General features: G+C 39.2%; 3 protein-coding genes across 11 annotated transcripts; 1 reads left to right on the top strand and 2 right to left on the bottom strand.

The window, feature by feature from the left end:
- The first annotated feature begins 3,711 nt into the window (after positions 1 to 3,711).
- On the top strand, positions 3,712 to 12,180 carry SELENOP (selenoprotein P). The gene is made up of 5 exons (XM_064642663.1): positions 3,712 to 3,960; positions 5,431 to 5,634; positions 8,118 to 8,330; positions 9,434 to 9,551; positions 10,421 to 12,180. Exons 2-5 carry the CDS (start codon positions 5,444 to 5,446, stop codon positions 11,069 to 11,071), a joined length of 1,173 nt encoding a protein of 390 aa, XP_064498733.1. The 5' UTR covers positions 3,712 to 3,960; positions 5,431 to 5,443; the 3' UTR covers positions 11,072 to 12,180.
- CCDC152 (coiled-coil domain containing 152) lies at positions 11,476 to 26,060 on the bottom strand. 2 transcript variants are annotated; one of them, XM_064642664.1, is made up of 9 exons: positions 25,916 to 26,056; positions 23,838 to 23,943; positions 23,301 to 23,406; positions 17,676 to 17,744; positions 16,586 to 16,650; positions 15,320 to 15,422; positions 14,500 to 14,627; positions 13,468 to 13,554; positions 11,476 to 12,391 (listed from the first exon to the last, which is right to left on the bottom strand). In XM_064642664.1, exons 2-9 carry the CDS (start codon positions 23,922 to 23,924, stop codon positions 12,269 to 12,271), a joined length of 768 nt encoding a protein of 255 aa, XP_064498734.1. In that variant the 5' UTR covers positions 23,925 to 23,943; positions 25,916 to 26,056; the 3' UTR covers positions 11,476 to 12,268. The 2 variants fall into 2 exon arrangements, with proteins under 2 accessions (XP_064498734.1, XP_064498735.1); XM_064642665.1 differs by lacking the exon at positions 13,468 to 13,554 and having other exon boundaries at positions 25,916 to 26,060.
- Positions 26,061 to 39,848: 13,788 nt separating this feature from the next.
- On the bottom strand, positions 39,849 to 199,930 carry GHR (growth hormone receptor). 8 transcript variants are annotated; one of them, XM_064642290.1, is made up of 11 exons: positions 199,688 to 199,930; positions 185,297 to 185,352; positions 122,769 to 122,853; positions 110,187 to 110,266; positions 55,636 to 55,765; positions 53,319 to 53,479; positions 52,172 to 52,350; positions 47,753 to 47,921; positions 45,602 to 45,692; positions 42,876 to 42,945; positions 39,849 to 42,618 (listed from the first exon to the last, which is right to left on the bottom strand). In XM_064642290.1, exons 4-11 carry the CDS (start codon positions 110,254 to 110,256, stop codon positions 41,656 to 41,658), a joined length of 1,833 nt encoding a protein of 610 aa, XP_064498360.1. In that variant the 5' UTR covers positions 110,257 to 110,266; positions 122,769 to 122,853; positions 185,297 to 185,352; positions 199,688 to 199,930; the 3' UTR covers positions 39,849 to 41,655. The 8 variants fall into 8 exon arrangements, with proteins under 8 accessions (XP_064498360.1, XP_064498359.1, XP_064498365.1 ...); XM_064642289.1 differs by lacking the exon at positions 185,297 to 185,352; XM_064642295.1 differs by lacking the exons at positions 185,297 to 185,352; positions 199,688 to 199,930 and adding an exon at positions 167,220 to 167,553 and having other exon boundaries at positions 52,274 to 52,350.
- Between the last annotated feature and the right edge of the window lie 47,214 nt (positions 199,931 to 247,144).

Raw genomic sequence — 247,144 nt, 5'->3', positions numbered from 1 at the left:
TCCAGAGTTGTAATCACTTTATACATTTACTCATTCATTTGTACTGGAGACCCTGACGCTGCCTGCTGAATTGCTGGTGCAACTGCATCATTCCTTACAAGGATTGCTGATTATTTTGTGGGATATGAGATCCATATGGGAGGTCTGTACAGATATCCTGCTTTGGGCACTGCATGAGTACATTAGCTTCTTTTTGGTTTACTATCCCAAACACCAAGAGCCTCAGCAGAGTCACACCAAACAAAAGGAATTTTCAGTTTTCTTCTATAGATCACGGGACTGCCAAGGCACCGATGGAGATACAAAAATACAGGTGTTGTACAGCTGTGATCTTCTTAACCACCTCTTGGAAACCATTAGGAAATTTGTGCTTCCTTCAGATGATAAGAGGACCACTGGTTTTACACCCACTGAGGTGACATGGAGAATTTGTGGGTTGACAGAATTATTGCAAGATAAATGCAGAAAGTAAGCACAGCCAGTAGGGAACTCAGAATACATGTAGGTATTCAGCAACCAGGGTCTGTTTGCATTTGTAATGATTATGACTGAGGACACATAAAAAAAATATTTCCCTTCCTAATTACAGTGTGCTACAGTAGAAAAAGATATTTACTTAACATAATGGAATTTCCAAGCAGAAAACCCAAATATTTTTCTACTAGATAAGGGCTTCTTTAAGTCTTATTTTGTTTATAAGTAGACAATTGCATGTAACAGCTATTCCTTTGTTCACTGAAACAGTCTTTAGGCCTATATCAGAGGATGTCAGCTTTTGTTTCTTCCTTTGAATTCTGAGAAGTGTGCATTTAGTTATCTTATGCTGCTCTGGCTCTCAGATGCGAGGAGCATAGATTTACTTTAATATATCTTCTCACCCTTCACTGAAGTGACCCTTTTCTTTACAGCATTTTTGCAAGAGTTTAAGGCCTCATAAACAATTTCTTTACATAAGCATTAAGTAACTCTAACAGCCTGTTGTTGTTGCGATATTTTCCACTCTAAACTATGAGTAACTACACTGAGTTGACACAGTTGTCTGAGAGGACATGAGAAGAACTGGTAGAGACTTACGATCTGCAAGTGGACTTTGAATTCCCTGTTTGTGACACCTTTCAGTCACAAGAGAAAAACAGACTCTGAAGTCCTAAGGCCTCAGGACAAAATTCATGCTGGATCCATGTTCTTCCCCTGTCCTCTCATTATTTGCACACGTTACAAATCACTACAGCAGATTTTAACAGAACGTAATTTCTGACAGCCACAATTCCTTATCCATTTGAGTTGTGGTATCGTGTTGGGTTTTTTTGGGTTTCTGGGGTTTTTTTTAAGAAATGTGTACATTACTAAACAAGATAACAGAATTAGCAAATTATATTTCTGTGCTCTGATACTTCAAAAAGTTTGAAACATGTCAAAAAAGGGAGAACTGATGTTCAGTAAGAAGGGAAGGGGGCTTTTATTTCTACAAGGACTATTATTCTCCTCCCCAAAAGAAAGTGAGTAGGAACAGGATGATAATTATAAAAATTATTGCTTAAAACTGAGGGCTTGTCCAAATTAGAGTTCATAACTCCCTCCTGCTGTGAGATTGGAACAAACTCAACAACTAAGAAAATACTTGCAGTGGAAAGCAAAATAAGGATCAAAGACAATTGTTTCTTTAGAAGCTATGGACAAAGGGCTACAGAAGCCTATCAACAGAAGGGGGATTAATATAAGAAATTATATGGTCAGATTCTTAGACTATTAATAGCTTTATCTTCCATTCCTAAAAAAAAATGTGGAAGTGGATTTTTTTTTCTACTGAGAAACAGTAATGCTTCAAACTGAACTTTAAACATATTTAATGTTTATACATTTCTAAACCAAATTATCTAGACCTATCTTAATCCACACCCATGATGATAATATTCCCTGCCCCTTGCTTCAAGTCAGGTTATTGAAGCAGTACAACGATCTAAGGTAAGGTGAGTGTTATAAAGCAAAATGCTTATAGCTTATCGCTAGGAATTTGGTTGAAGTCACCTTAAAATTATGAAGGTTATAATAAATATAATGTAATATAACACTAAATGATACTACCTATAGTATTTATTGTCACAGTGTTAATTGCTAACAACAGTTGCTTCTCATCATTGGTAAGGCAGGGTCTGCAGGGGTCTCTGTGTACTCTAAGGGAGGAAATAATAATTTTTCAGTAGTGACCACTGTACATTTTCATCCTTAGTGTGCTTTCCACAACAATGTAGCTGTTTTATACATTAGCTTCTTCAGCTCAGTTCTCTCCATCTGGCCTGTTTGTTCTTCAGTACTTGTGGGCTTTATGTCTCAGCAGCACTCAGTGGTATAACATGTAGTTTATGGGTTCAGCACTTGCTAATCAAACCTTGCCCGCATCCTCTCTACAAAGCAGAAAAGAAATGGGGATGGAATATTGCTCTTCATTTGAGAGTATCTCCACCTGTGTTGCAATAATTGGCAAGAAACCAACTGTCAGTCACTACTGAGCTCACTACTGAGCTATTATTATTAGTCCTAATAAAATATTTATTAGTTCTATTAATAGAATAAATTTTATTATTCCTATTAGTGAGCCCTGCTTAATTTCTATTTGGCTGCTTCCATGCTCACGGAGGAATTGATGGACATGGTGCATAGCACATACTTGCTTCCAAACAACCTTACAGGACTTTATTAGAACAACACCCAATCCTGAAGCAGGAGGTCAGCAAATTGTCTATCATTTGGAATAGTAAAGGACATCACAGATATGAGGGCTTGGTCCCAACCAGCAAAGAATACAAGATTTGTTTCCCTAACAATGTAAGGAAGATAAACACATTCTACCTTACAAAAAAACTTCAGGCCCAGTATGATGTCTGTTTGTTTTCTGCATTGTATCTTCCAAGACTATTGAATGAAAGTTCAGATTTTCCTCATTCTTTCCACTGACTTCTACAGCATAAAACCCCAAGGTCAGCAGTTCTTTTTCTCACACCCAGCCAGAAGCACAGAGCTTATCTGTGCAGAAGACTGTCAGGCCATAGAACTAAGCAGTATCAATCTCACCACTATGAACTCTTGAGGGCACACCCAGTTTTTAAACATTTATTTTCCCATAAACACATGTAACGTTTACATTGAAGGAAATCAAACCCAAGCAAACTGCTATCGAAGTAAACCACCCTGTACATAAGCTATTCTCTCAACCAAGGCAAGGGGGTAAGGAAACAGTTTAACCTGAATGCCCGCAGATACCTCAGTGATGAGGGTGTAGCTATTGCCAGTTATATAGCTATTGCTAAAGCTTCATGGCTTTCCTGTAGCTACATTGATTTAAATGGCTGAAGTTCTGGGCTCTGACTTTCAGCAAAAGCTGATAAACTGGCAAGTTCTACAGAAGTAAGTTTGAAAGCAGAGTGATGTAATCAAGAGCAGCTGGGCAAAAGGAGCTCTGTACACACATGCCCTTAGACAGAGCACACCATTCTCTAAGGCAAATACCAGATAAAGCACATGAGAAAAAACCTGCTAGCTCAGCGTTTTTATAAATAGGGAAGTACCTTCCCCCCTCACTGTGGTTACCACTGTGTTCAGAAAATAATGACTCTTTGGCCCATCCCCCTCCCCTGACTGTACCACTACCTCTAGCTGACTGGGGTGACCAAAAAACCGCATAACATGATATTTGAAGTCATTATATTAAAAATACTTTGTCATTATGCACCATAAATGCTTTCCACTTGGAATTAGTTAATGGAGAAATATTTTGGCTGTTTTTGCTAAAGGCGTTTTCTTTGCTTGCAAGGTTGTTCAGAAAAAGCTCCCTGAACTTTGAACCGTATCTGCAAAGTGAGATAAACAAGAGCCATATAAATACCACAGCCCTTTTCCCCACACTGTTTTCTTCTGCAGCAGAGCCAGCTGGAGCTGCCAAGAAGGGGGAGGAGGGAAAGGGTAAGTGTGCTGGATTTGCTGTGAAAGACCTTCATGACTTAAGATTTGGCAGTGTGTCTGCTTGTTTCTTTGGCTGAAAAGGCTGACTGTGGAAATTTCCATTGGAAACAAACTATAGAGTTGAAATGTGAAGAGAAGTATAATGCAGAACATAGCTCTCCTGTGGTTCACATGGTGAGACAGCTGTTGCTGGGCACTGCATGCCACTGCTGCAGGAGGCTACTATAAAGGCATAGAAGGATCTCAAAATGTCCTAAGAGTTCTATGTGTGTAGAATGTATGTCAAGGCAAGAGGTTTTCCTCCTATGTGGAAAGAGTGAAAAAAAGGGCTCTATTGGTATCTACTGGACCACAGTTTAGTCTTTAAAGTACTGTACCTGGAATGCTTTTGGTAGAACTGCAGAAAAGAAACATTAGGAACAGCTGGATTTCACAAATGCAGCAGCCGGCTCTTGTTTTAAAAGATCAATTATTAAAATGTTTTAATTTTCTTAGAATATGACAAGATTGATGAAACACATGTTATTTATCAGACCTTGTTGTTTCCAAACTATTCTGTGTTCGCTATGAGACTTTGATGTAAGTGGTGAAGTTATACAATTCCACAACCTGGGACATGTTGGAGAGCAACTTTATAATTTTATGTGTTTCTCGATAATGAGTATTTTCTGAACATTTTAAGCCGAAATTGTGATGTTCATGGAGTAAAAGGAAAAGGTAATTACAGAATTTCTCATGTGCTTTGGTTTTCATAAACATTGAAAGGACTAAGTGTGGATAGGAGATTTTGTAAGATCTGAGGAATCCTGAAGCTCAGTCTTCATTTCCTGTTTTTGCAAAATTGTTTCTAGTGCCTGTCTTTTTAAGAGATTTTTCACAATGGGATCCAAATTCTCCAGAAAGACTTGAAAAAATCTTGAAATCTTTTTTTATTCTTTTCTGCCAGGTTCTGTAGTACTCGCTGGGTACTGATATACAGTGTTGGTGCATGTACTTTTAAGTCAGTGGAATTACCCTGGAATCTGAAGTGAACTGGTCTAGATTCTTACTACTGTAAACTGGCTGAGCACAGTTGATTTCAAAATACAAGAAACAGGCCACTTTAAAATCACTGAAGTGGTGAAAACAATTAAGAAGAATTTACAAAGAGGAAGAAATAACTTAGTGTGATTAGTAGTATTAAGAGAAAATCCAGTTATTCTGAAAGGTTATTTTCAGCTGTTCAGATGCAATAACGATCAGCAGCAAGAAAAAACAACAAAAAAACCCAAACAAGCAAAAACACCTGCATATTTGCTATAGGGGAACTCCACTGCAAAATCAAAGACATTGAGCAGTAAACAAAGTAGCTCAACTTTATTCTTGAAGGTTTGGCTTTTTCTTTTCTGGACTGAATGGAGCCAAAATGCTGCTGTGTTTTTTTATGGGAACTTTAGGTATTGATCTCACTTTTATTTTCTCTCTCTTCAGGGAAAGCCCAGCCATGTGGGCAGGGCTGGGGCTAGTTCTGGCTCTCTGCCTCCTCCCAGGAGGAGGGACTGAAGTCCAGAACTGCCAGGAGCCCCCAGAATGGCGTATTGGGGAGGAGAACCCAATGCTGAACTCCAGAGGCACAGTGACGGTGGTGGCTCTCCTCCAGGCTAGTTGATTATTGTGCCTGCTGCAGGCTTCCAGGTAAGCATAAGTGTCTTCCGAGTTTTTGTTACCCAGCTGAGGATACTATGTGTGCCCTACTACAACGCACTCAGTGAACTCTGGCTGCCTCAAATGCCACCACTACAGCTGGAATATGTGACCTAGTAACCAGTTTCACTCTCAGCAGGAGGGTTCTGACTTCAAATCTTCCCCAAATTATATTTACAACCTATTAGTGTGATCCACTTGACATTAATGAAACCCAAACCACACAAAAACCCAAGAGAAACAGGTTCCTCAAGATTATGCTTCAGTTAGGAACAGATGATTAAGACAGCAAAGATGCTGAAGCCAAGAAACATCACAATTCTCTAACATGGCTAGATCACATGAAACAGAGATCTGTGACCACTCATTTCTTACACAAGATCTGTAGGGGAAAAGACAAATCAAAACATGATTTTAATGTGCTTTTCCAGCCTGTGTTCAGAAGTCCTCTCTCTCTATATAGAATTTGCAAATGACACCAAGCTGGGGGGGAGTGTTGATCTGCTGGAAGGGAGGAGGGCTCTGCAGAGGGACCTGGACAAGCTGGAGAGATGATCTGATTCCAATGGGATGAGGTTCAACAAGGCCAAGTGCCGGGTCCTGCCCTTTGACCACAACAACCCCATGCAGCACTACAGGCTGGGCACAGAGTGGCTGGAGAGCAGCCAGGCAGAAAGGGACCTGGGAGTTTGGATTGACAGGAAGCTGAACATGAGCCAGCAGTGTGCCCAGGTGGCCAAGAAGGCCAATGGCATCCTGGCCTGGATCAGGAACAGTGTGGCCAACAGGTCCAGGGAAGTGATTCTTGCCCTGTCCTCAGCGCTGGAGAGGCCACATCTGGAGTACTGTGTCCAGTTCTGGGCCCCTCAGTTCAGGAAGGATATTGAGGTGCTGGAGCAGGTCCAGAGGAGAGCAACGAGGCTGGTGAAGGGACTTGAACACAAGTTCTGTGAGGAGAGGCTGAGGGACCTGGGGCTGTTCAACCTGGAGAAGAGGAGGCTCAGGGGAGACCTCATCACTCTCTACAACTCCCTGAAAAGAGGTTGTAGCCAGGTCGGGGTTGGTCTCTTCTCCCTGGCAACCAGCAGTAGGACAAGCTCTGCCAGGGGAAGTTTAGGTTGGATATTAGGAAGAAATTCTTTACAGAGAGGGTAATCAGACATTGGAATGGGCTACCCAGGGAAGTGGTGGATTCTCCGTCCCTGGAGGTTTTTAAGATGCGACTGGATGTGGCACTGAGTGCCATGGTCTAGTAACAACAGTGGTGTTGTATCAAGGGTTGGACTTGATGATCTTGGAGGTCCTTTCCAACCCAGCTGATTCTATTATTCTATGATATATAAAAATCCAGAAGATAAGGTAAAGACTGGCCTTTCAAAAATGAGATGAAACATTCAAAGAAGTCAACTGTGCTGTGTTTTCATACAGGACTGGGACATTGGGGCTGTGATTTCTAGAACCCAGTCTTTGCAAATAATTAGCTACCATGACAGTAACAGTAGCAAGAAAATAATTATGAGGTGACCCAAACAGGAATTGTATAAAGCCTTTATCTTGGATTCATTCAGTGATCATGAAATCAGTTTGGTGTAAAAATTAATAATACTGGTTTCAGACTTGGATTTTAGTCACAGTAAGGACATCTGGTAAATCTCTAGCTCCATCAAAGTCAAAAGTGGGCTTTGCAGTTGGCTTTCAAGGTATTTAGGTTTGATTCTCACATTTCAGAAAAATTTAAAAGAATTTTCCACATTCTAGATTATTTCCTGCAACTGAAAAATAAAAGTTTTCTAGAGCAGCTCAATGGGAAGGATACAAACCAAAAGGAAGAAACCCCACATCAAGCAAGAAATCGGCTTTCTGAACTATTATCAGAGATAGACTTTTGTGATGAAAAGCCAGAGGAAAGACTAACAGCTGCCAGACAGGTTGTGCAGCATTTCCATAGCACTCATTTTGCCCCCGCTGCTGTAATAGCCCTTTTCTGGCCGTTATAGAAAACAGCCATGTCAAGATGAGTGGGAGAGCTGTCGACCTTTTACTGCAGGTTTGCTTTCTTGATATTTCATTTCTCTGCTGTATTTATGGTGTGCGTTCTTTAACCAACTGTATGACCAAAACCTCAGCATTCGAATAAAGGCATCAAATAAACTGTGTTGGACCATGGAGACTATGAAAGAGCTGACATAAAAGTAACACTGAATTCAGTCTGAAAACAGATGTCTGATTTACTGCATTCTACTTACAAGGACAGGACTCATGGCATATGAGCTGTTGCAAGGTCTGGTTTAGTGACAGTATAGTTGATAGTCATGGAAAATGGCAAGAATGTTTTAATAGTGTTAGACTGTTGCCATTAAAACTGCGATAAAATAACTTCCACTGTAATAAAAGCAAGATGGCATATTCACTTTTGTGGCAAATCTTATGATTCTCTAATGATTTATGGTCTTGCCTCTCTGCATTCCCTCTAGATTGGAGGACCTGCGAGTAAAGTTAGAGAATGAAGGACTGGTCAACATCTCGTATGTGGTTGTCAACCATCAGGGAGCTCAGTCCCGGAGGAAATTTCACCTACTGAACGAAAGTGTTTCAGACTATATTACTGTCTACCAGCAAGAAGAACAACAGGATGATGTCTGGACTACCTTAAATGGAAACAAGGATGACTTTCTCATCTATGACAGGTGTGTGTTTACAGAGAAACACAGGAAAATATTTGTATATATTTAGAGTAATGCTTTGTAAATCTATATTATTTATGTGCAAATAACAAAGACATCGTTATCAACTTCTTAGCTGAAGTTTACTGGAAAAAAAGAAGTCTGCTTTTGCATAAGTAATTTTGGAATAAATAATTTTTTCTTTATAATTACTGTATATTTAGATTAATGTAACTGAGTGTAGAATTTAATAACTTTTTTCTTGTTTTACACTATTTTATTTTCAGACAACTTCATTACACCCATGCATGTCAAAGTAGAATCAAAGAGGAAAGCTATCCAAGTTCTAGTGGAAACATTTTGACCAGAGTTGTTGAAAATGTAGACATATGGAAAAATTAGTCTTCAGTTGAAACTTAAAACTTCAGCAGAAAATAACTTTTTGATACAGGATTCTGGCACTTGTATATTTTGGCAGAGCCAGTAGTAACTGCAACTGAATTCTATCCAAGTTATGTTACTGTAATGAGCATTCCAAATGGGTTTACCTGTTGATGGACATGCACTGCAGACATGTAAGGAGCTAAGGCTAGGGGCCCACACATAGATGGGTATTAAATAAGAGGCCCTTGTGTACAGGTTCTGGATTTACTCAATTCCTTCAAACTGACCAGTAGCATAGTCAAGTGCATGTCAGAACACTCAAGTAGAGACTTGGAGCAAATAGGCAGCATAAAAATCCCCTTATGTACACTAAATCTGTAATGGAGATGCACCGCAATACACTTTCCAATCAAAGTACATGTGAGGTTGCATAAAAACATGTTGTAAGGATGCAACGACTGCTGTGCAAGCAGCCCTATTCATTAGCCAGATAACCTGTAATGAGTGTACCTTTGCTAGTCTAAGGGCTCCTAACACAGAAGCTTCTGCCAGTACAGCTAGAAATCTCTCTTCATGCTGCTGGCTGATGCAGTTGAGCAGGCAACCATTGTAAACTCCTTGAACAGGAACACTCTCCATGGGACTATACAGTTTGGGTGGATTGATGCAATTAAAGTGAGAGGTGATGAGAAGAGAGATTTAATTTCAGGTCCATGTAACCACAAAGTTCTTTCTCTCCTTAGATGTGGCCGTCTGGTGTATCATCTGGGACTGCCCTATTCCTTCCTGCGTTTCCAATATGTAGAAGAAGCTATTAAGATTGCATACTGTGGAAACAAGTGTGGAAACTGCTCTTACACGGTATTTTTTTGTCTCATCTGTGTATACTAGGACAGGAAACTGGATTTGACTAGTACTTAAAAAAAATTATTTCAGTGTGATTAATCCACAAAAACATGATTTAGAATTTACACATTTCATGTGTCTTGACAGAGAGGTTTTAAATATTTTTCCAAATTAATTAGGTCTAATTTATAATAGACTGATTATCAGAATACTTGCCTGTGATAGAAATAATTGTCAGAAACCTAAATGTAATCTTGGAGGCTAATTCTGTTTGTGGATTTATATACAGCTAGTGAGCAATTAGCTACTCTAGTTTTGGGGGATGGGTAAGGACATAAACGGATGGTATTTTTTTTAAACCTGGGAATCAAATCCAAGCTGGTTTGAGGTAATATTCATTTTAGTTTGCATTTAAACATAGTAATTTTAAAAAGTGATAATACAAGATGACAAATTATTGTTACCGCTATAAAAGAAGGGTAGCTTTGTTTTGTGTATAATTAAAGATCAGAACTACTCTAAGGATTATCAAGAAATGTACATACATAGTCATGAAAGTTCACTAAAAATAATAATTTTTGATCCCATAATGCAGTTTTCCATCTAAATATAGGCCACAGGCAGGTCAGATGTGGGATCTAGAAAAAAAATACTTCTTGTTAGTGATTACTGGAACTATAATTGCTAAAAGCTTGTATTAAAAGCCGTTTTATCAGTGGTGTTTCAATTAAAGGTTATTTTTTATACATTCATACATTCTTCAACAAGGTGGCACAAATAATTTAAAACTGGATTTCAGGTTCTGCAAAAATGTTAAGATAATTAATATTTTACAACTAGTTAAATACTCTGCCTTGTATTTAATGTAAGCCTCTGTTTTTCAGGAACCTGATATTGACGATGTATGTGAAAACATCACCAGAAAAGCAGATAAGCTAGAAGAGAGAGAACCCAAACCAACTGGTCAACACCCACATCACCACAACCTGCACAGACATGGGCACCACCACCGCCACCACCACCGCCACGGCAGTCATCATCCCAAACATGAGAATGGCCAAACTTCCTCTGAAACTGAGAGGCATCATCCTCACAGCGGCTGGCATCACAGAGTGTTTGGCCATCACAGACATGATCACTTAGGTAGTCAGGAACAGGTAGACACTGCTCCTCCAGGAGAAAGCGTGAAAATTACGCAAGAGAAAAAGCTATGAAAAAAAGGGAAAAACAGGTGTAAGAACCAGTTGACTTGAAATTGGCAGACAGCATCAGACTTGACTTCTAGTAGCTGATGCTGTCATTGTCGACACCTTCTGTTTGAAGAGTTAGGAAATTCTGTCACTTGACAGTGTCATGGAGCACTTCCAAATTCTTGCAGGTGACATAGCGAGCTGGCAGCAGAGGACATCACTGAGTCCTGACAGTGACGTCTGCTCTCTGCTGCCTGACAGTCACCAGCAGCAGGAGAAAGTGAAACCAGTGACACCTGACAGTGACAGGAAAACGCGAGAAACTGAGCCTGAAAAACAAACTAAGCACCTTCAAAATGCAAGGGAATCCTGCTAACTAAATTCATTTGGTTGCAAGAGTGGAAAAATGAACAGATTAGGTGTTTTTATTGCCTCAGATTAAAAATTACACTGACAGGTGTGTGGAGTTAAAATATTGCAAAGAAGTAGACTTTTAGAGAAGTCCTCTTAGAATTACAGAATACCTGTCAAATTCCATCACTGAGAAGCATCATAATTTAATGGAATTTAATTGACCCCTAGTTTGTTTTTCAGGTGCACTGGGAAGGTGTCTGCATTCTTGATTAATTTGTCTTTCTTGCTTTTCTTCTAACATTCTGCTTGCATTTTTGAGGACAGGAGCATAAACTATGACCTAGGGGCTCCTGTCTGATGTTTTGCAATAAAGAACAGAAGATAACCAAGACAGATAGTTTAATCACTTTTTATTCAAAAGTTCAGTTAGTTTTTTTCCTAACCTGGGGATACAAACTATGCACACAAAAAGCGTAGTCCTAAGCAATGTGACAAAATAACTTTTTGTTGAAAATGTAATATACAAACAGTAACTGAATTATTTTAAAGTAACAGATTTATATGCTTAACTTTTGTGGCTTAGATACAATAAAAGGATCCATTAATACATAATCCTACTAAATCAGTAAGATCATGCCTAAAGAGAGAAGCAGTGTTAACAGCCCTTCATGCAGAATCAGTGTCAGAATCAATGAGGGAGGGATAAAATGAGTTTAATCTTAGTATAATGTTTATCTTTGTTTATAACTGTGCTGAATTTGATAAATCTGTATCAATTAGTAAGATAACATACCACTGAAACTTGTATAATTTCTCTGTCTGTAGCTTAGCATTTCTAATGTTTGATTACCTGAATGGAAGTAAAACCAGTTGTTTGAAGGATTTCTGGATGAAGAAAATAATATTTATGAAAGGAAAACTGCTATGAAAGCATACACCATAATTAATGATGGTTTGATAGGGAAATTATTACTCCTACAAAACCTGAGTCTTTTTATTGTGAATGCTGATTAGCAAGAGTGTAGCCCTGCATATACACAGAGTGCATGCCTTTGGAATATTTGACAAGAGTGTTTTCAATAAAAAATACTATCTTCATATATTGTTTTGACTTTGAGATACACAGTTTGAAATACACTATCTGTATTTTGAATTGTATGTACTACTGAAATGCTTCATGTCATTTACTCAAAATCGCTTCCGTTTTAAGTGCAAGTCTTGGCCCTTATGAAGACGTTGTTCTAAGTCTCTTATGGTGTTTCGGAGAAATTCAATTTCCTTGTTTTTCTCCTCCTGGAGATGCTGCAGCTTCTGTAAAAATGCAAGAAAGGCTTCATTGTTAAACATCACACAGAATTTTATATAACAATACAATTTGCTATTGCAAATGAGAGATTTTCTAATTAGAATATTTTTCCTCATTAGTCTGTATCACAAAATGACCAAGATTACTTCCTCAGAATCCTATTTTTGTGACATCCCAAAATCTCAAGCCTACAAAAAAAAATAATGCCCATACACAGTTTATATCAGTGTCATTTATGTCATCTATCTTAAGTTTCCAGGTTAGTCATTCTGGTGGTTAGAAAACCACCTCACATGTGGTCTTTTGTTGTTGAACCCCAAAGGTATCAATATGCAAAAAGACATGACAGTTGGACTTTGTGATCTTAAAAGTCTGTCCTACTGTTGCCTGTGTATTTTGGTGCTGAAAAAATCTCCAGAGCAGTTAATTAGGGGTGAGATAAGAAAGGGTTTATTTGCCAAGGCAGTAGGTGATGTAGACGTGCGCCGGCTGTGCCCGAGAGGTTACATTTTATAACATTATCCATCCAATCCCAGATGTGTCCACCCTTTGGCCCTTCCTCTGGTCTGCCCCGGGCCCTCCCCCTGAGAATTGGGTCTGGGGTCTTTTTGGGACCACTTACTTCATCACCTTCAGCTTCATCAGAGCACAAGGGGTACATATTTACCTAATTTTTGACCGTGTTCTGTGGTTTAGGCCCTGATATGCTGTTCTCCAAACAGTCTAGGCCTTTGCCTTGACAGAAGACTAAACACTCTGCTGTATTCAGAAGCAGATTGATATAGAAGGCTTAGAATGGGGTAAAAGGGTTAGGGAATGTGTAAACAAGGGAAAGGAACAAGGGACAAAGGGGTTTCTGCTTTTTAAAACCTACTTATAAAATTTACAAGTCTTACAAATATTAGAAAAATAAAAAAACCATTAGGGGCTTAAGGCATCACTACGTTAAATTATTCTATGATTCTATGAATTTAGTTGTCTAGGTGTGGGAGGGATATGTGGGAGAGAACACACACACACAGACAAAGCCCAGGAAGTCCTGTTTCAAACAGGCTGTAACATGGACTATTAAAGCACATACCCTTCGATAGATACTTTGTGGCAAGACAGAAGCATCTGAAAATGACTTGGTGGTTTTATCCTGAGCTCTTGCTAATTTAGCATTGAACTGAAAGAATCAGGCAAAGATAAAACAAAAAGAACCATCAGGAAAAAAAGGTATAGTAAATAATTCAAATATAATTTTCACTTTTTTTTTAGTTGCATTTTTTACCTGAGACTAGTAATAACAGGCTTATCTACTAATTAATCCTAGGCAAATGTAGCTATGTAGGTTTATTTAAAAGAAAGAACGCCATTACGGGTTATGTTTCTTTTTAAAAAAAAGCCTTAAAATATTTCAAAAGGTATGTAGTACAAATATGATCAAAAAGATGTAGATGTAAAAAACATTACTGAAAAAAAAAAAAATTGAAGGCTCCTGAGCCACATGTCTACAGGAGGGGAAAATGCAGAGGATGCTAAAGACCTCTGAAACCATCATCCTTCCCTCATGTTCCAAGAGTAACTCAGCATGAACACTTCCACACTTTATTTCTTTTTTTGATATGTGAAAGATTTGAAGTATTTCCTTAATTATTTCTGTAACGAGAGTGGTTTAAAACCTGAGCAATTAAATACATGTCGAATACTTTGACTTAAATCTCTGCAGGATTCTAATTTTTTATTGGAATTTTATCACGAAAGTAAATTGTAATATATATTCCCATCATTTAGAAATTAAAAACAAGAAAGTTAAGCAGAAAATGCTGTTTAATTTTTTTTATGCCTCAAAAGCCTAGAAAAGTTTCAAAGTAGTTTAATTTAAAACAAGAACAGAGCAAACTTCAGTCTCTCTGTACAGTAGGTAGAACTTGATTCCTGAGCAGAAGTGAGTCAGATTCCATTGAGGAAGGGAGCTTATGCCACTGATCTTTGTAAAGACAATAATTTTTAAAGTTTTCTAGATTCCGTCATATTATGTTGTTAAGTACTAATTAATGTTTTTCACTAGAGTCTCTTTGAAGTTTACCCAATGCCCAATTCATCTTTAAGTCAGCCTTGTAATGCATACCTCTATCTGCAGTTTAATTATTTCATTTTGCTTCTCTTCATTTTGAATTTTCAGCTGTCTCGTTAGCTCTAGTATTTCCAGTTCTTTTTTCTCTCTCTCTTCTCTATACTCCATTTCTTTTACTTCAACTAGCAACAAAGTAACACCAGATATTATGATTATCGAAGATTCTTTGATGGAAAAATAACATAATTTCCTAAATATTAAAACTTTCTTGAATATCAGGTGAGCGTTTCATTGGAAAACATCTTCATTCAAGCAAAAACCATATCAAACTGATTGAAAACCACCCTGTCCCATCCCAGTAAGATGGTGTCTCTTTAAAAAAATCATCATGTTTTACAAAAACTTTTCTAGTTGTTTTCAGCTCTGTGGATGACCAAAAATCCTACTCTTCAAGGTTATGCCTCTAATGGAAAAAAATTAATATTGAAATAAGCTTTTTCTCATTGCAACATTATTTATTTGTTAAAATAATGTCCTACCCTCCTGAACACAGATAGAACACTCTAACAGCAGTCTAGCTTACAGTTCAAAGCAAGTTTCCAGTCTACACTTTACCCAAAATTTCAGTCCTTCAGATTTTTAGGTCCAAGTTCCCAGCATTTGTTCTAACTGTTTGGGAATTTCTGCTCATCCTGTGTTGCTGTACTATTGCCTTATTGTCACTGTCTACTCTTTAGCAAAGATAAAATTCAGATAAACACTGTCCACTTCTAGTGTTCATATGTTTCCACTAAAAAGTGGAACTTTTAGAGGAAATGTAGCTCCTACAGGTTATACATGTTTTACCCCATACAATAGCATTCAGAGAACTTACATTTTTTCCTTATATCACAATTCAACTGTGTTATTTCTAATTTATGGTCGTCCTCTTTGTTTTTAATTTCTGTCATGAGTTTCTCAATCTGACCTTTATATTCCTGTGAATGTAAAATGTTTTATAAGAACTTTGCAGATTCTGCAAAGCACAACAATTAGGCAAAAATTATATGCTCTATAATATATGCTCTATAATTCAGTACTTGTTTGATCCTCAATCTTGTAAATTCAACATGCCAAATTACTTCTTGCACAGTCTGGCTGAAGTCCACAGATGAAAAATGTAGCAGATTTCGTTGTGTTGCAGCTGTCAGCTAACATAAAATTAGAAATTGTACTTCTTAAGAGAACAGGTAAAAGGAGAGGTAATTTTCCTTTCCCCACTGTGGGATCTGACGCAGTGCAGTTAGTTCAGGCAGTACAGTTTTACTTTTGTGGATCTTTGACTCTAAGATTGCATTAAAAAGTTGTATTTTAAGTATGAATTTTGTTAGTATTGCTTATACCAAGGATTCCACAACTTCATACTGGCAGCAGTAGAAATACCAGCAGTAGCAATGCTGGTGGCACTGATATTCAGAGTCTGAGCACTCAAATTGTATAAATATTGGTATAAATATTTAATTTTAACTTATAGTACAAACACAGGCAAAGTAAATCAGCAGTGAGATTCCTAATCCTATACAGGTAACAGATCTGCATTTTGTGCACAGAAAACTAACACAACTTATGATTAGCCCTGCTGTTTTTACCTGCTTTGCAAAAACGAGTGCCATAGATAGAAAGTAGAGAGATCATAAATGGAATTTATTATGAGACAGAGATAAGAGGTAGAGACCTATTATCTTTGTAGTATTCAATTCCAAAGAAACTAGAAAAAATTCAGACCATTCTTGATTCTCTGGCAGCACAACAAAGTATCTTGAATATAAAAACCTTGTTTCCACACAAAAAATTATTTTAATACAACAGATTAGGATTTAAAGCTGAATTTAAAGCTACATAGAGCTAAAAAACCCAAATGCATCTTAGACTGAGACAGAGTTCTCAGCACCTATATGGTTTTAATCTCTCAGTTCTTCTAACACCTTCTCACGTGGGTGCTGTCATGAGACCAACCCTTCTCTTTTTACACATGATAAACATTGAGAAGAGCAACAATAAAGGTGTCAACAGCAAACCTAAGAATATAAAGATATATGAACTGCTACAACAGAGATAAAATATTATTCCTCTACCTAAAGAATGAATATTTGTGACTTACCTCTTCAGAAGCCTTTAATTTATCTTCCAAGGTGTGAATGGTATCCTTCAATCTATCATTTTCATCTACATAAATAAAAAACTAGATAACATACTAAAAAACACACTTTGACAATATCATTAGCATGAAAGCAGAATAAGGAAATTACTTTCATTTTTTGACTTGGGTGAACTTAAGGAAACTTTTTTATATGCATTATAATCATCATTTACAGAATTATATGCTCTCATTCTACATTTTTTAACAATCATAGTTTAATAATAACATTTGCCTGGTACTACTACTTGGAAATGTCTTTAGCCTCCTGGTAAATTATGCATTCAAGAAAATCTAAATGCAAAGTTCTTTGACTCAGAAAATAAAAGATTTTTATCATGGCTACAACAGTTTCAAACTGGAAGATGCAAGTCTTTAAGTACTTGTTTCCTAAAATTTAGAAAGTAGTATCTCAAAAACAGAATTTAGGGAAAATAGATGCTTTTTTTAAAAATCAGTATCAGTTTGAGTATTAAAAGCAGCAATATACTTCCAGTTTTAGAGGTTTATTAATATTTATGCTAATATGCTTTGAACACATAATTGTTATAAAGTTAACTACAGCGGAACAGTAGTATAAAGATACAGCAAATATTAATGTATTTTATTTTTAAATAAAAACTAGTAATTTTCAAGTATTTATGGACAACAGCAAAACTTGAAGAACATTATACTATCAATTAATACTCTTTGGTTTAACATAGTGATAAAAACTATTCATAAATACTTTAATATTCTACAGACAAAAGGCTGAATGATGCTTTCTAACCTCTTGTAAAATTGCCTGTGCTATACTGAAATAAATTTAAAGCCCAAGTATTGATTAAAATAACCTCACTGAAGCAGAACTTTTTTACATGTGAATTCTAAGTAGAATAATAGCAATAGACATTTATTACTGCACAAGATTGATCTGAGATATATTTTTTTACTTTCTGGTTTTCTGGCAGTGAGTTTCTCTGCCTTGAAAAACCAGTAAATATAAACAAAAACATTAAATGCCTGCTCATTTGAAATTACAGTACAGTATATATAAGAACATATTTGCCTTTACCTTTGACATTACACTGGTTTTCAATGGTTTGTGTTAGACCACTTATCACATTCTGTAGAGTAGTGCATTCTAAAAGAAATAAAAAATGCAGATTTTTTTGAATAATTTCTTCACAAGGAAGTTTATGTTTTGTTTATAAACTTCTGTCAAATATTTGATAATAATTTTGATTAAACATTATTCTAGGTGTTCTTACTGACTGTAGAAATAACACAGATTATTATTACATAGTTACTGCCTAATTTTAGTTTTTAGTTTGATGATAGATTAAAATCAATTTTATGAAGCTATACAAACAATTTCATAAAACTATTAAATTTTTGTTTCTAGTCAGAAAACAGGATTCTTATTGTTTTCTGATCAATGATAAAAGTTTTCCATATCAGTCTTCCAGCAATTTGTGTATTTAATGAAACTGTGGCTTACTTTCCTGACAGCATTTTTGCCAAGCTTTTTTTTTAAGAAGATCAACTATATTCACTCATTGCAGTCTCTCACCCACTTTTTAGTGTATATTAACATTCATCTTATGGCTCATAAGATGAGCCATAATCACTTTGAGTGATTCAGGATATGCTACTATAACCCTGTTATCTCAATTAATACAAAATAGTTATGTGCATTTATATCTATACACATGCAACCTGTTATCAGCTTGCGTATTTGTGTTTCGTGATTTTATTTTTTAAGCTGTATTTTAGATAGTTGAACACCGTGTGTACTTCCTGTAGTAAACCATTTGGTTCCATTAAATACTACTTCTATTCCTTACATGTTCCTTGTAAACTTACCAGTAAAGTTGCAAAACAGTCAAAAACTGGGAAAAGTGGAGACACTAAAACTGAATTTGTTTACTCTTTAAAATTCTCTATTTCCAGAGTGCTGCTGCATTTTGTAAGTGGGTTTTAAGTTCCATAACAGATAAAAGTAGGATAAATAACAGTTACACGTCTCAGGCTGCAGCTCCGTTGAAAACTGTGTATCATATAATTAAAGACCGCGTTACAAATAATGGAGCCAGGAAGACGAACTAAGATCTCGGCTAAGAGATTCAGTTTTCCACTCAATCTTTTTGACTGCTAGCCTATTCTTCCGTCAAGTCTGCTTTTCATGCAGCCGAATACTTCAGCCAGACGTCTTCTCCCGTTACATGCTTCCAAAAAAACCAGAAGAGGGAGCACGAGCAGCACAGAAACCGCCAGCTCTCACTTCGTGTACTGGATCAAAACCATTGTGGAAAAATCCTGTTCCAAGTCGGAAGCACTAGGTTAGCATGCCCATTTGTACCAACTAGTTCTACTACAAACTTCCTCCCGTTTGAAAATGTACGGAAACAAATTCAAATGCTTGTAATTCATGCAAAAATGGAAAGACACTAGAGCGGCATCTAGTCTTCAAAAGAATAACAACTATTTGAGTGCAAGCCACTCTTCCGTTCAGTCCCAAGAATATCTGCTCACAAGAATATCTTTCTTATCTTTAAAGGACATATCTTGGCAGACCCCATAAGTAATTACAGTTGTGACTGGAAGAAATTACTGGGAACCCACAAGTTTTGCTTTTAGAGAAAAAGCAAAATTTTGCTAAGTGATTGCAGCTTTGTGATCTCTGGCATATCTGTTATAGATTCTGTGTAGTTTCTTCCCTGTAAGGACTATTCCCTACATCCAGAAAGATCACACAGCCTAATGCTCATTTTCCCTGCTTAATGACTACTTTATTGCAGTTTCATCCATCTGCACTTCTGATTTTTTACAGGGCAGTTACATCAACCACTTTTTTCTTTAACACCTTAGAAACACTAAGTAAACAAATAGGCAACTCTGAAGATGCTAAATAGAGCCACCTTAGGTGTTTCATAGATAATAATGTGATTGCTTCCTTTTAAAAAATTACAGTAGAACATAGTTCAGAACTGTAGTACAAGAGTCAATTTAGTCACCATAGTGAAGGTTTAGGAGCAGAGAACAAGGATGCCAGACTTGCATCTGCCTTAAGTGAATCTGCAATGATTTACATAAAACAAAAACTGCCATTCTGAATCTCAACTTGGTGCAGCAAAGAACATGTGAAGGGAAACTAAAGTTAATTTATGACTTTTCAGAACATGTACTTGCCAAGCTGCTTATCTTTCCCCACTTTATCTTGGGTATAAGTGTTTCACTGCCTTCTCTCTAGAGTTTTAGAAGTTTTTTTTTTCCTTTGCTTTTCCTTCAGAATTCCCAGTCTTCTTTTACCTTAAACGGTTCTACAGAGAGACTTTTTGCACTCAAGGATATCAAGGAGCTCTCAGATTCTCACTTGTTGGAGATTTCTTGGGATATGAAATGCTACTATTTTTCTGTTTCACATACTAACAGAGTTCTTCAAGCCAGGATAAAATTCCACCTCCTCCACCCCACTACCACTAGTAGCCACAAACCCTTCAGGATAGGTGGAACCACAGTCTTTCCTTCCACGGTACTCTTTCTTTCTGCTCCTCTGCTGTAAGCAATTTCTGTTGCCTTTGGGCCAACTCTTTAAAAGAAACTTTCAGGAACTGACTGAGTTGGTTCTGGAAAACAGTTTGGGATGTAAGGCTAGGAGAAATCTTTTTTCCAAGCCACAACTGGCAATGTCACTATATAAATGCCATTCTCACAACTACAGTCTATTAGGATTACTGTTGCCAGAGCAAGAATGAAAGTATCAATGCTGTATTTGGTCTCTTACATCTTCTTTAGTTCTGCACAGGATCCCTCTATAACCTCATCAGTATTAAAGAAGGTGTTTTTTTTAACCCACAGTGTTTTGACCTTCCAAAAGCTTTTTATGAACAATTTAACTTGAGATGTGAAACTTCTAGTACTCTGATTCTGAATACAACATATGCCATCACCCCTTTTGAAGGGTCAACATGGCAGGTGAATTTAATAAAGGTGCAAAGCACAGAATCACAGAATGTGTCAGGTTGAAAAGGACCACAGTGAGTCATCTGGTCCAACCTCTATGCTCAAGTAAGGTCATCTCAGAGCACATGGCACAGGATTGTGTCCGGACAATTCCTGAATATCTCCACTGAGAGAGACTCCACAACCTCTCTGAGCTTAACCTAATAGAACAATCATGATAACTGTTTTAATTGCTAAATACATTCTACCCCTTTGATATCTTTATTGTATTTTACTTCCTTACCATCAAGGAACTTCCAGAATCACCTCCTGGGTATCCCACATTGTTCCAAGTTCGTACTTCTCACTTTTTTTTTTTTTGATACTGCTACTAATATCTTTGCAATGTCTCTTACTCACGGATCAGAATCCTTGTCTTCCAAAAATTCTGCCTCCTGTCTATATCCATATAACTTCCATGACTACAGTATTATTGAAATTTGTTTTTTCCTGACTATCCCTGCTGCTAAAACTGGTTCATATTTCAGGCTGATTGCTCTGCTATTTTTACTTGGACTTCTACCACTCACAATTTTTTTTCCATGGTGTGTTTCAAAAGAAGCTCCACAGGCTGTTCTCTTCAGTTGTATCAGCATAACTATCTCATGAAATAATTTCTCTCTTGTCTCATCAAAGTGAGGCATTGCTGTTTACAAAGCTCAAATCTCTCTTCTGACTTTTATCTGTTTTCAGTACATTATACTTCCTTGTTGCAGTCAAGTTGTCTCTTTCACTTTCTCTGCTACTTTTTATTCCATAGATTTTACAGAAAGAATAATTTCTTCTTTTTGGCCACCTTTTCCTTTCCCCTTTTACAATCTATTTTATATAAACCCACTCTTCTCTGGTTTCATCAATAATGAAGCCTCTTGTTCTGTTTCTGAGTGACTGTCCTGCACTGTCTTTTCTGCTTAATAAAGAAACAAGTGTCTCTGACTCAAACCAAAGTTCATCCAGTTCACTATTCCACTTCACAATACCCAGTACAAAATACTTCAGGAAAGAGAAAAAAAAGCTGGATAAACACTACACTTGATACATCCTCTCAACTTCCAAAACACAGAAGGAAGGGAGACCACAGTGAGAGATACTGTCTTCGTGTTTGTCAAATTTTTTTAAGTTTTTTTCCATGATTTTTTTCGAATCTTATTGGACTATTCTATAATTCTGTTATCCACAGGTTTTTGTGGAATTGATTTAACTTCATTTTGTAATGTATGGAAAAGTTCCTCCTGTTGTAGGCTTTAAATCAATCAAGTTTTATTTCCATCTAGTTTTCTTATTACGTTGGACAATGAATATTCATCCTGTAGTCACTTTCTCTGTGCCATTCACAATGTTGCAGCTATGAGTCATATCAGCTCTATTCTTTCTCTTCAGGCTAAAAAGTTTCCAGTCAACTTAAGTCTTCCTTCAGATGTTCCAAAATTGTGAACGAACCTTCTGGGTTCTTGGCTGCGCACAAGGCCATCTTAGAAAGAGTATAGCTGGTGACCTTGCTGGAAGTTGATTCAGAAATGGCTCCCCTCCTTCCCCTGGGAGCTGCTTTTAAGCTGAGGCTTTTGCCCTGGGCCTATGGTGCAGCTGTGTTGCAGCCACATGCTACACTCCGGTCATGATCTAGGGAGTGACTTTCTGGCTTGATATCAGACCTGCCTCATCACTGGAGACCTGGTGGTGATCCCTAGGCCATATCTGGCCTTTGTTACCATTTGCGAGCTCCATTCTGACTCAGCCTCCCGAGTCACTCCCATCACTACATACTTGTTTGGTAATGTGCACTTTTGTCTGACCATGGCAGTCCTTGCTGGGCCAGCCCTGCATGGGGACAGTGGATGGTTGGTTAAGATCCTACATCCATGGTCCTTGTTACATGATTGGTTCCTGATTCCCTGAGTCCTCCTCCCTCACAACAGAAAACCTTACCACCTTCTCTGTTACCTCTTCTTGTTCTGGTATGTTTGTTTTCGTATGTGTGGACCAGAAAGCTACATGAAAATCACAGACCTTACAGGGGCATGATGCTTGTTTCTCTTTTTCTTCCATAATCATGGTTATCACGATGTTTGCTTCTTTTAGCACTGATATTTTAAGAGAACTGCTAAATTATCAAAGTCCCAGTGAAGATTTAAGTGAAACCAACTGACAGTCTCATTCTGGCATGAAACTAAGTTTATTCCTATCCCGTTTCCTAAGTTTTAGCAAGTTGACGTTCCAGAGATGAAAGTCCTACAAAAAGGTGCACCTTTCAGCAACTCTACCAGCTACAAAAAAATAAACAACCACAAATCTATGCTAAGTACTAGATATTATCTCTTATTTCAAATACTCATCTGAAAACATACAGTTCTAGAATAAAACCAAAAATCTTAATTTTGTAATTTTCTCTTTAGTTCCTCCTTTATTTGGCAACATTTTAATTACACTTATGGATTTATAATTTCCACCTGTAAATGGTAAATACCATTTTATTACTTTTCATTGAACAGTTTGAATTCTCATAATATTAATGCAAACTGTTACTATGAGAGGGATTTAATTACGTGACCTAAGATTAGTTATTGCTGCTTTTCACACAGCATCTTAGATCCTTGCTATTTTATTTTTTATTTTATGTGACTGAAAATAGTGGAAATATCTCACAGAACTTCCTGAATATATGCAAAAATCATGCCTTAATAAAAAAATAACTTACCTTCTTTTACTGATTCCTCCTTTGATTGGCTTAATGTTAGCAACCTGTTACATTTTTCCAGCTGATGAATCAGTAGGTTATTTGCTTCGTTAATTTCTGATATTTTCTAGAAAATTGGAAAAATACTAACATTATATTAATATGTTTTAAGTTTTAAATCTTGAGTTTTAAATTAATTTAGCAATTTCACAACACTGCAGTCACAGACCTGTATTATTTCTCACAATTCAGGAAATTCCTTTATAGAGAAGAACAATGCTAGACTTGAGAGCCTGTGCTATTGCAAGTTTACCTGCAGAACTAAGAATGCTGACTTACATAATTAGTTATAAACTGTTTTCCTCTCAAAGTGGCTTTACAAAATTCACTTCTATGACGCCAAGATATAATTGGTATTATAAGGTATAACAATTGGTATTATAAGGTTGTTATACCTTATAATACCACTTAAAAGAAATTTTCACTTGAAAAGCTCTCAAAAATGTCACAAAATAATTATAGATAGCAGTTTCAACATTTTTTACCTTCTTCACTTACCTTTTCTATCTCTGAGAAGTCATCTAAAAGTTTATCAAGGTTCACCACACTGGTTTTTTTCATAGTTTCTTCATCACTGTGATTCATTTTTTCTGAAACATATAATCTAATGATTAATATATATAAAAAAAATCTCTCTATGAATTCATATATTTCTCATTCAAACTATATAAATTCTTAAGCACAATTATAAGCAGAACAAAGTACACTCCTTTTTTAAAGTTAAAACTACTTTTGCATGTGAAGCTAAACTTCAGCCAACCTAAGATCTTGCATTTCCGGGAAGTACAACGAATGTCAGAAAGCCCAAGTAAAAATTCATCAAACTGTTAGATGATATAGTTGAATTTGGAATTTTTGCTGCAATCAAAAGATTAATGTGAATACACTTTCATAGATATAACGATGCACTAGGAACATACATCGAGACCTTCTACCTGTGTAGGTGTTTTAATACTCAAGTACTCAGGTTAACTTAGATATTTTCTTATAAACAATGTGTTAAGATCCATGATAGACATTGCAGAACATAAACCTTATTGTGGAATTAAAAAAATGGTATTTTGAAAACCACCCATATAATTCCAGATTATTATATACAATTCCTATTTTTATAAATTCTACGAAGAGAATCTTCAACATAAATTTGCAAGATGGATCAGAAATACACAATATGGCAGCTTCTAAAAATATTTAAACTATCTCTGAACATCAGGCTCCATGAGACAAAAATTCCAACACCAGATAAACCATATGGTCCAAACAAAATCATCACTTCTGTGTGATAATGTGTGAATAGCCTTTTTACAAATAACAAAAAATTACAATAAGAGAGATGAAACAGAAGATAGAATGTGTTTATTATCCAGAAAGTGAATGGGTTTCCAGACAAAAATACTGGCAGCAGAGTCAGGCTGGGATAGGTAAATGCACAACACTAAACAGGAACAAAAATTACGTAACTGAATTAATTTCTCAGTCTTTCAATATTTACAAGCCTTTATGTGTATGTAACTTCTTTATCAAAGCAGTAAGATACTTGTTCTGTGTGTTTCATATTCTGTTTTTTTTTTTCTTGTACCCACTGTTTCCTCAGTGAGACTAAAATTAGTGAGACTAAAACTAGTAAAGCTTTCTTTTTAAATCGACAATTTTTCAGAATATAGGTAACATTAAAGAATTAATGCTTCTAAGTTAAATTAGTGGGGTTTTGTTGTTTGGGTTGGGTTTTGTTTTGTTTGTTTTTTTTTTTTACAAAGTTAGCAATCGATGAACTTCTAACTTACTACAATGCAACGATTTGTTAAAATAGAGTTTTAAATATATATTCAGGACATTCAATTTTTTAAAACAATTACACATCTTAATATTCTATTAGCTGATAATCTAAATGTACTCTATGAATGCCAAGCCCTGATCTTTCCAATCCTTATCATGGGCAGTATCTTGCATTTGTCAATCAGCATTTGTTTTTTGTTATACTCTTGAATCTGTGTTCTACCCTCCTAATATTGACTGAGGATGGGAGTTCAGGGAGCTGCTGTTGTGTCCTGCTTTTAGTTTGCGTGTTTCCTTATTCTGTGGCATCATTTATTTTCTCAGAAGACAGGATGTGCTCAGCGCTTGGCAGCATTAGGCAACAGTGCCACTGGGAACAAAACTCCTGCTGAACTGAAACAGTAAATTAAAAATAATGTATTATTAATGCTGTATTTTTCCAGCAGGAATATTCATCACTGTTGTTTTCGTGCATATTACTATGCACATGTTTATGTCTTCCAAAGGCATTTTTGTTTTGAACTATGATATTTATGCCATTGAGGGAAAACTAAAGATTTAAGTTGTAGTTTTGTCTGCCATAAAATTGACACCTTCTTTTAATCTCTCTTTAGCTTCTTGCCACCCATGCTTTTTCAGTATCCTTTTAAAATTAGTTGGTTATCCCATTTTTGAAATTTAAATTTTCTCTCTTTTTTTTTTTTTTTTTTTTTTTCTTCGTTATGGCAGGGAAACCTATATTTTAATATATATTTTTATATGTATATTTTAAAGCAGATATTATTTTTTTAAATTCATACCTCAACTAAATGTAGTTACTATTCAGTAAGAGGCGTTTCAAACATTCCCATCGTTTCCCGGATCCCCACAACCCCCCCGCGCCCTCACAGGCACCTGAGGGAACCCGCGCGCTCCCCCGAAGGCGGGAACGCGGCCCCGCCGGCGGAGCGTACCACTGCCGGTCCTGCAGGGGGCACTAACCTCCCCCTCCCCCGGCCCCTGATGGACTCGACCGGCCCCCGGCTCACTGGAACCACCTTCCAGGTATTTGTGGAGAGGGAAAAGGCACCCCCTGAGCCTCCTCTTCTCCAGGCTGAGCACCCCCGGCTCCCTCAGCCGCTCCTCATAGGACTTAGACGTGTCCTCTTTAGACAGAAACAGCTGCTAATTTACTTTATGAACCTAGGACTGGTAAATGCCTGTGGTTGGAAGGAACGACGAAAGTTTGGGGGTCCACAAAACCTCGAAATTTTTTTAGTACATTACACGCTTGGCATGGAAATTGGTATGTTGGTCTCTGACTTACTGTATAAGCACATTGCAGTTGGTTTTGGATAAAGGGGTAAGGTGAAAAGGGGGAGAGAGAGAGACAGAGAGAGAGAAGAAAAAAGACGACAAGGAAAAGAAAAGGAAAAGGGAAGGTTTGGGAAGGTTTGGGAAGGGAAGGTTTGGGAAGGGGAGGGGAGGGAAGGGAAAGAAAAGGGAAAAGAAGAAACACAAGAGAGAAAAGAGAAGAGAGAAGAGAAGAGAAGAGAAGAGAAGAGAAGAGAAGAGAAGAGAAGAGAAGAGAAGAGAAGAGAAGAGAAGAGAAGAGAAGAGAAGAGAAGAGAAGAGAAGAGAAGAGAAGAGAAGAGAAGAGAAGAGAAGAGAAGAGAAGAGAAGAGAAGAGAAGAGAAGAGAAGAGAAGAGAAGGAAGAGAAGAGAGAAGAAAAAAGAAAAAAGAAAATAAAAGAAAAGAAAAGAAAAGAGAAGAGAAAAAGAAAGAAAAGAAAAGAAAAGAAAAGAAAAGAAAAGAAAAGAAAAGAAAAGAAAAGAAAAGAAAAGAAAAGAAAAGAAAAGAAAAGAAAAGAAAAGAAAAGAAAAGAAAAGAAAAGAAAAGAAAAGAAAAGAAGGAAAAGAGAAAAGAAAAGAAAAAGAAAGAAAAAGAAAAAAAAAAGAAAGAAAAAGAAAAAAAAGAAAAGAAGAGAAAAACCTGGTTCCAGTGTTGGCCCAGATGATGGGATGTCCAGGGTCCTGGGGATGCTTCCTGGCCTTGTTGGGGGTACCTTTTCACAGATAGGTTTTGCCCTCCTGGAAATAAGTTTCCCACTTTCTAACCAAATTAGTTTATCATATGCAGTCCGATTTCAGACCTTCCTGGAAATGAGTTAGAGGCTTCATCTGTCCTATGTCATCTTGTTCCCACCCTACAGTCCATTGCCAGTTCTTGGTCTCTGTGCTGTGCTGTCTTGTGCTTATCTGCAGAATCTAGAACAATGAGATTTGTCCCAGAAAAGTGCTGCCCTAACTCCACAAGGCCACCTTTTCCAGCCACATCTTATTCTTTCTTATGGTGTGTTATTACCAACAGTCCTTGGTTATTACCAGCAATTCTTGTCTGTTATTACCAACAATCCTTTGTTGGCTCCACAGCCACCCAGCTATCCATTTCTGAGACATACACATGAGCCCCTTATCTTCTGGGGTTCTACACAGTACAAATCAACTTGTTGTCAGAAATGCTAAATACACCATAGCTTTCTCAGATGCCCTGGTTTTGGTTGTAAGAAAGAAGGAAGATGTTACACCTTGAATGCTTTTTGATGCTGTCCTCACAGGTAGAGCTGTCTGCTGTGCAATCAGAAGCTGTGGGTGCACGCAGGACCTTGCATGCTTGGAATATCCAGAGAAATAACAACCTGCTGTCATGGTCACAAGTGCTGTTTGCAGAGAGCTGCTTTATCGGAATGTCTGCTGGTTGGTTGTGTCCACTGGGACATTGACACAGACAAACTGATGAAAACAATTTTCATGAATGGAAGATCTGCAGCTGACATACAAGGGAGGGAAGGACACAGTACCAAGAGTGTCATGATGACAGATACTAATAGAGAAAGGGGTACTCCTGTCATCTCCCAGTGAACTCAGTACGTGCTACTCATGTTTTGTAGCTCACTTTCCCTGCTTCACTTGCCAGTTTTTACAAAATCAGTTTCACAATTTGAGTTGTTCTTGTAAATTGTAGCACCCCCAAAAATCTGTTCAAAAGGTTTGTTACTTATAAAGAAAATAATTCCAAGTTAATAAAGTTATTTTTTAACCAAAGCAAAAGGTCATGCTCATCTTACACCTAGAAAAAGGTGTGTGGTCACTCTTGATTGCTATAAAGATAGAAAACCCCACCAAACTCTGAGTAGTGAGCATTTTAATGCACAGTAAACCACACTATATTGCCCAGACTGGTTTTTGTATTAATTATTTAGTGGTGGTGTGTTGTATAGGTTACATTCACACGATGAAATGGAATGAAGACTGAAATCCAGTTATCATGATTAGACAAAAATGTTACCCTGTGGCTATATGTTATATTTGCAGTAATGCTCTGCTAAATGACCTATATGTCATTTAAATAAGTCATATATAATTATAAGACATACAGGTAAGCATGTCATTTGACCACTGGGAAGGTGATTACTGTGAGCAGGCTGGGGAAAAATGCATTAAAAAAAAACTTTAAGGGAAAAATATATGAGAGGTTTGGACACAGATATACATGGCACAAAGTCTGTAGGACGGGTAGAACATCTAGCTTATAATACGTTTAGTAGTCAGCAAATATTCTTTTGTTTTAGCTTTTAAAATATTGAGGCATAAATAGTAGGCAGTTTAGTACTGCAAACTTCCAAGATATGAGATTTTTTTCTATAGTTCATTTACAGTTCATTCTAATTTTTTTTGGTCCTTTTATAGGGTAGCAACTTCTCTGTCAAGATAGTTCAAGAGTCTAGTGGTCACTGAAAAAATGTCTGATATCCACTGTGTATTAGACAAACAGGGAGGTCTTTTCTGTGGAAAGCAGCAGGTAGTTTGTGGTGCTGTAAGAATACAGTGCAATCGACAGAGAGTTTCTAACACACATGCAAAACACAGATGCCTTTTATTGCCCTTGTGAGCATCCCTGTACCAGAAACTTCTGTGCCGAAGATTCTATTCTGACGCGACATTGTTTCTATTCTGGTTCTCACAAACAGCATCATCTGCATACATTTAAAATCTCCTGCTCAGGCATAGGCTTGAGCAGTTATTTACTGGTCTTCATGTCATTTTGATGGTCTTTAATACCCTTCTTTGCAACCCCAGCCATATCAGATCTATGTGTCACATTCATTTACAGAGTTAAGATTTGCAAGATTCAACTTAGTTTGTAAAATTATTAGTTTTGTCTTTTTCTGAAGAGCACATGGAAGGAAGAGTATAGGTTTTAACCTGCTAGAGCACTCATCACAGTGTTTAACACACTTTAGTGTCACACTGAAGAGTAGCTTAGTAAGATGGATAATTGTATAACTGTATAATTATTGTATAATTGTATTATCATGCATCTTGGGCATCAGCATACTGTTTGCTGTGTTGTATTCCTCTTGATAAAAAGATCTGTTTTTCTGTTTTATGATATTAATGCTATCAGAAGGGATTTTTCATATAAAAATAGCCATTTCTCTTGCATTCTCCAAAGTATTTGTCCAAAGGATGAAAACATAGAAATATACACAAATACATACAAATACACATTTATTTGTGTAGGGTTTTTGTGACCACATTTTGGTAGTGACAGGGGGGCTACAGGGGCAGCTTTTCTGAGAAGCTGCTGGAAGCTTCCCCCATGTCCAACAAGCCAATGCCAGATGGATCCAAGACAGGCCTGCCACTGGCCAAGGCTAAGCCCATCAGAGATGGTAGTAATACCTCAGTGATAACACATTTTAGAAAGAAAGAGTTGTTGCCCAGATGTAAATGCACTCAGAGAAGAGAGGAATGAGAATATGTGACAGGAACAACTATGCAAACACGAAGGTTGGTGAAGAAGAAGATGAAGGAGGTGCTCCAGGTGCCAAAGCAGAGATTCCCCTGCAGCCTGTGGTGCATATTGTGGTGAGGCAGCTGTGCCCCTGCAGCCCATGGGGAGCCACGGGGGTGCAGAGATCCACCTGCAGCCTGGGGAGGAGATCCACACCAGTGTAGGTGGATGCCCAAAGGAAGGCTGTGACCCCATCGGAAGCATGTGCTGGAGCAGATCTTGGAGGGAGCTGCAGACCTATGGAGAGAGGAGCCCACACTGGAGCAGGTTTGCTGGTAGGATTTATGACCCTGTGGGGGACCCACATTGGAGCAGCCTGTGCCTGAAGGACTGCACCCCGTGGAAAGGGACCCACTGTGGAGCAGTTCATGAAGAACTTTAGCCCATGGGAAGGACTGACACTGGAGAAGTTTGTGGAGGACTGTCTCCCATGGAAGGGACCCCAGGCCGGAGAAGGGGAAGGACTCCTCTCCCTGAGCAGTGGCAGGAACATTGTGTGATGAACTGACTGCAACCCCCACTCCCTGTCTCCCTGCTGCTGCCCAGGAAGGAGGGAGGGGGTGGGTGAAAGGTGTTTTTAAGATTTATTTTACTTCTCGTTATCATGCTCTGATTTTGTTAGTAATAAATTCAATTAATGTCCCCAAGTTGAGTCTGTTTTGTCTGTGACAGTATTCAGGGAGTGATCTCTCCCTGTCTTTATCTCAGCTCATGAGCTTTTCATTATACTTTTTTCTCCCCTGTCCAGTTGCAGAGAGGAGTGAAAGAGTGGCTTTGTGGGAGTCAACACATCAATTATTAAGTAGGGTGATATACTAGAATACATTTAACTAGCTAAATATATAAATAAATATATATGTGTATGGGCAAATATACCCGCTAAAACAATATCTGTAGCCATCAAAATAACCTCAGTGAAAAGAGTTGTTTACATGTTTGTTACCTAAATATCAGGGTGGGAGTTTTTAAGGAAAAAAAGTTCATTTATTTTCAGCATGTGTTTGAGCTGTTATTTTCTTCAGGAACAGAACAGAAACGTTCTTTCACAAAGTATTTTTTCCTCTGTTCTTTTATCTTTTTACTTGTCAAGGGATGACCTAATCTTTGTTTTATATCTTCCGTAATTGAAAAAAAATAATGGGTTAGCAGTAATGATTATGGTGTTATCAAAATACAAGTTTCATTATTTGTAACAAGAGAGTGGTAAGCAGTAGACTTCTAATGTTGTTTATATGAATCCCATGCTATTGTAATCTTAACAGAAGTGTTCTGTGATGCAGGATGAACTAAAAAAAAAGAAAAAAAAGGAAAAGTAAACACTAGTTAAGTCAGATGTTTATCATTCAGTGAATCTATAAAACTCCCAATTTCATAATCTCCAGAAGGAGTTAGAGTCAGATCTAAAAATCTCACAATCTTCTGTGTAAGCTGTACCACAAGCTCACCTTAAAATGGCTTTGGTTTGCCTTGTGAGATAACTTCCTAAATTACTACAGATGGAAAATCACTGTATCTTGCTGTCTACAAGTCTTTGTAGGGAGATAGGAACACAAAAATAGCCCATGTTCATCTGCAGCATAACTTTTAATAAAATATTAGCCATATAGCATTGAAGGTAGCATGTTCCAGCACTTTGTTTCATAGACAGACTGCTACGTGCTGTTTCCAAGAGGAAAAAAGCCCCTCATATGTCGAGTCTGAGACCTTGACAGTCATTTAGCTTGTCAGAATAATATTTTTGTTTTAAAAGTCTCTACTGTCACCCAAGTAGGAGTGAAAACATTAATTTGTAGAACAGCTTGCTGCTCTTTTCACAGAGGCTCATGTCATAGATCATAGAATCATAAAATGGCCTGCATTGGACCTTAAAGATCACCATGTTCCAACTCCCTCGCCATAAGCAGGAACACCTTCCACTAGACCACTGCTCAGAGCTCCATCCAGCCTGGCATTAAACACTTCCAGGAATGAGGCATCCACAACTTCTCTGGGTGACCTGTTCCAGTGCCTCACCACCTTCACAGTAAGTTTTTCTTACTGTCTAATTTAACCTTTCTCTCTTTCAGTTTGAAGCTGTTTCCCCTTGTGCTGTCACTACATGTGCTTGTAAATTGTCTCTCTTTTTTGTAGGCTCCCTTCAGGTACTGGAAGGCTGCAATTAGGTCACCCTGAAGCCTTCTCTTCTCCAGGCTGAACAAACCTAATTCTCTCAGCCTTTCCTCATAGGAGAGGTCCTCCATCCCTCTAATCAACTTGGTGGCTGTCTTCTGGACTTGCTGCAACAGGTCAGTGTACTCTGACCTGCTGGCCACACTGCTTTTGGTGCAGCCCAGGATACATTTGGCTTTCTGTGCCGTAAGTGGACATTGCCAGTTCGTGTCCAGCCTCTCATCCACCAGCACCTCCAAGTCCTTCTCTCTAGGACTGCTCTCGATCTGCTCATTCCCCAGCCTTTGTTGATACCAGGGTTTGGAACCCAGGTGCAGCACTTTGCACTTGGTCTTATTAAATGTCATGGGATTCCCATGGGCCCTCTTCTCCAGCTTGTCCAGGTCCCTCTGGATGGCATCCTGTCCTTCAGATGTGTCAACAGCACCACTCAGCTTGGTGTCATGTGCAAACATGCTGAGGGTGCAATCAATCCCTTCATCTATGTCATTAATGAAGATACTAAATAACACTAGTCCCAGTATGGACCCCTGAGGGACACCACTTGTCACTGATTTCCCTTGGGACTCTGAGCCGTTGACCACTACCCTCTGGCTGAACTTGTTTACATTTTCTTAAGAATGTACATATCTATGGCAAAACAGAAATCAAATACCTAGACTAAATAATTTAACTATATTAATATAAAAGTTTAATCTATGCTACAGGAAAGAAAGTGTCTACCTGCACAAAGTCATATTCAGATATTCCTGTGGCCTGAGTTCTTCAGTAGTCAAGTATCCTTCATTAGAGTGTATCAATGTCATCTCCTTGTAGTCACTTTCAGACTGAACATAATTATGCAAAAATGGATTGTTGAAAAGCTTTAAGTCACTAGTATAATTTTCTTCTCAAAAGACTTTAACCTTGCAAATTACTATTTATTATTTATACTGCACCCCTGTCAGCATTCCAATAATGCCAAAACTCTGTCCTGCAAACCATGGTGCAAGCCATGGTAAAATCCTACAAAAAACACCAGTCTTTGCTTGAAAGCACTTGGCAGATAGATATTCTATCTAGTTTAAATAGGATATGACAAAGATGACTGATGAAGCTCAGAGATGAAGAGCAGCAAAAAAAGAAGAATGAAGTCAAGAGAGGTAATTGTGTTGCTTCTGGCTTCCTAAGTAACCTAGTTTGTATTTGCTTTCCTATCTACCTCAGATTTATCTTTCTGTGAACATACTGGTGGGTCAAACTGTTATAATTTCAATTTTAAGCACAATTATAACAATTATATTCTTAAAATTTATTTGTAAGTCTGGATCTCTTGTACTTTTTAAGTAATGTTCAACTTCTGACCTAGTTTGCTTGTACTCCTGAAAAAATGAGGTTGGTAGTGAGTGTTCGAACCATGCAAATGTCTTCATATGTGTCAAATTGGCAAGGAGCATATTACCTTAAATACATGTATTAAATACATGTTTTGTTAGGGACTGTTTTCCAGAAATTATCAAATCTTGTCTTATTCATCGTATACCCAAAACAGTCCATTTGGACAGTATTTTCTTTATTTTCTTACTTTTCCCTCCATTGACTATTAGTCCTTTTCCTATGGAAGTTAAACAATTGGGGTTAGTCTTGTGAGAATGGAATGCTTGTGCCTAAAGCATCATTTACTACACTATGGAATGAGGAATATGTGAGACACATATGCTTCTATTTTCTTGTATTTCTGTTTATGACAGTGCTCATCTATCAGTGCATTTTGCTTCTAAATACTCATTTAATACATTCCTGAACAAACTAAATTCAGAAGGTTGTTGTAATTGATCAACTGGCGATTGGTGGAAATCAGCTAATTAATGCTAATGACATTCAGAAGAAAGTGACACAACTTTGCCATTATTTACACTATAAAAGCAAGAGAACATGCATCCCTAGAGCTTTTCACAAAACATAATTTTTGGCTAGTCTGTTCTTGTAATCTGACTATGACTACAAAGTGTACAATGTGCATTTTCAAATACATTAAGTTTACAAATCTAATTACAATTAACACAAAGTTGCACATTCTTCCAGCAGTAGTTTGGCTCAGAAAATATAATTTAAAATTTTCATGGCATTTGAAGGCACTAGTAAATCCTTCTCATTCCACCAAAAATGGACAAAGGAAGAATTCTAACACATAGCTAATAACTTAGCCTAAGGAACCCCACACAGCTAGGCCACAGGTGGAGGACAGGATGCTCATAATAATCATAACATCTCTGGTTAACAACCCTACAGTGCTCAGATGTCTGTTGAAGAAGAGTTGGACCTACTCATTTGGTAGCACAATTTGGTAGAGATCATGTTGTCTTTGGTAGATTTCCAAGCCTGTGCCTTACTCTTCCAGAGAAAGTACATTTAATTGGCTCACAGAATCAGTGCCTGAAGGAGTTTTCCATTCAGAAGGGCAAGGTTGGTATTTCCTCTGTCATTTGAGACTGTAGCACTGTACATGCTACACAGATAACTGCTGTGAAATAGATCTGAAAATTTAACTTCTTTCTTAGTATGAGGGAATTACGTGATACTGTATGGTTCTATACTTTAGTCTTTCTGGTATAATGTCATAAGGTTTCATATGCAAGGGAAATAATATATAAAATATATGTTCTGTTAAAGTTACTACTGAAAAAAAAGCTTGACAAATCAGTTTCCTGGCACGTCCAGGTCTCAGATGTCTCTTATGGAACAGTTTTCATTTTCTTTAATATGAACTCAAAAGCAGACCAAGGGCACCAGTGGAAGCATCATTTGTAGCATCTGGGATGGGAACCTAAAAAAAGTTGTAAGCTCTTCAACTTCATTCTTACTCCCATTAAGCCTTCTGCAGACTTTTATTTCTTCCAGTTTCAAGGAGAGGAGTTCACTTGTGTTCTCTCACAAATTGCCACATGGTGTAGAAGGATCCTCTGCTTTCTCAGACTAATTTCAGGAAGCTCATGTATCATTAATCAGCTAATTTTCATATACTATGATAAAGAAGTTTATGGTATGTTAAAGAAATACTACAAATACTGTAGTGATAAAAAATTAAACCTGTCAAAGAGTGTGTCAGTTTACTAGATGCACTGATTTTAATAACTGCATCTGCTTTTTATGCAGCTCCTGACAGCTGCTCTACTGTGCTGATTTTCTAACACCACTGGTACAGTTTCTCTTCCATCTGCTTCTGAATGTTGCCTACTCTAATAGGCCTGATTAGAGAAGATGAGGAAACACTTGCTCAATACAATTATGCCATAGTGTTTAAGTAGTGTACTAATCATGGAAATGGATTTGGACTCCGTCTTGCTTCTGTGTGGCCTGAGGGCATGGTTTCTATGGCAGTTAAAGCACTTACTGTGTATGCAATTAATAATGATTAGTCAGAGAGAAGAATTTGTACCATAAAATTACCTTTAGACACAGTCAGTTCCAAAAGAGAACTATATCCACTGGCATCTCCTCAAAGTCAATTGGCTATGAAAGCTGGTTAAGTTCTTACCAGTTCCACTGTCTTGGTGAAATAGATATTCTGAGTTAACCTGAAAAATTGATACTGAAAAAGTAATATTCTGCAGTGTTTACTTCTTTGCCAACTATCCAAGTTTGCTTTTCTTTAGTAAAAACAGCAACATGCTCCAAACATTTTCTCCTTTTTCCTCTAAAATCAGGCAGTCTGCATCACGCACTCCTTTTTATTTGTCTAGTAATGAGGCCTTTGAGATAGCACATATCAGTGTAGGAAAAAAAGTTGCCTGTGGCTAAATGTCATATGGTTTTAAGTTTCTCTTTGAGCCATAGCATTTTTTCCCATTCTTACAACTATGCTGACGCATACATAGCTGTATACACTAAGCTGTCAGCAACAGTAGAGTGTTCCCAACATAGGCTGCCATCACTACCTTGAAGCATTTCTAAAAACGTGGCAAGTCTGTAGAGCACTCACCTCTTCTTTAATACTCCTATTATTTTTAAATGCCAAATATACCTTTGATAATGTTAATTTTCATTCAGAAAGAGTGAAGAGCTCCCACCATCTCACCTCCTGTATCGTAAGTCAGGAAAAACATTTCACCCTAAGTAGTAAAGAAGAGTAGTGTAAGTCTCTATGTTTGACAAAATTATCTTAATGGCAACTGGTATAAATGGTGATGTTTCAGTTTCTTGTAACACTAAGCCTTGGAAACGTAGATTGTCTTTGATGGAGAAAAGAGGCTCAAATCCAAACTCTTCCAAAGCAACGTGGCTTCTTGATGAAATAAAAACTTGAGTCCTTGCTTTTGAGAAGCAACACAGTTTCCGAATACAGATTCATACAGATTAACCTCTGCCAGGTAATATAAGTGTCACTCTAAGAAAGGGAACAAGCGCAGACATTTTACATGCCAAAGCTTCAGTGCAGTGGAAGTTACTGGGTTTACCACCAAAATACTCCTTGCTTACACGGTCAGTCTGTGATGTCTGTTTCTTTTGATCTTGTCCACTTCAGGTATTGATTAACCTTAGAAAGTACAGTTTCAGTAGGCATTTCTAAAATAGTGTATTCCATCACTTTTACATTGACTCCTGTGTCTGGCATTGGGACAATATTTAGCATTATTTCTCAGTGTGAAACAGAGAGAAGTCAAAAAATTACTGGTGCAGAGGTTCTTTCTGTGAAGCACAGATATATTTTCACCCACTGGAAGAAAAAAGTAAATAAGCAGGTTGCTTTGCAACAATGTACTATATGAAGCTATGAAGCTTTAACAGCTATAGACACCCGAAAGCAAAGTCTTCAGGGAGAAACTGTACCAGCAGCACACAATGGATACTGCACAAAGAAATGGCAAGTGCTTGTAGTGGTTGACTCTCTGTTAAGGAGCATGGAGGTGTCCATCTGTTGCCCTGACAGGGAGTCATAAGAGCTGTTCTGCCTTCCAGGAGCAAAGATCGGAGATGTTGCCAAGAGGGTGCCACAACTTGTCAAGAGCAGACTAGTTCTCTTTCATGTGAGCATGAATGACAATGCAAACCAGAGCCTGGGCAGAACCAAGGAAGACTATAAAACCCTGAGGGTGCAAGTGCAAAAATACTGGTGCCCAAGTTATCTTTTCTTCCATTTTTAACAAGCAGGAAAGAGTGCAGCCAGAAGAAGACATAATGCAAATCAACCTCCAGTTTCATGGCTGGTGCTGTCATGAGGGTTTTGGCTGTTATGACCATGGGGGACACTTTTTGATGACTACAGTCTGTTAGGGAGGGATGGGATCCACCTGTCTAGAAGAGTCAAGGTTATCTTTGGTGGCAAGCTTGCTAGTGTGTGGAGATGTGCTTCAGACTGAGGGACCTTGGGGGTGGGATCCAAAATGGCAATGCTCCATTGCTGCATCCAACTAGGAAATAAACCACGCCAACCAGAGCAGTGACAAATGTTCCTAAGCTGTCTCCCAGATAAGACCCAGAAGGCCAGCCACCTCAGGAGTGTATGTGAACAGAAGGCTGTGGAGCGATCTTATCAATGCATACAAATATGTTAAGGGTGGGTGTGAAGAGGATGGGGCCAGACTCTTTTCAGAGGTTCTCTTTTAGTGGTAACTTAGACCTACCTAACACAAAGGGTTTACATTCCCGGACCTGGGGATGGACCTACATTCCTGGGGATGAATTCCACTGCCAAAACAAAGGTATTTACCATCATTCAAGCTTTTAGATAAGATAGAATCTACATAAAACCTGTGCCATTCTGGACCAGGATGTGGAAGCCTGATTACTTACCTTAAATGGCACTGGATGTCTTTGTAGAGGAACAGATTCTTCTCCTTGGGAGGAAAAGGCTTACCCTTGTCTAGTTGGATTCCTCCAACAGCTCTCTCACTACCTCTAGCGAGAGAAGAGAGGCAGTAATACATTACCAAGTTACACACTGGGAGATTCTCAGGATAGGGCATTTTCCATAGAGACAGACTATCTGATATTTCAGAGTTCCTATACTGCTAGGTTTTAACTATCACTACAAGTAACTATGGGGGTGTCCTGGTTTGAGACCCCTAAAATCTCAAGTCCAAGCCCCTCTCCCACATCTCAACCCAGTGTGAGATGGGTTTTCCAGACACTACACAAGACTCAGTATGGGGGGAAAGGGAATTATATTACAATCACTGTACAAATAAATATTACAATATATCATATACATAATCTTAACTATCTCTCCTATGATAAATCAGTATTTACAATGGATCAATCTCTTCTCCCTCCAATAAAAGTCCAGAAGGGAAAAGGAAAGATCCTTTCCATTCTCAGGGCAGCAGCCTCTCTTCTTCCATGCAGCAGCTGTAATTGGATTGTTGTAGCTGGATCTCTTCCCAATACACACAAGGGGAGGGTCTCCTCTCCCCCTCTCAGCCCTTCGGCTCCAATCGAAGGTCTCTCTCTCTTCCGTGGACTGCGGTAACCGGGACAAAGGTTCGCCTCACCGCGTCATATCATGAAGTGCAGGGGCATCTTTGTGACGGTCCCTTTCCTCAGGGGGTTTACCCCTGAGTCAGAACGTCTTGGGCAGCTTTCAGTTGTAAGCCTTTGCCTCAAGAGTTCTACCAGAGCTCCTGTGCTCTGTCTCAGCTACTAGCTTGGCAGCAGCAGAGGAGGGGGCCAAGGTCACCCCCTCCGCATTCCGTCTGGCTGTCCCAGTCCAACTCCGGGACATCTTGAGCTTCTTAGCTCCTCTCTCCGGTGCATGCTGTATTTTAGGACTTCCATCCAGTAGGAGTCCACCACTCCTCCTCTCTAGGAGGGGTCTCCAAGGGTTTTGGGGGGTCTGGTTCAGTTCTTACCCCAAAACTCTGTCCGTAGAGCTTAGTTCTGCTCTGTTCCTGGTTTTCTCTCTCTCTCTCTCTCTCTCTCTCTCTCCTTGCAGCAGTTCTCTCTGTGTTGCTGCATGCTTGTTTCTGCTTCTCCTTATCTCCTTCTGGCTCTCTGCCACTGTTTGCCATCTACTGCTGCTCTGCTGCCGCTTTTCAGTATCTCCTGCTGCTGCTTACAGTGGAGAAACTTCCCCCAGCTCTTAGCTACAGATACCTGGCCCAGTCTAACACTGTTCCAAGTTCTTGCAGCCCCCTAGCCGGGGCTGGGGGGGGGGGCAGCCCCCAACGGTGCTTCAGGCCCCTCTCTCTCTCTCCTCGTGGTCTCAGAACATGGCCACTCTCTCCAACAACAACTACAAAAACCTTCTTTTCTGGTCTGCTTGTGATATGTTTATATTTTGCAGGAGCGCTGACTGGGTCCACATCTAGTGACACCACCCCCTCAGGGGTTACCATTTTTTTAACTCCAGGGGGAAAACTTTTTTCCCCCCACCACAGGGGGTTTTCAGAATATTTTATTTTTCGGGCTTAACTGTAGGTGTAAATCTTGAACCAGTGCAGCTTATTTAGTTGCAATCATATACTGTTCCAGCCTCAGACAAACTGGTCTGCTAAACTGGTAACACGTCTTTGCTAGTTCTGAGTGCAGCATGTCCTATCTCACCATCTATAAATTTAGTGCTTCTATTTTTAAATACATACATATCAATCGTGAAAACACTGAAACACTGATCTCATGAGGCAATATTTCTATACTAAGGGAAGTGACATTCTACTATATTCAATGAGAAATACTTGATTTCTGCCAGTAAAATCTCTATTTTCCATTAAAAAAACCAATTATCCACAAAAAACCACATTGTGTCCAGATAGATCAAAGACAATACATTTATTAAACTTTGAGAAAACAACAAAACACTAACATAAGGAAAGTTAAATAGAAATTGAAAGACACATCTTCTGACCTGCATATCATGGCTTGTGTGACCAGTAAAGTACCAAAATGACATTCTGAGTTTGACTGAGGTATTTAACTATTTTTGGCAATAGAAACAGAGTAAGAAACTTCTTTCAAACAAACACAGAGGCATTACTTGCATTAGTGTCTACCATCTATGAAATTTTATATGAAACTAAATAATTGTAGCTGTTAGAAAAATATAGCAGCAAATTAGCAGAATATCTAATGCACATTTACCATAAAGTACGTGCTAAACTTAAAAAACTCACCCAGTAGTTGGGCCCAGTCCTGTAGCACTTGGTCACAGAAAGAGCATCAGTGAGTTCAGTTGGAGACATCATAAGCAAGACCTGCATTTGCTGCACATCAAACACTTCTGAAATGAATGTCCCTATCTGCTTTCTAAGAAGAACCCTGCTGTGATGAAACCATGGCCTAGGAGGGTAACTCCTGAAACAACAAAAAGCTCCATCAGGTTCTTAACAAAGATAGAAGTTTTCCTGACAAGTTTCAGTTTCCTCTCCCTTCCTTCTGAAAGTCTGCCTAATGCAGTCAGAGGAGATGCTGTTAGGCTGCAGAAATGAAAATCTTGTTTAAGCAATACTGCACTTAATCCCCTTGTTCCACTGAAGTATTTTAATCCTGTTTTAGCTTTAAAAATGAACTGCTGGCTAACTGCTGAAGTCCTTAATTTATTTTTTTTTTAATCAAGACTTTATGTGGCACAAATTAATAAATGTAGTGATATCTTTGGCTGTAGAAAGGCTTCAGAAGTTGGTCAAACATGCAGAAACTGTGCTGCTAAGTCACCAGAGCTTATTCACATATTCTCAAAAATGTTCAGTGAAAGTATAGTTGCACAGTGTTTAATACTGTGGTCAACAATATTTTGTTTATAAAAAGTATATTTTTATTAGCATTAACTAGACTCTGATGAAGAACAGAATAATTTGTCCAAATATTTTGTATATTTTAAAGTTTTATACAGAACTTTAAGTTGCATGTATATTTCTATAGTAGCTACCATTAGAAAGTAATAGAATCTGTTCCTTTAAGTTTCTACAATATTTCAAAATTTCTCTGCAGGTTTCTTTGGAGGTATAAAATGGCTCTGTAAAAAATTTTTTTTCTTTTAGTTGCAAACAAAACTTTTATAAAACAGAAAACTCCTTTTTAAGACTGCAACAATTACATTCCTTAAATGGGTCATCATAATTGAACTACAGTGTGTAGTGTAGTAGAAAATATTTATGGTTTTATGACTGAAATATTAAAATATATTTTATTAATTTATATAAATCAAAATAGATGTGTTATTTAGTCAAGCTACTTCTGGTTTTCACCTATATATGATCAATTCCCAATTATTGATATAAAGATCTCTGCCAACAGCACGGTTTTTTCTAAATTCTTAGACTTTAAATCACCTGATTTTTAGCTTTATCAAAATGCACTGTATATTAAACATAGTAATTTCAATGTTTAGTATCACAGAAATCAACAACCACAAGAACAAGACAAAACAGCCTTAAGACAAATTCATAGATAATATTTACAGAACACGATAGGAATATTTTGATGTATATTTCATGTTGCAACATTTCAGACAAAATTATAGGAACCACAAGAAACTTTTAGACTTCATTTTGGTTTCAGCATACAAGCCCAAACTGACTCTCTGCTGTGAAACACTGCACACACTTAGTCAAATAAGAGCTACGGCATGATTTTGTTCAGCTGGTCTGTGCTCACGTAACCAGAGGACATGTTGAATTCCTTGTCTGGCACTGGCAGCGCAGTTGCATTGAGCACAAGGCCTTGTGGAGAGTGAACGATATGAATAGACGTGTAGTCTGGGACTGGCATCTCTGAAATTGGGGTTTCTGCTGTTGAAGCTCCAAGATTGACACCAGTAGTGGTAAGGCTCTCTGTGGTGAAGTAGGCATCTTCGATACAGCTTTGTTCCTGAACGTGTGGCTCATCCTCTTCGTGGGAAGTCACAGCAATACATTTTTTCACATCTGCTTCACAGAAATAGGTGTTGTCGATGGTGAAGTTTTGTTCTGTGCAACCTTCACGCTGTGCTCTCCCCACCTTGGATTTCTGTCCTGGTGAAAGTACAACCCTGCCTGCTGGAGTAATATCACTCACTTGCGCATAAAAGTCAGTATTTGTCAATGAATTCTGGTTACTTATCTGGGGATGGACCGATGGACGAAGTGAGTCAGTGCTCTCTGCAAAGGGTGGCCACAGCTGGATGTTTTCAGGCTGAGTATTCGTAAGCCGGTGTTGGGTGTCTGTGTTGGCAAGGCTTGCAAGTGACTCCTCCTCATCTTTTCTATCAAGGCACAGGAGATCCTCTTCTTTTTCAGTAACCTTTTTGAACTGATCACTATCAGAGATGGCATCACATGTGTCGCTTGCACTGAAGTCTGTCTCTGGAATATCTGGTTCACAACAACTGGCCCGTCCAGAATCATCATCCTTTGCTCCCAAGCAACTGTGAGATTTCAGGTGATCTTCACTCAGGAGCCTGTCAGTATCTGAGACTCTGTTCTTTTCATCAGGGTCTTCTATGTCCAACTCAATAAACTCAACCCACAAGTCATCATTGTATAGCTTTGTCTTGTAGTCACCATGGCTGGCTAAGATGGAGTTCACTTCATCTAGCTTTCCCTTCTATAAAGCAAGAAAAAAAAAATTATAAGGAAAATAACAAAAATGCTTGCACTTTTTATGATATTAATTTATGTAAAGGTAACTATAACTAATGTTATAATTGCAAAGGGCTTTAACATTATTTTATACAAACCAATTATGTGGCAGTTCACCCCATGTCAGAATTTTCTTCTACAAAATTTTTCTGCCTAGGACGACAACTGTTATCTGCTACTACTACAAATATTCCCACTGTAGATTTTAGAGCTCAGTATTACCTTCAGCAGATCTGGGTCAATCCCTTTAATCTTTGGAACTGGCACAGGAGGAAAAATAAGCATTTTTAACCTGGAAAAAAAATTATGGCTTTTAATTGACAGTGGTCCTTTTTTTAGGAAGTTAGAAAGAAGACAGGCTTACATTGTGTTTATACTTAATTACTTCAAAACCTAAATGTTTGAAAATTCAATTTCAAATATCTCTAATGAAAAGAATTATTGCTTTTTCTCATTGCAAATTAAGAAACAAATTTTCTGCAAGCTTCCTTGTTGAAATCACATTTATGAGGGAATCCACTTTGGAGTCTAGTCTTTGATAATTCAGTGCTATATAGTAAATTCCTAGAGCTCTGTGAATAGTTTCCCTTTTTACCTACTTTTCAATGGAGCCTGACACAACTATCAATATGCAGTGACTTTCTCCAAATTTTTTTTCATGAACAGAGCAGCCTTGAATAAACCCAATAAATTTGAATAGGAGAACAGAAGATAGGAATTGGTGTAAAGAGTGAATTACTTTAAAATTAATAAATAAAACAGAAAAACAACTGCAAAAATTTAGGCTAGTATTTTGATATCTCTATGACACATCTGTTTTCTGAACAAGAAATAAAGGCAGGGTTTTATCCTTGTAGAGAAAGGACTAGTAACTTGCTTATGCATTTGCGTGCTGTGGAAATATATATTATTCTAATCCTTCATACAGCACACTCCTTATTCTTCAAGAGGAAAAAAAGAAACAACACCCTAATAGAAGGATGCTTTTCCATTAATAATAATCCAACAATAACAGGTTATGTCTATTCTTTCCATTTTATCTCCCTGCTTTCTCTGCAAACAGATAAACTGTAGTTCTCAAAAGGAAAATCAGCATTCTTTTTACACTGGGTTACTTGCCAATTTTAGAAAGTGAGCTGGGGGAATGGTAGATACAAATCCACATATTAGTTCTGCTGCATTGTTAGTGACCTTGGAGAGGTCTGGAGAGGATCACAGGAGTCTTAAAAAGTACTAGAGAGAAATTTACGCACCTTTGGCTTAACAACGGCAGCTCCAAATTCCCCAGCTGCTTTTTGTTTTTGGGCAGACCTTCAATGTTCTACCCAACAAGCCTAATAAGAGCCAGAAATGCAGTAATTTTCCACCCAATCCCTGGAGGAGTAGTGTTATATGTGCACTGGCTGGGCTATCAGGGTACCAGTTTAAGACTTGGGCTTACAGTCAAATCCACAAATCAGCTATTCTGACAGGACTGGGCATTGCTTCTAATGAAACAGACAAAGGATTTTACCACTTGCTGCCTTGAGAAATCATTCAGGAGGGAGAAATATGCTCTGCTTCTTTCTTAGCCTAGCATAATTCAAGCTTTCATCTCTCAACTCTAATGACCTAAACCTAAGGCATCTGTCCTAGAGAGCCTCGTTCAGGTCCTGTGAGATCAGAACCCAGGAAAATATGACTTGGTATCTTTTCAGAATCAGGAGAAAACTGAGTGGATATTTTGCATTATGGAAAACTTATGCAGCCTGCTTCTCTGGTGAATACATTGCTATTCCACTACCACATGCTCCAGTTTGAAGAAAAGGGTGCAGACTCACGGGTTCAGGATAACATTCCACGTGAAGGGTCCTCAGTGCAGAAAAGCCTCCTTTAGCAGTCATAATTCACATGGAAGGTATTTATAACTCTGATCAGAGACACACTTCAGCCCTCAGGATTTCCTGTGACCAAGCCACTCCTTGCTCAGTGTGCTGACCTTAGTGAGTTTCTAGTCCCACATGTGAGTTGTTCTTGCCCCATTTTGACAAGTCAAACTTTTGTCATGAATTGGATCAGGAGCCTTGCTCTTAAATCTGTGATTGGGATGATATTGCAGGGAGTGGTTTCCTGAAATTAAACTCCACCAAAGCAGAGTGCTGCTGCCTAAATTATTTTTTTATATCTGCTCCAACTGCATGACATTCTTTTAATTTCAATGATTTGTCCTTTGTGCAAAACACCCAAGTGTTCACTTTCAAAGTGTATATACAAGGCACTGACAACAGGCATGTGTGCCCTGGTCTTGCCCATGGTGTTGTTTCATAGTTTAGAACAGTACTGGTATGACCTCCAAGCTGAATACTGCCAACACCTATCCCTGAACCACATATTAGGGGATTAATACACTTTGAGATCATACTGTCATTTTTATATGTTTGATTCTTTCATTTTTATAAATGACACCATTTTATAATTTTTACAAACAACACAATTCTGTGCTTTGTTTCATTTTATTCCTGTTATTTATAGGAGCTGCAGTCTATCCACGGAGACCAAATATTCCCCTAGGACTCAAGCTCTTTGCCTTGGCTTGATGAAATAGAGATTAGTGGAATGGTCTAAGAACAAAATCAAATATACAGATACAGGTCTGTAGGAAACTTTTGAACAGCGTGTGGGTAAAAAACAGTACTTAAAAAATTTGAATAGACTAAAAAACTAGTACCCTTCAAAGCCTAAGTAAATCAACTATGTCAATACTTTAGAATAAAATGTTCTGCAATGCAAGAGGAAGAGGAGCATTCAACATAATCAGATTCCCACTGCAGAAGGCCCCAGTGTACATGCAGCTTATAAGAATAGACAACTATTTAAAATAGTTCCTAGTCCCCCAAATTTGAAATAATTCAAGAACCTTTTTTGTCATGCTACAGGTACATAAAATCTGACAAATAAAAACTCTCTACCTTGGTTGTTTAGACAGCACGATTAAGATCACTGTTACAGCCAGCCCACATGCTCCGAAGGTAACAACTAAGAACCATGGAAACCCAATTTCTGAAACAACAGAACATAAACGTGTTATCAGGAATCTGAATCTCTGTCGCATCTTTAATTTCAACCTTCTCTTCTACCACCCGAGTATCCCAAAGTGGTAAAAACTGATGGAATTTTTGGTTACTTAAATGTGAAAGTTCTATGTTCTGAAGAAATAAAAATATGCTTTTGGTCTCTCAACATTTTTCATACTCCACTGAAACTCCTGGCAAAACCAGACTGATTTTATAAACTAAACAAGATCTTAGTAAAGAGAATACTTGTAGCAAAACTAGCCATGAGGAACATTCTGCCTACTTGGAACATGCTGTCAGTAGTCCTGATGGCATATAATACACTTATTCATCCAAGCTGAGAGAACATTACTAATAGCACACTAAATCATAGGCAAACTATATTTCTCTCATAAAAACTAGAGTACGGTGGTGTTAAAAAGCATACTACTTCTCTAAAGGTTGAACATTATGTTGTGAATCATCAGCTGAGGAAAAAATCTCCCTTTTATTTACCTGGCATGTGGTATCAAAAAATGTAGAAATTAATTGAGAAATGCAATTTAGTAGGAATGAAGAACAATGCTGATAAATGAAATGTTTTATCTCTTAAATACTAGCAATTCCATTATACTTGAGCTGACACTGTAGAATACAAAGCATAAAGAAATTTATTCTGCCTTTAGTCTTAGATTTTTCTCATTTGTTCCCAATTGCAACTTTTCCATACAAACTTCACTCCTTTTTTTTGGGCGAAGGAACACTGGACAGAATGCTTTAGACCTGTACACATGATCATGAGTGAACTTTCAGAAAAAAAAGAAATCAAAAATTCAGGTACGAGTTTGAGTCCTGCGTTCCAAGTTTAGATTTTGACTAGATGTGCTTTCAGGCATGAATTAAAGTCTTTATGGATATGTCTGTGTTAAACAAGTCTCTATTTTAATGGAGAAACAGAAAGTCCTTGTCATGTCAGTGAGACCAGCAGATGCCTAGCTGCTTCAAAAAGTAAGAATATTGCATTAGAATGTAACTACTTTAAATTTTTAATACATGGAAACCTAGAGTTTAATTGTGTTCCTTAAGGTGATATATAAAACAGGCAAAAATAAATTCTCAATCAAATCAGCTCACTACTACTGTGTGAGATGTGTGGATAAGTATCACCTTGGAGAGTCTCAGCTGCAGTGACTGAAGAAAAGTGTGGTTGTAGGATGGCCCTAGATTTTTATAGGATTTTAATTTTGTTCATATAAAAATCTTGACAATGTAATGCAGATGGGGTTAATAAAATGATGCCACATGTACAGAACATAAGTTTTTCCGAAAAATTAGGTAAGAAAACTAGCAATAGGAAGAGTTAAAAAGGAGAATCTAGCAAGGTTTTAAAAGATAACAGTTATGAATTGTTTTATTTAACATCTTTACTACCCTGGAAAATGAAGTGAAATATGTTAAAATATGTTCTGAAGACCTCTTATTTTAAAGAGTTAATTCAGTAGCTCAGACCCAAGAACACTTTAGGAAAAGGCACTGTCTCATTCCTTCAATAGAAAAAATGTGGTGATCAATGACTGTTTCTTCTTCTGTCTTTAATAGCACTTTAAAACAAGTACAAGTCAGAAGCAAGAACCAGAAAACCACTCACTGTCCTTCATAGTAGCAGGATGATCAGAAAAACACAATTCTGCCAACAAACTTAGCCAACAGTATAACACTTTAGCAGAAGTGACAATTCTTCTCTTTGCTACTGAAGTGCTCATTTTAAATGATGAAGTATGAGATTTAACTTTGTTTTATGCTCTGTAAAATGTGCAACAGCAGTTATGTGTGATTCTTAAAGCTATCTGTATTTTTGCTCTAGGATGAGCTGTGAATGTCTTGACGAGTTTAATTCTGAGCTTGCATATAGAACTTGTACATTCTCAATCTCACTAAATTATTTTCATGTAGTAGGCTGAGTAATCTAGCTATTCAACCATACAATATTGATGGTAAGGAGAAAAACACACACACACCCCCACTCCGAAAAGGCAAGAATCACAGTTTTAAAAATACTTTATTTACCTTCAGAACGAACACATTCGCTGCCCAGTTGAGAAAAAGATACATAAACGATTTCACTGAACTCCCCAAATTTTTCAGAGGTTTGCTGTCTTGATCGGAGTCGTATCTCATAATCTCTTCCCATCTTCAGAGAGTACAGTGGAACCATTGTTGAGACCCTGGGTGTTAACTATAGAGACAGAGGGACTGTGATTAATTTGTTTGAGTTGTACTGGCAATTTTACATTGTTTCTTGATTTCAGAAAATTTGAAGGCATTTTTGCTACTCTAAATTGTAAGGATACCACAAGAAGAGTTCAGAGAAAATTCACACCATTTACTTTTGACTGCTGAATATCAAACTATTTAGGAAATCACATTAGAAGTCTTAATAAGTGAAATTTCTCTCTTTTTCTATTAATCCTCTAAGAATACGTATTTTAGCTTCAACAGTCCAATAAAAGTATACAAAAATAAGGAAAATGTGCTCAAAATAGAAATCCATGTGACAGATGTTATGTTCTACTTTTAATTCAGAATCAAGGATGATACCAGCAAAAACTCACCATGGGCTAAGACTAAAAACACCTGGAAATCAGCAGCCATTGGGAATTTGAAGGAAGCTTTAACAACATACTCTGTAGCTACATAATTTAAACTTGAGACAGTAGCTATGATCTGTGGAGTTCTCTGATCCCTGGTGCCTCCAGACTCCAGTGTTCTGAAAGCCAACCAGGCAGATTTTGAAGGAGGCAGTGATTTCAGGCAGACTGCTTTTCTCTTCTAGTAGTTGAGCACAAGATCATGGAGAACCATTGCTCTATGCCCTAAAAGTTTTTAACATGTGAAGAATATCCAGCACTGGAAAGCACTGGAAAGAAAATTCAATATATACTTATTTCATTCACTGTGGCTATGAAGCCGCAAAAAACAGTTCACTGAAGTTTTACAAGTAGGTTTACATACATCCCAAATAATGGTGTCACTTGGAAAAAGCAGTATGCAGACTAAATTAGAGCCTTTGTGAAAGAAACCTGGATGGAGCAAGATGTATAGACTGCGAAAAGTTCAGCATGAACTGAATAGATGAACAGCACTTGTCATGCATTAAATCAAGTAAAAGCCATATGAGAGAGACATGATAAAATACAACTAATAAAAATGCATGACAGCATACAGCAAAATCATTTAAAGTATGTGAAGGGGAGCTTGGAATCAGACCACTGGACTTACTGCATGCAGTTCAGTACAGGGAGTGATGCTTGTGATTGACATACTGAAGAAACGCGTGACAAACGCGCTGTCATGCTGGGCTGTGTGATTGCACTGCCTCATGAATCTGGCCCTGTAAGAGGGGGTTAACACAGAGTGCAGAGCAGTCGTTCTATCATTAGCCAGCTGGAACCCCTGGGACACCAGGAGTGCCCACTGGGATGGAGTCACCAGGGGCAGAGGCTGGCCCAGGCACAACAGGCATCACAGCAACCAAGGCAATGGCTTTCACAAGTTTAACAGAAGAATGGTGAGAACTGGGAGATGGGCAGTACTAGAAAAAGGTTCAGAGGTAACCTGGGAAGGAATAACACAGGACTGGGCACCTGAACAACACAGGGAGACATTGGCTATATATCCAGTGCAGTACAGGAAGATGAGTTTCTCATCCCTCGGAGTAGCAAACCCTGTCTCTCAGCCACACTGATGTATGGACTCAATGGTATTCAGCTCTGGAGTTAATACTCCATGCATCCCTGCCCTAAGTGCACTTGGCTGCAGTATGAAATTTTTCCAGTAAAAATTCAAAATATAATGAGAGCTAGCAGAGTCCTCCCTGTTTCAGCCCTCTTCACTGAGCACTGAGCTATGATCACCAATTTTATCCTATATCAGGTGGATCTGAGCCTGGGTTGGTTGGGTTTTTTTGTTTGTTTTTGTTTGTTTGTTTATAATAAGTCAAAAGATCAGGTCAATCCAAAATATAATAACTAAAGCAAAATTAGACTTTCAAGACTCCTTATCACAAATACATTTTTGGCATTCATAGACACTCCATTATGAAGTCACCATTCTTTCCTACTGTTCAGCTGATGGGTGTTTTCACATCTTGTTTAAAAAACAAAACAGTCTCACAGGGTTCACTAGTCAGGACTAGAAGACATGGACAGGCACAAGAGGGGACAGAATTTTAGGCCAGTGAATGTAATGAGTAATAGTTCAAGGTAAGGGGGTAGAATTTTAAAAAGATACTCAGCAAGAAGCTAGTAACAATAATGGATTTTTTTCAAACTGCGAGACAGGTTGCATTTGTCTCTGTCTCATGAACACCCATTATGTGAGGGTTCAAATTTTATTGTTTTTAGGATTTACTGTTTCTGTTTTCTCAGAAAATAATTTTGGTCCTCTTATAAATATAACTTACTGTTATAACACTTCACTAATTAATGTTTTAGTCCTCTTTCAATTAATAACTTATCTATTTTCAATTAGTAAATGTATTGAAAAAATGAATGCTATACATGAAAAATCAAACAATCGTCCCAAAACATATAAAAAAATTACAAACAAGTCTCAGCAAAGGAGAGACGTAATACAATATTAAGTACTATAAATTAGTTTTTGTATTACTTATGTGTACAAAGCATTATGGTATATTTAAGCAGTCAAAGATTATCCTTTGTGTAAAAAGTTAGCAATAACTAGACATGTATAACTAGATAATGTGTAAGTAGACATTTATCTCTTTACTGCTGCAACACTCATTACAGAAGATATTTGTAGCAAGGGATGCAAAGAGTGAAACTGGAGCACTGCTCCAATGCTGTTATTCATAGATTTGCTATTGTCCTAGGCCAGACTAGGATTTGTTCAGAAATTTGTCTTTTGTGCTCTGATAGCGCCTCAGGGAATTATGCCATGTTTGTACTCTTAAGCTGAAAGGCACAAAACCATACAACATATACATCTGAAGACAACATAATCTTTAGTAGTATGTTTGTTGAGGCAAGTATAGTATTCAGCAATTCCTTGTCTGTTTTCTGAAAGAAGAAATACTGATCTTCAAACCTTTGCTCTCCTGAAAAGAACTATTCTGAAGGCATTCTGGAATTACTGATGGCACTAGAGCAAGAACATAGCTTTATGAGGGTACTTATAAGACCAATAGCTAAAGGCTTATTAAAACATCATCAAAAATGTGCCTTTTTTAAGAGACAGATGTAATGATGCTTGCTTTGGAAAATCCGCAGATTTTCAACTTCTTAAGGAGTATTTATTTACTGCCTAAATTTAACTCATTTCATAGGCTATATAGTAAGTACAGCTTAAACCAGTACAGAGGGAAATATAGACACGAATTAGGAAAAAAATTACAGACATTATAGGTCTGTTTGGCTGTACAATTACTAATAAGGAGTAGACAAAGGAAAAATGCTAACATTGAGAAAAACCACAGGTGAGGAGGGAGCCAAGGTCTTTCAGAGGCAAGCAAAACAGTTTGACTGTGTTTCAATTGGTAAATTTGCCTTTTGTAGACTAAGACAAATTCATAACAGTATTATCTGATTTCTTTCAGTTAACTCATTCATATTAAAAAGAAAGCAAAGGAAGGATTATGCTCTGAAATGATGTTACTACTGCACCAAAGAAGAGATCTCCATAAGCAAATACACCACGACACACTGGTATTTAGCCCATGCATTCAGGTAAGATGGGTACAATTTCTTCCCTGTAACAGAAAAACTAACTTAAACTAAATACATGAAAAGTTAAGTGATTTTCAAAAAGAAAACTTAAAAGATTTGGAGGATAGGTACTTTATAGTTTCATAGACTGTCCATATAGTCACAAATTTCCCCTTACTATCTGGTATAAAATCTGTACATCTTATCTATGTTGAATTACTTTTATTTGCTTATTGTATCAAATCTTAAATTGCAACTCAAAGCTTTGCTATCCTTTTTTTTCTCTTTTTTATTCTACTGAAATGATAATTATAAATACTGAAACTTTACAGTTACTGTAAAGACTCTGAAGAATCTGGACAGATGTAGTGACATTTTCCAATCAAAATATTCCTTGTTCCAACTACTAAAAAACCGCGCACTGTTCAAATAGTTGAAGTTTCAGAAAACAATAGAAAAATATTTTATCCTTGAAAACTTGCATATTTCTATACTTGACTATTCTTGACTATTTTTATACTTTCTAATCTAACACAAGTGTTTCAGGTTTTTTATTATCCAGCATGCCAACTACCTTGACACATAAAGTTACAATGTTTGCTAGAAAAATGTCAGAAAAAATATGGTCATATTGTTTCAGAATTGAGGTATAATCTAATCAGCAATTACAAACCTGTTGTTTTCTATAGTGGTACAAACGTGTGAGGGAGAGAACAAGCCTGCACTGTATTATACTATTGTATAATAAATATTTGCTTCATACCTCCTTCCATTTTGTCTCATTAACTTCTTTGTACTGCAATTCATACTCCAGAGTAATCCATCCCTTCTGAACATCTGCTGATGGTGGTGGATCCCATCTTACCTGGATATCCGCATGGATCCCAGTCTGACTAGTATTTAGCAGAGTCCAGTTAATGTGGACAGGGGGATCAGGTAGTACTGTTTAAACAGAGTATTTGGAATAGAAGTTTTCAATGTGAAGTCACTACACACTGTTAAATGATTTCAGGACTTAAAAAACATATTAACCATGTATTTCCTGCCTAAAATCTAATGAAAGTCAATGACAAAATCCCTGCAGGTTTGGTAACAAGAAGGTACCCTGCCATTGGCAGTAGGCATGCTCTAATAAAGCAGACTAGAAATGTATTACCTATTAAAATATATTTCCGAATAGCGGATTATTAATCACTGAGACATAAACGATTCTCCATCAAAATTTAAATCTAGACTTCTGAATAGAAATAAAAACAATAATTGGAATAAGACAGAAAGACATTTGATAACTAATATAGAAGTACATCGAAAAACTATGGTATCTGACAAAATTATCTATATTTGTTCAGCTTAATAAAAGAAAGCAGTGGGTATTCTAGTCACTTGTAGGAATAAATTAATTGCATATGCATACACCACCACTCTGAACAAGCAATAACATCTGCAAAGTCCCAGACAGTCATAATTCTTATCGTCACAGACAGAAATTCTAGCTTAGAAATGCTATACATCCTGCTTCTGTAGATTAATGTTGATTCAGGAACAAAAACTCTTTTGGTTCCAGAGCTTTGCAGAATCAAGGTTTTAACACCATCCTTGGTCGACAAGGAGATGTAGCATCCATTAGAAAAGGCTCAGTGTGACAGCAAAGGCAAGCTCATTTGAGCTTGCACATATTTGAGAGACCACTAGTATTCAGAAAAAGAAACCACATATTTGCTTTTATCCTTTTAGCTTTTTTCCAATCTGGGTAGTATTTTCTGGTGTGGATCACATTATAGACCTTACAGAATCACATCCCTTCCTATATACCATATTTTTTAGATACTAACGTTCCTGAGAGGCAAAATTTAAATACAGTAAGAATAATGTGAAAGCTTATAGAGGTAAGATACATAATGGAAGCATACCTATTTCATCAACACTGAAACATTTTTGATCAAATACTTGATTTTTACTGGCAAGCCGAACACAATATGGTACCCAAATAGAGGTGTAGGACACGTTGAAATAACAGCTGTTTTCCCCTGATGTGATATAATCAGGGCATTCTTTCCAGTCCTCATCAATACTAGAATGACAACAAAAACGTAATATATGTGAGAGAGAGGTTTACAGATCTTACACAGGACAAACTGTAGATGTTACAAGACACACTGTCAAAAGTTGTAACCTTTATAAAAGTAAGAAAAACATATAAATATTGATGGTGATTTACAACAAAACCACTCTGCAAGCAACCTGAACAACTGAGTTTAGGTACTTATGTACTGTTAGTGGCATTTCTGAGCTTTGGGTACTGCTTCCAAGAGCACTGATCACTCACACTTGGGAAGGTGCCTGAGGGTGGATGCTGCAGGAGACCTAGCACAAACCAACTCAGGACTACAGGATGTGAAAGAAGAGAAACACAGTGCTGTGAGTGAGGAAGACCTACAGAACTTCTAAAACACAAGCTTGGAACTACCAGCAAGAACCTTTTATATTTTTTTTCTGACTTTGTTCAAAAATTCATAAATGTTCTTTGTAAATAAAAGAATTGCAGCAGGAAATATCATATCCATTTCAGCTCTTAAAAAAAGACAAAGCAAAAGTTATACAGAGTAGCATGAACCCTCAGACTGAGATAGCGTCATTTTAATACAGCCAAGCTTAAACTACTCAGTAGGTTCAAAAAAGTCTTCAGTTAAAGTGAAATGGGAATGGCTAAATTGTTAGGAATAGTCCATAAGAAAAGTAACAGACATTTATTCAGCATTTTTGAAGTGACTTTAGAAAAACAAATCTCATGGTGAACAGACCTGCTGCTGCTAGCTTTTATCTTTATACTATCTTTTCAAAAATTACTGTCTTGGTTTGTTAAAAAATGTGCACCATAAGTGCCTATTCTTACTAAGAGCCATTGAAGCTGTACAGAAGGATGATTAAATCAATTAAGCCAAGTGCAGCCTTCAGTACTGGAGTAGGTGCTTAGAATCTAAAAAGGCAGATGCTGCATAAAATGAGTAGGAAGCATTTCTGCCACTGGTCTTGTGCCTAGCTGATGAGACCAGACACTGTTCTGAACAAAGTGCTGCAACTCTGTCAGATTCAGGACTTGATAAAGGTGTACACAATTAGATACTATGGCTTCTGTAAGCAGAACAGTAGTTTAGATGACAGAGTTAGGTCCTAAGCCTTAACTGTAGCTTGCACATTGAAGCAGAAATATTTTTACCACATCTTCTATTGCAGTATTCTGATTTCTAGGACAAACATTAAATATATGATCTGCTCAGTGTACCTGGTACTGCTTTATTGTAGAGTTAATTTAATTGATTTTTAAAGTTTGTAATCTCATGGTATATGTCAGCCAAACATTTACACTTAAATAGTGAGTCTTTGCCCATTGCAGAGGGGTTGGAAAATAGGTGAACTTTAAGGTCTCTTCCAATCCAAATCATTCTATGATTTTATGATTTCTGAGAGGTCTCAGAAGAGTAATGAAGAAAGCCGGCCTTGCCATTAGGCTCAAGTTTGCTATGCAGATGTATCATCGTCATCACAAAGTGTGGGTAGATCAAAAAGATTGAAACTCTGTTCATTAGAGGGAACAGAAACTCACATCCCCCTGTTCCTGTGAACAAAAGGCCTGCTTTCATTATAGCCATTACTGGTAATGTCTATGTCCTCTTTCAGGATAATCATTATAACAACCTGATAATCAAAAAAGTTTAAGTGGGACATGAATGATAATTGAACAGGGCTCAATGAAACATAATCCCCAGTCTTGGAGCAGCCTTTTCATCTGGACCTGCACATTCAGATTTTGATACAGCAATTGATCAATGGGAACTTTATAAAAAAATAATAAAAATTTGAAAGGAGTTATATCCAACCTCCACATTGGTGCACAGATATAAGGAGTCTCAGCAAGTTAGGTTGGTAAAGAACAAACTGAAGCTGCCAATTAAAAAATCCTTTCCCAAGCCATGTAGTGTTCAGTTTTAGATTCTGCAACCTGGACCTAAATTTAATAAGAATGTGTTCCTAATTACCTGCAAAATAACACTTGTTCCTGCAAATTGCTTAATAATTAATAAATTCTGACATTGAACGAAATGCACTTAAAACATAGTTTTACGCTCTTAAAAACAGCATGGCTCATATCATAGCAAACAGTAACAAGCTAAGAAGCATAGCAAAATAAATTACTTCTCTCTCATTTCCTCTTTCAGTTTTTATTACCTTTTCATGTACAATAGTTGTATTGTTCTTGGAGCAGTGAGGTTATAAAAGTTTCCATCAGTCCAATAACATGAAAATGTCTCCATTTCAGGTGATCTGCAAATGCTGATTTGTGGCCACTGCAAAAGGTCTGTCAGGAAAAATGGCAGGGGACAGAAGGATACACATTAAACAAATCCATACGCCAGACTAACATACTGTTAAAATGAAACTCAGTATTTTTAATGATTAATTAACTTCTCTTCCAATCCATTATGTACAATCAGGCAAGATTTAAATTCTTCTTATGTGCACATATGTAGATGACTACACCTGTAGAAAGCCAAATTTAAGATGGGTCAAGCCCTCATTTGTACAGAGTAGAAGAGTTAGTATCACAGCCTGACACACAGCATGAGGACTTCCCAGTCCTATAGCTGTAGCTGAATAGAATAGAAAAGACTATTTCAGATGGAAGGGACCAAAATTTAAAGCCTGTTACTAAGGGCACTGTCCAAACACCTCTTAAACACTGGCAGACTTGGGGCATCAACCACCTTTCTAGGAAGCCTGTTCCAGAGTATGACCACCGAAAGAAACACTTCCCAATGCCCAGTCCCAATCTGCCCTGGTGTAGCTTTGAACCATTCTCACGTGCCCTGTCACCAGTCCTCTCACCAGCTTTGTTTCCCTCCTCAGATCTGCACACAGTGAGGCCACACCAAGGCTGAGCACAGCGGGACCATCACCCTGTTTTTGGTTAGTTCAGTACAGACAGACTTGATATGCCCTGCACGTGCTTTAAAGAAACTGTGGTACTGCAGAGCTTGTATCAGACCAACCATAGCTTAGTATGTACCCAGCTGGAGTTTCACAATTATGTCTACTCATGACAGTGGCTACCTTGAGCTGCGCTCAGGTTTGTGGATATAATTTCGTGTGGATATAACCTTGCTCTGAGAGAGATAAGGGCAGCTCTAAGCATGCTGCCACGTGTTGTTTCTATATCCATAATTTCTGTTCTTTGTCAGAACTGAAATGATATAAGGCCATAAAATGACTGCTACAGTAAGTCAGCCTCGTCAACCCTTGTGAGAAAAATAAAAATAGAAGTTGCAGGTATGACTCACTCTTTCAAAGTAAAGACTTGACTTTTTCCTGATTTTTAAGGGTGTCATGGTTTAACCCCAGCTGGAGATGAAAATACCACGGAGGTGCTTGCCCACTCGCACACCAGCTGGACTGGGGAGAGAACTGGAAGGTTAAAAGCTAGAAAACTTGTGGGTTGACATAAAGACAGTTTAATAGGGAAAGCAAAAGCTACACACAAGCAAAGAAAGAATTAATTCACTGCTTCCCATGGGCAGGCAGGTGTTCAGCCATCTTCAGGAGAGCAGGGCCTCATCACGTATACGGTTACTTGGGATGATAAACACCATCACTTCAAACATCCCCTGCTTCTTCCCTCTTCCCCTGTCCTGGGTATGTCTCCTCCTAACCTCTCATGCACCTCCAGTCTCCTCGCCAGGGTGGCACTATAAAAAGCAGAAAAGGCCTTGGCTCTGGGTGAGCCCTGCTCAGCAATAACGAAAGCCTCTCTATATTATCAACCCTGTGTTCAGTACAAAACCAAAACACAACCCCATACTAGCCATTGAGAAGAAAGTTAATTCTACCCTCGCCAAAACCAGCACAAAGTATCTAATGCCTATGTTCCCTATTTGGCTTGGAAAGCTTTCAAAGGAAGACCAAAGGCACATGCACCTCTCTTCACTGACTATCTGGGAAACAGGAGAATTTATTTAAGAAAATTTCTCCCAAAGGCACTTCAGTTGTAGATGTTAGTCAGGTGTTTATGGGTGGTGAAATGAACCACGGCCAGGGAACAACATGGATCCTGGATGCAAAATTCTTTGCAAATGTTTTGGCAGTATCATAACTGTGAATACTAGAATTCCAGACTAGATATAAGAGAGAAATGTTTTATGATGAGGGTGGGGGTGGTTAAACACTGGAATTGGTTGCTTTAAAGCAAGGTGGTGGATGCCTCACCTTGGAAACATCAAAGGCCGGGCTGCACTGCACCCTGAGCAACCTGGTTTAGTTGAAGATGTCCTGGCTGGTTCCAATTGGGTTGGACTAGTGGACCTTTACAGGTCCCTTCCAACCCAAACCATTATGTGATTCTATGATAATACTTGATACAAAATATTTATCCTCACAGTCAGAAAAAGTATTAAGCTACAGTTATCCAAAAGCAGTATGTGCTTACTCCTACACAAGGAGGATTTTGTGGCCTTCCTGAATGTTGACTTCTTTATTCCTGGCTCAGCCGCTCCATGCCTTGCCAATTTATATTTCTTGGGCTTAATGGTTCAAATTGTGTGCTTTATATTATACACTGACAAACATCCATATCAGGCAATAACTAATACATGAATATTATGAACTTCTGTTTTGCTTTTGCCATAAAATTGTCTGATTTTACATTTTGGACACTGAACAAGGCCTGAACATATGTATGTAAGTAGATTTCACAAGCTGAGTGGCTTAAACCTCTCTGGCCTTCACCTACCCCGACCACCTGACTCCCTAGGCATTTAGAATTCATCTTGTCAACCTAAAATAACTGAAGTTTCATTGGAAGGATTTAAGCAAAGTTGTTTTTTTTTTCTTCTTCTTAGCCAGCATGTTCTATTCAACTGACCTTCAAATAAATTTCTTTTTAAAACTGAAACAAATTTTGAAATTAAGTGTTGCAGCAAATGGAAAAAACTGCACTGTTCTTTTTCGGAAAATATTAAACCAAACATTTTTACTGTTGTGCTTGATTTTTTTGGTATGGCATTCAGTATCTGACGGCTTCGGCAAAATTCCAAAATGCTTTTAAGTGGCTTTGATTTGAGCTTTTACATAGTTTTATATTATTCATCAAACAATTTTCATGTGGTAGTAGTCTTTGTTAAAAACAGCATGTGATCATAAAATTGCAAACTGTCTTAACATACATGAAATAAAACAGAATAAAAGATTCAAGAAGAGTATTATATTTACAGCTTTTTAAAAGTGTGAGCTTTCAATCTTGAACTTCCTTATTTAATTGAAAATCAAAAAATTATTTAAAAACCAACCAACCAAAAATAAATTAAATTTTCTGTCTTTACTTCAAAGACCTGAGTAAAATTGCATCAATTGCAAAATACCTATAATTGAGAAGACAAGAGTCTCTTCTTTCTTCTATAAACAGATAGTGTGTAATGCAGTACATGTTGTGGCTTTTCCTGTTTCTATCCTCAGTTATGCAAATACAGTTATTTTTACTGAAACAGATTAAGAATTTGAGAAAATTATATACTGGAAAACCCTCCTAAATTAGAATATTTCTGTTGATGTATTTATAGCTGTATTTATAGGTAGGACATAAGATATTTAAAGCCTCTGCAGACCATATTCTCATCTCCAGAGGTAAATAAAGTCACACTGTCACTTCTTAACATGATGAATTGAACTTAAATTTTGAGAGGTCCAGTAGAATCTTAGATATAGGCTCTATGGCGTCTTAATAATTAATTCTGTTGATTCTGTTGAATTCACCATCTTTATACACCCTTTTAGGCATACAAACTCTTCTACGAAAATGGATCATAGCACAGCCAGAAGTGGAATCAGTTACAATGGAGAGGAGCAATGCACACAGAACACAGATTAAGACTTGGTCTCTAACACTCTAACGTCAGAAGAACGTATCCCCAAGTCTCAATTCCTTTTCCACTTCATGATGACAGGACAATTAAGTCTTTGTGTCATAGATGTTCCTACAACAGACAAAGAATTTTCGAGCAGAGAATATTTTTGTTTGGGGTTCAGTACTCTTGATATACTGGTGTATATATAAATACATAATAAATATGTATAATACATACATACATATATATATATATATTATGACCAGCTGTAAGAAAAATTATCTTATGATTGTTTCCAGGTTTTGTGTCAAGTTTCCAGCCTTCAAAACCGCAGGCTTTTGTGACTGACTGAAGAAAATTTTATCATATTGACTTGTATAAGGCTTGGCACTCATGGAGTAGATCTCGTGAATTGCTTGTTTCTCACACAAGTCAATTATCAGCACCTTACTGTACCCCGTGTGAGCTCCATCTGAACAAACTGTACCAGAATGTGATAACTGAACACAACACCTCAGCTGAATGCATTTAAGGCATAAGGGCAGCAGAGTACTGAAAGTAAAGACCATCAAACCGAGATTTTAAATAGACTAGAAGAGCAAAACAAGCATGGATACACACTTGCTCTTTTCCTACCCCATCCAGTATGTTCCAGTCAAATTGTCATTAATAAAACCACTCGCTTCATTCAGGATAATGGCTTAGCCAAATATGCAGATCCAACAGCAAAAAAAATGAAAAAAACTGGCAGAAGGCTAAGTCCCTCTCATAAAATTTGCTTTAAGCGTGGAAGAATAAAGGACTGAAGTTTATAATTGGGGTGTAACAAACCAGTTTAGAATCATCTTAGGGAAAGTCCTACTGCCACCAGACTCCTAGTACTCCTGTGGGGACAACAGTGGAGGAGTACACAATTTGTACAGAAATGTCACTTACTAATAAGGGACTTTGGTAGTGAAAGAGTAATGAGGATATTACCGATCCATAAAAATCAAGCTAACTAAACATAAAATGAAAAATTAGGAGGTATTTTTGCTGAACAAAAGGTGTTTCTGGTTGTGGTAATTTTAGAAGGTTTATGTAGAATTGTCAGTTATCAGAACTTACTACACCTATCAAACCTAAAGCAAACTTGAAGAAGTATAACATGTTCCAAGAAGAGATCAATGACAGATGAAACTTCATGCAAGAGCATATATCTTCCTCTCAAAACATACACATTGCATTATTGCTAGAGTGTAATAGAGAAGATAGAAATAGTAACATAAAGAAGGAAATTAATTATATTTTAAATTGAAAACAGCTATGAAGATCTGGAGCGTTATTTCTGTAGCTCAAATCTGTACATTGAAAGTGAATGCTCTATCAATTCAGGTCCTGCTCCTGAATCCACCAAGCTCATCAAAGGTTGGGCAATTTAATAAGAGCGGGTTGATTTCTCTGCTATCTGGAAATTCTGATTCATTTAAATCAGGCAGCAAAATGAACCACATTTGGTGTCAGTGAATGACATTTTAAATAGCTACAGCCTTGTACTAATAAATTGTGTACATTATATACACAGTACAGGGAGACAACAACCGTCATGAAGCCACTTCATCAAGTTGCTTGCTAGTCTGACTCAGCTTTTGCAATAAGTACAGCCTGGCCAGGAAGGACCAACAGTAAAGTTCTGGAACAACTTTTTGGAGAAAAGAATAAAATTTCTTTCATATCAGTAATAAATAAGATTCTTTTGCATAAAATACTCCACAGAAACAAAACAAAGCTTAACAACACTAATATGCTATATCACAGTGAAAACTGAAGGGAAATGATGCATAACAGAATATTTTGCCCATGGAGTAAGCCTAAATATTGCAACAGTTCTTAATAAATGCAGATGTTTTGCAGAGGAGAGTGAAACGGGTAAGTTTTTACCTCTGTATTGAAGACTAGTTTAGTGACTTCTACCTCAACATACATTATGTAGGCACCTCTGCAAAACAGATAACTAATACTCAGGTTGTTCTTTCAGAAAAAAAACTTCTTCCTTCTTTTGTCAAGTGAGATTGATCCAGTTAAAAGCATAGAAGCCTGTACAAGCAGAACTTGTCCCACAGCATTGAAGTCCAGTGGCTGTGCTGGTTTCCCGCACGCTCTGTGCTACTAAGCGTCCAACATGACTCACTGACATGGTCCATAAGTATAGTACACAAAAACTGAATAAATAAAGCTCAGGACTGAGGGAAAAACAGTCACGCAGCACTACTCAGTACTACTGCCAATGAGACAGTACAGGGATGAGTGAGGATGTGGCTATGTGCCATGTTCCATGGTATTTGGCATTGGCTTTCCAAATCATGCCCTCCCATATGCAGTGGTGGAATCAAGTGATTTGGTCTGCCTTCATATATAACAAATAAAGAGAAGCAGAACCAAAGGGCATGGTATTTGTAAATGACAGGCAGTGAATGTAACAAACCCATTTCCAATTCTCTCTTAAATGCTTATATAGTTGTAACTCAAACTGAAATTACATTTTTAAGAAAGTATAAAAGCATAAAAATAATAATGTAAAATGCTTTTATTTGTTACAGCCATTGCTGTAGATGTTCAGTATTGACTAGCATTATGTGGTAGGGCATATGAGGAAATATGGAAGTGGAAATGGAAATGAGTTGCCGTGGGCAAACAGGCTGTGCAAAAAGCAAGCACCACTAAAGGTCTTGCATGCCCTTCTCAGTGCAAACAAATTCTACAGTACTGATAAGAATTTCCAACATCCTTCTTTCTTCTGCTCATGTGCTAGCAATTTCCAGTCTGAAGCCCACTTCAAAGTTAACAGCTGTCTAAAAACAATGCTGTTGCTCCCCATCATGCAGCGTTTTAAAGCCATCATGCAGTGGTGAGGGACTATCCTTGCTGAGACGTGGTCCCTCCAAAACTAATGGAGATGGGTGCTAGAAGCAGAACCAAAGACAAGCTTTCCAGAAAGACAAGCTAAAGTTTAATCCAGCATTCCTAAATCAGGCTCCAACACCTCCCCAGACTCTAGGAGGAAAATATTCAGAGGACCTCAGAAGTAAAACTGCCAGGTGTGAACCCAGGTTAAGAACTGCAGCTTGAGAAAACCTAATGGAAAGTCATGCTAGGGCACATCTTGATCGTCCTGCCTAAATGTTACAACTCGCCTCCCTCGTTTTAACATTAGCTCCCTTCCAATAAACAAGAAGTTGTGCGGAGGGAGCACTTGGACATCACTGCAGTGAGTGCTGGCACAGGGTAAGGGTAGCCAGGTCTTGGTCTGACCAGGGGACTAGGGGGGATGAAGCTTTAAACCCCAGAGCCCAATAGAAGTGGCTGGGGCTGTGGAGCTCACAGTGGTCAGGGCACTGTGGGGCACACCTTGCCACATCAGGTGGCAGAAAACATCTGTGCAGCAGTGTTAGGAAAGCAAACAACACAAGTGCCAGCCTGAGAACACCACAGAGAGTGTCTTAACAAAGGAAAAGGTACAGCACAGCTACTACCTGTGGTGGGAATGGACGAAAGGAGCAAAACCAGGGAGCACAAGATAAAGAAGGACAAAGGTACAGGTGGAAAAAAGGATGAGATTATATGTTTGGAAAGAAAAGCAAAAGAGGACATAAGTGAGTATGAGAGGAAGGCAGAGAAGGATAAAAAAAGACTTGAGGTAAAAGCAGAAGAAACATAATATTGACAAACCACAAATGAAATGTGGGAGCTGATACAGTCACTGTTACTCAGCTTAAGTAGTAAAGACAACAACTTCTTGGTCTGGCACATACATATCCCGATAGTATTCAGAAGAAATTGCACGTATCTGGGATCACCCAAAAGAGACACTAAGGCAAGCGACTGAAGGAGAAAGCAGGTGGCTGGAAGGACAATGTGAAACGAAACAAGCAAGCACTGACACAGCAAACTTCTGTTAAAGGACACCTGCAGAATAATGACAACATAACAGAAAGACTGAGGTCACAAATCTAACAAGTGTCAGTCATTAGGTCTGAAGTAATCAGTGCTCCATAAAAGCAGGGCCATGAGTTTGCCAGGTTTCACTCATAGACAGATGCAGCTGTGTATTGTCAGTTACCAATGACACTATGTCCCAGATTCTGTATTACATCATCAAAACAGTGCTGGTTATGTAGAAATGTGTCCTAATGTTTCTTGTTATTTATTCCCTGTCCACACCCTTGTTACATTTGGACAAAGTAACTGACAAAGATACTGGCCCTCAATCTGGCCTTGTTCTTGACATTCAGTCCTTCTAATTCACACTGCTTTTGGGAGACCAGAGTCAATATGTAAATTCTTGTACTTTCCATTGTTGAACTTTCAAGTAACTTCTGGCTTCTACAGATTTTAACCATTCTTCAAAATAATCACTGCTTGATGTATGTGCAAGAACACTTTCATACCTGACATAAAAATTCTACCTCACACTCTACAGAGATTTTCATCAATCTCCATTTGAAATTCGAAATAGTAGAATTTGGTGAGCTTTTTATTCCAGTGAAGTAAGTGAAGTAAAAATGCCAGTCCAACCCACAGAACTGAAATTTCTTTGAAGGAAACTCCCAAAAGGCAGCAGCAAGTTGTTTTTCAGTCCAGAGAGAAGCTATCTCTAACAGTCACCATATAGCAGTATAAAAACTAAGGAGACAAAAAAGATCCAGAGACTGTTACTAGGAGCATCATTTGTTACATTCACCTGGAGTGAAACTCCACAGGACATTACTGACCTGTAATTTCGAGAGTCTTCTGAGAGGTCCTGCTACAAGATCCATCTGACACAAAAAGGCCGTGTCCATTGAACAGAAGCTGAGTCCTCAAAGCAATCCAAGGAGTTACTTCCCATATTCAGTGACAATTATGACTGAAACTTTTGTGTGGCTCTGAATGCCTGAAGACCGAAAATCCTAGTGATTCTTCACTATTCTTCATGATGAGAACTCCCCAATTTCATCTTTAGACTAAAGAGAGACTGTGAAGTATACAGGTGCTTATATGGTATTTTCACCTGTTGCACATCTGGACCATAATATCCCAAAGAAGACTGAATTGAGTGTTTTAGAACACTCTGTCATGCAGTATTTCTTCTGTGCTTTTTAAAGTGCCTGGTTTGTTACTGTAGCTAGGATGTTTACTCACTCTGCAATTCAGAGCATTATTATTGCAATGAATCATCAACTGTGTGCTATCAACTTCAAAGAAGATTAAAAAATTTAAAAATCAAACCAGAGAGGAATATAAGTATTGTTTTTCTGCTTCTTTTATCCTCGCACTTAGCAATAACCCGAGTCTTTGTGGTGCTTTTGTAACAGCATCCTTTCTAGTGGGTTTTAAGAGGAAAATGATTATGACAACAGTTCTGTCTCCTGCTTAAGTTGAGTCCTTGTAGTCTGTTATAGGCTATAAATCCCAGGAGTGGAATTTTTCTTCCCCTGCTCCGCTGTGGGAAGAACGGAGTTCGAATGGGGAAGGGGAAAGGGAGTCGATTAGCTTTACAAAAAGTCTAGCCAGCAAGGCCGCATTCCTAGCTAATGGCCCATGAGAGGCTGGAGTGAGGGGAGGGAAGGAGTTTGGGATTTCGGTAGCTGGCCTGGCTCACGGGGGGAGTTGCTGGCCGCCTTCACACAGGACAGGTGAGACTGCTGAGTTCTCTCTCTCTGGGACGGAGACGGGGGTCTGCGTGGGTGCATTTGGAGAAAAGGCCTAGAGGCCTGTCTTTCTGGCTTCTCTTCCTGGTGAAGCCAGATCACTGGTCTCGACTGGCTTTGCACACTGCCTTGTGACTCCAGCGGGAGCATACTGTGTTTTCATCAGAGAGCTCTGTGCTCACTGAGGGAGAGAGGAGCCTTGAGACACCATCATCTGGGAACAACAGTGAGTTCTGTTGGGGGTGGACTGCTTTCCTTTCCCCCTTTTCCTCCATTGGGGGAAGGGTCTCCATCTTCTTTTCGGCTTCTCCCGCCAGCCAAGACCACCCCCCCAGACCCCCTTCCCGCGTGGTGACCGCCAGGGCCCGACAGCGCCTCCTGCAGGTCAACACAGAGAACTGCAGGCTCTACATCTCCAGCGATCCAACAGTGTCCCCCACCAACCGTGATTAGAACTGCGCTAGAAGACAGAGGAGTATCCAGACTTTTTTTTTTTCTTTTGTTTGAAGGGAACTTCTGGGTACAGGACTATTGTTTAGCTGTTTTTATGTTCTGTTACTGTTCTTGCCAATATACATATATCTTTAAATAAAGGGTTGTTATTTCTTCTTTTCTTCCACACTTCCTCGATTAAAGCCCCCTTAATTTTTGAATTTACAATTGCTGAGAGAGGAGTTTGGTCTGTCTCATAACTCATCCTCTTTAACAAACATTCCAGTCTCTTCAAACTGAGACATAGTCCTACTAGAATTATCCTTTTAATAGTATTTTTAAAGCAACAATCTCCACCCTTAATGGTCAGAAACGAAGGTACTATTGTGATATATCATGTAAAAATCCTGTTAATTTACAAACTAGTTTTATTTGTAAAAAAACCACCAACAAATCAGAGTATCAAACAGTTCTGACATCCATGACCTGACACATGCGCTTGGATCCCAGCTGGACTCCTGCACGTGAAAGGAAATATATGTGACACACTTAAAGTTACAAACAGGGAGTATCTGAAGTTCTTCTCAAAATGGGAAAGCTGCTGAGCTGGATACATTTTTACTTTCTCTGAAATTCAGGATGATGTAAATACCAAATGAGATAGAAAACATGTCAGTGATATCAGACTGATAGAATTAACAGTGGGAAAACACATCCCCATTCCATTCCCTGAAATATTGGCAATTCAGCACTGGAATGAACAAAACATCAGAGAACATACAAACAGGGGACACTCATGACTCAGAAGTGAGTTGAGCTAATGGAATAATACATATTTTCCTTCAGCTTTTATTTCTGACATCTGGCTATGAGCCTGAAAGATCTTTTGATCATCTCTACAGCACTCAGTGGCCCAAATTAAGCCTTCAGACTCATCTTTATTTTACTACTGCAGAAGAGATTTGGACAAAACAGTCATATTCAAAATCAGTGGAAAGATTTATAGAGGAAATTTTCTTTTTTGACAGACTGCCAAAAGTGATTTACATCATGTATCCTCTGCCGAACTTCTCTGATATCCATTCTGTCTTGTTTTCCATCTTCCTCCAATGTTGTCTCATTAACTAGAGTTTTAAAATAACCATAGAGTTGAGAAGGAAGCTGTGATTTTTTCATTTGAAAACACAGACATTTCCTGATAGGACACAACAAAGACCAAACATTCAAGTTAACGAAAGAGCAACCTAGGTCTCTACAATTACTAATACATTATTCTTTAGCATGCCTAAGAAGACTTCATTTCTGACAAAAGCATGGACTTCTGGAATATCATGCTATGGAGGAGCTCATTCCCTGAGTGATATTCATGCAGAAGGAATACAGTTTATCTAGATGAAGAAAAGATAAATAGGCAGGGTAGACCTAATGATTCTTTAAAACAATGAAAGAAACATAGGTCAGTCAGAAAATGCACTTACATATCTATAGTAACACACTTCCTTCTCCTCTAGGAGCTTTCCAATATGCAGTAAAAGTCAGCAGGTTCTGAACATTCAACACAGAATACATGACAAGTTTTGTAACTGCCCTCATTCTAGTTATCATTAAACAATTACACATAATCTCCCCAGAATTACTGCTTCAGGCAGGGGGAAAACAGGAGAAGCAGAGAGGTTTGCTATGTGAGCCCTAACTGAGCTTAGAAAGTCAAAAAGCAGAACGGTTGCCAAATCCAAAATGATCACTCAGAATATCCTGGCACTAACAACTTGCTTTTTTGTGTCAAGACTCACATTAAAGACACATTACCTGCCAGTCACTTAGAAAGCTCCATTTGCATTCAGTTTTCTAAATGTATTAGTCACTGATACATGTGCTATAGATTGACACTAGGCATTACTGTGAGATAAACCTTGCCTGCTTTGGAGACCCTGTAACTCTGGAAAGCCTGAAGGCAGATACTGCAGAACTCGTCTCCCACAGCAAGCATGCATCACCTCTCTTCTTGCCCAACTTTCCTTGCTCCCTTGAATTTTCTCTCAGTATACTCCTGCTATTCTTAAGTGACAACAAACACACCATTAAAGCCAGCAGTTGTTCTGTTGCTTTTCCTCCAATGCCTTAGTAAGAGAAAATTGAGCTTATAACAGCCCACAGATCACTTGTGTGCATTTAGCCAGATCTTCCTGACTACAGTCTCAGCAACTGTGATGATTCCATCTACACCCTTGCACAGTAAGAGTTTGCTACCTAGACAGGTCTCAAGAATAATGTTATAATCACACCATTTCCTCATCAACAACTGCAAGCTGTAATTACAAAAAATGACCAAAACTACATTTTTGGCACTTTGAGGCACCTGGGGTTAAATGATTAATTTACTCTCTCTACAAGTGAGAAGGAAAACACAAGGGGTGCAAGAGGGTTAGACTTGTCTTTAAAACAAAGGATAGAAATAACTACGAGGATGATTCATGTGAGAACATCCCTGAGTGATGATATTAAGTTTTACTTCAGGAAATTGTTCTGTTTTTGGAAAAACTCCTCTCTAGTTGGTGCTTGTTTTACTATTGCATGAATCAACATCAGCAGGTGAAATGGATTTACACAAGTGTGAGAGAAAGACAAAACTAAAATCCAGTTAGTTTTGGATATAAAGTTACTCTTTAATTTCCTACTACATTTAATAACCCTTACTATATTTTCCTACAACATTTAATGTTGGCAGCCTTGTTTCACCCACATGGTTTACCAATTTTGCTCAGAATATTTAAATTTCTAAAGTTTATGATTACTAACTCATCTCCCACAGTATGTTTTTTGATTGCAATTCAAATTGGGTTCAGAAAGTCATCATAACTATTCCCATATTTTTACTGTACAGACAGCTGCTTTTGTTACTGCAACAAGAGTGATCCTGTGAAATGTCACCCTTCTACTTAGGTACAATTCTTGATTATCCACCAAATCATACTGTCTCAGTTTATTTAAGCAAACACTACATTTTGATGGCCCTGCAGAGCCAGTGCAAGTTTGAAGGTGAGATGAATTATACATTATGGCATGTGTTTCAATAGAATTTGTCAGAGACAGCTGCAGAATCTTTACCTTGAGACTTACAGTGCTGAACCCTTTATCCAACCTTTAAATATTCCTGTATTTTCAGTCACTTCAGATGTTATGCTGAGCTATAAGCAGCCCACAATAAGTAGGTGGAAAAAGGCAGAAGAAAAAAGAAAAACAAGGCAGAAAGAAGACAAGAACCCAAAGTCATGAACTGTAAATCCTAACGACACTTATACTTTTTTAAGAGAAGCAGCTTTTTTTTAAATGCATGCTACAGAAAGTAACTACTAAACAGGAGCTAAAAATTAACCTAAATTTTGTGACTCTTTCTATTCCAAAGAACTGTTTGCTTTTGCCTGACCGGGTGTTGTAGCTGCCCATTCCCACTCAAAAGGTTGTTTGACTGCCCACACAGGCAGGGAGTTGCCCTGTCCCCACACTTCAGAGGAACACTGACTGCCCTTGAACACACCACGACAGGTCTGGGCAGGGGTTATGCTGTCTTGCACCACAAATAGCAGCAAAGCAGGGTGAGGGGAAGCTACCAAGCCAGCAGGGAGTGGTTGATGGGTGCCAAGTTCATCTCAAGGGTAGGAGTTTCAAAGCTGTTTCCAAGGCTGGATATTGAGACACAGCCTCATAAAAATTTGACTGGGGAGGGGAGGGAGGCCAGCACTTCCCACTGCCTTATATTGTGAAAACAAAACAAAACAAAACAAAACAAAACAAACAAAAAAACCCCCACAAAACAAAAAAACCCCCCCCACCTGCCTGAGTGCTTGAAGAACCTCTGGAGAGACCAAAAGCCACAGCAGAAGACTGGTTAAATAATTCTATACAAGAAGATAAGAAGGTAAGATATCAGCGATGTACACCTGCCTGTGAACAGAAAGCCCATGCAGAAATGTTATTATTCAACTGAAATAAGTGACACCAATTAGTTTGTATTACAGCCACGGGTGATATTTCTTCTGGTTTTCCAGAAAGTCAGAAAGGAAAGCCTGCACAAATTGGCATTTGCGTTAAGAACCAGCCTAGGCTCATGCACAAGCTCTCAGTAACAGACAAGAAACCTCTAATTTGAAACAAACACCAGTTCTTTCAGAATATTCAATCTTTACTACTCTGGGTAGCTACCCAATAATTTTTTAAATGAAAACATATAAAAGGAAAGAGCAAAATATTTCCTTGGAAAGTTGACATTCAAGAAACACAACAGAAAGGCAGAAGTTAGAGCAAAAGATCAGATCTCAAAAAGCTCAAGAGAGAGGAAAAGGACTAGATAAAAGTAAACATACAGTCTCTTGAGCATGTTGCAACATTTCAGAGCTACTTGCACTTACTGGCATGTCTAAAAAGTGAACTTGTCAATAAAAGCCCATAACATTTGCTCTCCATTATTGATTTTGAAGCCAGAATGATCCTGAACAGTCAGGCATGTTTACACCAACCATTATAGTTGAACTTTGCAGACTGTGAAAAACATGATTTTGTTTCCTACAACAATGCAGTAGAAACTACCAGAAGAAATACCTTATTTCCATTAAAAAGCCCTTCCTTGGCAGATAATCATTTGCATTGAATGCTGGTCACAGCTGGACTAACAGTCAAGAAAGTTGAGCTCAGCACTTCAATCTTGAATGCTTATTTGCATCTTTACAGACTAATTCTTCTTCAGCTTGCAATCCAATTGGCTTTAGCCAGGCAAGTGTTACGGGTTTTGCTCCACAACCTGCAAAGCTGAGTTGGAAGTCTATGACCAAGGACTCCCCTGTGACTTTCTGCACCCTCCTTTTGTAGCAGGGATAAAAGTAATGCTCGAACAGGGAACACAGTTACACTTGGGAAAAAATAATTATGCCTAGAGAGACCATCTTGATTACTTCCACTTACTCTGAAACACTCAGCACTGCATCACATATAAAGATAAGTCTCCAGAGGGAATATGCAAACTGCAGAGGGGACATTTAAGGCTCAAGTCAGCATCAAAATCTGCAAAGTTCTGAATTTATGGCAAACTTCAGTGCTTCTGTCACCAAGACAATACTATACTGAATGACATGAGCCATCACATTCTGATGGGTGCCTCAGAAATAAAATGCAATTTCTGCTATGTCTGCACAGGATATGATATTAGGATGTATGATTAGCTCCTGCATGTAGGTCTAGCACAGACAGAGTCAGGTCCAAGATAATAAAAATACACATAATAATAATAACAACAATTTAAATTTCAAAATAGGAAAACAGTTCGTAAGAAACATGAAGACCATTCTTTCTCCAGATGTTCTCAGAGCTGTTTCTTTTGAAAAGGTAAGAAAAAACATGGATCACATCTGACAATGTCCAGGCAATCACACAGATCTCTTTAACAAATTAATCTTTCATAAGACAACAGGGAGCTGAAATACATAACACCTTAGTTTAAAAAAAAAATTTCAAAGTAGTTATATCCAGGACTGGTCCTTTAATTGATAATATTAAGCTCACTCTTCCCCGAGATAGAAGAGTAATACAGTAAACAAGGGTGACTTGGCACAGAGACAGAGGCCTCAGTGGTGACACAGAAAATTCCCTCTGTATTTTACAATTTCTCTCTGTGTTCCCCTTTCTCATCAGCCAGCCAAGAGACACAAGGTAGGAGAGGTGGAGGGGTGGCTCTATATGTTAGAGAGTCTCTTGACTCTGTGGAACTGGAAGTCAGTAATGATGAGGTTGAGTGTCTGTGGATCAAAATCAGGGGGAAGGCCAACAAGGCTGACATCCTGGTGGGAGTCTGTTACAGACCACTCAATCAGGATGATAAGGGTGATGAATTATTCTACAAGCAGCTGGTGGATGTCTCAAAATCGCCAGTCCTTGTTCTCCTGGGTGACTTTAACCTGATGGATGTCTGCTGGGAACTCAACACAGCGGAGAAGAGGCAGTCTAGGAGAATCCTAGAGTGTATAGAGGATAATTTCCTGCTCCAGCTGGTAAATGAGCCTACCAGGGATGGGGCCCCTCTAGACCTGCTGTTCACAAACAGAGAGGGGCTGGTGGGAGATGTGGTGGTCGGAGGCCATCTGAGGCACAGTGATCATGAAATAATAGAGTTTTCAATACTCAGGGATGCAAAGAGGGCCCTCAATAAAACTTCTACCCTGGACTTCCAGAGGGCAGATTTCAGCCTACTCAGAAGACTGGTTCAAAGGGTACCTTGGGAAACAACCCTTGAAAACAAAGGGGTCCAGGAGGGATGGACATGCTTCAAGAAGGAAGTCTTGAAAGCACAGGAGCAGGCTGTCCCAGTGTGCTGAGAGGCGAGCTGGCGCGGAAGACACCTGGTCTGGCTGAACAGGGAGATTTTGAAGGAAATTAGGGTAAAGAAGAGAGCCTACCACTTATGGAAAAAAGGGCTGACTACTCAGGAAGAGTTTAGGAATACAGTTAGGTCATGTAGAAAGAAAATTAGAGAGACAAAGGCACAACTTGAACTTAATCTCACCACTTCTGTGAAGGATAACTAAAAGTCATTCTACAGATACATCAATAGCAAAAGGAAGGGCAAGGAAAACCTCCATTCTTTACTGGACATGGACGGGAATACAGTTAACAAAGATGAGGAAAAGGCTGAGGTATTTAACACCTTCTTTACCTCAGTTTTCAACAGTAAGACAGGTTGTCCTCAGGACAGCTGGCTTCTGGAGCCTGTAGAAAGAGACAAGATTCTGAATAGCCCCCCTGTAATCCAGAAGGAAACAGCGGCCTGCTGAGCCACTTGGATCCTCACAAGTCTACGGGACCAGATGGGATCCACCCAAGGGTGATGAAGGAGCTGGCAGAAGAGCTCACCAAGCCGCTCTCCACCATTTTCCAACAGTCCTGGCTCACTGGGGAGGTCTCAGATGATTGGAAGTTGGTGAATGTCACACTAATCCACAAAAAGGGCCGGAAGGAGGACCCAGGAAACTACAGGCCCGTCAGCCTGACCTCAGTGCCTGGCAAGGTTAAGGAGCAGATCATCCTAAGTGCAATCACACAGCACCTACAGGGTGGACAAGGGATCAGACCCAGCCAGCACGGGTTTAGGAAGGGCAGGTTCTGTCTGACCAACCTGATCTCCTTTTATGATCAGGTGACCCACCTGGTGGATGAGGGGAAGGCTGTGGATGTGTCTACCTGGACTTCAGCAAAGCCTTTGACATCATCTCCCATAGCATTCTCCTAAAAAGCTGTCAGCCCATGGCTTGGACAGGGGCACTCTGTGCTGGGTTAGGAACCGGCCGGAGGGCTGGGCCCAGAGAGTGCTGGTGAATGGTGCTGCATCCAGCTGGTGGCCGGTCACTAGGGGTGTCCCCAGGGATCAGTGTTGGGCCCAGTCCTGTTTAATATCTTTATTGATGATTTAGATGAGGGGATTGAGTCCACTATGAGCAAATTTGCAGATGACACCAAGCTGGGGGGGAGTGTCAATCAGCTGGAAGGGAGGAGGGTTCTGCAGAGGGACCTGGACAAGCTGGAGAGTTGGGCTGATTCCAATAGGATGAGGTTCAACAAGGCCAAGTGCCGGATCCTGCCCTTTGACCACAACGACCCCATGCAGCACTACAGGCTGGGGACAGAGTGGCTGAAGAGCAGCCAGGCAGAAAGGGACCTGAGAGTTTGGATTGACGGGAAGCTGAACATGAGCCAGCAGTGTGCCCAGGTGGCCAAGAAGGCCAATGGCATCCTGGCCTGGATCAGGAACAGTGTGGCCAGCAGGACCAGGGAAGTGATTCTTCCCCTGTACTCAGCACTGGTGAGGCCACACCTGGAGTACTGTGTCCAGCTCTGGGCCCCTCAGTTCAGGAAGGATATTGAGATGCTGGAGCAGGTCCAGAGAAGAGCAATGAGGCTGGTGAAGGGACTTGAACACAAGTCCTATGAGGAGAGGCTGAGGTTGTTCAGCCTGGAGAAGAGGAGGCTCAGGGGAGACCTCATCACTCTCTACAACTCCCTGAAAGGAGGTTGTAGCCAGGTGGGCGTTGATCTCTTCTCCCAGGCAGCTATCAGCAAGACAAGAGAGCATGGTCTTAAGCTGTGCCAGGGGAGGTTTAGGTTGGATATTAGGAAGAAATTTTTTACAGAGAGTGTAATCAGGCATTGGAATGGGCTGCCCAGGGAAGTGGTGGATTCTCTGTCCCTGGAGGTTTTTAAGATGAGACTCGATGTGGCACTTAGTAACCATGGTGGCAGTGGATCAAGGGTTGGACTTGATGATCTCGGAGGTCCCTTCCAACCCAGCTGATTCTATCATTCTATTCTATAATTCTATGAATAATTTCAGGACTTGAAGAAAGGAGATGTGAACATAAGATCTTTGTACAGTTTTTCCTGGTGAAACCCTCTAGATGTTCCAGCAGAAGAGAAATGGCAACCGTGGTGAGAAGAGAGGACAACCAAACTGTGAAAGATTATGATCCTCATGACAGCACCACATCGCCTGTGCTGCAGCACATGTGGCCAGGATCAGCTCCACAAGTACTGAGTTCACACTGCTGGTCTTGGGCAACACAAACATAAAATTAATGGTGCAATTAAAATCCATAGCTCACAAAGCCCTTCTTCACACTTACAGGACCAGCAATGTGTTTCGATAAAACCATCTGATGCAGTTTTGCCATTATGTCGGACTCCCAAGAACTTAATTTACATCAACCTTGATCAGTGTGACAGCAATAAAAGATAGTCTGGACTCTGAATGCACACATCACATCTCTCTCCTCTCAATCCCACCCCGGCCCTTCTCTTTTTCTCTGATGACCAGTGCGGTTCTTCCAAGAACACCATGTGGATATTGCAGGAGAAAATGGATGCTCACACAATTAATGCATTCCAGAGAGTGGGATGCTGAGATGTTTGTATTGACTTTGGTGCACATCAGCCTGTAAAAGGGTATGAAACTAAATGCTGCTGGAGACTGGGCATTGGGGTAAACTGGCCTCCCAAGGCTGGAGGCAGCTCCTGGGTAGATCCACCCCCCCCAGTGGCAGGGATGCCTGCAGGGTCCATCCAGTCCGAAGATGGAATATTCACTTTTCAATGTGTGAGTAAAAGCACCTAAGATCCAGCCAAATACATAGAAGAAATCCCAAACTAGCTCCATATATGTGCTTTGTTGCTTTGTATTTGTGAATTCTGTGAGGCCAAAGGCTGTAAACCTGTATGTTTCTAGCTGAACCTGCTTATGTTGTAACTCTTTAGATACTGTAATTCATTGCCATAGATGATAAGGCTGTTATTTAGATACTGCACTGGCAATATTTAGATACCATATTAGCACTGAATCCAATTATAATCCTCGTAATTACTGTGTCCTACTTCTCGTGTCTGGCTGAGAACCCTTTCCTCTACAACTCTGCTACACTCGGTTTGGTCCCTTCGTTGCCCATGAAGGATCCAATGCTCTCAGGGATTTCCTTAAACTCATCAAAATACAGCTAAGGAACCTAAACAGTAAATCAAATCACATCCAAAAACAATGTATTTACCTTAAGCAGGAGGGACAGGACATACAATAGTTACAATAGGTTGGATAATCTCTTTGTGGGTTCCCTGTTATTAGCAAAGCAAGGAAGCATGTGGGTTCCCTGTTATTAGCAAAGCAAGGGAGCACAGGAAATCTCTCCTTGCTACAGTCTGTTGTGCTTGATCTCTACAAACGAACCTGGCATCTTTTCTTTAACAAGCACAGTGTTGTCAAAACTCCCCCCACAGAACGTGCTTCCCAGGGTGCTGTGGACACATGCCAGTACTGTTGCCCCAAAGCCTTCCTTGTTCTGGGTGGGCTCTGCCACTTTTCTTCCCCCTGGGTTTCTTGGCATGCTTTCTGGGTGCAAAGACATGGATTTTTGACTTCTAAGTTCAAAGACCTCAATTCATGCCCTGAAGAATGGAGTCGAGGTGCTTTGATCTGGCAGATGATGATATTGATCTGTCATCTGGAGATACTGATCTCTCCTCCTTGACTGCAATTTGGCCAACTCCTGCAGCAGGCACAGCCAGCTGTGCTATGAGAAGAAGGAGGCTCCAAGGCCACTCCCTTTCTCTCCTGGTCCAACAGCCTGTATGACCAGGTGGTATGCTGGACCATGGAAGGGAAGCACCTGACTGCTAACACTGGGTGTGTGGGGGGGTGGATTGGGGGCGCAGTGGGAAAAGGAGTATTTTTCAGCCAAATCATTTTGTCAAACCAGCTTCCCATGTGACTGCAAAAAAGCTTGTATCAGCATGTGGAAGGCAGTCATGGTTTGGAAACAAGCAGCCAGGCACAGATGAGCCCAATTCTTTCACTGGCAATTAAGTGCTTATTTTGGGGAAAAAAACCCAAACCAAAACAAGAAATCACCCTTGCTCCTCATGAGGTGCCTAAGGCTGAGTGCCAGTCACTCTGCACAGCTCAAAAATGATGCAGGGGCACACAGGGGGGAGTAAGAGGCACAAGCAGAAGTCCATTAAGTCCCTTGTCTTGACTTGTGGTGTGGCTCCAGCAGCAGGAATAAGCATGAAAGACAAAAGAAATTGGCTTGCATAGTTTTCACTTGCCACATGAACTTAATGAGAATAATTTATATTGATTAAATGAACCTGAAATTTTGGATAACATTTCTATGTTGACCATATAACTGGCTCCAGCAACTCTGGCTCCAACAAATCTCTGATACATATATATTAAGGAGGAGTAAGCAAGGCAGTTTAGGAAATAACAACAGCATGAAGTTTTATACAAGCCTACTGCCCAGCTTTGCTCTGTTTGAAATTTGAACAACTGAGGGGTTTTTTTACATTCTTTCAATTTGTCTTAATCTTCAACTATGCTCTTTAGTTCTACCAGGAAGAATAAAAGGAAATGTCAAATTATCATTAAAAATATGCAAATTTCAAATTGTTGCAGCAAAACCAGGAACCAAAGAACATGAGAAATACTGATGTACACTGTGTAAAATTTTCAGGTTTATTTCTAGATGATTAAGCTTGAGGTAAGCATTCAAATTAACTCAGAGCATTTCAAGGGAGAAGAAAGGAAAATTATGGTACTCAAGAGACTGGAGTGATAACTGTAAAACAAAACTCAAAAACTTTAGTAGTTTTTGTGACCTTATCGTAGCATAAGAGAGAAAAAATTTTGGAAGATGGGATGAGTAGTGAAAGTAGAGTCAGTGTCCACAGGACCAAACAGATATAAGATAACAGAAACATTAAAAATAAAATATGTATCAGTAGCAAAGCTAACAATGGCATCTGCTAAGTCTTCCTCACATATCCCGCTACTAAATCTGGTATTCAAATGTTTTAATCTTTGCTCTAATTTATTCATTTGAGGTGACAATCTCAATATCAGGTGCCTGTTTTTTATGGAAATCTCCATCTGAAACAGTTCAGTGATTCCTAAGTGTTATAGGTTATAAATCTGAGAAATTTTTCTTTCCCTGCTTCCCTGTAAGAGAAACAGAGTTTGAATAGGGAAGGGGGAAGGGAATCAATTAGCCTTACAAAAGAAATGGCTGGCCAGGCTGCATTCCATGCTAATGACCCATCGAATGCTGGAGTGAGGGGGAGAAGGTTTTGGAGATTTGGGGAGCTGGCTGCCCGGACAGAGGACAGGTTAGATCGCAGAGTTCTCTTGCTGGGACAGGGACTGTGTCCGGGCATTTCTGGAGGAAAAGCCTGGGAGCCAGTCTTTCTGGTTCTTTCGTCCTGGTGAGGCCTGACCACCGGCCTTGGGCCGCCACTGCCTGGTGACTCCAGCCGAGACCTACTGGGTTTTTTCATCGGAGAGGTCTGTGCTTGCTGGGAGAGAAGGGGAGAGCCTTGGAACACCTTCATCTGGGAACAGTGAGTCCCGTAGAGGTGAACTGCTTTTCCTTCTGCCTTCCTTCCATGGGGGGAAGGGTCTCCGTTTTTCTTTTCGGCTTCTCCCGTGATCCGAGACCCCCCCCAGACCCCCTCCCCGTGTGGTGACCGCCAGAGCCCAACAGCGCCAACACACATATATCTTTTAATAAAGGGTTGTTCTTTCTTGTCTTTTCCACACTTCCTCGATTAAAGCCCCTTAATTTTGAATTTACAGTTGCTGAGTGAGAGAGAGAAGTTTTGGTCTATCTCATAACTCATCCTCTTTAGTAAACATTCCAGTCTTATCAGACTGTGACACTAAGCAGGTTAGAGTAAGTGGTTTGCTCATGCTGAGTACTCTGAGTGTTCTTCATTTTTAAAATAGCTTTTGAATTAGGAACACACCATCATCTTGTGGAAATCCACCCCAAGTCCATTATGCACCATACTGAAGGTTTCACACCGTGCCTAAATTTGCACTGGCCCCTGGCACAGGGCAGAATTTTATCACATGAGGTGCAGATAGACCTATTACTTTTATTAAAGTGACTGCTTATATAATGCTATTATAGGTCAGCGTAGGTCTTCTTCTGTCGATGAGATGTTTGTGCTGATATCTGAGCTGGGAAACCAAACATAGGAGTGATCTCTTTTGAGGCCTAAGGGCACAGAACATGGTGGCACATGCTGGAAATTCCTTCAACAGTGGCAAAATGCTGACAGATTAATCTACACCTGGCCCCCAAACATGCCTAAGTATGTCTCACTGAATCATAAATCAAATATGTTTTTACAAGTTTTCTTCTTTTAGAAATCACTCAGCAGATATTTTGAGCTCAAATCAGGATCCTTTTTCTCATAAAAGTGCCAAGCCCTTTTCAACCCATGTTAAGTGAGGAGCAGATTAAAGTATCAGTTGCTTAAGCATCTAGAGGAGCAGCACTACAAAGAAGGGGTATCTCTAATGCTACCTTGCAGAAGGTAAGTCAAAGAGCCATCATCCATTATCACTGCAGAAAGCTTGTCAACTCCTTCCGAACAGCTGCTGTCACATTTTACAGCAGTAGATTTGCATAATGGGGCTCTCCGTGCTCCAGCTTTCCCTCACTCAGTTGCACTGTGTTAAGTCCTACCACAGAGGATTAAACAACTCTGGAGAGCAGAAGCGTGTGTATGCATGTGTGAATACATACCGACATCTCTTTCCCTGCCCTTCGCTGGATTTGGAAAGGAAGATTGTATCCTATCCTGAACTGTTTTCAGACAAGGTTATAAAAAAAGCTGAAGAACATACAATTATTAAATATGCTAGGACTTTCCAGCCTGGAAAAGAGATAGCTTAGCAGGGAGATTTACAAAACTGGAAAGAATGAAGAGATGACCTGGGATTGATTACTTACAGTCTCTTGAATGAAAAAAAAAAAAAATTACAGCTAATGCAACTAGTAAGTAGCAGCTTAAAAAGAACAAAAGGACACATTTCTCCACTCAACTAGTAGTTGACCTGTGAAAGTCCTTACTACCTGGCATTTAGGATCCTAAAATTTTATACGTCTGTATTTTCAAGAGGATAACAGTCAACTTTACAGCAAAAAATATTCAAAGGTAATAAATATCAAGGTATCACCTCCAAAGTGGTAATAAATATCAAAGTACCACCCTCTTGAGGGCTCCAAACCCCTCAAGGCACACATCATCAGGGGAGGGCAGAATGGAGTGCTCACTCCATTGTTCTGCTCTTCACTGTATGTTTGGCAAGCAACCATCGAAGACACAGAAGATAGGATATAAAGCTAAAGGAATTTTAGGTTTTCATCAGCACATTTCACAATGCTTTTGAAAAGGAAGACAGACATAAGCAACATGTCTTCCTTTTGCAAGGAACACAGATATGAGTAACGACCTGTGGTGGTTCAAAATATTTTTTCTACTACAAAGTAAATTAGAATTTATTTGATTAGTCAACCTAGTTTTGTTATCCCCTAGTTTTTGTTATCAAAAGGGGATAACAAAGGCAGAAAATTAGTAACACTCACTATACAACACAAACATGATACAAGCTTTCTCTTCTACTTCTAGTAAAAAACTACTTGGTAAACTCATGTTGATTCAAAAGTCTGTGCCAACAACTCCTATTCCATTTTACTGCCACAAGGAAACATGAGTTACACACAATGTATATACAGAGAGCTCAGAAGGAGGTACATGGCAGGGATAGCATGAAATTCACAGTTTAGAAAGGTGTAAAGTCCTGTACTCTTTTAAACTCTACACTGTCTCCTGCCTGTAAATGGCACCTCTCAGGCTTGCTTGCAAGTTACTATATAAGCACCAGTATGGGAGTGCAGCCAAACATGGGGAAGTCTAAGCTGCATCCTCTGTTCAGTCCACAGTCAAAGTAATTTTGTTAGTATTTTTTATAAAAGTAAGCAGATTATGGTAAGGAAGGGTATACCAAACTGTAAGGAAAGGTGGCTTAATAAAGCCCTTCAACATCTAGTCATTTAGCACCAATAAGACTGATATCATCCCCCGTGAAAAAAAATTCCTAATCATTTCTCAGTTACCAGAATATGTACAGCATCCATGGTGGTTTTTAGACTGCTCCATGTGCTGAGCTGTAAAAAACAACAGTGGTTTGAAGAACTAAAGGAACAGAGTATTTCCTGAACTTTTGACATGTGCTTATTCTGCTGCTGAGCTTGTACCAGAGATAAATGGAAAAAAGATTTATTTCTTCCCCTCGCCTGCAACTGTCCCCCTTCCAAATCTTGTGGAGCAGTTAATGCATTTACTCTCTCTGTGACTTCTGAACTACACATCGAGAAGGCAGAGGATGCAAAGTTTTGCATCACTGATGCAACCAGTTTGAGAGATGAATAGGAAGGCTCAAGAAAAGGGAAGGGGCCATCATAACTTGTAAGCCTGTAAGCTGTTAGAAGAGCCAAAAATACCTCTCATTTTCAATCCCTGAAGAATCAACTGCATGGTACTGTTCATGAACAGTGTGTTATAGTGTGGAAGGGCCTGTGACACGTTAGTAACAAAATGTGCTTAGCGTAATAATTTCATCCAAGCGTACAATTCATTTACATACATTTCAGTGAACACTGAGCACACTTGCTGCCAGGCATATAGGAAGGTGAGAGTCAAAAGAAAGGCAATGCTAGGATTAAGTCCACTTTGCAAAAATAGAATAACTAACATTTTTATGGATGGGAAGATCAGAGAAAAAAAATTCCCTTTCATGCTGTTTCAGAGCATTAAGGATCTCAGATTTTGTCACTTAACCTAGTGACAGAAATTCTTTTGCACTTCTCATTGTCTTTTTTTGGGGGGTCTTTTCTCATCCCCTCCTTCCCTTCCTAAGTTCTTTGCTTCCACTGATGTATTCCCTGCCTTTTTCCTCATTGTGCTTTAACAGAATTCCCAAATGGGTGAGATGGGAAGGGACCACAGTGTATCATGTGGTCCAACCTCCCTGCTTGTGCAGGGTCATCTTAGAGCACATTGCACAGGACTGTGCCCAGACAGTGCTTAAATATTTCCATATAGGGAGACTCCACAACCTCTCTGGGCCATCTATTCCAGTGCTCAGTCACCCGCACAGTGAAGTAATTCTTCCTCGTGTCCAGGTGGAACTTCCTCTGCATCAGTTTCTGCCCATTGCTTCTTGTCCTATTGCTAGGCACCACTGAAAAGAGCCTGGCTCCATCCTCTTGACATCCTCTTCCTTCTACCCTTATTTTCTTTGATTTTATCTTTGATATCCCACAATTCTTGACTTCAACTCTGAGTTATTTTCAACATTGCCCCTGATACGTGAACTTGGGAGCTGCTTGCTGAGGGACAAATCCTGGCATGGTCCCAGGGCACCACCCTGTTTTCTGTCCTGGGCAAAAAGTTACCAGCAAACCTCCTGAAGTGGGATGGTGGTCAGAAAACACATTCTGGCAAGCATTTAGTAAGAACATATTATGAAGAACTAGGAATAATTTAATTTAGGAATAACACATTAGAATGAAATCAAAATCCTTCCCCATGAGGGTAGTGAGGCACTAGAACAGGTAACCCAGAGAAGTCATGGGATTCCCCATTCTTGGGGGACCAGGTTGGATGGGGCCCTGACCAACCTGGTCTACTGGAAGGTGACCCTGTCTGTGGCAGGGGAGTTGGAACTAGATGATCTTTAAGGTCCCATCAAACTTAAGCCATTCTATGATTCTATGATCTGTGTGAATTCTGTTTCACCGTTTGAAGTCCAGAAGGATCCGTGAGAACTACAGCTCTGCTATGTGACTGTGAGACTTTACCAAACCATGTTTAAAGACTGGAACAATAAACACATCAAACAAAACTCACAAGTATTACAAATGAAAAGGTACCAAATCCTTAAAATACCACAAAGCTTCCTCCAAACTGCTGCCACAGAAACTCTGACATCCTTTCTAAGATCCTTGTATAATCCTTGTATAATGCAGCTGTTGCAGCATTTAGCCAGTTGTTACAGCATTTATAAATGGATTTACTTTTGTCACAGGCATTCTGGTGAGAAACCTCTTGTTGACAATGGCAATTTATTCTATGAAAATAGTCCTTTAATTTCACATCAAAGATAAACTGACTAGGCATTAACATTTCAACAGCTTTTCAGAAAGCTGGGTTATAAATTAGGAATGTCAAGATCATAGTGTCTCCTGAGTAATTTAAGTCCTATCACTCACACTAAAAAAGACACAAATTAATTATGGAATGAACACAGGGTGGGGCTGGTTCCATCATGCTTACTCATGAAGAACAGGGTGTACCTAGCCAATTCCCCTTTGGGATACTTCTGCAAAATGTACTACAGGCCTGTTCAGATTAAATTGAGAAAAGAAATGTAATAAAATGTTCCCTTTTTAACTACTTACAATGCTAATATGTCGCATCTAATGAGACCAAACTGGTGCACTTCTGGTGCAGTGCCTAGATGAATCTCAGTCACCAGCAGATTTATGGTTTTTTTCCTGCAGCTCTCGTGCACAGTGGAAATAAAGATGTATGTACATAGGAAGAAAATATGTAATAAATATGAGACAACCTTCCTGAATTCCAACTGTAACAGCACTGTCAGGATGGGAAATGCCTAATTGCTGGCACTCCATACCTAGCTTGGACATGCACTTCGCCAGTGAGATTTACATCTGTCCAGTATGAAGCTGCAGACTGAGGAGACAAAGAAATACAGTTCTAATTCAGGCTCAAGAAGAAAGCAGGCTGTAGGAATCATCCAGAGACTTTCTGTGCATTTCTTTGCCAGTGTGATCCCTTGTGTCTCAGTATAACAAACCTGTCATTGGCTTCTGACTTCCTGTCCTTATCACAGGATCTACTCTTCAAGCTGTTGTGCTCAGTCCATCTTTTCCATTTAGACAACTCTAATCTTTTCTTGCCAGCTCACTCCTTCAACACACAGCAAGCTCCGTGCAGGCGCCTTCTCTTTCATCTTGTCTAAAACAGTCCAACCTGGCTCCTTGGCTGTGTATCCAGGATGCCATGTCTCAGACAGCATGGACCCCCACCTGCTTTGAAGTTATGCAATTCAAGGTCATCTTTAGGGAATATCTACATGATGTTAAATCTACATGATGTTAATAAGTCATCAGCATATAACAGGTACAGGCTGTACAGAGAGCTGGATCCAACTGCACTTCAGGTAAGCTTATTCTAAAAGACTATCCAAACAAAATTTCAATACTTTCAAGAATATTCTCCTGGATTATGGAGCTCCAGAAAGGAGCCCCAAATGCATGGAAGCAGGTAAATAATACAGATAGGCATGCACAGGGCCACAGAATCTCCTTCAGCTCATATCCACACAGCTGCATAACTACAACCCTTGCCTGTATCCTTTTCTCCCAGTTTAGTTCTTGTCCCCACTAAATTTGAACCTATTCCCTCCTCCACACTGTCCTGGCACCAAAAAGGGCGTCACTGAATGCACACAAGAGACAAGCTTCCTGCTCTTGCTTCCCGAGCTTGGCCACATCCCAGCCCACAGCAGCTGGCTCTGGCTGCTGGAGAAACTCTGCTTCATCTCTGCAGTCCTGAGACACAGCGTGCTCAGACACCCTGCATCAGGAGCACACACAGGCTCGTCAGTGCTAATTGCTGGGAGAGCCTAAGCAAACCGTGATGTCAGGGTCTTTGAAGATTTCAGTTTCTAAGTGCAAACAAGCTTCTACTGAGCACACACATACAGAACTGAGAATTGCAGCAGCACCAGAATCTGAGCACATTTTCACAAATACACTAAAAGACAATTCCACAGTGAGGTTACAGGGAACTGCGAATATTTCCGTAGGAAGACTTAAGCAACCATACACACATAAAGTGTTAGCAACACTGCCTGCAGTCATTCTGCCGTCAGTGAGCTTGAAAGTGCAGAGGAGCACACAAACTTGTGCTTATTTATGATGCATTCATTTATGAGAATGACAGAATAATTTAGGTTAGGAGGGACTTCTGGGGGTCATCTCTGAAGTTAGATCAGGCTGCTGAGGGCCTTGCCCTGTCCTGCTTCGAGTATCCCAGAGATGGAGATCCTAGGCCTCTCTGGCAAAAACTGCTCAGTCTGCAAGGGAAGAATATTTTCCTTACGCTTAAATGGGTCATCTTCTGTTCCAGTTTGTGACCATTGCCCCTTGCTATTTTTTGTGTGTATCTCGCAGAAGAAACTGGCCTGTCCATAAAAGCTTCTGTAAGTAACAGAAAAGCCAGTTTCCCCTTGTTTATCATGTGCTCCCACCCTCTATCCATCTAGTGCCCCCCTGCTGGACTGCCTCTAGCTTGTCAGCCATATTTGTACATATTTATAAGGCTCTCCGGATTGCACAATCCCACAAGAACACGCTGGCTTAACAACAGTAACATAAATATTATGAATACATTTTAGGGATCTTTCATGATTCATGAAAGAAAATGATTGCTAGCAAAGCGGTAGATCTTGGCAGTAATTACAACACAGTACAGGGCAGTTTCTCCAGGCATGCTGTACAGTAAAGTAAAAAAATAAAGCTTATTTAAGAATATAAATATCAGGTAGAAAATGTCCTGAGGAGTTTGGTAACTCTGAAAAGAAATACCTGAGAGCATGTTGCGTGTAAGTACAGGTTACAAATTTTGAGTCACAATTACTTTTTGTTAGAATATTCCACATGTAGCAAAAACACATATTTCTGTGAACTGAGATTTTGATTTGCTTTGAAAACTATTTCAGAAAACAAAGCCTCATTAATCACCTACACTTAGGAACTGGAAACACTTCGTGTCACTGAAAACCAGTCACTATGTTTGAAGTTGTCAACAGAGAAGCTCTCCAAATTATCCAGCTCTCTGTTGGGAAACAGCAACTGATGAAAACTCCTCCAGCGTAGCGAGGGCAGTTACCTTATCTCATGGCACTATTTTTTAGCCCTCATACAGAGTTTTATGGGTTTGTCAGGCCACATTTGAGTTCTCCTTGCCCTCATGAAGCCTGTCTTCTCTCTTTTCATTATGCAGAGAAACAATGAGGAAAGCAGGGACCATGTGGCACCAGTTATGGTATTCCCAAAGGACAATAAAAATTATATATTTCTGACAATGCCTGCCACTGCAAGCAGCAGGGCTGACAACCTCACTCCCATATTCCTAATACCAAAAGCTGTGTTAATGCCTTTGGGGAAATGCAAGTCCAGGTTTCCTGGAAGCATCCTTCCTCCACAGAGCACTTCTGAAGGGGAAGGAGACAGATGAGCTGCATCAATACTGCCTAACACTCCTTACCCATATGACACCAGAGGTGCCATCTATGCCCTTGGTCATGCTGTTGTGGGTCAGTGCCCATCGAAGGCTCTGCACTCCAACACTCATTCATGACTCATTAAGATTGATACTACTTCTCCAACTATATTTAACAGTACATTTAAGTATTTTTTTAAAGATAATAAAACTAAATATTTTGGATTAGTCTACAAAGTGTGGTATAAAAATGCACTGAAAATATCAGTATTTATAAATTACAGTCTATTGGTATGTAAAGGACTGTAGTTGTGGTGTTAGGTGACACTGACAGAACCCTTGCAATGTAACTCCAAATGTTTATAAGTGCACTATTCTAAAATAACAATAAAAACACAAACACCACCACCGCTCCCAAACAAAACACAACCAAACCCCCACAACTTTGAGAATCAGCATTTGGAATTGAAGTGCTAAGTGTATTGAGATTGGTGGAAGTATATTTAAAGACCCAACAATTATTTCAATTAAACAAATACTATTACTGTATTTTTAACATCATTAGAAGTAATAAAAATAACAACAATATAGTAAGAGCATTGCTGAAGGAGGTGATAGAAAAATATTTTTCCTTAATTCTGTCTGCTGCTATGTTCTTTGTTTTTTCTGTGTGTCTTGGTACAGTCATTAATATCTTTGCAGCTGGTCTGCCTTCTGTACACAATGTGATAGCAAGAGAGAAAAAGGCAAAATGAAAACATGGATATTAGACTGCTAAAAAGCTTCTACATTTGGGGACAGGAGGAAAATCCGTAATGTTTTAAACATATTTCAAAGATCAATTATGGAGGTGTCTCTTCTAACTCCTATGCATTTCTGACATATCTAAGTAAAAGATGAAGACTGCTGCTGAAGAAAAGCAGGGGTCCTGTGCTTGATTTGCAATGTTACCTAAAAACCCGTAACAGCTGTCCCATTTCCCTCCTTATCTTTACAAACAACTGTTGAACTCTCCCAGCAACTCCAGGCTTCAGCTTCATATATTCCTTTCCTATCTGGCAAAGCACCTTCTGCTATGATTTCCAAATGTCCTCTTGACACACGTACTGCTGCATCTGCTAGTAATTAGGGAGGGATATTTAGCCTGGTTGGAGAATGACGCTCTTGGGTAGGGAAAAGAAGCCTGCAAGTTAGAAATACCTCTTCACTCCATTTCCATTATTTTTTATGCACAGCTAAACAGAAAGAAAAGAGCCTGTGAACCCTCTACAGAAGGCCAGTGTATCTGTGCAGATTTAGGTTTCTCCCCAAGATGCTGGAAAATTATTTATTTTGCTTTCCTTGCAACTCCCAGTCAAATTGGCATTTTTCTACATACCTGTCCATGATGGACCTTTTCTATCAACAGTTGTTAAAACTCTGCCTAGGCTTTCACAGACTGAATAACAAATTCATACTGCCTAATCCAGCCAAAAACTATAATATGACACTGTGGAACAGAAACAGCAGACAAAATTATCAACTTGTCAGGAAATACGCAGAGCAGACAAGAAAGCCCTTTTAGCCTACATCAATTTAAAAGGCTTTGCAAACATTTTGGAGCAAAGGAACAGGATATTTAGTACTAATGAAAGTATTGTAGTAAATTAAAATGCAGTCTTGTCAATGCAAAATGGTAAGTATGGTGCTGTTGCCACAACAACGTTCCCCTATAGGACAGGTTCTTCAGAATATAGCAACTAACGTATTCTGTCTTGCAAGATTTCAATAGCCACAAGTAACATGAAGATATGGTCATCTATGTAACAGTTAGCAAATGTGAGATTCATTTAATTCAATTTTAGATACCCATGATGCGTACAGCATAGTCAGCATCCTTTACAATCAGTGAAGAGAAGCAGGTGACATGTAACGTCATATAACATTTGATGGACATCTACTGTAGGATTAGCTGAATTACAGCTGAAGCATGCTCGTCATTCCCGTGTTACTGTCAATCTACCTTCTAAGCTCTCTTGCTACAGTTGTCTAAAATTTCACTATTTACTTTTGAAATCCAGGTAAATTGAGTCTCTCGATGACAATTTTTTACTGAAGACATTGGGCAAGACAGTGTCTTCAGTAAAGAAGAAGGAAGCAAATGATGAGAATGAAGGAAATGCTTTGCAGGACCTGCAGTCAAGGAAGACCTGGCAGAGGATGTTGAGGGTCTCAGCAGCTTCAGCTGTGGAGACCAGGAGAGTTTTGGAACTGGTGGAGGCAACAGAAATTGCTGTAAGGGAAATTCTGGTTAGATATAAAAATTGGGTTTTTTCTCCCCCACAGTGACGGTGGTCAAGGATAGGAATAGGTTTGCCAGAGAGTCTGTGGAGACTCCATAGTTGGAGACATTGAAAACTTGACAAAGCTCTGAGCAACCTGATGAACTTCAAACTTAGCCCAGCTTTCAGCAGGCCGTTGGACTAGAGAAGAGTTTTCTTCTGATTGAAATCACTCTGTGACCGAAAGATTCCATGACTCAATAGGGACCATGCAGAACAGCTGTTTAACTGTTAACTAAGAAGGCTGTGGTTCTTCAGTTTAATAATATGGGATTCAGAAATTCAACTTTGGATGAAAACAGTAATATCTGGAGATGTGGTAAGAACTTCTAGGGCTTTTCAGAACCAAGGCTTCCTCACAGAAAATCACTCCTTACACATCAGAAGACTCAAGATAATTTCTTCCCTCCTTCTGCAAAGGAACAAAAAATGGGTAAACTCTAAAGAAAATAAAAACAATCGATCTTGCAGACTCTGACAGCTCTGCTCCTCTTGATAAGCTAGCATTATGCAGCTTTCATTTTATACAGCCTTTTTAGTGTCCCTGATTTTCATTTTCCTCAGTGTTATTCTTATCCTTCCTCTTCTTACTTCAGCCCTTTTATGCATTTTCAGTCCACTTCAGCCATATTCTGCTGTCCAGTTCATTCTTGACTTGAACTGCAATACTAAAAATTACTTGATTTACTCTCTCTCATGTGAAGACAAGAGATTAAAACATTCAGTTGAATACAGAAAAACATACGGTTAAAACATGCATATACACACTTGCTGCTTCTGTTTCCATCTAGTGGATGAATGATGTTTAATTTTTCCTAACTTTCCAAACATTGTTCTTTTTGTTTTATTCCAAAGAGCTTTGGAATAAGTTCACAACCAAGCTAGAAAATGGATATTTGCAGAATAATGTATTCACTGCAGGCTTTTCATCATAATAACATTTAGAAATAGGCTTCTCAGACATCTGGCAGCAAGACTAGGAAAGGCATAGTTGTGCATCTTTAAACTTACCATGATCATTTCCAACAGTAAATCTTTCTGTCTCCCTAGAACCTCTCATTATTCCTCACAAAAGAAAACAAATCCGGAAAACATTGTTTTAAATGCTTGTGCTTCTGTCAGTAAAAAACGGTGCCACTCACTAAGAAGGAAAGGCCCTGATTATGAGAACTGTAAGTCCTACTGACAAATGGAACGTCCAAAATGAATGTTATAAATCAACAATTAGTGACAACAAGCAGAAAGTTAAAGCTCACTATTCTGATACAGAAAAAAAAATCTCCCATTTCCATGAAAATACGACATGTAGATTCCAGTTGCATCTACTCATAAGATCAGGCCAAGACATCATGAGCCTGAGGGAGTCCAGTCATTATTTGTTTTGAGAGTGGACTATGTCTACTATTTAGAGAATCATCTTAATAAAGATCCTTAATTCTTCCCAAAGCATAAACAAGACTGTCCAGCCTGTGAGAGCAGACAGGAAGGTCAAATTGCACACTCAGCATTGATGAGAAACTTACTATTTTCCAACCCTGAACTTGGTTGCTTATTTCTGGAGGCAACCTAACTCAAAGCATTAATGCATTTATGTCTTGCAATCAAATTTCAAAAGTGTAGGAATGGGTTCCTATGCTGACTGTGGTATGTATAAAGCTCATATATAGAGCTTCAGATACTCATCAATAAATATATTGCCTGCCTTGTTGTTACGTTGCTTTATGTTAAAAATAAACAGTTTATAGCTACTACAAATTCCTTTATTCCACTAGAAAAGAAAAAAAATCTAAAATACTTTTTCTTTGAACCCATTCTGCATTCAAATGCAGTGAATAGCAGTGTCAGTCTTCTTCATTTATCCCTCCTTTTCTCAGAAAGTATCATAGTTAACAATTTTTCATTGCTCTCGTCTTCCAATATTTTCTTTGTTTGCTCTTTCATGTTTTTCTCAGTGAATGGTCAGAACCATGGATCTGGCAGATCTGTCCTTCAGCACAGCTCACCATTTTCAGTGTTAGCTTCTCTGAACCAGTTAACAATGCTGGAAATTTTCTCACATGAAGTAAAATAAATCCAGGGAGTGCCTTTAATTTTGAGTGTTGTTGGGTACAAAGGGTTCTCAGCTCCTTAGAGAATAAAATTAGGGCCTAACAGTCATATTCAATCCTTTGAAATGTAAGTGTTCTGTCAGAGATTAATAAATTACCTGCATAGGACTGCAAACTGCAAAACAGAGCACCAGTGAAAATCTACTCCTACAAGTATTTAAATACAAATGCAACTGAAAATCATCAAACTCTGAGTGTTGTTCACTCAGAATACAAATAATGCTGTCCCTACCTTTCAATCTAATACATATCAAATGGTGTAATTATCATTACAATTACTAAAGTATCGCAACCTGGGTGGACCTTCAACAGGGTTTGCTCTCTGTTTATGAAATGGTTGGGTATCAGGTCCTCAATTGAGGTTGCCTCTTACAAGCTACCATTTCAGCCCATCTGGGACCACAAAACCACATAATAATTTAAGTGGGAAATCTCTTTGGTGGCTACTCAGTTCACCTTCAAAGCAAGGGCAACATCAAAGTTAGATTAGGCTGTTAAAGCCCTTGCCTAAGCCCAGGTTGAGGGTTCCTGCAGCCTCTCTAACACATGCCAGTGCTTAACCACCTGACAGAGAGGAATCCTCTCCTTAGGTCCAAGTGGATGTTTGCTGTTGCAGCTCATGACTTCTGTGCCTTGTTTTACTGTGTGTACTTTGGAGAAGAAACTGTCTCCCCCTTACATGCCCTTGAGGTACTGATGAGCACAGAAAACTGAAACCTGACCCACCTCTGTCAGGCTAAACAAGCCCTGTTTCTACAGCCTTCTGTACACCAAGTGTTGCAGCTCTCTCTCTGTGTGGTGGCCATCCACTGGATCCTGGTCTGTTGTTGTCGTCTGCTGGGATGTCTCACGTAATAAGAAAACCCAATACAGCATGGAAAAGGGGGGAACAATCTCCTCTCTGGACCCACTTGTAATGCTCCTGATAGAATGGTCTACTGTATGGCTAAATTTTTAATCTCACCCATCAACATCCACCTCTTCTCTTTTTCTGTTTTCTCCTCTCTTATGTGGCATGGAACAATCTTTCAAGAAGCATCCTGTTGTGAGCATGGGCAGAGAGCACACGCTCATAAATTCACCATTGCTAAACAGCATCATCTGTACTGTAACACTTTTTTCTTTGCACATTTTGCATATATTTTTCAGGTTTCAGATATCCTTTATATAATTCGACAAACACAACTCTCTGTTTCAGAAAATCCAAAGTATTCTCATAAATTACCTATGGTAAATAAGTGAAAATGTCAATATGTTACTTGCCAGAAATTTTTAATCTCAGTGGACTAAAGTAATAAACACTAAAGAGTGTTACCAACATGACAACTAAAATCTCTCTACTTCATTCTTTCAGTGAGGGGAATAGTATCTGAAATTATGTAAAACACAAAATAAGAAGAAATAGAAATTTTTTTCCACCCCTTCCCAAAACACCAGATTTAACTCGCATACACAAGGATCTACTGATCTTCCAGTAACTAGAAGTCAAAACAATTTGTTCTCTGTATTATTGGATTATAATCTATCAGTATACCACATACTTTAAAAAAATCTTCTTTATTACTAATATAATACAAAAATGCAAAACCCAGTGAAATGGGAAACCTGGCTCTCTGTCAGGATTTTAGATTTTTTCTCTGCCAGGTCAGCACATTTTCAGCCATCACATCTCCCTTAAGACTTCTGGAAAATCACTGTTTCTCTATACCGCTGTTTCCCTCAGCAGTTAATTGAAAATAATACTCATGAAACCTGTTGTGATTCTATATTAAATCTTTATTAAGTATTTTGATATTCTCAAATGCAAGGTCCTCTATAAGAAGCACATACTGTGGTCATTTTTATCTGTGTATGGTTCTGCTACCAAGTCCACCCTGCATATCGAGACACGGAGACCTTTTTAAATATCATTTATTACAATATACTATACTACTAATAAGACTACTACTAAACTATTTCACTTATTTTAAATCACATTGTATCACTAGTATAGGCTAGGGTGGGTTTTTTGTTTGTTTTTAAATTACATTGTGTCTTGCCTCGGATGGGCGACCAGGTCATAATCTCAAAGCAGTGGCTGGTGAGATTGCTTTAAATTAACAGGCACTGCTAAAAATTACTTGAAAATAGCTTGTCCTGTTAGAGCAATGTAGTGATCCAAACCCTGCAATTTTATTTTATTTTTTTCACCTAATGTGCTAAGGTTTGATTGATCTATTTATCGAATATTATAGTTAGCTGTACCTCTTGGCCTCTAATCTATATAAGAAAACTGAAGAATAAGCCAACTGCAATTAGAAAACAGTGTAAAACAAAGACTGAACATTGATTTCAATTACTGAATTTTCTTCAACATAATTCAAAAGGACAGAGAGGGAATTCGGATTTCATAAGTAACAGCAGCAGGTTTGATACAATTCACTGTGTTCTGTTTTATCTTTGTGAGTAAACTGTTCAGCTGCTTATTTTTGAGCGGAAAGAAAAAAAACCAGCACAAACCCCCACCCTTATCCTCCAGTTCTCTAATCACAAAAAATAAATACACTAAAACCTAACAACATTAGATAGCCATGCCTGAAGTTTTTCCCTTAGAAAAGCTATTTTCAGTTCTTCTGCTTCATCAGATGAGACACTGCCAAGAGCATGTGTTCTTGGATGTGGCTGCAGTTCTTGAGAAGGAATAAAGCCTCTTCAGCTGGAAAAACCTGGCTGCAGAAGGAACTATGAGAAGAGACACTGAGTGCTGCCCATCCTTGTTCTGAAATGTTCTGAAATTTTTCTTCTTATGTTTTTTTTCCCCTGTTTGTTTTTGTTTTGCTTTTTTACTCTAACTGGAATGGTACTCATTTCATACCAAGAGCAGAAAAGCAGCCAAGGACTCCCTCAAGGTGACTACGGACTTGACAATTTCCAGTATTTTCTGTGGAAATAGCACAAACACCAGAATGGAGGAGGACATATCAAAACAGGAGCTACTCTAATTCTCTACTACATTTCTATTACTCCTGCTCAATAACTGAACTTTCCTTTGGGCACAATGTTTTTAAACTCTAGCTTAAGATTTGCAGACAAAACAACTACGGAAAAGAAAGACTTTTGAGAGCCTTGCTCTTTTACTGTTTTCTTTAAAAAACCTGGGTGTGTAGTATTTGTCTCAATCAACTATTTTGGATCATGTTTCTCCAGAAAGCTGGTCAATCACTTTTCTGAACTGATGTACTCCCCACACTTTGCTGTATCAGATGTAATAATTAGTATAAAAGGGACTAGAACCCACTAGGATTAGTTTCACTATTCTGCAGACTCTGGGACACAGGGTAAAATGAGTTATATCAGCGGGCTTCTTCCCTCCAGGGAATCTGTGTGCTGTCATTGGGTAGCGTCTGCACACAGCACCCGAGCTGGTCTGAGTGAGCACAAGTGAGAGACACTTTTATCAGAGAGGCTCTTGGTTCTTCATTCCAGGACATCAATTAAAGGAGCGTCTGAAGAGTAACAGCTTGGGAAAGGCCACATCAAGGAAGACCTTCACAGAATCTGTTCCAGAGCTTTGCTATCCTTATTGGCCTCCTCTTAATTTTTCCAGCTCTGCTGCATGTTTTTGGTGTGGGGAGGAGCAGAGCTGTGATGAGCAGTGAGCTGACCTTCTCTGGGACAGACTGTCACAACAGCAAAATCCTATCTCTGAGTCATCATGTTTGGAGCACATGAATTTATGTGTCACATTAGGGTTGTATTTTGACTACAAGCTTCATTCTACATTAATATACACTGACTATCATTTGCTGACTTATTACCCAGGCATTTGCCTTGTAAGGACTTTCTACAGCTCTTAAGCTGGCCCATCATGGTTTAGTGGGGCATTGTCAAACTCCTTGTTTTGCAAACTTCAATATTTGCCTCCTTTGCAGAACTGCTTACGAACATGCAAAAAGAACAGATCCCAGCACAGACCTCACCTCACCGACTTCTGCCCTCTGTTTCCTAGCCTGCCTGTACATGCAAGTACTGCCTCCCTTATACCTCTAAGAGATAAGCTTTTCCTTACACAGATGTGAATGGTTTCCCTATTACTACACTTGCTTTATAAGTATCTACTGTTTTATGTCTGCACACTAATGATAAGATGAAAACAAATTCCAGCCAACCACAATGAACCAACTAGATTTTCTATACTTTCCTGAACTGATGTACTCCCCCACACTTTGCTGGTTTGGCACACTGTGCCTGCTGGTTTTAAGGAAGAGCTGTGTCCTGGTTTCAGCTGGGATAGAGTTAACTTTCTTCCTGGTAGCTGGTATAGTCCTGTGGTTTGGATTCAGTATGAGAATCGCACTGGTGACCCAGTGATGTTTTGGCTGTTGCTCTGTAGTGCTCACCTTATGTAAAGGACTTTTCAGAGACAACGCTCTGTATCTGACCCAAAAATGTAATTTTTTGGGCTTTATAAGTTTTCTGAAATTTTTATTCGCTGGTTCTGTATGAAATGTTAAATTAAGCTAGAGGCCTCAGAAAATAACAGAAAGAGGAGACAAACTAATTCAGCAGGAAGACTGAATCCTGGTTCATGACACACTTGTGATCCAACACTGTCCTGGAAGCAAGCATTTTAGACTTCTCATACTATTTCATTTTTGAGGATGAAAGAAGGATTTCAGTTTCCACAGGTTTCAACTACACCATTTCAAGTACACCAAAATAATTTGAAATAAAAACAAAAACATACAAATGGAAAAAAAAAGTCCCTTACAGTAAGAAACCTCCCACAACACTGGACTGAAATTCCCAACACATATTTGTGTTTCCTCTAGACAGATTTCATTTGCTGTATTTTGTTTTATGAACAACGAACTATTTTAAGCATCTAAATTGCCATATGATTCACACTGATGATAAAAGCCAGCAGAACACATTTGAACCTCACACACATCCATCTCCTCTTGTTTTTAATGGTTTAGAACAGCCTTAATGTATTTACACAGGTTAGGCAGCTTAAAAGCTGGAACACAGAAAACCTCTGGGCTAAGCTCAACATGATTAAAGTTCACAGTAATGGATGGGAAAAAAAATCAGAACACACTACAAAAAAAAAATTAAACAACTATTTTGCAAACACTTTAAATTGCAGAATTTTTGTTAAGAAAACAACAAAGTAAAATTTTCTCAGTTATTAAAAAAGACTGGTTAATTACAAAATTTTCTTCATTTTTCAAAAGGTAAGTTTGGCAAAAGGATTAAATATGACTTCTAGAATATGTTCTTACGTATTACATTTCATGCTTTAAAATAAACCACATTTCTAAAAATCCATCTTCTTCAATAAGGTACTTTACAAAGAGGAAGAAAAATGAAATAATTTAGAAACTTCCATTGTACCCATCATTCTATAACTACAATTGTAATATGACACATATCTGTAATTGTACTTCAAGAAATTGAAACCAGAGATTTATCTACTTGGAGATCTTTAAAAATGTTTAAAGTGGTCCAAATAGCACAAACAAAATATTATGGCAATTCATCGAAAATACAGATAACACTTTAGACAAGCTACCTCGAGGGTGGAAAACCAATTAAAATTCTTCTTTTAAAGCTTCCATATAGATATTTCAGTAAGAAAGATACTTTCTAGAATCATTAAAATCTTTTGCAGCTTGAACTGTTTTCTGCCTCATTTAAGCAATTCAATTTAACTGATTCTTAAAATTCTTTAAGACCATGAAAAAATAGTAAAACTTTTATGAAATATGATCTGTATACATATGTTTTTTTGTAATGTTTTTTCTTCATTAGTAAATTACTCAAGACTAGGAAAACAAGATAATGGGTGTCAGGCAGCTACATGCAGAGATGTTTAATTTGCTACTCTCACTTCCAATATTACAGATTCACAGAATCCATCCGCTAGGTTGGAAAAGATATCGGAGATCATCGAGACAAAACTAAGGCCAAACACCACCACATCAACTAGGCCAAGGCACTAAGTGCCATATCCAGTATTTCCTTAGACACCTCCAGGGATGGTGACTCCACCACCTCCCTGGGCAGCCCATTCCAATGTCTAATCACCATTTCCGTGAAGAAATTCTTCCTAATGTCCAACTTAAACCTCCCTGGCACAGCCTGAGGCCATGTCCTCTTGTACTGTCACTGGCTGCCTGGGAGAAGAGGCTGACCCTCACCTTTCAGGTGGTTGTAGAGAGCAATAAGGTCTCCTCTGAGCCTCCTCCAGGTTAAACACCCCCAGCTCCCTCAGCCCTCCTCATAGGACATGCGCTCCAGACCCTTTACCAGCTTCAGTGCCTTTCTCTGAACTCACTCCAGCACCTCAATGTCCTGCTTGAAGTGAATATTATTAGTATTTACATCCATGCTGATAGGTAAAGGATTATAGCTGGATGTGAGCTCTCCCAGTTTAAAGCAAAATTGAGGTTTAAGGAAATACAAGCATACAAACAGTATGACAATTAGGTGTACATCACATCTAAAAATTCCACTAAGTATCTAGTCACCTGTAGTTATATCATCATCATCTATCTGTAGTATCATAATAAACCATAATAATAATAAAATTTATAACAATAAAATTAAATTAATAATATGTGTAGTCTCCATTTATCCAGACTTAAAAAAACCCTTCAAAACAAAAAAAGTAAGGAAAGCAAGGGAACAGCCTAATAAATTATGCAAAGTCACACAGCTAGGGGATCACTAAAGCCCATGCTCCTGTGACACCTGCAGCTCATTCTTTATTTAGGAAAGGACCTTCTGGTGCTAAAGGTCCTTACACACAACACAAAAGTGCTAGACAAGAACAAGTTGTTGTCTTAAAAGATGCTATAATTAAAATTCATATTAATTCAGTCAGTATTTGAGTATGTAGACGGAATTGGCAGGTTAGACTGTTTTGAAGGAAGGGAGGGAGCCAAGCAGTGCACTCAGTGCCAAATTCACAGTCCAAAGCAAATGGGCAGCTCAGCCAGTGACAATGCAGCCTTTTCCACAACACGTCATATGTTTCAATGTGCTTCACACAGATCTGCTTTGAAAGGCCAACGGTACATTGAGAGAAGTCCTTGCTCTGCTGATGGTCTAATAGAGAAACAGTTACACTTCTTGACCTTAGTGGTTCTCTAACTCTACAAGAGCCAAGCAAGAAGTTTGGCTTTAGTAACAGATCTAAAAGCTTTCAGAAATTAAGCAGCTTAAAAATAAGTCAAATTTAACCTGTCAGAGAGTGCAGAACTGATGTGAGCACCTGCTTGTACAAGTACCTTTCACAAGCATCTGCCAGTTAGCAGAAACCATGGACCTGTGACAGTGCTTTCTCCTGTCCCAGCAGAGATACCTTGGTCACTACCTGACACCAAGGACATCTGCAGCTTTCCCAACTTCAGTCATCTCAGCTGAAATTTTCCAAGTCAGATGTACATATCACAACACAAATATTTTAGAAAACTTCCCACAGGATAATGCAATTTTTTCTGACTGCAAAAAAAGGGGGAAAATGGGTTCGTAATTAAAAATAAAATACTTTCTTCTTTGAAATGCTCCAGAATTTCCATTTTTATGTTTGGATTATATTATTCTGTAGGAAGAAAGGCTGGGCAACAACTAAAGAAAGAAAAGTGAAAATAATTTTTTAGGACTGGTTGTGCCTTTCTGTTGGCTCTGAGCACACCACTGAACTGAAGGAACATGAAGTGGCACTAAGGGCATCTCAGCACTGGAGCAGCCCCACAGACACAATGTTCCAGGTGCTGCTGATGTTTCCAGAATCTTTAACATGAAAGGCAACCTTTCATAATTCAACTTGACCACGCTACACTAGGGAAGAAACATACACACGCACTAATGTGCATATGCTGACACACAGATGGAACGGTATGTCTGAACACAAGCTCCATTCAGGTATAAAAGTGTGGGTGGCCATTTCAGAGTTTCCCATGGCAACAATTAGTTATGGGCCCACACTAGCACAAGTCCTTGCCTGTTGGAAGAAAAGCATAGTTTCTGCAAGTATGCAGATTTATGCAGAAAACAAATATTCACTGGAGGACACTTCAGTGCTTTCTCTGCTTGTGGGTGGTGTCCCTTACCTCCTGACAAGCACACAGCCACCTTTCCCTGCCTTGGCGGAGGAGGCAGCCTTCCAGCTCCATGAGCAATGGAAGAGGAAATACAGTTTTCTATCATTTTGCTCTGCACAATAAATGTAATGCTGTTGACAGAGGATATTGCACAACCTCAGCAATTTCATCACCATAATATCTGATAGACTCGAACCGATTAAGGAGTTTATCCTTCGAGTGTCTTCTCACTTTACAGTGAGATATTAATCAATTTTCCAAGGACACTGAGGAATTTCTGTGGCACAGCCAGATGCTGAAATCTTGTTTCAGACCAATGTCATTATTACAGAACTACTACTCTTCCTGCAGTTACAGGGATTTTGCCTTCTTTAGAACTAGTAAGTGGCTTTGGAACTTCACCCATTCCTGTCAACATGTCTCAGCCTTGTTTGAAAGGCTCAGGTTATTGCAACCCCTTTGGCTTTCTGCTGAGACCTATGACAGGTATGTCTGCTATTGACAATTCAGGTAAATGGGGCATGTTATGAAAATGGTAATTTCACATCAACCATGTAAGAACCACTTAAAAATAGTAAAAAACCCTAACAAAATAACACCCCCCCCCCATCTCACTCACACCTTAGCACTGAAACAAACACCTGAGAACTCAGGACAGCTCCACATGTCCCATAGACTGGGCTGCAAGGATTTAAGTATGCCAGCTCTGAACTTCCCAGGGATCAATCCACCCTGTAGCCATCTCAAATACAGAAAAGATTCCTTATTTAAGATCTAGGCCTTGCCCTGATTAGAAAGAAGCAAGTTTCAGTTTTACGCATTTTTGTAAAAATCAGACCTTTCTAACATGCTACATTTAAATGCTACAGTGTCTTATCAACCAGGAAATGCTGTGACACTTCCCACACATGTAAGAAGTCAGGGCAGCTTACCTCTCGTAAAGATATGATGGATTCAAGGCTTTTCTAAAAGTAATTTGTCAGAAGACTACAGCAGCTTTCATAAGCTACAACTGAATGCATGATGGGATTCCCACAAGCAAGTAGGACAGCAAGGACAGACCACTTCTCTTTAGATCCATGAGTCCTACTAATGTAAGCTATATATTATTTGTATCAGTCCCCAGTTCCGTTCTTCAAGAGGGCAAAAAGCCACACACTAAGTCTAATATTCTGTTTTCCTTCAGTTGGGAAAAATAATGCTGTTTCTAGAAAGCCAGTACTCATATATCTTGGGATTACTGGAAATGTTAATTGTATTTCAAACATCTTTGCAAGTTGCTGAGATGTGAAACCCATGAAGTAAAAAGCACTGACATGGCCATAACACGTTTCTTGAGGGATTTTAAGGGGATATAATGAAATTAAATAGCAAGGCTTTTACTGTTGACACATCTCTAAACTAGAATAAAATAGAGCCTCATTCGCTTAGGAAAAAAATGTGCTTTTTGGCTTAACAAATTGGAAGAAAAAATCTGTTGAATTCCAGTGGTAACAAGCTCTCATAACTGAAAAACAGCATTTAACAATAATTTACAATTATGTCTGTTATAATGCTGGACAACACCAGACCAAATGCTGACTCTGATAGATGTAATCCTTGCACAGTCTTTCCTGTAACTAGAACTGCTACTTAAAACTATTAGCTAGATAAACTGGTGTAGTAGAATACCAGCCCTGCTGTACTGAGGGGATAAGATTGTTATTTTGAGATGGTCAGAACTTCTGGAAAGAAACCCTCACCTCCTGCACAACACTAAGTGGAAGCTGTCACTCACTTATCACAACAAAACATTCACAGGATTGCACTGCAATACACGTGCCAGATTCTGTAACGCATGTTCCTCCTGGTCAAAAACAAATGTTTCTTGACTTAAGGACGAAAAAAAGGACAACCCAGAGAAAAATCTACTTTAAACTATGAACAGTGTTCACAGTCTTGGAAAAGTAATAAACATAAGAGCAGCTGGGTGTTTTGGGCAATGACATGAAATTCTGATGGTTTTGTCTCTGTTACATCTCTTAACATGAAGTCTCTGTCAGGAGGGCTCTTGCAATATGATTGCAAGTATTTTTGTAGACAAGGATGGAACTCTACTTAACTGGCTTGGCCAAGAATGAGAGGTTAAACAGACTCAGCTGTGATAGCTGCATAGCCTGAAGAGCTCTCAGTGCATTGTTTCAAGAGTGACCTCTTGCCTTCTACCTCTGTGAAGCATGGCAAGACTTTAATTTTTCTGTTTCACTTCTATAGCTGCCTATTGTGCAAAGCTACGGAATCAGAAAGGAGAGATGATAAGTTATTGATCTCACACCCATTTCACTACTTGTGGAGCTGTCCTAGATGCTTCTTTTTTTTCCTCTGAAGTGGCTTGATAGATCTTCACAGCGTGAAGAGCTAAGCTCTGGAGCTAGCTGGAGAAATCCTTGGATAGCAGGGAAATTTCAGACAAGGCAGTTACAGTCAGAGCTAACTCAATTAGTCAGCAAGACCAAACATCCCCTACAAATCCACTGAAAAATATGCTGGAGAACAAACCAGTTCACTAGAAAATAAATTATGTTGTTTATGTACACATTATGTACATGTTTATGTCAGCATTTCTTGTCATTTTTCTCCAGTGTTTTACATCTCCTTTTTAATAAACCACTCATATTTCCTTTGCCTTATGAAATAAATGGACTTAATTAAGTTGTGGAGAATAATCAGACCAGCGACTTACACTTCCAAACACCTCACTGGGATGAACCCCAAATATCAACACATAGACTATGACAGAAAATACTTCTGTGTTATGCTCCACCCTCAAACATTTCTGGTGCGGAAGCCCTCTAAAATAGACACCAAGAACTTGAAAAGGCATTTCTTTTCCTTGCCAAACCATGAACCACTAATAATTTCCATTCCTTTAATAAATACTTTCAACTTCCAGAAAAACACTTCACTGCAAGAAATGATCAAGCCAGGATATATACGAGTGGATTAAAACAGATGGTTTGAATTATAACCTATACAACAGTAACTATAGTTGACATCAGCATTTTCACTGGAGTAATTATATTGACTATTAACTACTTTATCACTACAGCAAATAATAAATAGACCAAGTTAACAGTTATAGTTATTACCTACATTTGCTTCCCTAACACTTCCAATTTCCTGTTCAAAGTCAAATTATCCCATTATTCTTTGTTCTGTGTTTCAGTGATGAAGAGACTAAACACAAATTCACTGGGCATAATAACATTATTTTAATTCCACATGTTCTTGTTGAAGATTTCATATTTATTAAACATTATCTGTTTTTCCTGTTTCACAGTAGGCATAGGCGGCAAACACTAAGTGTCTTTTAAAAGTAACATGACACATGGTGTTTGCCCATCAGGCACGTAATCGTTCTGTTTATTTTGTCTTTACAAACTGAAAAACAGAGGGGTCTAGCAGATAAGGATTCAAGGATAAACTCTTGATCCAAGTGAGTTTTCAAATTTGCTTCTTATGTTTCTGTGCCAGCCCTAAAGCCAAGACTACACATTTCCAGGGGAGTAAAAAACAAATAAAACTCCATACCAAATACAAGATAAACATTTCCTTTCAGCATGTTTCTCTGAATATGCTCCGGGTAACAGCTTGGGACTGCCCACAGAAGACACACTTCTTGGTCTGGGTGAATCTTTCATAATTCCCCAGGGAGACCTCACTCCACCATTCCATCAGTGTAGTGCCAAGCATTTGTAAATGTGGCTGCGGGGCTCCAGCAGCCCCCACTCACATCCTCCTCCTTCGTTCCCCTGGCACCATGCAGAACTGCACTGGTTTTCATCCCGTCCTGCCACAGAACTCTCCTAACAGAAGAGATCTTGATTTAATTTCTGCCTGTACAGTTTGTAGAAGGAAGATATCCTTGGATGTATCCATTTTGGGAGATGATAATTTGTTCCCTTTCCCCCCTCTTCTGATTAATTTTTTAATCCACACAAGTTCTTCCATTTTATTCCCTGGCATTATTTTAAGAAACCTTTGCTACGGTGCTGTATCAAAAACTCACAAAATCCACATTGCAGGGACTGAACAACTCGAGTATGTTGAAACATTTTTTTTTGAGTCAGTAGGCACTGTCTTGTGAAAGAAACATGACTTCTACAGACTCCTAAGTGTATTTATCAATGTATTTACCAACATATGTTATTTTCAAGTTTCTTCCAACTTGCTTTGCCCAAACTTTCAGATATGCAATTTCCTTGAGTTCTTCCTCATAACTGGTGTCAGGCCTGCTACATCCCACTCCTTTGCTGCTAAGGCTGATACAATACAAATCCCAGCTACACAATGTATAACTGTTTCCTGTTGCATTGTTTGAAACTCCCAGGAAAATCTCCATGACCAGCTAATGAGAAAAATATGAGACTGGCATTTTGCATGGCTCTTCAGAAAAGTCTTTATCAAGACTTAATTATCTGTAAAAAAAAAAATCTGCATTTCTAGAAAAAGAGAGTCTTCACTGTATTATGCAAGAAGATTTCAAAATCCCTACCAGGGTGACAATTTTTTAGATGTTCTGCAGAAAACTAACCAGTGCTGTTACTACTTAATTTTACAGCATGCTTCTACAAAGGATGGAGATGGCAAATCTCTATCTTGTTAAGTAGTGGGACTCATTCCAGATTTAGAAGCTAGAGAGTCCTTACTGATAGTTTGCAGCTCTGCATCTCACCTACTGCATCATTCTTTCATAGTTCATTCTGGCACCTCTCCAGTAGCACAGAAGGGAAACAGACTATGCCAAGTATTTTTATTCCCCAAGGGGAACCTTGACAAGAGGCTTGTTGTGGATGGTCACACAAAGACCAAGCTTGCCAGTCTTGCTCAGTCTTGTTCCTCTTTCCATCCTCAGAAGTACATAATCACCTGAGTACCAGTACCTACGCTTGAGTGGGTGAGTTGCCAAGGTTGGAAACAGGCAACCAGGGGAGTCTCTGGACCAAGAATTCCTCAAGGCTGGACCTAGGCATCCTTCAGATGGTGGCTTCAGTTCCAGAACTATCCAGCTGTGCTGGAAGTTCTGCTGCAACCCTGAAAACATCTGGTTCTGCTGCAGGTGGTGACCAGTTCAAAGGCTTTAGAGTCCCTCTGTGTGACTCAAAAATGGCATCTTGTGAACTCCTATCCTAAAACATTTCTCTTCCACTTCTGATCCCTTGGAACAGCTGGAGAGAACACCAAGTTGTGCCAAAATATTGCTGAGATGCACACAATGCTTCTTTCCTCTATACTGGTAGGAACTAGGTCTGTTCAATGACAGCTCTCCAACTTCCAGTCACACTTTAACTCGTCTTCCAGTCCAATCCCCACTGTCACTTTCAAAGAGCACAGCATGAAAAGAGAAGGTGCAACACTGCAACATTGCAAACAGTCTCCTGGTTCTAAAAATCTCTTGTATTTTAAATCAGGCAGTGCAAGTTACAGCACAATTATTGCATCATTTAAATCGATGATAAAGTTAACCCTTTTCATGACCATTTAATTCTGTGCTATGAATATGAAGCAACTAGGGGTTCTTTTTCTTTTTCCAGTTACAAATGGGTGTTATGGAAAGCAATTTGCGCTGTGTGTACTTCACTGTATGAAATGATAACTCATGTAATATGCTTTTATAATATAGATTAGTGTTTATTTGCTTGAGCTAGTTTTCCCTCCCCTGCTGCAGAATCAGTTAATATTAACTGCGTCCTTGGTGCAGAATCAGTTAATATTAACTGCAGTGATTTGGCTAGTGCAATACACAGTGCTTCACTAATTCACAGGAAACACACAACTGCATTTGAAATACAAACTGAAGTGAAAGTGAAAATTATAACTAGAAATTTTTTCACTTGTTAGCTTCTTAGATAGTGGTAACAAACTGCCATGCATGGTTTTGCATCATTTCCATCATCTGATCTTCCTCGTTAAATATACAGACCTAATTGCATGTGTGGACAAAAGTTCATGTTTCAAACTGGCCTCACTCCCCCAAAAGCAAGCCACAAGTGGCCACCATCAGCCAGTGGTTCTGGGTGCAGCTCAGTCCTGGTAAATGAGGAGCAGTTCTGGTTCACAGGAGGACCAGTGTGTGTGTGGGTGGCTTGGCTGCAGGCTGTAAGTTTGCTTGGGAGAGCAAAGATGTATGCTAGGATCAAAAGGTTTGCTGCTGAGAGAGAAAAGGACTAACCTCTCCTTCTGGCTACAGCAGGCACTAACTACTGATGTATAGCTAATTCTTGCAAATTGCCTCAAAACCCAGAAATCAGAGGACAGCAAATCAGCAAGTTTGTGTTTAAAAGGCAAGAAAATACAATGGCAACAAAAGAGCAACGAAGGGAATACACACAATAGCAGGAATATTAAAGATAACAGAGATAACTATGGCATGTACCTTATTTTGCAGGGTGTCTGACTGAAGCTGATTGTCCATAAAGTGTTTTTGGCAGGCTTGTGGGTGAAGATATTCAAAGGCTTGAAAATTCTTCTGTAAGTGCTGGAGTCACAGATATGGTTTAGAGAAAAGGACAAAGGAGAAAAGTCTCTGCAACCCAGGTTAGCCTTTAAACCAGTGGGTCTACTCACTTAAAAGATTAAACACAGACATTTAGGGGCACAGCTTCAGGCCTGAAATACCTGAAAATGTTTTTATTTTCTGAGTTTTCTTAGAAAATACAGCACTGTCTACAATTCATTTTCAGCATATGTTTTCCACTCTTAGAAATCCCAAATCCTTTTCTGTTAAATACAGACAAAGTGAAATCCTTTATTTTCCATGAGAGAGCATAGATACTGCAACATTGGCTCAGACAAATGGCTTATCTGAAATATATACTACTGGCTAGGAAACAAGAGCAGTAAAAGTAACTCAGAAGTGCACTTCCTTGGCCTTCCCTGGAATTTTCTGCTAGTCATCAAAGCCATACCTAATCCCAATGGAAAGTGATGATGGAAATACTATTTTGCTCTCTGCCAAAATGAATCTTCTCTCCAGCCGAAATGGCTTAGCCAGATCGCAGTGGTATAACTTATGCTTCTCTGTGCCAAGTTTTCTGATTCTGGCTCTTGGAATGTCTCTGTAGCAATTTCTTCTACATAACGGAACATATTTCTTCCTCAGAAACACTTAAAACTTCTAGAAATAGGGCAACTACTCTAAAGGCTTTGTTTGTAAGTCGAAGTTTTAAACCCGCATTCTCGACAGTTCTTCGCCTGCCCACGTAAACCAGGATGCACTAAGATGATCACGGTTTTGAACTTTTCTGGTTTTACTGCCAGCTCTGCTTGGACTTATGTTCCACACCTAGTGCATATGATTGAGAAAGTAGGCAACAGAGAGAAGGGCATAGCAAAGACGAACAGATTAGAAGAATTAAGAAGAGAAAACATCCACCATGAACGAATGACTACCAACTGTATTACGGCACTACTATTTACCAAGAGGAGGCAAGAAAATTTGCAGCTTAAGCTAAGGAAGATTCTGCCCTTTAGCCCCTTCTTAACAAGACTAGAATAGCTAATACATGCAAATTATGTCTAGTCTTTCTGATTATCATTAAAAAGAAAAGAATACCTGAGAAATGGCTTGTCATTGCACTGTCTGAAATCTATAAAATTTGAGTTTACAGCCAAGAGTCCACACACTTAATGATCTTTTTTCCTGAATATTTCAAGCCAAGCAATGAGGTCCCTGATACCTCCTGACTCCATGAACTGATGGACAAATTTCCCTCTCCTTGAAGAGAATATGCTGCCATTCAAAGGCACCTTTCTGCTTATTCTGATTCTAATAATTCATTCACATGTCACAGAAGTCTTCAGGCAGTACATGTCTGCTACTTAACTTCATGGTGACAGCAGGAACCCAGCTTTCCTGTCAATCCAGTGAGAAGACCCCCTCACCTTGGCAGTAGCAGAAGACCTACAGCATGTGGCTGAGTAGTGGCTGTAACACTACCCAGAAGAAAGCATGCAGAATCATGCATATTCAAACAAAGCAACTGTAAGAATGAGGCTCAGTTTAAAATGAAGACACTTAAGTTTAGTTCTCTTTATGCCAAGGAGGGCAAAATCCAGTTGCCTAAACATCTGTAGCTATCTCAGACTACCTAGGATACTCTGCCTGCCTTCCAGCTTCTACTTGAACGGGCACAGATGTGCTATCTGCAAGTTTTATTTAGATTTTTGAGTACCTAGAGGATACGCCTATCCTTAGCTGTCCAAGCTCCCAACAGTCAATGGAGAGTTAGTCCATGGAAAACAGTCCATGGAACAAAGAACAGCTGATGGACTTGATTTCATTGCCTGAAAACAGATGCTCAGGTATATATAAGATGCCTGGCCGTAAAGCTTTTATAGAGCTCTTTAAGCTTCTGGCCATTCCAGAATGATGCAGATGTCCTGCAGGTCCCCTGTTATCCTTGCCAAGACATCTGCTCAGGAGTGTCTTTAATGACACTGAAGTCCTATGCATGGGTTATGGATTCAATTTCCAGCTCTGTAATTGGAGCACTGATACACAGTGCACACATATATTTAGATGGTTTAATATGAATATGTAATGCACACAAAGCATCAAAGTACAACAACAGACATCAGCATAACAAAAGGACATTTTGATGGAAATAAAAATTAGATCTGATATATCTCAGAACGGAAAATAATTAATCCTATTTCTTACATAAAAGTTAGGCAAATAGAATATTTGAGCATCATAGATTCATAAAATAATTTTAAAAAGTTGTGATGGGAAAACAAAAACATAAAATAAAATTTAAAACCAGATTAAATGAACAATAAATTCAGGTTTGTAGCTCTTTAAATTGTCATTGTACAAAAGCATTTCACTCAAAATTATTTTTATTGTGCTATCATTAAATATGAATGTCTCTCAAAACCTGTTTCAGAGGATGAATTAACAAAGCTGTAACAGTCTGGAATGAGCTTTGATCTACCATAAGAAAATGATAAAAGGCATTTCCCACTTCTTTTCATTGGGAAGAAATTCATTTTGGAACTGCTTGAGGTTATGTATTGTTTTATTAACTGGGACTAATTCCCAGTTTATTTCTCTATGTCCTTATGTGACCTACACTCCTCAGTTGTAGAAAAGGAACAAGTAGGCAACATTACAACATTTATTTTGCTTCCTAAACATACCGTAGTCTGTGTGTGAAGCAATTCCCCTCCACCACTTCTGATGTCAGCAGATATAGCAAACCAAAATACCCTTGTGAATTATGGATATGTATTTGAAACACCACAGTTACATTAATGTAACATCTCAAACACAATTTATGTTTATATACACAAATATAAACTTTTTTTTTCATGAATGACAATTAATTTTGCACAGATGTAGGTGATCTATTTATGAAGCAGCACTCTTTCTTGTTCATGTACCTCATGAATTAGATTAAACTAAAGTGTTAGAACCACACAATTCCCATCTTCAAAGCAACCCGAACTCTTAGAAGCCTAATTCTGCTGACTTAACAAAAAGTTGTGAAAATGGGCCTTGTGCTTTCCAATCCTGAAGGCACGAAACCCATTTACCTGTGGTAATTACACACCTATTAGAAATTACCTTCCTATTATTGTGGCCTTCACATTTTCTTCCTACCACTATCTCTGTTCTGCCCTTATCAGCATACATCAGGCATCTTGAGGATATGGACAGCATGGGGGGCAGCATCCCTGGTAGAAAGCCTGGCTGCAAATGCTCAGCTCTGAATTACTATCAAAGACCTGCCTGATCACATTCAGCATCACCCTCACAGACAGTGGGCACCCCTGTCACTTCATGCTAGCTGCAGTCTCAGTTTAAGGAGCCAGAAATCCAACCTCTTTGCAAGAGGAGAGCATGAAAAACAAGCTAAATAAAAGGAAAGCCTTCAGCAGAACTGGGCACCAGCCTGGAGACAGCAAATAGGTGATTAAATGTCCAGTATCTAGTCTCAAATGTTACGCAGTTGCCTGGCCAACTGTTGGCCTCACACCCTCGATCCCGCAAGGAGGAAACACGTATGGGATTTCACCCTGTGTCAAGGATGGATCCAATCCCATGATACAGAGCCAGCTTGAAGCACAGGCTCTTGTAAGGCTGAAACTAAGCTTTGTTTACTTTCAAGACACAAAAGCCTCCCATGTACAAGTCTATATTATACTGGTTCCATAACAGATGGAAATACAACTACTGAAGTGAATTCTTTAGAGAACCATGTCATCATAGATCCAGTCCCCCTGGCAGTGAATCAGATATGGTACAGGTATGGAGGACATTTAAGTTTATAGGAAGGCCTCAGCAAGACTGTGCTGGGTAGAGCTCCATAAGATCGTCAGGATTCATCACCCGAGTAACTGGATGCTCACAATGACTTCTGCAGGTATGAGCACATTCACATGGAAAAAAAAAAGAACGAAACATCTAACAAACAGTTCTCATCTAATACTCTGTCCTAAATCATGCAAATAAAGCAAATGGGTGTTCTTTCATGCTGTTACCTCAAATATTTCTGTTCAACTTATACTTTCTTGTCTGACACTCTCAGCCGAGCACGTGCCCTACTCAGAATAGATGTGTTACAGCATTAGAAGCAAGTTAGTCATCAGAAATCACCAAACGAAGCTCTATCCCCTTCACACATACAATGCTTTAATAATGCAACAAATCAGGACATATATATTTAGTGCTATACCTTGTACTTAAGCACAGAAACACTGAAAATGTTCCTAATTTTTTGGTTCTGAAGGTAATCTCATGGAAGCTACTATTTTATCAGTATAGACAAAGTCACACAAAGATGATACTGTGGTCAAGTTTTATTTATAACAGATTTTTACTGCATATCTGGACCACAGCTCATCTGCCAAGGATCATAAAATCCTCATATGCCCTTAAAACTTGGGAGAGAAATCAGTTGGTCCAGCAGACTGCACTGGGGCAGGGATTATTTTTTCTGTTGAATGAATCTATTGTAAAATGCAGACACAGTGGGGGAAAGAGTCAACTCAGGACACATTTATTTTTGTTCTACTGACCATTCTGTAGTGGCAATGAACAAAAGCTGGTAACACTTAAAGAAAAAGCCTTAACTAGCAAGGGAGGAGACAGTCTTATAGATTCTCTTCCTGATAACGCAGAGGACAAGCACTGGAGCCACACACATAGAAGTAAATAAACAGAAACTTGTGTTTTCTCTCTCCAAACCTGTTTGTTAATAAACAAAATGAATTTTATGGAAGAATCACCTGAGAACTGATCATCTGAGTTTTAATTATTTTTTATTTCAGCTTAATGTCTCCTTTAACATCAAAGTAACACCCCTGATGTCTCTCCAGTGCTTCTGCAAATATAGATACCTAGAAATTTGAAGTATGCAACTCCAAAAAAATACAGAACTGTATCAGAACAAAGGAGGATGGTTATACCTTTAAACTGTAGAACAGTTATGACTACAGGCAACTATGCCACAGCCCTTTGGTTTAGTACCATATTTTACACCTAACAGTAGAAAGGCTAATGAAACATGACTTGCAACCCTGGAAATGTTTAATTTGCATTCAGTAACATGCAAGTATGGAGCTAAATTTAAAAAGAAGAAATGGAAAGATGTCAGAAATTCTCACTGAAAATTGTACCAGTTTATTTGCACTTTGCTGTGGAAGCTGTTTTCATCCTATTTTTTAAAAAATTACTCATCAAACTGCTGTCTTGGACTGGTTCTGCTAACATGGATTTTGGCTAGGGAGTCAGGAGGGGCACCTGCCTACAGAGCCACTTGGCTGCAGCTGCTCTGTAGCTCTGGAAGAGGCAGTGACACATTTGCATAAAATCAGTTATTATGGAAAACTGTTACTGTCTTTGTTCTGAAGACCTGAACAGGACAGAGACAACCAGGTTTTAAGTTGCACTTCTTTACATAACTGGAGCATAACAAGCATAAGCAGATCAGTTTTACACAACATGAAAGTTCCACTGGATTTTATGGGAATTTTTGTTAAATAAGTTAAAGACTAGTCCAGCTGGCTGGTTGAAGGTACACGGTTTTTTTAAAATCCATTTTATAACCTCTATTCAAGAATTTGTAAGTGTATTTCTTATGAAACTTTATTGGCCAGAGATCCAAAGTGTACAGTCTTTAAATGCTTCCTCTGTATCTCCAAATAGTCCTATATTTAAAATATGAATATACTAGAAGACTTGTTAAAGAAAAAAACCCACTAGTTCATATAAGAAAATGAAATCCCATACAATTATTTCATAACTTCAATACCTGAGCAAAGAAAATTGAGGTATCTAACACCAACAATGATCCAGCCTGCTCACACATCAAAAACTGTCTATGAAATTCACCTTCATTCTGCAACGTTTCAATTTCATCCACTACATTTACAAAAGATTAACTGATGTATTTTTCACATTTCACATTATGTACCTGTGTTACTGCAATCAAGAAAGCTGCACAGTCATGAAAAATTGAATATAAAAATACTGTTTATATAAAATTATATATATGTGTACACACACAAAGGCATGGAAAGGTATCATAAAACTTACCATCACTTGTAGAAAGTGAGTCATTTGCACAGATCAGTGCCAAAGTAAACAGCAAATGCCAAAGATCCATACTTCTAATTCTGTAATAACAAAAGACAGTGGAAGAGTTTCTTTATAAACAAATATTACTAACATGATATGACATTTAAACTATTATCTAGTTTTATTGAATTTCTGATTGGATTTAAACCATAAGTATATTTAGTTTATGGTTTATTGCCTCATAAAGTAGTACATCATCTTGCAGTCTAGGACAGAGAGTATATACTATATTTACAAGACAACTAGCTTATGCATTTGTAGTTCATTTAATATTGAGAGAGGAAAAAAACAAGTATTGTCAATCTCTAGACTGCTTCCAGGGAGTGGCCACATGGGGATGGATCCCAGTGACTAGCACAGGTTAAATGTGAAAGTAGGAAAAGAACTGTACTCCTTCAGGGAACAAACATGTGATGATCCCCTTTCCAATTAATGCTCCTGTGAAGCTGTATTTATCTTCCCCGGACAAGGACAACCCTTCTCAAGTCTACAACTACATGCAGTAAAGCTGAGAGAAGTGATGCAGTTCCACAGGCCAGCTCCCACACCAGAAATGGCTGTTAGCAGAAAAGCACCTTCTCTGTGCCTATGGCCACTGCCTGTGGCAGGCAGCACGCCAGGAGCAGAGAGGGCAGCAGCAGTTGTGGGGCTCCAATAATGAGAGTAACCCAGGCTAATTCTCTGATCTGCTCCTTACTGGCACCCTGCACCTGTCTCGGTGCCCCCGCTCAGCCACTCTGCTCTTGGGGGGCTGCCCTGGAGACTGTCTCACTTTTACCTATGTCATTTCTGAGAGAGAACCTTCTGATGGAGACCTGAGCACACCCACTGAAGCCTTTACAATCTGCAAGCATTCAAACCCTTAAAATCCTAGCATAAACCAACAAGCCTTTACAGCTTCCCCCAAAAGCACACTCCTCCTTTTACCTAATTCACCTGTGCCACACACACACATCCTACAACCCCATCACATGATCCTGTTTTGAGGCACTACTTTGCTCCTGCCATTATCACCAAAATCTGGTAACAACAATGAAGGGCAGAAGCTGGTCTGTGCTGGACTTGCAGACAGTGCAGCCTACTGCACAGAATTGTACCTTGCTCCCAAAACCTCATGAGGTGTCCACAGATAGTATGGGGAAAGCATACGTACCATGGTTACGACCCGACCATTTACAACCATAGATGTTACCAGAGATGCTGCAACACAGATGTTAAAATGAGGACTGATGCTGAAACAAGTTAAGAAGCAGTTTTTTGTTCTGTGGCACAAAACTACCAAGATACATTGACACCCCTATTCAATGAGACAGCAGAGAGAGAGAATACTAGCTCCACTTTCACATTTGACAGTAAATCCATATGACAGACCTTGATTCTATGTTGGACTGTTTTTAATTAGAGATTTGCTTTCTTTATCTAAAAGGAGATTAAATCACAAGTGTCCAAACAACATGTTACAATCTCTAAGTGTGTGTTACCAATTTACAACTCATGCTATCAAATTTCTGTGTCAAAAACTAGTCAGTTTCCTAGTAGAGTTAGCAAAGTTTGAATTAGGTTAAAAACTGTAAAATGCAAGGATGCAGAGTACGTAAAACATGGTAATGCTGAATTTAAAAGGTAATTCCCTCAATTTTCTTACCCTAAGAGAACAGAATGAATAACACTACAGAAATCAAAACCATTACGAACTCCAGATTTCTCATTCATGCTGTTCCGTACAAAACTTGAAAATCAGAAGGTATTTCTCACATCCTCATTAATGCCACTGCTTAATAATTCTCATGTTTCAGGCTCGGCATAGGAGGCATTTATTCAAACTGCTCTAGACTAGCAATGCCTAAGCCAGACCTGCAAAGGGAAACCAGGAGATGCTCCCTACTGCACCCACATCAGGGCAAGGATGCCCAGCAGCACTACCCAGGCAAACTTGGGCCAGCCTAAGTAAGCGTGGGCCAGCTACATGGAGAGAGGAGCTGGAGGAGCTCTGTGGACTGACCAGGCAGGGACTAGCAGGGCCTTCCCCTAGCCAAGCAGACACGGGTCTCTCCAATGGTGACTCCCCTGTTCTCAGTGGACAGGGAGGAAAGAAGGGGTACAGAAATGCGTTAGTGAGGATTCAGGGCACTGTGGGAGTGAGGCAGCCTGGGGGGCAGGACCAGGAGCAGTGACAGCTGCAGCTGCTGGAGTGCACAGAGCTGGGAAAAAGTTAATAAAGTAAATCACAGGCCAAAAATCCTCCTCTCAGAGAGATCCACTGGCACAGCATGAAGTTCATCTGAGATCAGCTACATTTTCAGCTAGCTCAACTGGTCCTCCTGCTTCATCTGTACTCTTGTTTAAAGGATCCTCATTGTCTCTTTTTCATAAATCTTCCACAAAAATATGTCTCTGTATTTGCCAATTCCCCTCTTATTACACAATTTACTCACTGTCAAACAGTCTTCCCTCCCCCTCAGCCCTTCCACTTTCTCCCTGAAGTTTTGTGTTCTCTTTCACAGGCCTGAGCACAATGTCACTTTATTTACAAACCTCCTGCTCTCTGCCTGTCACAGTACCCAGTTATCCCATGATGCCTCCATATTCACATTTTCCTGTTCTCCCATGTCCGCCAGCCCTGCTAATCTTCCTACCACTCTTCTCCAAGCTTTCCTACTTCTTCCTGGCTAGTAACAGCACAAGAAAAGCCTGAACTCTCACAGGAGTTCTCCTGTGACACTAAATGTCATCTGAGTTCATCATTCTGAGCACACCATTTCATTTTCATAACTGCACGGGACCAGGATTGGCTCTCATGTGCAGCTGTCACAGCACAGCTATTCCCTCCATCCCTGCACCCCTGACTGGCGGCCATCTCAGCTTCCTTCCAGGAAGAGTGGGTTGACAGCTGGAGTGCCAACCTAGGAGCCTGGAAACACATCACAGAGGTCAACAAACATGCTGCACTTCAGTAAGGTCTTGCTACTGAAGTTGAAAACAATTCCATTCCAGTACTGCTGTTCCTCTTGAGCTGGCAGACTTGTTTACATACCTGCATGAAGTGAACTCCACAGGAAACTGTTCCAGTTAAAATTAATCCATAAACATTTATTGTAACGAACCTGTTTGCTAACCAGATTGAACAGGACTCCACAAAGACACGGCCCAGGAGCAGCACCGGGGCAGTACAGACATGGGAGTAAGCAATGAGTGTGGAGGGGAGAACACAGCTGCCCTTCCCTCCTCACCCTTCCCTTCCCTGGTCAGCCACAGAGCTTGAATAAAACAACTGAAACAGGGCACAGGATTAATTTGCATTCCTAAACCTTAAATATTATCAAAATTGCTGCTTCATCCCTTGCCTTTTTGCTAGTAAAATGTAGTATAGAAACAAATTATGCTCCTTCAGTGGATTCTCATAAATACAACATCTTAGCAAGACAAAACAAAGTGTCTCTATTCTGCCTAAAACCATATGGGATCTTCCACTGCATTATCCATCCAGACAAGTTGTGTCATTGAAAAATATCCAGCTAGTGTACTCTGAACATACCCAATATGGACAGGACTGAGCTCAAGAACAGTAACTTCTCTCATCTGAAAACATGGATGCATCAAGCTACGCCCTTTGTGCAACGGCCTCTGTAAAGTGCAAGTTGTGCTACATCCTTGAAGCTCAAACTGAGAGTCCCTGGAATAGGGCTTGTACTCCAGGCCTCACTCAGGCAAATGGAGTCTGCAAGGGGTGTGAAGCATCAGCGACTACGTCTGTGCATCCAGCACAAATACCAAAAGCTCTGCTGGGCTGCAGTTATGATGACCACTTCTAGTGGTATCTGAGGTCAAGAGACATCTACACTACCACAGCTCCAGTCTTGTGGGAGAAAATCTGGTGCAAAGCAGGAGGTGTCCCATCATGATACCACTTTTGGTGGTTCAGAATAAATATTTTGAGAGAAGGGTCCTATGAAGTCCTACCTGCACCACCATCAGACAACCACTGCCTTGCAGAAAGTTCTCTCACAAATCCATCCCATAACCACCTGCTGCCCTTCCCCTAAGACACTCTTGAAAACCTGCTGTCAACAGAACAGTATTGTCCAGAGGCTTCAGTGTTAACTTAGCAAGAGACAGCTTCCCTGTAGGCATTAGGACAAAATTGACCTTTCATAATCTAGTACTATCTACCTCCCAACATCTACCTCATATGCATATGAAAGACAAATGCCACTTTTAAAATCTCTCTTATTTAACAGAAAAAAATAATTCAGTGTTTGTAATACACTCTATTCTAAAGAATAATAGTCTATATCCTACCAAACTCCAGCAGCTTGTAAGAATGAAGAGAGCTAAAATCAGGGAGATAAAAAAAAAATTACAGCAGCTGACTGTCTTCAAGCCAGCTGAAACTTGACCACAGAAACATTTGGCTAGAGGTCAGCTCAGGCTAATTGCTTCAGTACGGAAAGGGAGCCAGGAGTTATAAAAAGGATAAAAAAAAAAATCTTGGCCTTTTTCTATAGCAATGTTGGAGTAAGGTCAATCACAACTGAATTTAAACACGACATCTCTCCAGTGGGATGCGAACATAGCATAAACAGGCAAAACTGGGCTAAGAAACTCCTTGAGAAAAGAAACAGTTTAGTCACAGCATACTGAGTGGTTTGCATCTACTCTGGTCAGGTAAAAATGTTAACACTTGGAGTAAACCATAAGGAGTTCTGCTTATAAACAAAACTTGTTTGAAGTGAGATCTTGACCTTCAGATAGCTCCTGAACCTGAAAGGACCGGAAGGAAGGGGAAGGACAAGGATATTGAACTGCACCTATGAAGGCACTGCTGCTTTTGCTGTCTCCATTAATACAGTACTCCAAATATGAGAGAGTTTTTCCCCTGGTAACATCCTCCAGTTTAGCACTGCTTGCCACAGCAGCACATATGCAGCTAGTACAGAGCCAAAGGCAGCCTCTTTGCTGCAAACCAAATCACAAAATTACTGAGTTAAAGATTAATCTGAAGAGCTTTTCCATACATTGCTGTTTCATCATTCCATCAGGTCACAAACTGGCAAAGGCACAAGAGTGTGCAATGCAGACGAATATACACCAACAGATCCACCACCAAATAAGATCAAATGCTGAGAAGGAAATGGTAACTCCAGGCTCTCAAGGTCTGTCCTGAATCATCTTTATTACAACTACAAAATGCGTATGCACGTACTTGTAAACAATTTTTCTGGGTGAAAGGCCTTTATTTTTCACAGTGTGGACATTTCTTACCATTTATCTCAGGGCAGGACCAGTGACACCAAGGGGTAACCCTTCTGTGCTTGCCTAAAAACATTCACGCCAGTTTGGTCGATCACGCATAGCTGAAATCACTTTGCTTGCTTACCCTCATTCCCCTGAGTGCCAACAGGATGGAGTCATTCTGGAACTGAAATTAGTTTCAGCCCTTCCAATCAACAGAATCTAAAACTGCAGTGGACCTAAAGCCCTCTTCCCTTGCTTGCTGATATTACAGCTTGATTAAGTCATCAGCAGCCCTTGGACAAATGCCTGTTTTTATAGAACCCTTGTCAAAACTATATACTCAGATGTATTAATTATCTCAGTTGATATGAATAACATACCAGTCGCTTACTGTGTGCCACTATCCTGGATACGAAAAGAACAAGGAATGATACCACAGAAGCAGAAATTATGTACGTCAAATAAAAGAAATCCAAAAAACCTCACAAAGGGCAAATTTCAATTAAAAAAAAAAGTCCAAAACCTAACAACAAAAGATAGGCCCACTGGGAAACAATGAAGGACTATAGCATAAAGCTGCATTTATTATGCATGTTTTGATGCAAATTTGAGGACTACTAAAAGGTACAGTGTAATTAGAAACTAAAACTACGGAAATGAGGCTATTTTGTATTATTAATTAGATCTTTATGTAAGCTAATTAATTTATAATAGTTTCAAGTGTGAAAGTGTTAAAATTGCAAACAGAGTCTATTAATTGCTCACTTTGGATTTAGAAAAATTATTTTTCTCCCTACATAAACTTTTAATTTTGGAATAGAGACTATATGAAATCTTCATTTCAACACCCAATTTATTTCTATCTCTATTGTAATAGGCACCTTCAATGCTTTTACTTCAGCTGGTTTCTTTTTCCCATGGACAGATGTGTCAGCTAATACTCTGATTTAAACTGGTAACAGGCCAAATGGTTATCAGTTCTTGGATGTGGTTAAGGAGCCCTTCAGTGAATCCAGACTTTAGACGTTGCTCTGGCCTTGTACTGAAAGCTATTTAAAGTCATACTCCAAAAACTGGGCTAGGAAGTCTCAGGATGGATGGGGCATATGGCCTATCAATTCTTCATTTACAACAAAATCTGTAATACTTTGACAGCAGTAATCTGATGGACGAGGTACAGAGAGAGAGGGGATCTTAGCTGTAAAACCAGTAGATTTCTCCATCAGAACACAATTCCTAAAAGAGGACTGCAGTTACAGTTCTAAGTTTCTGTCTACTACAGACAGAAAATTTTGAACTTGGAAAAGACTTAATTGCTTGTTTGCCTTTCAGCCCCCCCAAACAGACCAAAGTAGCAAAATAGATGCATCTCAGCTGAAAGAAATTGCAACATTTAGCTGCATATCATGCAGATGTGAATTGCTGAGCAGATACTCAGCTTTACATATAATTGTATCATTAAGGAAGAGGATTCAGACCTGTTTAAGAGAATGGTAATTTTTTTTCAGGCTATAAACACTTTCTCAGCGACACTGGTAATTCTTCTGAGGCTTTTCCCACTCCCTTTTTTTTTTAAATTATTATTATTTGGATAAATCATCCAAGGGACAAAATTCTGATCTTCGCTTTGCTATTTGTACAATCAATTGCAAAGAAAAGTGAGAAACTTCCTCTATGTGCGCAGAAGTATATTCTAATATTTTTTTTTAGAAATGTAATGCATCAATTTAATATCAAATATCATGTCAAGAAAGTAAAGAGAAATAGCTGAGTCTGTATCTACAACCAGTACTCTAGTAATCTGTACTAAAAGAACATGGTTTTACTCAAAAACATGTCACATTCAGACTTTACATAAAGAGATTAAATGATTTTTCAAGTGCCGTAAGAAAATTTCATACCAGTATTAAAAAAAAAAACCAAACAAACACAAACCAAAAACTCTTCAGCATCTTGCTAGCAACCAAGTTCAAATCCCATCAGGACTTCATCAGTGTAGACCCAATCCATCAAAGCAGTGAAAGACATCTGATTTTAAACAGGCAAGATTATATATTTAACATGAAAATGTTGCTAAGTAATTCTCCTAGCACTGCCAGATAGCTTAGCACCTACAGAAATTATGAAGAATTTACAGAGCACAGGAATTGTGATGGAAAGCAACGTAAGTGACATCACTGGGAGTTTAGGCTGGAACACGATGGAAAACAAACAGGATTAATCTCATGCTTAAAAATAAATAACCAGCTTATATGTGCTGCTGGATCGTTGATACACAGCAAGCCAGTTCCACTGTTCTAGTTGGCATATTCTTTGCAAGCCTTCTTCTGTGTGCTACTATCTGCCTATCACTCCAATTAGAAAACTACTACCTTGGGCAAATTTAATCAAGCTTCAGCACACATTATAAATAAATACACCTCATCTCTTGAAGCTTTTTTTAACATGAAAATCCTGCTTGCTCTGATTTCATGAAGTGACTCCTTGAGGCCTGGAAGACAGGCTTGGGTTCAAGGTGATTAAAAGGAATTGAAGATGCTTTGTTCAAAAAAGCTCAGTTACTGCCAAACTCAATTTCAAAATTATGAAACTCATGTTGATCTCAGGTGAACCAGAATTTGGTTAGAGATGAGCATTTTTGAACAAAACATCCTCAATTTCTTCTAATCACCTTGAACCCAAACCTGCCTTCCAGGCCTCAAAGAGCAATTGCAGGAAATCAGAGGGAGCAGGGTTTTAATTTTAAATAGCATTTAAATATAACATGCATTTCTTCCAGGAAAAAACATCTTCAAGCAGATGTAAAATTTAAGTTCAAGACCTTGGTATTTACCCTAGACTAATGAAATTACTTAACAGTTCATTACCATAGAACAAATTAATTACATGGTTTAATCGCATGCTAAATTATTCGTATGCTCCTAATCAGATTAAAACTACATAACAGAGCCTGCATGGCATTTAGGAAGTTGTTAACTTTAATACTGCAGTAAGTGAAAGCTAGTTAATGACTGACAAAGCATTTCTGAGTGCATTTCTAGATAGCCACTCAGGACTCCAAGCACTCACATATTTACTATCAATTGGTCCACCTGATAAGATTAATCAGCCTGATAGGTCTAACAGTAATCAGTGCATTTTAAATTAGTGCAGTTTTGTATGTCTTGTAGCTCATATCAATTTAAGAGGTGATGTGTATTGATTTAATCGGCATCTGCAATATGCAGATTAAAGGTAACTTTAAGTCTTGGTTAAACTGATGTAGAGTTGGCATCTGAGCACATCTATTCAATGCAACTGTTTCTCAAAATAACTGCAAGCAAAATTATCTGTTTAAGAAGTTCTGTGTTAATGAGAAGCAGTACGATTGGCTTTCCATTTACTTTATCTGTAAGATCATACCAGCATTGCTTCCTGGCCCTATTCCTGTGGATTTGGTGTTTTAAGTCCACACAAGGAAGAAATACGGGAAGCCTCAAGGAAAGTCTTTTTTCCTGCATTGGAGAGGTCAGAGGATATGTGACATGGGATCCAGGAACAACTTGGAAATAAGAATGATTATTAAAGTGGAGACAAGTGGACTGCGCAGTGGGTGATCAAGCCAGCCTGACATTTAAGGGAAATAAACCAAACAGCCATGCCTAGTAATCTCTAGAGTTGGTGACCTATTAAACACTTACTAGTTTAGCAAGTTTACCTTCTAGTTAATTTTCTGAGTGGGCACTTGCAGCCAGCAGAGCAATACAATGAAGCCTGTCTTCTGGAATGAGTAAGGTAAAGGGAGGTGCCAGGTTGCAGTTAAAAATGAACACTGGAAACTGACAGAGCTTTGTCTTGATTTCCATCACTTCCTCTAAGAAAACTCTACCAATCAAAAAATTAAGAAGGGTCTGCAAAATAAGCCATAGAAACAGACACATTAATTTTAAATGTAATTTGACAGATCTGTTTTTAGAGATGTATTTTAATGATGTCAAACAATATTTTCCACCAGCAAATCCTGAAGCAGTCTGCAGCAGGAGTCAGTGGCATTATCCATTTAACAGACAGGGAAACACAGAGACAATGGGAAGAGGAGCAGCTTGCCTGTATTTACACCACAGCCTAACAGCAGAGTAAGGCATGGACTGCAACCCTCTCCAATGTCTTACCCACCAAAGAATATTACAGTCTTGCAGATATACTGCTAGCCATCTTAGCATCCCAAAATAAAGCTGTAGTGGATTAAAAAAAAACAAACAACCAAATCCAAACCAACAAACTCACGGTTTGCATTAGGACAGAAAGAATTACAATTTAGAGAAAGATCAGTTCATCTGAAACACTTAAGCAACTAGCAACACTTTCTTAATAAGTGTATAGCTCTTTTACAAACAATAGGAACAAACTATGCTCTTTAGCTTCCAGTGTAGTGGAAGTAAACCTCTCCCTCCGCATATATCACTCCTCAAACATCAGACACAAACACAAGGATAGTTCTGCATTGCAACCTTTCCTTTTAGACATCACAGATAAAATATGCAAATTCTGAATTGATATGCTTAAAATGAGATACTCTGCAACACACAGGCGCTACAAAAATCAGAGCTGCTCAGTGCAAAGCTGGCTGGCTGATGGAGAGCGCTCACGTCTGCCTCCACGACTGTTATGACTTCCTCCTCTGCAGGAACTCCATTACAACACCATCTCATTAAAAAAATGAAACTTTGGAGCACATTCAACTGTTCATCAAAACAGAGTAGTGCATTCACAGTTTTCCATTGCTGTTATTGTTATTTTACATAGGACCATGAAGAAACAGATGTTTACAGATAAAATTCCCGTGGTATCAGCCGCTGAGAGCCTCAGCCTTCACCCATAAACACCATTAAGTATTTCTCAGATTCAAACCAGAAGAAAAAAAATCCATACCAAACGAGATCCCAGGACTTACATAAGACACACAGTGCAATAACAAGGAGCAGACTAAAGTGGAGGACCATAGGACTGTAGCTGGAGAGAGTTTTGTAAAACCCTTCTGGGGGCTCTCACGGTCTAGCACAACACCCAACTCCTCTGAAGTCTGACCAGCAGCCTTGTCTCAGTACCCATTTTTATACTGAAATAGGGAGCAAGGCTGCACAGAAACCTGTCAGCAAGTCTTAGGAACTGTCTTCCTCCCTTTAATCAGCACACCAGTAATCATTCTCACATCACTCAGCCCTGGGCTCTGAAAGGCAGTCTCACCAGTGTGGACACTGTCGGTATAGAAGGGAAACAGTATGACTATTCCTTTTTGTGGTTCTTATACTGAATAAATTCAATATCACAGGGAGCTTTACTTCTGGAGAGATCAAAGATTTTCATTTTTATAAAAACTTTACCATGAATAAAAACATTTAATCCTTTTTTTATGTTTAAGAAGTCATTAACGATGATACCATCCTAAAATATGTATAACACTTACCAATCACACTTGAATCATGTGTAAGCAACCATTTCACAATAAGCATGATGACTAACTGCTCTTAGGTTCTACTACAAAGTGTACAGCAGCATTAAATAGATCACTTCTGCATAGATTATATTTTCCCCAACATTACTAAACCTGTGAAATATCACAGCAGATACGAGTTTTCAATTGCCTTGATGCATAAATTAGTCCTGATTTTTAGTTCACTTATTGCATACAAGTTTTTCTTCAGCCATCAGACTTGATAACAGGTGACTAGATTCATACAATAAAAAACGGTCACACTTAAATGCAAAGGGTTTAAACTCTTGCCTGGTAACACATTCTTAACAGCACATCGAATATGACAGCCCCTTGTGAATAACAGCATTTCCAAAGGATTGGGATGCCTTCCTCCCTTCTGAAAGTTCAGAATTATTAGCCTTCATTTACAAACAGGAAACTGAAACACAGCGAGGTTACAGAGGATGACAGAATCCGAGTGAGTCTGTAGTGGAGCTCAAAAGCAAGGCCAGACCCCGAGTCCGAGCTGTGTGCTCCCAGTGCTAGGCACGCTTTTTGCAACTGCTGCTTGCAGAGGAATCAGGAATGGGCAGTTTAGCTAGGGATCAACTGGCTCTCTGGGCACAGAAAGCCAAGAAAACACAGCACAGAAACAGTTTTCTGTATGGTTGTTTTGCCATGTTTCAGCTATAAAATAATAGAAGCCATTCATAAATTGTTTTTCAAGTATGAGAAGGCATGGTAACCACAACAAAAAATGCTTTGGTTAAGGAGGTCCCTAATGACTAAGTTACACCTACTTTACAAGCATTTTTACAAGTAACTTTTTACTATTCTGACCTTATTTTCTCAGTGAAATTGTTTAGGTATAAACAAATCTCCCAAGCAGAGATCCATGGCGCAATGAATGCATCCAGTGTTCTATCATCTGGTTTCAGAAACATTAAGAACATGGATATAGGATAACAAGTTCTATCTATTGGTATTGTAACGAAAGCAAGAAGTATCTAGAACGTCTCTTCTATTTAATGACATTACAATTGTGTACACTTAGACAGGAATAGCCAGTTCAAGTCTCATAAAACTGCTACGGCCCACACATAGCAGCTGTAAAGTCTCATGTAGCAATTTAACACCAGATAACAGCTTTTCAGCTTCATGCCATGAGCAGTCACAGATCTGAATCCCTTACACCACAGTGTATTTCCGTGATCCAAATTTACCCCATTGTATTTTGATTAAGCTTTCAGTAATACATTCTAGATATGAATTAGAACCAAAAGGTGCATTAAAACTACATGTCATTTAAGTGTCATTTAAACCATGATTTGTTATCTACAATGTTTTGCTATGCATTTTCACCTTATCCCTTGCTTGTAAAATACAGACTTTCTTTCTCTATTTTCTTCACGAATGTGTATTTACAAAGTCAGGCAATTAATACCCTAAATGACACTGTAAATGAGAACCATCTCATTAAAATGCAATATAATAATTTTTCTCTGACAATGGCAAATAGCCTTTAAACACTTTTAAGAGTCACCAAGCCCTCTATCTACAAATATTGGCTACTAGAAGTTGACAGAAATGGGCTTGAAGCCATCAATTTAATCAGGATTGAATTTGACAGTGTTAATTCACAGATCTCTATTGTCCTGGGTAATAAAATATGACAATTAGATCCCAATCAGAATTTTGTATACTGCATATTATAATTATCACCTCCTGCAGGAATGAATCATGGGATCTGTGAGGATTATCTGCAGGGCTACAGGCTACTATTGAACCCTCTGCTTAGCCAACATTGGTAATAAAGGCACTCACAGGTAAGATAAAAGTTATCACACTACCTCAAATGTCAGCAGGGGATGGATGATGCTTCACGCCTCCCTCAGCTCAACTGCAATCCGTGACCTTCTCCAGCCATCCCAGCACCTACATGAAAGCAGGAGAAACAGACAAGGGATGAGTTCTGAAACAGCAAAGGTCACCTGCGGTGGGAGGGCAACATAACAAAATCCAAATGGGTGTCCTGGCGCTGCTATGCCTCAGGGAAGGCTATCAGCAGGGCAGTCTGCCTGGCAGCCCTGAGTGCAGCACCTGGGCTTCTCACTCAAACAGCAGCAGTGGCCTGAAAACCCGTGTCACTGAGGGCCTGCCAAGCCACAGGACCCTGTGCTAACCTTGACATTAAAATGCACCAACAGAGATTTAAATGGCAAAGAGACATCAGGGTGACTGACCAACGCTCATTCTTAATGCACATTCCTGCTGAAAATCACCTGCACTGGAACTAATCTCTGAGTCACCCAGAGGATGAGTAGTACCTCACTACTCCTATGACTACTTCAGAGAATAAATTGCAGTGTGGTAACTTATAAACTGATAATTTTAAGAAAATAACATTTCCTTTTTCTCTAAAAGAAAAGTGTCTGAATTTCAGGAAAATGGCATGCTGTTAAAAAAAAAAAAAAGGCAGTACATCACTTGTTATGTTCAGAATTCCTAAGCACATTATCACTGCCATGATATCTGGCACAGCTGCAGCACCCAAAATGGTTTTGAATTAGTAGTACCTCTGTGTTTAACAAAAATAACAGGAATTCAACATGGAACGTTACTTCTTCCCAAAGATGCAAGTCAGCTTTTAAAAGCATTTTAAAAAAGTTGGCCATGGTGCCCACATAATTTGAATAATTCATAATAATCTGGTTTCTAGCGGGTGGGACTATGAAAAGAAGTCCAGATTTCACAGTATCAGACTCTTTAAATTACCACCAAAAAAAAAAAAAAAAAAAGGCAGTCTGCAACACCCCACAAATAACACCTAAAGAAATACTGTGTACATTCGAGGTGCTGGAGCAGGTCCAGAGAAGAGCAACAAGGCTGGTGAAGGGACTCGAGCACAAGTCCTATGAGGAGAGGCTGAGGGAGTTGAGGTTGTTCAGCCTGGAGAAGAGAAGGCTCAGGGGAGACCTCATCACTCTCTACAACTCCCTGAAAGGAGGTTGTAGCCAGGTGGGGGTTGGTCTCTTCTCCCAGGCAACCAGCAGTAGGACAAGAGGGCACAGGCTTAAGCTCTGCCAGAGGACGTTTAGGTTGGATATTAGGAAGAAATTCTTTACAGAGAATTTCAGGTATTGGAATGGGCTGCTCAGGGAAGTGGTGGATTCTCTGTCCCTGGAGGTGTTTAAGATGAGACTGGATGTGGCACTTAGTGCCATGGTCTTGTAACCACAGCAGCGTTGGATCAAGGGTTGGACTTGATGATCTTGGAGGTCTTTTCCAACCCGGCTGATTCTATGATTCAGATAGAATGTTCTGGGGTCACACTGCCATAGCTTTAATAAGACCTTAACAAGAAAAAAGCAACATTTTAAAAGAGAGTTTTCTCTGATTGAGTTAATACTAGCTGAACAAAGAGCAGGAGGAATTTTTTCGCATCCATAGAACTCTCTTCCTTTTAGGTGTATAATTTTAATGTATGGATAAACCACTAAATAATAAATAATGGAAAGCAAAATGTGATTCTGAATGAAAATTTCATTAGTATTTCTCTGGAATCCTTCTCTAGTGCAATATGTAAAAGGCTGTCACCCCTGTTTTTATATTAAAAAAACCAAAACAACACCTACCTAACTACTAAATGAAAAAATCATTGAACTTAAAGAAAAATTAAACATATATTTGAAAAGAACAGAAGGTAACTTTCATGCAAACCCAAAAATAATATATTATTATAAAATGTATCATCCTATGTGTGGTTAGCTGAAGTGAAACCTGAAAGCAGGGGTCCCTCCTGGTTCGCATCATGAAACAAGTGGACTAGACAGGTCTGTACATAGTAAGTCTTTACCCTGTTCTACCCCGTAATATGCACAGCCAAGTGCTATTATGCCAATTTTTTGAAAGTGCCTGCATATATAATTCCACCAGAGTCTTGTTCATTTAATTTCTCATTTTCAAAAGAACTCTGAATTTCAGAGAGAATAACCGATCAGTAAGCCTCTCTTTTCCAAAAATAAAGGGAAAGCTTAGTCTGAAACAAACATAAAGTCTAAGCCAGCTGTTGACTGAAGTAAGCTACCAAGGACTACTGACAAATTCCTGTTACAAAACACTCAGTAGGGCATTAACAAGGGGAAATGACCTTTTAATGACAAAGCAGAATCCTTTTACAACAGGACAAAGAAAATTATTCCAGTAGTCTTTCCAAAATATTTTGAAATCCTGCTCAAGAGCAGAAAAGATCTCTTAGCTACTTTATGGGCAACAAAGGAAAGTGTCCTAACTTCTGATTACCTGATTGTACTCAGAACATTTTGTTTCTCTCTTGGCAGCTGTGACAATGTGCTCCAACCCTTGCCTTTTTCTGCTTGAGCAACAGACACCAGCAGTGGTTGTGATGGCTACATCTGGCTTACAGATATCAACACAACAGTTAAGGGCCATAAATCTTGCTTGACATTTAAGGGCCCTAAGTCTTGTTGAACAGCTAAAGGCTAGTTGAGCACGTGCCAACTGAAATATGGCTGCTACACAAATATGACTGTCGGTCAATCACTTTACTCCATAAATAGTGGACAGCCCAAGGCCTGTCCAGCTCTCCTGCAGGGCAGCAAGCTGCATGCCAGGCTCTGTCCTTGAGTACAGACACCTCTCAAGGCTACTCCTTAAGAATGAGAGATTCTTTGCCATAAAAGATTCTTGATAAGTGATTAGTAGCATGCTAAACTTTGGAATCTTGACATAAAATGTTGATTGTGCACATACAATTCTTCAGGTATAAACTGTTGACCAAGTCTGGGACTAAGTCTGAATCCAGACATATCTGAACTCCCCTCAGAAAATTTAGAATGTGTGGGGATCCTTTCTGAACCTCATGACTCAGTGGGAGGCTCTCCTGAACAGTTTTGTCTGACCCCATCCTCTGTGCTGTAAACAATCAAATACACATTGCCATCCAACATCGTTAACTGCTGACTCATTGGCCAAACTTTGTGAAATCAGTGCTCTACATCAATAAACATTTTGTAACTTTTCTATAGCAAGTGAAGTGAGTCACTCCACCTGCGACAGCAGCAAGTGGAGACAGCACAAAAAATGCCAGCAGCAATATCGTTATTTGCAGTAATGTAGTTTAGAACAAGCCACACAAGCACAAAGTTATATTTACACTTGGCTCTGACAGGTGTGAAAAATAGGCTCTAGTGTACCTAGGTAATGAGCTAGATATTTAAATGAGAAGCAGTCTCCCTCTAAATGGAAAAACTGCAGCTTCAGCAAAAGGAGAACACAGATTCATATGAACAAACAATACAGGTGAGGCTTTTTTTCCAGAGACACATATTTTGACAGAAACATATTACTGTAACCCACATGGCAAACAAAAGGATTACAGAACTCAAATTAGAGAGGGCCCATCCAGACTAATTTGCTTCACAAAATAAGAAACACACTCAGACTCATTACTCCCTCATTGGGATGTGAGCATCTTAGCCCTTTATTATCTTCTCATTACGTCATAAGCTAATGTACCAAAAAATAATAATCTGGACAAGACGGTATGGGCCCAAATGTGCCAAAAGTTCTTTTAGTCTTCAAAAGAGCATCTAAGGAAACGCCCAGTGATAAAAAAAAGTTGGAAAGGCTTTCACCTCTGTCCCATGTAAAATCTTAATAGAAAAACTGATGAAGTACCAACTAGGTAAGAGTACAGTGAAATGTACTGAAAACTAGCTGAAATGCCTGGCTCAAAGGGTTTCAGGCAGTGGTACAAAGTCCAGCTGAGGGTTAGTCACTAGTGATGCAGTCCAAGAGTAAATCTCCCCTAATAACCTTTTCCCTGAAGAGGTAACAAAACAGTAGAACAGATTGCTTAGAAAAATTGTAGAGTCTGAAGCTACTCAAAACCCAGATGGACATGGCTCAGTACAACTGTGTTAATAAAATCCTGCTCTGTACAGGAGAGTCGGACCAGATGACATTCAGGGTTCCCTTCCAACCTTAATAATTCCACAATTCCACAATTCTGTATATTTACATAACTCAAAAGCTCCAGGCAGCAGATAAAAAAGATGAGGGTATAAATGACAGGCTTTGGAAGAAAGATGGCAAACTATGGACACCCCGTGATTGCATGGACCATTGACAAAGAGTGTATTATTTCCAGCCAGACACATGACCTGGATTCACAAGTCCTAAGAGACTATTCAGGAGTTCTGCCCCTCCATTATGCTGGGCTACCAACAGATGCAACAGAGGATCTCTGGCATCTGCAACAAACTATTTCCAGAGCATTTGTGCTTCTAAGATTTGGCCTAAGGAATCCTAATTTTCTCTTTATTCTATTTCTCCTGTATTTTACTTCCTTCCATTTCTAGTTAAACAACTCCTCAACAACTAAATTCAAAGGACAACAAAACATAGTTTGCCTGAGATGTATTCTAACTGTATCTGATAAGCACTTCATTAATTTCTCTAGGTTGCATCAACTGTGATGTGTGGCACTTGCTGAGAGTCTTGAACTGCTTTCTCCTAAACCCATTTTGAAAATATTTATCTCAAGCAGAAGGAAAAATGGGCTCTTCATATATATTTTTAAGTTTTCTCCATTCAAGTCATTCCATCCATTTGCTGGCAAGTTGAATATGAGTCAGCAGTACCCTGGCAGTGAAAAGGGCCAATCATGTCCTGGGAGGCATCAGGCAAAGCATCAGCAGGTGGTCGAGGGAGGGGATTCTCCTGCTCTGCTCTGCACTGGGGCGACCTCACCTCAAGTCCTGTGTGCAGTTTGGGGCACCACAACATAAGAATGACATCAGGTTGTTAAAGTGTGTCCAGAGGAGGGTCACCAAGGTGGTGAAAGGCCTTGAGGGCAAGGTTTATGAGGAGCATCTGAGGTCACTTGGCTTGTTCAGCCTGGAGAAGAGGAGGCTGAGGGAGCACCTCACAGATGTGTACACCTTTCTGATGGGGGGCAGCAGAGCAGGAGGTGCTGATCTCTGTGGTGACCAGGGGCAGCACATGAAGAAGTGGAATGAAGCTGCACCAGGGGAAGTTCAGATTTGACATCAGGAAAAGGTTCTTCACTAAGACGGTGATCTGCCACTAAAACAGGCTCCCCAGGGAAGCAGTCATGGCATCAAACCTGTCATGAGTCCAAAGAGTGTCTGGACAATGCCAGGAGTCTCTGGTCCTGTGAGGAGCAGAGTCAGACTCCATGACCCTTATGGGTCCTTTCTAACTTTAGATATTGTGTGATTCTATGATCTTTCTTAAGTTCAAACTCTACTTCTCTAATACAATGAGGTTTCACATCCTCAGCTGAAATCTAATTCTTGCAACTGTGAACTCACTCATTAACATCTCTCACCAACTTTCTCCTTGGCACAGGAATTCCCTAAATTCTTTCAAGGAAACACTTACAAAACCCATCCAGAACTTCCATCATCATTCCCTTTCTCTTCTATTTGATAGCTAAGGCTTTTAATCTGTTTTTGTCCTTTCCTCACCAGCATACGCTGGACAAGGAATCACATTCTAGTTCCAAATTAGAGCCTTCTTCCCCCCCTCTGAACTTATTCATATCCTTAGGAGTCTAACAATAAATCTTGCCCTTCGTGCTTTAAATACTTCACTGAACCACATTTCTGTTCTCACAGACTTGGCAGTCTTTGCCTCTTTGACATAACAATAACCGGAACATTTTCTTAGCAGCACTAATCTGAGTAACAACTGATATTTGTTTTGGCACTTGTAGTAGAGATGAAAAATGAATTTATGTTTTCCACTGCATTATGCTTACGAGTGTATATGTGGACAGGATAGCTCACAAGGTCTGCACCACAGTGCAAGGCCAAATATAGGAATTAATACACCTCTTCAGCTTTTTAAAAGAAACCCATCAGTGTTGTAAAGGAAGCAAACAGGTAAGAAATCCAAACTTTCTAAGTAAGTAGCAATTTCACTTGATATACAAGATAGCTCTTGTGGTATCCAGAAATTCAGACTGTCTTCCATAAGTGAAGTATGTCATTTTCCCAGCTACAGTTAATGATCTTCTTGGGTGGAGGAATGTTATGAAAAATAGTTTAGTCAGTTTTTACAGACAGTATTTTGAGATCTGGACAGCTGGAAATCCAGAACTCTATTACCTGAAACTGTTGCTGACATATCAATAACTTAAAAGGGAAAGTTTCTTGATAAATTAACAGAGAAATGTTGAGCACAAGATTAGAAAAAAGATGTATTACTGGATTCTTGCAGCCACTTCTAGTGTCCACACTTAAGAGACTAACAAACATCAAAAGAACATGGACCTAAAAATGTTGCTTGAAGTCTGGGACAACTTTTTAGAACCAAGATAAAAGCCCTAGTTTATTGACAAAAATACATAATGGATTACTGTACCTGATAATAATCCATATGTGGAAGAAGCAATAAACACTAGATTGCTCTTCAATGAAACATAAGACATAATGAAGAATCGAGAATGGAAATAAGGAAAAAAAAATCTTTTACGAGGCTGAAGCAAAATGAAAACTGGAATTTACTAGAGGCTGAATAATAATAATAATTAAAAACACCCATCACTTCAATTTGCTTTTCACATAAATTACTAAGTACAAGCAGCTGTAACAGAAATAGAGAAAATATGGTGACATAAGACTGTCAGGCATTATATGGTCTAATCCCACTCTTCACAGCCAGATGAATTAATTCTTGCTTGACTCTCATCTCTGACTACTGGATTCTTCTAAACAGCAACAAAGACCTGTGAAGATTTTGCAGCCTCAACAAGCAATCTATCCTAATGCATCTATCCCATTCCACTAGGAAAGTTACTTTGATATGTACCTCAAGCCTCTCTTGATGCAATTCAATTTCTCTACTTCCCCTGCCTTGCCCCCATAAGACTATAGATCAGATTATCCCTGCCCTTTTCATATTCTTTTACCTACCTGAAGACTGTTACACTTCCCTACCTCTCTAGATCACACAAAACCTATTTTTCAACTAAGTTTTCCGGATTACGGATCATTCTCAGGGACTCATTCTCAACAGACTCTCTCCAGTTAGACCAAGTCTGAAAGCAAAGCAGAAACTTCCTTACTTCTTTAGGTAGTTCTTTTTCAGCTTTATATATCCTACTATATCTGTCCTTTTGCAAGTGGATGGCAATTGCATTCTTGAGCCACAATCAGCCAGCTCCAGATAACTTTCTGCAAAACTGGAAAGCCTAGCTTTTGAATAATAAGGTTCCCTTTCCTACTGACATCTTCATCTTATTTTTCATTAAACATTTCTCAATAGGCAAAAAAAAATGTTGATGGATATGGAAAAACAAAGTTATTAACTAAAGCAAAGATAAAAACTGTGGTTCAGGGAATTGGGACTGTAAAAAGGTAGAAGAAAGAAAATACAGAATTTTCCAAAAGGAAATAAAGAACTTAAAGAAAATCACCTGTTAAATGCATTTTGCCAAAATTGTTACTGCTATAAGAAAAAACATGGTGTGTAGAATGATTTGGCAAACTGCTAATACAGAAATATACAAACAATATATATTGGATCAAAAAGCTCATGACAACTAGCACAGTGGGTAAATAGTGTAGTGCTTTGAAATACAGGGCTTGAAATTCAGAGATACAAATTTTATTTTAGGCTTACTGGTGCCTTAGTATGTAACTTGGGCAAAGTTACAACCTCCATAGTTTCATTTTTTCCCTACTTTTTGAAATGGTGTAACCTTAGGACATTGTTCTTGAGAACAAAGGAGAGAACTGTAGGGGACAGTAGCAAATTTACCTCATCTCCATCATTGCTATGTTTGAGCTTAGTTTGGCTGTTAAGTCTTGCAGCTGCTACCCTAAGCATTATTAAAGATCTCAATTTTTAAATTACTAGCTTTTCTAGTTCTAAAAATGGCTCACATTCAAACAAAGACCTGTGAGTGGTCGCTTTCTTCAAACTTCCCTTCACTCAACAGCAAATACCAAAAGCCCACTTTGCTGTTGTGTCCCAAAACAGCCTCTCTGTGAGTAGCTCAGTCACTTCTGTTTCCTCAAAAAAATCTAACATTTGCCTTTTCAGTTTCCCAGGGGTCAGATTTCACTGACAGAAGAAACACAACTCTTCGTGAGTGTATTTCACCCAAAATTATGTAGCAAAGTGGACAGATCTTTCTATACTTTTGAAGTACATCCTCAGCTTTTCAGTCCTGAACTGCACTTCCTCAGGCCTTTTGCAGAGTCAGGGAATCTGGACATCACTTGGCTATGCAGAGCAAAGCCTAAAACCCACACTGCTGATCATTCAGCTCCAAGGTCAACATGACTGGTGCTATCAAGAAAGAGTGCATGTGAATACCTTAACCATTAAAGAAAGGGGGTTATCCAAGTTTGCTAAGAAGAAAGATGCTGAAGTCAGCCAGGAGCAACAAGTGCAGCTGCCAAGTGCATATGTATGAAGGGCTGAAGGGCTAAAATGAAGCCTTCCATCCTCTAGATCCCCAGCCACAGGCTGTTCCTTGAGTTAGGCATCCAAGCCTGATCAGCTGTGCCTGCAATGCTGAGATACTCATGGTTTCTAGTACTACTGGAATATGAGTGAATGTATTAATTGCATTAAATATAAACATTTTGTTAACAGAAAATACTGATCTTAGCTTTGTTCATCAACAATTACTACTGAGATTTCATTTAAGACAGCAGCAAGAGTGACTAAGATCTACATTTTAGTTGTGGCTTTTCTATTGCCCTCTGTTAGTTTTCTGGGATGAATTACTAGCAAGCTACATATGTATTTTATGTATTTTCATATTCTAAATATATTTCTCTTATGACAATCCTCTACAATTTTGGAAAACAAATACTCTTAATGCTAGAGAGCTGTCTGTTTAACGAAGCCAGAGGAGCGATATATGCTATGGCTTTTAAGAGCAGCTTTCCAAACTCTAAAAATTGCTTAAGAAGACACATTTCTTGCTGGTTTTAGTCTCCCCTTTCTTCATGCTTTCAAAATGTCTAGTTTCTAAAATCTAAATCTGAAGAATGACCTTAGAAGAAAAAAAGCTAATAGATCAGAAAAAAAAATCTTTTAAAGGTCTCAGGCAAAGGCGCTAAACATTTTATTTCAGAAACAAATATTTCATCTGGGGAGATATCAAATCCAGCTTCTTAACTCAAGAAAGATTATACATGGCATTATTGGCCTGTAACATCCATGAAAATAGAGACCCAGAAGAGATATCCCATGTCAAAATGACACTATATAGTTGATTCCATATTCCATATTTTTCTTCCATTCTATTTTAAAAGCAGTCCCCATTTGCTTCTGGTTATTACTCTAATCAAGAGAAGGAACACAGCTCCAGAATACCTCTCTGCAAGTTGATTACAATGAGGCACTTGGGAAATCTGAACATTTAATCCAAAGGCCTTCCATTCATATTCCCTAGGACTGCCTTGGCTTGCATATATGTATATGTTTAAATTGTAGGACTTTATGTATATTATATGAGTTTGTACCTGTTTCATCTTGTGAGTTCTTATTACAGCTGTCATTTATTTTAAGTTCTGCTTCTGATTTTCATGTATATTTGCTTCCATGCTGCCTCTTTAGCTTGAAGTATTTTTAATACATCTCAGGAAAGGTGCAAGACAACATGCTGCCCAGCTGATGAAAAACAGAGTCCAACTATAAGAGCACCAGTATCACAAATTAAGGTTTCTTTACATGTGGCTAACTAGGAAACAGAAAGTATCTGTGGCACAAATTTTTGTGGGGTTTTTTTGGGGGTGGAGAATAGTCAGAATATACATAGGAGTGGGGTGGAAAATTCCTCCAGAGTATGTTTTACCTGAGGTGTCAAGTGAAAATATGTATCTTGTGCAATTCACATTTTCAGCCAAATACTCCTCCATTGATATAGGCTTGTTTTCTAAAAATATTAAATCAACAATCTTAAATCAGACTCAGGAATCCAAAGAGGCCTATTTTCACAGGCTCGCAGGAACACCACTGATGGCAGAATTCAGACAGCCTCTAGCCTGTACCCAATATTAGACTGAATTAGAAATATAAATTTACTTATGTATTTACATCATGTCATGTAAGTATTTATCGGCAATTTTCTCATGTTTGGTTACATAGTACACGTCAGAAATGCCACGTAATTGCAAAAGAGAATCAGGTAAACTCACTTAACACTTTCAATTAAAATAAACACAGAGTACTTCCTCTTCCCATTTCAGTATGCAGACATCACAAGGGGTCCCTGAAGAGATTCTCATGTGCCAAATCAGATAATCTCTAATAACTTCCTTATGAGACACTTATAACTAGATGGTAAATGATGTCATTAAAAATGAAGGGATTTGCAGTTTTGTTGCATTTCTAAGGTATGTTTCTAAGGTATGTTTATCAACATCTTCGTAAATTTTACTTCCTCTGTATAAAAGTGACTTGCAAGTTATCGAGTACTCACAATTATTACAACAGGAAAAGAAGCTAAAGCAAAAAAAAATGTGGGTTTTTCATTTCTCCTTGACATCTCTCTTCTCAGGTTATTTCAGAAGTTTCATCACAGTGGACTAATTGATGCTGACAGTAAGTGACTAGGAGATGTCACAGAGATTGCTTCTGGGCATAATAACTACTGTCTACCACAAAGCATGTGCATTTATACAGATGCAAATTATTATTCCTTGTTCTGCTTAATGGTAAGTTTAATGTAAAGTTCATTTATTCTTCATCTGTTCTTCTAAGATGGAATCCTCATTTTCCATTACTGAATCACTAATTTAATGAAGTTCTAATTTACCTTGTCAGTGTTTAAGAATCTAGACTAGGGATTCAAGGGTTCCATTTTGTTACAGCGTGAGTCTTCAAAAAGATTAGTTACAAGCAGTTATTTCTGTAAGCAGTTCTGTACCGGGCACAAAGAAAAATCAATTTTCTGAAACCTGAACATGATTTGAAAAAATAATATACCAAACTCAGAATGAAAACAAGTGAACTATACAGATAAACAAAAAATAAGTATTACTGAATAGAAACACTGTTTTTTTTTTAAAAAAAAGATAAAAGGCAGCATACTTCAACTTTCACTTCAACTTGTTCTTCATAACTCCAGTGCATGCTACCTTGCCTTGCCAAAAATAATGAATTACAACAGTGGACAGCAGTTAGATTGCCAGGGTAGCATGAATCACTGTCAGACTGAAAACTCACAATAGTGATACTTTTAAAGATGAAAGTATCATTTCAGCATTTGGTCACAGATCTGAAAAAATATATAGATAAATGGATTTGAGAAATTTTCAGAGTGCTTTGTTTCCTTCTAAAGTACCACATAAGTCCTTAGACCACATGTTGACATCAGCAAATTTTGGTAATTTTATGACTTGTAACTTTTGATTAGTGATTTGATTCTTTTACAAAATATAGTTTATCTTGGTAGATGATCAAGCATGAATCTAAAAATGAAAGAAACTGTTTCCAGCAACTTGAGCTGTGATAGCAGTGTGAGAAGCTGGAAGTGCTTCTCACCACAGTGAGTGCCTTTCTCCAAACCCATGAATTTTGTATGAAAATTATCACATAAAATCAGACCAAAATACTAAATAAGATGCAGTTACCATCCCTTGAATCTGTTGTTTCTGAGGATTATTAGCCTGCTATAGAGAGCCCAGCAGAGAGATCAGCTATACCCATCCATCTGTGAAACCAGTTCACAGAATTCGCACAGAATTCTTGAAGCAGAATGAGATTATCCTGTGATAGCTTTTCCTACCAGAAGCAATCCATTCCTTTAACCACAACTGAAATGAGGCCCATCAGGAGAAATCAGAAGAGTTCCACCCCAATAACAAACTGAATTACTTTGCTAATTTACATAGAAAAGCCAGTTTCAAACTAACAACACATCCTCTTTTTTCCTAAGCATACCACAGACCCTCTCCTTCAGTACATCCCAGCTGCCACAATGACTATGGGATATGCCAAGACTGGCAGGTAGAATATATGTCATGCCCCTCACAGTCCCATCTTTCAAAAGGAGTTCATACTCTTGGAATGGCTCCTAAGCATCTTTCAGCTGCTGGATGAATACGATGTGGTGGGACCTATCACATCTCACCTGTCACCACAAAAGCAGTGTATGAACAAGGACTTAGGTGAATGAGCACAGATGGAGTCAACTCTGACAAGTGCAAGAAACAGCTCAAATGACACTCACTGTGCATAAGAAAAATTAGGTGAGAAAAAGTAAGATTGGAGGTCTAAAACAGACTGGGAAGAGAGTGGAATGAAACGTGTAGAGAAATTAAGAGCTTAATACAATATTCGCTATGTACACTTAGTTCAAAGGGATGAGAAAGACTGCCCAGGGAGGGCAAGACAGAAGGCAAGCAAAGTCAGGTAGAGTAGATATGCAGGTGAGGCAGCTCGATGTCGTGTACCAGAATTTGCACATCTCATTCACCATGAACCAGCAGACAGTCTATGGCAAAAAATTTCAAAATAGCCTGGAAAGATTCAAAACAGACCAACAAAACACAGGAGATGACACAGTCTGTACTGATCAACAGCCTGTCTGCAGGCTGGCCCCAGGTTGGCTCTTCCCATGTGGGCAATGACTCAAGGACAGCATCACTCTGGCAGCATGGGTGGTGTCGCTCTGCTACAGAGGCCCAGCTTCTTTTCTAGGTACCCGAAAAGTGCTTCAGAGGCATTTGGCAGAACACTGAACAAACTCTGCGTTCACTTTATGAGTCAACATTTAAGCCCAGGAAAGAGAAGGTAATTATGGGCCACATCAATCTTCCACTTACCAAGAGACCTCTGAACAGCACAGATAAAAGATAACAGGAAGCTGCCTAACAGCTACTCCAGATGGGCCACTGTCCCAGTGCTGCCACAAGGTCACCAGCCAGAAGAACTCATCTAAGACTCTTCCCCTGTGGTTTCTTTCCTTTTTGGGGCAGCAAGAAAGGAGTGGATTAGTGTCAAAACAATTTGAAGACTTCTCTCAAGTATTAAGTAGATGAACCTTTTTTTTGGTCTAAGTCCTTCAGCTCCTTCCTCTTGCTCTCTGTCCTATTACCCCTCTCTTCGTTGTCTTCATGCTTTCTTCTGACCTTCCACGCTCTTCTGCCTCTCCTTTTCCATTACAAATGTGTTCAGTATTTCTAATCTTACAAAATTCTCTGTCCTATCAGCCCAGAACTATCATGAGTCTTTCCACAATTTTCATGTCAAACTCATCAAACAGCACGTCCACTCACTGAAGGTCTCATCCTCCAGTTTGTGGGCTTGACTCTGAAGGATGGATCTTTTACACCTCAAGAAAGTTTCTGACGATCTGTTTTTGGAGGCAACTCAGAATCTGAATCCAAGCTCAGTCTCCTTTGCTCACTCTTCTGATTGAAATCCCCAAATCTGTTTTTTTCTGGTGATACCTTCCATGGAGCTCCTCACTTCTACATTCACAGTGCTCCCTCCTTCCCCTTTATCTATTGGAAATCTCACCCAGAATCACCACCTTTGCCTATATGTAAAACCCTGAGAATATTCCTCCTACCTCTTACTTCAAATTAATTTATCTTGTCACACTGAAAAATACAGTTGGGAGTAAGTTTAAAATAACTGTAAACTCAAATCGAATTTCACAGAACTGAGATGCAAAAAAAGTCTGCAGAAACTCTCTTTTCTTCCCCCTGAACTTAGTACTAAGTACTAAGTTCTACTAAGTACTACTATATTTATTATATAATAAAAGGCAATGGTTTAAAGACATTTTACATTTAAAATTTGAGCTAAATCTAATTTTAAAAGGTTAAAGGACAGCTGAAAGCTGGAAGTAAAAGAAAATATTGAAAGGCCAAAGCAAATTTGAATTAATAACCCCATCTTTTCCAGGTGTTTCAAGTAATTAAAAAAAAATTAAGTGAATTCTTGCCAGAAAATAAATTACTTGAACAGCTCTTAAAGCTACCCAAAGCAGAATTAAGAGTTCATAAGCCACTGATCTAATTTTTAGCAATAGATTTCATATAGCTGAGGCCCATTTTTTTTATTGCCATGTCAACACAAAAGAATGCCAAGGCAAATTTGGTTGGCATGATATTAGGGATGCTATCCATTTGAAGTGCCTCTATCTGATATAAAGAGTTCTTTACTGAAAGTTACTTTGCTTCTTTTATTTTATGCCAAAATAATAGTAAATCAGGGCAATCAGAAAGCATTTCACCACCACTGCTTATATCTTGATAAGGCCAAACAGCTAATGCTTTTAAATGATAGGAGCCTTCTCCACACTAAGAACAAAATCACACTGGCTGCTGATTAATCAAAACATATCAGCCTCTGTGTTGTTAACTGAACTGAGTTATAGACAGCTTCTATCTATATTATTTCATAAATATGCATTTATGAAAATAAAATGGCAGTAGGCTGTTTTTCATAATAATTTGTGTTTATTATTAGAATGACTGCTGTATTTTTTCCTCTGAGATGAACATGTTTCCATGCCATGTACTTAAGCAGATGTAAATTTCTGTAGAGTAGTATTTTAATACAGTTTTCTTTTTAAATATTCTTTTTCTTTTAAGGAAAGCAAAGCAGGTAGTGAACAAAACAGAGCCAGTGATGTGTAGTAGTCAGAAAAAACAGATTAGGAATCCCAGAACATTTCACATATTTGTGACAGATGCAGGCACTAGCATCTTGGAAATCCCAACTCCCACACACACACATTGTGGCCATATGATGTGCTCCAGTAGTACAAATGACACAGGAAAGATCAGGGCAGAGTTAAGCATTAGGAATGTCTTATAACTGGCAAGAGACACTAACCCAAATACCATGCACTTCAGCTGCAGAATAGTGATTTTGACATTACTCATACAACTTACCTCATTTTTAGACAGGGAAAAAAAAATTGGAGGGTTATCCATTGAGCCAGCAGTTCAGTCACTTACCAACTAAATTATTCCTTTTTCTTAGCTCAGAATTCATTAATCAAAAATTAATTATCTTCAGGTGCCATTTTATTAAACACCCCAAGAAGAAACAAGCCCCCAGAAGCAGAGTGAACCCCCTAAAATCACTATACAGCAAGTACAGAGTATTGACAACAGGAAAAGGGCTTCCTGGGAATAGCCTGCGCCTCAGTCCTACTGATAACAACAACATGGATAACACCTGAATGTATAAAATAAAAAGGAGGAAAATGGAAGATATTAAGACTTCATTTTTCAATTAACACTTATTTCCTTCTACACACTACTTGAAATCTTTAGAGTGTGCTACTTTCCCCTCCTGATTACAGCTTGCTCTGGGGTCCTCTGGTATGTGAGTGTAACCACACAATGGCAGAGAATACATTAGCTGAGGTATTCTGGAGTTGGATTCTACTTTTTGAAAGCAAAAAGGAGAAACATCTCTCATACAGTAAAGAAGAGTACATATAAAATGCTCTTCTTGTGTCCAGTGCTGACTAGCTAATTATGAATATGTGTAATAAATGCATGGTTCCCAACATGGAAAACTGCCAGTGGCTCCTTATGCATCAGTTATATGGAGAGATGGACTCAGTTCTTAGCTGCAAATCTGCATAATAAGAAGCACTGTGCTCTCAAAGATACTAAAATACAGGCATGTTCCCTCATCCCACTCTTACTGACCTGGACTGCTGAGAGCAACGATCTGTAAAGCACCACTGCAGCCTGTTAGACGGGTGAGTGTTGTTCTCCCTTAGCTCACTGGACAGAAAATGGGGATTTGTAATGAAAAGCTGAAAGCTCCATTTCCCACAATTCCTTTGCATGATTTACAACAATCATGATAATTTAAAACTGGCAACTCCAGACCAGAGTGTTTGACTACTATTGTTTTAGTAGCACAATCAAATTACCCATTTGGGGCTTTTACAATTAACTTGTAACATGCACATATTATCACTTCCTAAACAGTAATATTATCATACGAAAAAATTCAGCAGGAAATAACAGGAACAATATTCTGCACATAATTCTTAATCTGAGCCCTAGGGAGAAGTCCTCTATCATAGTACATATTTTATGCTGAAAAATAATTTTAGAAACTTCTATAGCAGTCTGTTCTTTTCCATTCGAGTGCTACAAAAAGAATGAAGGAAGGTCTTTAAAAATAAACATATAAAATTCCTGAACAGTAAGATAATTGCACGGATGTTTAAGTAATCCCTCAAGCCCTTAAAGCTTTAATTAAGACTCTAAACTACAAAGATACCTAATGCCAAAGCTAACACCAGCCAGATATCTGCTTCCTTCCCAAGTTAGGATCACGAATTATGGCAAGATCCTTTTGTAAGCACGTATGATGAATCAGCCAGAAGTGTAAAAGGCCATTCTTTTCTTACACTCACTTTTGTGATGAGATTTGTCATCAACATTAATAGGATAATTCCACGTAACTGACACTCAATAAACATCACTGCACTCCTGCGCACTGCGGTATTACACAGAGCAAAAAGGATGGAGAAGAAAGCTTTCTTTATACGTCGCCTTGAAGAAAAAAATAATGAATCACACCAAGTGGGCGGCCTAGCAGTATTTGCTCTGTAAAATAACTATAAAGAAAAAACCGGGCTCACCTGGCAGTAATTTCTTTACTAAGAACTTTGGATATTTAATGAACCTCAGATCTAAGAATTTCAGTGAAGAAAGCTGACAGTTCATACTAATTAGATCCTTTCCTATCTAAGCCAGGGGAATCCTAAAATGGCATTGCAACACTGTCAGACATAAGCCGTGTTCACACTGTCCTGCCCAGCTGTGAGTGAAAAATGAGCTGAATGTTGTATGTAGATCCTCCCTCACTGCTCAAATCCTGCCTTCACAATCAGGTTTGATTTACTATGGTTCTGACCCTGGAGAGACACCAACCCTTTAGAGGTCTATTTCCTACTTGTTTACTCTCTGTTTGAGATTTCATCTGGCAATTATTGTGGCTTGCTCTTGTTCAGTCCAAGTTACAGCCACCTAAAGTGTTAGGGGAACAGCCCAGAACACCAAACCTTCTGCAAATGCAGTTGTAGAAGTGTGTCTTGTAGTAAAATAAAGATTTTGCAAACAGTAACACTATTAGCTACTCTTAAATGCAGCAGCAACTCTATTTCTTGGAAATTTGCTTCAATTAAATAAACTATGAGCACTCAAAAGCAGTTATTTCACTGCTGTGAGAAGACATCAGCACCCAGGTGAACAGTACCAGCCTCTTCAACCACCTTCCTGGTGCTGGCAGCTGTGTGAGCATCTGGTCTGCTTTACTATGATAATCAAATAAGCACTTGAAACTATCACTGTTGCAAATACAATAATCATTTAAAGAGCATTGGTACCTTTGAAAGCATCAAGAGATACTGACTTTAACTGTATGAGAAACCTGAAATGGTTGGGTTTACACTAGAGAGGAAATGTGTTGTGACCAGATCCCTACTCAGGTGAAAGTATAATGGAGATATACAACATCATAAAAACCTAGCTGGCTTTGCTACAACAGTCTTCAAATGCATCATGAAGAACCTCAGTGAATTTCCCTTATTTTCTCTAAAGTTTAAATATGTACATGCTTAAGGAGTTTACATGAATGCTAAGTTTCAATAAACCAAGTCAATATGGGAAAAGAAGAACAATACTTCACCATTCAGTAATGGTGAAGATAAGTCTTTGTCTTTTCTTAACAAAAGATGAGCAGACCCCTTACACTTCTGCTTCAGGGTCTTTTCTTGTTCTTCTATATCTGTCATATACTTATTTTATTCTGACTAAGAATATCAGGGATCCACAATCTCCTTAGACAGTGTTCAGAAAAAAAAAAAAGAGGTCTATAATATTTAAAAGGAGAAAGTCTCACAATTATATGCATTATACAACTGAGACATAGCTTGAGAGCCCAACAAATAACAGATAAACATTTTTAGGCTTCTGGAGACAAAGGTTTCATGCTCACAGAACGATCAGTGGTTTTCCAGAGTAACACTTGCAATTTTTGGGCTTGTTCTTTGTCTCCCAAATCTTGAAGAACCTTATGGTGCTTTTACTTTGTGGCGATCATGTATTTCAGGTATTTCAAAAACATACGAAAACCATTCTACAGAGGTATAAATTATTATCCTTTGGCTTAATATCAGCTACAGTTATCTTCAGGTATACTCTCTTTCCTCAAAAAATCATGGTATTTCAATATTATATTAATATAAATCAGTTTCTTTTATTTAGATAGTCCTTTCCATTTAGACCATTTTGCTTTGAAAGCAAATTACTCTCCAGTTGTCAGCTTCAGAAAGGAAATACAGAAAAATGCCAATTAATTTGCAATTCAAAAGAGCTAAGGAGAATTCCTCTTTAACTAAAGGTCATCAGTACGAATACATTCAAAGCTTTCATAGCTTACATTTACCTTTTGTGCAACTTGAACTTTCTTACTGAAAGGCAGAGATCTATCACCATCTATAGAGACTGGGCTTGTGGCAATCAAATAACTTCAACAAGATCTACATGATTTCTTTATTATTGCTTCATCCTTCAAATTATTTAGGAGTGAAATTCAGTAGCTGCACCAGGGCAGAATGATCTGTCTTCTCTCTACACTACACTGGGGGACAGTTGCTGGCAGCCCTGAACAGCATGTGAAGACAGCACTTCCACTGGATGCCAGCAGAGGCATCAAGAGCCTACCAGCTTCCACAGAAGCAGCCTATACACAGTGTATAAGAATTCCACATAATTTTCCAAGGATTTTGAAAAAAATTGATTGATTTCAGACACTTTCCCACTGCAAACTCATGCTGCTGAATACAGCTCATGCTTAATGCAGCCACAATTATTTTAAGAAGCACCCTAATAAATCAAACATATGTCAAAATTTTGGTGGTTTTTGTTTTGTTTACAATGTTGGGGGGTTTTCTGGTTGTTTGGTTTGGTGGGTTTTTTTGTATTTAGATACTACTCATGTATATTCTAACAGTAGTAGTAATAGTAGTAATTGATAAATATACATAAAAGGAGTTACAGACCCAAAAGCTCATGTTCTTTAATCCTGAACTGTTAAAGCCAAGCTTCAATGGTTTTAGTTTGGATGCTACTTTATTTTTTATACAAAATGGACCACCATGAAACTTCTGAGGAAGCTGCTATGTATTTATAAGCTTTTGAGTCCAATTAACTCTAGATACTACTATATATTTCCGTCCAGTGACACAGTGCTGGCAATAAAATGCTGAGTTGATGCAAGCACTAGGTATTCTGATTTGAACACATTACTGCACTGACTGCCAAAACCATAGGACAGCAACAAAGTGTGCACAAACAATTCACAGTATCCTGATGTTAAATATGAGGTTCTGGGAAAAAAGATCTCACTATGACTAAATTGTAATATTTAAAGACTAATTATGTTATTGAGAAAGATTTCCTACTGGTTTGATACTAGCAGAAACCAATTATACCATATAATAAGCACAAAAAAATAAGAGAAACCTTTGGTGATTTCTCATTTGGAAAGTCATCAAAAACAGTTTTATGTGATTATGAAATTGAAATTAAAATGCTTTTCTCTCATTTCAAACTAGATCTCCACTGAGCCAAGGATTTCCTCCTGTTCAAAATCCTAGGCCAACTTGGCCTTAGCATTCATCAGGACATTCCTTCCTGATCCATCAAAGGAATTCATGATGGTAGCTGTATTTTACTAAAATAACATCCAAAACCCGTCCAGGTCTTGACCACAAGTTTGCTGAAGCCATAATGACCTCTGTATGGAAAGGCACAAGAGGTGCAAAAGGACTAGTACCCCATTTCCCCATTTGGGCTAGGTCTAAACTAAACATGGGAATGTTCCCAGGCACATTGTCCCTGCAAGAGCATTTATCCATTTCCCACGAAGTCTGGTTATGTCTAGAGCTAAACTGCTACCATGATCCCTGGAAGATCCCCAGCTTGGGTCAAGTACCACAGTTGAAAGCAATTCTTAAGCATGTTTTAAGAATAAAACATGTTGATAGTAAAGAGATAGGCAGTTCTGCACCAGCTGGTCCCAATCCCAGGCATGCTTAAGGTACCAATCCATAGCTCCCACGCAGCTATTTCCACACTCTGGAGGCACCAATCTCAGAGGGATGCTGCAATGCCGTTTTAAAGGAGCAGGAACGGTACAGCCATGCTTTGTTGCCTCCTGACCTTACTTGGAATAACCCTGTGGCTCCCCCAAAATACAACATCCAAGGAGGCCATGCTGAAAGGACGGGAGGATGGAATTCAAGAGCTAGTGTTCAGCAAAAGCACTTGTTTAAAATATTCCTTGCACGGCAGAATGCACAACTGGACAGCACTGCCTGGCCTTGCTTCACATCAGCACAATCCCACAGTGCTGTCAAGAGGGGATCCCAGTGAAGTGATGACAAACTCACATGTAGAAGAGACAAAAATGGTTTTTAACATACTGAGAAAAATTAGAAATATCTCTGCCAGTTTTGAATACTGTCAATCATACCAGCTGTCAAGCCACTTTCAGCAGAGGTGCAGTCTCATTAATATACAGAAGCTATTAAAAAAGACCAAAACTGGGGGGGTCCATAAGAGGCTATGACACACAATAGACTATGCAGAATGCAAAATTCTGTGAATGAAAAACATACAGGCCTTTTAACAGACTACAAGATGCCTAACCTCATAACTCTGTTTACTATACTTTCAGATGTTCAGAAGAGCTATATAACATTTATCGTTTCCTATTATATGTGAAGTATTTTTCTGTAAAGGAGAGGATTTTTAACTAATCAGATTTCTCACCAAATGTATTACAGACCAATATGTTAGTCTGTAATAAGAGTTGGGAAAGAAATGGTTAGTGATGGTTACCATTTGCATAGAGCAATGGTAAAATAAAAGTGTGTTGTGAATTTGTTCTGCTGGTATTATGACTGCATGTGCCAGGACAAGACATCCATACTATACTGATTTTTAATTTTTAGTGGACTGGCCATGGACTGAACTATTCTGTTGCACTCCTCATCCCTTAGAAGATTTACAACTGCATCATCTCTCCACTGTTTGGAACAGTCACTTGTAAAGCACACACTGAGCTGTAAACTGTAAACTATTATGATCCCATGTCCATTTAAGATCCAGGACTGACAGATTATGCCAACTAGCTGATAAACTTGTAACCAAAGATTCAGAATACAACTGCCCAGCCAAAATACAGGTGGGATGGACCAAGTCCATAAGGGCACAAATCAACCTCCAAGCACAAATGACCCCTTAAAGGGACACATTAAAATCAGAACCTAGTTCAAAAAAAAAATGTTACTTAAGTTACCCCAACTAAAATATCCTGCTAAATTTTATAGCTATTTTCCCTAATTTTTCATAGCGTATTTGCCTCCCTTGTTGGCATAGTGCTAGGTAAAACTGTGATGTACATACTAAAAACAAGTCTAGAATGCAATCAGAAGCAGACTAAAAAAAATCCAGCAATCAAGAGAGAAGAGTAATTATTTATCAATTAAATCTTTTAAAAAATCAGCAACTAATTCTTTTTCATGCATTCTTTTAGGGACTACTATTTTTCAGGTCATTTGTAGCAAATCTTACAGAATCACAGAATGTGCCAAGCCGAAATCCCAAAGGATCTGTCAGTCCTGGTGCTGTGGTCACTTCCCTGGGGAGACTGTTCCAGTGCTCAATCATTTTCTGGATGAAGAACCTTTTTCTAATATCCAACCTAAACCTCCCCTGACACAACCTCAGGCCATTCCCTTGGGTCCTGTCACTGATCACCACAGAGAAGAGACCAGTATCTGCCCCTCCTCTTCCCCTGAAAAGGAACTTGCAGACTGCGATGAGGTCTCCCCCTCAGTCTCCTCTTCTCCAGGCTGAACAGACGAGGTGACCTCAGCCACTCCTCATACGGTTTCCCCACAAGGCCCCTCCCCATCTACATTGTCCTCCTTTGGACACCCTCTAATGGCTTAATATCTTTCCTATATTGCAGTGCCCAAAACTGCACACAATATTCCAGCTGAGGCCACCCCAGTGCAGAGCACAGCAGGACAATCCCCTCCCTCAACCAGCTGGTGATGCTTTGCCTGATGCCCCTCAGGACACGGTTGGCCCTCCTGGCTGCCAGGGCACTAATGACTCATATTCGACTTGCCACCAACGGGGACCCCCAGGTCCCTTTCCATCACTGCTCTCCAGCATCTCATTCCCCAGTCTGTATGTACATCTCACCTTCCACTAAGCATTTAGTGCAAGCCATATAAAATGGTAGCTAGATCACTTTTCAAGTAAAAAACAGATAAAGGGAAAGAGAGGTATCCCTTCAAAAGCTGATTACTTTCAACCATTAAGAAATTCAGCACTAAGAATCCAACTACTGAAATGTACACATAGGGAGATATGAACAGAAAAACATGACGTGAATGTCACCCCTGGATGATTTATGTCAAGCATTATTCATTCTCTGATAATGGCAATCAAATAAAACCTCTAAGGGAACACTAAAGCTAAGAAGGATGAAAGCAGAACTCCCATCCCTTTTGTAGAGAGCTGGCCAAGGTCTGTACCATGGAACAAGGCTTCAAAATTTGATGTCTGTACAGTGTGGGCAAATATAAACAATAATAACCCTTAGAACAGAGAGGAGAATGCCATCTCAGCCTTACCACTAAACCTCATTTTCTGCATGGGTAAATAATCAATATTTAGTTTATAAAAACCTGATCATACAGGCAAATTCTGCGTCTTTATTTCAGGATGGCCTTCAGTCAACCCAGACAGAAAATTACATTTATTTAAGATCCATAAAACTGTAATTCCTGAGGCCATAATCACATGTAAAATCAAAACCACCAAATCCTTTACAAGTAAAAAGGCAGACAAGGGTTTTGAGACTTCAATATCACTCACTCCACCAAATATGAAAAACAATTATGAGAAAACTGAGACCAAGCTAATGTCAGGGGGGTTTTAGTGGGCTTTTTTTATTTTGTTTGTTTTTAAACTAAACTGACTGCAGCAATCAATAAATAAGTTTCAAAGAGCTCTTTCAGTAAAGGCCAGGCCTAGCCAGCAGGTATTACATTAACTGTCATTATCAATTAGGACTCACCGGGAACAGACATTATTTACAAAGCAAGAGTTCTGGGAATCTACTCATGTGTTAAAAGAACCTCTGTACTGCTCCAGAGCAACGTTAGCAAAGCTAAGTGCTGCTTCATTAAGTGCAGTGCACACACTCCTTAATGGAGAGCAACTTTAATAGTCAGAGGGAGTCCATCTTCACCATCTAGAGTGAGATAAACACATTCCTGTCAGAAGTTTCAAAAACAAGAGAAAACATTGTTTGTTTATTTTTCTTCTTCCTTTTTTTCTTAGAAAAAGGAAAGATGTCATAAATAAAGAATTAGTGTAAACTAGACAAACACCCTTCACAGCTACTGATTAGTGCAAACTCCACAGCTACTAAACTCTGTCCGCCTTTAGAAGGTATAAATGTAATAAAGGAATGATGTTAAAAATGGCAAAATATTTCACCTCATGAGAGCTATCTCCTCAATCCCATTCAGGTAGACATTGATTACTCCACACTTTATGATGGAAACAGCCAAACACAGGAAAGAAAAGAGGACAAGTATTTCTCATAAGTCATTTTGCTATTTCTCAATAAATTCTTCCCCTCCCCTCTCCAAATGCCTCTTCCAATATATACAAACATCAGAAGCATGTTTATTAAGTCATCTATCCTTTCAAAAAGGTAGTTTTTTTGATATTTCGATGATTACAAAGCATGCAAGTTACACAATCACAGATAAATCACGGTAACTGCATTTGACTCAAACAGAGAGAGGGAACCTATTAGCTAATGATGCTGATGGTCAGCACAGTAACAGGCCAAACATCTATTTTGGGTAAAGACTTAAAGGATTTGCTTTTTGGTACGACAACATGAACCATGTGTGGAACGGAGAGAAACCGCATCATTCCCTGCAAGAGGAGAAGGCTCTGCAATGCTGTTAGTATTTGCACTAAGACACTGAAACAAACATGGAATGAATGTGTAAGTCTCTTTAAAGAAAAAAAAAAAATCTTAGATAGTACAATTAAAAAGATAAAACATCCTCCACTTCAATCGAGTAAATGTAATTGTCTCTCCTTTTAACAGAGGCCATTTGTCACCACCCTGAAGGTGCCTATAAATTGCCAAGTGCAAAATTGTTTCCCAGCTCTGTGTTCATCTATCTCGGTAAGTGGCACTGAGAGCTGGATGGTTTAACTGTTGCTTAAAGAAACAGAAGGAAGAACAGAGGGCAAGATTATTTCTTCACTTTTAAAAGCAGCTTTATGCTGAAACACTCTGAAATTCCTGTACTCTGGTTCAGGTAACATCCTATTAATTGGGAGCATGCTCTCCTGAAATAACAATTTAAGAAACAGAATTCCAGTAAGCAAATACAACTGCTGCTTATTTAACAATAGAAGTAATTTCATATATAAACCAATACGACTCAGAACTACACAGTTTTACTCTAAAAAACTCCCATACCTTCCCTGCCCTTGAAACAGTTTGACCAACATTTCCCTGCTAAATCATGCCTTGTTGCTCCCCCTCAGCACACAAAACTGACATGAAATGAGCCCTTTTCAGAGAGATCCATGTGTACTCATCCTGCCAGTGGTTTTAACACTGGCTTGTGCTTAGAAATCTCACTGCAGGATCAGAACCTAAGTAGTGTCCACCTTGAGAAAGCACCTAATACACCACACGCATAAATCTGCAAATCAGTTAGCTTACAGATTGAAAAAGAAGATGTAGAAAAAGATGCTGCTTCTACTCTCTCTGTTTTAAATAGCTGAGGCATTCATACACCAAAGATAGTGAATGGGATTGTATTAAGTTACTTGACTTGCCAAGTTTACCACAGACATTCAACATTCACAAGGCTGGCTTAAAGTCATGCTTAAAAATGAGCTTTCTTATTTCTTCTGGGGCCACAGTCTTTAGGATTCACATTTGCAAAATTCTTTAGACAACACCGACGGTATAAAAATTTCATTAAAAGCAAGAAAAAGGCATACTGCACATCTTCAAAAATTAAATACTTTATATAGTACCACGTGTAAGATCAAATCTCAAGCAAGGTGCTAAACAGACATGGAGGTAAACAGGGAGTAAAACAAACAGAATGAACCTTGCTCTATGCATTTACCCTCCAAACCTGAAACATGACATTACCAAGAAATAAACAGGACCAATGAGAAAAGGGAGGCTATGACCCCCATCAGGCATTATGACTGAATTTATTTTGGGTAGTGTTTAAAGAAAGAAAAAATATATGCAAGTGGACAGTGTCCTTTTCAAAAGAAAACCCCTTTGTTACAGTCAACTGACTTTAGCAGAATCTCATACTCATAGTCTCTCAAAAAGCCACCAGGCTTCCCTCAAGTAGTTGAACATAAAGGGTAACATCGTTTTTGTGTACACTCTTTCCTCCTGCCTGGTTTGCAATTTTTTATTTAAATATAAATAGCATTAACTTTCTTCATGTGATTAATTTAGCAGGTTAAAAAGTTCACAGGAATACTCATCTAAGTAGTCCATGGTGAGGAGTAATTGCATCTAAGCTGTACAGTGAAAATGGAATGCAAAGTAATTAGTGCTGTACAAACAAAAAACATTATTCCTCAAAACTGAGCAGCCCCATCTTTATAGTTTCTGTAAACCAGCCCTTATAATCCAGCATTGCGTTCTGTCCTTCCTTCCTATCACCCTAAGAAAATAAGAAAAGAAAACCCAAGAAAATAACAAAAGACAAAATAATCCAGCTTCTGGATTAAGACAAGCCAGCAGGCTGCTCAATGGGAGCTCAGCTTTCAACACATCTGCAGCAATGGTCAACTTCAAAGAAAAAAAGCAGCTGCGATATTCAAGAGAAGGAGACATGCTAGGGCACAAAGGGGGCAATCTGTGCCCAAGGAGAGTGAATGAAAATCAGTAGATGACCCCCTCTTACCTGCTGCAGCCTTTCCCAGCTACTACCCCTTCCCACTTGTCCTACCAACACCCACATTCTACCTGCAATCTCCATTTCTAGATGAGTACCCCATCCATTCATTGTCTCTGGTACTCAAATGTTCCCATCCATGGTGCTAAAAAATCAATAACATATTAAATGTCCACTATTTGTCCTACCAAGCACTATCACAGCAAGAGAGAACCATCACCCTCATACAATTTGGAAACTGCGCTCACATTCAATTTTCCAGGAATGAGCCCTCTAACAGAATAAACAAGAAAAATGCATTAAGGGATCATCTGGAAGTTTAAGGGCAAAACTGTGCTGTGTGAGAGCAATAGCCCTGTGTACCCAAAAATCAACAACCAGATTCCAAGTATTCTGGAATATGAACTCAGTATTTCTTTTGTTAACAAAGTTTATAAACCTGAGTTGATGCCAGAGAGAAAGGGAACATTCTCATTTTGCAATAAACCTCAGGGAGAGCGAAAGCTCTTAGCAGGGCTCTCCCTCTAGCTTAGGAAAAGCGGCTTGCCAGCTTGGGAGCTGTATTTGCACAGTTTTGTAAGTAGAAGCTAGGATCAAAGGGGAAGCTCTAGTGCAAGACGCTTAGCTTGGCCACTCCAGTTACCACTTTAACCCATGAAAAAAAGCAGAGGCAAGACCTTCACTGACCAAAAAACCAAACAGGACTTTGAGCGTTGGCTCTGACAAAGGACAGTGCCAGCAGCAGGTCACGAGTATCACGCTCATGTAGCGTGGGAGCAGTCCAGATCCACAGCAACCCTGTTATGCCTGCCCCTAACCTGGAAATAAAGATGGATTTTGAGTATTTCACTAAAGCATTTTTCAGTCTGAAGCTTCTTCTAACACAAATTTATTGTTTAAAGAAAAAAAAATCAGAAAAGACTAAACAAAAAATTGATTAAAACTGGGGATTTCCCATGATTTAATACAGTTTTCTAATTGCTGTATTGCAAGATTAAATGTCAGAGTGTCCTATTCTACCACTAACCAACACAAGCAAGGAATTACAGGCTAGGCAACAGTTTTTGCCAGGGAAAAAGGAAAGAAGATAAAAATCAGTGGAAATCAAAGGAAAAAAGTTAATGAGAAAATGCCATTGTCTCACAGGCACCTGGAACTCTGTAGCACATCAATGGGAGCAGCACGTTAGAAGGCTTCTCCTTTCCAATACTGCTGTCAAATGAAAGTGTGTCAAAGAGGGCAAAATGATAAGAAGTTCAGAAAATCTGACTAGCAGAGTGGCAGTTGGTTTACAGAGGAGATGTGAGACTTTTGAGCAAGGAGAAGGGAGGCCAGCAAAGAGCTCTGCAGCCTGGAGACCACAGTGTCTGTGGTGAAGAAGGTTTTTTTTTTCCATTAACTTTCCAGCTAGGTAATTAAGAAAGGCAAAACAAGCCTGCAGCAGACCCTGTGGAGCTTACTGGGCAGTGCTGAGGGGCTCTGCTGACCCGTCACACAAGAGGCGACAGCTTCCCTACCCACACTGCACACTCCTCAAGGACAGAGAGGTGCGTCCCCTCAGTGCTCATCATGGCACCAGCAGAATTATAGGTACCATAATCTTTATCTTGCACAATCAATACCTTGCATCAGTAAGTAATCATATAGTAAAATCCTATCTGCTTCAAGGCATTTTAGTATCTTCATGAACATCACAAAAACAGTGGCTTCTCCATTAAAGAAAACTGAGACCAGTTAGCCTGACACAAAAACCAGTTCAGCAACGGATCCTTCTGGTGAGATGGAAAATATTCAGTTGGCTCCATTCATATTGATATATAATTCTATAGGAAGATTGGAATTTTTATACTAGAGAATTTGCATCATTTATACAATACAAAAAAAATCTTTTTTTATTTACAGGAATGCACTTGAAATTATTAGAACTTATTTGAAGTTATTTAAAGTTACTTTTGTTTAGCTGTTTTTAACTCATTAAAATCATTCTTCAGACAAAAACCCTAACTTTTTTAAAAAATATGTTTATACAGTCCAGCAATAAAGTACTGCCTCCTGAGGCAAGAATCTTTGCTCCTGTTTATCACAGCAGGCAGCACGTACCAGCAAAATTCAGCACATACCACTGGAAAGCATGCACTAAACTGAGGTGTCTGAGGTGGTCTTAGGCTATTCATAGTCTGTTGAGTCTTTACAGAAAGCAAATAATAATTCAGGTATCTAGTACAGATACTTAATACTACATCATGCCAGTATTCTTCAGCGACTTCAACAAACTTTGGAGACCACCCACACAGACGAGCTACTATTAGGTCACATTTCCCATGTGCTGCTACAGCTAAATCCTGCTCAACTTGCCTGCCCAAAATTTCTCTTCTATTGCAATGCCCTGGTCGTGGAGCTCTCAGACCCCTTGTCCCTGAACACACAGGCCTCTGGGTTCCATGATATACTTGGGCCATCTTGCAGACGACAGATGCCAGCATTCCCGGCTGCAGGGGCTCCAGCTGCTTCTTTCAGCCACAGCCCTGCAAAAAGTCTGGCAGCACCTGGTACACTGGGCTGTAAAAAAGCAGCTTTGTGCCGGCCAAAACCAACCTGACCGTGGGCTGCTGCCAAAAGAATTTGACTCGCCCTTTCTGATGACAAGGCAGCCCCCTGCCAAAGGCTCCCCACTTCTCCTGGTACCAGGCACTTGTGGGACAAGACGTGTCGGCCCAATGAAAACCGAGCTCCCACCCCACGCCACAGTGTACACTGCAGCCCCCACGGCAGAAAAATGAGAGCCTCCCCAATTATTTCATCTTGGCTTTAATTTCCAGACATAGCTTTTAAATGTATTTCACATCTGAATCTATCTTAAGCAGCCTTTGTACTGACACACACTCCACAAAGATGCATCACTCTTAATCACAGTGACTCCGAAAATATACCTTCAGACTGAGGAACTGCAGCTATTTGGGGAGATAACAGGCTTTCGGTACTCCAGCACATTGCCAGAGTAGTCAACTGACAGCCAAGGAAGAACAAAATCCAAAGAAGCAAAGGAAATGCCAGCTGGGAAACTCTGCTTTTCACTGATGCAGTTTCTATCTACCACCAGCCTCAGGAGAGTTATTGTAGCTTGCTGAGAGTATATCTCAAGGCTCAGAACCGCAAATCTGCTTCTATTTACATGGGCATTTATGAATTTGTGTGTATAAAATCTGATATGCAACAAACACTATGTTTTCCTTTGGTAAAACATGCCACCATATACAGAATACCAGCAGGGAAAAATCACATACTTACAAGCTTTGAAAATAACCAAATATGCTTGATTACTAATTTCCAGTTATGAAAAGTAACTGTCTTACAGATAGTAAGTAAAATGCTTACAGATAACGAGACAAAGTAAGTTACTCTTTCAGAAAGCAACAAGTTATTATGTCCACACATTTATTTCTCCTACTAGTTTTCCACCTCACAGAATCACAGAATGGTTTGGGTTGCAAGAGTTTGGGTTGCTACTTAATTCCAACCTGGCTGTTGTGGGCAGGGACACCTTTCACTAGGCCGGCTTGCTCAAAGCCCCATCCAGGGGCTGCATTTCCAGGCAACCTTTTCTAGTGCCTTGCCACCCTCACAGTGAAGACTTTATTCCTAATATCTCATCTAAATCTACTCTTAGTTTAAATCTATTCCCCCTGCCCTAGCACTGCTTGCCCTTAGAAAAACTCCCTCTCTGGCTTTCTTGTAGAATTTTTTTTTTTTGGGGGGGGGTGTTTTCATTGTTGTTGTTTGTTTTTTGGTTTGTTTTGTTAGTCTAGTTATGGAGGCATTTCAGCTGTGTGTTTTTAACAACAACAACAAAAAATCAAATGCATATGCCTGTCTATAAAACACTCAGGAGCATGCCAGAAAGTAATTAGAAATGACAAGCATCTAATGACATGCAAGCTGCAAGTATTCAGTTTTTAGTCTGGAAAATAAAACACTTAACGGATACGGAATGTTTTTGCTCTAGCTCTTTTATGCATAGCTGGCATGACCGATCTAAAAAATAAGAGAACATATGCCAGTCTACTTTTCAGGCAGAGTTCAGACGGCAGAGAAGTTCAAACAGTGGAAAGAAAAAAATCAGACTAACCATACCAGGTGACTGAATTAACTCTGCAGAGCAACTAGGAGTGTATCCAAGGGCCTGTAGGTAGGTATCCACAAAGAAACTGGTTTGCACTTGAAGCCTGCCAGATTCCTATTTTTGCTAAAGAGTGACTTTTCAGCCATTCTGAGATTGGTGAAGAAGTGCTTGTTTCCTGCAGAGAGGTTATCATGTGGCAGAGACCAGAGTAACAAATTAAGATTATCTAAGAGGATATCTACTGGTGTTTAAGTTTTTCTGGATTTATGAAAGTATCTTTTAAATAAATTTGACAGCACAATCTGAATTTTATGAAAGTATGATGAATTTTGAAAAAAAAAAAAAGGAAAAGTGATTCTGTTATGGCTTGGAAACCAGTGTCATGAGCACAGGCTCTGAAGGCTCACATCTGGGTGAGGTCTTTCTGAACATACTGCAGAGCCTCTCAGGCAGTCAAGGACAGGGTTATGGCTCCATTCCTAGCCACAAGCTGCATATCACTTCCAGACGCTACTGCTTGGGAAACGCAGACTAAATCTTTCACTCCTATCCTACTATCTATGCTACAATCCCTTTTGCACAGCTACATTGAAATCCCAAATAAAAGGTGCTGTATGCATTCCCACAGATAACAGGTGATATAAGGTGATATACACTTTTCAGATAAGTATAATTTCTACCTGCTTGTTTGTCATTCAAACTGTATAACAGTCCACAGAGTATTAATAATCCCCTACAACAACTGGACTGAAAATTGGCTTTGAGTAATTTCAGAAAACTAAGTCCTACAGCAGTGGCTGCTGTTCGCTCTCATTCAGCATGAGCATCTGGCAACAAGTGATTCCACTGAGTAATCTTGGCAAAAATTGGAGAGATTGTCTTGAATTTCCTTCACAACTTCTCAATGCCTGACTGTCTTAATAGATGAAGAGAAACTACAGTAGTGGTCTTCTTGACCCCATGGTAATTATTTCTAGTCGTCCACATGGCCCTTCTTTACCATTTCAATATTTGCTTAAATTTATAACAATTAAATGACCATGCTCTACACAGTGACTTGCCAGTATTAAGGGTAAGAGCAACCAGTGTTTAATGTCCGTGGATACACCTTTGAGCCAAACAATGCACAGAAGTACTAACACTACATAAAATACATCCAAAATTTGTAACAGTATCTGCAGATAGTTCCCTAACGTCCAGTGGCACTTCTTAGAAAGGAGTTACAAGGATGGCTTTGAAAGCATCATCATCCTTCACCCATCCCACACAACATAGGTCTGCAAAGAAAAAGTCAAAGGAATATGAGCTTTTTTTTTTTTTACTGTTTGGAATGACAAAACAATATAATGAATGGCATTAGTCCTTTTCTGTATTAACTGAAGTGTTCTGCTAAGACAAAGACAAAGAAATGAATGGTAAAAGCCACAGGGATCAAGTCAGTGCACAATGCCAGAGCTGCCAATAAGAAACTATTGCATGTATTATAATGTAGAACATCCAGGAAGGTCAGTGCTGTTGAGGCAGAAGTACATCCTTGATCTACAGTGTTAGAATTACTGTCTATTGTAGATGTCTCAGTCCCATAATGCATCCCAGAAAACTTATGCCAAGTATCAATACTAGCCTCTTAAATGTTCTTCCAGTGCTCCTTCATCGTTGGTTTTCTAAAACCCAAATTCCTCCAGTAGTCGGTGTGATTCATCATGGCTAGGCTTCGTGAACGAAGATTTGAGGAGGGCTCTACCCACGTTTGTTACAAGAGTGTTGGTGGCTAAAAAGGCCAATACGAGACAGGCACGTCCGATTGCAAAAGGCACAGCAGAAAGACTCCTTAGGTGGTATATTCTGCAGGGCATGATTCTTTCTGTGTTGTCTGTTCTCCTCGAGAGTGATCCTGCGTGCGTTCTCAAAAGCATCAGCAGTGTTGTAGATGGTGTGTCTCCAGACCTCCCGACTGGAGGCCAGAGTAGACCAGTTATGTTGATCAATATGGCCGAGGCTGAGATGTTGTTTCAGGGAGTCCTTGTATCTTCTCTTCAGGGCTCCTCTCAAGTGGCAGCCGGTGGCAAGTTCACCATAAAGCAAGATCTTAGGGAGGCGGTGATCTTTCATCCTTGAGACGTGCCCTGCCCAGCGCAGCTGTGTTCTCAGCAACATGGCCTCAATACTTGTGACTGCTGCTTGTTCTAGAACAGACGTATTAATACGTCACATAATCTGAGCAGTGGATGTTTAGGATTGTACGGAGGTAGCGTTGATGGAAGCATTCTAGGAGATGCAGGTGGTGGCAGTAGATGACCCATGATTCAGATCCATATAAGAGAGTAGACAGCACAGTGGCTCTGTAAACACTGATCTTTGTACTTTTCTTCAAGTGTTTGTTTCGCCAAACTCTTTTATAAAGCTTTCTGAAGGCACTGTATGCCTTTGCTAACCTGTTGTCTATCTCTCCGTCAATCTTACCGTCCGAGGAGATGAGGCTACCTAGGTATTTAAACTGCTGGACTGATTTGAGCTCTGATTGGCCAGTGGTGATATGGGGATGATGGAAGACTTCCCGAGGTGCTGGTTGATAGAAAACTTCTGTCTTCTTTAAACTGACTTCCAGCCCAAAGAGCTCAGCAGCCTCAGCAAAGCAGGATGTTAAATGCTGCAGAGCTGCTTCTGTGGGGGCGACAAGGGCAGCGTCATCAGCATAAAGCAGCTCCTGGATAAGATGGTTTAAGGTCTTGATGTGGGCCTTCAGTCGCCTTAGGTTGAATAGGCTTCCATCAGTATGATATTGAATGTAGATACCGTCCTGATCATCGAGATCTGCAGTGGCCCTTTGGAGCATCATGCTGAAAAAGACTGTGAATAGGGTAGGAGCGAGAACGCAGCCTTGTTTCACACCACTGAAAGTGCATTGCCATATCTGACTTGGCCTTGCTGATCCTCATGGAGTGAGATGATCATTTTAAGGAACTTAGGGGGACAACCTAAGCATTCCAAAATCTGCCATAGACCTTTTCTGCTCACAGTATCAAAAGCCTTGGTGAGGTCAACAAATTTCTGTTGGAGCTTGCTGCATGTAAAGCAAAAGGCTGTTTTTCTTACATAACAGGATGGCAGTGCAAGGTGTGCTTGATGAGCAGTTCTCTTCCTCCTCAACAATTCCTGGATCTCTTGATTGTTTTCATCAAACCAGTCCTTGTTCTTCTTGAGGGAGAACCCTAAGGTTTCATCAGAGGACTGCAGGATACTATTTTTAATATGGTGCCAAAGTGTTTCAGGAGAGGCATCTATAGAATCTATGGAATGGTTATCGAGCCTAGTTTGAAGATTAGCCTGGAATTTGTTTCTCACTGTGGCTGATTGGAGATTGTTAACTTGGAGTCTCCTCCTTGGGATACTGCCCCTTTTAGGTTTGAATTTAAGATTGAGGTTAAGTGTACAGCCCACAAGCCGACGGTCTGTTTGACATTCTGCACTAGGCATCATGCGGGTGTGATGGACATCGTGAACATCTCTCCGTCGCACCAAGACATAATCAATGAGGTGCCAATGCTTAGATCTGGGGTGCATCCAGGTTGTCTTCAGACTATTTCTCTGCTGAAAGATACTGTTGGTGATGGTGAGCTGCTGCTCTGCACAGAATTCTAGCAGAAGTTGACCATCATCATTGCAGCTTCCAACACCATGCTTGCCTAATATTCCTTTCCGGGCTTCAAAATTCTTAGCTACTCTGGTGTTGAAATCACCAAGGATAATGATCTTATCATCTGCAGGAACCTTTTGGGTAAGGCGGCGCAGGTCGGTGTAAAATTTATCTCTTTCAGCAGGGTCAGCTTGGAGAGTTGGGGCATATATACTAAAGAGGACAACATGTTGCTTGTTGTGTAGTGGAAGGCGTAGGGAGATAATGCGGTCAGAGTGACCTGTTGGCAGATTTTTGAGTTTAGGAACAATAGAGTTTTTGATCATGAAGCCGACACCTGAGATACGCTTTTCGGTTCTGGGCTTGCCTGACCAAAAGAGTGTGTAACCGGCACCATGTTCTTTGAGGCTGCCTTCCTCGTGAAGGTGACTTCGCTGAGAGCAGCAATGTCGATGTTGAGATGTGACAGTTCACGGGCAATTAGGGCAGAACAACGCTCAGGACATCTGCTATCCACAGAATTGAGCATGGTTCTGACGTTCCAGCATGCTAGAGTTAATTTGGGTACACCTTTGGAGGCAGGTGTACATGCCTTTGTCTTTTGATCTTTGTGTAGAAGATTTGTAGAAGATGTCGCTACAGGGCTTTGCAAATGTGGGTAGGGCCTTCGAGCCTGTGCAGTGGATTTTTTAGGTGAGATGCAGTACGCGCGGAACTGAACCCACCCTTTAATCCTAAGGTTCATCTGCCGGGGCCGAGCGAGCTTGGACGGTGGCAGCGAGGTTCTCAGAACGCAGGTTTAATTAGAGTGACCTTCCCTTAGATGGATGGCCTTACAGGGCTGACGAGCTCCATCTGCCCGGGTTTAGAGTTGTCCTTCTCTTCTCTGTGGGCTCCAGGGCCACCCCTCTCTCCCCTCCCCAGGGGGGGACCGGTCTCTGTGAACTCTGAGGTGCCCTCTCTCCTCTCCCACGAGGGCGCAGTCTCCACCAGTGAAGTTCCCTCTCTCCTTTCTTCCCGCCCGGGGGTGCCCGGGGGCCGTGTGCCCGCGCTGCACGCCAGGGGTGGGCGGAAGAGTCTGTGTGATAACAGCACCCACAAATGACAACCAGTCACCTCTACCTATGAACTACACCAATGGAACAAAACGCAGATTGACTTTCATCTTTCCCCAGAAAATGCCTCATTTCTGTCCAGTAATTGCCTTAATGAGTACAATTGTTTGTTCAGGCTTCCTGCTTTTCTCTATTAGCAAGTTTTCACCTCCACTGGTGCCACACTTCCACCAGCTTTGGCAGCTCTGCCCTCTTAGGGACAGACACTTATGTGCTAGATCACTGTAACATACATTAGCCCAGAGACACTTCAACTTCTGCTCAGCAAAGCTAGAGGGGCTGGTGAGGAACAGAGGATGGCAGCTGTGCTCACAGTCTGCTGGATGGTCAGCTGAAGCCCCATCTGCCATCTCTTAATCAAGCGCAGCTAAGTGCTTTCCCCAAGCTAGCTTCAATCTGTGTTGTCTGCAAGTGCTCCACAACCCACAGCCTGTAAACAAGTGCACTGCTTCAGACCAGGTATTTTAATAACATTTTTTAAGAATACCTATCTATATTGTTAAGGTAGGGAGTCATCAGAACATCCGAAAAGTAGCAATCTACTAGGATATGAAGCAACAACACAAAGTCTCAAGAACAGAGAGCTGTGTGACCACTGGTCCCAAAGCTACAGCGGAGGCTGCTGCCCTGTACTACTGCTCCATCTGAATGGAAATGAATGTACTTCTCACATTTTCAAGATATCTGGTCAGTGCAGGTGTTTAAGATGTAGAGAGTGGGAAGATTCTTCTTTTGCCCATGAGGCCACACTTCTACTTCATGCAAATGGGACTATACATATAAGCAGTTCACATGAACAGTTACAGCCTCTTAGTCAGATCAGGCTTCTTAGAAGGAACCTTTCAACTTTTAAAAATCCAAAAAATTAAATAATTAGTGAGAGATACCTCTTTTGCTTCAGCCCTAACAACAAATGGTGCCAGTCACTTTTTACGGACAGCTTATATTTCATTTTCACACTTCAGCATCAGTAAATAAAACAAAAACTGCAATGTGAATAAACAGTATGTGTACCAACTGCTCACATATAAAACGAATTGGTGAACAATATCAGTTGTTTGATGCAAAAATACCATATTTCTGTTTTCTGTATTTTTATGAGCTGTTGCACTGATAGGCTGCTACAAAATACTGCAACCAAAACACCATTTGGAAAGCATAGCACTGCAAGCTGCTGGCAAAATCAGTCCTAGCCTACCAAAAACATTTCTAGTCCTATCATAGCTCTATCCACAAAGTAGTATAACTTAACAATGATTAAAAAAAATAAAATATTTTGAAAATCAGTATGAAAATATACTTCTGGGTGCATTTCAAGTTATATTTGAATTTTTTAATCAACTTGAGGATGTTAGGTTTTTTACTATGTTTTAGTCCAGTCACCTCAAACATCCTTAAACAAATCATTACACTAAATCTTAAACATGTCCTTTTGATTACTGGCCACATAATGTTCAGTTACATGTTCACATAAATGTCCACTTAAGACAGTGGAACCAAATTGTTTGGAGTCTATAACTTCAGTCCTTCAAATAACAACCAATAATTCCCCAGGCTGTATGCAGTCTCAGGCTCTTGATCCCTCAACACCATAAAACCTCCTCTCCTTTTCTGCCTGGTTTAGTGAACTGAAACACCAAACATGTTCTCCCACTATGGAAAACTTCTTCCCTCTTCTAATCCAAGATCTCCTGTGGTTAATCAGGCTCCCAGATTCCTCAGGTTTGAAATAACAAACAATATACCAAAATTCTTTTAAAAACATCCGCAAACTCTACCTCAGCACAGAAAACAGGAACATGGCTACAGAAGGTTCTTCATGAAGGTTTCCATTCTATCATTCAATGTCAACAAGAACAACTTGTCAAGAGGAGTCCCTCTTCCTAAATCCTATGTCCTTTCGTTTTGATGGATACACTTTTTATTCCCAGTGGGTCCATAACGCTCTCTTGGGCTCTTACAGAGTGAGCCCTTCACCTGCAGCAGTAAAATAAGAAAAGAAAAGGGACCAGCAATGATTTCCACAATGCATCTGGTTACTTTAATAAAAGATTAACTCTTTATAATTGGGGAAAAAAGGTAATAGAAAAGGTCACAACAAACATACGGGTAGAACAGTAAACAACATTACTTTTTCCATCATGGCATCAAGTGCACCCATCTATGCCACAAGCTGGATCAAAAATACAAGGACATAATGTATTGCTTATTTCCCCCGTATGCTGGATACAGGTCTTATACCGTTATACACAATAAGCATGAAAAATCACAGAATCATAGAATGTTAAGTGGTTGGAATTGACCCTAAACATCATCTAGTCCCAACCCCCCTGCCATAGGCAGGGATGCCTCCCACTAGACCAGGTTGCTCAAGGCCTTGTCCAACTTGGCCTTGAACACTGCCAGGGATGGGGCATCCACAACCTCACTGGGCAACTTGTTCCAGTGTCTCACCACCCTCACAGTAAAAAATTTCAAACTAATATCTAACTTAAATTTCTCCTCTTTCAGTTTGTTCCCATTACTCCTTGCCCTATCACTACAGTTCCTAACAAACAGTCCCCCACCAGCTTCCCTGTAGGCCCCCTTCAGGTACTGGAAGGTTGCTGTGAGGTCTCCATGCAACCCTTCCTTCTCCAGGCTGAATACCCCCAACTTTCTCAGCCTGTCTTTGTAGGGGAGATGCTCCAGTCATCTTATCAACTTCATGGCCTCCTCTGGACTTGCTTCAACAGTTCCATGTCCTTCTTATATTGGGGGCACTGGAACTGTACACTGTACTCCAGGTGAGGTCTCACAAGAGCAGAGTAGAGGGGGGGAATCACCTCCCTCGACCTGCTGGCCACACTCCCTGTGATTTGGGATCCCTTTGACCATTTGCAGCCCAGGATTCGGTCGGCCTTCTGGGCTGTGAGCGCACATTGCCAACTCATGCAAGTATTCCTGAACTCCTCCTTTATTCGATGCAAGTTAGGAAGGGCCCTCATGCCACTTAAAGAGGTAAATGCCATCCTTCCTTAACATCACCACCAGCAGCCCTGTGGTCAGCTAGAGGTCTGAGAACCATCAAGCAGAATCCACTGAAGTTAGCATCCTTGTGTGTGCCTTGGGATGGATAAACTACATGACACTGCAAAAAGCGTGCCTTGGCCCAGTACAATCAAAGGAATTAATTTTCTCAAAGCTACCTATTATTTCAAGGAAATTAGCTATTCAAGTAGAATACTTACATTACTTACATTACAGCAGTAATGAGGCACAGGCTGCTTTACAACAGTGACTGCTTTTTCTGAAATGGCTTCTGAATTGACACAGTCATCCTAATTAAAACACCTTAGAGCTGGAAGATACCAGAGCTCATCGCACAGTTCCACAAAAACAGCCTTTCTCACATGGAAGTGGAGGGGCCCTTTCTCCCCAGGCTGCAGTCCCTCCATGATGTACACACTGTCCTGCACTGCCAGAACTGGCTGGTGTACAAGAGGCCAGCAGTGACCGTATCACATAACAAGCATCTCTCCTGTGCAGTGTTTGTTACCACCACCCAGCATGAGCCGACCCAGAGGCTCACTGACACTCTCCAAGGGTCAGCAATCACAGCTAAAAAGTGTAACGCACTGTCTCACACACTCTTGATCCTACTGCAGAAACACTGCAGTGGTAAGAACAGCTCATCCACACATATTGGATCAGTAGGTTGGCACCGTTTCGAACAAGCACAAGTCAAGCCCTAAATGTTTAGATGCATATGTTTCAGTTACATATGTGCATAAGCCAAAACGAGTGGTATTTCCTACTGCACCCCCTGCAAATAATTCCTTCAGGTGGCTCAACTCGCCAAGTGCACGCCCTAAACCAGCCAGGACTCAACCTGGAGGACCAAAGCCCCAGCATAAGCACAGCTCACTGGGCTTGAGCTATGTGTGCTGTGAAATACAAATGGCCTGATCATGGTGTATTCTGCTTTGTTTACTTGACATCTGACTTAATTCTGAGGGCTACTCTGTGTCAGACTTCGAACTGCCAGTCATTACAAAAGCAGTGGTTTTCTTAAAGCTTTCTTTATAAATAAAAGTCCCACAGTGTTGCCCCAACATACTTGACTAGGCTCAGCCATCAAATACAACTAAAAGCCAAAGATACAGCAGCTCATTGCTTTAACTGCTCTTCTCTCAATCTTCATCCCAGATCTTCCTTACTCTTGGCAGAACAGGTAAAGCTGAGTCCCAATTCAATCACAACCAGTTCTCTTCAACTCATGCAAAGCAAGGGACAAGTATCACCAAGCAAGGAATGCTGCTTTCTTTTCACTGACTTTTTACAGCATCACATAAAGCCACTAGCAATCCCACGAACTACCAAAACACTGAACAGTTCAAGATTTTCTGGATGAAAACAGTAAACAAGGCATTGCTCGAAACAGTTATAATGTAGGTTCATAACATAGTTCTTGAGCAAACACAATTTAATAAGCATTCCATAACAAATTCAAACAATACTTGCAGTCACGCGATAAATGAGAGCGCACTGCACCAACTCATGCTCTAGGTAGAACTAATGTAATGTGTATGTGAAAAGAGCAGGCAAAAAACATGGAATATATTAGACATCAGGCTGAATACTTGAGAGCAGCTGGGAATAAGGCACACAGTTTGTGAAGTAAGGTGAAAATTGACAAGCATTCCCGTTTAACTAAGATAGCTGGAATAAAATGTGTTGGTTCTTTCAGTCTGTTTCTTCTGGCCTACAGGCCCTTCTTCATGCTTAGACTATCCCGAAACTCCAACAGGCCCTAAGGGAGTTATTTGGCTATACCAATAAGGTTGTAGAGATGTACTACATATGAATTAAAACCAAAACTGTTTTATACCAGTCAGGCACAAAGACATCTGTCCACAAAACTAACAAAGGGACAGTTTCTACCTACCATCAATGCATCCTAGAGATCTACTGGAATATGGAGTTTTACCAATCTCATTTACTTCTGAGGCAGTAAACATTCAAACTCAATTTAAATGCTTGAATGCTCTAACATAAGGGTTGTTATTAACAACCTAGCTCTTTCCAACTGCCCCTCGGAGTTGTTGTATGTTAGCTGATGACAAACTTGTTTGGTACAAAATTACTGTCACGCATCTGAAATAATACTTTCTGTTTGGACTGACTACATACAAACTGAGTTTGAAGACTGTAATGGATTTATGACAGTATTGAAACAGCTTTTAAAGTTCTAAATATTAATTATCTCTGTCTATTATTGTCATAGTGAAATGCAAGTGATTATTCATATTTATGTCTTCATATATCATCTTTGTTCTAGGATTATGAGCAATAAGCTTATTAAGTGATCAGAGGCAGCAATCTTCTGCCTTAATGAGTGTAAAGCCAGCGAAGAATCTTTTCTTTGTATATTCTGAGTTCAGTTCCCCACATTATGAACTCATCTTCAGTAGTCACCCTGTGCCACACACACAGGCCGAGCAGGTCTAGCACTACAATACAATAATGCTGTGAGTCTCCCTAAATGGCTACAGGAAAGGAGACCTGGGGAAGCATAAATCATTCCACACCAACAGAATGGGTGCTTTGTTTATTCTCTTAATGCAGAGAGGTTAAAATTTTCTGCTACATTTACGAGTTTCATATCCTCTCAGCAGCAGTCGCGGTATAGAGCTCTTTGTCTCTACCACATCTCTAGCATTCTCCATGAATCCCTCTAGGACCTTCCCCAAACAACCACAATCCCATGCAGTGGATACCTTCCACAAAATGTTATGTCTAGTTCAGACACATAGCAGGACAAAAGACTATGTTGCAGACTGTATCACTACAAATAGGAGTATCTCTAAGTTATAAAGCTGAGCATGATTTAGAAGATACAGGTGTTGGCATTGCAGTCAAAGGATTTTTTGTAAAATCAAAAGACGGATGTGATTAGTATGATAAGTATGAATAGCATTGCAAATAGAGTGTCAAAGTTCATAAATGTTTGATCACTGGTGTAGTTGTTCAGCTACTGACTAAGTGGATAACGAAGTGGGACAACCTTACATCCGAAAGTTACTCCGAACCAAGCGTTTGTGCACATGCATTCACACACTTAACACAAGTATCTCATGCACTACTGATCGCAGAAGACTGCATCAAGAGTGTTTTCCAGCACTTATTACTTCAGTAAAAATAATTTTAATTGTCTTTTACATTCTCACAACATTGTACATCTGAAATTAACAATATAATGTACCATGCTGTTTGTTGGGCAAGTGAGACATAAAGTCCTACCCTATTGCAAACCACCCTGCTACTGTGAAGCTTTTCTGAAGTTTATACTACCTCATTAATAATTTAAAAAATAATAATTCTGGTGATTAATGTATGTTCAATGGCATACATGCTTTCTGAAGGTCAATAAAATACATGCTTAAATATATTTTCATTTCATAAGCTGTGGTAAACGTGATACGGACAACATCCATCTCTGTGACAGCTGTCAAAGGAAACAGCCCTTACAATTTTGTAGGAAAAGTTGTTTCTCATACATTGAAAATCAGCTCTTTGGTAAGAGGATGCTTGTTCTGTCTCTCATGAACTACAGTGACGTGTAAACAAACACCTACCTCATACGAAGACTTTAACTGGGATTCATATACGGTAAAGAAAGATTTCCCTTGTGATAAACAATTTGAGCACAAAGTGTTCCTTCAAGTCCTGGCATAAATCTACTCCTGCCAAGCTAGTATCTCATTGCATCAGCCTTTTGCCTTCGCCACAGCAAAGTAGCAACCCTACTACCCCTCTCTCCCTGCTTTCCTCACACTGCCCTCTTCCCAGAATTACTCTCTCAGCTCTGCTGGGTCAAAGAATTGTCTTCTCATCAGACAAATATTTGGTAAAAAAATAAGGAATATCTTTCATTTAAAAGAAACCTGGCCCTTTAGCTAGTCAATCATTTAAGAACTTCCATGTGGACTAAGCAGACTTGTTATTACACTGGTGATATCCTTGCCCTTCCTTTCCCCACCAACTTTATACCTCCCTTCTTCTTTTTCCTATAATTTTTATTTATTTGTTATGATTTCAAAATGTTTTGACACACACCTTAAGATTGCAAGAGCTTCAACCTGGCTGAATGCAAGTGCTGTCATGTCTGATAAAGCACATCTTATTTTTCAATCAGTCAAAAAAAAAATCAAAGCATCTCTGCCTACAATGCTTTCTCAATGACAAATATTCACAGCTTCCACTTTGTCCATGGACATCTGGTATTTCAAATAAGATACATCATGTTATATTTATTCTCCCCAATGCTCTCATTAATAGCACAAGATGAATACTAGCTTTGTTAAAAAACAATTTCTGCAGCAAAAGGAAGCTTCATTTAATGGGAGCAAGGCCTAGGTCTAGTTTAAATACACACTTAGAGTCATGTACATATTGGCAATCGAAAGAAGCCCTGTGCGTGAAAGAAAGTCACACCCTAAGGGAACCTCAGTCTCCAGATCATGGAAAGGAAAGGTACCAACCCATATAAACAGGGGATTTGCCATCAGAGTTCTTGATCATTCCTTACTGGAAAATGTCACAAGAGGTCATATATGGTATAACATGCTACTTTAGTTAGTAAAAATGTGGAGAACTAAGCTCCATACCTCTCCCCAACACAGTCAGTGTTGCATAGACACTCAAGCACTCTCTGGGAGCAGTGCTGCTGCCTTGCACAGTGCTATAGGAATTAACACCTCTATAGAGATCCCAGTTTTATATACGTGCATGGTGCTGCACTGTGCTGTGCAGATACATCAACACTAGAAGACAATGAAACAGCCCATGGTAATGAAAACAATCCTTGACCACACTAGGACAATTTCACTCCAAAATATTTGGGGGGTATCTATGACTTCTCTATACATTAGAGTAAGTTACAGGTACATATTTTGTAAAAGTATCACTACCATTTACTGGCAACCTCAGAAATTACTCCTCAGAAGGACTGCACACTGGCATGTTTGTCAATCCCAAATAATTATTAGAACATGCAAACGTCGCGAATTAACAGAGCAAGTAGCAATTCTAGTAATGCAAGACTGAGATGTGGTAGGGATGAAAGACATCGTATTCCTATTCAAACAATTCAAGCTGTCTGAATAACTTTCAGTAATACTTATATTTACCACTCAGAGCCACAAGACATCTCAATCGCCATCTACTTTAATCTCAATATTTAAAAAAGCATCTTTTAAATAAACACCAGTACTCAAATAAATCTTACCAGATCTCCGTACATTGATTCTATTCTCAAATACATTTTCATTGCTGATGTGAGCAAACAAGTCTAAGTTAAAACTTTTGGATTTAAGAAGATCTTTACCTGACAAATAACTTCAATTTTTCCTATCAGTAAATACTTGCTTAAAGCATCTATAAAATAGGATCCAACTCAAGCATTGGGCTACAGCTTTTTAATTGCTCCACTCTCATTTCCGATTTAACCACAAAGATGACCAGTTGTGAATATTTTGTTGTTGTTACACGAGAAGGAAAGTGAAGCCGCGACTGAATACAATAAGTTAATAATACACTAAATTCTGAACAAAATATTCTCTAGTGAAAAGATGAGTAGCTAATGCACATCCAGTCTAGCATTAGTCCCGTGAGAGTTTGCAACAAGAATCACAGAAGAGGCCACTGTGATAAAACACTCGTTAATCCACTGCATTAACCCCTCTGTTTCGTATACCTCTGCTCAGAGCATTTGCAGTGTTTGTTTTTAAAAGCATTCTCTTTTTATTCTTAATCCTGTGTAATACTTACAGAAGGCCACACATTAAGAAACAAAATTATAGATAGCATTAAAAAAAAAAAAAGAAAAACGGGAGTAGGGAATTGTATAAACTGGAATAAACCACGGAGAACAGAAACTCCGATTAGGTCTATTACACAGGAGAAGCCTGCAACGCTGGCAGCTAAACTACCATTCTCGCTCTGCTTTTTAAATCCCAGTCCACGCAGAAAAGAGGGTTTCTCTGAAGAAAACTGCTTCTCCAGACCTTCCCTCCCCCATCACCCCCTCCATCACCAACAGCACGGGAGCTGACGGGAATTCTTGCCCCACATTCGCCGTCCCGGCCACAGCCAGAGCTGACGCCGCGGTCCCGGCCCGGCTCCGGGGCCGGGTGCCCTCGCCAGCAGGGCACGCCGGGCGGCCCCGCGGGGCGAGCTCGCAAAACCCCGGGGCGAGAGCCGGGTGAGGGCGGCGAAGCCCGTCAGGAGCCGGACCCTGGGGCTGGGACACTGGGGCGAGGAAGCCATTCGGCGTCCGCCCCAGGCGGGAGGCGGCGGGCAGGGAGAGGCGCGGAGCCGCCGCCCGGTACTCACCGAGTCGCTCACAAACTTCCCCCAAGTTTCGGCGGCGCGGCGGGCGGCGGCGGGCGTGGCCCCCCCCGGCGGGCACCGGCACCATGGGAGCGCCTCAGCGAGCGTCCGCCGCGACCGGCCCCAACTTCTGGAGCGGCAGCGACCGGCGAGAAATCGAGCAACAGCAGCCCAGCTTCGGGCTGAGCCCGCACTCCTCCCGCGGGGCGGGGCGGGGCGGGGCAGGCGAGGGGAGGGCAGGGGGCGGTGGGGAGGCCCCCCACTCCTTTCAGCACACCCGCCCGCCTCCGCCGGCAGCGGCAGCAACGCTGGTGGGGTACTCGCTTTGCTCGGCGCAGCCCGCCCTGCCCTGCCCTGCCTGCCGGGGCGCGGGGCACTCGAGGGCTGCCGCTGCGTGCTCCTCCTCCTTCTCCTCCTCCTCCACCCCGGCAGCTGGCGGCCCGCCCGCCGCGGGAGGGGGGATCAGGGTGCGGGGCCAGGGGAGCGTGTCTGGAGGGGTGGGGCGGGCGGGCGGGGGCGGCTCGGCGCGTCCTCCGGATCTCTGCCGCCCTCCCTGAGCCCCGGCCGGTGCCGGCACTTTGGCTGCGCCGCGGGGCTCCGTCTAGGGGGAGACGGCGGCTACTGAAACCCACATCCCTAGCCCCCCCCGGGGGTTAGCTCCGCGCTGCGGGCACAGCCCCCCGGCCATGGGCAGCGAGGGCGAACCTCCGGGCTCCCGAGCCGGTGTGTGCCTGTAAGGGCAGGGCTGGCGCTCGCGTTTGTGTTCAGGAAGGCGATGAACCCGATTTTAGGGAGAAGGGGGTGTCAGGGTGCCACGGACGCGGCTACCAGGTGGAAGTAAAGTGGCGTTGGATGGCTGAAAAGATGATGATAGGCATCTTCCGTGAGCAGGTGTGTGGTGGCTCACACGAAGAACTGAGTAGTGTGAGTGTAGACAGAAGCTACGGCAAAAGGGAGAGCGACTGCTAGGGATTTTCTTACAATAATAAAAGATTTCTCTTTTGAGAAGCACCTTAGGAAAGAAAACATTCGAAATGAGCATGGTGCTATCAGTTTGTTTAGGTATCGTTTACGTTGATAAAGTATCAGAGGTAGGCACATAAGTGCAAAGGTGACCTCAGCAGTTACACACTGATCTTTGAGGGCCTTGCAGGCACCCTGTCCTGTGTGTCCCATTCACCCTCAAATGGCTCATCATCTGGCTTCCTCATACAACAGAGGTGGGACAAGAGCCATACAAGCCAGTGTTATAAAAGTTTCACAATCACTTGGCAATCACAAGGCAAAGTCCCCTCTGAAATTAATTGTAGCTCACCCAAGCTCCCTGTTGTGGTTTGGTGAACAGGAATACCAGGGCCAGCACACAGAAGTTGTTTGGTTACAGTGGCTGGGGACAATAGGGTTCCTGGCATCTCTGGCTACTCAGGTTGGTGCTGCCCTTCCTGTATTACTGCACCAGGAGCTGTGCTACTGGGTCCTGCTTGGCTTCAGGGAGCTGGTGTGCCTCAAATATCAAGTGATCTGTTCTCAGCTGGGCTGTTGATCTGGACTTGCTCTGCCCTGAACAAATAGAGTGGGCCCAGGGGGTAAAGACGTGTAGCTGTGGCAAGGTGGACCATAAGATGTGGCCTTATGAATTTTCAGTTGCCCTTAAGGGAGTTAAAATCTGACATCCAAACTGAAATGAAACTGTATGACAGAAGTATCACTGAGGTTTTAAACTAAGAGCATACAGCTTCATCTTTCTTATTCCTACACCACAACCACCTCTTGCCTTTTCCTCCTTCAAAAATCATGGGAACAGAACTCTACATTTTAAGTGTCAAGCTCAAGCAATACAGTAGTCTTTCCATTAATACATGTGCAAAGGACATTAACTTTCAGTTCTTACCACTGGTTAGGAAACTCATATCCACATCTCCTATGAGATGCCTGTGCTGCCAAACTAGTGGTTGTTTTCCAGGCCTTTCACTCTTACATCTTCCACTGAACCTATGGCAAAGCATGATTAAAAACTCACTGGTTTAGAAATTCTAACTACAGACCTGATCCTGGCCCTGTAATTTGATGGTTGAAACAATGTGTTAGGAGAGAAAGACTTGTATTCCGGGTCCAAATATGTTTATGGGGTTTGTTTAATACAACATTCCTGTAACATAATAAGATCTGAGACTATGACAAACTGTTTTGTATTGGCTAAGTAGCAGTGAGAGCTGAATATGTAAAATACCACATGGGTAAACCAGAGAAAATATTTACTACTCCCTCATTATATGTACAAATCAGTGTAGATAATTATAAATCCATAGTTTATTATATATTCTGGGTTTATACCTGCCTGGACTTTCTGTATACTAGATAAAAGTTGTTTATTTTTTCACATGGCTGGTGGTTTAGTTTCATGGGGATTAATGTCAAACACAGTTCACTCCCAACAAGACCAGATTTAGGCAAAAGCAGCCAAAATAATTTTCAATCAGAAAGCTTGTGAGGGTGTGCATGGGGCTGGAAAGATGGGAGACAAGTAAGAGTGTAGTTTCCACACTGTACAGCTGATCCTGGAGATTTGAAAGCACAAGTGTGTGTATAACTTGAGTATAGGATAAATATTTTTAGTTTTCTTAATCTTTCCAATACAAATAAATAGCATAATAAATGGTCAGTGGTCTCTTTGCTTCTCTCAAAAAAAAAAAAAAAGGTTTGTCTTTTGATAACTATTATACTCAATTTCATTGGAGGATTTAGGGGGATATTTATTCTATGCTTCTTCACAGTGGTAGTATTTTAATCACCAACAGAAATTAGCTTCAGAGTACCTGAGTTTGGTATCTTATGAAGCAAGAATCTTAAATTTGGCTCAGTAAAAATATAGAAATTGGTTCTTTATAGATCTATTAGGACACATCTACTTTTAAAACTATGTATAATTTAATGAATGTCTATGTGCTTCATTTTTCTTTTTCATTTATACTGTATTATCACTCTTCCAGATTCCCTCCAATCTTCTTAAAAAGCCTTGAAACTCAAGTCTGGCTTGAGTACTCTCAGTAAAGATACCTTAATTCTGACCATTTGCTCTGACACAATATCCAGTCATGCTTACACCTACTCTTTTCTCTGAACATGCAATTGCCAGTTCAGTCCATTCCAAAGAATGTATTGAAAGTCCTCTCCTTTTTGAGCATGATACTCTGCAACCAGGTGCAGAAGACAAAATGATGTCTGAGTCTGGTTTGCCCTCTGTTTATATTAGTGTATAACATAGTGTTTATCAATAGTATGTCAAATAGAATTCTAACAGCTCAGTTCATAACAGTTCTTCATCTGAAAGAGGTTCCTCTACTTTACAGTGTCTACAGCAAGTGCTGATCATAATTTCTGCCAGACTCACTGTGAATGCCTAATGTAAGCACTGGCTAAAGTCTGAGCTTGTGCAACATAAAGGTAGCTGTATTGGTAATGCCTGCCAAACTCCTATTGCTTGATTTAGCAGGCAATAGTTTCCTATAGTCAGCAAAAGCAAGGTTAATATATGCATTTCTAGATCAATATAACAGGGTCCACATGCAAGGTCCGTGCTAAAAAAAAAAAAAAAAAAAAAAAGTGTTATTTTGTCTAGCAGAGTTTGTACTGGAAGGAAATAAGGTGACTTTTTTGTTGCTAAGCATTTTGCTAGTATGGTATTGCAAAATATACTCTTAATTGATACTGCTTTACCTGTGGAGCTCTTACATTAGGCCTGAAACAACACGGCCTAGTCTGAGTAGTTCAAAATTCCCAGTGGTTTGAGGTTTAAGTGACTATGAGTATGTTTCTCTTGAGTGAGAAACTACTTATATTAAATTACAAAAGCATTTTTTATTTTTCAAAGCTGCATTAAAAACTGCAGGAGAATGAGATTAAATCAAGACGTTGTTCATATTCCACATTCTTACCTGCAGGTTAAACCTATATCTTTATCTGTTTTCTTGGCTTCTTGTTTAACACCATCATAGAAACAGAAAGATTCAGCTTGGAAGAGATCTCAGGGGCTCCCTAGTCCAATCTCCTGCTGAATTCAGGGTAGGTGAAGAGGGAAAATCTTATTACTCAGGGCTTTAGCCAGCTGGGTTTCAAAAGCTTCCATGGATGAAGACTGCACAGCGTCTTGGGGCAGCCTGCTCCACTGCTGCAGTGTCCTCACAGGGCAGAAGGTTTCCTTTCTTCTCCAATCTGAACTTCTCAGTTCTAATTATGCTCATTGTCTCTCCTTTGTCAATCATGCACTGCTGAGGAGAGCCTGGCTCTGTCCTCTCAATGTCCTACTTGTAGCAAGGGGAAGGCTGCTCTGAGGTGCCACTGAAGCCTTTCTTTCTCCATGCTGGAGCAGCCCTGTCCCTCAACATCCTTTTGGGGTGCTCATGCTCCAACTGCTGAGCTGAGCACCCTGGTGGCACTTCACTGGGTCACTCCAGTTGTGCAATATCTCTGTATCAATGCATGGGCTTCTTTCTTTCCAGGGCAGGATTTTGCATTTGTCCTGGTGGAATTTCACACAGTTCCCATCAGCCCACTCCTCCAGCCTGTCTAGGTCTTTCTGGAAGCATTTCTTGAGCATATTGACTGATCCCTCCAGTATATTGTTATGTGCACACTTGACAAGTGTGCACGTTACCTCCTCCAGGTCATTGATTTGAATGGGATTGAACAGGATGGGTACAAATTATTGATCCTGTGGTATTGCGCTTGTTACTGGCCTCCAGGCACAGGGACTATGAACCCATATTATTTTAGTAATACAAGACAATATCTTTTTCCAGTTAATTTTTTCAATTAATCTCCACTGATCTTATCTAGATGGTAATAAAAAATGAGGGCTATAAAAGGAACATGTTAGTCTTTTAGAAATAAGAAAGAGAATGATTCAGATGCACACGTGTTTCCCCCTTTATATCATGTGTCCTGGTTTCAGCTGGGGTGAAATTAATTTCTTCTCAGTAGCTGTTACAGTGCTATGTTTTGCATTCAGAACGAGAATGGTGTTGATAATGCTCTGATTTGTTGGTTCTTTACTAAGTCATGTTTATCATAAATCAAGGACTTTTTTCATGTCTCATGCTCTGCCAGTGAGGATGATAACAAAAGAAACTGAGAGTAAGCACAGCTGGGACAGGTGACCCAAAATGACCAGATGGATATTCCACACCTTAGAATGACATGCCCAGTATATAAACTGGGGAGAGTTACCTGGAAGGGCAGGCCAGTCTGGGTTCAGGAAGGGGCATCTGGCACTGGTTAGCAGGTGGTGAGTAATTGCATTATGCATCACTTGGGTTTTCCCTTATTATTATTATTGTTGTTGTTGTTCATGCTTTATGGTGAACTTGCCACTGGCTGCCACAAGAGAGGAGCCCCGAAACAACATCTCAGCCTTGGCCATATTATCACAATAACTGGTCTACTCTGGCCTCCAATCGGCAGGTCTGGAGACACACCATCTGTAACACTGCTGCTTCCTTTGAGAATGCACACAGGATCACTCTCGAGGAGAAAAGACAATGTAGAAAGAATCGTGTCTTGCCGATACCACCTAAGGAGTCCTTCTGCTGTGCCTTTTGCAACCGGACATGTCTATCTTGTATTGGCCTCTTTAGCCACCAGCGCACTTGTAGCAAATGTGGGTAGAGCCCTTCCCAAATCTTCGTTCGCAAAGCTCAGCCATGATGATAAAGATTATTGTTGTTGTTATTATTATTATTACTACTACTACTATTACTATTATTACTACTATTATTATTTTACTATTATTACTGTATTTTAATTTATTTTCAATTATTAAAGTGTTCTTATCTCAACCTACAAGTTTTACTTCGATTCTTCTCCCCATTCCACCATGGTAGAGGGAGAGAGAGCGGGGGTTGAGCGAGAGGCTGCGTGGTGCTTAATTTTCAGCTGGGCTTAGAACCATGACATATGACTTTAGAAAACTTATGGAGAAAAAAATTCCACTGGTGTTGTGTGAAACATAAGTGAAAGTTAACCTTTGTAGGGAGTAAGTCAGTCTTTTAGGCATATACTATGTTTGCTGTCAAAATATCTGTTTATAGGATGGTAGCAAGTGAAAATTCTGAACAGGAGGTAGGTTAATGCTTCCTCTTTCCTCCCTTCATCTTTTTAATGCTCTTTATTCATCTATGGAATAAGAATAGCTGAAAGAAGAAAAGCACTCTTTTAATCTAAATTTCCATCATAAGTAGAATTGCAGAAAAAAGTACCACGGCACACGATTGCTTGCCACAAAAAGAAACCACACTAATAAAATGCATATTTCAACCATGATCAGACTTGTACCAAGAGCTGGGAATACACAGTGCTTGCTGTATGCAAAAATAAAAACAATATTTAATAGCAGCTCTGTTTTCAGCCACTGAATATGTGGAAAAATTTAGGTTGTGGGATATCTGGGTTATTTCCTTTAAAGCTACAGAGCAAAGCTCCCCTGAATACTTTATATGAAAGTAGAATAATTACCTAACCAATATCTGTAGAAACAGAGAATTTTCTTTGCGGAACTAATCTCCAAGGAATCAATATGAACAAGCATGCAGGATAAGAAGGCACAGGCAAAGTGAGAAAAGAAAGAAGGAACATTCTGCCAGAGCCTGAGGTCTCTTGCTCTCTCCTTCTGTTATTTCTAAGTCATTCATCATGTCATTATCTGCAGCTAATATAAAGCAAAGACCTATCTGCTGTGTAATGAATACACTGACTTTCTGGTTTTTTGTGGAAAAGTGTAAATGGTGGTATTTTGCTTGCTTTGTTTCTGAAGAAGGGAGATGGGGAGAGTAGGAGTGAAGGTTTTGCTTGAAATTTAATATTCACTGCTCTTTTTTTCTTTTGCTTGAAATTTAATATTCACTGCTCTTTTTTTCTAAGATAAATATTATCAAGGCTGGTATCCTGGCCCATTTCCAGCACTACACAGGTTGTCCTTCATCCTAGATGTTACATTAGCCAGAAGAACTACTTCAAATGAACAGTGAAAAATATCAATCAATTTTATGATAAATAGTGTGATGGTGTTGCCCTATGATCTTAACTGAATCCCATCCTTAGTCTTTCAAGCCTTAATAGAAGATTGTAACCACAATCTGCAAAGGTGGAATTCAGAGCCTGAGACCACTTCCTGAATCCATATGTCCACATTGTCCTCCATTTCTTTCTACGAATAGCACAAGTTTCAGTATCTGGTGAAGCTTCTGCCTAAAATGCTAGGGTCTAAAGTGTCTCAAAGGTTTAAGCACGTTAAACAAGGCTTTTTTGGATTGCCTTCCTGTGTTTTAATGCCTAAATTCTAATATGCTAAAGAGCTAACTGATTCACTTTTCCAAGGATTTTACATTTTTCTGCTCAGAGCACGTCTTCATTGTCTACCCATGTTTCATGAGCATTTTTCTGCAACTTTTTGCTACGTATTCTTGCTCTCCACCCAAGTTCTTTTGTCTCTCAGACTTAGGTGGAAAGGAGATCACAAAAGCTAGAGCAGACACTATCTTGATTATTTGGGTACTCAAATTCACTTGAAGCTAAAACAGTAGTGTTACCATGCAAAAGACAACAGACTAGAATTGAATCAAGGTTACAGTGTATAAAGTATGTTACTTGAATTTCCTGGACTGGTTCCATGTAAACAAAGCCACAGAGTAGCTTTGTTTGTCGTTTTCATAAGTCTGGGACTTCCAGGAACAGCAGCAACCTTTAATTTACAATTCAGCTAGAAGCCTATAATTGACAGATCTCAAGCATATGTGACAGCAAGGAATTTTGGGCAGACCGACTAATAAAATACATGCTACTGCCGTCTCTACATAACTGGTATTCTTACTATTGAGAAAAACATTGACCTCTTTCTGAAGAGCTTGGTTTTTTACATCAACTCACCATTTTGAGAAAAACGTAACATCAGTAGAGGAAAATCCTGAATTAGTATTATCTTCTCATTTAAATGCTCACAGGGAAATATCTTTCAAAGCAGAATATTTTTGTACACATGAAAGTTCCTAAGATGATGTGAGGTAGCATTTTGATTCTTCAAAAAGACTATGTTTGTTGACATTCTTCCCAATTCTACTCTGTATAATCCATCTAGTCACGTGTAAAAATCAGACCCACAGGTCTGTAGCTCCCTGGTTTTCATATTATAGGGCTATTTTGCTGATACTACACTGATCGTTCTCCCTTCAGAAATCTTAATGGAGCCATAACCACCTTGCCATCAAAATGCAGATCTCTGGACCCTTTTGTTTTCATTCGACAAATCCTTCTCCTTCGTGAAGTTCTCCCATGGACTTTCCATTCCATTCAAAGAAAGTGGTTTAGCTGTCCATCCACACAGTCTCTTGTCCTTTGGCCCTCAGCCTCTGCCTGGGTGAAGTTGCTGCACATGTTTACTTCCAACCCTTTATCCTGCATGCTTGTACTGTGGTGGTTCTTAGTGCTCATAACAGTACCAAAAAGCAGTGGAGGCTCAAGTCAGCTGACACAGAAATGACCTCAAGAGTCCTCGAGTTCAGGGAATGTCCAGCCTTTCAGGTTAATGGTGCTGCATAACAATGTTTTACCTTATGCAAGCCATGTGATGCATACCATTGCCTTGGAGAGGCCAAAGAGCAGCAGTCCTGTGAACAACAGTGTTCTTAGAGGACTCCTGAGTTCCATCATGGGATGTGGGGCAAGCTAAATATAAAGCTGGTTTCCAGGAAAATAGGTGACTTCACTCTAAACAGGATCTGATGACTGTTTCTTTTCCTAGGTGGAACCTCAGATTGAGCAGTAGTTCCAACACCAGAACAGGCCACCTGCTCATCATGTGCTTGGCATGCTTGACATGTCATTGTTTTGACATGGTAACCACATTGGAATTATTGAGGAGCCAAATAGAGCTGAAACCTACGAGTTACCTGCTCGTAGTGTTGTTCACTGATGTATCCCAAAACAGAATTTACTGTCCTTACTTAATTCTTGGTATTTTCTTGACTAGATTTCTTAATGTCTCAGTAGTAAATACTCTCTTACCTACCAAAGCCACCTGTGTCAGATATTCACAAGTTTATAATCAGAATATTTTCCTTAATGCCTAACACTTTTTTTGCTACGATTTAAATTCCAGAATTCTTCTATCCACACTGACAGTGGTGACCAGATTATTCTCTTTTATGCTAGAAAATAATTGCCACGTACTCTTCAGTTTTTCTTATATCTTAGGCCAAAGGATCTCTGTTTTTGAAATCTTTCATCCTAGATCACTTTCTCTTTGCCTCTGATCACTTGCACTGTTTTGGGCTTTCTCCAGTTGGTCCATGTCTTTCCTGAAGTATAAAGCCCCAAAGAGACCAAGTTCTCTACCTGACATTCTAATAGTGCTCAGAAGAGGAAAGCATGAAGGCTATACTGCTATTTATAAATCACAGCATTGAATTTGATTATTTCCACCTAAGTGCAGTGTATCATGTGGCATTTAATCCATTTTTCATTCCACCACCACAATTTCTTGAGATAATGTAATTCTCTCTTTGAATTACATCTTCCAAGACATTCATGCTTGCGCTTCTTTCCAGCTTTGTCTCATCTGCAAGCTTAATAAGACTGTTATCCAGATTAAAAAAAAGTTGAATAAAGTGAGAACAGAGAAAGATTCCTCAAAAACCCTAATTTTGTGATATGACAGTATCAAAATAAAGAAAATATGTTTAAGATATGCATTAGCATATTGGTTTTTATGCTATTTTCATTTTCAAAAGTTTGTAAAGAGTTTAATTGATTCTAGATGTGTTTGGGGTTTTTTTGTGGTTTGGGTTTTTTTTCTCTGAGTTGAAGTTAAATTAATTAGTTTATTTCCAGGCTCTTCTTCCTCTGCTTTCTTCCCTCTTTTTCTATAAGGCAGTTGTAATTTTTTTGTCCTTTCCCAGTCTTACATGTTTTAGCAATTTTTCACTGATTCTCAAGTAATTGCTAATCTGACGAATTCACCTCATTCTTAAAATATCCCAGGCTATAGTCTATCTAGTCTAGCTGGCTTGAGAGCGTTTCTTAATGCACTCTAGCTGGCTTGAGAGCGTTTCTTAATGCACTCCTGTCCTATTTCTTTCCTGTTTTACACTGAGTACTTAACCCTTTGTCATCAGGGTTAATTATGCTACTGATGTGCCTGCCTGACATGCATATGTATGCATGGCCAGTCTTCCCGAACGAAGATTTTGGGAAAGGTCATAAACCCTTCGAGCCTGCACAGTGGATTTTTTAGGTGAGACACAGCGTGCGCTGAACTGAACCCACCCTTTAATCCTGAGGTTCATCTGCTGGGGCCGAGCGAGCTTGGACAGTGGCAGCGAGGTCCTCAGGACGTAGGTTTGTTTAGAGTGACCTTCTCTTAGATGGATGGCCTTACAGGGCTGACGAGCTCCATCTACCCGGAGGGGTTCCCTGACCGGGAATCGAACTCCGGGCCGTGGCGGTGAGAGCGCCGCATCCTGACCACTAGACCACCAGGGGTCCTCAGCTGACATGCATAAAAAGATTTTAAATACTACCATTTTCTTGAGCTCATCAGTTATGTCATTGCGTTGCCTCCAGTCTCAAAAATAGGCAGGCAGATTAATTTTCCTTTCTTTTCTTTATTATTAGTGCATGTTACCTTTTGAAGTGTTTCCTAGCTGTTTGTTGGGGTTTTGACTTAGTTTTCTAGTTGGATCATAAACATGTGCTGTTATTTTACATGTTTTAGAATTTGATCTGATTTCCACTTCTCAGAGGGAACTTACTGAGTTTGAGATCAAATAAGAGTTCCTGGATTAGCTAAACTAATCTCTCAGTACTTTTCCCTTCTGATAGGAATAGCTTATGTTTTCTGCCACAACAACAACTTTTTCCTTTGATGTTTTGTTGACTTGAGTTGGTGGAAGTTTACCTACTTCGAGTCCATGATCATCTCCCTTTTTTTGTATTTTCTTTCTTAGGATTGCGTACTCTGTAATTTCACAGTCACTGTCTCCAAGTTGCCTTTCATCATTCTTTTCTGAAACAACTACTCTTCACTGCTAAGAAACACATCCAGAAGTGCCTGTCTTCTGTTTTTTCTAATGAAACAGAAATAGTGACCAATGCTTTTCAGTATAGAGCTTGCTAATTAATTTCTGTCCTGATGTTTCTTTTCTTACCCATTCTTTGGACAGTTAAACTCTCTTGTGACTCTTCAGTTCTGTCCCTTGAGTATTGAATGATTTTTCATGTTATTAATGAAAAAGACTTCCACTGCATATATGCTCTGTTCATGTGGTTTGTTTAATGATAGCAGCAATTGTGTCCTCCTCTTCCTTCACTGTCACCCAGAGGCTTTCGACAAGTCCAACTTCCTCCCCTGTCTGGAGCTCAACGCCAGTGCAGAGCTATATCCTTTACTGTTAGATAGTCCTATCTTACTTATAAGTCTTTTTTTTTTAACAACAAGATAATTTTTGTGGTCACTTTTTAGGTATCCTTACTACTCTTGTTGATTTCCTGCATTTCTTCATGCTTTCAACTTGGCTTGTCACATTCCTCCGCTCTCCACACATTTATTTTTTTAAAATTAAATTTGTTCAAATTTGCTTTGTGCACTTGAAATGTCCACATACAAACAGTCATACAGACTGAATACATGGTATATAAAATTAAATCTAAGCATGTAACTTTTTCCCTGTTCTTCAATGGCAAATTGAATATGAGTCATTAGTGCCCTGACAGCCAGGAGGGCCAACCGTGTCCTGGGGATCATCAGGCACAGCATCGCCAGAGGGTCGAGGGAGGGGATTGTCCCACTCTGCTCTGCACTGGGGTGGCTTCACCTTGAATATTGTGTGCGGTTTTGGGCACCGCAATATAAAAAAGACGTTAAGCTCTTAGAGAGTGTCCAAAGGAGGGCAACAAAGATGGTGAAGAGCCTTGAGGGGAAGCCATATGAGGAGCAGCTGAGGTCATTTGGTCTGTTCAGCCTGGAGGAGACTGAGGGAAGACCTCATTGCAGTCACAACTTCCTCGTGAGGGGAAGAGGAGGGGCAGACACTGATTTCTTCTCTGCGATGACCAGTGACAGGACCCAAGGGAATGGCCTGAAGTTGTGTCATGAGAGGTTTAGGCTGGATATTAGAAAAAAGTTCTTCACTCAGAGGGTGTTTGGGCACTGGAACAGGCTCCCCAGGGAAGTGGTCACAGCAACAAGCCTGACAGAGTTCAAGAAGCATTTGGATGATACTCTCAGGCACATGGTGTGACTCTTGGTAATAGGTGCAGGGCTAAGGGTTGGACTCGGTGATTCTTGTGGGTCTGTTTCAACTCAGCACATTCTGTGATTCTGTGATTCTCTGATTCTGTGATTCTTTGAAGATGTTTTTAAAAGATTTTTATATCACTGATCAAACAGACAATCAGGGAAAAGAGGTCTTTTATCAAAATTCTAGGTTAAATTGTGCTTTTCTTTGTCATTGTTTACTTTAGTCTACTGCAGTTTAGATACCAGTCCTGAGGTAATTTGCAAATGCAATGTTTAAATGTCTTCAAACAATGGCAGTAACATTTACCTGATGTGGTTTTGTTATTTTATTTTTAATCATAACAACTGTAACCCCAAAGTGGAACACCAGCAGATGTGTGCTTTCCAGTTGCCTTTCACTGTACTTGATAACATTCCATCCATCCTGATGCTTGTAAACAGATGCTTAGATATCCAGCCAGCCCAAACTTTGACACAGGCCACATCTAGAAATAGCCTGTACAGAAATAATCTTATAAACTATTTGACATAGCCAAGAGGAGGGCCCCATTATGTTGTGACTTGTGCTAGTTGCTGTTTACTAAGACCACTAATGACTTTGACCCCAGCAGTTGTGCTCAAATAAGAGAAAAAGTCACAAAACTGCTTCTTCTCATTTTCATAAATTTGAAGTTTTACTTTTATAACTTTGAATTAGTAGTTTTCAGCTATTACTCCTGGTGCAGACATTGGCCTGACATGACCAGCAGGCCAGCAGCCGGGGCTGTCTCTCTGTCTCACATGAGGGACTCAAGGTTAAAGGCCTGTTTTTCCCTGCCCTCACTCCCAGATCAATCCATGCCTGGCCAAAGCCTCTGCATAGGAAAGCTACTGGAGTATTCCTGTTGCATACTAGAAGTTGAATTTAAAATCTGAAACAAGTCATTAACTTTCTCAAGGACAGGGAAATGTGAGGTAAGTTTGTAATTCTGGAGATATATCTCATAGGAAAGTATAGCTTCTGTTACTTGTGGAGCACAGACACTGTTTATGTCACCCTGCAGAGGAAGTGAAAGCTCAGTGCTGGTGTTACACAGGTGCCTAGAGGTCTGGAACCTTCAAGCCCCATCCAGTTTTCTGCAGTGGAGGAATAGCTGGGAAGGATGGGCAGGGTCAGGCAGAGCAAGGACTACAACAGTAAGATTACTCTCTTTAATATGTACATATTTCAGTGATGCTGTATATCTCCTCATATGTTTGGGCTGCCTCATTTATTTTTTCCTCACACGTAATGATTGCAATGACGTTTACAGAGACAGCAAAACTAGAAATGTGTGTTAAGTTTTTAGTAACTGTTGAAAAGTGAAACACAGAGATCCCCAAAGCATAGGATCATATATAGAGCCTACATGCATCCTGACTTCTAGGCATCACGAGATACAAGTACAAGATTGATGTTCTTCAGCATATCCCCTGCAGTTTTTGTGCAGGAATCTGGTCCACAATTTCCAGCTATTTTCTCATCTAGACACCTTGAACACTCTCAAAGACCACCTTAAGCAATGCTTCATTGAGATAGGAGCATCAGAACTCAGCTTTTCTTTTGGTTATGAATATTCATCTCATTTCATGCTTAAATATATTCATGGCCAGCAAAAATCCATTTCTTCATGAGTCAAAATTGTCCTTTACCTGAAATAACTCACTTTCCTCCCAGTGCTTTCCCTGGGTATATTGATAGTTACTTTATTGCCTCTTTGCTTTGACTTTGATTTTAGCGAGCTGCTTTAGTCCCTTCTCAGGTAGGAGGCTGATACAATAGTCAATTCTAGTAGGAATGGAGATCCACCTGCTTAATTTTTCTAATAATCCTGATGCTGACCTGCCCTAAAAGGACAATTTCCAGTTCAATGCAAATATTTTTGTGTTTTCTCCTTTTTGTTTGCTTTGTTTTGACTTGGATCAAAACCTGAACATTTTGAAATTTCCAGTGAACTGAACTTCTGAGAATGTAGAAGATCAGTTGTCACCTTAGTTCTGCTACCCAAGGCCCCAAGCCTGTGACTTTGGCTGAAGCAGTGAAATGCAGGTCCTTGTCTCCTATATATTGGAACTGGCTGCCCTGGAATTACAGAATCTGAAATTCACGTCAGTCCTGGTGCAGTCCATTTGCTGAACCTAGTGTGAGCAAAGTGCCTGGTTTCTGGGAAGCTCCCAGCAATCCAACCCCACCTTGGGTTCTGCTGAGGCTCCTCAGAGCCTACATGGTCCAGATTACACATTTCAGTGTGTGAAACACACTGTTCAGTGAATTGTCTTTTTTCAGTCATTAATACTGCCTATCTCTGTATGAAGTTCCTTGTCTGGTACATCTTTCTGCCCAAAGTCCCTTCTTTAGAGCAAGCCACAGCTGCTATAGTGCTGGGTGGAGCTGGGAGAAGAGGCCACTGCTACCCAGGAACACGAGAAGACATGCCACCCTGAGGAGCAGGACAGGCAGTGCTAAGGGGAGTATGTTCATGTGTGTATACCTTGATTCCCTAAGCATTGCTGACAAAGCTGCATGTGGTCGTCACTCCCTTTCTCATCTTGTACTAAATCCCATCTTCCCTCTTATTTTGACAGTATTTTCAATGTAATGCTAAATAAAACAGGAACAGGGAATGAGATTGCTCAATGAACCCCATATAACCCTCATCACTTAACATGCCCTTTGGCAGGTTTTGACTTAAGTCAGCAAGTCCTGAGTAATGCCAGAGGTATAGCACTGGCTGGGAACTGTCTCCAGTAGAAAGTATGGAGATGACTAAACTGCTGGCGCTGGCTTCTTGTTCTTACACTGTCCTCCAGCACTGTCCCAGCAGTGTCTGAACCCCTGAGTAGGCAACATGGTACACGTCAGGGGTATGCAACACATTCCCTCAGTTTCACGCTATGAAAACACTGGTCTGGCAGACTGATACCTGAGCCTTGACACAATTTTAGCTACCACAAAGAAATAATCATTATACTATACAAGTGCTGGATGGGGGCCCAGAGGAAACCGTGGCCAAAAGCTATGTAGTGTGGGCATTGCCCATCTGTGACTCGTTGTGTTTCACATAGTAGAACAGATGTAGTCACGGTCATCTGCCTACTTGAGCTGTCTCTAATTGATTTCCATAAAATAAAACTTAGTAGGATGAAAACAAGGTGGGTTTTTTTTTATTTTACTCTATCCAAACATTTTCTGTCCATGTAAACCAAACAAAACCTCTATATAGAGCCAATGTGCTCAGCTTTTAAATGGTGCTTTGCATAAACTTCTGAGAGTTTTCCTCCCACTTAGTGATCTCCAACCACAACCTCACTGCCCCCCACCCAGACACAGCTTTTGGAGATCACAGTTCGGAAATACAGAGTTGGAATTAAAATTACTAGAGCAGCAATCCTCATTGTCTCATTTGCTTCTTTCAGCTCCTGCATCATACATCAAGCCTCACTTTTTGGTCCACATAAAAGAAAAACATTAATATTTATATATATTAATATTCTTTCCAGATCTTTGCCAGCCTTCTCAGATCCCACCTCTCTCCTTCCCTGCTTTCAGCTGCACAGCTCTACTTCAGTTCACGTTAATGTTTTCAGAGAGGCTGAGGCTCCTTATGATCATTCCCAGCCCACTCTTGTAACTGAACTATAGATTTCAAAGATTTGCTGGAGGAATAGTCTCTTATCTGGTAACGGATCCAATTATTTGCCTCTGCATCCATGATTGCAGTACCTTGGACTCATAGGCTTTTCTGTTATAGGAAGCCAGTTAACTCCTTCCCTATTGCATGGTGGGGAAAACTATCTTCCCTTCTCCATTCTTCAAATTTATTTATTGTCTTGCAAGTTTTTTATAGGTATACGATTGAAAGATACATTTGAATAAGTATGTTCAAGGAAAGAAGACAGGGAAGATGTTTGCCAAAAGCAAAACTTTCATGCTATTCTGAATTGACTTGTTTTTTATATCATTAAAATAAAATCCATTAATTCTTAATTCTAGAAGATGGCTACTGTTCTGAAATCTGCAGTTTAAAATATTGGCTGTTCCTTATCTGACAAGTTCTAATAAGGGCCACACCATAGATCCAGACCATCCACATACTCGTGAAAGCTTTGCTATCCGCAGCAGCTGCAGCAAAAAATGCAGCACCTAAATTCAAGCAGAACAGCCACTGCACAAAGGTATTACACTGAGCACTGAGACATTTACTTAATGAGATAAAAAATTAGATGGGTCCTTGCTTGCCAACATTTGAGCTCCCTTTCCACAGCCTACAGCATCTGATCTGAGAGCACCAACTCCAAGAATGGACTTGATGTCTGATAATCAAAGTAGGATTGAGAACTGTGATGAGCTCTGAAATCACAGGGCTATGGGATTAGAGGGAAAAGAAACAAAACATTTGTGCCAATCTCATTTGCATAATACTGATCAAGTCCTTAAGTCAGTTTGATTATGAATTATTCAAACAGAAAAACTAAGTTTACATGTATACACAATATTGTATATAGCAGAATCTAATCCCCATCTGCCCTCATTGGGTGGTAATCATCACACTTCTTTTTCCAGCAAAATGAAGACCATGATTATTGTTACAGAATAAAATCAAGTCTAATGAGAAAATTTGTCATTAAACTAAATAAAAAACAAATAGTGATGTTAAACCCTGCTTTCATTAATAGCAGAATGAGCAAATGCATGCTATTAGTTACACATTGCTGCTTGTTTTCTCTTGCTGTTATATTCATAGACCTTGTGTTTTTGTTAAAATGAGAATGATAAACAGCTGCAGAGTGTCCTGGATCACAAACTGAAATGGCCTCTTTCAAAGCATGTGAAGCCAATAAAACTGCAAAACCAGATCTAAAATGAAATCCAATGCTGACAGAGTAAGACTGAAGTAACCTCACTTGCTAATTTTTTACCTAATTACATCTGATTACAGCAGATGAGAATGACTTGATTCCTACTGATAGCAGTGGAGTAGTTGCACTGAATTTCCTAATCCTTTCTCCTGTTATAATATCCTGGATCATCACTGTGTTGCTCAAAAGAGAGCAAGTAAAAATTTGGTATGATCATTGTCTTTCTTACCATTTTTAATATTAAGCTCTCCTTTATCTTCTCTAGAGCAGGCTTTTGTCCTTTCTCCCTCTGAATGCTGCCAGCTCAGTTCATGGTTATTACCTCTTCTCCCCTTCTCCATTTACTTAGGTATCTAGAGATAAAATGGAAGTCCCTCAGGACATTAGATTTGGAAGCCTCCAATGCTGTTGTATCTCTTACTGCTTTTCAACTCTGTCCCCATCCCTAAATTGCCTCTTATATTTCCCTATAATTTAAAAAAAAGTCCCCAACTTCCCATAATCTAGCCTAACAACATATTTTTTAATGTCTTGAGCTAGTAAGAGCAATGTTTCCCTTATTTGTGCATTCTAGCTACTTATTTATCAGTGTCCTGGCCATCTATAGACAGCTGAGAATGCAGAACAATTGAGTTCCATCTATTAATGTAGAGTTTTCATTCCTTTTTTAAATCAAACCTTCATCCTTGAGAAGGATGAGGCTCTGCTCTTCTGCTTCAAAGGCAGAGCCCATGAAATTTGTGTTGAATGTGAGACAAAGCTTTGAAGAGCAGTCACGAACTGCTGCTGTGACTATCACAATACTCATTCTTTTCCTCACTGTTTCACAAGCATCAAAAATGGGCTCTACAGCTAGGACTCAAGCCAATCAGGGGCCCCAAACTGGTTAAACAAGGGAATTAGAGCTGATACGTACCAGTTGTTGGGAGCAGCAAGACTTACGAAAGGTATGCCATGACCTGATGATCCTGCCTGCAGGGACAAAGGAAATGTTGATCCTGTGTATTCTCTGCCGATTTTTTGTGCTATTCCATAACATTCTGCTTATTTCACAATAAGTTAATGAGCCTACTGTGTTGCAACTTCACCCCAGAGCTACTTAATTCTTTGGGCTGTTTGCTGGGGTGATAAATACCAGCAGACCTCCCAGGTCACCAGGGTTTGTAATATGACCCCTGATTGGGATCTGAGCAGTGTCTGGGAGTAGCATGAGTGCACCTCTCCCAGACTCTGTCCTGTGATAAAGGCACATCAAGGCCATTTCAACGAAGGTCTTGTTTCTCCAACTAGTCACTTGTTCATCATCTCCCTGTTTTTCCATACCAGATGCTATTCCACGTGATGGTACTACAGCATCTCTGAGAGTTATTGTGAGGGAATGGTTAAAACCCCTGGTGAAGGAGAAAGCCTCAAATGGGACATGTGTAGGGGATTGACTGTTTAACTTCAACAAACATAATTTTGGGTTTGACTCCACTAGATTGGGTGATTCGGTTCACCCTTCCTCCTTTCCCAAGTGTTAGGTAACCTTGGAGGTAAGTCCTATTCACCACTAACAGCATTTGGCTCTGGCCAGTAATATTCCATTAGCATCTGAGATCTAGGACAATAGGTTTCACTGTAGGATGCTCTATTCAGAGTCCCATTGCTCTGTCAGCGCAAAAGAGCTTTTCATCCCCTCTGACCAGACAGGTCTTTGATTCCCTCCATGGTGAGGAGAACCCTGCATCAAGATTCAGGAAGTGAAGCAGAATGGGCAACAGAAATGAACACAGTGGTCCATAACATAGATCCTATCCTCAGCCTGAAGAAGACCAAACAAAACGAAACTCAGAACCCACCAAAAAAAGCTTACCTTAGCAAAAAATGTGAGCATAAATGGCTTTCTGATTGTAGTTTTGTTATAAAATCGCTCATCACTAACAAAATTATAGAGAAAAGCCTTCTTTTCTGTGTGCAGAAAGGTGATATGCCTTGAGGTACAAAGCACTTTGGATGTGAAGGAGGTGTTAATGGGTGACTTGCTTTGATTAAGCCAGCCTGTGAACTTTGAGCACTGATTTCTTAGGCAATCTTCAAAGACTACATGCCCTCCAGATTCCTCTGAGTCAGGCCATTACAGGGAAATGTACTTGTCTTTGTAGTGAGGAGTTGTTTGCTCTTCAGTAATTCTTGCTTTCTACTCATCTTGCTGAAACCCTCATTAGTGCCTGTGATCAGCTGGCACCACCATTCATTTTCCATTTTAATGTTTTGCTTGAATTCATCAGCCTTTCAGAGGTCTGCTCATCTCAGAGCACAAAAAGGCTCTCAGTTCTTCACTACCTGAAGGGAGTAATTACCATCCTCACAGCCTCTGGATCTTCAGCCATTGCTAGTGCCTAAGGAAATTTCAGGAGCATGGGCTAGGACAAACTCTGTTCCCTATCACACAGTTACCCCAACACAGTAAGTTTTCTGATATTTTTGTTGCAAAGCCTCCTTAATGTGGTCTGTCTGCAGCACTGACACAGCTGTAGTGTCAAAGTGCAAATGCCTAACATTTTTCCGTGCACTTAACCTCATGAGGAATACATTTCCAATGCAGCAAAGTCCTCTCTCCGTGCTCCTAGATGGGAACTGAGACCTTAAGAGGGTGAGATTTAAAAAGTTTCATCCTCTGGACATCCCTGCTGCCTGTGGAGAGACCCTTAATGACTGAGCAAACAAAACATCGAAACTGACTTTCTTGCTGAAAACTGCAGAGGAAGTAGTTTATGATTCAGGGAATTGTGCATGAGTGTTTTGCAGCCCAAAATATTACCAAAGGTGTTGGTTAATTTTTCCTGTTAGTATTTCCTCATTCTTGTGCTTAGTTTCAAGAGACAACTGGCATATTCTGTACTCTGAAGAAAGACTTCTTTTCCTTTGCGAGTACTGGTAAAAGACCAAGAAGGTACCTCTCATTTCAAAAAGAAGCTAGAAGGGCATTCAAGCCATCATTTAAGAAATTACAAAAAGGAATAATTGTGATTTTATTGGGTTGCTTTCTTTTACAACTAGTTGGTCTCTAAGCAAAGAAGATGGATGTGGCAATGACAGAGCTACTCCCACTGCACTGTCATTTGTAAGTCAATGACTAACTGGTCATAAACAAATATACAGACCAGGTTTGTAAAGAGGAGCTGACCCTTAAACAGCAGCTGAGGACTGTAGGTTAAAGTCACAGGCAATCTCTAGCACACCTTGAAAACTGATTGCTTAACATTTATACTTGCCATTAAAATTGTACCACACAGTAAACTGAAACTAGGCCATAAACTATTTTGGGGAACAGCAGTAATTTTCAAGATTTAACCATTTAATGATTTTTCCCCTTTTGAGGTAGATTTTGAGACAAGAGGCAAGGCAGATATCCCTGGGCTCCAGCATGAGGACTTGCAGAGGAACACCAACCTCATGGTGTCATTGAAATCTATGACTGTAGTAATTTCCAAGGTAACAATAGCAGCAATCTCATGACCGTACCATAGTAATCTTCCCTGACTGAAAAAAGATTGAAAAACTGATTTTTTGCTAATAATAAGATTGAGATTGGGCAAACTGGGTTTTTTTGAGAGTTGTCAGAGATTCTAGGCATTTCCTCTTGCAAATACTGTGCATCAAAAATACAGCAGTACAGTAACACTTGTCCTTTACAGGTGCCCATGTTGAATATGGCTGCTCAGATGAACAGTAAAGTTCAGAGCACAAAATACAAATATATTTAATATAAATTCAGTAAGTAAACCTCCAAGTTCTCAGGTGGAAGAAAGAAAGTTGTATGTGAAAGAAAGCACTTGACTGTTGCTATGGGGACTGTTACATTTGGGATTTTACTGGATGGCACATACATGAACTGTCTTTATAATTGGTTAAAACAGTACAGAGACTGTTTAGCTTATTTTAAGGCATAAATCCCAAGAGCCTTTGACAGAAGTGAAACAACCCCAAACAAACAAACAAAAATACATCATCCCTCAAACCAAAACACACTCTGGAGAAGTTAAAAGTTATTCAAAGTCAGACTCATATGTCATGCATGTGCCAAATGCAGGCAAAAAAGATTAGGCTGAACCTTTGAATTGAAGTTTCTATAGTTTTGAATGCCTAGTCTTGCAAGTCAGTGAAATTAATTTTCAGAAATCAACTACTGAATTAATATAGCAATCAACCTATAAATTTCTGATGAATGACTTTCAAATGATGGGTAGAAATAGTCTTTCAAGAAGTCACCTTGCAACCATTTTCGAAAGAGATTCTGTTAGAAACTGTTCCTTAATACAGATTTCAGGAGGTCCATTTTTTTGTGTGTGTTTTTTGGTTGGTTTTTTTCAGAGGAAGGGTAGTGGGAATATCAGCTTTGCTGTCTGGCTAGTCAAAGGAAAATAAAAATATCTCTCCTGTTACTCTTCCTTGGCAGTAAAAGACCTGGTAAAAGAAAACCCTGAGTCCTGTGCTATTCTTTTCATTGAGGCCATCCTAGCCTCGATCTGTCTATGGATTCCTCTGCTGTTTCTTATTCAGAATATGCAGCCTCATATTTCCTGAAATCTCTGTGTCTATAGCTGCATCTTCTCAGGTACTGGGTTTTTAGTACTCCTAGGTTCAATTTTACAGTAAGCCTTCTGCCCAACAAGAAAAACACACCATTGCAAGAACAGAAGCTTCTCCTTCCTTAGGGACAACAGGCAGTGACCTTTTTTACCTTAGTCTCACATACAAATCTAAAGCTGTTTCAGAAACTAGAATTCAATACAAAAGAAAGCAACAAAAAAGCATATATGTGAGATTTGAAATACACTTACAAAATGCCCACATTCAGTGACTTATCTTGCCTTATAGGGATTCTTCTGAGGATACTCCAGTGGAAGTCAGATGTTATAAGAGCGTTTATAGACAAAATATTAATTTCTACAAGATTAATATGCTGTAAGAACTCCCTTCCATTAACTTGAGCTAAAGCATATTTTATCCTCTGGAAATTTCCATAGGTTCTGTCAAACACTGTTGACGGGATATGGACAAGCTACACCTTTTAACAATGATCTTAATAGCAAAGACTTACTCAGAAATAAAGAGATGAATAATTGTTCCTGGTGCTGCCATTTGGTATCTTCACACACACTCTCTAAATCATGCTAAACATGCTCACTAAATATGCTGTTCATTTCAATCTTGACCAATAATATTACTGCTCCTATATTGTTTTTTTATTTCAGAACTTCACTTCCCCGTATAATACTGTTTCTGTCTGGTTGGATATCCAAACATTGCATGTTTTCCTTTAACCACATCCATAGTACTCTGGCTTGAGGATCAACGTAAATAGTAATTAACTGAGCCGGGGTAACTTGTATGGGTGCAATACAAAACATCCCCATAAAAAGCCTCAAAAGAATATTGCAAAAGGATTACTTAACCCTTTCATTAGAAAGAAATCTGTCTTCCTGTCAAATTAATTCATCTTAATTTAGCAGACATTATGCAGGTACTTCAAAACATCTTTGTATTTTTAATGTATATTTGACTAGGTGGTTTCCAGGCTGCAAGATAAGGTCCAAATACCACCAGTCATAAAACCTTTATACGGATTTCAGTGGGGTTGGATCCAGCCACGAAACCACACAGCCAAACAGTTGCAAATGCAGGGGAAAGTACTACAGCAACAAATACAGCTCAGACCAACACTCCATGCTGCAACCACACAGATCTCATCTGAGAAGAAACTGTGCAAGATCTCTGCAGTAAGAGTCTCTAAAAATGCAAAGAAATAATTCAGCATTGAAGGTATTGAGCTCAACTATAGGTCTTTTCATAGAAGAGAAAGATGAGAGGAAAGTTTATGGCTGGCTAGACAGTAACAATCGTGAACTGACTGTGCTCATTAACACTTATAAGAAGACAATACAAGCTCTATCAGTTCCTTCTGAAAGCTTAAGAAACTGTTCTTTAAGACTCCTTCTCAGAAACCTGAGAAATAAGGCACAAAAGAGTGAGGAGTACCTGCACTGCTCAAAGTAATTTGAACAAACATAACTTCAATAAGAGGACAAAGAAACACAATAAAACAATAAACCACTTAGAGATAAAAAATTAATCTACAAAATGGGTTATGTCATTATTACTAACCTTCTCTCATGACAGCAGTCCAAATGTAGGCTAACGTCTTTATCCAAGCTAAGAAGTATGTGAAATAGTCAAGCTCTGCAGTATGTGGAACTACAGGGCATGTATTGCTGGGTAAAAGGTAGCTTTTGTTATTTTTACTGCTGCTCTTCAATTCTACCACCACTCTTGCTGCCTTCCTACCCACATCTGTCATCATTGCCAGAGCACTTCCCCAACTGCTGTTGGTCTTCAACATGTGAGCTCTTTCAGGCCTTCCAGGAGACTATTTCAGTGCTTAACTCTTAGAGGGAATAAAAACTTACTCTTCAAAAATGGACAGTATTGGCCATGATTTTTACTTGTCTTAAGATCTTTCACCCTACCATTACTGGCTGCAGTTGCTGCCAAAGCAGCAATTTGTCTATGGGAATATTTGTCAAAAATTTAATTTCTGTAAGTGTCCAGGGCTGCAGTCCTACAATCACTTCAACTTGATAATTTATTTTTTCTCTAACAAAATTATCCTAAGTTATTGCACATCTGGCATATAAGTAATGTCTGGTACAGCTGTTCACTTCTCCTGTATGTCAACAAGTGCCAAGACTTGTGGACTCTTCTCTCAAACGGGTCCCTGCTCAGATTGAGTACTTTGGTAGCTATAAAGTATTTCTACTTCTGTTTACTTTGTACTGAAGAACATCTCTAGTAAGGAGAACAGCGAGCTGACATTTCCTTTCCAAAACATTGAATTTTTCTTCTAATAAATTTCATATAATTATTTCTGAAGAAATTTTCTGGGTAATAGAATACAAGCGCATAGTGAGATTTGAACCCCATTCTGCTAAACCCGTATACCATCTATTTTCAGTTACTTTGATTGCTTGCTTGATACCCAGCACTGACATTCAAGAGTCTAAATTCTCTGTAACAGCCTGTTGAGGAATGTAGGCATCTCTGAATCATGATTCTTAGCATGTAAATTAGACATATAAATTCAGAATATATAGCCACACCTTTTATAATCTGCAGATCAAAACCAAAGGTATTTGCAGGAGTGCACTGCAGGAAGGATATATAGCTCAGAGACAATGTAGTGCAAAGCATCACCAATGTCTCCATAAGGAAACAAGCAGTCTTTTTTAGCTCTAGCTTAATGACAACAAGTTTTGACCTCATCTGCCTTGCACAGAGCAACTATAATGCAATTATGTGCTTGCTATGGTGCTCTGGATGGGCTTGTTGGTTTTGGTATTGCATGACACAATGAAAATATAAGATCTAGCATGTGCCCTGATGCTGCATTGAAGGCAGCAGTTCCTCCTAGAAGTCAGAAAGTGCTGAGACTCAGGTACCATAAGTAGGAGCATGGAATGAGTCTTCAGAGGAAAAAGGACATAGAAGATGATGTTCTCTGCAGGAGCCAGCCCTGTCCCCTGGGATCAGCATTGCTCTGCTAGGTTCTGACTTGTTGCTGGACTCAACACTGTACTAAGCCCAGGCAGGTCAGGTGTTCACATGGATTTACATCGAACTTCACAAGCTTCTGGGACCCAGAGAGCTTTTAGGCAGAGTGTGTTTCCACATGGTACTCTCCAAGAGTTCTGGTCTTCAAAATGAGATCAGGAAGCACCTGACCTGGATGGGCTTGCTGGCAACCAGGTTGAAGCTGCCAGGATTTTTTGTTTCTAGTCTATTTAGCTGCAGGATGGTGGCCACACTGGTCCAGGAGGTAAACTGGTGTGAGATAAAGTGGAATTGTGCTTATGCCAGACCTTAGCAGTCTTTCCATAATTCACATAAATAGTCTGTAATCCAGATAACTGGTATTTGACTGTTGTCAGAAATACAGATTCTAGTAGTTTTCAGGCTAACAGATTAAAAAAATGAGGGTAGACAGTGTATTAACTAAAAAAAAAAAAAAACACCTAAGTAAAAACAAAAGCAAAAACAGGAGAAAATCTTAAAATACTATCTTTATCAAAGATGAACAATTAAAATTTAGTTAATGCATCTTCAACTAAAAGAGGATGTAAAACAAAGTTCTGTCAGACCTGTCCCATGAAAAAACATTTTCTTTCTAATCTGAAGTATTTATAATCTTTTATAATCAAGTGCATTTTCTATGGAAGTGATATGCACCAGAACCTAGAGGCAATCATGATTCCTCCAATAGAAAATGAAAATATTTTGACTCTTCATATTGGTTTAATGCAGAAGAAAAATCTTTATTAAAGTATATATTTGTTGACTTCTGCTCGCATAATAAGTAAATAGACATTAATCACAGCAGCTGTCTTGAATTTTCTGGATATCTTTTGGTGTTGTACATGAGAAAACTGATATACTGGCATTTACAGGGCACATAAGTAAAGAGTTCAACTTGAATGGCACACCCCGTCCCTAGGAAAGGCTTGCACTATTTTTTTTAAAAAGAAAGAATTGCGTGCAGTATTTCAAGGGATGAGGTTAACAATAGGAATTTAAACAGATAGCTATAAACTTACTAAAGTGGGGATTAGTGCAGACCGTGGTGCACATTGATTCCAGATTGCAGATTTGTGGATTTTCATTTTGTACTAAGAAAACAACCACACTGGACCACTAAGGGTATGTTCCCTATGTTCTGGGACTCCAGCTCAAGACAGCCAGAGTCTGAATTTCTAGATGCTGACAAGTTGGTACAGCTGAAGCCAGCAGATGCCATGAGTGGTGGGTGGCTATTAGACAGATTTCAGGCGTCTCCAGTGAAGAAGTCAGGTAATGAAGCACTTAGTTTAGAGGCTGCTTCTGTAAATGCTGGGATAAATATTCATAAAGTTTACAAAATAGCACGTCAGGGAGCTGAGGTGGGCAACTCATTTATGTTTGTAGGCTACTCAGATCCTATGGTAAGAAACATCAGAGAGAATAACTTGTTTCATTTTGGATACAAGGTTCAGATTACATAAGATAAGTGTGACGAAGTCACACAAGTGACAAAAATAAGTATTGTGACATTATGTCATCTACTCAGCACTTCACATTCACAACACAGAAGTACCCATTCTGGGGGACTAAGGAGAAGGTCCAAATTGTTTCCTCTGAGCAGCTAAGGGACTTGTTCAGCTGAAAAACAGAAATGCTTGTGTTTTGCCAAATCACATTCTTTATCACTGTACTGCACTGGATGACATAAATGTTAAACAGACTTCATTTTCGTACTTCTTAAATTTCACCAATTCAGAGTAAGTAATCAGTATTATAAAGAAACAAAAAAGCTGCACCCTTACATATAATCTCTTAACCAAAAATGCTGCATAGTTAACACTAACTGCCTAATTCATGTACTTTTACTTCATGTAGCCATTTCAATTATTATGTTGCTATGTAATTATATATGTGATATATATAATATGCAGTATTAATATATTGAACATTTAATGCTATTTTTATAGAAACACATTGATACTACTTATAATTTAATAGCAATTATTATTTAATATGTTTCTATTTGCTTTAAAACATTTTCCTACTGGAATACACACTTTACAGAACCAGAGACGTCTATATTTGACTAACTTTACTATTCTGCTTACACCAATGACTGTACGAGGGCATTAAAAGAATCTTAATTTAAAGACAGAAAAAGTATCCAGAGAGTTATTAGGGATAAAAAAGGACTTGCTGTCTAACCTCCTCTTTTAATTTAATCTGCATAATTCTCCATTAGATGTCATACAGTATTCAACTAACAAGATGTTAGAAATAATGTCTATTAAAATGAATGGTTCTTATCATATATATATGTGTCAGTGTCATAGTATGAACAGTTACTGCCCATTTATGCCTAAAACACAAATGTTGCCCAAACTCTGCAATCCTTGTGATGAAGCTGAATTCAGGCCTTATAATGTCTAGGTGAGTTTGCATCTGAATATTCAATAACTACGTGTCTATAACCATGCAATATGTTTGTCCCTGGTGAAACCAGAAGAGGGAATTTCAAGACAGCTAATTTTTTTTTAGTACTTCTGCTTCAAAGACTTAATTTAAAGCTTTCTTCCAATTCTCCAGGTTTAGAAGAAAAAATTTCAAGGTTTAGAAGAAAATTCAATTATCACAGTTTAGAAGAAAATTCAACTTATGTATGCCAGTTGTACTGCTGTTATAATTATCATAGTAACATTATTGATCATATTGCTTGATAAAAAATATTCGTTGGTCTTTTTTTTCGTATCATGTATAGCAGAAAGGACTTGTATTTCTTTTCCAGAAAACATTTTGAGACAACTTCAGAGTCAACATCCTAGCACATAAGCGGCACCAAACTGCGCCCTTCAGATGACTGAGATTTTTGACGTATGAGCACATTTTTTCTTGCAAGAGTTTGCAGATGCTTGAGTGATACTTGTACTCATGTAATAAAAGTAGGGCAAGACCAGAATAGGCATGAGTGTATTTTTCCACTACAAATGCTTTCTATTCAATTGCAGTCATTAATATTGTCATAACGACTCTCAAGACAGTGGAACAACTGCAGCACTAATTAAAAGAGGGATCCTAAAGGGTTCTTGCAATCAATAGAAATAATTGCCATAGTCTGTTATTTAAACTCACACTTGTCGATCCTTTAATGCTACACCTGCTACATGGCAAAATATCTGAATGCTGACAAATTAATATTTTTACATGATGTCCGAAGAAGGAACTTTTCCGACAGATAGCAGGGCAAAAGATGTGGTGTACTGCTGAGCAATGGCATCACTAGGATTTTATGAATAAATTGCAATGCACATCTTAGCATGTCCCTTTCTATCATTTTGACAATATTGCAGAGAGGTCTTCTTGTCTAGAAGCTCAAATGACCTCAGACAATAAAACAAGGCATAGAGAAATGGATGGCAGCTGCTATCACTATATTCTCTGCCTAACCCACACGTAGCATAGCTTTGTGCAGTAAACAGTTGATGTGTTTCATACATAAGAAATACTACAGAGATCATCAAGGTTTTTTGGTTGGGTGGTTTTTAGGTTTTGGGTTTTGTTTTCAAAACAGAAGTATTTATAAGCACAGATTAATTGCATATAGAATTTGAAGACAAAATTTGTTGTAGTGTGTGGTGATTTGGTGACCCTTTTGCAGACATATGTTTCACTCTGTCAGGTGTGACATGGTCACTGCTGTGCAATTCATACAAGGGTCTGACCTATCACAGGATCAGCAGGAGAGCTGGGCTGCCTGTAGGACAGTTACTACTGTGAGTGAGATGAAGCACAAGGTTTTACTTTCCTCCTGGCTAGAGATTTCATATCCTCTAAAATCTTAGTAGAGAAAATTTAAAAGTGGTTAGCACTGCGATAGTACTCACTAGAAACAAATACAAGAAATAAGGCAGAATAAAACCTAGAGCTTAGGTTCCTTCCTAAGCAGGCACGCCTAAGGAATTCATGCCTGCAGACTCCTTCACTTTACAGGCAGCCTTTTGGCTGGTAGTGAAGAAATAAAGATGCCAGCTTCAGGTGAAAGACTTCAACTCCCCAGGTAGGCCAAGGCTTCATAAGGAGTTGATCACTGCTATGAGACACTAACATAACTAATGGACTGATGAAACACATTTGTGCTATTTTTTGATAGATGCCCTTTGCTGTGGCATATGGATCCCCCCTCTTGAAGGTAGAGTAGCCATGCTTGTGTCTGTGTATGTGGGGTGGGGACAATTTAAATTTTTAGCTATGGGGGCCATAAACCTTCCATAGACTCACAAAATGTCTTATTGTCACGTAGTCATGTAGTCAGGACTACTAAGTGAGCACCAACATGTTTTCTTAACTCTTTGGGGAACAATAAATGATGAGGAAACTGCAGAATAAAACACAGTTTTCCATTATTGTGCTATTTAAAAAATCAACTCAAGGTCCTTCAGAGATGCTAAAAATCCATACTGCACATCAGAAAAATGTGGGTTTTCTGAAGTGGTTAATGTATATTCTGAACATGTTTTGAAGCTGTCTTAAACTCTCACAGAATACAAAGAGCTTCTGTTTGTATACTTGATCTTTCAAAAAACTTTAAAAATTAATATTTGTGTTTCTCTAATATGTATCTTCACATCTTTACATGTTAGGAATAAATACAAAGAGATATTTCAAGCAGCAAAATTTTCTTTTACTGTGCATATTACATGCATGTTATCTTGTGCTGTGGATTACATACAGAGAAGAGGCATGCTTATATTTTTTGGTTTTATGTGACCCTTCTCAGCTCTGCAACCACACTGGAACCAATTACTCCAATTATCTGAGATTACAAGATTACACTTTGCATATTTGTAGGCTTGAGAAGAAGGGGAGGTCATCAGGAGGATAAAAAATGTTGCTGATTATAAGAAGAGGTAACATTTAACCTGATGACAGCATTGAGCACAAGTATAAATGAGCTAAGCCATAGCTGAGTGAAAGCTTCAGTTGCAGCTGGAGACACTTGTGTATTAGACAAAATAAGCAAGAAAATCAGTCTTTTGAAGATTAAGGACAGGCTGGTATAACACTATTTCCTGAATATTTAGGCCAAATTAAAAGATTATTATTTCCTCTAAAACTAGGAAATTGTAATATGTTTAAATAAGGTTGACTAATACATGTTATTTCTATGAAAATCTAACCAATAATGCTGTAGGTGCCTTTGTCTGGCACTCATCAACTGCAGATTATTGTAACCTAAAGAATGAAACTTGTGATTAAAACCCTTTCATTTATACATAAGACCAGTTCTACATCTTTGTAATATCCTGCCACAGTTACGGTCTTTTCTTAATCACTGCAAGCAGTTAGAAATGTTCTTGTCCAGCAGTGACATGACATCTATTTCTGTCTTCAGTCTGTTCCATTCTTTTCTCTAATTCTCCCATTACACTGTTGCTGGATTATTTCTTATCTCGACTCATTGCAAGCAGAGTCACAGGCTTTGAGATCCATGGGATCACCTCATCAGTGTTTTTTCTTAGCAGTACAACAAATGACTAGTTTATATTAGCACAAGATATAACTGTACAGACACCACCAGCTATATAGTGCAGAAAAAATCAACGGGGATGTGTTTATTCGGGCACTGCCTATGTACACAGAGAGAGAAGAGAATGGTATCAGATATTGAAATATCACAGATGAGGTTTAGGCAGAAAAATGGCTTAGTAGTCAGTGTCCCAAAAATACCATTTCTTCCTCATTGGAATATATCATGTTTCTATACTATCTTCCTACCCCAAAATGGAAGCAAATGTTCAATTTTAATTTAGAATGATAGAATGTAGCTCTTCATGATGAGGAATATGAAATTTTTCAGATTTACCAACTCTTCTAAAAATTAACAATTCTAAGGTAAAGTGACTGAAACTAAATCCCACCAAAATCAATTTCAGTTTCTACAGAGAACATTAGTTGTTTATAACTATAGATAAGTAATTTTAATAATTTTTGGTAAATAAATAAAATCTAGATTTGAAATCTTAATGAAAATGAGATTATTTCAGTGAACGGTTTTGATTGGAAAAAGAAACATGAAAGAAATTTTGAAATTGCCACAAATGAAAGATTTGATTTCAACATGCCTAAACCATGCCTTCTAACTATTTTCAATTTGGGATGACATTATGTGTTTACAAACTGATTCACTTTTTTTCAAAAAGGAAAAAAAACACAGAATGTTTTATAAAAAGGACTAAGTAGACAGGAGATAAAACAAGTTGTTAAGATTGTGGATACAGATTTTGAAACATTTGAGGTTGATTCGAAATTAAATTTCTTTTATTTTATAGGAAATCAGAAATTTTTTTTATTTTTACCCAAATAAAATCTCTTTTATCCCTTTCTACCTCTCCAAAATTTCTTTCTGACATAGAGAGAAAGTTATCAAGATGGGAAATTTAGATCTGAAAAGACTTAAAATGCACACTTGAAATATTAGATTGAACAGACACATTACAAGACCTTCATGAAACCCAGGTACTCCTATTTTCAGTGTGTAGTGAAACTACAGCTTCTATACACCTAAGATGAAAATACTCTAGTAATGTTTAAAAATGTGGATGTGCTGTAGTGCTGCCAGGGTTTTTACACACAGCAGCAGGCTTGACTGAACCGAGAAATTCACAGCATTCCTGAGCATGCCTTGTGTTTCAACAGTGACCATTTGTGGAAGAACTGGATTTACCTTATGTCAAGTGTAATACCTGTGAAGGCCCACCATGGACCTTAGCACAGGCAAAAAGATCCACAGTGTGTTCCTGTGTTAGTTCAAGATTCGTTAGGTGTTGGATCTAACACTGCTAACATCTCCAGAAACTGATTTAGAGAAAATAATTTTAAGATTATGTGATTATCAGGTAAAATGATAAATTTGTTTCCTCAAATGCAATATCATCACACCATCTATTTAACCACTGTTGTCTCTGTGCAAAGTGGAATACAATTATGAGATAACTGAGAGGTTGCTTGTGCTGTTTACCAAGCAGACTAATGTAATTTTAAATGGTATACATTTCATCTAGTTTTCTTCTGAAAGTAATACGACACATCACATTTGTATTTTCATTTTTTTGCTGCTAATCTTAGAGTAAATGGTTATGCACAAACATAAATCTGAAATTATTTTCTCCAAAAGGAAACTTTCAGTGGAGAAAGAGGAAAAAAGAAATTGTAAAAATCAAATGTCAAATTTCTAGGCATATCACAGGATTGTCACAGAAAAACAGAATTTAAAGGCCTTCTTTTTCAGCTTCTTGTATTTTTCTGAAAAACAAATATATTTTGATCTACAGAGATACTTTGTGTTATGTAGATTCATTAAAACTTCCCCTCTCCAATCACATTTCCTCCTCTCACCATCTGTAGAGCAGAAGAGAAAGGAAAAACAGCATTTTAGAGTTGGAGAAGGGAGAGACAGATACAAGCAGTCACTACGTGTGTGCCAGCCTCAGCCCCAACAGCAAGCCAGACTGGACACTGTGGTTTAGTGGGATAAACTGCAGGAACACAGTCCCTCCAGTCCCCCTGGTCAAGCCCTCAAAATGAGGAAGAAAGTTTCCCGATGGGTGCTTTGCTCTAGAAATGCTGGGTTTGGATTTTTCGTGCTTTCTCCTGCAGCCTCCAATGCTGACCGCCATTAGATCCAGGTTTTCTAGAGAAATCTCCATCCTCCTACCTTTACTACGCAGCTCCAGAGAAGACCAACGGCGTATTTCCTGTGGCAGCCAGGGAGCCATGCATCTGTCCTGCACCCGCTTGGGGCCTGACAGATGGAAAGCGGTTCCTGTTCAGAAGCTGCACAGCAATGCTGGAGTGCTGCTGGACCTGAAGTAAAAGTCTTGAAAAGGGTAAAGTATATCACCTCGGGCTCTGTGGCATGTTTACATGGGTTCAAGGGTTCCTGGCCGAAGTTGGTCTCTGTCTGTCTGACCAGAGCAGGGGTGAGGGAGATATGCCCTATCTGTATCCGCCAATGTCAACATGTCCCCTGCATGGCCTTGGAGCGGGGACGGGTTACACAGTGTGACACAAAGCAATTATTTCCTCTAAGGGACCCTTTCTTTGGCTGCTTCTATTTTGATACAAGCAGTTAGAAAAATAGGTCATTTTCTCGAGGATTTATGAATCTCCTCAGCTTTACAATCACTGCTTGAGTACTCTCTGAACGAAATCAGAATTATATTTCTTGCAAGCGGAGGTGTTGTCTATGCAATGAGACTGGCCCAGAGGCCCATTCCAAAAATCATATTATTTGCAAAGTGTTCTCAGTTGTTCTTTTGGTTAGTTTTGAACTCCAGGCTTCATTGGTCTGTTGAGATAGAAATGTTGCCCTGCAAAGTTTAACATTTCCACACCCCTGGAAAATCTGAGATGCTGAGAGTTGGGTAATGAAGTAAATGTCATGTTTGAACCAACATGAGCACAAATTTCCCATTCCAGGGATACCCACTACTTTCATAAATGTCAGTTGCTCACTACGTTATCTTCATATTTATGCTATCTTTATCCCTTTCATCTGCATTGCTGCTTTGACACAAAATATGCTTTTTTCAGAGGCCGAACTCTTCTGATGGCCCTTAAATGATTGTTAACTGAGTGGAAAAATAATTTTGAAGTAAATGGTGTACTTGCACATTAAGCACTTGTTCTGACAAAGGGAGGCTCATTCTTTGATCGAAGTCCAATCACTTTATTCTTATGCTCCTCTATTATGAAAGGTTGATATTTCAAAAGCACTTAGATTGTGTATCTCCCTAATACTTGCATCAGAAAAGAAAAAAAAAAAGCTCAAACGCAAAATAATCAGGGATGAAAATTTCCAGAAGATGCATTTTCTCCAGTTCTGACCATGCAGGGTTGAGAGGTTCAGGTAATACAAACCTCCATGAAGGCACATCTGTGAGTAGCAGAAAAGAATTTGATCCTGATCCAAGTTGCTGTTAAAATAGTGTTAGTTCACACACAGTTCTTTGTCTTTTGGGTAATGAATAAAGAATCATAAGGTTATAAAAATATTAAAATATGATACAAAGATATTAGTAGTAATCTCTAATATTCCCTGTTCCTTGTCTTCTATTTTTATTATTTAACTATCTTTCCCCTCTGGATGCTGAAATTTTAGAAATCTACCTGTTTTCTGGAATGGCTTGAACTTTAAGAGAAAAGGATTGTGAACATATCTTAGACATCATATCTTGAACATGGGGAAAAAAACCCAAAGTTTTTCTTTCTTAAGGTATTACTTTATATATATATACAGATTCAACACTGTGTGTCTGTCCCAAGAGTTACTTGAGAGAGATCTCAGGGGCTGAAAGACAGCCTCCTTGACAGGACAGACAACCTTCCTTTACAAGAAATAGAACAGAAGTACTTTAAAGTGAGTTTTAGTTTTGGTTTAATGAGCACTGCCACAGGTGAATTAAATGAAGATTGTTAAAAACAAAACAGAGCTACCCAGTGATTCATGTTTTCAACATAGAACAGCAAGGTTCTTGTAACATGTACATTTTTCCAGAGAAAAACCTGAAGTATAAGCATTCATTGAAAATATTCTCCACTGATATAGTATTACCTCATTTGAGCATGGCCTCCACTGAACATTACTGGATTGTTGCTAAGAAACACTGATATAGAATACCAAATTATATTACTGACATTGAATTTTTACTCCTTATCATGTTATAGCTTGCTCGAAAACAGCTGCAATTATACTATAAATGGAAGGAAAGCTAGCAGTCTCCATTCAGTACCTTTTGTATTTCAGTTACAGGCTAAAGTCCTTATCTTTTTACTATATGTTTGTAACAGCCCTACAGTATTTCAGTTAAAAGGTATAATACTGACATTATTGATGGTCTGCATCTGCATCTCCTATACAGCCGTCTTGACAATAAACCAAATGTTCTCTTTGATTTTCACCCAATACATGCCAAATTGCAGAAAGATTGCTCTCAGGGTTTCTCTATTTTCCATCGTAATGTGACAGTCCATTTTGATCTGAAGGTAATAAAATAAGAAGCATTCAAACCCATAGCTAATGTTTTCAGGTCACTTCATATTTCACTTGTTTTGATCCATGCAATTGACCAGTTGAAAGCTGAAAATTGATGGATGTTTTTTAATATGTATTTTACATTCCCAGTTCTTTTGTATGGCATATGGTTATTTTTCTTCTAAAAGGACCACTCATCCGATAGTTGATGTATGTCAAGTGCACACAGCTAGGGAAAGCATATCTTCATTTGTACAAATATAGCTGTTCGATTATTTTTATATATAAAAGAACAGAGCCCAGAACACTCATATCTGAAACTGGGATCTCAAAGCAGCTGATACTACAGAAATACAGCAGTGGAAAGTCCTTCCTGTAGGGTTTAAACCTCAAATAGTCAAAATGGACAAATGCTAAGATAAGTAATGTTAGATTTATAAAGATTTTGCAAAAGAACTTCTGATTTAAACTATGTTTGCATGTATAACCTTTAAGTAACTTGCCCATCATTTCTGTACCAGAGCTGGTGGGATCCTTCTGCCAGAGAAGGGGAAGAGCATTTTTGGTCATAGGTTTGCTGATGAAGAGGGCTTTAAACCTAAGCTGCCAGGGGAGGGGAGCCTTGATCCATCCATTCCTACCGGTTTCCATTTTGATGTCAGGAACAAGAAGAGATGCCGAGTCTGGAGAAGGATCACAGGTCAGCAGGAGAGCTCCTAGAGAGCAACACAAAGGAATTCCAGCCACTCTAGACAGTAAGCTGACTTCATCGAGGCCCAAATTAGGTGCCTCAATGCAAATGGAATAAACAGGAGTTAGAGACATGCGCACATCTACAGGGCTATGATCATGTTGGCTTCAGGAAGATGTGAGGCATCCTATGATTGGAGTGTTGGAATAGACCGATACAGGCCCTTTTGGAAGGACAGGCAGGGGAGATGAGGAGATGGCATCACCTCCTATGTCAGTGACCAGCAGGAATGCACTGGGTCTCCTCCTAGGGATGGATGGGGAGCCAACCTACGTCATAAGGCAGCTATTAAAATACATGAAAGGTGGAGAAAGTTATCACATCACTGTAGTGGGAAAAAAATAAGTATTTTGCAGGACAGAAAAAACCCTGAAACTTTTACACACGTAAAGATCAAAAGATCGGTGCAATGAATGGAATGACATGTTAGTTTGCCAAAAATAAGAAATAAAAAAAACAAACAGGAGGGTGGTTTGCATCTGAAGAAAAATGCAAGAAGTACAGAGAACTATCTCACATTTCAGGAATCTGTCAGCACTTTCTGTGGGCTACAAAGACCAAGATGATGATGCAGATAAACTCACTGAATCTGTTGGAGGGAAAGAGACTATCTTGCAGTGAAACAAAAATGGATGATCCAGATGAAAACTACCAGTAGGTTGAGTCCAAGATTTGAAATATGCATATTAACATAGAGTAATAGAGATACAGAGAGATTTTAACATTCTCCCAGCTAAGGAAAGTATTGCATACTGGCAACCAATTGCTCCAGAGCTTGGGCAGGAAGATTCTTATCCCATTCACACCTATTCTGAGACATCCTGAATTGGAGTCCCTTTTTTAGCCTTGTTCATCACAGCTTTGAAACATGTATAGGCAGATGTTACACTGCCAGGTGTTCCTACTTGATTATGAGAGAGAAAAAAGCTTCAGAATTGGTTAAATTCTGCTGTGCATTGTGGATTTCCTTAAAGGATCTGCACATGCTTAGTGTTTAAGAAACTTGGGTTGGATACAGATAGGCTTTAATATTGTTTGGGGATTTTATGTTTTGAGACTACTAAATGTTTATATATGGAGTTACATTCTTAATGTTGTTTTTACATTCTTCAGTGCTTCTTGAATTTGTAAGAAGCAAACAAAAAAAGAAACATTAAAAAAAAACGAAAAAGAAACACACACACATACAAATGCCTCACCCCAAAGCCAATATTTGTACTCTATTAGACTCAGATTTCTCAAATCTACAGAAATTAGTAAACACCATAATATAAACATGAAGAAAAAATTCCACAGATCAGAAATCAGGAATCCTCAGCCTTAAACACTAATTATTTCTCAGCCTAACATAAATACACCCATTAAAAGAGGATGAAAAAAGTCAGCTGGAAGTAAATTATATAAATCTTGTTTCAGTAAAAACATAGTGTAGATGGAAATACCAGCAAGGTACTTGTTACTCTCAAATGGAGTGGAACAGATAATAGGAGTTCACTGTAGTAATTTCAACAAGGTCTACACTAACTGAAAAAAATTATTTATAAAAATGTTTTTGTCTTGATTCTCCTAGTTCTGATATTAGATATCTATTGTTGGCATGAGTATCATCTTGCAGTTTGCAAGGACACTACAATAATAAATCCAAGGACGCAGGAACTATTTAATTTATTTCCTAGTATCTAGGTTTTCTGTTTAGAGGCTACTGAAACCACAGTCCTTGCAATCTCTGCACAACACAACTGAAGAGGCAGCTCATTCAGAAGACAGTACTCAGCCAATGTCTCAAGTGAACATTAAGCTTCCTAAAGTTTTATTCAGAACATGCCTGTAAATGTCTCCTCTTCAATCCGCTGGCTTAAAACTTGCCACAAAATTAACTTGCCATGAAATAACCATGATTCTTGAGAACCTTGGTGTTGTCCCAAGGTTCAATGATGTGTGTCTGTCAGACTAGGCTGCAGACAAGAAGAAGCTAAAGTAACCCTTTCTTGCGCTTTTCACTTGTCTCAAAGATTGGCACAACATTCAGAAGGCAGGAGATACAGATTTAGTTCCTTGTCTTCCAGGATGGATCTAAACACACATGTTCTACCTCCTGAAAGAAAAACATATGTTGTTGGTTCTGGAACAGAAGTCCATTCTATCCTCCCAGAGCTATTTCACACCATGTAGAGTAGTTGAATATTGATCGGAAATGGTAATGCTTTTCATGACTGAATGCTCCAGTGACTACAGCACTTTCCTAGGAGAAGGGAGAGCTGGAGTTCTGTTCTCGTTCTAATTAATATTTCATTATCTCTATTAAATGCTCTGTGGCATATGGATGGAAAAGGATACTCTCAGTGTCAAGAAGGAAACTAAAACTCTTTCTGTTTGAATCCATTCAGCTCCAGTACAGCTCAAAGTCCAGGTGCAGAAATGTCAATGTGGTTTACTTGCAATCTGAATCAAGAAAAAATCATCATCACCTGTTTCTGGAATAAAGAACTATTTCTTTCTTACTCAGCAAAAGAGTGAACACAGAAGCGGTGGAGGAGGGCTCAGACTGTGAATTCTTAGTGGACAGAAGACCCTCCGTGAATATGACAGTATAGGGCCCATAACTCAGAAAGTATAAAACCCTCCCCCCTGCAAAGATTTTCAGAATACTTACCTGGTATGTTGGATCTTTTGGATGCCTTTTGTAAGCATCTTAATCTTTTCATGTATTGTTTACAGAGCCTAAAAGACACAGCAACATCGAATATACTTTTGAGACCAGATACCAGAGACCAGTGCTGTACTTTGCACTGTTATGATGGGATTTCTTTTAACAATAAGTCTTATGAAAGTCAGAGAAAATTGAGAATTGAGCAGTAAGGTAAAAGAGTTTGAACATAGTATCTCAAGAAATTTGTTTTGCTCATCAGTAGTGGGTTATAGCTGGGAAGAAAGGAGTAATCTTAGAAAAATCTTAGGAAAAGATTTCAAAGAGGATATGAAAACCAGAGATCTTGGAGGCAGAATTAGAAAGGAAGACATCTTTGGGGAAATGCTATTTTTCTAAAGTTTTGAGGTAGGAATAATGAGTCAAAAAATAAAAGCCCAATCTCTTATATTACTTTTAGTGGTAATTTACCATCATGTTGAAGTACCATCCCTGGCCTGACAAAATCCCAGGAATCAGCCCTGTAACTGATTTTCCTCTTTATTGTATATTTCAACTTTTATAGGTCATTTTCTATGCTAAAAAAGACAGAAATAAAACATGAAAGAGAATACTTTAGAAAAAATTCTTCATTCTGATTTCTGGCCTGTAGGGCATCAAAGGTAATCTGCCATGCAAGGCAGAACTTTAAACCAAAGACCCCAAATATTTACACACAGAAGCAAGCAAGCAAACACATCAGGCTAAATTAAGTGTAAACAAACATTCAAAATTTTGGCCAGGAGGTATTTGGTTATAGAAGAAAAGCATGGTAGGAACCCTGCACAAAATGTATGTGGATGACTGTGCAAAAGAAAACGGTTGAAATGCTATATATACATATGTTTTGAATATGAAACTTACGCCTGACATAGCAGGTGCCAGACCAGCAAAGATAACACAACACACCCAGAAAGTTACTTAGGCTTGCTAGGATAAGGTGTAATATTTGGTTGATTTTGTGGAAGTGTTAACTTCATCACTCATTCCATTTATGCCTGTTTGGAAACAACATGAATTAATGATCCCCAGATAATATCTTGACCTCATTCATTTATTTATATGACCAGTTTCAGTGCCTTATTATTAATCTTATTTCTCTGTCCTAGTCATCTAATATAAAAGGTTTTTTTTCTCAGTCTTTCAGCAAAGTACTGAGTTATTATTTCCAAATCAGAAACTGATTTGAAAATCTCTGGTAATGATGACTCTGTCTTCACAGGTATAATCTAATACAGTTAAAACTATTTCTGTTTTTCTCTCTTGGGTGACTAGGAACAGAATTTACATCTTTGACCCTCTATATTTTATCATGCAATTCAAAACTCTGACCAAATTTTTGGGCTGGCCCTTCCATTTATTGACAGTGTTATCCACAAGACCTCAAGATATGGTGTGTTTCCAAGCACTTTTATTCTGTATCTTGTGACGATAGATGGTAAAGAAAAGAACAAGAATGCACATTCCTTTTGATCTTACAGCTATCAGAAAAAGACAGTGGCTTACTGTGCTTCTTCTCAGGCATAAAGGCAATTTTCACCAAGCCAGCAATTTTCAAGTAACAAGGAGAAGTGATGGAATTTTCCCAAGGACTCCAAGTTCTTATGGTTCCTATGCCCTGCATTCAAGCGGAAAGCAATCTTCTTCAATATGCCTTCTTTTGTATAAGCACACAACAGTTTATTAGAAGCTCTTATAAAACATTGTATCAACAATATACTGTAGTGGTTTGGATTTTGTTTTCCCCCAGAGGCTAAGAAAAGTGGTAGACCCCAAGGGGTGGAAACCCCTGGAAGTTTTGAAGTTCTGCCCAATGGGCGCTCCTGCAGAAATGTAAACATATCACAACAACCAGACCGGAAGAGATGAGTTGTAGTTTTGGGTTGTAGGAGAGGTGGCCATGTTGTAGAGCCACGAGGAAGGGGCTCCGAGCCCCTCGGGGCCTCTGGGGCCTCCCAGCCCCTGGCTGGGAGAGGACTGCAAAGACTTGGAACAGTGCTAGACCGGACTAAGTGTCTGTAGTTAAGCCGGGAGATGTTTTCTCCATGGGCGCAGAGCAGCAGCCGGCAAGCACCAGAAACAGTGGCAGAGAGCCAGGGGTTCTGTCCAGATAAGAACCTGAACCGGAGGAGCAGCAGAAACAACATGCAGCACCGCAGAGAAGACTCCTGGAAGGAGAACCGAGGAAAGAGAGCAGCAGAGAGACAGAGTTTGGCGTAAGACTGTACCAGCCCCCAAAACTCCTTTGAGATCCCTCTGAGAAAAGAGGGAGATGGACTCCTATTAAGGAGAAGAGTTTTAGACATGCAGCACCAGAGAGAGAGAGAGGAGCTAAGAAGCTCAAAAGACGTCCTGGAGCTGGACCGGGACGGCCAGATGGGATGCAGGGGGAGTTGACCTTGGCTCCCCCCTCGCACTGCTGCCACGGTGGCAGCCAGAGAGACAGGGCACAGAGGCCCTGCAAGAGATACCAGACCGTCACGAAGACCCCCCTGTGTCTTCGTGATATGACGTGGTGAAACGACCTTGTCTGGGGTTACGAAGCCCATGGAAGACCCCTCGGTTGTGAGGTGATGGGGCCGAGAGAGAGACTTGGATACCTCCCTCGTGGGTGCTGGCAGAAAGCCAGCCACAGCTGCTGCTGTAGAAGATGCTGCTGTTCAGAGACTGGAAGGGATCTGTCCTTCTTTCCCTCCTGGACTTTTATTTGGAGGAGAGAAGAGATCTGATCCATTGTAAATACTATATGTCATGGTAGAGATAGTTATGATTGTGTGTATAATGTGATATGGTATTTATTTGTACAGTCATTGTAATATATTCCCTTTCCCCCACTTTGAGTCTAGTGTGTTTTGTCTGGGAAAAAACCCATCTCACATTAGGTTGAGATGTGGGAGGGGGGATGGAACTAGGGGATTGGATTTTGGGGCTATCTCAAACCATGACATTATACTCAACCTAATCTTTTCCCAGGAGAAGATAAGGAGAACTTGGCACTGGTTTTAGGCCAGCAGAAGACACTTCTGTACCCTTTGTGGTCATAATGGCCTAAAATCAGCAAATGAAGGAAGAGGGGCTGATTTTGTTGTTGTTGCTGTTAAATTGGATAAATTGAACAATTTCTAAAATGTGTCATAGCAGAGAAGTACAGAAGTCCAAAGGATAGAGGTGTTCCTAATAGAGCTGGGGAATAAGCATATTCCCTTGTGTCATATGCAGCTGGAAATGCAGCTGCCCATGATTTGAGGTGGGCATTATGAAAACGGTGGTTTCTGGAAGTTCTGGCTCCTCAGGAACCACCAGCTCCCTGGCTATTCCTAGTAAATTTGACAAGTGAGTTTTCCTGGCAGTCCAAGTTATAATTCTGCAACAGTTATTAAAAGGGGAACATATCTGTAGAGTACTTAGCTTTTAATGGAGTGTTCTGCATATGACATTTGGTTTTCGACTGCAAGCACTTTTAATTAGGACAAATTAAGAAAAAACAACAACAAAACCCCACAAAAACCAAAGAAAGAGGAAAATAAGTCGCTCTCCCTGAGCTGATATTTGATCTTTTAGTTGATTTAGTCCCAAAGGCACCTGTTGGCATGTTCTGGAAGTCTGTATATTTTTGCTATTCCTCCCCAGTATAGGAAAATTAATTCCAGACAGACAGTATCTTGCTAGGAGAATTTCTGCTTTCCTCTCAAGCAGCCTACTATCTTTCTGTGTTGATAACAAATTAGATATAAAAACAGAGAATGGTTCAGAGAAAGAACAGGTAAGTGAGCCAGGCATTACAACACTTTAAACCCCATATTTTCAGGAATGTATTATTTAAAATCAGGACTCATTACTAAGAAAGCTCACTTCTTATTCAGGCAACTCCATAAAGTGGAAGTTGCAAGAGACTTCAACACTCACCAGGGAAATAAAATATTCCTGTGTTTGTGTGTGGTGAACTCTTGTCCAAAGTTGTGCTGTAAAGCCACAAAGTCAAAATCAGCACTTTTGAAGTTTAAAATGACAGCAACAGTGAAGTTGTCTATTCTCAATCTTAGCTTCATAGCAGTCATGCAGAAATTTCAAATAATGAAAATTGAAATAGAAAGACTGTTGATTTTGACTTCCCTTTATGTTCCCATTAGGGGGTGGAAATTTATCATGAGTATTTAAGCATATGAACATTCTGCTATCGAATCACAGAAATGCCTAAAATATTTACTTACACATTCAAAATCCCTGACATTCAAAGTCCCATGTGTCTAAGCTATACTTGTAGGCATCTCCAAATGCTTTCCGAGAAGCATGAATAGCTGTCAGGTATTGCATCCTGCTGGAATCAAAGGACAAGTTGGTTGTAGGCCAGCCTTTGTGTCTGGACTCAGTCTGGATCCCTGCTTCAAGCTCTGCTTGTGCATTTTATTCAACAATGCTTCATGTAAACTATATGTGGTTTCAATGGCAAATGGAAACTCTTCCAAGCCTTTGCCAGCTGAAAAATACACCATGGGGAAAACAAGTTACATTGATATAGATATATCTGCCACTTATTCTCATCTACTAATTGTTTTAGATCTTTTCGTGCAAAGAGCAATAGTTTTAACAGAAAGAAGGTGCAATCCTCTCCTGCACATCTTTTCAGTGATGAAATTTCTTACTCAGTCAAAGCTTTAAGAGCTTATGTGGGGTTTTCTGGTCTTTTTTTCTTTTTTTTTTTTGGGGGGGAGGGGGGGGCGGGGAGGCTTGGTTTTTTTTTGTTGGTTTGTTTGGTTTTGTTGGTTGGTTTGTTTGGTTTTTTAACTGAAAAAAACCCACAGGGACTGAAAATATCCAATTATAAGCACAGTAATGGACCAGACCTGCAGTTTGAATTGAGAAAATAAAAAATTTGGAAGAAAAGTGGAACTGTATAAATAATTTGGAATTTCCTGTTTAGTAGGTAGCTTTCAACCTGGGAAATTTTATGTCTCCTTAAATTCCAAACATAGGTTTCTTTGATCTGAATTAAAAAGGGAAAAGTTGGAAATGTGTAAACTACCGAGGTATTAAAGCCTTTTTTTTGGTGGAGCAGGGGAGATAAGATTGAGGTGATATTTTTGACTGTATTTTTAAAACTTCAGAGAAATTTTTTGAAAGAGGTCATAACTAGTTCTCTGCTGTAATTTCTGTTTGTTGCCTCTTGACCTCTGTTTCTTTGACCTTATGAAAATAGCACCATTATATGTAAGTTCTGACATTGCTTTTACACAGATGATGCTAAAGTGACCTAAAGGAGAGAAATCTGTATGTTCTAGTCAAATATCAGAATATAGCACAACATTCTTTTTAATGCCCATGTCTATTAGTTGCCACATATGGAATCCAAACAGGCTCAAATACATAAATTAGCTGAGATTTGTATTGGCAAATATTGCTTATGTAAACATCAGAAGATTTCCACAGCAGAAGTATGTTAACTCTGCCATTCTTATAAGTGCAGAGTGAGTAAGAACTAAGACTACATGGAAAGGGAGGGTAACTAGTTTTTTCCAAAAGGCTGGCCCTTGAGTGTTAGGCAGCAGAAGTGGAACCGAATTTCCACTTCTGAACTTGCCGTTTTTTTAGGTAAAGTGATTGAGCTGGCAAGAAATAACTATGAGTGAATCTGAGAGACAGTACAAATTTAGCATTTGGGAATAGAGCTGTGAATTTTTCTTCTGTACTTGCAGCCATACGTAGTACAACATGGATGAAAAAGAAATCCTGGTGAAAGAAAGATGGCATTTGAACCAGGAGCTACTGTGTTGGTTTGTCACAGGGCACCCTTCAAGCCAGTGCAGTTTAATCCCTAGCTCCCATTCCTGGAAGCACAGGGTGATATTGGAATAGTGAAAATCACTGAAGGCGGCTTTCTCTGTGACCCGGATTGTGGTGTTACCTAGCTATTAGAAGCTTTTCCAATAGTGAAACAAGCAAGCCAGAAATGGAGTTCCAAAGAACTTGTGGGATGAAGAAGGACAATGGTGAAGTGCTGTCTTAAATGGATGCATAGGAAGAGCATGAGACATGATGTTCCACTGCCAGCTCATCTCAACTTTCATAAGTTTAATGACTATATCAGGTAGGAGAGTTGGGCAGGAGAAAAACTTCATTGTTTTTCTGTTTCAGTCACTTTCCGAAAAGCTATGACTGAACAGGCTAGTTGTGAATGAGGCATCTGCTACTCTAGCAGTGAATCCATGGCAAGGTGAAATCTAGCACACTCCAAATCCAACCATTTGCTTGCATTTTTGGGCAAATGTTCAGTTACTGCAACTTTCCAACTGTGCTGCCTCTCAACTGCATTGCTGGCAGTGTCTCAGCTGGAATTTTAAAGGTATTTCAAATACATTGACACAAAAAATATTCAGGAATATGAGGAAAAAATATCAGGATTTATTTGTCTCTGGTATGGCTTCTTCCACAGCTTCACGACCAACTTTAGTCTCTGACTAGCTTCTTGAAATTTCTTTAAGGCTGTGACTCAGATGGTGGGGGTGAGTACGTAGGAAGTAGGAAGCACTATACTAGTGCTTTCATAGTATGATCTTACTTTTACATTCTGATTTTAAAGATTCACTGATCTTAAAGATCCCCTTCTACTCCCTCCCATCCAACCATTAATCTTCAGACAACAAAACAGTATCTGTCCAGATTTGTCAGTATACATCTGCTGTCTTCAGTCATAATCCTGTGAAAGTATTCATAGACAAATAAGACTTTCAGACTTTTTCTTTTACTTGGTGTTTCCCAGCACTATATTTCAGATATGAATACTTTTTGGAACACTGTGACCTTATGCTGTTTCTTTTTTCTACTTCAATGGTTTTGTCTGGGGGTTATGTACTTGCTTTCAAAAGCTGTCTTTAATATACTAGAGTATCTTGTTAACTTGCATTCCTATCAGGATCTTTCTTCTCAAAAGGAGATTGCTCCATCAAAGCTACTTTACTTTACTTAAACTAAAATTTCAAAGGCCCTTAAATTGAATTAGTAGCAACTTAGATTTCCTTCAGCCCCACAGAAAGTATAATATTAGTGCTCTCCTTTCTAATTTTTTGTTCAAAGCTTGTTGTGCTGCTTAACAGAGCAGTTGAAGTAATCAGAAAAACATATTTCCTATAGCACAACAAATAGAATGTAATAAGCTGTTCTTAGTCTGAAAACAGTTGTTACAGACAGGGTGGACTTTCAACACATGCATGACAACACTTATACGGAAAGAAGTAAAAAAAATTTGTAGGTGTAGATCAATAGGAAGGTTGCTTACATGTGAAACTGGGGGTGATATATGTAAGTAAAGACTAGTACCCCAAATCCATGGTAAAGATCAACAATTTAAAAGATCAGAGTTTCTGAAATAAAGACTACAATGTATGTCTCTATAAACAATAAAATCCACCCATGCTTAACTGGTATGCAGTGAGAGCATAATAAATACAAAACGCATATTCACAGTAGTTGGGATGGAAGGAGTGTTTGCCTAGATTTTAGTGGCAAAGTCTTCCAGCATCTGAAGTATTGAACTTGTATTTGTATAATACATATTTTACTCTGTGTGTTTTCTCCTTTATTTGATATATTCTTGTTTCCATGGGGTTAATTAAAACATAATAGAGACACAACAATATGATAGTTTGGTGTATAGTTTGTTGACTTTGGAGAACAGAATATGAGAATATAAGTTTAAGTTCTGATGTCTTGGTCAATGGCTGAATATGACCCAACAGGGTGTGCTCACAACCCAGAAAGCCTGAGCAACGTGGCCAGCAGGGTGAGGGAAGTTTATGTGAAAACTGCATTATGACTTATTGGAGGAAAATGGGAAAGCCTTATTGTGAATTCATTGTGCCAGTAGGCGAAATGGATATACTTACATTAAGGCCTCAAGTCAGCTTGTTATAGTTGAAAGACTACTTCTGATAGGATTTTATCGTACAATGTTTATCACCTTCTCTGAATCTCTTGCTTCCAGTTTCGAGGTGGTGTTTTCCTCTGTAATTAATTTCTAATTTTGTTTAGAAATAAAATGATAACTGATCTACAATTCCAGCTATAACTCACATTTACATTCTATACTTTAAGAAGATTCAATGTTAACTTTTCATGAGTCTTGAGGCACGCAGTAAGGCAATGTATTTATACAGGAAGAAATAAAATAGAAAATATATGTCATTATATATCATTATTACATTACCACTGTAAAAAAAGACAATAAGAGATAGTTTTAGTGAAATATCAGATTAAGTTTGTGAAACAGAATAATAAAATAAAAAGGGTAAGCCTATCTTTCTTTTGAGCCTTTGTTTTAGTGCAACTGAAGTAAATCCTGAATTTGCTGTGCACATGTGAACTGCCTCTCCATTCCCTGAATGAATGTGTATTGATTCAGAGGGATGCTTTTTCATGAAAGATCATTCTTTGTCTCTCAATGTGATACTGAAAGAAATGTCTTTAAGATGTTACACATAGAGTTTAAATGTACAGGCAAATTGCCTATGATAAACTGCTTTATTTTCTAATGAAAAACATTAAGTAATCTGAGCCTGCTTAGCCTTCAATGAAAAAACTTGACACGAAGCTGAACAACACATCAGAAATGTACTTTGCAATACACGTCACAGGATAATTTATCATGTAGGTGCATGTTCAAGAGTCTAAATCCTGCCAGCTTGTATAGGGGATGATGGGTTTTATGTCTTTTGGACTGTGTCAGAGGAAACAGGGCTGGGTGAGATGGTGTTACAGGGTGTTCCAACACCTTTCTGCTGCTGTTGTCACCACCATCCCCTGAGCTGAATGCTGTTTAAATGAATCAAAGTGCTTTATAAATAATTCGCTGACGTTGGTATTCCTGCCTTCCTGCCTTTCTTAATTCTATGAGACAAAGGAAATGAAATTAAGAGACAGAGTAAAACCTCAGAGAGCAGAAGTGACTTTATAAAGCCGAGGACTGATATCCAGCAGTATAAATTCCAGTTAACCAACAGCAAGTAAAAAAATTTCTACAAAAGCTGCCTCACATTTAGAAGTCATTGTTTGCATTATTAAAATAAGTTCTATTTGTGCCCAGGAAACTATCATATTTATTTTCCCTGAAATTTTACTCCTTTCAGTACTACAGAAACAAGCTTAAACTTTACACTGTTTTCTACAGCCAACAAGATTTGTATACAGTCATATAGGTTGAGCTTTGCAAGTAAAGAAATATTAGTATTTATTTAGTTCTACCTGAAACTGCAAAGAATATTTTTTTTCTGTAAATTTTGTTTGTCTCAAACATTACAGGTCTGTCTGCAACTCAGACATTACTATTTATTAGTACAGTATGTTCCTCTGCTTCAACTACTGTGTCAGAGGTATATGGCATTGACTTGGTGCCTTAAGCAAACAAAAGAGTAAAAGAATAATCAGATAGTCGATAAAAAGATTCTGAGTTAGAGTAGACTTTGACTCTTGTAATTCTGTGCCAATAGCAGTTAATTTAAGGTTACCTTGTTCGTGCAAACTGGGAACGTCTTGTCATGAGGCTTCAAATCCAGCCTATTCATTGACAGGGTGGATCTCATTAGCAATTTAATGTGACTGAAATCATGAAACCCTTCAATGTTACAATAGAATGCTATTTAATATTAAATTCTTTGCCAGCTTATCTCTTGGTATCCAAAGGAGTACAAACTGAAAGTAGACTGAAAGAATCACTTTTATCATGGCCACAATTTTTTCACATGAAAGCTACTGTAGTAGATTGTCCTCATTAAAATAAATGTGAAAATGAACACATGGAGATTTGCAGCTCCAAAGACATCCTTTTAGTAGCAGCTGAACTTTATGAGCTGCAGGCATAATCCAAGTTACCCCTAATCAGTGCCAAATCCTCCTCGTTTCAGAATTATTACTAGTCTGAGATAAATCTTTATGCTGAAACATGATGAGAGGACTTTGAGTGCCCTCCCTCAGGTAATTAGTACTTCACTACAGGTCTGACAAAAGCAATTTTCTTGGTAAAATAACAGCTTAATCAAGACTTGTGTCCCCCAGGTGGAGTCAGTCAAGAAATCTGAACTGAACTATCTTTCTGCTCTGAGATGCTGAGACAAATAATATTTAATCTGAACATAAGGAAAAAAAGAAGGATAAAAATATCTTTCGGAGGGTTCCTCAGTCCCACTAGTGGAGACAGGAAACAGGTAATTTCATCAGGTGAAAGACATATCAGAAATGCTCCTGAGGGATGCTTTAGACAACATGGGTAGCCAGACCAAGATCCAGAGGAAGACATACCCAAAGACAAATACCGGGACAGATATGAGGGGCAGAAGGGTATCCAACAGGACTATGAAACAAGTAGATTTTAGCAAGCAGATAACAGGAACAGAACAAACAACTGAGTACAACAGCAGTGAGGGAACAGGGTCAGACACCAGGAATGAGGGAACCAAGGCAATAGCAAGGTCAGGACTGAAGTGGGGGTGATGGAAGGCGCAACCGAGATAGAGAAGCAGAAGTCAGATGCTCCAGGACACAAGACTTGCCTACATCCAAAGTCACACAGAGGAAGGAAAAGCAAGCTGTACAATCCCATCATGTACCTTGTATTTACAACAAATCATCTGACAGCCTCCTGGGGCAACCTGCAGCAGCACCGATATTACGCAACTGTTGCAGTAACAGGTTATGGACAAATACAAGTCTCACATCCTTGGCAAACATAGGCAGAGGCTTTCAGTAATCAGAAGACTGGTTGCAAATCACATTGTAGTCTTACAGCACACACAGAGGTCCGGTTTGTTCCTCTCCAATTCCTCTAAACTATTAATGAGCAAGGAGACCCAGCATTTAAAGCACATGCTATGAAGAGCCTGGTTTTCCAAGGATGATTTCATTTCAAGGGTGGATTTAACCATGGTGATCATGAGGAGGGCTAAGCAGTAAGAGCTGCATGTAAATACTGCTTTCTAACTAAAACAAAACAATTAAAAAACCTGTAAGGTAAGTCAAACTGGACATAAAAAAAAGTTACATATTGTATGTAGAACTACGCAGGAAAGACCTCATCACTGTCTATAACTACCTGAAGGGAAGTTCTAGCCAGGTGGGGGTTGGTCTCTTCTCTCAGGCACTCAGCAATAGGACAAGGGGGCGCGGGCTTAAGCTCCGCCAGGGGAAATTTAAGTTGGATATCAGGAGAAAATTCTTTACAGAGAGAGTAATCAGGCATTGGAATGGGCTGCCCAGAGAGGTGGTGGATTGACCATCCCTGGAGATTTTTAAACGCAGATTGGATGTGGCACTGAGTGCCATGATCTAGTAAATGGACTGGATTTGGACCAAGGGTTGGACTCAATGATCTCAGAGGTCTCTTCCAACCCAATCGATTCTATGATTCTATGATTCTATATCCAACTAATTTCATGAAACTGTCTATCACAAGAGACAATAAGTATTGATATACTGAAATATTAGTGATTTTTTTCCTTTAACTTTGCTGTTTCTGTAATTCCTTCTGATTCAGAATTGCAGAAATTTATATGACAAAAACTAAGGAAAATAGTGTGAAGTACAACAGAAAAATTCTAGATGATGTCCCTAGTCTAGTGACATTCTGATGGAATTAATTAGGAATAGGGGGCTGAAAAACTTCATTCTCTGAAGAAATACCTGGGCTCACTCATTTCCAGATACCAATTAAAATCTTGGATGTCAGCCACCTGTACAATCATCTAAAATACTATTTAAAAAGGGATGGTAGAAGGAACTGTCAGGGGATTTTTCAGACTACTGAGCACTGGTCAAAACCTCATGTTAAAATGCTCTGGTGCTTATGGAAATGTGTAGATTTCCCAGCACCCAAACTGGTGAACTGATACACAGAAAAACAGTTTTTAGATGCAAATTCTATGCTTCGTTAAATTTTGAAAATTATGCTAAAATATTTATGCCAACTTGATACTTTAGTTATGGAGACACTATTTCTTAAAAATTACTGTTTATTTTTAACTACTGAAGAGTACATAATATTTCAGAAGTTCACTTAGTCCTGTGTTCATTCAACTGACTATTCAGAGTGTTTCTGAAATTTCTTACTAAGTATTTGATTCTCTCAAAGACATGGCCTAAACATACTTGTTTTACATCTTCACCACTTCAACTTAATTCATGTAGGAGACACCCTGCCTGTCATTACTGACATACACAATAACATTTCAGATTATGATAGCTGGGATTAAAAAATAAACCCTATTGCCACATTTCAGTTCTTAAAGCAGGCTTTATATGCAAGATGGATGCAGACCCTTTAATAGGGCCTGAAGCAATAGGGCAAGTGGCAATGGTTTTGTACTAAAACAGGCCAGCTTCAGGCTAGATATAAGGGAATTCTTTTTACAATCAGGATGGTAGAACACTGGAACAGGTTGTAAAGCATCATCAGCCGATCTCTTCACTCTTGTGAAGGACTTGAGGAAGTCTCACCCTGCAAAGTTTGCTAAGATAGCTAACCTGGTGTTTAAGAAGGACTAATCTGACATGTCAGGTTCACTCTTTCTGGAACAGTAAAAATTATTTTGTAGAATAATTATTGATTTTTCCAGTTCAGATTTTTTGTTTAAAATCTCATTAAAGATACTCGATGTGCAAGTTTCATCTCCATATGTTCTGTAAGAGACTACACTTAACAGATCTATTATATGCTGCTGAAACATTTAACCTTTAATTATTTTCCTCTAATGCACTTCAAAGATCATACTCCTGTAAAAATAAGGTACTAGACAGGGAGATAATAGCAACACAATATCTAAACAAATGTGGATGCATCTCTCTATTTTATAGTGTGGATGCAGTTGACTTCTAGAATGCACATCATATTACTCAGAATTAGTAAAACAGGCTACCTCATCATCTACTTTGTGGCATTATTCCATTATAGCAACATGGCTGCTAGAAAGAACCAGAATTATAACTGGGAAAGATGAAATGAGAGCTGCAAAGATGAATTACGTAAGTTTAGCACAAACTGCCCGTTTTCCTTTTTTCCTCATGATGTACATCGGGATTGAAAGGATGATATAATTAACTGCTGCAGGTTGTCTTGTTCTCTGCAGAGTGCCGACTTAAACTAAGCCTCTGAGTATCTTCACTGAAAGACTTTTGAAAGGCTGATGTGACATATTGCACAACTAATTTAATGGCTTTAGAAAATGTAAATGAGATTCATTAGGAGCAGTTCCTTGTATTATAAACATTAATTTCTAAAGCCAATACCCCTATTATCATGCCGTATCTCAATACACAAATTTAAAACACTGAAGAAGTTGAAATTTTTTATTCCCATTAGCCTAAAGGAATTGTAACCATGTTTGCCATTCTAGCTAAAAATGTTGTAATTTTCAGCCTACATTTACCCTCTACCTGCACAGTCTTTTGATATTTAAATTCCATTAAATTGTAATTTAAATACCATTTCTTTCTCCTTGTCTAGTGAAGGTTTCCAATCTATTAATCTGTAGTTTATGCCAGTATTTTTTGTTTCTTTTGTTCTCCAGTGGGTAATCAAAGATTTCCAACACACTGAGAAAAACAGAGATTAATTTATAGAAATGCTATGAACTGGTCATTACAAAAACCTTCATAGTACTTGACATGCCTTTCATTTGCAAAGGAATGAGAACCATGTAGAGGAGACAGGGAACACAAGCAGCTCCTACTGGCGTGCAAAGGGCCAATTAAAAAGGGAAATCTCACTAATTCTCCAGAAAAAGCTACTGTTAGTAGCTACTTCTCAACCTTCTTTAAACTTGTACGACTAGTCTGCATTTGTTTTTCAAACCATTTATTTTGAAACACACATGGTCTAAAGTTGGGATTATAAACATCAAACTACTTAAGTGTAGCTACTAGTAGCAAAAAAAATTTATCAGTCATAGTAACTCAGCTTTATCCTGAAGTGGTTCCTTTATATAATGGGCTACTCTCCAAAGAGTCCTGATGCTGAAATCCAGAGAACCTGTTGCCCTTTGAGAGCTAATGTTTTTCTGAAAAGAGAGTTCTTTCACGAGAACAACATTTTGCCAAGATTCTTGCAGCACCTATGCTGCTATCCAGCAAATCCATGAATTTTTATGTAGTTCAAGATGTCTTAGTTTTTCCACAGTATGATCTGGATAAATCACCAAAATCAACAGATAAATCATGAAAAATCCAATTTTTTTTCTTTCCAAAACTGAATTTCTTCACTAGTATCTCTAATCTCATTTTATATGTCTCATTTTTCCAGTGATGCCTTTGACTAAGCACACTGTTAGCACTAAATATAATCCTTCCAGAACAGTTTTTGGCTAATGTTCGGGATGCATTTTAGCTGAGTTGACTTAATGCAAGTTCCTTGACCTACTGCTGCACCAGGAGCCTCCTGGCTACACGTACCTTGAACTTAACAAATTGCTATGGCCTTATCAGATCAAAAGTCATCTTTCCTTTTTCAGTATTTGGTACAACAGATCATAATGCAGTTCTTTTATTTAACTGTAAAGCCAGCCCTGACAAGAGAGCACAGAATACTGCATTTCATTAGCTTGCCTTGCCCAACTGCATGGATGTTTGTGTGCTTGTCAATTGAAAAATTACTGTTGAAATGCATAAAATCAGATTTTTTTTCTCATGGAACATAACTTCAGACTAAAGGAAGTGCCCTTTTTTATAGTTTCCTGATGAACCATAGGTTGGATGAGAATTGCTGATATCCACACAGTGTATTAGACTTAAGGCTTTCCAAATCACTAACATGTGGTTTATCTATGCTAATTATCCCTGTTGACAAGCTATTTTGTGAAAGAGAAAAGCAACTCTGATTTTTATCTCATCACTGAATAAACAAAAGCACATCCCAAAGCTCTGTCTACTGCAAACCAGACACTCTCAGTTTTTGCAGCTTGACTGTGAAGCAAAAACATAGTTGTCTCAGTGTACTAATTTCCAGTCAGAAATATGTGCAGAAGCAAAGTCACATCATGGAAAGTTAGGAGGAAAAAAAAAAGCAGAGAAAGAAAAAGGATTATTCTATCTTGAAACCTTGATAATTCAGTAGCTTGACTTTTAAATCAAGAGAAACTCCTTTTTTATTCCAGAGCAGTAAAAACAAATCTCCACTTAGAAATCATGGTATTAACAATTATATCATTATTTCCCTGCGTGTTAAGGTTTTGTGCAGTGCAATCCTACAAATAATAGAACATGCTTCACAGAAATCTCTTGACTAAACTCCTTTGTCCTAGGAAACTACTTAGATGGATATCGGGATTTTCTTTTCAAGTTATACTATATTATACAAATTTGAACAACGACCACCAAAATGAACAAAACAATAAACCCCCCAACACACAGACAATAAAAACACTTCAAGCACACTTCTCATAAAACAAATCTGTATAAAGCAATCCACAGAAAAAAAAGAATCAGAAGAACTATTCAATCATCTGTAAGTAATGAAATAATTTATACAACTGAACCAATGAAAAAGGGGTAGAGGAAGAAATGCGTTATTTAAGTGCCGAGGAACTGAAATCCAGAGATTCCACAATGAACAACATCCTGAAGTTGGAATGTTAGTTATATAATAAATTGCAGGAAGCTCCTTGAAAGCTGGTCAACAAAAATTGTAATATTAATACACATATTAAGCTAAATTTCTAAACTGTTGCAGTACTAACCAGATGTATTCTCACAGCTGAACACTAGAGGATCACACAAATATCCTTAGAGGCAAATAACTGGATTAATCTGAATTCTGTAAATCTTTCTTGACTAAACAAAATAGCCATTTCCGGCTCAGCAGAGACTTTATCTTATTCAAATAGAAGAAGAAAGATTCATTAACTTCATCATGTTTTCTATCAGGCTACATAAAAATAGGGAATCCCTGAGAGCAAATCTGTTTTATTTTTCTGATCTGGAAAGAGCAGTATCTGGGAAGCTCAATAACCTATACACAGCATGGGACACTGGGTGAAAGTGCTGCTGATAAAATTTCCCTATCAGATGTGGGCAGAGGAAAAGTAACTTTAAAACTGGCATTCCAGAAATGAAGGAGAAATCTTGTCCTCAGGTAAGGGACAGATTTTTTTCCCCCATGGAATTCAAGAAGACAGCAGGATTACATCCTCACCTTATTTCCATTTATTGTCACAAGTCTATCATTGTAGCTATGGTATGAATCACTTCCGCTGTTGCTTTGTGGGTGGCACTGGAAGAAATCCCCATTAGCAGGGCTGTGGCTGAACAGATTTAATCTGTGCTACCAGTTGGTCTGTTTTAACCAGCAACAGAGAGAAGGAAAAAAGATTCGTAGAGAAAAGTGACTTTACAAAGTACTCTATTACTTCCTTTCTATGTCTGTTTTCATTATTTCTATGCACCCATGGAGCAAAACTTAAAAGAAAAAAAGGTAGGCAGACCTGATATCACAGTGCCAAGGAGGCCTTCCCCTTTTGCACTTTCTACCTGGACACTGCTCCCAGATGGGACAGTTTCAGTGTCAGTGTCTCTGCACACTTGAAAGCGTCTCTGTGACTGTTTTCTGTATAAGCTCCACCCGGGAACAGAACTCTTGATGTTGTCGATCTCTCTGGTGAGCTCAAACTAGCAAACAAAATAGGTTTTTGTTTCTTCCTCATTGAGCCTCAGAATTTCATTTGTTTCGGATATATACCCTATGGCAGAAAACCAAGCAAATCAGATTACAGCAGGAGGAAGCACACAACACAACTGTGACAATTTACAATTGAGTGGGTTAGGATTTGTTGCTAGTGTATGGCTTAATTAAATAGAACCCAATTTTAAAAGGTTACCCTGTGTGCAGCTGTTAATATGTAAGCACTCGGCACTGAATGTAGAGAAAAGCTCCAAGGCAATTTATTCATTTAAACACCAAAAAATAAGCACTAAAAGAGAAAATTGGAATTGATATTTGGGTTTAGTTTGGTTTTTTTTTTTTTTTTTTTTTTTATTCTAGTTTTAATAGTTAGGGGTAGCTCCTTAGGTAGCAGATTTGAAATCAGATTTGAAATCTGTATGCAGAAAAGTGCACTGTGAAGTCAACAAACTCTTAGACCCATATTCAACAGCATAAGGAAAAAGAATAGGACAGAAAATATTTTTACACAACAAGTAAAAGCTGAGCCTGCCAAAGATGACTACAGTTCCAGCTATATTACTGCCAACAGTGCATATGTTTCATATGGGCAGCTGAATGCTTTCCATTCAGTGTGTAAGAATCCTGTTCTCCTGACCTATATTAACTGGAAAAGCTCTAAAATTTTCTGAAACAGAGCCATACAGAAACCTCTCACATATAATTATTCCCTGCTCTGTAAAACTTCTGAAAGTTTCTTTGCACATGTATTTATGGGCTAATGTTCTTAGTATTAAAAAAAAAAAAGGTAGTGGCTTTCACTTGAAATTTGGAGAAAACAACCAAAAACTAGTAATTCCAAATATGTCTAAATTGCATCCTAAATGGGCTTTTTGGCAAGCCCAGGCAGTGCAGATGAGATACACTGTGAGAACACGCTGGGTCTCTCTGCTGGCCTACATGCCCAGATTTTCTCCTTAGAAACAGTGTACATATATGTGTGGATGGAAAACAGCACAGATTTTGTCCTACAGGGAATCAGCCTGCTCAGGGTAAGTGTCCAAGTCTGGAAACTGGGAAGGTTTCCCAGATCCCAAAGTACGGGCATAGCCACAAAGAGACAGGGTCTGGCTTCCCAGTTCTCTGGTTTTCAGGATCCAGTTGTCCAAAGGGTCTGTAAATAGGCCTAAAACTCTTCAGTGTCCCATATGTTTTGATAAAACCCATCTTCAGGAAAGAAAGAAAGAATTGTGAGTATTGATGTGACAAGCTTCAGATCCCAGCTTTCAGGTCCTCATGAATCAATTTGATCAGAAATTAAAATAAGGACCAAATAAGGTGCTTGACTGAGACAGAAGACAAAACATCCAGCAGTAAGTAAAGCAAAGCACATGAGAAGACACATTTCTAAGAAAATGCTGTGGTACAGCTCTTGAACAGCATCCTGTAAGTAGAACAAACAACATAGTGTCCCAGCCATTCCTTCTGTAGGCTTAGGAGAGATCATTCAAAAATACAAATACATTGAAGAAAGATAGCTACACCCAAACATACCACCAAAACTGTGGAAAATCCCTATCTTTGCTGGAAATCTATAACCACTACAGTGGCAATAGACAGTACAGTGTTTCCTCCCGTCCAATGCATTTGTGAACTACATAGTCTATGAAAAGATTTCTAGTCTTGTAAATCACCATTTCTGAGCTTCATAGGTTTCCCAAGCACTTGTCACAACAAAGAATAAATCACATCAAAACTCAAATGCAGTGGTTTTATATAAAATAGGGAACAGAGTCTATAAGTAATATATAAAAATAAAGACTTTCATATCTCACTGAAATTCTAGATAATGTTTTTTTCTTGGAGGTTTTTCACACGATACACAGACTAAACTACTTTGCTAGTTTTCTGGATCAGACAACAAATCAATAAATGAAAGTAATATATTAGTATAATACGATATTTTCCCATTTTCTTGACATCAAATATTCAAATAAATAATGGAGTCAGATTAGCTACATTTGGAGTGATAGTGATCTAATCTCTCCACTGAGGTTGCACTTTTCTCTCTGTACTTCCAACAATCAGAAGGTGGTTAATATGGCTGATAGAAATCCTATATGTTGGTTTCCTTCAGGCCACTAGTAACTACATCTCCTTCTATGTCAGTTGCCAAGGGAACCAACAAATTGAGTCAGTGATAAACAAGGTAATCAATTTTAGTTATTTCCTCTACCTTTCTGTACTAAGCCAAAATGTTCTTTTATTTCATTAAGCTGATCAAGGATGAGTTTGGTTCACTTAATACAGCTCTTACGAAAAACAATACTTCTGTTGCATCACAACAATAGAGCTTGACAGCTGAGTGAACTGAAAACTAGCCATATTCACAAGTGCCAAATCAAAGCTTGTAAAAGTGTCACAGCTGTTAGTAAAAGACTTCAGAAATGCCTAGTCAGTGTAGACATATATGCAGGAATTAATTTGATCTTTATTTATCATCCACAGCTAGCTAGCTCTGAACTGAGCAACATCGAAGAAACAAACCAGAAGAAAGTGAATTGAGGGCTCAGACTTTATATACACGTGAAAAAAAGACACCTAAGCCAAATCTGAGTGAGTAGAATGACAATCAGATGTGAGTTTAAAAAACTTTTTTTTGTATTTTTAGTGGACAAGGTGTTGCTATTATAATCTTAGCATAGACAGCAATGAGGTTATCATTCAGAGTCCCAAAAAGAAGCAAAGAGAGATTATGACAGTCACAGCAGAATACAGTCCAAACTCCAGACATTGCTTTGTTTGAGAGCAGTGGAACACAGATCAGAAGCATTTTTTAAGTCAGGCACCCAGACCACCACCTGTCCTTCAACTGATGTATTCCAGGTTAAAACCTGCTGAAGTTATTTCATTCATAACAGCTAGACTTAAAGGCAGCACTGAATAGGTAGCTATATCCCTTCCTTGGATTCCATACCTTCAAAAAATATTTAGCTTCTGAATCAGACTTTATAGATTTCATTGATGGTTGCCTGGAATCCTCTTGATAGGCATAATTAGTATTTAGAAAATATATTGAATAATTTGGGGAAGAATCCTTGCAGAAGTATCCAGTCAGGCCCTGTCTAAACAGTGATACTGATTAATTCTATTTTTATAAAGATATCAGATATTTTTGTAGGTTTGTTACATACACATATTTATTCCAGATAGAGATAATAAAGTTTTTGAAAGGTGGTTTTAAAGGCTACCCTGGACGAACAACTTATTCGAAAGATTTAGAATTGGAAGGTCCTAACCTAATAGTTCTGGCTTTTTAAACTCTTACTCTTGACAAGATGTTGCTATAGTGAATGTCTTTGAACAGTCCTCAGAGCTCATCTCTCTGCAGTAGCTCTGTGAACCTTCACCAGGCTGGGATATGACATCAATGAAGCCAAAGAGCTGGCAAGCATTTGGCAATATGCTTGGAACTCAAAGCACTCAGTCACATTCTAGGAAAAAAAAAATCTCTTCAGTGTTTAGAATAAAAATTTTCCAGAGATTTTTTTTAAAGGGCTATTCTCATATTCAAAGATCAAAAGGTCTGTTCAGATGCCCCTTAAGCAGATTACTTTTTGTAACATTTCACCTAGCTCTTAAGGTGAAGAAAACAAAATATTACCAAAAGTCCTGCACCCTTCCTGTAGACAACTCTACAAGTTCTATAAATATTCTAGGCAATGATGAGGCATTCTACTTGTTATTTGTCATAATAATGTATGTCTTTTATTCTGTTTTTTGATGAGCCATGAAACTAGAAATTACCTTCTATAAAAAATATAGGACATGTTTACTCTCTTTATGCTAAGATTTTTGTGCAGTTTTTATGGGATCTCTATTTTTTAAGAGAGAGGGAAATAGTTATAAGTTATAGTCTACTTACAGGGCCATTATTAAAGCATCATAATATTTATAAAGCATACTTAGCATTTAACACTGCTCTCACTTGTTTTGTTAATATTTCTTAAATGGCAACATAACTAATAACACAAAGCAAAGCCATTAAAAAGTAACAGATATTTAAATACAAACCGTTGCTTTAGCACTCCATCTAATCTTTTCTTTCATTGATGGCAGAAAAAGAAGTAAGCTAATTTATGTATATAATTTTTCTCACTACGGTAGTTAAAAAAACCCCAGTCTGTTAGCTACTACAATCAACATCTACACATCAAAACTTGTTTTCTGTGGTATATTTTAGCCATCAGTCTGTATTTAGTGGGACAGGGATCATGCTCCCTTAGAAATTCCTTTGATTTAGCAATTCTGGTTGAATAGATAAAGGAGAGATCTAATGAACAGATAATTAAAATTAGAAGTCATGGTAATTGGTGGGCTTGGAAGACAGGCTCAGTAGAGGGCCCAACCTTTTAGTACTTAGATTTGGTTAAACTTTAGCAGTAAGAGAAACGTAAAAAATAAATTTAAATATATGATGGATGTGCTGTTAACACCTTCAAATGCTTTAGCCTCTCTTGGATTTATTTTATACTGAATCTCTGGAAGCATTGAGAGCCCATTACTACTATTTTTTTCTGCATAGCAAATTGTATGAGAAAGTAACACTGCAGAGCAATCAGCTGTGGTTCCAAACACTGAAGAGGGCTTTTTTGGCCGCTGAGACGGTTTAGCTTCTGGAAGTCCTGGTGGTGCAATCTGGAGTGATAGAAATTCAAGACCCTTCAGTGTTTTCTAAAAACTGTACATCACAGAATGTGTTGATCACAAGCATAGCATGGTTGTCAGAAGTATTTTACTTTGCTTCAGGAGTGGCCTTTTAACTGTCCCCATTTGCTGTGCCTTGGCTCAAAACATGGGGAGAATTAAGAGTGTCCAGCCTTGGGAGTGTCCCTTGGCCAGCTGGGAATACTAGAGGTTGTCTGAAGCAGAACTTCTGAAATGTGTGTTTTGAACCCTGTGCACTCCTCATCAGCAGCACTACCTCTAAAATCGTCTTCTCTCCTCCCAAGCCGTTTACTCTCATAAGGACTGCCAGTAGCAGGATCTCTTTGAAGCTTGTGCTTCTTCCCTAAGCAGAGCTGGTTCCAGAACTGGGGACCTGACGAATAAATGCAGGGAGCTTCATGTTCAAAAGAAGACTTATCTGTCATTCTGGGCTATAACCTCTTGTTCTGCAGGCTCTGCTTTACAGGAAAGAGGGGATGGGGGGTCTGTGAAAGACAATCTGATGAGCATACAGAAGAGCAAGGTCTGCAAATGAAGTGGCAGCAGTGAACATAGGACTTGGAACAATTGCGAGTCTGAATTATGATTCTTTTTTTTTCAGGTCACTGCAGCTTCATTTCGCCCTTTCTTCTGAGTATAATCCTTCTTCTTATCCCTGCATATCTTTTTCTGTCTTTTCATTTGTACTTAGTTATTCATGAGGAGGAATTGATTCTTACAGAAACTGTTATCTCATTGAGTCTGTATTTCAGTTATGGTGTATCTGTATGATACAACAAAGAAGGCCCTAGTTATGTGGTTAAAAACTTGTGAAGTCCAGTCCATTGTGGGATAAATGAGTATCCTCAGGAGTGTTTTAGCACAGATTTGCACTAAAATAAATCTGGATCCAGACATGACTCTTCTTTTTTCAAGGCTGACAAGTCAGGTTTACTTGCTGTACCTCCTATGTAGCCAAAACCGAATTGGTGTGTTCAGTACTTTAAAGGCCCCTACACCATCACCATTACCCTCCTTTCTCATCCCTGATTTCCTCTCTTAAATGGCTATTGGTGTGTAGTTAGACTGGAATAAAGTAATAAAGTATTTATCTGTAAATTACAGTATTCTTCCTAAAGGCCCTAGATGTGTTTGCCCATTCTTTACTGTGGATTAGATTGAAAATATATTTGTGAGAATGATCATCATCTTTTTGAATTCTGGTTCCTAAAGGCCCTAGATGTGTTTGCCCATTCTTTACTGTGGATTAGATTGAAAATATATTTGTGAGAATGATCATCATCTTTTTGAATTCTGGTTAGACCTTAAGTTATTGTTTTTATCTTTCGATCATATGTAAGCAATTTAAGGTATTCAACTTAATCATTTACACTGCTATGACTTCGACATTTTCAAATTGATACAAATTAAAGTAAAGCCCACATCGTCAATTTTAATACACTTCAGGTTTTAGAGCACTCCACTTCTTATACCTACACAAATAATTATTTTTTCCTTTTAATTTTAATATACGCAATACAATTCTTTGATCTTTCAGAATCCTTGTCTATACTGTTTGAGGCAGAAATACCAAGTGTCAAAACACAAAAAAGACCGCCACAATAACTTTATAAGTGATTGAGAAACTGAGCATTTATTTCCTATCTGCTTGTAGAGTTTATAAAGTCCAGAGGCTGCCCTGTGCTAAACAAGTTGTTCTCTCTTTAATGATGTCTGTTTAATTATGGATGAAATAATAATATCATAAACTGACAGATCTACACTAATTTTTTTTAACAGAGAACCTAAAAAATACCACCAGAAAATCAGACCTGCCCTGTTTCTTTTCAAATTGCTCTCGAATATACAGATTGCAGACATGATTTTTCAGATGTGTTCACTAGACTCTAACTTTTCTTTGAGCCCCACATTTTTTTTACTGTTTTGTGTTGAGTTTTTTTTAAATATACACATATTTATAGGATGTAATTGGAAATCTGCCTTGGGTAGAGAAGCATGTCTATCCGTAGGGGATTAGTATTTGCGCTTGTCTAGCAAATAACAGCTGCAGAATAGCCACGTAGTATTTTTATATCTCCTCCCAGACCAACAAAACCTAAAATATCAAGTACTTAAAAACCACACTAACTGTGAAGACACTATTCATGTGCTAAAGTGTGTGTAGGATAAGGCCTGACAACAGTAGAAGGCTATGAAAAAAACCACAGATAATTCTCACAAGCATTAAAAAAGTTACCCATATAAAAGACTGTCTACTCTTTTATATGGTTCTGAGTCATGGGTCATTTACCGCCACCACTTGCGACTCCTAGAACGCTTCCATCAACACTGTCTCCATGCAATACTAAACATCCTCTGGATTGATTATGTGACTAATGTGTCTGTTCTTGAACAGGCAGCAGTCACAAGTACTGAGGCCATGTTGCTGGAACACAGCTGCGTGTTGGGCAGGGCATGTCTCCAGGATGGAGGACTACCACCTCCCCAAGATCGTGCTCTATGGTGAACTTGCCACTGGCTGCTGCAAGAGAGTGTAACATGAGGTCTTTATATAATGAAGAAATGGAGTCACCTCCTCTTGAGATGGTGGTCAGAGAGATTTATTCAGAACTCGCACCCTCTTTTATCACTTGAACTCACATGACCTTGTGACTAATGGGGTCATCTATCCTGGCGCATGTCCCTTGGGCTTCCCTGCCCTTGGTGAGTCCCCTGCACCCTTGGACACGCCTCCTACAAGAGAGGAGCCCTGAAGAGGAGATAGAAGGACTCCCTGAAACAATATCTCAGCTTTGGCCATATTGATCATCATCATTGGTCTACCCTGGCCTCCAATCGGAAGACATGGAGACACACCATCTATAACACTGCTGCTTCTTTTAAGAACACACAGAGAATCATTCTTGAGGAGAAAAGACAGCGCAGGAAGATTAGTGTCTTGCCAACACCGCCTCAGGAGTGCTTCTGCTGTGCCTTTTGCAACTGGACTTGTCTATCTCACATTGGCCTTTTTAGCCATCAGAGCGCTTGTAGCAAGCGTGGATAGAATCCTTCTCAAATCTTCATTCGCAAAGCCTGGCCATGATGAAAAAAGTTATTCATGAAGCAATGATATTCATTGTGTGCAATGACTGTGGAATCTAGGTCCATCTAACCACTATTTTGCTCAGGTTTGAAAGCATTGAAACTATTAACAGCCCACTTACTCTTTAATCCATTTTGTGACAGTGTACACTGTGAGACATTCTATTATGTGATGTGAAAGGCACCTTTCCTAGAGAAATGAATGACACCTTACAACATTAACTGGGTGGGGAAAGGGGGAAAGGGAGAAAAAGAAAAATCAGGCAATTGCTATGTTTTAGCTTAGGTATCAATTTAATCTCAAATATTCAGTATAATGATGAAGAAGTTGTATCTCCTCTTCAGGATTAATTGGTATGGCCTCATTAGCTGCTTCAGGATTCAAGTTAATATTTGAAAATAACTCCTGCAGGCAAATTGTTCTCACTATGTGATGAGAGACAGTGAACTCGCTTGTGTGGTGATATTTAGCTGCAGCTTGCGACACTTTTACAGAACTGTGTCTGACAGTTTGCAAAATAGAGCAGCCTCTGCAGCTTGCAAAATAGAACAGCCTCTGCAGCTTTTTGAAAATGATAATTACATAGCTCCATTTGATTTGTTTAGGATAAACAGGAACAGTTATCTTTAAATGGTTGAAATTGCCTGACACTGAAAAATAATTCCACCCTGCTTTATTTGTAAATGATCTAGCTGGAATAATCCTCCTTTCCTGTAAGTAACTGATCTGAATGATGCTAACTAACCTGATATAAAAGAGAAATAAACTTTAAATGTTGAAGTTTCCACTATAGGAAACATTGTTTTTCGTGTTCAGTTTGACAGACTTCACTCATTAAGTGACAATCAAAGGGCAAAGAGAAGTTGGTGCTGACGGGCAATTGTCAAACTGCACTACGTGAGAGCTGACAGCTTCCCTACAATACAGTCAGAGATAAACCTTCCTCCTCTCTACACAGTAATGCCCAGATCTCATCTAAGAAACACAGCCAAACTTGTCCTGATAATGATTTCCATCCATTTCCAGCCACTTGGGAGTGTTGTCAAGTTACTACTTTCATTCTTTAATTGTCAGTTATAGATCCCATGAGGAATAATTTTGCCCTGGATCCTTCTGAAGCACAAGGATTCAATGCCAGCACTGCCTCACAGAGCAATGAGCTGGAGAACTATGGGAGCCAAGGAAATTTAGGTTGGTCTTGACTGATATTTCTGGAAGACCAATAGAAGCCAGAGAATTTGCTACTCCCAAATAAAAAAAAAAAATAAAATTAGAAATGTTAAAATTCAAAAAATATAAGGACAACTCAAACTTCACTGTGTGCTTGTTTCTCCAGATCATTGGCAAAATTTATGCACTGAATAAAGCCTGGCCCTCATCAGCACTATGGACCTGAAAAGTCATACTTTACTTCCTACACGTTGTTCAGCTTTCTGTCTTCAAAAGGACCTGTCCTCCAAAACTGTGGCAATTTACAAAAGAGAAAATACTTAGAAATTCAACCCAATCCTAATTATGATAAAGAATTAGCCCTTTTGAAATTTTTTTATATGTTACGTGCTCCTATGGTTGCAGACTGAGAATGAGGTGTTAATAAGACATGTCAGGGAGAAGAAGGAAGGACAATAGAAAAGGAAAGAACCTCTACACCTTGTTCATTGCTTCTTTTTTTGGCAGAGTGCTACAGAAACACTCTTGGTGATCAGGAATATTAAACAGTGCAATAACAGTACAGGTGGTCCAGTGCTCACATGAACACACTCCAGTATATTAGAGGCACTGTTGAGTTAATAAACCATGCTGTAAAGGGAGTTGTTTAAGTAGCCTAAGAATAATTTGCTTGCAGCTTTCTTGATGATAAAGAATACCAGAAAGATAGCTATAGTGAAAGAGCTCACAAACTAAAACAGTTACAATGCTATAGAAAATCTGATGTTGGAAAAATGAATAGCTAGGACAAAGTAGTGGTATCCAGAAAACCCAAAAAAAGTGGAGTGACCCATTAAAAATATTTATTTTCTCCAGCTGTATTAATAGATCAAGGAAGCTGCTGGTAAACACAGGCAAGTCCTACTAAATTGCAAAAGATGATTGAGAAAACTCACAGTTATATCATAGGGAAAAAATCTTCCCAGGAGAAGTACCCCAAAATGACAGGCATAACTTTATTTCCCCAAAGGCTATTCCAAAACTGGTTGGGATGATGACACTCATAAAATATCTGCCTAAGTACAATATGAAAACACACAGCCAAGATCCCTCAGAGAACAATCATCCCTCTCTGGTCAATTGATTTTTTTAAGCATGACAACAAAATGGTGGATTACGGAATTAGTTAGTATGTTATTTGGCTTTCAAAGCTGGAACAAAATGGTTGCAACATATATTAGAACCTAGACAGCAAAAAAGCCCAAAAATGAAAACAAAGCCCTAAAGCAAAGCCCTAAAGAGCAAGAAGGGACTATGAGATTGGAAATTCTTGTTTAAAGATAGCATTTGTCCGACCATGGACATACAGGACGTGATGAACCCCATGTTTCTTTGTCAGAAACATGACTTCAAAATTATATTGGCGCTTTGAAGGTATTTTCTTCTTTTGTGCTCTCCTCAAAAGCTGCAGATGTGCTTTCTATAAAAGTTTTTATTCTTATGCAAGACTGACTGAGATTAAATATTTCTTCTTATTGAGTCGACCATTGTAATGAAGAGTATAAGATCATCACACTTAGAGACTTTCACGATCTTCAAAGTGTGCTATTTGCAACAGGAATCTTTGGCAGGAATGTGTTATAAGAGGACTTGAAGGAAGATATTTTAAATCAAGCCTATTTGCTTTTAGCCATTTGAGCCCCTGCCATGTTCCATTCCTGTTTAAACTACCTAAAACTTGCAGATCAAACACAATTATTTCAGTGGAACTTGTCAGAAAAAAAGTTAAGAATGCAATGTGGCACTGCAGAGATTAATTGAACTATCATGTTCCAAGGTAGTCTGTAATGAAATTGCTAAAAGCTGCCCTGGAGTTTTCATTAGTGCTAATACATTTGTGGTTGAGGCAGAAATGATTGTGTTTTTCTCAATACAATGTAATTTGGTTAGGAAGCAAATTTGATTATTCCTATAATCTTTCTGCATACTAATGGTTTCCAAACAGTATCCAATATATCCGACATATCTACCTCACTGAGCAGTGTAGCATGGTTGGTATGACATTGTCAAGGAGAAATAAGCACATATTTTGAGCAACGAGGTCTCAGGAACCGCCCTTCCTTGTTTCTCTGCGTCTTAGCATGGAGGTCTCTGTGGGCCATGGATATGGCCTAGTGACACTGCTTATACTTACCGGCATATACACTTCCCAGTAATTCCACTGCTTGAGGAATTCATGGAACAATAGTGTGGTAGTGTTGTGCTTTATTTCCATCTGGCAGCTCAGCCCCACACAGCCGCTCACTCCCCCCTGGTGGGATGGGGGAGAGAATGGGAAGAGTAAAAGAGAGGAAACTCACAGGCTGACACACAGAGAGTTTAATAGGCAAAGCCAAAGCTGCACATGAAAGCAAAGCAAAACAAGGGATGTATCCACCAATTCCCAAGGGCAGGCAGGTGTTCAGTAAACCCCAGGAAAGCAAGGCTCCATCATACCTAACTTGGGAAGAAAAGCATTGCTCTGAACGTCTATTCTTTTTTCTTCTTTCCCAACTTTATATGCTGAGCGTTATGTCATGTGGGATAGAGTATCCCTCTGTTCAGTTTGGGTCAGCTGTCCCATCTGTCCCCTTTCCTTAAATTCTTGTGCCCCCCAAACCTGCTCTCTAGTGTGAGGAGCAGAAAAGACCTTAACACCGTGCAAGTGCTGCTCAGAGATAATAAAAACATCCCTGTATTTTCACCACTGTTTGCAGCACAAGTCGAAACCCAGTCTCATACTGGCTGCTAAGAAGAAAACCAACTCCACCCCAGCCAGAGACACCACAGGTCCGTTAGATAGCTATGAACAGCTTCAATAACAGCTCTGTTCCTGAAAGAGTATGCTGAAAAACAGATGGAGACCTGAAAATTATTAAGAAAGAAGTCTAAGAATAATCTTAAGATCCATTCTTAAATCCCACGTGGACAAGATGAAGTGATTTGTATGCATATGCACACAAAAGAAAATTTCTAATATCAGACAATTCCTTCATCAAACCCAAAAGGCTTAATAGAACTCAACTAGAGGCTGACACTAAAAGACATTATTGTTTTCAAGTTCTGCAATGATTGGTATGTGTACATAGTGTATACTCTGTTAGTTGAACAATGTGATTTAAATCATTGTTTGGATATTTGTTATAATGGTACAGAAATTCTTGGCTTATGAACATTTGTTTTGCAGCAGATAGGAATGATGTGATATAAGATTTGGCCTCTGCTCTTAAAATCTATGATTATGTTCTTTTCATGGAAGAGCATCATTTACTACAAAGGTCACCTTCTGACATTCCGGGTTACTTTGAATACGCTTTTTTCCCCTGGCCATTCTTACTAAACTAGTTTGGCACTATAAGCCTTCAAAAGACTAGAGAGATTTGGAAACAAACACTTAAATAAAAAGCTGTGTAGGAAAACTAAAAGGGAGCCCATCTGTCTTTCCAGTCCCTAACCCTGACCAAAGGGGACTATAGTGCCTCCTCCAGAAACATTACAGATATGTTTGAAGATCCTGATCTAACAGAGGAACTGATAGATCAATTACTCAAAAGCATAACTGTGAACTTGCAGAATGCCCAGCTTAAAAGTGATAAGCACTGGACTAACTGATGGAAAATAAATATTTAACAGGGAAATAAAAAACAGTATTACATGGAGGTAACACTCATACATCAGAATTTCTATTCATACTAGACAAACAAGAAGGACAGTAGCAGTTTTGCTCCAAAACTTCATCACAGTAAAAGCAATTTAGCTCATCTGAACTGCAAAACTCTATCTTCAAATGAGTTGCCACATGAGGTTTGTTTGTTTGCTTGTTTTCTAATCTAAACATCTCTAGTTTAAGGCTAGAATGAATAAATTATACCCAGGCAGTAAGGTAACACGAAGAAGACAGACAAAACTCACCCATCATACACAGTGTAGTGAGCCTTTTCAAATGGGTAATGGGATTACTGTATTGCAACATACTAGTGAGCCCACTAAATGACAGGAAAGACAAGCTGAAAAGTTTATACCCAGTCTCAAAGGGGTAGCAGAAATACAAGTCTATGCAGCACAGCAGAAGTGCATCTGCCATGTGCAGGTCCTAGGGGAGCAATCCCTGGCAATGCCCTTACATGCAGCAATGCACGTCTGGGTATTACTGCTGTGCTCTGTTTTAAACACTGGGGATGTTTCTATTCTGGAAAAGAACTTCTGTCCTGCAACAGTATATTCTATTCTCAAACTGTGACTTCACTATTGAAATAAGTGTAATAAGCAATACATTTGGTGAATCAGGCCCAGTAACTAGGTACATGATAAAAAGGTAACAAAAGTTTTTGAATGTGGGAGTGGGTGACAGGAGTGACTGAAAATAGCAAATGTTACATTTTAACTGGATAAATTAGGCAAAAAGAAACAAAGAACTAATAGCTGAATTAACAAAAGCATTAAAAGACTTTGTCATCACTGTAGGTATACCTAAATTTAAAAAAGAGTCCTGTACTATTGTCATCTAGACGTGAAGATGTCAACCAATCTTTGGTGCTGAAAATTCCAAGACTGATGCTGATTAGGATATGAAGGATATTACCATTATACAATTTTTTTGGCAGTTTATTTCTGCCTAGTATTCCTCATACTTTGAAAATACCAAGTTCTCCTCCCTGCTGAGGACTCTATTTGGACAGGTTTTTAAGGCACACCTAACAGATGTCTAACTAGGAAAATGTCATTCTTGTTTGTCTAGGAGCTGTGTGTTGTGAACTTAAATAGAATAGTGCCTGATACAACTTCAAGACTCACCTTTGTCTCCCGGAAACACAAACTAATTAACAGGTGATCAAGGGTTCTCTGAACCCTTCCCATGGAAGGATGTGGCAGTCAGCATGAAATTACACTGTCAGTTATGTGGACAAAATTTGCTAATGTCTTTTCATTCTAAGTGTGTTTTTAAAACAAAACAGATAATTCTTCCATGTTTTTGCCTTTTAATATGTTTAGCCTTTGTTTGGGCTGAAGGAACCATTATACTTCAGGTTATTGAATGTTAAATTTTAAATCTATTTTGTAGTACCTTTGCATACCAAAAAAACCCATGGATATAGCAGACCAATTTATTTCAACAATAATTTGTAAGTAGTAAAATGTTCTGTATTTTATCAGCCTTTTGAATATTGTCTCACCAGTATTTCCATCTCATGTGGGACACAGACTGTTACAGGATGTCCCAGGATAAGGGGACAGCTCTTTTCTAATATTGTTACTGCTGCTTTCACTGACTTATTACAGACTGGTGTTCCTGCCGCAACTGGATCTAGCTGAACTGAGCAATATGTAACTGGTCTCAGATGGCATCCTAAATTCTGCATTATCACTCTTCTAGCTATTCCTTTATGTTTAAGTACAGACAGATTAAAGGATCTGGGAGCCCAAGAGCAGGAGCTTTATAGCTTTTATAGCTTTAAAGATTGTTCTCTCTGTGGGCTCCACGCAATAGGCTCTATTTCTGTGTTCTTGATTGCCTCAAGAACAAAAAATTGCAGTTTTTACCATATGTGGATGATTTATTATTAGCAAGTAGTGATAAGAATCCTCATATATTAGACACTATGCATTTGTGTATTGCCCTAGTGAAAAGGGGACACTGTATCTCCAGTCAAACGTCAGCTGAGTCAAAAGAAAGTTAAATGTCAAGGCTTTATTTTGAGAAAATGGCAATGACTGTGACATGTGGATGAGTCTGTGAAGGATCCCGTGTTGGAGCAGGTGGATGCCTGATGGAGGATGTGACATGTGACCCCACAAAAAGCCCATGCTGCAGCAGGTTTTGTTGGCAGGATTTGTGACTGCAGGGCAGATCCATGCTGGAGCAGGGTCCCTTGCAGCCTTTGGTGGGTGGAGATTACACAGAGACTTAGTTCCCTGAATCTAACCTTAACCCATCGAAATGTCCATCTGTTCTGGTGGTCACTCAGAACAGTGAAGGTGATGTGTTGCTTGGAGTTGCTGGGCACCAAAGTAGTCTCAGGTTGTGTCACTGCTGCACTGCAACTGCTTCTTGTAAGGTTTCTCCTCCATTGATCTGAGTGGTTCCTGCTGTAGTAATTCCTGTAAAATACAACTCAAACCATGGCTTACAACAATTTAAAGGTCTATCCATTACAGTTTCCACCCCTGGTCCTTTTGGGACAGGTTATCTGGTTTAATATTACTATCAACTTCTCCCCTTGATTCCAGCCTGGCTGCAACAAGGGATTCCTGCCAGAGTCCATCATTAGTATAGTCCACATCACAGTCCTCCATGGACTGCAGTGGGACAGCCTGCTCCACCATGGTCTGCATCAAAGGCTGCAAGGGACCCTGTTCCAGCAAGGATCTGCCCTGCGGTCACAAATCCTGCCAACAAAACCTGCTGCAACATGGGCTTTCTGTGGGGTCACATGTCACATCCTCCATCAGGCATCCACCTGCTCCAACATGGGATCCTCCACAGACTCATCCACATGTCACAGTCCCGGCAACTTAATTTCACGCTGGGATTCCAGCCTGTCCAGTGCAGCAGCACAGTAACAGCAGTAGTACCCTGGCCATGTGCCAGCCCTGATGCATTGCCATGGCTGTTATCAGAATGTTCCTAGGCACAATTCAGTGAGGTAACCAGCAGTGCAGCACCACAGTAAGCACCTAAAGCAAAAAGCAGCCACTAGCAAGCACTAGACTCTAACGCACAGTCAGGAAAGCAAGCCCCATGAAAAGCACAGGAGCCTGCTCATTGTTAGCTAAACAGCACTAAAAGGTATAAATTCAATCTAGCACATCCCAGTCAAATCTGTCATTATCTCAAACCTTTCAAGCATCACGTTGGGTGCCAAAAAGGACTGTTGTGGTTTAATCCCAGCCAACTTATCAACCCTGTGTTCAGTACAAATCTGAAACACAGCCCCACAGTAGCCACTGTGAAGAAAATTAACTGTACACAAGCAAAACCAGCACACCTAGGAATCCACGGCCAACGAAATCCCACAACTCCCGAGGAAATACCATACCTTTTTTTTTTTTTGTGACTGGAAGTGGGAACTTCATTATGGCCTTTGTTGTTTTCCCATCTAGTATCCATTGCCATTTTCTCAAAATAAAGCCTTGACATTTAACTTTCTTTTGACTCAGCTGACGTTTGACTGGAGATACAGCGTCCCCTTTTCACTAGGGCAATACACAAATGCATAGTGTCTAATATATGAGGATTCTTATCACTACTTGCTAATAATAAATCATCCACATATGGTAAAAACTGCAATTCTCACAACAATTTCATACCTTTAGAATCAATCCCCAATCATGAAAATCATGAAAAAATCATGAAAATCATGAAAAAATCATGAAAATCATGAAAAAGATCATGAAAATCATGAAATCATGAATCATGAAAATATTGCAGGGGATCCAGCAAAACCTTGGTGAAGATGTGTCCAAGTCAGGTGAAGGTAAATTAAGGTTGATTTTCTTCATCTAATGGAATGCTTCAAAAACCCTTGGGCTAAGTATTGATCTATCTGCCTCTGAATACTCTTCTTGGCTTCAGAGGAATAGGATCCTGTCTCATGGCAGGTGGCACTCCTTCCTTTGCTTTAAAATATACAGGCTGTGTGGTTACCAACAGTCCCACAGCTGTCCTGGTCCCTGCCACACTGACATATGCTTCTTGAAATATCCATTTATGTGGAACAGACACAAATTGCAAGCATGTTGTTAGAGATTTGAGACGGCCATTGACCTACTAAGTGAGCAGACCAGGTTATAGCTGGCCAATTCTCCTGGCACGACACTATTGAATGGTCTTTGCAAAATTCTGCTGTACCAAACTATTTCTCTTAACTTTGCACAGGCTTGGCTGAGGGTGTCCCCTTATCTACACTGGATTTATTTTCTATCACTTCAAACACTAAGAGAGATTTGAAACACCTTTTCATGTGCTAAAAAAAGGACTTCAGCCTCCCTTCTGTGTACACCAAGGAAATTTACCACTCCTTGCAAGGTATGAGGGTCTCCAAATCCCCTGTGTGGTCCATGGGACACAAGCCTCTCTCCGTGAGGGTATCCCGAACCCATCTGTGTCCTAGGAGAGACTCGAGCACAGTAACACAGAAACAGCTTCAGCTGTTGCCTCCGAGGAGGCCTATATAAACAAAGATATCTGGCCCAACAGAGAACTGTAGATAGGTAAAGCACGCAGATAAATATTTGAAGACAAAAGACCATTTCTGTGCCTGAGGAAAGGGAAATCTGTGACATATAACACTGCATTATGAAAACCACTGGCAGAAAACTTTATCAATAGTTTTTTTAATTAATTTTTTGTTCAGTTTAGATGCTATCAAGAGATGCTCAGCACTTCTTCTACAGTGGAAAAGAATGTATCTTCCACCCATAAACACCCCTTGTTGCTAGCCTAATCTTGGTAATGATAAAAAGGACATAAAGCTTACAGCCCTTGCAGGAAGATTTAAACTTCATATCAGAAGGAAAAAGAAAATTTATCCCAGTGGTATTTCTGTATTGCCTTTTTCCACATTTCTGAAAAAAAAAAACAAAACAAACAGCCTGAAAGAAGTGTCTTCCTTCCTTATGAAAGTGCAGATTTCTTCAGGAATCTTTACTTTGGCAATAACAAGTCGTTTTTCAGATGGGGTTTTCTGGAGGACAGATATTAGCAATAACATCTGCTGCCTGCTGTGCTAGCTGGAAATTCAGTTTCTGCACCTGATTCTATTCCCAATAGATTTATTTTTTTTTAATGGCACATTAACCTAAGGGTTTGAAAAAGCTAAATGTCATATGATTCATACCTCTTCCTGTCACAGTAGGTTAACAGTCATGTTTATCCATGCAGCACGTGAAGCACCATCAGTAGGAGATGGGCTTTCCCACACAACTCAGGAAGAGAAGAGTTACCCCAGGACCCAAATAAGCAACACTGGAGTGCCACCAATATTTTGATTTATTCTTTCAGTTGAAAAACACAAGAATGACTGGGCTGGAAGATGCTTGTCTGCTAGTCTTCTGTTCAGTAGTCTTCAGCTACCTTGTTCAGTGTTCCTTTCAGATCCAGACGATAAGGCCAGATGGTTCAGGTCATAGAATCATAGAATCGTTTGGGTTAGAAGGCACCTTTAAGATCATCTGGTACCAGGGACACTTTCCATTAGACCAGGCTGCTCAGAGCCTGATCCAGCCTGGCCTTGAACACTTCCAAGGATGGGGCATCCACAGTTTCCCTGGGCAATCTCTTCCAGTGTTTCCCAGTAAAGAATTTCTTCCTAATATCTAATCTAAACCTAATCTAATCTTTCAGTTTGAATCCATTCCCCCTTGTCCTATTACTACATGCTCTTGTAAATAGTTCCTCTCCATCCTTCTTGTAGGCTCCCTTCAGGTACTGCATGGCCACAATGACCTACCGATGTCACCACAGAGCCTTCCATTTTCCAGGCTGAACAAACCCAATTCTCTTGCCCTTTCCTCATAAGAGAGGTGCTCCAGCCCTCTAATCGTCTTGGTGGCTCTCTCCTGGACTTGCTCCAACAGGTCTATGTCCTTCCTGTGCTAGGGATGTCAGAGCTGGACACAATACTACAGGTTGGGTTTCACGAAAATGGAGCAGAGGAGCAGAATCACCTTCTCAACCTGCTGGCCATGCTGCTTTTGATGCAGTCCAGGACACGTTTGGCATTCTGGGCTATGAGTGCACATTGCCAGTTCATGTGCTGCCTCTCATCCACCAGCACCTCCAAGTCCTTCTCATCAGGGCTGCTTTCAATCTGTTCACTCCCAGCCTGAGTGGATACTGGGGGTTGCCCCAACTCAGGTACAGCACCTTGCACTTGGACTAGTTGAACTTTATAAGGTTCCCATGGGCCCAGTCCCTGAGCTTGTCTAGGTCCCTCTGGCTGGCATCTCATCCTTCAAGTGTGTCAACTGCACCACTCAGCTTGGTTTCACTTGTAAATTTGCTGAGAGTGATGATCCCATCATCTACGTCATTAATGAAGATATTAAATAACACTGGTCCCAAGACAAACCTGTGAGGGACACCATTTGTCAGTGATGCCCATTAGGACTCTGAGCCATTGACCACTACCCTCTGGATGTGACCATCTGACCACTCTCTTACGCATCTACCCACCAAATCCATATCTCTCCAATTTACAGAGAAGGATCTTGTGGGGACCATGTCAAAGGCTTTACAGAAGTGCAGATGAATCTGTAGCCCTTCCCTTGTTCACTGATGTAGTCACTCCATCACAGAAGGCCACTGTGCTGGTCAGGCAGGACTTGCCCTTATTGAAGCCATCATGGCTGTCTCAAATCACCTATCTGTTCTCCATATGCCTTAGCACAGCTTTCAGGAGGATCTGTTCCATTATCTTCCCATGCACAGAGGGGAGTCCTGAGAAGTCAGTAGTTCCCAGGTCCTCCTTTCAAACCTTTTTAAAAAAGAATATGATGTTTCTCTTTTTCCAGTCACCTGGGGCTTCACTTGACTCCTGTGACTCTTCAAATATCATGGACAGTAGCTTGGTAACTACATCAGCCAATTCCCTCAGGACATTGGGTCCCACAGACTTGTGTATGCTCAGGCTTTTCAGGTGGTCACAAACCTGACCCTTACTTACAGAGGGAAGCACTTTGCTTGCCCTGTCCCCGTACAAAGAGTTAGCAGCCCTCTAAAAGATAAATAGAAAAGTTTTATCTATGCAACAGATCCTGGACATCTATAGGCATCCAAGGGAAAAGTGTTTCAGTTCATGAAGCTTGTTTTGGTCTTGGGAAAAGGGGATTTGAATCTGGGTATTTCACTAGATGCCTTTGGAGGTCTTTAATCCTTTGGTGGAAGGGGAAACAACACTCAGCATTTGAAAAGAGCTATCTTTATCCCACTGGGAGAAGAGGGGTTTTAAAATTCTGCTTTCAGGAGAATAGTCTGAATTCCACACTCTAAATGGAAGTAGTAAAGTAATATCTATCTATCATATGAAAAAGGCTGAACAGAGATGTATACAGAAGGTTGGCATGGATCTTCGTTATACTGGACTCTGGATCCAAGTTAATTTATAAAAGCCAAGTATTGCAACACTTAATCTTCTTTTTTGGATCTAGCCTCAGATTTATACATATAATTGTTGCTAATATATTTTACTGTGTTTGCAAAATAAACTGCTACACAGAATGTTCTTCAGCACATTTTAGATGTGGTGGTTAGTCCTCTTGGGCCAGCAGCTAAAGCACTTATTTGTCATTGTCCTTATTAAGCATTGTCCTTATTTAAACACACACGCACAACATGAAAATATGGCATAACTGTGAGGTAGCCATGAACAGTCTTGTATTTGCACTAATTTCTGTTCCTAGCAACATGGAACTCTACCTCCCAAGGTGGAAAGAACCCTTGCACGCAGAACCCACCTTCTCCCTTAACATGACCTGCTACACTGGCACAGTGTAAGCATCAGAAAATAGATGGACAAGAGCAGCCTAACATAGTCTGAGGATGGGATAAAAATACCCCAGCTCCTGATTATTAAAAGCCATGGGAACCTAGATACAGAATTTATCCCGTGTTCCAGACTGCAATCTAAACTCCAGGACTGTCATGACTGAGACCCAGAGGAACGTTGTTATAGGCTCAGTGGTGCTCAGCATGTATAAATCTACCAGTTCTGCAGAAAATGCTCTTATTTTGGATAAAATGTGGACATTGTTTAGCAAGAAAATCATGATCCTTCTTCATTTCTAAATACATTGTAGGAACTACTGAAGGGACTCAGGCAACTATATAGAAAGAAATAGAAATTAACATGAGGAACAAAAAATTTGCTGGTTATCATAGAATGGTTTGGGTTGGAAATGACCTTAAAGATAACCTAATTCCAATACTCCTGCCATATTCAAAGACACCTTCCACCATACCAGGTTGCTCAAAGATGGTCATGAACCCAGTCTTCACTTATCATCTCTTACATCAGCTTTGAGTTGTGATGCAACTGGTTTTTATTTGATTCTGAAGTTTATAGTACTTGTACTTGCCAAAGTGGTACAGTTCATAGCTACAGCCTTCTCAGAAAGAGCTTCTGATGTGTTAATGCTCAAGGTTTGTTAGCTATTAAAGAAACCAGCAGCAGGTGCCATCTTACTGACTGCATAAGTTTTATAGATAAGGTTTGAACATTCTTGGTGTTGACTCTAATCAAACCATTCCCTGTATTTTACTTTTTTTCCTTTACTTCATGGTACAATTTGGTCTACATTCACATCTTTAACTGCACCATTTTGTTATGCTCAGCATTTTCTTTATTCATCCCATACTTCTGAATGCATGCCAGATAATATGAACCATGCACTGTACTTTCAGATCTATTCTGGGGAATGAATCTACTTCCATCCCCTGTCTTCTATGCAACATAAAAAACCAGTCTGCAGACATGCACAAAAAACAAAACCAGAACCACCCAAAACCCAACTCCTTCCCCCTTCCTATTGAATCACACATATAAAAATAAATAAAAGTAGAGAGATCATCATTACACACAAACTGGATTGTTTTTAGGGAAGTTTTCACAATACTACGGTACCACAAAAAACAATGTAAGACAACAAAGGAAAAAGAACTTAATGTTCACAAATAACTCTTTTCAATGTATTTGTGAAATGGGGAATTTTACAGCACTGACAGCAAGAAAACAGATCAAGTGAACACATCAGTTGAGGGACACCCAACTGAGAAAAGCTGAAGAATGGAAGAACTAGAGACAGTGGTGAATGGTCTGTGCTGTAGCCATATGAAGGAGGTAGGATTTGTGTAGGCTCTTGAAGATAATAGGACCACCAGGTGTAGGGGTGGCAGAACACAGGTGCACAGGATACAGTACACTTGAAAGAGTCACTTGTCCTGGGAAATGCAAAACAATACCTGAGACAGAGAAGCGGAGAGTGGCTAGTGATTGTCTAGAAGAAGAGTATCGAAAATTTGCTTTGAAAATTTAAAGCTGCTCTAAAAATGTAATGGGCGGGAAAAGATAACATTTGAAGCAACTTGAGTAATAGCTATAGATGTGTATTATCACTGTGCAACAGCATAGCCAGTGGTATATTAAATGCTAGGTGAGATAGCATGTATAAAAACTGAGCTGCATAACAAGCAGATTTATTAAGACCTTAACTCAAACCTTAGCCACATGGTGGTTAACAAGACATCTTTGGGATGTGTCTCTGCTACTTACTTCCCCCACAAAAGCTTTGAAAATACTTTACTGGGACACAACAGAGATCAGTTAAAATAGTGTGCATGAATGGGGAATGATTACTGATTATTTCTTAAAATAGAAGAAATAAATGCTTTTCTCTCAAGTTTCAGCTCAGGATATTTGAAATAAACTACAGAAATACATTCTAATTACACTGAATCAGCTGATAGAACTCACTGTTCCAGCTCATGAAGGAGGTCAAAGGGACTGGATCAATTCAAGGAATATTACTACCACAACCTCCAGCTTGGTGAGCCCCTAAGCCACAGATTGCATAAAGCCAGGAGACATGGGAGGGAAAAGACCACTGTTTGCACTTACACTCTCTAATAAGTTGCCACTGATGGAGACCAGGATACTTTGATTTGATTCAGTATTACTGTTCTGAGATGATAGAGTAACAAAAACTTTAAATGGGACAGCACACAAAATCCAGAAATCAATAGAGAGTGATACTGTGTTCACTTCTGGGTCCCTCAGTTCAGGAAGAATATTGAGGTGCTGGAGCAGGTCCAGAGAAGAGCAACGAGGCTGGTGAAGGGACTCCTTGCAATGAGCAGAGGCTGAAGGAGCTGGGGTTGTTCAGCCTGGAGAAGAGGAGGCTCAGGGGAGACCTCATCGCTCTCTACAACTCCCTGAAAGGAGGTTGTAGCCAGGTGGGTGTCAGTCTCTTCTCCCAGCAGTAGGACAAGAGGGCATGATCTGGCTGGGGAAATTTAGGTTGGATATTAGGATGAAATTTTTTACTGAGAGAGTAACGAGACATTGGAACGGGCTGCCCAAGTGGTGTATTCACCATCCCTGGAGGTTTTTAATATGAGATCTTTTTCAACCTGTGAATATAGAGCAAACCAACTAACTGCTAGCTCTTCTGTCCTTCAGCAGAATAGCTTTCTTGAGGCTTTCCTTTCAAGGTTTACTGTCATTTCCCAATTTATAGACTTTAGAAAACAAAATGAGCACAAGCAAGTCTTTCTACAGACTAAACCTGTCTATTTGCTTTCAGTGTTAAGGATTTAAAACTGTAAAGTGGAAACTGAATCACTATACATGAAAATTAAAATAGTTTATGTTCATTAAATACTACAAAGGTAGTCAATAAAAGTAAACCTGCTACCTTTTTGCACATTGCTTTGCTTGAGTTAATGTCTTACAAACCCTTTGAACCTCTCCAACTGAGACTGAGCCAAGGTCCGGAATAATTTTGCAATGGCTACGGCTTGGCTGAAGAAGTACATTCCAACCCGAATATATAAAGATGGTATTTTCATTTTTACAGTTTAACTATAGTAAGAGAATCACTGTGTAGTGGTTTCCACATTTTAACCACATAGAGCTCATCTCGGTTGCAGTAGTAAGGATCGAGTAGGAGTTGATACTGTTTTATTGTTATTCTTTAAAACTACAGTAGGACAAAGTGTTGTGCCTCTACTGTCAGTGTAAAAAGGTATTTTTTAATTATTTATGGAAGGGAATTTGAGCCAAATAGCCTTGGCTCAAAAGTCTTGGCTCTTGAAATTAGTCACTTTTCATTGTATGTGATTTTGCTATAGAAACATCTGGGAAGATTTCTCCCAAAGTTGAAAGCCAGAAATACACAACACTTTATATTCTTTCAAAAAAGACACTGAACTATCAACTCTGCAAAGAGTAGAGTTCACAGATGTCAAGCAACTGCTAAGTTTTTCTGTGCTACTCCCCAAACAAGTTGTTTCTCTCTTCTCGATCTTGAATACCATGCTTATTTTCAAGATGCACATTTTGCTGTAAACAAAGGAACAACTTGCTTGCCTTCAGCTACTTGCCCATTCAAAAGACAAAACCAGAGCAACCAGATAACCCAACCTGTAGGTAAGACAAAAGAAAAGGGCAGTTACTCTGAGGTTTTTGCCTTTGTCACCATCAGCTTAATTAAGATGTCCTAGTCTGATGAGAAAAATCAGACATTTAGTTCTAAACTGCAAAGAGATTCTTAGAAAGAATTCTCCCCCCAGAATGTTGCAATTCCTGGGGGAGGTGTGTGTTTATGTTCTCTTAATGTCTTACTCATGTTAAACACTGCTCATTTCAATATGAAATATGATTTTTAAAAATTAATAATTGATTTCAAGATGTGTTTAATATTACAAACTTTGGAAAAGCTCAAACATTTGGGCTACACACTTCCTATGCTTCACATGCTGAATCATAACTGGTGCATCTGGAAAAAGATAGCTAAAAGTGTCTAAGAAGGGGGTATACAGAGCAGCTGAGACTAGATTAGGAAGCCCACAGAAATCTGCGCATAACTGCAGATTCATATAATTCATATGAACTGCAGTTCATATAATTATGAACTTTAATTCTTTCCACACAGAATTCAAAATACCTATTTATAAGTTTTATTTAAAAATATTAAATACGTTTGCTCAGTATATCAGTCAACATAACTACAAAATTTGCAATAAATACAGCAGAAATCATATATTCACGATGTGGTGCAAACCTTGTTTAACTAGATTTCAGTGTGCTTCTGCCAGAGGCACATTTCTTTTTCAGGAAGAATTTCCTCACTGAAAGAGTGATTAAGCATTTGAACAGGCTGCCCAGGAAGGTAGTAGAGTCACCATTCCGGGAAGCATTCGAGAAATGACTGGACACGGCACTTAGCACTATGGTTTAGTTGACCAGGTGGTATTCAGTCAAAGGTTGGACTCCATGGTCTTGAAGGTCTTTTCCAATGTTAACTGTTTTATGAATCTTTTCTATGATTCTGGCTGTAATGCTCAGGTGGCCCCA

This window comes from Pseudopipra pipra, chromosome Z (genome assembly GCF_036250125.1).
Source record: "Pseudopipra pipra isolate bDixPip1 chromosome Z, bDixPip1.hap1, whole genome shotgun sequence".
Lineage (NCBI taxonomy): Eukaryota > Metazoa > Chordata > Aves > Passeriformes > Pipridae > Pseudopipra > Pseudopipra pipra.
Note: the sequence above shows the minus strand (reverse complement) of the source record. Positions and strands in the feature narration are given on the sequence as shown.

What these genes read in the sequence shown, in the direction of transcription:
- CCDC152 (XM_064642664.1), bottom strand. Translation starts at nt 23,924, where the DNA reads ATGAATCACAGTGATGAAGAAACTATGAAAAAAACCAGTGTGGTGAAC. An exon ending in AAACCAGTGTAATGTCAAAG is followed by an intron (nt 16,651 to 17,675) that starts GTAAAGGCAAAT and finishes TTATTTATGTAG; the next exon opens with ATGAAAATGATAGATTGAAG. An exon ending in TAATTAAACTGCAGATAGAG is followed by an intron (nt 13,555 to 14,499) that starts GTATGCATTACA and finishes TGATTCTTTCAG; the next exon opens with TTCAATGCTAAATTAGCAAG.
- GHR (XM_064642290.1), bottom strand. Translation starts at nt 110,256, where the DNA reads ATGGATCTTTGGCATTTGCTGTTTACTTTGGCACTGATCTGTGCAAAT. An exon ending in ATGAGACAAAATGGAAGGAG is followed by an intron (nt 47,922 to 52,171) that starts GTATGAAGCAAA and finishes CTGTCTCTATAG; the next exon opens with TTAACACCCAGGGTCTCAAC. An exon ending in GTGCTGTCTAAACAACCAAG is followed by an intron (nt 42,946 to 45,601) that starts GTAGAGAGTTTT and finishes TTTTTTTTCCAG; the next exon opens with GTTAAAAATGCTTATTTTTC.